Source organism: Zonotrichia leucophrys, chromosome 26, assembly GCF_028769735.1.
Source record: "Zonotrichia leucophrys gambelii isolate GWCS_2022_RI chromosome 26, RI_Zleu_2.0, whole genome shotgun sequence".
Lineage (NCBI taxonomy): Eukaryota > Metazoa > Chordata > Aves > Passeriformes > Passerellidae > Zonotrichia > Zonotrichia leucophrys.
Window position 1 is genome coordinate 1,043,960 of NC_088195.1, and position 240,584 is coordinate 1,284,543.

Consider the following 240,584-nt stretch of genomic DNA (forward strand, 5'->3'; position numbering starts at 1 on the left):
CCCATTTTGTGGAGCGGAGTGGGGTGGGAATCTCGAGCATCCCGCCGGGCTGGGGGCGCACGGGAGGCACATTTGGGCACATTTGGGCACATTTGTGCTCATTTTTGCTCATTTGTTCTCCAATGCTGCTCTCTGCTGGCTGTGCCCGGCCAGAGCGCTCCGAGCGGGCTCCGGAGGCAGAGCGGGAATTTTCCAGAGTAACAAATCCCTTTAGATTGAGGTGAAATGTACATCCTTACGTCTGTAGCTTGCTTTTTAGCCTGTTCTCGCAAAATCCTGTGCTCTAAGAAACTGCTTCAGCCGAAAGACAAAAATAAGGGAGGGCCCTTGAACTCTGAAACAGAGAGAAAGCAGGGTCAAAATGACCCAGGAATTATTTCTGATAAAGAATTAGCGGCAAATGTCACACAAAATCAGTAGAATGAATGTGTATAAGCCTATTGTGAAATTGCACACATATGGATTTGAGAGGGGGATAAAAGTGGATCTGGAGTTCCCAGAGGCACGTGTGTCATTTTAGGGGAAGATTCCCACATTTTACATCTTTCACCGAAGTTGTGGAGTTTGTTTGTTTCCACAAATCACTCTAGAGGGCAGCTGGAGCTCGGGGAATGCTGCCCTGGCAGATCCCGCATTTCTTATTTATTGTGGGAGCTCTCCCTGTTTTGCTGCTCCCAAAATCCAGCTCCTGCCCCAGCACAGAGCCCGCGGTGCCGCAATCCAGCCCCGGGATCAGAGAAACTGCGGAATTACAGAGGAATGATGTGAACAGCAGGATGTCACTACAGGGCACAAAACACACAACGTGCACACACTGCTGTTCTCAAGGCAAAAAAGGGGACTTTTCATTTCTGACTCCAACATTTATAGACTTAGTTTATAGATTTAGATTTAATTTGTGACTCTAACATTTATAGATTTCCAACATTTATAGATTTAGATTTCATTTCTGACTCCAACATTTATAGATTTCCAAAAGTGACCCTGGATTGGAGGGTGGCAGTGCCACCTCTCCAATGACGCTGGACGAACCATCAAATTTCTCCTCCTCCATAAAAGAATGCAAAACAAGGAGTTATTTACAGAAAGTGTGTGAGAAAGTTTGTTACAAGAATGTAAACATCAGAAGGATTAGAGAATATTAAAAAATCAGGGCGAGAGTGGGATTTGGGGCTCAAATTCCACAAAAGGGGAACATCCACAGTGGCATTTATAACGTGGATTTCACATCAATTTCTTTCCCATCTGCTTGCTCAGTGTCAGATCCTGCGTTCCTTTTTTAATGTGGGAGCTCTCCCAGTTTTGCTGCTCCATCCCCGCAGGATTTCTGGTCTGACCCAGGGATTCAGGGGCACAGGAGGGCTCTGGTGACATCCTGTGTCCCACCTCAGGAAAAGAAGCTGGAGAAGCATCAGAATCCCTGAAATCCCAGCCAGGAACCAGCAGTGCTGGGCTCAGTCCCTCTGAGCCCCAGCTTTGAGCCAGCCTGAACCTCAGCTGGCCACAAAGGCATTTCCCACAGCTGGAAAAGAGTGATGATCAAGCTCATTTTGATTTTTTCCCTCCTTTTCCAACCATGGTGGTGGGCCTGGCAGTGCTGGATTAGTGGTTGCACTTGATCTTAGAGGTTGGACTTGATCTTAGAGGTCTTTTCCACCTTAATTCCTCCATGATCCTGTCGTTGCTTTCCAGGTAAAAGAACAGCATCTGTGTAGGGCTTTTCCATCCCTCCCTTTAAAAAAAAAACAAATTATATTTACAGCTCTTTGCATCACAGGCACTTCCCATGTGTTTGCAGCCTTTAATCTCGGCCTTCAGATCCATTTAATTTGCTGCTGTTTTGATTTGTAGTAACAGACGTAAATGAGATTATCCATCCCTTGAGATCGACTGTCGGAGGCAAACGCTGAGGAATTGGGGTCTGAAAACATTTTAATGTGTTCAAAACCCAGGGGGAGCCAGGACTGAGCCCCAGAGTGGGAGCAGGACCTTGGGGGGCAGAGCCATCCCTGACCCCTCCTCATTCCTGAAGGAGCCCCAGGGGCAGGGGGAAACACCTTCACAGCGTGCAAAGAGCATCCCCAGTGCTGGGAGGCTGGACATCTCCCTTTTTAACTTAAAAAAGACAAAGACAGGTGAGCCAGGGGTGCTGTTTGTGGGTCAGTGTGGAGCCAGATGCAGAAATTCCTTGGAGTTAAGGCCTTCCAATTGAAAATTCTTTGTGTTTTTCTCCTGGAGAAGGAAAACCCCACAATTTCTGAATGGTTTTTCTGTTAATTTTCTAATGGCAACTTCTGATGTTGGGGAAGATGGGTTCCATTTCTGGTTCCACTGCTCTGACTGCAGAAAAACAAAGGTCTGAAAAGTCCTGTCCATTTTTGTCCTGTGTAAGACACAGGTGCCCCAAGGGCTCCTACATGGGAAATTGGTTCTCAAGTTACTTACTTTTTGTTCCTATAAATTAAGAATACATCACCCTTCTGACTCTTAGTTATTTATTTGCTATTTCTGGTTCTTTTGATTTTTTTTCTTAATATTTTTTTAATCTTTATGTTTGCATCTTCCTTCTTTCCTTATCTCCTGCCTGCCCCAGAGGCTTATTGCTGCTTTGGCAACACGCTAACGTGTTTAGCAACGATAAGACGTCTAATTAATAGTTTAATTAGCAGTACAAGGTCTTAATAGCTTATTAAAGGAAATACATTCAGAAAACTCTTTTCCTCTCCTCGTGCTGGTACAATATAATTTCCCAGCAAATGATAAAACAGTTTTGAAGGCTCAGATTTGAGAGGGGGACGTGGGGCTGTGTTGGCGATTTCACGGGGATTCCGCACCGCTAATGCCATTATTTTGTTGTTGTTGTTGTTTTAAAACAATTTAAGAGATTAACAAAAGCGATTGGGAAGGAGCAGGCAGGGAGAGGAATTAACAACTGCTGGCCCTGCTCGTGCTTATAAACAAATCCTGGGTAAGGCAAACTTGCTCTTTAAGAGTTGAAATGTCAGGTGGAGGTCGGAGCCAGGGCAGCGCTGCCTCCTCCGCTCCTTTCCACTGAATTACTGAAAAATCTTTTATTTAAACGGAGAGGAGAGGAGAGGAGGGAGAGGAGAGGAGAGGAGAGGAAGGAGAGGAGAGGAGAGGAGAGGAGAGGAGAGGGGAGAGAGAGGAGAGGAGAGAGAGGAGAGGAGAGGAGAGGAGAGGAGAGGAGAGAGAGGAGAGGAGAGGAGAGAGAGAGAGGAGAGGAGAGGAGAGGAGAGAGAGGAGAGGAGAGGAGAGGAGAGGAGAGGGAGAGGAGAGAGAGAGGAGAGGAGAGGAGAGGAGAGGAGAGGAGAGGAGAGGAGAGGAGAGGAGAGGAGAGGAGAGGAGAGGAGAGGAGAGGAGAGGAGAGGAGAGGAGAGGAGAGGAGAGGAGGCAGCAGAACACGGCAGAGAAGAGCAGGCAGAGCAGAGCACAGCACAGCACAGCAGGGCAGAGCGCCGCCGCAGCTCGGCTTCCCCCGCCGCCGTGTTTTTCCTCTGACCCACACAAAGATTTCTTTCTAAATTTATCGCGGCGTTCATCGGCAGTCCCACTTAGCGCAGATTAGGCGGCGAGGCGGGCAGCGCCCATCGCAACGAGGGCAGGGGAGCCCGGAGAGCGGCGGGGAGGGCGAGGGGCCCCATCCCCGCTCCCCAATTCCCCGTTCCCCCCGGTTCCCGGCTCCCCCCGGTCCCCGCTGCCCAGGACCCCCCCGCCGGCCGCAATGCTGTCCCGGTGGCAGCGCCCCAGCCCCGGCTGGCTCGGGGAGGTTGTGCCGGTGCCCGGAGGCGCCAGCGCTGGCACCGCTGGGGAATTTCCACTGGCTGCGGAACCGTGCGCGGGGCGCGGAGCTGGGGCAGCGCTCGGGGAGGCTCCGAGCGGGGCTTGGTGCGGCCCCCCCGGCCTTGGAGCGTCCCCCCGCCTCCCCAGAGCCCCCCGGTTATACCTGCACGTCCTGGCCACCTCTGCGGTGGCACCGGAGCCCCCGCGGGGGACACGGACCGGTCCTGTCGCTGATTTGAGCTGCAGAGACGAAGCCCTGCCCAGGGAGTCTGAGCCGTGTTTGGAATCACGCAGGGAAATTATGCAGTTCCAAGGATGGCATAATTGGGAGAACGCTTGACTAGCGCAATTTTCTCGTGTGCCTGTCAGCAAATCACTTAATGTGCGCTGTGCCAAGTTTCCCAGCCGTTAAATGGGGAATGATTATCCCACCACTTCCTAAGAGGGAGCGAGGATAATACCCACTAATGACTGTGGAGGTCCTGGAAGGTGGTCCCGGAGCTGCAGCGGCGCACGCAGGGGCTGCAGCCCTGCAAGGAACACGCAGCACTTCCAACCCGACCGCCAGACATTTATTTCTCCTCATGCTGCTGTTTGTGTTTTTTTTAATCCCGAAATAGATCCGCGTCTGTTTGTGCCGGATTCTCAAAGACTGCGCCGTCATCCCCTGGGATGGGACATCCCAGCTCCGGTGGGGAAGAAGAGGAGAATGCGGGAGGAAGGCGGCTCCGAGGGCTCTGGGGGGACCCCTCACTCCTGCCCCGCTCCCCCCGGGCCTTTTCCCATCATTTCGCTGCCTCCTGGGGATCGGAGCGTGACCTTGGCCCCGCGGCCGCCGCCTCTGCGCGGGATCCAGGAGGGCCCGGGGGGCTCGGCCGGCCCCGCTCGGGCCCCGCTCCCCGCGGCCCCCGGGGAGCGATCCCGGGCCGGGGATGCGGCGCCAGGCGAGTACCGGGGCCGGGCAGCGGGGGGATCGAGGCCGGGCACGGCCCGGGCGCAGCCCGCGCACATCCCGCGCACGTCCCGCTCTATGCCCGCGCACACGGCGCGCACGTCGCGCTGGATCTGCGGGCTCATCCCGCGCACGTCGCGCTGCATCCCCGCGCACATCCCGCGCACGTCGCGCTGCATCCCCGCGCACATCCCGCGCACGTCGCGCTGGATCTCCGCGCTCGCTCCGCCGCATCCCCGCGCACCTCCCGCCGCATCCCCGCCGCACCCGCGCTCACAGCGCGCTGCATCCCCGCGCTCACCGCGCTGCATCCCCGCGCACATCCCGCGCACATCCTGCGCACATCGAGCTGCGTCCCTGCGCACGTCCTGCGCACATCCCGCTGCATCCCCGCGCCTCCCGTGCGCATCCCCTGCCTGCATCCTTCTGCACATCCCCTTCGCATCTCCTCCATCCCCTGCACATTCCCTGCATCCCCCTGCTCATCTCCTGCATCCCCTGCTCACCCCACGCCCCCACTCCCGTCCTGCCCCCCGCTTGTCCCCCCGTTCCTCGCAGCTCCGGGACCCCCCTCCGCAGCCCCGGGCCCGAGGGGAGGGACTGGCGTGGGAGAGGGATGAGGATAATTGAAAATCATGATAATGATGATGATTATTATGATAATGTCAATAGGAATAATAATAATAATAAATAGGAATAATGGGAATAATCACAATAGGAATAATAATAATAAAATCATAATAATGCTGATAATGATGATGATTATTATGATAATGTCAATAGGAATAATAATAATAAAATCATGATAATGCTGAAGATTATTATGATAATGTCAATAGGAATAATAATAAATAGGAATACTAGAAATAATAGTAACAATAATGATAATGATAATGGTGATAATGCTAATTATCATAATGCTAATAATGATGATAATTATATCATAATCATGTTACATTCAAATAGAAGGAATAGTAGTAGTAATAATAATAATAATAATAATAATAATAATAATAGTGTTACATTTAATAAAAGGATCCAAGTGGATAAAATCTGAGGCAACTCTGCCCAGACTCCCTCCTTCCCAGTGGATAAGTGGGACTGACATCCCCAGGCCAAAAGGGAATATCAGGTGGAATTTAAGGGGTCTCTCATTGTTCCTATTTTAACCCAGGGTTGGAAGGGGCTGCTTTACAGCTTTGTATTTCCCCTGTTTTTCTGTTTAGGGGTAATTGCTCCACACAGCATTGTAACATCCCTGCCATGGGCTTGGGTTATGTTCTTGCTCCTTTTTTCCCCCAGAATATACGATGCAGTTTCTGTTTGTGGACTGCTTTAATAGCGAGGTGGCTGAGACAAAGTTTACTCAATAAACTTGCTTTTCCCCTTGAGCAGCTTTAGCTGAGATAAACGGGCTTTAAAGTCCCGCTTTAGCGTGGGACTGGGACTGTTTACCATTCATCATTGTTAGTTAATTGCTGTTTGCTTAAATATTTAGTTTGGATTAAGTTCTTTTATTCCCTTTTCTTTAAAAATAATAAATAAAGGTGTGTTTAGCCATGTGGTAAAAGGCTTTTTAGAAGACTTTTTAAAGACACTGCAGGGGGGAAGCTCCATAAAGTTCTTTATTTATATTTTGCATTTAAATTATCTTATTTTTAGTCTGCTGTGTTGTTATATTTGCAATTAGCCAGGCTGAAGCAGCGAGGACATTTCACTGTTTTCTGTAGAGGCTGCAGATTTATTCCTTATTTCAAAGAGAAGAACCCATTGAACCATGGAATATCCTGAGCTGGAAGGAACCCACGGGACCATCAGCTCCTGCTCTGCAGGGACAGCCCCAAATGCCATTTTCAGAGTGGGTTAAAGCCGCCAAACGCAGGTGGATTTGTTCCATGGAAGAGGACAGGGAAAGGCAGTTTGGGAAGGCACCCAGGAGGATTCCCAGCCCTGTGAGGTGCCAATGAGCAGCAGGGTGAGGAGCTGAGTGCCAGGGCCAGGGGCTGCTCCCTGCACAGGGCAATGAGCAGCAAAAACTGTGGGCACGGGCTGGGGGAGGCCTGGCAGAGAGCAGCAGAGCACTGGAAAGGGCCTTTTTTGGTTCAAACTGCCGTGTTCCACAGCAGCAGTGACCCAGTCGTTACGTAAACAAGGGTTTAATTTTGGAACTTTAATATTTCGCGGCTTAGGTTTCCTCCGCCCGTTCTCTCACAGGGCCTGGCTGACAGAACGCTCCTCACCGCTGTTATCAGCCACTAAAGGCACGTCCTGTGCTCTGCTCGAGCCCCAGTTCATGAATATTTGTTTTTGGGACAGTTCTGTGCCCCAGCAGGGCTCTCTCAGGGTTTGTAAGGTGCCCTCAGCCCAGGTGGCTCCTCTGAGCCCTGCCCTGCCCAGGGAGGACAAGGAGCACCAAAGGCTGTTGGTTTTTCTGTATGCTCACAGTGAAGGTGCCACAGGTGTCCCTGGGAGGGGACAGAAGCTCTGCCTGTCCCTGCTGCCAAAGGCAGGGCTGGTTCCTCACCTGAGCTCCAGCCCTCCAGCCTCGGCTGGTCTGCTCCAAACCAGCAGAGAATGCAGGAGCAGGAGGTGAATTCCATTAGGAGTGCTTTGAAGGAAGGAGTTTCCATGGAGATGGGGCCTGGGTGGTTTATTTCAGGTTATTAGGAGGCACTGGGTCCTTCCCAAATGAACCTGTGTGGTCTCCATCCCACAACTTCTGCCTTTCCTTCCCCCTGGGCTGTGCCCTGGTGGTGCCATCCTCTCCACTCATGGAATGGCTGCAGCTCCAGCTTGGAACCATCCCTGGACCATTCTGGCATCCCCTCCCATCCCAGTGGGATGGATTTCCCTGTCTTGTGTCTGTGACAAGGATTTAGAGAAGGGTTTGGGTTGGGGGCCATCAAAGGGACCTTAAAACTCCCCTTGTTCCACCCCTGCCATGGCAGGGACACCTTCCACGATCCCAGGCTGCTCCAAGCCCCATCCCGGCCTTGGACATTTCCAGGGATTTACAGAACTCAATTTTTGTTCTTTGTGCTGCAGGAATAACCTCGGTATTCTGGGAAATATTTGCCTTTAAGCTGCAATGGAGCATTTCCCTCGTGTTCCCAGTATTTTCCTTACCTGGCTCTCCCTGCCACAGCATTCCCAGCCAGCCTCCACTTCCACAGAGCACCGGGAGAGGGAATAATGGAGACAATCAATGGGATTTAGTGTGCATTTCTCAGCGCTGGGCTGTGCAATGGGCAGGGATGTGTTTGGGCACGGCCTGGAGCTGTCCCTGCTGTGTTTACCCGGCCTCCCCCAGGTGCTGGGTGAGCCTGGCCCTGCCCTGCCCAGCCTGGCACGGCCTGGCACGGAACTGGCACGGGGCAAACACGGGGTTAGCCCTGCCCTGCCCTGCTGGGGCTGCACAACCCGGCCTGCCAGGAGCTGCCCCTGCACACACGGGAGGACTGGGAGGGACTGGGGTGTGATGGGAGGGACTGGGAGGGACTGGAGTGTGCTGGGGGACACTGGGAGGGACTGGGGTGAGCTGGGATGGGCTGGGGTGTGCTGGGGTGTACTGGGATGGATTGGGAGGGACTGGGATGTATTGGTGTGTACTGGGATGTACTGGGCTGTTATTGGATGGGCTGGGGTGTGCTGGGATGGACCAGGGTGTGCTGGAGTGTGCTGGGATACACTGGGATGTTATGGAATGTGCTGGGATGTACTGGGATGTACTGGCACCTTCTGTCACTTCTGGGTGGTATCTGAGCACCCCAAATTGGGCACCTCAGATTTGGGTACCCCACATTTTAATGCTGCAGCCTGGGCCAGTGGAAAACATCCCTGCCCATGGAACAAGATGAGATTTAAAGTCCCTTCCAACCCAAACCATTCCATCATAATTTATTCTTATTTTCTCAGGTTTTTTTGGAAAGGATTAATATTAGATGCTGGCTTAGAGGCTTAAACCCTGTCCTTGCCATTCCTCAGGTGCTGGCCCTTCCTGCAGGATGAACCAGAATCCTCAGCTTTTTTTCACCTTTAAATGAGTAAAATAGGCTGGGAAGGAGCTGGTTTATGTGGGGTTTTAAAGAGAAAAAGAATTGGCAGGTGCATGAGCAAAGCTGAAAGTATTTTCATCTGTTTTGCTTTGTAATGTTTAATGTTTTGTTTTCTACTTTACGAGTTCTACAAAGGAATCACTCAAAACAAAGTTCTCCTATTCTGGAAAGGAGAAAAAAAATCTGTGTTGGGATTAATGAGATTAATGGCAGGTACATGAGCAAAGCCGAACGTATTTTCATCCGTTTTGCTTTGTAATGTTTAATGTTTTGTTTTCTAATTGACGAATTTCTAATTTTGTTTTCTAATTGACGAATTGACAAAGGAATCACTCAAAACAAAGTTCTCCCATTCTGGTAAGGGGAAAAAAAAATCTGTGTTGGGACTAATGAGATTAATGGCAGGTACATGAGCAAACTGAAAGTATTTTCATCCGTTTTGCTTTGTAATGTTTAATGTTTTGTTTTCTACTTGAGTTATACAATGGAATCACTCAAAACAAAGCTGTCCCGTGTGTGTGGCTGCTTTGGGAGGCTCGGCAGGGATTGGGGAATGTGCTGGGATTGATGGGGGAGCCCCAGCCCCGCTCCACGCACAGCATTTATTCTGCTCCCAAATTTAAAAAAAAATTAAATAAAAAATCCTGAAGTGCTTTTTATTACCGCCAATTATCATACTCGGGATTATCATATTCATCAGCCTGGCTGGCCGGGGTGTTCTGCTGCTCCTGCTGGGATTGGTGCTGGCAGCTTTCTCCCTGCCCTTGTCTCAGCCTGGAAACCAGGATTGGAAATTATTTTGGCCGGGGATAAACTGGCCTAAATAATTTGCTTGTACAGCGCTGAGCCACTGTGGCCTCTGGGTCTCAGCTGAGCCTTCTGGAGGCTTCTAAAAATAAGGAGTTCTAAGCTATTATCTTTTAAAATACTTGGGAAAAAGAGGGGGCAAGACGAGGATTCTTGCACAGCTGTTTTGGCCTCAAACTGCCAAGATTTATTTTTTTAAAAATGTGTTTTCTTGATCAGTTCTCTCCGTAGCCTTTCATAAAAAAAGGGCTCACAAATTTAGGACAGGTCCTTTGTACTTCTACAGCAAAATCATTTGAAAACCACCAGTAACTTCTAAAATCCAAGCTACCAGTAACAAAACGAAAATTGATCCTAAAGCCATATTTTTATGCATGAGTTGATTGCTCTTCCCAGCCTGGAAATATTTCACAAACAAAGCTCAATTACAGAATGAACTTTTCTATTTTTTTTCTAAGAAAAAATAGACATTGTCATTTTTGAAGATATTTTGGATTTTTTTCTTGCCTAGCTAATTCTCATTAATCTCATTAGTCCCAACACAGATTTTTTTTTTCCCCTTACCAGAATGGGAGAACTTTGTTTTGAGTGATTCCTTTGTATAACTTGTAAAGTAGAAAACAAAACATTTAACATTACAAAGCAAAACAGATGAAAATACTTTCAGCTTTGCTCATGTACCTGCCAATTCTTTTCCTCTTAAAATCCCCACATAAACCAGCTCCTTCCCAGCCTATTTTACTCATTTAAAGGGGGGAAAAAAAGGAGGATTCTGGTTCATCCTGCAGGAAGGGCCAGCACCTGAGGAAGGGCAAGGACAGGGTTTAAGCCTCTAACCCAGCATTTAATATTAATCCTCCCCCCTCCCAAAAAAAAAAAAAAAGGAGAAAATAAGAATAAATTATGATGGAATGGTTTGGGTTGGAAGGGATTTTAAATCTCATCTTGTTCCATGGGCAGGGATGTCTTGCACTGGGCCAGGTTGCAGCCTTAAAATGTGGGGTGCCCAATCTGGGGTGCCCAATTTGGGGTGCCCAATTTGGGGTGCTCAAATACCACCCAGAAGTGACAGAAGGTGCCAGGGCTGGGGCTGGCAGAGCTGATCCCAGTGGGCACAGGGACAGGGATGCTGCTGCTGGCCCAGCAGTGCCAAACAAACTGCTCAGCAATGCCCAAACAGTTTGGGTTTTTTTCCCTGTTTGTTCATTTCCCAGTGGGAAAATGTTGCTTTGTTACACGACAAGGTTGGCAGAGCTTCCAACGGGAGGTTTTTGTGTACCCAGGGTGCAGCTCCAGGAGCTGGGAGGTGACAGCCAGGACTGTGGGCCAGCCAGGAGCTCTGCCCTGGGCTCCGTGGGACCTCTCCTGGGGAACACACAGGGCTGTGCAGGGCAATTTGTGCCCAGCAGCCCACAGGTACCGACTGCTCTGCACTGACTCTTCCTCATTTCAATAAAAACAAAAAAGCGCCAAATCCTGGATCTGCATTTCAGTGCAAAGGGTGATTGAGCCCTAAAAGTGTAAACTGAAATCTTTTCTGATCAGTTCTGTGCATAAATACTGCTGCTGCCCAGCACATCCCAACCTTATCCCCACTGAGAGCTGCTGCCAGCCTGGACACGATCCTGCCTCTCTCAGGGCGGGGTCCTGGCACTCACCATGACTTTGATTTTTACATAAAATACCCCACCAGGCTCAGTTGGACATTTAAATAAAGCCCATGCTGTTCCCCCTGTACCTGCAGTTGCTCCTCAGATAAATTCAAGATATTAAAATTTGATTTCTGCCACAGAAACTAAAAGAAACCCCAGAGCATTCACTCCCGGTTTCTGATTAAACAAAACGAACTTGTTACAGCTGAAGGCATTCACTTTCTAACTAAATATTTAAATTGGTAATTAATCTCCAACCCTTTGGTGGGAAAAGAGTTGTTTGCCAGAGTTTCCCAGAGTGAATGGGACAAACAAACTTACCAGAGTTTGGAAAACAGAGGCTTAAAAATGTTTATTTCCCACTAAACATTTTGCAAGGCTGCTGCTGAGAAGCAGCCAGAGAACAGTCAGAGAAGAAGTCAGAGAAGCAGAGAAGTCAGAAAAGAAGCAGAGAAGCAGTTGGAGAAGCAGAGAAGCAGTCAGAGAAGAAACCAGAGGAGCAGCCAGAGGAGCAGCCAGCTCGGAGCACTGTCCCAGAGGAAACCAAAGCAGCCAGGACGGCTGGCACACGCTGCTGCAGGGTTAACCAGAGGCTGGCATGGCAGGAGGTGCCCAGGGCTCGCTCTTTGGGCAGAGCTGGGTCACAGCAGAGCAGAGCTGCAGCAGGGAGTGGAGCTAAGCCGGGCTGGGCAGCTGGAGCTGCAGCCCAGGCCAGCAGCAGGGACACTGCTGACACTGCCAGCGTCACTGCCACTGTCACCCCGCGAGCCCCCGGGTCAGGCCAGGACGGGCACCGAGTGCCCCCGGCCCCGCTGCGCCCACCCGGGCACGGAGCCCCCTGGAGCCACAGCCCTGTGCCCACGGGGAACCTGGGCAAAGCACAAGTGTGGCTGTAATTGGGATTAATCTATTTTTAGCAGGCTGTCTGCTGCCCTGTCCACGCTCCAGCTGAGATGTTTAATTCTGTCCAGCTCGACTCTTTCTGCAGTGGCACCCAGGACTGATTTTGTTTCCTTACAAACCTTGAATTTGTTTGGTTTTTTTTTTTTTTAATTCATTGTTATTCCTTGTTTTGTTTTATTTTTTAATCTTTTTTTCCCCCTCTACATACAATAACTGGAAAATCCAGCACTGAAGCAATACAAAGGTTGCTGTATTAAAAAAAAAAAAAAAGTTATACAACGTTTACTATCATTATTATTCATTTTACTATGGAGTTTGGAAACCTCGTCATAGATCAGGAATGTGTTGTACCCTGCGCAGCACAAACAGCACAGAAGGAAAATTGCCTCTTCCAAGCTATATTGGATAAAAACACACAGTGATACCAAAAGGATTTTGGTTAAACAGCAGCAGGACAAGATGTTAAAGCCATCTCTGAGCTCACCATTTACTGACCCCGCATTTAAATACCTGCCGTGCGTATCTTTAACCTTTTATGAGGTATTTGCAAAGGGAACTTCGAGATTAGCACTTGGGAAAACACCCTGGAACACAGTTGGACCGACATCAAGAGGCTCCTCCGGCAGGGAGTGTTTGCCTTTCCCAAATCCTCCTGCCCGTGCCAGAGCAGGACCCGCTGCCCGGGCATCGGAACCTTCAGCACAGCTCCGGCCTCCTTGGGCTTCTCCTGCCCATTGGGAAGATGCTCCGCAGGGAAAACCAGGCTCTGGTGCCGAGAGCTGCCCTGCAAACCCAGCCCGGGGATGGTTCTGTGGGGTTTGGACCCTGCTGGGTTCAGACCCTGTTCAGTTTGGATCTTGCTGGGTTTGGACCCTGCTTGGTTCGGATTCTGCCCGTGTTTAGACCCTGCTCAGTTTGGACCCTGTTTGGTTTGGACCCTGCTCTGTTCAGACATTGCTGGGTTTGGACCCTGCCCAGTTTGGACCTGCTCAGTTCAGATCCTGCTGGGTTTGGACCCTGCTCGGTTTGGACCCTGCTGGGTTTGGCCCCTGTTGAGTCTGGACCCTGCCCGGTTCGGACCCTGCCCGGTTCAGACCCTGCTCTGTTTGGAGCCTGCTCGGTTTGAACCCTGCTCTGTTCGGACCCTGCTCAGTTTGGACCCTGCCCGGTTCGGACCCTGCTCAGTTTGGACCCTGCCCGGTTCGGACCCTGCCCAGTTTGGACCATGCCTGGTTCGGACCCTGATGGGTTTGGACCCTGCCCGGTTCGGCCCTGCCCGGTTCGGACCCTGCTCAGTTCAGACCCTGCTCAGTTCAGACCCTGCCCGGTTCGGACCCTGCTCAGTTTGGACCCTGCCCGGTTCAGACCCTGCCCGGTTTGGACCCTGCCCGGTTCAGACCCTGCTCGGTTCGGACCCTGCCCGGTTCAGACCCTGCCCGGTTCAGACCCTGCCCGGTTCGGCGCTGCCCGGCCCAGCTGTGCCCCCCCGGGCCAGGGTGACTCACGGAGCTGCGGGTGCTGAGCCGGAGCGCGGCTATTTCCGTGCTCCCCCTGCAATCCGCGCTCCTCCGGCTGCGCTGTCAGGCACCTCAGCACCCCCGCCGCCTCTATTCTTAGCAGCTAATAGCTGAAATAATTCCTTTTGTCTCCGTGCTGTTGGCTCCTTGCTTTCGCTGCCCCCACAGCCGCTGCCAGCGCGGGGAGGGCGGCCGGGGGTCCCTGTGCCCACCGGGAATTCTGGTGTGGGCTGAGCATCCCAAATTCCCGGCCCCGACTCCAGCACGGGCCACGAAGCGATGCTTTGAAGCGGCCGGGATGTTAATGCGGTGCCACCTCTTTGAAAAGGATCCTGGCTCTTCCAGCTGGGTTTCTTAGATTTCACCGGAAAAATTCCAGGTTTTCAGAGGGAGGGCCAGGTTTTCACCTGCGGGCTCCCATTTCGGTGCCTGCTCTGTGCCGTGGGCTGGGTTCTCACCGAGAATGCAAACGCTCCATGCAAATGCGGCTCCCCAATGCCAGCACAGCCGTGCCAGCACATCCCCGACAGCGATCCCACACCTCTGGCAGTGCCGCAGATCCCAGCACCAGCTGTTCCACACAATTCCCTTCAACCACCTCCCAGTGGGCACTGTGAACCCCCACCCTGCTCTTTGTGGGGCTGTCAGCTGTGCACACCCAAACACACACACACAGAATTGGCTTTGAAACTGTTTGGGAAGGGGTTTGCTGCTCTTCATCTGCCTGCTGCTCTTCCTCTGCTGCTTGGGACCCCAGGGAGAGCAGCAGAGTGTGCCAAATGGAACAGGGTGCCCAGAGCACCCCATGATCCCTGGAGGTGTCCAAGGCCAGGCTGGATGGAGCTTGGAGCACCCTGGGATGGTGGAAGGTGTCCCTGGGGGTGGCACTGGATGGGCTTTAAGGTCCCTTCTAACCCAAACCATTCTGTCATTCTGCTGGGCTGGTAAGGAAAGGACTCACTGGCCAATTCTCTGGAATTCACTAAAGAAGCTTGTCTGGAAAACAATAAACCTTTTGGAAAAAAATGAAACCTGAATATTTGTTGTGACTGTCCCTCACTGAGGCTGTGTTTGCAAGGATGAAGTATCACTGGCAAATCCAACAAGAGCTGCCCCGCACCAGCACTTGAAAAACTGACTATTCTGCATTTCAAAGCAGCTTTTAAGCCTCTGGCTTGGTAAAGTGAAGAAACTTTTCCACTGCCCTGTCCACCTTTGCCCGATTCTTTGCTCCTTCCGTTGGTGCCCAGCCCCTCCCGCGGGGCTGTGCCAAGCCTGCCCTTCATGGCTGAGGTCGAGGGGTTACAGATTTGTGCCAAGCCTGCCCTTCATGGCTGAGGTCGAGGGGTTACAGATTTGTGCCAAGCCTCCCCTTCGTGGCTGAGGTCGAGGGGTTACAGATTTGTGCCAGCCTGCCCTCATGGCTGAGATTGGGGTTACAGATTTGTGCCAAGCCTGCCCTTCATGGCTGAGGTCGAGGGGTTACAGATTTACAGCTGCCCAGACTTGCTCCAGCCCGGGCAGGAATTCGCTTGGCATAAACGAGGCCTTTGGGTTATTTATCTCGGCCTTTCAGTGAAACAGGAACATGCCCTGATTTTAACAATCGTGCTTCCTGCGCTGGGGGAAGGTGTGGCCGATGGCATTTAAAGGCATTTAAAGCGAAACCCGAGCCAAGGCTTCCCCGGCAGGAAGCTGGAAGTGCGGGCAGGACCACGAGGGTTTCCTTCAGCACTCAAAACACCAAAGGTCTCCCTCAGGCCGTTTTATCACCCCCAGCAACAATAATGATGTGTGCAGGGTGAGATTTGGGGAGTGTCAGACTCCATTTGTTGTTGCTATTAAGGCCATCGCAGCGTGACGGCAGAAAATTGCACGGGAGACGCTGGAGAAGGGAGGGTGAACCTTCAGGTACAGCCTGGCACAGAAGCAGGGCAAGGCAAAACTTCCTCTGGAAGCTGAGGAATCGCTCCCTGATCCTTTTGTGGTGCTGAGGGAACTGTCAAGCACAGCCTGGAGGGTCAAACCCCTCCCTCTCTCCTTAAAAAATGGTATTTTCCCAAATATCCAGCCCAAAGTATCCCAGCTGCAAGTCCTGAAATCTTGTTAGAATGTTCAGCACCATAAAAACTCTTAATTTTATTAATCAGCACTGTAAGCACTCAGGGCCTAGCTGTGATCAGCCATGGGGTCATTCCCAGTTTTGGAAGAGATTCCTACCCTGCCATTCCAACTGTGACACTGATCTCCCCTGTCTCACACCTCAGCCATGGATTATTCCCATTTTCCAAGCCTCCTTTCTAGCCCAGGACTTTGCACCCTCATAGGCAGTTCTTACAAAACCAAAGCTCTGCCTCCTACTTTTAAAGTCTGGAAGGAAAAGAAAAAAAAGCTAAAAAAACCCCAACCCAAACCAGTTTCCACACATGGAAATGGGCTCCAGTTAAACCAGAAAAGCAGCCTAGATTTTTATAGTGGAATGTCGAAGATGCTCGAACCAGAAAATGCCAAATCCTGCCCAAAAGTGTCAGAAATGACTTTATGTTTTTAGGCCTCATCACTCAGTTCTGAGGGCTGAAGTTTTCCACTGCCCCAAGATTTCTCACAGTTGGTTTCTCACAGCTCTGAGCTCTTCCTGGGAGCCCGAGTGCCACCAGCAAGTACCTGGAGCCAGGCAAAGACAGAAACATAGCAGGGCTGGTGATTTTCAAAGGAAAGCAAACCATGAAACAAACGCTGCATTTCCCCTGAAAGCAACCAGAAAAAGAGTCATTTGGGATAAATCAAAGCCGGTTTCACCTTCCTGACACACCACAGGCCTGACAAAAGCGGTGTGAGCCGACAGCACCAGTGAACTGCCCTGCTTCTGAGGCTCCCAGCTTTCATCTGGTGTTTCATCTCGCTGTGTCACTTCTGGAGCTCCCTGCATCTCGAGGTGGGCCCTGCCTGCCTGCACAGCCTGGTGCAAACCACCAGGGAGAAGTGGGAACACGGAAAATCCGCCCTGGCCCTGCGTGCTGGGGCTCCTGAGAGAATGGGGGTGACTGGAAGCAGCAGAGGCAGCTCCAGCCTCAGCAAAGCCCGGCCTGCTTGGGGGATGACTCATTTCAGGAGCCTGTGCTCGCTCCCAGTCATTGAGGAAGGAGTTAATCCCTGCAGCTTTGGCCACAAAGTGGATGTGTAAGGCCTGGAGTCCCATGGGCTCGATTGCATAAGAAACCATGTATTGTGGCATTTAGTTGATCATGCACTACTTCTTCTGGTCACATGGAGGCTTGATTTCCCCTTGCATCAGCTACTACAGACTTTTTACATGTCTCATACTGGTGTCTGTTCAGCTCACCGGGGTCATCCCCTTCACCCCACAGCAGAGCCTGTGCTGCTCAGCCAGCCCTGACCCAGGGGATCTCACCCCATTTTTTGTAGGATCCTATCAAAGGAACTGGGCGCTTGTAATTTTTCTCATTTGTGCCTGTGCGTAACAGGTGTCATTTTCAGTGTAGTACAGACAAATCCCAAAATAGCTCAGGCTCTTCAGACGCTGCGAGGAGAAAAAAACCCCGTGGTTACTTCAGCTTTGGTTGTAGTGAAAAACCCAACGCTCGCAGCCGGCTCTGAAGTCAGAATTAAAATGGCAGACGGAGGAGTGGAGCAGGGATCTCTCTGCAGTCCGTGTTTCCTGACGGACTGCTCCTCGCTGCTCCGTGTGTGCACATCAACTCCCTCTCAGCGCTGCCTCTCCATCAGCTCCCCTGATTCCCAGGAGCTGCACCTACCACGGATCCTCCTCCACACTTGCCGGTGCTGGCAGAGCTCTGCCTCCCCTGCCGGGTGCTGGGGCTGGCCGGAGGCTCCGGAGTCACTGCAGGGATCTGGGGGGCAGAGGCGAGGAGAGAGCGAGCAGCTGCAAAGGCTCCTTGCCTGGGGATGATGCCTGCTGTGCTGAAATGCAGAGCTGCCTGTGGACTGTCTTTGTCGGGGATTATTGGATTCTGGTGACTCCAGGAGCGCAGTTATTAGTTCCCCTGCCTACGCCGAGCGTTTTGAATCTGTGTGTGTGATAACACTTATTAATGCTGCTCAGATTAAGAAGATCCTGTGGCTTTCCAGCACTTCCAGCACCTTATCTCAGCCATGCATCTGCCCAGCAGCTAAACCACGCTCAGATCAGTGTCTTGTGGCCAGCAGAGCAGGGGCTTGTGGGGCCAGCAGCAGCCTCATGCCCACAATCCTGCATCTGATCACAGCAGCAGCTCCTCCTAAGCTGCCTTGTGCTTCAGGGGATCTGCCTGCTCAGGATTTGCAGGACGTGGGCCTAAAATATTTCATTTCAGGAAGTCAAGCAGTGGTTCCTGACACCGAAACAGTTAATCAGAAAGCACCAACTCTCCACTGCAACGTGTGTGTGCGTGCACGTGTTTTTGTTTTTTAGAGCCAGCAAGATTTGCTTTGGTTTTTTTAAAGCAGAAAACACCAAAAAAGTTGGCTGTGGTTTCAGCTGCTATCGCTCGAGATTTGTACTGCTGACTACCAATCCTAAAAGAGTTAACCTGTATGCAAGTATGACTCAGAAGCAGAGAAGGAGATGCGAGGCTGAGAGCCGGGGAGGAAGCGCAGGAACAGAGGTGAGGAACAGAATAATTGCCAAAAAAAGGTGCAGAGTCCAGGAGCAACGCTCCCTCCGGTCTGCCTGGCCCTGGCACCGCTGGCACGGGCTCCCTGGAAAGCTGCAGTTCCGCTCTTATAACACAAGGAGCAGGCTGGAGAATTTAGAGCTGCGTCACAGAGCTCAGCGAGAGAGTGAGAGAGCAAGCTCCGTCGATAGGTCTACCAGCAACAGCCCTGCTGCAGCAAGAGGGGAGAGAGGCAGCAAGAGAGGCAGAGAGGGCTCCAGGAAGAGAAGTGGCACCAACACCACGGAGTGGGCTCCTGCCACCATCCACTGCCATTTGCACCTCGAACCGGGGCTCGCTTGGCGTAGGAGGCTTCGCCCATTGACGATGCTGGAGACCCGGCGCGCTTAATCCCACGGGGAGGGAGAGTGGGCAGACACCGAAAGGGTTAACGGGAAGGAAATTTCTGGAACCTTCTCTTCTGCGGCGCTCCAGAGCGAGCGGAGGGCTGAGGACTGCGCAGATGGTGCACGGGCACGGCTCCTCGGTCCAGTTCGTCTCCCTCACGTACGTACCCTTTGATCAGGATGGGGCTGGAGCTGCAGCTACGTATTTGGATTATTTGCAGGGCGTCCCTTTCCCCCGGCGTCCCTAAGTTCGGATCCCAAAGTGCCTTTATTATTATTTTGGCTGGGCAGGATTGCTCTGTTCTGCGTCAGAGCTGTTTTCTCAATGGAGCGACGGCACAGGTTGTACTAATGTCACTCCTGCCGGCATTGCTGTACTGCAGAGGAGGGTAGTAGTCGTGGGGGAGAGATGACAACTTTGCAAAGACTGCTGTTTTCCCGGTTTGGCTGGGCTTTCTATCCCCCCCCGTGTCCCTGGAGGCTGGCATGTCGGCACGGGGCTGGTGCAGGGGTTAACAGGCGCCCTGCGATTCGGAGCTCGGAGGTTTGTCACTGCGTAGTTCGCAAAGTGGCAAACGGTGACGCAGTGATCATTGCAGGGCACGTCGTCCAGTTTTTAAAAGCACTGGGGACAGGTAGACGGGTGCCTTCCAGACGCTTCCACACCAGCTGAAAGGGGTTAAAGATGAGTCGAGCCGGGAAGCCAGCATTTAGGGATTAAATGTCATCATTTTGGCGTTGGAAAGTTGTTTACCTTGCTCTCTCGGTGTCTCCATGCTGGCAGGCGGCCAGCTCACATGTGATAGTCTTCCCTGGACTGCTGCATCATTAACGAGAGCCAGCGCCGGCTCCCATTGGCCGGGGAGGGCGCAGCGCCGGGGCCGCGCCGCCATTGGGCGCGCCGGGGATGGCAGGTGGAGCGCCCGAGCCCATTGGCCGTGCGCGGGTGTCAGCGGAGCGGGCACGGAGCGGGGCCGCCGTGCCCTCTGACACTGCCCGCTGCTGACACTGCCCGCTGACACTGCCTGCTCACTGCCTGCTCCTGTTCCCTGCCTGCTCCCTGCCTGCTCCCTGCCCGCCTCCCTGTTCCCCGTCCCCGGCTGTCAGCGCAGCAGGCACGGAGCGGGGCTGCCGTGCCCTCTGCTCACTGACACTGCTCGCTGCCCACTGCCCACTCCCTAATCCCTGCCTGCTCCCTGCCCTGCTCTCTATTCCCTGCCCACTGGTGTTCAGTGGAGCGGCTGTGAAGCAGGGCTACCTGTGCCCTCTGACACTGCCTGCTCTCACTGCCCGCTACCCACTGCCCACTCCCTATTCCCTGCCTGCTCCCTATTCCCTGCTCGCTGGTGTCAGCAGAGTGGCATGCAACCAGGGCTGTCGTCTGCCCACTACCGATTCCCTGCCTGCTCACATCAGAGGAGCAGCCCTGAGAGCACTGGGCTCCTGCCGTCTGCTCACTGCCTCTGCCCGGCTCCCTGCTCCCTGCCCGCGGGTATCAGCGGAGCGGCCATGGCAGCGCTGGGCTGCCTCTGCGACCTGCACGCTGATCCCAGCACTCCGAGTACCAGCAGCTGCCCCTGTCCTATTCCCTGCCTGCTTGCTGTCTGTTCCCTGTCTGTTCCCCTGCTCCCTGCCCAATCCTTGGCATGCTCCATGGCTGTTCCCTGCCCAATTGCTGCCCGTTCCCTGCCCGCTCCCATCTCCCTGCCCACTCCCTGCCCGCTCTCGCTCCATGCTCACCTCGGGTCCCGGGATGCCAGGCGTCCGTCGGGCAGCAGACAGGACAGGAGCTGGTCGCTGCTGGCTGTGCTGGGTGCAGTCCTTCACCCATGGGTGCTGTCAGAGTTCTCGTTTCGCCGTCCAGTTGCAATGATGACGTGTCAGAGCTGCAGCCCACGGTGCAGGGGAAAGTACTGGGGTTCAGGGCTTTTCTCCTTGCTTCCTTCTCCCTTCTGAGGTGCTGGAGTGCTGGCAGCGCTGTGAACTGCTTGGGGCAGGGATTGCACCTGGAAATTATGTCGTGGGAATAGTGAAAAAAATGAAAATTACTCTTACCGAAACTCAGCTTTTGTTTGCACAAGTGTGAGTGTGCCATAGGCTCGGTAACATCACAGAGAGATGGAGACTGCCCTCAGTGATGGGTCTGTAAAGGTTTGCAAAGGAGCAACAGCGTTAGAAAGCAAGGACGGAAGGACTGGGAACTGGTTAAGGATGAATGGGAGACTGAGGGCAGAGAGCAGCTCCAGAGAGAGGATAAGGAAGTGAAGGGGAGAACACTTTTCCCTCTTAACCGTTTACTATACTATTTTTTCACCTCTCTTCTTAAAGCGCCCAGCAATGAAGATGGCAGCTCTGCCTGGAAGTGCTGAGGACACAGCCAGCCTTGAGCTTGGTCCTTCTGGCCGAGGAAGTCTCCCGATTATGCAGTGGAGTGGTAACTTTGCTTTCTCATACAACAGGGGCCATTATTCCATAGCCTTTCATCATTCTAGGCTTACCCAAGTTTCAGGATGTGCTAGCAGGAGTGTTTAATCTCTGTTACTCACTGGCTGACATCTCCAGCGCCAGGGTTGGTTGTTTAGCAACAACCGCTGGGCTCAGCACCGCATGGCAGCCGTCCCCATCCATCGCCTGGGCTGCAGCCTGGCCTCTGCAGGGTGCTCTGGGAGACAGGGAGAGAGGGCAGGGTTGGATTTACACCCTGGATGGAATTGTGGAGGTTTGGGTGTGCAGGCCGCAGGCGCTGCGGATTTTTCGCGACGCCGTCCTTTGCGCAGGGCCGCCATTTCCAACGGCAGTGCGGCGCAGGGACGGGGAGGGAAGAACCCGACAGACTGTACGTGCCACTCCCCACTTTCTTTCCCTCTTCCCCATCTCCATCTTTCCTCCTTCCCCTCCTTTCCTGCCAGATTCCATAGGGAATTTCAGCCTCTTACTGCAGTCATCACAACCCCTCCTGACTCACTGAGCCTTCGCTGGCTGTAGCTGGCTCCCTCGGAGCATCCGTGCCTCCCGCAGCGCCAGATCCGCAGAGCAGGGGAACAACAGGAACAGCAGCGACAACGGTGGTCCCTGCAGACAGACAGACGGGCAGAAATACACACACACACAGGAGAACAGTCCCAGGCAGCTGTAGAGGTGTTCTGTACAGCCAGGAGCTGGACTAAGGCATGATGCTGGGTTGTGTGGATGATAGGTGGGTTGAGTCTGTTTTCTCGAGTGTTGGTTGCATGGACAGCTCTTTGTGGTTTTCCCCATCGTGGTTGTGGGGTGGAGAAGCCCTGACTTTGTAAAGCTGGTGCTGTTGTTTGATGGCTTTCAAGGAGGTGCCACTGGCTGCTGAGTGTCTTCAGCACAAGGATGTATTTGGTTTAATTCTTTTTGACATCATGTTTTGGCCACAGCGATGGCTTAACTGTGCCTAAACGCAGAGAGGGTAAGGAGACGGATGTAAGAGGAGTTATTTCAATGTTAAACTCCAGCTGTAAATCTCATTACTCAGGAATTGAGGTTACTGTCAGCAGGTAAATCTGTGGGACTGGCAGGAAACAAGGCTAAGAAGGGGACATGGCATATTTCTGTAGGACAGCAGTGATTATGTGCACAGGGGTGGCACTGTCACCGTGAGCTGTACCTGGGTAACATTCCGCGATCGTTTTCCGCACAGTGCCGCAAAAGGACTGGGGAAAGCTGCGATTTCTCCCTCCCTCTGACACTTGTGTGTGTGACACTGCATGAGCTGATTCATGTTCCTGTATCTGGGTTTCCCTGCTCTGGGGAGTGGGGTTTGCTCTGCCTCGGCCTTGGTGCAGCATCGTGACGCAGCGTTCGGTACCACGCCGACAAAACACACGCAGTTTTCTCGGGCGTTCTGACCGCTCGGGGACCGCGGGACTCGGGGAAGGAAGGGCAGGATTTCACATGCCCAGGGTATAAATTTAAAAGCATTACCTCTTCTTGTGTGCTAGTGAAGGAAGGCTCTGTGAGGGACGAGACAGCCACGATCTCCTCCTGCTCTTGTTTTGCCGATGGTCATGTTACATCTGTGACGCAGACGAATTTTGCTGTTGGTTCCTGTCGGTGCTTTAGGGAGTGGAGCTGATGGGGGCACAAGCTTGAATATGATTAGAAATATTCATTTCATACTGATGTTAGAGTTGAAACTATACCTGAAGGGTCAGGGGTATCAGGTCCACCTAGTGACCCCCCAAATGGTGAAGGAATTCGGATGAGCCCCAGCACCCCTGGCCATTTTGCTGCTCGCAGAGCAGGCTCGGAGCCTGCAGCTCTGCTGCTGCTGCTGTTCATTTCCATGTTATACAAATACAGCACTGGGCTCTGTGTCAGGAGCTTTCTGATGCTGTGAGAAGCTTAGAGTCTACAAGCAAATGTTTTTCTTTTCTTATTTGGGAACATTCATTAAAACGTCTAAATGCCAAGTGTTCTACCCTCTCTCCTCTGACAAATCTCTCCCAGACCCATCCAGAAAATTCAGTGCTGCTGCGTAGGATTTTTTAAACTTTGTCATGGTGTTTTCTTACAGTTTAATATGGGTATGGCTGGGGGGGAGAGTAAGATTTAATTTGGTTAAATATCTGTAATGCTGATGTTAATGGACAAGGATGTAGGCAGGAGATAAGAGTTGTCCATATCCCCTTTATCTCTGTATTTAGACAGTCCCAAGCCCAGGCTGTGAGGAAGAAAAGGAATACTCTATCCCATTCCCACCCACCCAAACAATTTCGGTGCAAAGGCAGCAGGAGACAAGGCCAAGCTGGAATGTCACAAAATGGTTCCACCAGCACTCAGAGATGCCAGTGCCGTTTATCCTGGCACGGCTCCGAGAGCGGCACCGTGAGCCGCCTGCTGCAAGGTCATTCCCCTGACTCATGGTCAGCAACCAGTTGGTTCAGGAACTCCCAATCTACTTCTCTTGCAACTGTGCCCATGCCTGAACCTGGAGGGGAGGCCTGAAAATTAACATTACTGCAGTAGTGGGGGTACTGAGCCCAAAATTGTAGCTCCAAAAAAAATCCCATGTCTCTAAAAGATTTTAAAATCCATTTCTCTAATTTGTTTCTTTGCTAGCTCCAAAAACTTTCCACTAGTTCCCTCATCCCCTTTTCCCCCAAGACTTCCTCCGGACTGCTGGGAGCCAGGAGTGACATGTATTTAAGGGCTCACACTCTGTTCTAGGAAGAAAACCTCCATGTACATTTGTATTTCTGTGGCTATCAGATGGGCTCTGCAGGGCACTGAAACCCTCAGGTGCTTTCAGTTTCAAGTACCTAGCGCAGGAGCTGTCTTGTCCCCTCCCAGGTTTCCCCATTTTTCCCTGGTGTTCCTATTTGCCCATCTCACTCCTATTTTCAGCTGTCTCAGGACAACACCAGCCATGGATATGCTCAGGGCTGTCCCAGCCTCCCAGCAGCAGAGCAGTGGTTAATGCCTGTGAGCCAAAGAACTTACTTAGTGCCCAAAGTTCAACTTGGGGGCACGTTCTGTGCACAGAGAGGGACAGGGGAGCAGAGCCCTCCTGCTCCCAGAGCTGCCAGCCCACCTCCTGACCCTGCCCACGATGAGCCTTCGCCTTCCTCATCATCACTGCCTGGTTTCCAAAGGGACAGAACCTGGCTGCCAATCCCGCTGCCAGTGACGGCTCCTCGCCTACAGGGAGGCAGATGTGATGGCTCGTCTGCTAAAAACTGAGCCAACACACTGTGATTCAGCCCTCCAGCTTTCCAAGGAAGAGCTATTTCTGAGTGAGCCTCATCTCTGCAGCTCCCCCCACAAACACTCACGGCGCTCAGGAGCCCAACAGCAGCCACTGGGTCTGCATTTGGATCTCCAGCCCAAATGCTTCTTAAACACCGACAGTGGCTCCTGGACTTTTGGCATTTCAGGGATGGAATGATGGAAACCCTGGGAACAGGGAGAGACCAGCAGCTCGTGTGCCTGGGGGAGTCAGCCAGGAGTGTTTGGGCAGTGCTTCTCTCCAGCTGTTTTGCCAGGTCCTTGTACAGCAGGCAGTGTTAAACTAAAGGCTTGTTTTCAGCTGTCTGGGTTAAAGGCAGGTTATACTTCAGTGAACAGCTGGCTGGGTTTGTTTCCTTATGCTCCTCCCTGGCACAGGACATTCTTTTGTCTCTAGAATGACACAAAAGAAAAATATGGCTTCTCTTGCCATTACCTGGAGGAGCTGGAGCGGTGGTGTTGGGGGAACACCATGTTCCTGAACTGACTGTACAAATCACAACAATCATCTCCCTGTGAGAGCTTTCAAGCCCTGCAATCAGTACTTTACATTCCAAAGTGATGCTTAGGTACAGGAGTTAGGAATAGAAAATGGCCTTTCTGGTTGCAGCTGCTTAGGTGGATCATTTGTTTGAGTGGAGCGAGTTTTGCAATGTGCTGCTCACTCAGGCTGTGTAGGGCTAAATTTGATGAGTTTTCTTTCCTACTGCCCTTCCCTGACCTCAGCCATGCGAGTGCAGTGCTCTTCTTGAGTTTGCCCAGTTTCACCTCACTGTTCCCTGTGAATTCTGGAATTCTCCACAGGATCCAGGGGTTCAGCAGTTCCTGTGCCCTCCAAACAGGCTCAGGGTTTGCCCAGGAACTCTCCTGAGAGCAAAGCTGGAGAATTGGATGACTCCAGGCAAGTCAAAGCAATTTCAGATGAACAGGGGGATCACAAGATGGGGAACTACAGCACTAATATCTAAGCACACCTCTAATGATCACCATGCTAAAACAGACACTGCAGAGTGCTCTGACAGATTCCCCTTAGCAGGAATTGTCATCAGTGACTCAAACCAAGCAGGCCTGACTGTCCCACTGCTCACAGTCAAAAGGGACACAAAGCTGCACAGGCTTTTACCCCCATCCTGTCCCAGGGTTCAGCCTGCCTTGGGGTTTTGGGGGGTTTCAGACACAGAGTGTCTGGCTTTTAACTCCATTTGTAAGGCTGCAAGAGTAGGACTGAAGGAATAGGCTACCTTCAATTCAGGATTGTAATGTGGAGCTTTTATTGCGGTCTAATAAAGGAAAGAAATATCTCCCTTATGCTTTAAACTCGTGAAGGAAGTACCTGTTCTTGCTGCCCATAACAGCAGTGGCCTCTCCAGAGCCATCTCCTAGGCACAAATATCACTTTTCCTGAGCAGGGCAGCTCCTGATCTGCCTGCACTCAACCCAGGCCGTGCTCTGCCACACCAAGTGCTCCACACCGAGGACTGGCTCCCAGTGCGAGTCAGAGCACATTTGTCCACAGCTGACCCACGCAGCACCAGACCTGCACAACAAAGAGATGCAGTTACAGGCTCCCCACGCTGAGGAGGCTTTTTTTGAAACCTTAGAAGTTCACTCATTTCCATTCCCCTTACAGGTCAGCACTTGTCCTGTCACACCCCTTGTCCTGCACCTGGCCCTGGGCTGATTCATTCCTTCACTGGGAGGATGATGCATCAAGCTCAGATTCTCAGCATGTAAAATAGGGATTATTTTCTCCAGGGGAGACCAGAGCCTGATGAGGCACGAGTTTCACCCCATGATGTGAAAATGGAGGAGAAAATGTATGATGCACACTGAGATGTGTTTTGCTTTCTGTAAAAGCCCCAGAACTGCCTTTCTATAGAAGGTGCAAGTTGTGAAAAATCAGGTCTGTGACATCCAGGCTTGCCTTGTTCCTGCAGACTGAAGGTCTCAGGCTAGAGAGGAAGTTCCCTTTCACAGGGAAGGCAGGGATTCCCTTTCTGTCTTTGTTTCCTATGGAATGTACAAAGCAGTGTGAAGTCCATGAAAGGCTTTGAGTTGTTCCTCTGAAAGAAGCTACAGCACTGCCACTAAAACACCTGAAAAGGAGGGAAACCACAGAATGATATTGTACTTTCCCTGCTATTATTTACTGCAAAGTCCAATGCTGTGATAAAGCCAAGCACAGGTGACAGTGCTTGCTGCTCCCCACACAGCAGATGTCTGAGACCAGCACTGCTTCATTTCCTTCCCTGAGAGGGCAGGAAGGGCTGGGATGGAATTCCCAGAGAATCCGTGCCTGCCCCACCCCTGGGAGTGCCCAAGGCCAGGTTGGAGCAGCCTGGGACAGTGGGAGGTGCCCCTGCCTGGGCAGCTGTGGCACTGGGTGAGCTTTAAGGTCCCTTCCAACCAAACCATGCTGTGCTCCTGCTCTCCTGCCCATGTGCACATGAGCTGTGGATCACAGCATCCTGAACTGCTCCTTTCTCCTGCCCAGACACACTGGGAGCCTTGGAAAGGAGAGCACAGGCAGATCCCTTCCCAAATGTGCACCTGCACCTTGCCAAGAAGGGCTGACACCTTCTGGGGAGCTTGTGAAGGCAACAGGACAAACTCCAGGTAGCCTGGAGGAGAGGCAGCAGCATCTTAATTATGCTGAAGTGAAACCTGGTTTTATCAAAACTATAAATAATAAATGAGCCATTGGTCTGCATCTGCTGCATGATATTTCTGGAAAGGTTGGTCTCCTTTGCAGAGGGGAAGATGTGCAGAGGTGTTCAGTCCTTCTGAGTCTCATACTTGGACACAGGTTCCCACTTTCAGCAGCACAAAATTAAGTGACATTTCCTTCAATTCTTTTTCAAAATCCTAATGAAGATTTCCTTGTAATGCTGACTACTGAGGCAAGGAAAAACCAAAGCAAACCTCACTGTGAGCCTGTTTCTCAGAGATGCTGCTGTGATTCTGTGATTCTGCACTCCTGGTGCAGCTTTTCAGGAGTAAATCTCACCTGATAATAGAGGGTGCCTCCTAAATAACTGTGCCACAGAGCAGGCACTGGGGAGGGAACCTGCTTTCCACTCGTCTTTCACCCTGTTGCCCCAGATAATGGATTTAGAAACGACAGCAAATATCCAGACAAGGAATCTAGTCCAGTCATTTCCCCTTCCTCCACCCCTGTTTCTTGGAAGGACAAGCTCCTGTCTCTGAGCTTTCCCCCTGCTGCCTGGGAGTGTGCATTAGGATGGAGGCACCAGAGCAGATTTTTGGATGTGGTTACAACAGGAATACACAAAGCTGCCAAAAGCTCAGGGCATCAATAAGTGAAACTGCTGCCTCCAGTTGTGCTTTGTTCCATTTCACATTGGCCTCTACTCCAGCACAGGTCAGACACTTATCCCAGGGTTGATAGCTCCTGAATTATGCATGTGTGGAGCAGTTCAGAGGCTTCTCCACACCCCTCTATTCCCTCTGCTCTGAGCTGTGGACACTGCAGGTTAAGTGCTCAGTTCCAGGAACCATCAGCCACTCATTTTCACACTCTCCTTCCTCGACAACTTCCACTGAACCATTTACAGTTCAATTTGTGAACGCTCCCTTTTTGCTCTGACCCACACTCAAAGTACTTTCAATCCAATTTATTTTCAGCCTGCCTGCAGAATTGAAAAGTTGTCTCACAAAAATCTGCAAGTTCTGGCTTACTTAAAGCACAGGGACTGCTGATAGAGGAAGCTCCATCAGGACACTCACATTTCCTTTCCCTGTCACAAAAAGCACCTGATCTGTCCTGTACTCTCTGATCAGTGAGTGACACAAAGGCAGAACACTCTCTGGCTTGGACAGAATGAGGTTTACAGCCTGGTTTCATCTGCAGTGAAATGGAAAAAGTGTTCCTGAACCACACAAACTTCCCACATTCACCCCATCAGCATCATGCTCTGCACTAGCAAGAAATAAAACCTCGATCATCACTTGCTGGAAGAACTTGAGTGCATTCCACCTGGCAGGGCAGGAAACAGCACTCACTGCCAGGCTGGGGGTTTTCCTCACCACATATTTCATTTCTCCTACACCGGCCTCAACCATCCACAAGATGCCACAAAAAAAGTGTATCCATAAAGTAGCTAAGCCCAAGGTAACTGTCTTGCTGTCTAATAAAATAAAATAAATGAATTTTTCTCTAGGTACGGTGGAGATGAAGGATTTTCTCCCTCAGCCTGCAGCCAAGATGTGTCTTCCTCTGGAAGCTGGTTTCACATGGTGGCTTAGATTTTCCCACTTTGTATCTAGCACCATTTGAAATCAGTGTTCTAGGAGCAAGAATTACAGCGTGGGAGGAGACCAAGCACCTGCTCACTTCAGCAACATCCTCTGCTCCTCAAATCAGCCCCTTTTCCAAAGGTGATTTTTTTGCCAGCCATCCACTTTGTAACATCATCTGATTTCTAGACACTTCTCCAACCACTGTATGCACCCTCCCAAGCCAGGGCCACACCAGCACAGCCTCCTGCTCCTGTACTTCTGCTCAATAAACAATGCATATGAGTTCAAGGTGTCCAGAGTAAAGTGATCCACAAGTTGCATGAAAACCAACGTGCTAGCTCTTGTACTTGACAGGCAGAGTATGTTTGATAGCCAAAAACTAGGATCAACCTTGAATTTACTGCCTCAGAGCAAAAGGATTTCCACCCTCTGCTTGGGGGCTCCATCACCACAGGATTCTCATTTCATTGCTCTGCAAATACAAAAATTCTCCCCAACTATTTGACCTCAGCAGTCAGACACACAAGTGCCTTCAGCAATCCCAGACTGGCTTGGGTTGGAAGGGACCTTAAAAATCATCCTGTTCCAACCTCCTGTCATGGGCACCATGAAGATGCCACACAGCACACACAGAACCCACTCCTTTTTCCAGAATCACTTTCCAGCACACACAGAACCCACTCCTTTTTCCAGAATCACTTTCCAGCACACACAGAACCCACTCCTTTTTCCAGAATCACTTCTCAGCACACACAGAACCCACTCCTTTTTCCAGAATCATTTCCCAGTTTGCTGCTGGTCCCTCCCAGCAATATTTCACTTCTCCAGCCCTGCATCCCAACCCAGAATGAAGCTGAACTCTTTGTTTTGCCCTCCCTGCTGCCCAGCGTGTTCCCAGACATGGAAAAGCTGATCCCTGTGTGGATGAAGGTTTGATCAGAGCACTGAGTAGTCATCTCTAAAGAATGCATAGCTGTCATCTCCAAGAGGATCCTTCTCTGAGCCAGGAAAACGTCTCTTACACAGGCTGACCGATTTCTCTTGGTGTTCAGAGTCTCAGTTTTTGTCTAGCACCATTTGAAATCGGTTATGATGTAGGGGGAAAAGCAACAGTAATGGGAAAGTTCCTTCCCTCACCCCCCAGGTCACAAACAAACACCATCCAGAGCACCACCCGGCCCACCCAACACCACTGGCCTGCTGTTCTCTGACCCGGAGTTCCCCCACAGGCTGAACATCCTGCACACCAGAGGACAGTCAGCATGCCCTCAAGTGAGGATGGGATGCTTCCAGACACAGAGAAGCATCTCTTCAAACATAACTCAGCTTCTTCAACTCAAGCAAGCCAGGGCCTGGGTGTGACAACACAGCCACCCAACCTTCTGACCACTTCTACTCCATGTGCTGTTTGTTTGCATTAACCTGTTCTTTACACAGATTTATTTTTTTCCTTCTGAATAAAATTGTGTGCTCTATGCTCCTGGGCTCTGTCTCAGGTAGAGAGATCACCTGGTTCCCTGCTGGACAACACCTAAGTGCTGCAAGTCTCTTCATTTCAGCCCCAGCTCCATTTTCACCACCCTCAGAAGTATTCAGAGAATCAGAATGGTTTGGTTTGGAAGGGACCTTAAAATCATCCAGCTCCAACCCTGCTATGGGCAGGGCTTAATTTATACTGATTTTAATTGTGACACTGAAAATCCACCAAGCACAGTCACTCCACATTGTTTAACCCTAAGCCAGAGAACTCTGGGCCTGTTTTGTTACTCCCAATGCCCTGTCACCAGTAGATGGCAACAACTCATTTTTATTCCATGCAGCTTTCCCTTAGCAGAGTTCACCTCCCTTTAATTATCAGTTCCAGATTCCAAAGGAAATAATTCATGCAGCACTGAGTTTTAGAAAAACAGCACAGGACTCATGACAATTAGATCCAATTAATTTGTAGTGTTTAAGTCAGATTCACAGAAGCACAGAGCAGAATCCCAGAATGGTTTGGGTTGGAAGGGAGATTAAAAATCATCCCATTCCTATAAACTTTGCTTATCCCCTCAATGGTAAATCCCAAACTCCACAATGTAAAGTTGTGCAGTCTGGCATCATGTCCACACAACTCACTCTGAGTATCTCAACCACAAACTGCAATGAAATCCAGCATATGAAGTTATTTTTTCTATTCCACCCTCTGAAAGGCTTCACTCTATCAGCAGCTGACTCCACAGCAGTTCAGTACATTTCAGGTGTGAACCTCACACAATTCCTAAATCCATTCTCCTTCACAGGTCACCTAAACCCACCAGAGCTGTATTCCCCAAGGATTGCATTTGTCACACACTGCACAAAAGGGTCAAAACACCCTCTGGGCTCTGCCTCAAGTGTTCCACCAGAACAGCCCCAATTTCCTCTTCTCCATCAACTTCTCACCAATTTTTTCAGGAGTAAAATTTTGGAGGTTCTGGGAAATTCTCTGCAATTCTAAAAGGAAACCCCAAAAGGTGCTCAGCAAGCAAACCCCATCCCCTACACTACCACTGAGTAATTCTGTGTACAAACTGCAAACTTCAATCTCAGCAGTTTCCACCTGATATTTGGGACATGAAAAATCATCTGGATAACAATGGGAGAAGAGCTGCTCAGCACAATGATGAATGAAAGACAAACACTTACTGCTAAATAATTTAACATTTTTATTTGGAATATTACAAATCATGGCCAATCTTTACATCCAGAAAGAAGAGCAAAAACACAGCCACTTTTTACAGTGATTTCACTTCCCAATTAAGAACATTCCAGTGTATTTCAGCACATTGCAGATGCCACACAAAGCAAGCTGAGCTCCTGACCAGCACCACACTCAGCCCCAGTCACACATCCCAGTGTTTACAAACAACTCTGGAGCTGAGCTATCAGCCAGGCCACCAGCAGCAAATCCTTCTGCAGAGCCAAAGCCCCTTTCTAACAGCCACAGCCTATTATGAGCTCCAACAATGCAGCTGCTGGGATTGTCCCAAAAAGCCCTATCAAGCCCCAAACAGTTCTGTGCCACTCCAACAATGTGTTGATGACAGGGAGAGCAGTGCCAAGCAGCCACAGACAAGCCAGAGCACTTCCAATGCTGCCTCAAGTGAGGCTATTTGGGTTTTCTGTGAAAATTAGAAGCTGTCTGGATGCTGATAGTGAGATTCATGGAGCTAAAACCTGTTCTAGTTAAGATATGGGGTTTGCTGAGGAAATAGAAGTAGCAGTGATTCTAAAGTAATGGCAAACACAGCGGTGGGAGCTCCTGGAGTGAGGATCTGGACTACAACATTTACTGAACAAGCACCAAGCAGCAAACAAGAGATCACCACATCTACCAGCACTCACACACCTGAGCTGGCCTGGTTTTCCTTTAACATGAAAAGCCAGTGACAGGGAAAAGCTTCTGCTTCTAAACAGGAATCTGATGCTAAATCCAGCTTTTCAGAGCTTGATTTAACATCCCAGTCTGCAGCCAGAGGTTAGAAATGTGAAATATGTGACTTCAAGTAAGAAAGCAAGGAAGGTGGATCACACAGCACCTGTTTCTACCCCTGAAAGCAACAGAAGATCTCCAGACCTGACATCAAGGCTCACTAAAATTGAGCACCCAAAGGAACTTCCACTGTGCTCATGACAGGACACAGCCACCACTGAGCTCTCAGCAGTTCCTTTAATTAGGAATCTCCTGTCAACAGGCAGGGGATGCCTTTGCTACAGAATCCTTCAGCTTTCAGGTCCAACAAATCCACTGCAGTCTTTGGGAGATTAAAGCAAAGAATCAGAAATATATATATATATATAGCTTTTTTCCCTCTCAAAAGCAAAGGAAAAGCTATAAAACTCTGATTTCAAGGCACATTCAATTCATTATATATACAGCAACCAACTTTGGCAGACAAAGAGGTAGAGTATATAAGATCTTAATTGTGATAGTTTCCAAAAGACATTGCCTTCAGTGGCACCAGACTCTTCAGGGAATGAGCAACAAAGGAAACACCAGAACCATTGACACCACCTCTGCTGCAAAGAGGGATGGGAAGGACAGCCAGGTTTGAGTGAGCAGAGCTCTACAGGACACAGGAGAATATTGGACATCTTCTGCAAGCCAAGAGGTGGCACTGAGGGCAGCAGCAGCTGGCACTGGCACAGGGACACTGCAGCACTCCCACAGACCCTGGCATGCTACAGGCACTGCCTTTCCCCAGCTGATGGGCACAGAAGGACAGGGAGGGCAAAGCAGGATCTGTGCTAGCTACAAGCACACACACTCCTTAGCCTATCAAGCATCTCCTCCTGCAGTTCAGCAGCACAAGGAACCCATGGGCAGCCCCTCAGTGCAAGGGAATCAATCCTTGTGCAGCTCTGCCAGGGACAGCCCCTGCCAGGTCCCTCCCACCCCAGCAAGGGCACTCATGCTTTACACATCTTATATTCGGCAGGACTGGGGGTGCTGTCCCGTTTCCTACAAACAGAAAAACAAGGCAGATCAGAGGTTTTTACATTGCAAGAGGTTTTACATTTACACTGAAAGCACATCCTTAGTTTTGGCATTAAAGCTGCAGGTGAAGTCACAAACTGGGTCAGTCTTTAGCCTCTGTTTAGCAGCTGCTGGACTGAGGAGATTTCAGATTCATTCAGCTCCTGAACTGTCAGCAGTGACCCAGGGAGCAGCAGAACCTTTGATCCAAAGGGATCACTCCCAGTGCTGACTGGTATTACCAAAAACTAACACCAGAACAGTTACAGGATTCCCATAACTCCACCAGGTGCACCCTGGAATTCATTTTAATTACAGTGTGTTGTTTAGTGTGTATTTTCTAACCAAAAATGAAATATTAGTTAGTGTGGATTTTGATTCTGCAGTCCACTAACAGCAACTTTACAATACTTAAATACACAAGAATTAAAATTCACAATGATATTCTTATGTATGTCCCCAGTTCTTGAACAACTCCTGTTTTGCCAAACCTCAGTGCTATTGCTCCAAGGCTCTAAGGAGTTCCTTATTCCCTAAGAAAACCTCCAGAATTCCCAGTGTTTTGACACACCAGACCAGTAATTTCTCTTATCATGTGTAAAGGTAAGATTGGAATGAAGAATTCTACTCTATCTCCTGATTCATTTTTTCTCTCCAAAAATCAAGCCAGAAAACAGATCCTATCTTAATGAGAACCATCTTTCTTCAGAGTGAAGATGACATTCCTTAATCTTATACATTATTTTGGAATAAACGCCAAGCTTAACATTCATATAAAAACTCACCAAAAACACTGAAAATTTACCTGTCTTTTACAAGTCAATAAAATCAAGATTATGCACATGAAAAGACTTTTGCATTAAGCTGGAATAAGAGAACCCATCACCTCCTCAGAATCTGTGCAAAGGAGAAAAGCAACAAGAAAAAAAAAAAAAAGAAGATAAGAAGATACTGATTTAAAAAAAATATTTGTAGTTCCAGCTCTGTTGAGATAGGAATGCCAAAATACTGGCAAGGAAAAGTCAAACTGAGCTGTCCTGACTGCAAAGTGCTCAGTTCAAACAAGGCAGGAAGAACCAGATTTTGGAAAAGCCCATTTGACCCTACACAAGTGCAGGAAGAACCCCAACATTCAACACATGCATCTCACTGGAGTGAGGTTAAAATACAGGAGAGGACATCAGCTTCAAAGCAACTGAATTTTGATTCTTTTCAGGGCTACAGAACTCTGGATTTGAAAAAGAAATCACCTTTTCATAAGAAGGTTTCAAATGTTCCTTGTTTGACCCTTCATTAATCCTCTTCTAGAAAGCAAAAATGCACAGGAATCAGTAATTGTGAGATGTGATCTGGTTTTCTCTGAAGGGATGCACAACTACCTTTAGAGTTTCAGTGCCCACAGGTGGTTCCAGCTTCTAATTACAGGGAATTAAACTATTAGCTAAGAAAAGTAACTCACCACTGGGATGGGTGCAGACATTCTTCTGAGTATTGTAGGCAATATGCTACTCATTCTTCAAACACAACACCAAGAAATGTGATTTAAATCATTGGAAGCTTTTAGTGACACTGCTAAATGATAATTCTCTCTATATGATATCCTGTTCTCCCAAAATAAATGAAAAGTTAAAGATATTCTTTCCTACAGGAAGCCAAGGTTCCCAGCTAGATGGATTCCACACTCCTGAAATTCCAAGCAAAGCACAATAAAAAAAGACACTTCAGCTGCATTGCAAAAAGTCCAAATGAAGTGGAAAGTTATACCTTTTCATTATTTCATTTGTGCAGTTTCTTCCATCTCAGCTGGGACATTAGTTTTTAAAATACAAATTTCCTTGCAACTCTCATCAACTGTGTACGAGCTGAACAGCAGAAAGGGAGAAAGGTCTAATTGAATGTCCCATCCAAGGGCATTTCACACACAAGAAACAGAGGCCAAGGAAAGATCTGCTGCCATTTGGAGGCTACAAACTGCAAGGATCAGGGCTGGAAGCACAACAACAAAGGCTCAGCTGCATCAGGAACTCAGAACACTAAACAGGGAGATGGAGGCTTTCATAAAAGGAGATTAGATCAGGGTTTTCAGACAAGAAAGAGCTTTAACAGTCAGATGTTCAGAGAGGAAGATGAAGGGAAGCACTAGGCACAATAAGGCTTTTCATGCTGTCAGATATTCAGGAATGTCACAGAGTTTAATTTTTGATGATGCTGCTTTAGATCCCTCCTGCTCTCTGTGCCCTGAGAAGTCTCCCCACGGGTGAAGGCAGCAAGTGCTGCCCTGAACTGCCAGAGCTCTCCTTGGGCCCATCCAGGCTGCAGAATATCCAAGTACTGAATAAAAGCAGTGGCTCAAAAGCATCAAATTGCTCAGAGCACACTCTGGCCCTTGGATTGATACTCCACTGCTCATTTTAAAGCTAAAACCTCACTGGTTATAAATCCCCTTCAGGGCTCTCCAAGTCCTCTGTGTGGACTTCATTACAAATATGAACCACAGGAATATTCCCTCTGGTTTGCTTCATTTAAAGCATCCCTCCCTTTGTGTCATGTACTCCAGATAAATCCCAACAGATTCTGGAAAAAGACAACACTGATGAGATGCTCATCCTGACATTCCATGTGTACCACCTAACCTGCTCTGGACTGTCAGTGTTTTGCATTTTACAAAATATTTCCCTGACAAAAAGTTTTTTTCCAGAAGATAAAATCAGACATCACAGCAAAAAGCAATGCACAAAGAGGAATTTAAATCTCCTGCCTCTCCATCAAAAACCACACATAAACCCCAGTTGTTTTGAAGATAAACTTTAAAACACCCTACATGTCTCATCAAAAACAGAACACTAATTGCTTGTGCACAAATCTAGCATTTTACAGTTGATTTTGCAAGTCTTTACCATAGGGACACCAACATTGGGGCTGAAGGAGGAGAATAAAAACCTGAAAACCTTCTGGCAGCACAAGCCCATAGAACCAAGACTCCCCCTGGCTTTAGGAGATAAACTGATATGTTTGAAGCAGATGGACAAAATACTTTCCTTGGCAAGTGGACACTGCCAAACACAGGCTTGAGAACAGGGCTCCTCCTTCCTTGAAATTAGTGCAAGTGTTAATTAGCAGCTTAGCTGAACAGCAGATCCAAAACCAAAGACAAATTCATGGTTAGGCTTTAGCTCCCATCAGCTGCTGGGAGGAGCTCACACAAAAATCAGACATTTGAAAAAGAAAGGGCACACAAAGCTCAAGAAACTTAAACATCAGCACGGCTTTGGCTCAGTCATTTGGAAACTTGCAGGATTAACAAAAAGGAAGTTACTCACCCATTCTGTGAGAAGAATTTCTTGTAGATCCAGAAGGCTCCCAGGAGCACCACAGCTATCACAATCACTTTAGGAAGAAATAAAAAAAAGCACCTTAGAGTGATAAAGATCAGCTCCAGCTCACAAAAGAGCAACAAAACTTTTACAGAAATAGCCTTATTTTCATCTACAGGTCTATCCCACCTCTACCCCCCTAAAAAAAAAACCCACAACCCAACTTATTTATGGAATGAGCCATGTAAATGAAATATTTGATTCTTCAAGATAGTTCAGCTCAGAACCACAGACCACCAAGATGGCAAAACCCCACCAGCTCAGAAACTAAAACAGGAATGACAAGGCCCCAACATTTTTTACAAGTTTATACAAATCTGGGTAACAAAGGCAAGGACAGAGGATGGACTGAATATTTCTGTTCACTGGCAGAGTGATGTACTCACACCTCCAGCAAACCCAAGCTCTGAAATTTATCCAAGTGGCCACGTTGTTGCAAGCTGCCTTTGAAATGTGACCTCACCACACGAGAAAATACACATTTCCCACTAAATTAAACTGTAATAGCTAAGCAATCTTGTTTTGAATCATGCAGCTTTAACCAGAACTCCAAAATCACCCTATTGCAGTCCCAGGTGAATGGAATCAAAAATGGACTTTCACATAAAAAATAGAATTTGTATTGTATTTTTTAAGGTTTTAGAAAATACTTACCACAGATGATGGCTATAATATATCCACCTAAAAACAGAAGGAATCAGTATCACAAGAGGAACACAGATGCTTCTTGCTCAAATATTATTATCAAAATATTCACAGAGCTATTTCAAGTCAAGTACTTCTATCAACACAATCTTTGAGGCAGACTAATTTAAATAATAATATTTAACTTAGAATATGAATATTTTAATTAATTTTAGCAAACCCGATTTTTCCCATTAAAATAAAGAAGGAAGCTGCATTAAATCATTTCTCCTGAATACAGAAGGACTGTTTTCTGAGCTGTATTTTCACCTAGTGGAGATTTTGCAGCCCATACTTACTGAGCTGGCAGGTTGGCACAGCTGGCACCCACTGGTTGTTCCCAATGTACTGAATCCGAGCCTCCCCATTCAAGGTGTACCCCGGGTAACATTCAAAGGTAATGAAATCCCCCACAGAGTAGGAAGGTTTTTCTCCATCTATCACCCTCCCATAACTTATGACTGGTGTGGAACCAGAACCTTCAGACTCACCTGGAAAGAAAAGGGGGGAGAAAATAATAATAAATGTATTTCTACATCAGAGATAAAAATCTTGTCAGTCTGCTCCCGATTTTAGCAATTTTACTCGCAGGCAGAGTGCTCCTTTTGCACAGGCAGGTTTGCCTGGGATCAGGACCCCCATACTCACTGAGCTGGCAGGTTGGCACAGCTGGCACCCACTGGTTGTTCCCAATGTACTGAATCCGAGCCTCCCCATGCAAGGTGTACCCCGGGTAACACTCAATGGTAATGAAATCCCCCACATGGTAGGAAGGTTTTTGTCCATCTATCACCCTCCCATAACTTATGACTGGTGTGGAACCAGAACCTTCAGACTCACCTGGAAAGAAAAGGGGGGAGAAAATAATAATAAATGTATTTCTACATCAGAGATCAAAATCTTGTCAGTCTGCTCCCGATTTTAGCAATTTTACTCGCAGGCACAGTGCTCCTTTTGCACAGGCAGGTTTGCCTGGGATCAGGACCCCCATACTTACTGAGCTGGCAGGTTGGCACAGCTGGCACCCACTGGTTGTTCCCAATGTACTGAATCCGAGCCTCCCCATGCAAGGTGTACCCCGGGTAACATTCAATGGTAATGAAATCCCCCACATGGTAGGAAGGTTTTTCTCCTTCTATCACTCTCCCATGACTTATGACTGGTGTGGAACCAGAACCTTCAGACTCACCTGGAAAGAAAAGGGGGGAGAAAAAAAAAATGTATTACTAGATCAGATATTTAAATCTTGTCAGTCTGCTCCTGATTTTAGCAATTTTACTCACAGGAACAGTGCTGTAAAGCACCCCAGGAACTCTGTTCTTGACAGGTCACTGTCACCTCTGCAGAGCCATCAGGGAAGGAGCAGCCAGCATTGCACCTGATCTGCACAGCCTCTCCTTTTGCATAGGCACCTTTGGCTGGAATCAGGGCCCCATTGGGGATCTTCGGGGCAAGACACATCTCTGGAGTAACTAATACAGGAATTTAAAACAAGTTCAGTGAGAATAAAGTTTATTTCACAACTCAGTAACTCATTCCACAAACACAAGTTGCCTTCATGTAAGAAAAATAGCTCAGCACATGTCCAAAGTTTACTTTACCCCAATTTTAAGTACAAATATTCCCCTTAGAAAACTTAAACACCACTGTAGACATTCATTAGGATGATACAATCCTATGATGAGGCAGCTCAGAAACCCTTACTGGTTCATTATTTCTGAGCTCTAGAAACATTTCTAGAAAGTAGGAGTTGAAGAGCTGCATAAAAAACCACACACACAAAGACTTCCACTACTCCAATGATACTACAGCTTTGCTCACTGTGCATACTCCTAATTCCCTGTATCAAATATTTTCCCCTGTATTCCATATCTTTTCTCCTGCCTTCACCCATGAAATCACTACAACACCAGGATGCTCTATTTTAGCTAACAAAAGAAAAGGGAATATTACAGAAAGTCTTACGTTTCTCACAGGTTGGTTGTGGAGGAACCCAGATGTTATTTGCTTCACAGGTAATTACCTGTGCTCCAACCATGAAATAGCCTTGATTACACTCAAACACAACTGAGTCCTTGTATCTGTAGGGAAGTCCAAATCCAGACATTTTTCTCCCATTTTCAACTCTGGGGTCTTCACATTTGACCACTGAAAGAGGCAAAACATTTGTTAACACAAACATGTGTTAATAAATGAAAACAAAGCTTGGACACATTTGTTAACACAAACATTTGTTACCAATGAAAACAAAGCTTGGAAACATCTGTTAACACAAGTATGGCAAACACAACATCCTTTTCCCTACGTGCCAATTTCCACAAGTTGTTTTGGAGAAGCTTTGTAGAAACATTGATTCCTGCACTTCCACAGGGGCTGTTTTTAGGAACAGGATTCTTCCTTAGCTTTTTACAAGTCCTATCCAGCCCCCACATCCTTGCCCTTGACACAGTTTTTCTCCAGGATTTGTGGTCTCCCAGTTCCCTCCCTTTGGCCTTGCCACTTCTACCAACAAGACACTCAATTTTTTCAGGTATTTTTCAAGCTTTAACTTAAATTTTAGCAATATTCTATTCATAATTCATCCATATCCACCATGCTGATGTAATCTCACTGGAACTGCACCAAACTTTGTACCACAGCATTTTTTCCTTCTTTCCTAGAGGCAAAGTCCATTCTCCCCACCCCACTTCCAAGGAAAGGGCCAGACACTGTAAAAAAAATAGAAAAATTCCAATAACCTCGACATTCTGGAGGTGGCCCACTCCAAACTCCGTTTGAGTTTGCATCAGATGTGCAGTAAATGGTGTCTGAGCCAATGAGGGAGAAGGGATCGCTGTCCTTGGGGACATCCAGGCACCTGTAGGTCACGGAGCTCTGGTACACGTAGCTGCCTCTCTCCTCGTACTCCCCGTTGGCTATTTGGGGAGGTGGCTCACAAGGAATTACTGGAAATAAAGCACAAAAATTGGTCAGATTGGTTTTGCTGGGTTAGCTGGTTCACCTCAAAGAGCAAACCTTGGGTTTTCAGTCATTTCACTGAAAATCTGACACAGCCACTCGAAGTCAAGCTACAGAACCTCAGCTTCAACATGAGATAATAATATGAGATAATATGATTTTAATAGGAGATAATTACCACTAACACTGACATTTTTCAGTGGTCAATCATCAGGCATAACCCAAGTAGTTAAGGAAAAAATGATCCCTGCTTTCCCATCATTTTTTATACTGGAAAGTTATACTGGTGGCACAGCTGTTTGTAAATGAACTACCCCATCTGAACAGAAAATCAAACACAGCAGTAATTTACTTACTTTCACAGTAAGGCAGAGTTCCACTCCAGTCAACACCTCCATTCTTGATATCACAGGAAATCTCTTCCTTACCTATTAATCTGTATCTAGACAGGTAAAAATTTTGAAGAAGTGAAATTTAAATTTCTCATTTCCCCAACAAGCACCAAAAAATTGTGCTTATCAATAATTCTGTTCTGTGATTACAGGGACATAACACAACAAGGTTTTGTTGTAATGAGAATAGAATCTTGCTTATTTTGCTGCCAGTCTCACTTTGAAAACAAAACAGAAACAAAAGAGAAATCACTAAGGAACTGTGGAAGTCTTACAATTTTTAGAAATATCCTCTAATATTAAAGTCCTAAAATTACTGATACTCAAGGAAAAGATAAAAAAAAAACCTCCTTAGTGTTGTTGACTTAATTATTCAATAACGAAGGATGATGAATATATATCTACCCCCTCTGCCACAGGAGCATTAAAAGAAGTCACCAGAGGTAACACTGCAGTTCTGCAGAATCTCACTAAAAAACTCAGGGTTAATGCAAAGAGTAATTAAACCACGGAATCAAATTAAATTTTGCGGCAATTTCATTTCCTACAGGTAGAATTCAGACTTCAGATCAGAACTGGAACAGAAAATTTGGGTTTATTTCAAATCTGGTGTAAACATAAAAAAAAAAATCATTAACTTCAGCAAAACACTTACCCTTCATTACAACGAAATGTCAATTTTGAACCAAATGTAAGATCTCTTGCATCAAAATAACCATTTTCCAAGGGTCCTGGGTATTTACATTTTCTTGCTGGGGGGGAAGAAAAAGAAAAGAAAAAATTCTACATTTTTGTAGTTACATACAAAGACAAAATCTTTAGCACTTACTGCTCTTACCCACAGCAGCGTTTTCCAAGCTTCATTTAAAATATGGCAAAACCCTAATTCCCACTTGCAAAGCCACTGAAACTGGTAAATATCAGTAGGAAAAAAGGGGTACAAAAACTTACCTGTACAGAAAACGCTTGTTTGTGACCACTGCAAGTTATTACCACATGTCCAGGTCAGCGACTTCCCTGGGACCCTAATGTATCCTGGCCGGCAGGTGAAGGAGATTTTGGTCCCAGGTGGAAAATCTTGGCGATCCCTGGAGCTCTCGTCGAGCTCTGCATTCTGCTGCCGCTCTGGCTTGGGACACGAGCCTGGCAGGGGAGGGAAAAAACAACACATCACCTTAGCGACAAGAAGAGAAACACACCGAGGTGAAACAGCACAGGAGACAGAATCATTCAAGAGCTCTTAAGGATATATTTAAGTCGTTCCCAGTTTTTGATTTAGGTTTTAACAGCGTGCAGCGTCCAGCTCTATACGTGTATAGGGTTACTCATTGTTTCTTCAAGTTCTTTAGTCATTCTACCCAGACAATGCACTTCCTTCTAGATCCTATTTTCAGATTTTTGTCTGTTTGCCTTTATTTTGTAGTTAAACGCACGACTTCACTCACTGTACACCCATTTCGTTTGCTGCATGAAAAACAAACAAGCCAGCCCCACTCACAGAGCTCATTGTCCCTTCTTAGGGAAAAGGCAAGCGGGTGTAAGGGACAGAAAGCCGAGTTTAGAACCGGCTCCAAGGCCGGGCTGGAGGGAGGCTCAGCGGCAGGTGTCCCTGCCCAGGGCACGGTGGAACGGGATGCGCTTGGAGGTCTCTCCGCACCCGAACAATGCCACAATTCCCTCGAGTCAAACCCGCCCAAACCCTCGCGGCTGCACCATCGCCCTTAGAGCCATTTCCTTCCTTCCTGCCAGCCTCGCCCCCCGGCAGGCCCTGAGAGCACCCTCGGCACCGCGGGCACCGGAGCGGGGAGCAGGGCACGGGCACCATCGCGATCCCAAACCCGATTCCCATCCCCATCCTGATCCCGACCCCGTTCCCGATCCCTCCTCCCAGCCGCGGCCCCCCGAGGGCTGCGCACCGCGCCCGCCGCTCCGAGCGCCCCTTCCCCACCGGCACCGCCCGCTCGGGGCAGCAAAGAGCGAGCGGCCGCTGTCTCACCCTGAGCCCGGGCTCCGCCGAGCTGCCACAGCAGCAGCACGAACAGCAGCGCTGGCGGCACCGAGAGCCGCCCCATGCCCGCAGCGGGGCCGCGGCTGCGGCCGCTCCGCTCCCTCCCGGCGCCGCCGGAGACGCAGCGCGGGGCCGGGTGCGCATGCGCGGCCCGCCCCCAGCGCGGCGCCGCCGCCATGGCCGGGCCCGCCCGCCGGGGCCCCTCTCGCCGGGGCCCCTCTCGCCGGGACAGCTCGGGCCGCTGTTCGGTCCGGGATCGCTGACAATCCCCGGACCGAGCTCGCCGTGCCGGTGTCACACACAGGACTGCAGGGTAGGGCGGATTCCAGGCACAGCCCCTGTGTTGTCATGAGTTAATTGCCACGCTAATGACGCAGTCCCGGCTCGGTTCAACGCATGCTCGGGAAGGCTCTGGTTGAACCCAAAGTGTTATTTTTAGCGGGGTAATAATCACTGGTCAGCTGAAGAATACATCGGCCTTAAGTGTTTTGCCAGATGTACGCATCAGCATCTTCATTTACTTCATCCTTAAAGATAGTTCATTCGAGGATACCCTTGACTAAGGGATGCTCCTGCCTGCTCCTTTTTTTATTGATTAGGATTGAAAGTATACAAAGATCTTCCATCAAAGATCTTCCCTGACTTAAAGTAATCTTGGAATATGTGGACATATTCCTCATTTTACAACACCCTCAGCGCATAAGAGCCCTGGGTGCAAGGAGATTGAATCCTTTCCTGAGTGCCTCAAGGAAAGAGGGAAAAAAATCAAAGTATGTTTAGGTGCCACATTGGAACACCAACAGTGATAAATTAAACATAACAGCCAGCTCGGGATGGACAGCCCTGTGCAGCGCTGCTCTCCTTTGGAAGTTAAATTTTAAGTTAAATCCTGTTTGTGGTGGAGCAGCATTAAAATAGAACAGCCCAAAAATGTTAAAAAAAACCTAAGCAGAAAAGACTTAAAGTTCTGGGTAGGTGTAAAAGAAGACACAGAATTGTCATCATCAGCTTTTATTAGGTTAAGCATTGGTAGAGGAACACTGCACATAAGCGTTGCTGGAAGGAAATAAACATGTAAATACAGCTGTAATTAAGACATTAATTAACATATGGTTTCTCCCACATTTGTTCAGGTATGTTTTGGTGGGCATAGGGAGACAGGGAATGGGGGTTATGGCCAGTGCATTATTGATTGTTTCTTCCTACAAAGGTTTGTGGTTATCCAGTTTTTTGGGGACAAAGGAGGTTATTCTGCATCAGGAGCAGTGCACAGAATTCCCTGCCAGGGAGCACCTGCACTGTGTGCAGTCTGAGCCTCACTAGATCCTTACAGTAACTGCAGAGAGCAGAACAGCATTGAAGATTTACAGTAAAATGTCCTTTTTTTCTGCACAGAATTCCAGTCTCCACGTGAGCGGCGCTGCCTCGCTGCAGGGAACGAGCCGGGTGCCTGGTCAGCCACAGCAGGGATGAGATCTCTTCCCAGCCTAGGAAAGAGATGATATCCTGGGGTTCAAATCAGGATTTCCTGGCTTTGTGCTGGTGTGTAGAGATTGCATCGCCACCCGGAGAGAGAGGAGGGAATTTCTGGGAAATGCTTTGTTTCAAAGGAATCACACAAAATTGATGTTGTTTGCATGTCCCACTTTGTAGGTGAGGTGCTGATAAACAGTGAAAATTCACTGCTGGCTGCAATAGAGCCACCATAGAAAATAGATTCACTTGTAAGTAAAAACACCATTTTAGTAAGTATGAAAGCAATAAAAACCCCAGGAACCAAGTTCAGTGTCCTTTTCTGACTCTGCTACTCCTGAGGCAGTTTTGCAGCTTTTTCATAATCTGTACAAATTAAAAGCGGCTTTAAGTGAGAAGCAAGGACTGGTCTGGAAGTCTGACCTGTGCACACCAACTATGCAGGCTGTGGAAAAGGAAAGACACACTTTGAGGGTGGTGTCAGAAAGAAAAATAGGATGTTTGAAAACCCAAATATGTTTAAAACATCTTCTATTCAGCAAAAGAAAATATTCTATCAGAAGACAAAAAGGAAAGAGGTTTCTAGTTGAATTATTGTATTAGGAAAATAGTCATTCAAGGAGACAATGCAGTCAGCAATATAAATAAATGACAGTGTAGTTATTGCAGCTCTAACTGATATTTTATGCTGAGGAATATAAATCCATACCTCCTATGGCAGACACGAGCCTTTGTGATCAGTGTCTGGGTTCAGGGGGGTTCTGTAATTATAGTTTTCATACGTATGATAATAGCTACGTGAAAAAGAAGAAAACAATGAATTGCCTTGTAAAAGAACACTTGGTTTGGTTTCCTTTAGGAAAGAGAGGCTTGAAATGAAATTACATAAGCACACTGTGAGTTCCAGGTTGTGTCATTTGCAACCTGAGCTGAAGATACAAAATTACAAGGCCCTGACACACTGAGGCAAAAATTTCAAGTGTATCAAGCCTATAAAGCTTGGGACTCGGCACCAAGGGACAGGAGCAAAAGAGCCAGAGCTGCCTTACCCTTCCTTATGCTTGGAAATGATTTTCCAGACAACAGCTGCCCCCAGGAGCAGCAGAACTGCTGCAGCCGCCACTCCTGAGGGAGAAGAGTGCAGGTTATTCTCACTGAGTAAAGTACACAAAATGCACAATAGGGTGTATCTGCCAAGTAAGCAGAGGGAGGCTGTGCCACTGTGCTGGGGACAAAAATATTTGTAAGCTGCTTACCTAAGCCTACTGACCCGGGCTTGGGGGACGCTGGAGAGAGGGAAAAAAGGAAAATCAGCAAACTGTTCTACCAAAATACAGCATTTCTCAGCTGTCCTTAATCAACACCAATAAACCGTTTAGAATCACAGGATGGTTTGGGTTGAAGGGACTCAAAGCTCATCCAGTTCCACCCCCCTGCCATGGGCAGGACACCTTCCACTGTCCCAGGCTGCTCCAAACCCCAGTGTCCAACCTGGCCTGGGCACTTCCAGGGAACCAGGGGCAGCCCCAGCTTCCCCATGCCAATGTCTCACTGCTAACACCCACAACACCAGGTTTCTGAAAACCACACCCCTGTACACTTCCTTATTTTAAAAATACAGCCAGACATTTGCATGTTTAAAATGCATTCGCATGCTTGTGTTTGATCTTTGCTTTGTTTACGTTCCACTCACTCAGTTTACAGGCGGGCACGGGAGGGTCCCAGCTGAAATCCTCTTGGCACTGGGTGTGACTGATGCCTTCCAGCACGTAACCATCGTCACATTCAAGAGTGATGTTAGTGCCAGAGCGATAAGTACTTCCTTTAATGGCTTTTTTAACACCTTGCACATCCGGGAATTCACATCTGATCTCTGAAATTGGAAGCAGTAGAAAGAGGACATTTAGAGGGAACACAAAATGAGAAACACAGCTGTGGGTTATTTAGGACATCGCTCTTGAGTTCCTTCTGAGTGTAGCCAGGAATCAATTCTCGTTCCGCAGAAGTGGGGAAGTGCCTGAGTCGCAGGTGGAATCCCAAACACCAGAGGAAGCCCAGACTCACCTTTGCACTGCGGGAGGGGCTGGCTCCAGGCCCCCGAGCCCGTGCAGCTGATGGAAGCGTTCCCAACCAGCGAGTACCCGGGATCGCAGCTGTAGGACACCGCGGCTCCCCGGGGAAAGGTGGCAGAGGCGTTCCCTTTCAGCCTCCCGTTGGTGATGCTCGGAGGCTGCGGACACTTCACAGCTGGAGAGCCAGGGAGAGACAATCAGCAGGATGCTGAAGGGGGGCCAGGGAGTGGCTGAGGCGCTGCCCCTCTGCAGCCTCGACTGCTCCCTTGGAATTTGTGCACTCAGCCCGGACCCCTGTAACTCCAGCAGGCTTTGGAAAGGCTAAAAATTGTGCTTATCACACATTCTGTACTCAGCCTGTGCTTATCACACATTCTGTACTCAGATTTAGACCTTCTACAGACCTTCCCCTAAGGCAAGACTCGTTAAAATATCCTTTGTTCTTTGCTCTCTGCGGCTAAAACGCACCTTGACAGACAGGAGGGGGATGGCTCCAGGCTCCAGATGCTGTGCAATAAATGGATGCTGTCCCCAGGAGGGAGAAGCCAGGCTCACAGATGTAGTTTACGGATGTTCCCACAGTAAAAACTGCTTTTGCTGGGCCACGGAAAGACCCGTGGGTGATATTTGCAGGCTTGGAGCAGTGCAGCACTGAAAACAGAGAGTGGAGATCAAAGCAGAGCTCAGAGAAACAAGAGGGAAAACTTCAGAGCAGCTGGGGAAGGCTGAACTCTCCCTCCCACAGCACTGACCCCAACAGCCCTGCCCAACCCTCTGCAAAGTTCCCTCAGAAAAGCAGGACAGGCTGGGAGGAGGAGTTAGTGATTAGTAAATCAAATCTTGCCTCTTCAGGTAAGACACCTTACCTGGCTTTGTTGTGGGGTCAGGGTGGTGATAACGTTCTGACACTCCATCTAAATGCAGCATTAAGAGTTTAAAAACACGGTTGAGCAAATAAAATGTACACATTTACCTTCATTTCCCATCATCCTGGTATTACATTTCCAGGAAAATATTCACAGCTCTCTGATAGTCTATGTCCTGCAGCTACCAAATTCCTCATTTCCAGGGAATAAGAGAATGTAGATTATGGATTGCAACAAGCAGTGTGAGAACGTGCAAGTCATGCCAGTACTTACAGCATTACCCAAGCCCTGCTCATCTCCTGTGTGTGAAGAGAGGCATAAATGAAAGGAAACATTTCTGGGTTCTCCTTAAAGCAGTTGGAGCAAACAGGAAAAATAAAACCAACTTTGGGTTCGGTGAGTGAAACCATGAGGAATGTGCAATCCCGACAAGGCCAAGAGCTGATTCTTACCCTGCTCACAGACAGGCACAGGTGGGTGCCACCTCCTGTCCCCTTGGCACTGGGACGTGGGGTGGCCTCGCAGGGTGAAGCCTCTGTGGCACTTGAAGGTGACAGAGTCCCCGTAGGTGTAGCGGGGCCTGGGGACAGCCACCCTGCCATTCTGGACCTGTGGGGCTGGGCACAGCACCCCTGAAAGAGAAACTCCTCTTTAGGGGTACAAAGCCACGTGAGTGCTGAATGAACACATCCTCAAGTCCATTCTCAGTGTGCTCAGAGCAGTCTCACAGGTAAGACTTAAAGACTCAGATAAGAATAATTCCAGGTAGGACTTAAAGACTCAGATAAGAATAATTCCAGGAACTGAGGGGAGGAGTTTTAGTTCTTTGAGGTACCTTAAGGGAACCACAATAATATTATTTTTATATTTATGTATATAAACATAGATGGTGTGAATATATTCTAATAAATTCATGAAATGGGGTAGAAATCTGTCAGTACTATCATTCTCATGAATGCTTTACTATTCCCAACCTCAAAAAGCAATTCCATCTGAAAAAAAAAAAAAAAAGACTAATTGCAATGATCAACCCCTGCAAAACATCCTTGTGCTTCAGTTAACAGTAGAGGGTTTGGAAAATTCCATTTCAGTGGTACTCAAAATGTCACTCTTCTACATAACACTTTTTTTTACTTGATTTCTTATTTATTGTTGTGAAACAAAAGGGACAAGTCCCTGCAGGCATCTCACAACTCTTCAGTCTGAATTGCTGTGACAGATCAAAGCTTACAACTGGAAGATTTTCAGAAGAAACCAAATATACAAGCATAAAAAAAATCTAAAAACTATCCCAGAGGAATATTATCCTTTAATAGTCTTATTCATTTAATTCTATTTATTTAAAGGAAACACCTTTTAATTTTAAGGACTTAATATGGCAATTCTGGCCCCAATATAGTGGTGACCTACTTACTTTTACAGATGGGAGGCAGACCAGTCCAGGCAACACCTCGTCCCAAAATCTCACATCTCCTGTGGGACTCTCCAACCAGCCTGTACCTGGAGGTGCAGAGAGAGAAATATCAGCTCATACCAAGTCCCTCAGCTTGGATTCTTCCCTCCCCAGAGTTTTCCTTCTGCAGCCTCCTGATTCCAGCTGATCACCAAGGTCTCTCTGCTGGTTTGACACGTGGGAGTGGAGGACACCAAGTTGCTTTTCCCAGATCCAAGGGGAGCAACACTGACCCCAAAAACTCTGGGTTACATTGGTCAGGTGATAAATCAGGACCCAACTGATTTCCAGAGGGCTGGAGCCTCCTTGCAGCACGGCCTTGCTCCCACTCTCAGCTCCTGCTCGAGGCCATCTGAGAAGGAAAACTGAAACTGGTTTGCAAATTAATCTGCTGAGCACAGGAGGGAAAAGTGAGACAATTCTCCCTTTCTGGAGCAGGCAACTATGGCAGAATTAGAACCAAAACTCCAAAATTCCAATTCTCCCAATGCTGTGGGAGAACAGCTGTAGAGGAGTGGGCTCTGATCCTTTACCCACCACCAAACTCAGACAGGAGGCAGCACAGGCAGCGTGGGACTCACCCTTCGTCACACGTGTGGCTCACGGTTGACCCAAAAAGGAGATCTGTCAGAACAACAACTCTGCCATTCCTGGGGGGTTCTGGGTGGCTACATTGCTTCCCTGGGAAAGAACAAGGCTTTGTTTAAACTCCTCTCTTGAGCTTGTGCTGCACACTATGAGAAGGTACCTTAAGGCTCTGTCCAAGCTCTGCCACCAACAAAGATGTGATTTCAAAAAGGCCCAAAGCGGCCCAGACCGTGTGACTAGTAAAGCCATGTACCAATCTTTCCTTCAAAAACCCACAGAATAGACCATTTCCAGTAACCAACACCAAATGGATGGAGCTATTCACTTTTACAGAACTCTAGGGCTTCAGACCACGTGTGGTTTTGGAGGCAAGTCAGAGTTTGGGGCACTCCGGGGCGTCTCGAGTGTCCCGGCCGGCAGCTGTAGCTCACGGTGTCCCCAACAGCAAATTCCTGCTGATTTCTGTATTGCCTGGCTAGCTCAGCAAAGGTCAGGTTTGGAGGTGCACCACAGCCACCTATCGGGGGAGAAAACATGGGGAGAAACGGAGATGTCAGCTACAAAAATTGTTTTTAAATGTATTTTGAGTATGTGCAGCTTAAAATCGTTGTGCGAAGTGGGTAAAAAAGGGGAGGGTCAAGGATTCAGAATTCTGGGAAGGGCAAGGATGAATCCTACAGGTATAAACCCCCAGGCTGTCCACAGCTCCAAGCTCAGAGCCGCAGTGTACCTGCACACTGAGGCAGAGGGAGGCTCCAGTTGCCAGAGCTGGTGCAGCGGATGGATGCCTCTCCCCGGAGGCTGTAGCCTGGGTCACAGCTGTAGTTCACAACCATCCCAGCAGGAAAAACCTCCAAGTCCTGGCTGTCGTGGGTCCCTTTGGTAATATTGGGAGGTGAAGGGCATTGCAGCACTAAAGAGGACAAAACAAAACTGAGAAAAGGGCAGGGCCATGACCCTGGGACAGGTGGGGAAGTTGGGGGTGTTCAGCCTGAAGGGAAGGGTCCAGGGAGACCTTAGAGCCTCTTCCAGTGCCTGAAGGGGCTCCAAGAGAGCTGGAGAGGGACTGGGGACAAGGGATGGAGTGACAGGAATGGCTTCCCACTGCCAGAGGGCAGGGTTGGGTGGGATATTGGGAAGGAATTCCTCTCTGCCAGGGTGGGCAGGGGAGTGCCCAGAGCAGCTGAGGCTGCCCCATCCCTGGAAATGTCCAAGGCCAGGCTGGACAGGGCTTGGAGCAAGCTGTGGTAGTGGAAGGTGTCCCTGCTCATGGCAGGGGTTGAGATGAGCTGATTTTAAGCTTCTTCAACTCAGTGTCATAGGAGAAGAATCACTGTTTTCAGGAGTCTGCCCAAACCCTCCAAAGGAGGGAGTGATGAAGGGGAAATTACAAGGCTTCAAGCGCACAATTTAAACCAATTGGAAGCAGCTGCAAAACTTACTTTTGCAAAACTCTTGGGCTTCAGACCACGTTAGATTTTCAAGACATGTGATAGTTGGTGATATCTGTGGCTGTTCCACATATCCAGGCAGACAAGTGTAGTTCACAGTCATCCCAACAGGAAACTCAGTCTGATTTCCATATTCCTTGCTTAGCTCAGCAAATAGCAATGGTGTTGGTGTGCCACAACCGGCTGCCAAGAAACGAAATGGGCATGAGAAAAATGTCCTTGGCTGTGAAATGCAGCTAAATAGGAACAGGTGCATTGATAGGCACTGCTAAACCCCAAGTTATTAATGCATCTTCTATGTAGTCTGACGTTTGTCTGCATCAAATAACACTCAGCATGTAAGGACACAGGCACCTAATTTAGGTGGTCTTAAAACAAAACAGGATAAAGCAATGCCCAAAAATAGTTTGGTCAGTGTGGTGCCTTCACACGACTCTGGGCTGTAAAGTACAGAAATCTTTAATTTCAATATTTAGAACACCCAAGCCTGTCTCCTTTTGGGAAACTTGAGCAGTGCCACCAGCTTATTCCCAGTGCCACCAAAGTGAGCACAGCTCCTGCTGTGGTTCTCCCTATGCCATGCAATCCTGCAGGGTGCCAGGTTTGCCTGATCCAGGGTGAGCCTGGCACGGGATGGATGCTGAGCCTGGCAGGGGAGGGATGCTGAGCATGGCACAGGATGGATGCTGAGCCTGGCACAGGGATGGATGCTGGGCCTGGCACGGGAGGGATGCTGAGCCTGGCACAGGGTGGATGCTGAGCCTGGCACAGAATGGATGCTGGGCCTGGCACGGGATGGATGCTGGGCCTGGCACAGGGATGGATGCTGGGCCTGGCACAGGGATGGACTGGCTGGAGCCTATGCACAGGGATGGAGGAGGCTCGTGGCCCCAGGCCAGCACCTGCACAGCGAGGGTAGGGAAGGCTCCAGTTGCCCCAGGCCGTGCACAGCACCGAGGGGTCCCCGAGCAGGGTGAAGCCAGGCTGGCAGCTGTAGCTCACGGAGGTGCCACTGGTGAAGTTGGTCCCGGGCTCGGCGCTGAGCGTGGCGTGGGCGATGACGGGGGGCGGAGGGCAGGGCCGCGCTGCCAGGGCAGGAGCAGAGAGCAGAGGTTGTTTAGGGGTTTCACCCAGAGGAGGGGCACTGGTACCGCAGCAAAGCCCGTCACACTGGCTCACCTGGCTGGCAGGTGGGCACAGCGGGCACCCAGCGGCTGTCAGGCTGGCACTTGGCCCCACGGCTGCCCCTCAGCACGAAGCCTGGGTGGCACTGGAAGGTGACGTTGTCCCCAGGGCGGTACACAGCCCTCCGGCCCTCAGCCACCTCCCCGTCCTTGATGCTGGGGCTGCTGCAGGTGATCACTGCGAGGGAAAAGCAGCACAGCTTGGCTGGGGGCATGGCTGGGGGCATGGTGCCAGAGCTGAGGGTGCTCCTCTGGTTCTGGGAGCCTGTGTGAGTGCACTGCTCTCCCTTTGCACTGAGAGTGGCAGCATTTACAGCTCACCTTCACACCGGGGGTAAGGGATGCTCCAGACTCCCGATGGCAAGCAGGAAATGGTGCTTTTCCCAGCCAGGAGGTAGCCTGGGTCACAGTGGTACCTCACTGCCATGCCAGGGATGAACTCTGCCACCCCCTTGCTGTCGTGCTGGCCGTTCCTGATAGTTGGAGGGGAAGGACACGGTGGCACTGCAAGGAGAGGAAATCATCCCAGCTAGCCAAGAGCTGGTACCACAAACACCCTTGGAAGGTGAGGCAGCCTTTTAAACTTTGTTCTTCCCATTAATTTCTGCCCAACACCAACGAGGGTGTCACTGAATGATATTTCCATCCTAGCCTCTCTTACCTTCCAGCCTTCATGTTTTCTGAGGTAATTGACATAAAAATGATGGCTTCTCACTGTTTAGGCAACTACAGTGGTTAGTTTTCATCTGTGGCTCTAACAACTTGCTCTGGTCTCTCTATGGTTGTGAATGATATCAGGCACCAGCCTGGATTTTGTGGATTCATTTAAAGAGCCCTACATTTAACAAGGATCTGAATCACAGAAACACTGAAATTTGAAAAGCCACTACCCCATGTCCCAAGTGCCACATCCACATGTCTTTTAAATCCCTCCAGGGATGGTGCCAGATGATGCCCACACCTCCCCAGGCAGCCTGTTCAGGGGTTTGGATGAGGATCAGAAGGATGGCAGGACATATTATGTGCATATTTTCCCTTTCCAGCCCCTTTACCTCCTTTACAGGGGTTCAGAAATCAGCTGCCCCTCATTTCCACTTACACTTCTCACAGGTGGGGACAGGAGGGTGCCACTTGCCCCCAAACTGGCACTGGGACTCCTGAGAGCCCTTCAAGGCATAACCTAAGTTGCACTCGAAGATGATGGTGTCCTCCAGGTTGTAGGTGCTCTCTGACCCAGCCACTTTTCCATTCTCGATCTCTGGCCTGGTGCAGCCAATTGCTGGAAGGGAAGAGCATGAGGATGTGAAGAGCTGGGGATGTGAAACCCCTCCTGGCTGTGGAGGGACACTGGGCAGGGACAGCACCTTCTGCTGGGCCTTGCCATCCCTGTCACAGGCATTACAACATTTGTGACTGTTGTTCTTACACTAAATATCATTATTCAGCTGTTCCTGTGCATTTGTACTCAGCAGGAACAGAAAGGGAAACCCACAGGGGCACAGGGGGCTCCTCCTGCCCCTGGCACCTCAGCTCTCAGCCTGTGCCTGGGCATTTGCTGGCAGTGATTGCACCAGGAGCCGAGCAGGAGGAAGGAGCCCCAGGAACGCACCTCGGCAGCGGGGCTGGGGCCGGCTCCAGGTGCCCCGGGCCGTGCAGCGGATGGAGGCGTTGCCCAGCAGGGAATAGCCCTCGGCGCAGGTGTAGAGCACCACGGAGCCCGGGCTGTGCCTGGCCCCGGGGCTGGCACCGTGCTGCCCGTTGGCAATGCTCGGCGGGGCAGGGCACCTCACCTCTGCCGGGAACAGGGAAAGGCAGGTGAGAAATGGGGCAGGGCAAGATAAACACCAAAAACCCCAATGTTCTGAGAGCAAAGCAGCGAGATAACACAAGTGCAGTCAGCCTTATTGCTGATATGTAACTTTCCCAGGAACTCTCCTTAGCTCTTTGCTTCAGCAGAAACCAACATCCTGGTTTTTAGAGCTTCTGCAGAAGCAATAAATCAAATTAAGTTGTAATGAAAACGGAAGCAATAACAGTACTCCCCCATCAGCCTCAAAGAGGAAAAGCTGTTATACTAAAGCACTAGCAAATAAGTGTTTTATGCTTTAAAAAGTGATTAAAAAATAGTAAATCCTCTGAGTTGTTTTGAACACTGACATTAACTGCTGTGAATACATAAAATCGGTTGTGTGAGCTGTGTCCCCAAGGGTGCAGGCCCTGCCCCAGGCTGTCCCTTGTGCCAGGGCCAGCCAGAGCTGGCTGTGGGCACACCCCGAGCCGTACCTTGGCACCGTGGCACTGTCCCACTCCACGTGCCACGCTCCCCGTCCCCAGAGGTGCAGGACAGGGAGGAGTCTCCAGCCAGGGCCAGCCCCGAGGCACAGGTGTAGGTGACCACGTCCCCAAGGGAGAAGGTGGCCCTGGAGCCCCCGCTGTGTGTCCCATTGGGGATGGCCGGAGGGGCAGCGCAGGTGACACCTGTGGGCAGGACAAGGGGACAAGGGGGGGTCAGCACTGCCCAGGAAGGGCACACACAGTGCCCAGGAAGGGCACTGACAGAGGGGAAGCCACCTCAGCAGTGACACAATGACCTGAATCACCAGTAACAAAGTTTGCATGGATAAAATGACACATGGGAATGAAATCTGTCCCCTCCTGTGAGTCACTTCCTTGCTGCCCGTGTTTGGAGGTGCTGGGACAATTCTTACCTCCCTTTCCATAACCATTGGTGACACAGAGAGAGAAACTGGCCAGTGAGAGATACTTACCACTAACAGGCAGTTTAAAATATTAATGTTTCTTCGCAGTTTGCACCAGAATAAATAAAAGACCTTTGAAACCGTTTTCAGAAGCATATCCAAACCAAAATGAAAAGAAAAAGGAAATATTTTACACATTCAGTGGCTTGAGAAATCTTTTGCAATAAAACCTTTGGCTTGAAAGAAGTTCCACTTTATCTTGTAAACCATCTCCAAGGGCCTGTTGTGGTGGCCTACTTACCCTGGCAGACAGGAGGATCCCCACTCCACGAGACATGTGTGCCAGAGACCTCACAAATTCTCTGGGAGCCTCCCACCAGCTTGTACCTGGGCCACACAGAAGGATTCATTATTTTAACAGTGAGATTTTTTATATTTGAGATTTCTTTACAACCCTTGCAAGTGGCAGCCAAGAGTTCTGGCTTGGGAACTGGGTTGTGTAAAGCTGAAAATCCACTTCCCTCTCCCCAGGGCAGGACTCACCCTTTGTCACAAGTGTAATGGATTTTGGACCCGAGGAGGAGATCTGTCAGGACAACAGCTCTGCCATTCTCTGGGTTCCCTGGGTTGGGGCACTGCTTCTCTGGAAGGGAATGCCAGCCTCCATCAGCCCTCAGCTGGGCTGACATCCCAGCAGGGATGGCACCAGAGAGCAGGCAGAGACACCCTCAAAGCTGGGGAAACATCCCAGGGATGGCACCAGAGAGCAGGCAGAGACACCCTCAAAGCTGGGGAAGCACAGAAAGCAGCCCAGCCTCCCACTGCAGGCTTCCAGCACTCGCAGGACATACTTTTACAGAACTCCAGCACTGCAGACCAGGTCTGGTTGCTGAGGCAGGTGATGGCTGGTGACACCCCCAGGAGCTGGCTGTAGCCAGGCTGGCACTCGAATTCCACCCTGCTCCCCTCAGGAAACAGCGTCTGGTTCCTGTAGGGCTCCTTGAGCTCGGCAAAGCCCAGCCTGGCAGGGGCTCTGCAGCCAGCTGCCAGGACAGAGAACAGCCTGGCTGTTAAAGAGCCACAAAAGGAGGATTGGGAGAGCAGGGGAAGGTTAAACCCTGCTGGGACACTTGCCCTGCTCGCAGACGGGCACAGGCGGCTCCCAGGTGTCGTTTGGCTGGCACTGGATCTCTCTGTGGCCGCGAATGGCATAGCCTGGGTCACACTGGAAGGTCACGGTGTCCCTGTGTGCGTAGGCAGCCCTGGCAGCCACGATCCTCCCGTGCTGGATCTGTGGGACGGGACAGTTCGCCTCTGGAAAGGAAAGAGGTGCAGTGCTCAGAACAGACCCTCAGGCAGAGCTGGGCAGTGTGAAGCCACCAAGGGCTGCAATTTTAAGACACTGAAAATCATTTTCCTAGAGAAGATGTTGATCAAACATTCCAAGGGGAAAGGGGAGCAGGGTGGCACCCCAGCCTCCCCTGCTCTGCCGGCCTGAGCCCTGGAAGATGCTGGGGCGAGAATTCCAGCTGGCTGGAGTTTCCCAACCGGATCAGCGGGGCTGGGGGGATGCCCGGGGGTCCCTGCCCACCTCCGCAGGCCGGCAGGGGCTCGCTCCAGACGCCGCTGTGCCCGTCGCGGGTGGTGCAGTGGATGGAGGGCTCCCCGTGCAGGGGCAGCCCGTGCTTGCAGCTGTAGGTGACGGCCGTGCCGTAGTGGAACTCGCTCTGCAGCCGGCCCGAGTGCTGCCCGTTGGGAATGTCCGGGGGCGGCTCGCAAGGGATGCCTGCACAGGAGCAGAACCTCAGCTCAGCAGCAGCACCGCAGCACCTGTGGGGCGCTTCTTGAGCCCCTCGGGCTGGGGGGCACAAACACTTCTAAAGATGGGATGAAGTGACCTCCCCAGTGATGGTTGGGAACAGGATCCCACCCTGGCAGGTAGAAAGCAGAGCAGTAACCAAAACTCTGTGGAGGAAACACCTGCATGCTTTGCATTTGCTACTTTTAAAGAAATAATTTGAATACCTATTTAGCATCACTTGTATAAAATCCTGGTGCCAATCCAGGCACAGTCTGTGTGTCACCTGTGGTTCACACCTACCTGGAGAATCTGGGAAATGCTTTAAAACCTCAGAATGTACCAGCAAATGTTTCTTTCTTCCGTGTGAAACGGCCCTGATCAGCCACGCAGCCTGATCAGCAGAGAAAGCCCAGGGGGAATTGCTGAGGAGCAGCACAGCAGCTCTTGGGCACTCACCAGTGGCCGAGAGAGGGAACAAACCCCGGTCTGGGATTTTGGGATTCGCTGCTGGCCCTGCCTCGGTGCTCTGCCTCTCCCTAGGCCTGACCCTTGGTCTCTCTGGGTGTGACAGAACAACCCCTAAGCTGAACACGTGTTCCCTTCCTCTCCTGCAATGGGCTCCTGGTGTCAGGCAGCAGCAGGATGCTCAAGCACTGCTGGAAAAGCTCCAGCTGAGGTGTTGCTTTCCATAATCCCTTCAGCTTTGGGGTCTTGTACCTTTTCCCAGACTGCTTGCTTATGCCTCCCAAACCTTCTGATTTTTCCTGCCCACAAAGGGGAGAATTGCCTGTGAAAGCTTTGATTGGAAAGATGTGGCAGACTCTGCTGGAAAATAATTCCCAGATCCATGCAAACCCCCAGAGCCACGAGCTACTCACGCTGACAGAGGGGAGTGTGGCCAGTCCATGCAACACGTCCCCCAGAGATCTCACAGCGTCTGCTGGCTTGTCCAATTAACCTGTGCCTGGTGGAAAAAGGGTTGGTCATTCACCCCAAGCCATTCCAGCTGGAATTACTGTTCCTCCCAACCACCCGGGATGTGGGATCAGCCCTGCTGGCAGCAAATTCCTTCCTTGCTCTGCCTGACCCATTTCCCAGCATTTGTAGGGGATATATATATATAAAATATATATACATATCCATTTTTATATATATATATATATATATATATATATATAAAATATATATACACACCATATATATTAAATATATATATCCATTTTATATATGAAAAATATATACATATATATATATATACATTTTATATATTATATATAAATATATATATCCATTTTTATATATAATATATATCCATTTATACATATATATATATATAAAAATACATATATATCCATTATATATATATATATACACCCAGAATCCATTTACTGGGAGTGAATGAACAGAGGTTAAAAAGGGGGACACTTACCCAATCTACCTCCAAAGCAGGACTTACCCTTCCTCACAGCTGTAAACCACTGTAGAGCCAAGCTGCAGATTTGTCAGGGAAATAATCCTGCCATTCACAGGCTCACCTGGGTGACTGCACTGTTTCCCTGGGGAAGGAAAACACCCTTATGTCCTGCCTCTCTACATCACAGCACCAAATATGCAATTATTCCTCCAGTTCCCTGCCCACATTCCCAGTTCCCCCCAAAATGGGTTTCCCATTTCCAAGGGTTACATGGCTTTACTAGTCACATATTCAGAATAACACCAAGGTTTTGGCAGCATGGACAGAACCTGAGACCTGTTCCTCCTGCACCAACAGACACCAAATCAAGGAGCTATTCACTTTTACAGAACTCTAGTGCTTCTGACCACACTCCTCTCTCAAGGCATGTCAGAGTAGGTGACATTCCTGGCACTTTTGCATATCCAGGGCGGCAAGTGTATTGCACAGTCTTCCCAACAGGAAAATCAATGGCATTCCTGTGCTCCTCATTTAGCTCAGCAAACTGTAACCTTGTGGGAGCACCACAAGCACCTAGTGAGAGAGAAAAGAGATGTGAGAAGCAGCAGGACAGGCACATGGGGGGCAAGCACACAGAGAGCACTGCTAGGAGGAAAGGGGTTTGGTTTGCCTTGTAAAAATGTTCATTTTGATTAATATAGCCATTAATGAAGACATTTTCCCAAAGGGCAGCAGAGGATTAGGTTCTTATTCCCAGGATAGGCTTGAATCTTCCCCCTCAAAGGGTTTAACAACATTTTTAAACAGGATTAGGGGTCATAAAACAGCAGTTGTGTCAGGTACCTGGAGACCTGGTGAAGGAGGAGTGGTGGGGCAGTGCTCTGTCACACACAGGAGCAGGGGGCTGCCAGCTGCCATCCTCCTGGCACGACAGGCTGGCACTGCCCTGCAGGCTGTACCCATCGTGGCACCGGAATGTCACCGTTTGTCCGGGGGCAGAGAGGAGCCCGTGGCCACCAACTTGCCTTCCATTGGCTACGATTGGATTGATGCAGACAGTCCCTGGAAATCAGGGTGTGCAGGAGGAGTCCGAGCAAGAGAAAACACAAAACCACCAGCTGTTAATGTTGGAACCACAAAATCAGCGCGATGTCCACACAAACCTCCCCAGCTGTAGGAAGGCTTGGCATTAATTGAGTCCATGATACACTTTACATGGAATTAACCCCCTTGGAGGATCTGTTTGCAGTGGTGAGGGTGTCCCCTGTGCTCAGAGCCTGAGGGACAGAGCCCGGGCTCACCTTCGCAGCGAGGCCGGGGCCGGCTCCAGTTCCCCGATGCTCCGCAGGTCACAGCGGCATTTCCAACCAGGTAATAGCCGGGATCGCAGCTGTACCTCACAGACATCCCAGCGGTAAAAAACGCTTTGTCCCGGCCGTTGTGATTTCCATTGGTGACCTCCGGAGGCATCGGGCACGGCCGGACTGAGGGAGGGAGATGGGAAATTGAGCTCAGCGAGAGAACGGAGAGCGAGGGGAAGGCAGGCAGGGTGAGTGCACGGAGGGGTTCAGTCCCTGCCTGCACCCCCGATCCCCAGCAGCACTCACCCCTGTGGCACACGAGCGCCGGCGGGTCCCAGGTGCCCCCGGGCTGGCACCGAGCCTCGTCGGAGCCCTCTGCCGCATGGCCGGGGTGGCAGTCAAAGTGCAGAGTGTCTCCAGCTCTGTAGGTGCCCTGCGCGTTGTGCACCTGCCCGTTCTGCACCTCGGGTACCTGGCAGCCGATGGCTGTGGGGGCAGTGACAGCGCCCTTTCAATTCCCTGCATGAACAGGATCCTGCGCACACAGAGCCCTGCCCTGCCCTCAGTGCCACAGCTCCCTGCTCCGACCCTACAGCACACCCGGCACCCTCCTGCCCCCCAGCCCAGCACAGAGCCCCCACAGACCTTCACAGCGGGGCAGGGGCCGGCTCCAGTGCCCCGAGTCCGTGCAGGTGATGGAGTCATTGCCGAGCAGCTGGAAGCCCTCCCTGCAGCTGTAGGACACGGTGACTCCCCGGGGAAAGCTGCCCGAGGAGTGCCCGGAGTGCAGCCCGTTGGCGATGCTGGGTGCCCGGGGACATGTCACCTCTGCAGAGGGAGGGGAAGCCTCATCAGGGTTTGGGAGAGGAGATTTTAGGGAGCCAGCTCAGCCCCACCTTCCCGCATGTCACACTTTGGGAGGACAGAGGGCTCAAACCCCAGGTGCTGCCAGCTCCATCCTGCCAGCAGCCTTTGGGTCTCCTGACTCTCCTCTGATCTTTCTGGACAAAGAGTATTGAAATGATTCATTTAAACTCAGCTGGTGTCCCCCTAAAAGCTGTGTCCCTCCCTATGCCCATGCCTGGTCTCAACACTGCCACCATCCATGGATATGACTGGAGCACAGGGAGGAGGGTGCTGGCTCTGGATTCATGGATTTTAGCTTGTTCTTTACACATTATAAACCCATATCTTTCATTAAAATGGAGTTTAGACTCTCGCTGAAGGTCTCAGTGGATTTGGTGAGGGTGTCCCCTGTGCACAGAGCCACACTGAGTTTGTCCCCTGAGGGGACAGAGCCCGCACTCACCTTGGCAGCGAGGCCGGGGCTGGCTCCAGTTCCCCGATGCTCCGCAGGTCACAGCGGCATTTCCAACCAGGTAATAGCCGGGATCGCAGCTGTACCTCACAGACATCCCCATGGTGAACCCTGCCGTGTCCCGGCCGTTGTGATTTCCATTGGCCACCTCCGGAGGCATCGGGCACGGCCGGACTGCGGGAGGGAGATGGGAAATTGAGCTCAGCGAGAGAACGGGGAGCGAGGGGAAGGCAGGCAGGGTGAGTGCACGGAGGGGTTCAGTCCCTGCCTGCACCCCCGATCCCCAGCAGCACTCACCCCTGTGGCACACGAGCGCCGGCGGGTCCCAGGTGCCCCCGGGCTGGCACCGAGCCTCGTCGGAGCCCTCTGCCGCATGGCCGGGGTGGCAGTCAAAGTGCAGAGTGTCTCCAGCTCTGTAGGTGCCCTGCGCGTTGTGCACCTGCCCGTTCTGCACCTCGGGTACCTGGCAGCCGATGGCTGTGGGGGCAGTGACAGCGCCCTTTAAATTCCCTGCATGAACAGGATCCTGCGCACACAGAGCCCTGCCCTGCCCTCAGTGCCACAGCTCCCTGCTCCGACCCTACAGCACACCCAGCACCCTCCTGCCCCCCAGCCCAGCACAGAGCCCCCACAGACCTTCACAGCGGGGCAGGGGCCGGCTCCAGTGCCCCGAGTCCGTGCAGGTGATGGACTCATTGCCGAGCAGCTGGAAGCCCTCCCTGCAGCTGTAGGACACGGTGACTCCCCGGGGAAAGCTGCCCGAGGAGTGCCCGGAGTGCAGCCCGTTGGCGATGCTGGGTGCCCGGGGACATGTCACCTCTGCAGAGGGAAAGAAAGCATCCTGTGGGTCTGCTCTGTGCTGGTCTGTGCTGCTGGCACAGCTCGGTAACAGCAGGGTGAGCTTCTGAATCCTGCTCTGGGCTCCATTTGCTGGGTCAAGGCTTTAGTTCAGGTGCAGCTGCACCTGGAAGGAATCACTGGCAGTGATGAGAGTCCCGACAGGACAGCGGGCACATGGCAGGATTTGGGAGGGATCCTCACTGACGTGGAAGCAGTGAGAAGTTGTGATTTCTCTCCACTCCGCAAGGAAGGTGAAAATGCCCCACATCTGCCCAGAAGCAGTGTCAGAAACCCCCCGGCATTCAGACCCTGCCATCCCACGGAGCCATCCCTCTCCCCATGCCTCTCGGAGCCCCAGACAGGTCACAGCCATCCCCGTGTCCCACCCCAGCCTGTCCCACCGGAGCTGTTTCTGTTTCTCTGCCAGCCAAGCTTGGGAAGGGCAGCCAGGACAGACCCAGCCCAGTTTTGCCTTCCCAGTGAATTTGGGAGGACACAAGAGGAGCTTTCCCCACAGCCAGCGCCACTCCCAGCGCTGGGACACTGGTGTGCCACTCACCCTTTCTGCACGCCGGCAGAGGGGGGTCCCACCTGGAGGCAGCCCCGCAGGTGCTGCTGCCCGGACCCCGCAGGGTGTAGCCCGGGTTGCAGGTGACGCTCACGGTGTCCCGTGGCCGGTAGAGAAAGCGGCGAGGGGACACCCGCCCGTAGGGCACGCGGGGCGGCGGGCACCAGGCAGCTGGGGAGGGGAGAGAAGGGAAATGCTGACCTGGCCAGCCCCGGGGGGCTGCGGGGTGCCCGTGCAGCCTGGTGCCCGTGGGCACTGGGGGCTGCGGCTGGGCTGGGGTCCCGGGGCTGCAGGACCCTCCCTGTGCTCCTTGGGGACCCCACTGCCACCTCAGCTGACAAAACCTGCGTGTCCAGGATTTCATGTCAGCACCCAGCAGGGTCAGGAGCCTTTTCTGGCCCTCCTGAGCACACAATCCGACCCAGGAAATCACTGACAGGGCAGCGCAGGACTGACCCAACAGCCCCCCGGGATCTGTGCTGTGCCAGGGGGATGGAGGTGCCAGCTGTGGTGATGAGCCAGCTGTGGCTCTGGTGATGTGCCAGTTCTGGCTCTGGTGTTGTGCCAGTTCTGGCTCTGGTGTTGTGCCAGCTGTGGCTCTGGTGACCCCAGAGGGTCTCTGCCATCAGCAGAGGAGCTCAGGGCTCTGTGATGCCAAGGCCACCTGGGAGCAGTGCAAGGCTCCCATTTCCCCCCACAGAGAAAAGCACAGAGATCAGCGAGGGCAGAGCAGCGATGAGGAGGAGGGCAGTGGGAGGAAGGCCCCAGAGGAGCAGAGCTGCTGCCCTGCCTTACCTTGAGCCCCGGGCGTGGCGCTGAGGAGCAGAGCGGAGCTGCCCAGCAGGCAGAGGGTGACCGCGGGCACCATCCCTGGCACAGGCAGCAGCTCCTGCGGGCACGGGGCAGATATGGGCAGCCCAGTTCCCCCCAGTGCCCCCGAGGGAGGAAGGAGATGCTGCTGGGGGAGTTCCCAGGACTGTGGGACAGGAACCTGGGGGCTCCCCTGGGCGTGCAGCACAACCAGCACCCCGAGGAGGCTGCAGGTGCCCCAGGCTGCTGCTGCTGCTGGTTTTGGCAGGGGAGGATGTGGAAAGAGGGGTGAAAAGGGCTGGGGGCAGGCAGAGGGGCTGTGGCTGCACTGTGCCCATGGAGCAGAGCGTCCTCCCCTTGGGGAAGCGTCCCAGGCTCTGTCCCAGAGCCCCAGGGGATGGTGGTGGCACCTGAGGGACACAGGGATGGGACGGGCAGGGGGGAATTCCCTCCTCCCGTAAAAACGGGACACAAATTGGGGACACAAATCCTCCTGACCCGACCCTGGGCTGATCCCAGAATATATATATATATCCCAGAATAAACCCCAGACAGGAGTTTAGGGTGAGGAGCAGCCCCAGCAGCTCCAGCTGCCCACCCCACACAGGTGACCCTTCCTGAGCCCAAAGCAGGCAGAGAGACAGGAACTGCTCAAGTCCTTTTATTTCTTTTATTGACAGAGATCTTCCAATACTTACAAATCCAACGTTCACGCTTCAGATTGCACTTGGTGATTTGCAATCAGATTATAAAAATAAAATTATGTGCAATTGATTACAAATACAGTAAATAAACCCTCTCCAATGGTAATTTTGGTGACCACAGCTGTAAACAATGTTTCAGCATTCACAATTCCTTTCATTTGATTGTGGGGAGATAATTCCAAGCTTATCCCCAAATCACATGTTAAATTATTTGGAAAAAAATTCACTTTGGACTATGCAGTGTGAATAAACGTGCTGGGATTAAAATGGCAAAACCAAACACAACCCAGAGCTGTGAGCCTTTACATTGTATTTGCCCTTTTAGTCACTCACATGGCTTATGGTAAAAGAGCAATAAAAATAACCAGCAATGTGCAAGTGCTTGTTCTGCAGGGCTGAAGAAACAGGATCTGCAGTGCCCTGGTGACAGCTGAGCAGGACAGGGCTCTGCTGGGGAGGGAGGACCTGGGGGCCTGTCTGGAACAAGGCTGATGTGTGCATGGAAATGGTTATTTGTGAGTTTCCTCCTTATTAAAGGCATGTTCCTGCTAGCAGGGGAAAATGGAGAAACCAAAGGTCTGTAGTAGACACATTTTGGGTGGTTCCTGTTCCCAGTGTGCTTCATGAGAAGCTCCCAGATGGGTGAGATGGGTGACAAAACCCCAAACCTCAACATTTTGCTTTACCAGCAGCTCAAATTCTGAGTGTCTCAGGCTTAGGCAGTCAAAGTTCCACCACAGTGGTGTTTCCCTTCTAAATAGGAAACCTTCCAGTCCTTAATTCCATTTTATGACAGCTTACCCAGTGATCTTCAGCCAGGCTGAGTTAGAGCCAGGAAAGGACACCAATGCCTCAGCATGGCCTTGCCATCAGCCAGAGAAATCTGGGGCATTTTGCCCACATGGTCCCTCCCTCACCTCTCTCCACGCTCACAGTGCAGCCACGAGTGGCTCAGGGCAGGCAGGATGAAAACAAAGTGCCCAAAAGCTGCGGGGTTGGTGTCCTGCTCCCAGGGCAAAGCTCTTGGCATCTCCGTGGTTTCACACAGGGATAGCTGCCCTTGAGTTCTCAGCAGCATTCCATTATGAATATTGAATTTATAAGTTCTGAGCAGCCCTCCAGGTGCCTTCCAAAGCACTCCAGCCCCACACAGCAGTGCCAGGGGTTCCTGCAGTCGCTGCTTCAAGGCCACTTTGTGAGGAGGGAAAGCAGAGCCCTGTCCCATCTCCCCCATCACAATTCCCAGGAAAGCTCAGGCACTGGACACCAGTGCAACAGCAGCGATTAATTGAGCAGAAGCAATTAATGAACTTGATTACATCTGGCAAATAATGAGACTGCAAAATCTTTTAAGCCACTCTATGGAAAGGGGTGATTAGTAAATATGAAAAAAACCCAGAGCCAAGATACCAGTATTCCTTATTTTATACTCATTTTATTTACAAAACAGTTTTACTATAAATACTGTAAATTTTGCACTTTTATCTGCACACCAGGAAAGGAACCTCAGTTTTAAAAAAATAGTTTAGGAAATACAAATAAATCTCGTAAGATTGTGCAAAGAGGAAATTGTTTTCCTAGCGCAAAGAAACGTTTACTGACTTTTTAAAGCCTCACTTTAAGAGCTGTAAAAATACTTTGCTCATACAAAAATAAACAAAAAAGTGGGCATTAAACCAACACGGAGGTGGGTTTGAAGTATGTTTGGTTTTTCTGCTTCTGTGCCAGCCCAGGTGAAGTCAGAGCTTTGATTTCAGGTCCCTTTGTTGCACTGGGAGCTGAATCCCTGCCAGGGATCGGTGCTGGACTCCCCTCCTCAGCTCCTGGATTTATCCTGCAATGGGAAACAAGCCGGGATCAGGGGAGCCCCTCGGCCTGGGGAGGGTTTGAGCAGCCTCCCCAGGGACCTGGGGTGTTTGGGGTGCCCCGAGCAGCTCCTACCATCAGGTGCCAGGCGCTGGGGCTGGCACAGGTGAGCGTGGCTGGGCACCGAGCACACGGGGCACAGGTGGCAGCCGGGGCTGTGCGGAGGGACCAGGTGGGCTGGGGTGCCCTCCCCGGCCAGGGGGCACACGGGGCTGCTGGCTGTGTCCCCGTGGATGAGGGACAGGAGCTGTCGGTCCGTGCAGGGGGGGCAGACGGGGCCCTGGGGGCTGTGGGAGAGAGGGGAGTGGGTCCCAGAGGGGCTGTGACAGGACCTGCCCCTCTCCAAACCAGCACCCACTGAGCTGCTCTCCTTCACCATTTCCCGTTTTAAACTCCAGCAGGCAGCGGTTCAAGAATGCAGAACTGGACCAGCTCCCCCAGGATTGGGGCTCCCAGCCAGTGGGGCAGGCACTCACAGGAATAAATGGAAAAACCCCAAAGCAAAGGCAGCAGCAAGGAGTTCACACTTCCCGAAGCCAAAGCAAGCAGATGCATATGTCCAACCATGTTTATCTGGGTTTTCATGTGAATTTGGCTCTGTCAATTGTGACTCTGTTGAGAAAGCACCAGACTCACATGGACAAGTGTCAGAATAAATAAATAAACTGAGCAAACAGCTTCACCTCATCACTTCTCTGGCCCAAAACCTTACCTTGCCTCAAGCAAAGGAACCACACCCAGAGGAGGGAAAAGCCCTGGGCAGTGGCTGAGCAGAGGCTCCCACTGCAGGGTCCCACCTGGGCTCTTTGCTGCCTAACCAGAACCAGAGCCCCAAAGAACACGAGGCTGAGCACAGTGAGGAGCACAGGCTGCTCCAGAGACACCCAGGGAAACCCCACAACATCATCTGAGTGAACCTCACCCAGTTCCACCTCTCTCAGCTCGAGCAGGCACCACCCTTTACCCTGGCCCAGGGCGAGGAGCAGCCAACAGTCACACGGTGCCACCTGCTTTATTCTGAGTTAGCAGTGAGCTCAGCTTGGAGGGCAGCGGGCACTCCCTGCAGGGCTGGCAGGAGCTGGGCAGGAGCTGCCTGGCCACACTCACCCCTTGTGCTGCCACTCCCCCGGTGTCACAGCCCTGCTGTCCCCCTGGCCCGTGTGGGCACGCAGCCAGCTCTCACAGGTGGGACAGATGTGGTCACTGTGGAGAGGAACCACTGAGGGTGAGCACTGAGGGCATGGATGTGCCTTCCAGGCCGTGGGGCTTGGAACAGCCTGGGGTAGGGGGAGGTGTGGGGGTGGGATGAGAGGAGCTTTAAGGTCCCTTCCAACCCAAACCACTCTGGGATTCTCTGATAAGCACAGTTCTGAAATTCGCTGGTTTTTGTCCATGCCCACCGTGGCATCTGGGTGGTTTTGGGTGGAAGACTGACCTTTGGTGGTCGATGGGCTGCTCTGCCTCACTCCTCCATGGAGCAGCTCCTCCTGTGCCATCTGCCCTGAACACATCCACATCCATGGCAGGAGAGCTGAGCACACACAGAGAACACACAGATCCTGAGCGTGTGGCTTCCCAAAAACACCTCCTGCCCAGCTGAGCCACTATTCCCTAAATATCAAACCCTTGCTCCTGCTGAAACAGGAACCACACAAATTCCAGCTGCCAAACTCACTTTATCCACATAGAGATGCTTCCTCCCCCTTTGCCCTTGCTTTGCTCCCCTGTTGGATTTTACCTGGTGCCTGCTGGGGTGTCCCCATCACCAACGCTGGGCACCGAGTAGCTGCGGGGTTTTTGGGGCTGGGAGCTCAGCCAGTCCTGGCAGGCGGCACAGCCGTGGTGTGGGGGCTCTGAGAGAGGGGCCAGGGCACTGTGGAGCTGCTCCTCACAGCTGGGACACACGTGGCACTTCCCTGTGTGGCTGTGGATGAGAGAGAGATGGGGGAAATCCACCCAGCAAAGCCCAAACCCTCCTGAAGCCCCCTTTGGACAGCAGGGTGTTCATCGTGGCATTTGAAAGTCAAAAATTGCAAAGATCTTCTGCACAGGTGAGCTCAGCAGCAGTGAGACCCCTGGCTATAGTCAGGCACAAGGTTTTGGGCAGGTGAACAAGCAAACCTACCAAAAATAGGAATTCCAGAGCTTGGGGAGCTTCTTCTCATCCATAACCTCCAGGTGCATCACTGCATCCCTTCCCTTCACCTCCTGCTTTTGTGAATTCACATTATAAGAGCTGGAGAGACAGAAAGGGAGAAAATTGTAGAATAAAAGCTTCACAACATGGAAAAATTGTGCTAACCATGCAAATATGCTGAAGGTATAGGGTTTGAAAGGAAAATTCCACTTATCCCCAGGGAAAGTTCTGATTTTGGAGGGGCAGCTTACTGCTTTTCATTCTCTTTCCGTCTCACGATGATCCCAGCTAGAATTCCAAGGGCTACTGGGGGAACTAACAAAGAAGGGAAAGGGAGAGTGAAATCAACCATTGACTCCAGGTATTTAACAGCAGACAGCTTTGGGGTAGGAAAATGTATTTTCAATTTTAAGCTACTTACCAATGCAGCTCGGAATGAGGATGCTTGCTGGGGAGGAAAATAATGAAAGGGATGTTAAAAATATGAAGGCCCAAATGTGGTGCAATTACAGCAATTAACAGGGCTTCTAAGAAATGGAGCTCTTACCCAGCCAGTAAGGATTCTCTTCCGAGGGTTTGGTTTGGTTTGTCTCTACTGTGGTTTTAACTAGGGAGAGACAAAGGAAAAGCATTCAAAATGTGATTTTATATGGTGCTCAATATATAAAATAGTTCAGAGAGGAGTAAACAACACATGGGCAGGTGACTTGTGCATCTCAGGCTGTGGCAGGGACCTCTTGTGCCACTCCAGGCCTTGAGGACAGAGAGGATTCTGCTGTTCCACTTGGCTTTATTGCCTGGGTGTTGTAGGACATGAGATATAAATCCTTTAAGTTCCGTCCAGCAGCTTTGCAGCCACTGATAATTTCCCACATTGTTCATTACATTTCTGCCTGCTCCTCTCGAAGGGAAAGCATAAACCCAGGTGTGGTTCTGCTCCTGGTGCTCCTCAGCAGAGCCCGGCACCGTGCAGAGCCCTGGAGCCAAAGCCTGCAGGGCGCCTGTGCTGCCGGATGGGATCGGGCGCAGTGAGAGCAGCAGGAGCGAACTGCGGGCAAGGGGAGGCTGCGGGCAGGGACGGGCTCACCCCGGCAGGCGGGCGGGACCCCGCTCCAGGTGCCGCTGTCGCCGCTGTCGCCGCTGTCGCCGCTGTCGCCGGTGCAGCGCAGCGTGTCCTGCCCCACCAGCTCCAGCCCCGGCTCACACGTGTAGGTTGCGACGGAGCCCAGCACGAACTCCCCCGAGCTGTTCCCACTGTGCTGCCCGTGAGGGATGGCTGGAGGAGGGGGACAGGAGATCACTGCGGGAGGAAGAGGAGAGAACTCAGGAGGGGACCCTGGGATGCTCTTCCCTTCTCTTCTTCTTCTGCTCCTGTCAGGCTTGCACAGGAACCAGTGATGCTCCTGGGGATCCCTGCTTGTGAAAGCAGCTGTCCCCTTGCAGAGATGCTGGCCTGACCTCACTTAGTGAAATAAACCAAAAATTCAGAATTTCTAGATTGGAATATTTGGTTTTTCCAGTCAAGCACTGGACAACTTCACTCACCCTGACAAGCTGGAAGAGGACTCCAGACAGCTTTGTTGCCCTCTAGGAGACACCTGATGGAAGGTGATGCTCCCTTTAGTCTGTACCTGCGGGGGCAAAAGGCACATCCCAAAATCAGCTGGTTGTCACCAACCAAGAATGTGTCACCACAGAGGTGCTGAGGACTGCATGGGCAGAGCCCCATGTCCCAGTTCACACCCCAGTGACACTGGGCAGGCAGAGGGAAGTGACTTCACTCTCACCCATGGTCACAAACCACTCTGGCCGTTCCACCCAGCAGATGATCTTTTAGGATATCTTTTAGGATGACTTGGCCATGTTCTGGATTGGCTGGAATACCACAAGATTTCTCTAAAAAAGAGTAAGATTATCCTTAGGACACCATGAGGCTGGGAAAAGCCCCACAAACTTAGTTTTCATGGCAGAATGGCAATTAATGGTATTTCATGTTAAATGTCATTAGAGAAGAGCAATTTTAAAATACAGGCGTGGCACTTGGAACACAGCATAGGGGAAAATGAAATGAGATGGGGACACTCACTCTGACACAGTTCAGGAACTTCTGTCCACGTTAAGTTGTCCAAACAGGTGCTGGTGGGGGGCTGGGCTGTGGTGTTTTCATAAGCTAGGCGACAGATGTACCTCACCGTGGTGTTAACGGCGTAAAAATTCTGCATTTTGTCTTCTGGTGATAGCGCAGCAAATTGCACAGATCTGGGTGTGGGACAGCTGCCTGGCCACCACAGAGACACCCAAATGTCCGGTTACAGAGCAAAAATAACACTTTGCTTTCAACTGTAAACATAAATCCAAGTGACGACACACGAGTCTCACTAAGAGCATGGGCACCCCAAACAGTGCCCTCCTCCCTGCCCACTTCCACCAGGGAATTGTCCGAGGTGGGGAAGTGCAGCCAGTTCTCACTGGAGAAGTTTCCAAATCCCCAAAGCCAAACCTCCTTGCCTGATTTACCCTTTGGTCGCTCGGTGCTCTGCATTCCCTCCCCTTTTCCATGTGCTTCCCAAGCTGTTCCTCTATTTTCATTAGCACACAAGTGCTACACAAGTGGCTCCAACGGCCTCGGTGGAGGGTAGGAAAAAGGGGCAGCAAGAGAAGCGGCCTGACCACTTCATCCTGTGTGATGAGGAAACCCCTGAGGCAGCGATTGCCAAAGCTGTGGGTGTTCCCGCAAGCAACTCACACCCTCCTGTGTCAGAGAAAGGGAAACACTCACGGCCGCAGAACTCTGGCAGGCTGGACCAGCGGGAGTTCGACAGGCACTGAATGGTGTTAGAGAAAAGGGGGAGCTTGGTGTAACCCGGGACGCAGGCAAAAGTCACTGTGGAGCCCACACTGAAGCTCTGCTGATGTTTGGCATCCCCCCGGGGCTCAGCGTGGCTGATATTCGGCAGCGGCCCACAGTCCCCTGTGGGAAAATAAACAGGGATTTAGAGGGGCTCCTTCTGCATATATATATTACACACACTCCCATGAATAACGCACACTGCCATGGATAATCCACAGCCCCATGGATAACCCACACTCCCATGGATAGCACACACTGCCATGGATAACCCACACTTCCATGGATAACCCACACTGCCATGGATAACTCACATTCCCACAGATAACCCACACTCCCATGGATAACGCACACTGCCATGGATAGCACACACTGCCATGGATAACCCGCACTCCCATGGATAACCCACACTGCCATGGATAATCCACACTCCCATGGATAACCCACACTCCCATGGATAGCACACACTGCCATGGATAATCCACAGCCCCATGGATAACCCACACTGCCATGGATAGCACACACTGACATGGATAACGCGCACTCCCATGGATAACCCACACTGCCATGGATAATCCACACTCCCATGGATAACCCACACTGCCATGGATAACTCACATTCCCACGGATAACCCACACTCCCGTGGATAACCCACATTCCCACAGATCCTACACTCGCACACCCGCGGAGGCAGAGAACGCTCCCGCACGCACGGAGCCCCCAGCCCGGCATGGCCGGCAGGCACAGAGCCCCCGGCGCGGCGTGCCCGGCTCCCCGCACCCCGCTCCCCTCCAGGGGCTCACCCCACGCCGCGGGCAGCTCCAGCAGCACCACCAGCACCAGCAGCAGCGAGCAGCAGCGGCCGGAGCCCATCGCGGGTCCTCCGGCACTGCCCGGGCAGCGGAGCCACTCCCGCGGGGCTGCTCTGAGCTCCGCGGAGCCCCCGCCCGCCCGTCCCGGCCAGCCCAGCTCCGCTGAGCTCAGCTCAGCTCCGGGAAGGCTCTGACGAAAGCCGGGAGCGTGGTGGGGAGCGGGGCTGGGTGTGGAACGCGCGGGGTGAGCGGTGCCAGGCTCGCCTGGCATCCCAAGGAGCGGCTCCCCGGGAATCCGCTGCCTCAGCCTCTCCTTCCCAGCCTTACTCTGCACTTCCAGGAAAAACCTGCCTCCCTCCAAAGCTGCCAAAGTCGCAAAGGAAAAGAAAATACCCAAACCTAAAAGGGCAGGAAGGGGAACGCATCCTCCCAGCCCAAGGAGAGGGCAGCCAGCAGCTGCCGACCTGCACCTTCCTGTTTCCCTTGGTTATCCAGGAAACCGCGATGTTTCCACTGCTCAAACTTACCCACTCTTACCCCTTTTATTTATTTCTTTTTAATTTCCACTTTATTTTCCTTTCCTATACAATTTAAGTTCCAATCAGATGTAACAATGAGACGCAGAGGTGGTTTCCGAAGGAAGGAATCCAGCACCTTGGATAACGTGTCCCTATAAAACACTCCCTGGTAAACACGGTGACAAATTCCATGGAGAGACCTTGGCTGCATTTTTACAGCTCACTGGCCTGAACGGGAATGGTGGCTGCATAACGCTAAAGGAATCTGTCAACAGGAAGACAAAAACACCTTTAAATTCTGGGGAATTCTGTATTGGCTTGGGGCAGTGACTTTGGCACGGGGCAGGAAGATGCTGAAAAGTATTTGGCAAAGGCTCTGCGTGATGCTGAGCCCCCGCAGGGAGTGGCTGCACTCACAGAACCGAGTGAAAATGCCTTTGCTCACAGGCTGAACCCCTGAAAACCCCAGAAAACCCCAGAAAGCGGGCTGTTTTCTGCTTGGGGAGGGAGCAGGAGATATCTGTGCCCCCTGCCCTGTGCACCCGCATTCGCTGCCCCGCAGCGGCTCCTCCCGGGCGGTGGCTGAGCCCCCGATAGCAGCTGTGTCCCTGCCCGGCCACCGAGGGCCAGCAGCTTTATCTGGCCCTGCCACCCGGCCCTGCAGCGCAGGGATCAGCCCCGACAGCTGCTGGTGGCACGCACGGGGAGCAACCCGAGCCCTGCCGGCAAAACCCAGCAGCAAAAACAGCGCTGGAGCTGCTGCCCTGGGAATGCCACAGAAACTCAGCTCCCAAAACCTCCTGGGCTGAGCCTGAATCTGCCTGGGCTGAGCCTGAATCTGCCTGGGCTGAGCCTGAATCTGCCTGAGCTGAGCCTGAATCTGCCTGGGCTGAGCCTGAATCTGCCTGGGCTGAGTCTCAGTCCTGGGGTGGCTGAACAGCATTAGGGGAGATATAATTCCAGCTGCCTTTTCCAGACTTCCCAGAAACACATTCCTGTTTTCCTCCTTTACTACTTTTTAAAAAATATATAACCAAGTTTAACTTGCGATGGATGGCATTTGGAAAATAAATGTTCAGAGTGATAAAGAACTGATCATTGCCAAGATATACCTTAAAGCTGATTCCTTCTTGAAAAAGAGAATAAAATATGACAAGAAAACAGCAGAAAGTTGAATTCACAGAGTACCCTTTATAAACAATTACCATTTATTACTGAATAGAAATAAAAGCCCAGAAAGGCTTTGGGGGTTTTAGGTCTTTACAGGACAAAATTGGGGTAGGCAGCCTAAAGAACACACACAACTTTTCCAGGCCCTCTGTTGTAGGGTGGCAGCCCTGGGGAGGTTATTTAGGAGCTGTATTTCTGTGTCTGTGCCTCATTGATGTGGTCACAGTGGGACTGAGCTGGGTCCCTCCCTCTGGAAAGCAGAAGTGGCTCCTTTGCGTTATGAGATCAGAGATACCCGGCCCACACGTGGCTTTATCTTCCTGTGGTAGAAATGAAAACTGCAAAGAACTTTGGGCTGATACACGAAGAAGCTTTTGCTAAAGAAAGGGCTTAAACCACTCAAGATATAAAGATTAAACTGTGCAATACCCCAAGTACCATGGTTTCCTAAAATAAATACAAGAGCTAAAACTCAGCAGGACAGGGAAGCCCTTGCTTTGCTTTTCCCTGCTGGCAGCTGGATGCACAGCTGGATCAGCTGCAGCCAGGAATTCCTGGGGAGTTCGGGGAGCAGCTCCCACCCCGGGGAGGCTGGGGCTGTGTCTGGGGTTTGTTGTGGTGTTGCCAGAGAACAGAAAAACCTGCGGGCCTGGAAACACCGAGTCAGGCTGGGTGGGACAGAGCCGGGCTCGGGGAACTCTGCAGGAACTCCGGGGTTTTCTCTGAAACCCTGGCGGGGCCAGCAGGAATCGCAGCTGGGTCGGGCTGCTGGGAGGCAACCACTGAAAGGAAAACTCGGGTGGGAGGAACAAATATGGAAATCAGCCAATAAATGCTTTTAAAAAGGAATAATTTTCTGTCGATTTCTTGGAATGCTAAATCATCATTAAAAAATTGCATCTTATAGGTGGGACAGAGATGATTTAGGTCATCCTTTACCTTAAAGCAAGGAGAAAGAGTCCTAATAATTGTGACCATTGCATGGGGCACTTTTGGAACAGATCAGGAATGGTAAAAGATTTTCTGGTTTTGACCCAAAAGACAAAACTCAGGGATGGGCAAGCTCAGCTTGACCCTGACACCAGAGGAACAATTTTCACCATCCCTCAGCTGGGTACTGAGATCCTCCAGCTGGTGTTGTGTCTTCTCCTCTCACAGTGACACAATGACAGCTCCCAGCACTTCCCACAAAGCCAAAATTCTCCCTTTTCATGGATGAAATTATCCTCTGCAGCGGGTGGGGAATCTGGAGGACCAGGACTTCCACCACGTCCAGCTTCTCCTGGCTGTGCATGATCTCCCTGTAGGGAACAAGGTTGGCATCAGCACCAGAGCCCTGGCACTCTCAGGGCTACGTGGTACAAAGTCCTCTCTTGCTTTTCAAAATGCCCAAAAAATAAGTTTAAAAAAATAATCTGTAATAACATAAGGGCAAGGAAATAGTAAGTTAAAATGTATTTCAGACAAAGCAAAGCTTTTTATGAGATAGGAGGTCAGTGAAGTCAAAGCTGAGCTGTGAACCAGCAAAAAATGTAAATTATACAGAGAAAACTTACAGAAGAGAAGAACATGACAAAAAACCCACTCACTTCCACAAAATGATGGAAATTTGGGCCGTTTTAACTTCTGCAAGCAGCCAGGTGGGAGAAGGATCCCCATGTACTTCAGAGGACACATGGATCCTTTGCTGGGGCCAGAATAGGATTTTGGGGATTTGTACAAAGGCAGAACAAATGTGAACCCTGAGGCAGCCCAGTTCCTGCTCACTGAAGAGAAATATGGGAGAAAAAACGAAAATCTGGGTTTTAGGGATGGGAGAAAGCAGGAGGTGGCACTGGTGCCGCTGTCCCTCGGGACTGACCTGGTTTCCTGAGGAAGGAGGAGGCCTGGGAGGGTTGGATGCTGTTTTGCAGGGCCTTTTTATAGAGGCTGAGCTTCCTCTGCCACAGGAGACCCTTCTGAGAGGGCTGGGCTGCGATTCCCTGGGCACCTGAGAAAATGGAATTCACGGGGTCAAATCCGCCAGGTGGCCTTTCCTAGAAATGGGATAAAGGAGAAAAATAAATGGACTTGATTCAATGCCGAGTGATTTCAACTCACTTTTGGGAGGAGCTCTCCTCTCCGTGTCTGCTGCTCCAAGTGTGACAGCTGAGCTTCTCTCTGGGGGACAGAGAGGGAGCGTTGCTCAGAGCACTCCTTCCTTCTGAGCCCACCCACTCCTTGCTCCAGCACTGCCTTTCTCCCCTTCAAAATTTCCTTACTACTTATATTTGACCCCTCCTGCATTTCATACCCTCAATATTTTAAACTGGTTCATCCTAAATACCAAACTAATACTAAACACTAAGTAATAAATATCAAATACTAAATAATAAAAAATAAATACTAAGAAATAAATACAAAATACGAAATACTAAATACTGAATAACACTAAATAATATGAAATACTAAATATTAAATAATAAATTTCACCTGAATATCAAACTAATACTAAATACTAAGTAATAAATATCAAATACTAAATAATAAAAAATAAATACTAAGAAATAAATACAAAATACGAAATACTAAATACTGAATAACACTAAATAATATGAAATACTAAATATTAAATAATAAATTTCACCTGAATACCAAACTAATACTAAATATTAAATAATAAATAAGAAATACTAAGAAAGAAATACTAAATACTGAATAATACTAATTAATATTAAATACTAAATACTAAATATTAAATAATAAGTTTCACATGAATACCAAACTGATACTAAATACTAAGTAATAAATACCAAATAATAAATAATAAATACTAAGAAAAAATACGAAATACAAAATACTAAATACTAAATGCGAAATATTAAATAATAAATATTAAATAATTAATCAATAATAAATAATAAATATCAAATAATAAAATAAATAATAAATAATAAATAATAAATAATAAATAATAAATAATAAATAATTAATAATTAATAATTAATAATTAATAATTAATAATTAATAATTAATAATTAATAATTAATAATAAATAATAAACAATAAACAATAAACAATAAACAATAAACAATAAATAATTTCAGCCACTGAACTGGGATGAAAGCACCTTTGCACTCGGGTGTGGCTCCACTCCAGACCCCGCTGGTTTTGTCCCTGCTCCCACACTGGATGCTCCCATTCCCCACCAGCTGGAAGTTGGGCTCACAGCTGTAGGTCACCGTGGAGTTATAAGCAAAAATCTCAATTCCTTCCCCATCGTGTCTCCCGTGGCTGATTGGAGGAGGTGGAGGGCAGGTAATTACTGCAGGAGAGAAGGACAATGTGTTTTAAAAGCTTCAGTTTTAATAAAAAATACAAAAAGTTTGAGTCTGCCTGAGGTTCTTGAGGATAAACTTTGGACAGTGCAGGTGGGTAACAGCACTGGAGGGATAAAGCACAGCTGCCTGTCCCAGCTCTTCTCTCTGGTTTGTTCCCCAAGTGTTTTTCTTCTCACACTTTTATCCCTCTCCCTCTCTTCACCCTCTCTTTATTTGCCACGACAAATAAACAGCAGCTTGCCACGCTCAGGATTCCTGGAAATCTCACCCCATCACCTTCAGTCATGACAAAAATGCTGATTTTGTGGGAACAAAGCTGCTGAAACAGCAGCAGAATGGGCATTTCTCAGCTGTGCTTTTGGGGACAGATCAGCCACAGAGCATCCACAAAAACAACCCAAAGAGAACTTTGGGCTGGACATGGGGATGCAGGACCTGCTGGAGTGAATTTAAGATGAATCTCACATTCACAAGTCGGAAGTTTGCTCCATTCAACATCGTTTCCTTTCAGCTGGCACCAGATGAAATTATTCCCGACTAATTTGTACCTAAAACACACGAGAGAAAATCAGAGTAACTGCCCCAAAACTGGGAATATTTCCCACCCACCTCCAGTGCAAGCATGATCAGGAGTGTGGGAGAGAAAGTTAAAACAGGCAGAGCTGCTGACACTGCTGGTGAGCAGAACTCCTCTCAGGATCTGTGTTCATCTATTTTTGGTGCCTCTCTGCTCTGACTCTGCATTTTCCGTGGCAGGGAAGGGAGGAATTGGAGCTGAGGCTGGCAGAATGCTCTGGGGATGCCAGACAGGGCTGGGCCGAGCTGAGGGATGGATTCCCACAGGGATTTGCTGAATCAGGAGCTCCATCCCTGCCTGCTCCTGGCTCACAGCACTGCTGGGACTGACCCTGTCCCCATCCAGGGCTGAGGTGACAAGGGAGGAGCCCCCTGGGACAGTGCAAGGTGTCCCTGCCATGGCAGGGGTGGCACTGGATGGGTTTTAAGGTCTGTTCCAACCCAACCCAGATTCACATAGATCCCCCTGACCTCCAGGAGCAGTGAGGGGCAGCAGGGCTCAATCCGTGTTTAATTAAAGTGGCTTCTGCCTGGTTTGCTGGAAGCTCAGGGGCAGTGACACCTTCCCCATTCTGATTCTCCCTCCTGTGCAGAGCAGCATCTGGCCAGGGTGGATAATGATCGTATCTGACCTAACTTCCATGAGCAACGTGATCCCTCCACCCTGCAGTGGGCTTCCAAAGCTGAGCTCAGCCCCAGCAGGGTGGGACACGCTCTCATTTTCTCAATTGCATCCCAAGGGAGAGACAAAACCCCTCTGCTACATCTGGGGCTGGGCAGCACCAGCCAGATGATGCCAGCTGCTTCCTGCTGGAGGGAGGAACCCTGCCTGGAGTGTTTCAATTAGAGATTAAAATTTCAGGGCTGTCCACTGCATTTGGGCCCTGATTGAAAGCAGGCCGCAGCCATGAGTCAGCTCCTGACTGTGGAAATTGTGTTTCACTGCACTTTTCCAGCTGAACTTTAATGGATTTTAGAAATCCCTTGTTGTAACCCTTTTTGTTCAATATATCTCAACTGTCTTAAGCTGAAATATTTTAAATAACTTGTACTGAAGTCCAGAGTTATCAGCTGTGAGTACAACCAGCTGCTCCTGTTGGGATGGACACCCAGAGCTGCTCTGGGTGGCACTTGGAGGAAAAGGTGGCCCTGAATCCTGGCCCTGGTGCCCTCCCTGCAGCTCTGTGCCCTCTGGAGCCGTGCCCCAGCACTCACCCATCCTCACAGGACACCTCCACCCGTGCTCCCAGCTGCAGGTCCCTCAGGGGCCCCATCCTCCCTCCAGGCAGAGTTCCTGGGCTGCCACAGGACCTCCCTGGGGACACAAAAAGGCTGAATGAGACACAAAACAGGGGCTCTGGGGAATTCCCAAAGGTTCCAGAGCATTTTACTGCATGGGCATCACAGCCAGGCTGGCAGGAGCCAAAGGTGGGGATCCCAAAATGCTCCACGCCCACAGAGGGGTTTCCATCCCAGTGGATTAGGAACAAGGTACTCGACTGTGAAAAAATATCCCTGCCACATCACCAGTCTCAATATTCCATGGGTGTCACCAAGAGAATGCTTTGCCTTCATGTTGAAGTTCAGTGCTAGAATAGCAAATTGGGATTTGTCCCCTGCCTGTGCCATGTCCCAGTGAAAACAACTTTAGGACCACAAAAAGGTTGGAAAAGACCTCTCTGAGATCACAGAGTCCAACCAAACATTTCCTGGCATGAAAATCAAACCAGACCTGTTTATGCCAGCAGAAAAAGCAGAAAGAACATCAGTGACACTTGTGCTGTTTAATCTTAACAAGGAATGACAGGGACTATCCCCCAGTTTCGTGTTAATGGAGCTGTTGGGATGATAATGACCAGGCTGTGTCATTATCATCCCAACATTCTGGGAGCAGCCAGGGCTGCTTTTGGGGCTGTGGGGCAGCAGGAATACTCACTCCTGCACAGCTCGGCAGGCTGGGACCACGTCAGGTTCTCCAGGCAGGTGCTGGAGGGGGAAATCTCCGAGGAGTTCTCGTAGCCGGGCCGGCAGACGTAGCTCACGTTGGTGCCAACGGGGAAGAAATTCCTCCTCTCATCCTTCTTGGACAGGGCAGCAAACCTCAGCCTGGTTGGGGCAGCACAGCTCCCTGGCAGCCAAGGAGAGGCAGCCTGACAGAGCTGCCCACCAAACACCCCCTGGGACCGCAGGAATGCTTCTGGAGAGCTCCTGGTGCTGGTGCCGGGGGAATTTGGGCTCCTTACCTGGCTGCCAACCTGCTGCAGGCACCAGAGTGGGGATGGAGGGGGGTCAGGAGCCCAGGGAGGGTCAGCAGGACATAGGGAGACCATGCATGGGCTGGGGGGCACAGGAGACCCCAGCCCCATCCCTGACAGAGCCCTCTGCCACCCCTGCGGCCACCAGGGGCTGAGAGGGACAGCAGGACAGAGGGTTTGTCACCTGGGCAAGGACAGAGGGTTTGTGCCCAGGGGACAGGGACAGAGCCAGGGCAGAGGGTTTGTCCCCTGGGCAGGGCAGAGGGTTTGTCACCTGGGCACAGGGACAGTGCTAGCACACCAGGTTTATCCCCTGGCAGGTACAGAGCCAGCACAGAGCGTTTGTCTTCGGGACAGGGACAGAACCAGCACAGAGGGTTTGTCCCCTGGGCACAGGGACAGTGCAGCGTATCAGGTTTTCCCCTGGGGACAGGGATATTCCCCCCCGGGCCGTGTTTCAGATATAAAGGAAGGTATTTACGGCCGCAGGGCTCGGCCAGCCTGGACCAGATGTCGCCGGGCAGGCACTCCACGGTGTCGGGCATGCCCGGGATCCTGCGGGCTCCCCCCGAGCAGCTGAACGTCACCCTGGATCCCACCGGGAAGCTGCTGGCGCTGCTGGAGGGGCTGGAGTGGGTCATGGCAGGCGGGGGCCCGCAGTCACCTGCGGCAGGACAACACCCCCTCAGGTGAGGAGCCCCTTCTGTGGCCCCTTCCCCGCCCCAGGAGGGTGCTGGGATAGCCCAGGGTTCTAAAGGGAAGGCAGCAGCCAGGGCTGGGTCTGTGACAGCCCCAGGCTCAGGGGAGCATCCCCAGCCCAGCCCCGGAGCTGCAGGTGTGACCCAGAGGTGTCCCCGGTCCTTGCCGGTCCCCGTACTCACCGTGAGCCACAGGAATGCCGAGGAGCCCCAGCAGGGCCAGGAGCAGCACGGAGATCACCCCACAGCCCGGGGGCTCAGGGGGTGCCCCCCATCCCGCTGCTGCAGCCGTCATTGCAGCGAGTGCTGTGCTGCTCCTGCAGCCCCGCTGGCTGCCAGGGCTGGGAGGGGATGCTCTGCAGGCTCCACCAAACCTCGGGAGCTGTGGAAGCCTCCCCAGGACACCCACGGAGCTGAAACCTCCGCCAGGGTGGGGGAAAGTGTCACTCACAGGCTCGGGGAGAGCCTCCTGCTCCTCCTGCCCCGAGCTCCTTGTTTGTGTCGCTTAATTCTTTGCTTCTGAGGCTGGCAGCGAGCACAGACCAACAGAGATTTTCCAAAACTACGTTCCCAGAAAAGAAAATCCCCATTCCAGCCTCAAGCTGCATCCAGGGTGGGAAACACCTCCTTAGTTATTTGCTGGCAGGTAACACACCACAGATGTGCTGTCAGCACAGCCAGTGAAGCAAATAAAAGCATTTTCCTTCTCGTTTGCTGGATTTTCCTTTGATTGCCTGACTCCTGGTAATGAGGAACGGCCGTGAGCAGCCACATCCCATTAACACTGTGACATGTTCTGTGTGACATCACCAGGGCAGAGGGTTTGTCCCTTGGGAATAGGGACAGTGCCAGCAGAGTGGTTTTGTCCCTTAGGGACAGGGACAGTGCAGTGGTTTTGTCCCATGGGACAGGGACAGTGCACTGAGTTTGTCCCTTGGGAATAGGGACAGTGCCAGCACAGTACCAGCACCACGGGTACCAGCCCCAAGCCCATACATATTTCATTTTCTGTAAAATATTAAACCACCACGTCCCAGATTGCAAGGCAACATGTATTTTATTTTCCATCTGTTTGGCTGTTGTCTTCTGTTCAGTGGGCAGTTTTCCTTATCTCTTCCACACCCAATCCTCCCTCCTGGGAGACATCTGCTGATAACAGGCTGTTGAATGTCACTGCATGGCTGATAAGAACTGCAGCATCCCACTGGGAGAGGTGAGCCCAGAGGGAGGAGAAAAGCATTCCTAGGGGAATATAATCTGAGGTTCTGGGGACAGCAGAACAGGGGTTTTGTCCCCACTGGATTCCCAGAGGGAACAGCTGCCTCTTCCACTGGATCTTCAGAGGAAGATCCATCCTTCTACAGGATCCCTGCTCCAACATGCCTGGCCATGATGGATGGATGGATGGATGGATGGATGGATGGATGGATGGATGATGGATGGAGATGGATGGATGGATGGATGGATGATGGATGGATGGAGACGACGCGGGTGGATGGATGGATGGATGGATGGATGATGGATGGATGGATGGATGGATGGATGGATGGATGGATGGATGATGGATGGATGGAGGATGGATGGATGGATGGATGGATGGATGGATGGATGGACGGACACTGCAGCTCCGTGCCCTGGATGCAGGTGAGTCAGGTGGTTCTGTGGGCACTGGCCATGGGCAGGGATGATCTGAGCAGGGTCTGATTGGAGCTGTGGTGCTGTGGCAGAGCGAGTGTGCCACCTAGTGCCACTGCATCCCAAATCTGCATCCCAAATCCACATCCCAAATCCACATCCTGTACCCATACCCTGGATCCACACCCCACATCCACACCCTGGATCTCCATCCCACCTCATTCCAGATACCCCCAACCTCCTCTCCCACCCCCCTTAACAGACCGAGTGACCAGATGAATAGAGTACAGAAAATTAACCCTTTTTATTGATGCATTGCAATTGTTCTACATTTTTACCATATTATGTAGAAAATACTTAAAATACAAGCTACTTTGTAAAACCAAAGACAAACATTGAATCCAAAGATAAACTATGTTTTCACAATGGACCCTTCTCCCATATAGTTAGTATTAAATTTTTAAATATCTATTTCTTTTGTTAAAATGATTTTTACATACCCCCTAAGTACATCAGCAATACAAACATAGATCAGTAATTGTCAGAAACTACCTGTATCTAGCGGCTTGTAAAAAGGAAGAGCACAACCATAAAAGAAAGTTAAATTTTACACAGTAACTAGCATATCAAATACATTTAATAAAGTAGGAATTCCATTGCAATATCAAGGATTCAAGCAGAAATACTAACATTACATATAATGTACTGCTACATGTAGTGAGATAGATATAGTTCAAGCTGAATCTGAAATCACACATTATATAAAGTTTAGCAACAAACAACCATGTGGACATGCGGCACCATTCAGAAGTTTAAATAAAATTAAAAAAAAGAAAGCAGGGCTGTGCCAATCCTGTCATTTAGAAGCAATTTAGTTTCATGTACTAAAAGAAATTGCTGAGTCAGAGGTAAATTACTGCATCCCATCAATTAGGTGCTAAGCAGGAAAGCCTCAGGAGTTGCCTCTGCAGGGGCTATCACAGCTGCAAATACAGGTCAGGTAAGAGAAAACTGATTGAACAGCTCAGGAATCACACAGACAAACCTAGCTGGGACCACGAGCTGGCTAGCAAATATTCCAAAGGTGAATCCCAAACTAGTTGTGAAGGAAATTAAAGGATGCCAATTCCTATCCAGAGATAGCAGACTTCTCTCCAAAAATGTGTAGCAGGCTCTGACAATGAGGAGAGTCAATTCTTGAACCCAATTTGAGGCTGGATATGCAAGGGAAGAAGGGATGTATGTCCTTAGAGCAGAACACAATACACCTAAATTGGGCATCACATACTGGGGCCAGACTGGGAGGCCCTGGCCCTGCTGGGGTGGGGTTTGCTGTGAATCACAGAGGAATTCTGGGGTATCATTTGACAGCTTGTTCCAAATGGAGCACGTTTGATTTTACCCACATCATTTCCATCTCATCCTCCCCGTTCCAACACTTCCGGGAACTCGGGCAGTGGAGGAGATGACACCGTGCTTTGGGAATACATTTCATTGGGATTAATTGTGTTCCAAGGTCCTCTAAATGGACATTACAAGCTGCTGTTTTTAAGGGGAAGTGGGCAAGTTCTCAAAATTATTAGCAGATTTTGCTAGAGGTCTTTTTCTTTTTCCTGTTAGTGAAGTGTTTTCCATGAAGTCCTATTTGTGAAACGGGGAGTTGGAGCTCGGTTTGCCTTTTGGTGGAAAGGCACAACTCTGTACCCAAGAGGTATCTCAAGGCAAGTACTGAACACAAGCAATGTCAAAAAAAGCAACAAAGTGCCTACAGCAACAAACAGCATCGTTTGCAGCAACGATGTGGCACAGCAAGGTTGGTTCTCTACAAACACACTGAACATCAACGGGGGCTAACGCTACCGCCCAGCTCCACAGCCCTCCCTGGTCCCTCCACCTCAGGCCAGTCCAGGCTTCCTTCCAGCAGGAACGTGGGCTTGCAGAAATGGTTTGGGCATTTCTTGCCACTGCCAGGTCAGGACTGGCCTCCTTCCCACTGGGACGGAACATAAACTGGGGTTCAAGGTTAGCAAACCTCTTATTGCTGCAGTCACACGACTGCTCAAACCAGTTTATATCATCATTTTGGACAAGATACTTTATGCGTTAGATGAGAAATAATTCCTGGTACAAGGGACCCAAGAAAACAAAGTGTAGTCCAAAACCTGCACTGATTATCCAAAGTGAGTATTTCCTCTGAACACTAACTAGGGCTACAGCTGACAGACCTTCCCAACAACTCCACACTAGCAGTAGCTATAAAACTTTTTAATGGTATTATGTGCTTTACAGCAGGCTCTCTTTGGTATAAATATTCTATCACCAAGCTAGCAATATTTTACACGACACATCTGCTATTCCTGTGGGGGAAGGTAACGCTACACTAAACCTAATAAAAGTGATTGCACGTTATTTAATCACTTCTGCAATATTAGACTAAACATTCCAATGCATTCCCAGCACTACCTTATCCGAAATGCACTGACAGACACTAACAGTACATGTGCCATTGGAAGGGAAAGCTTCGAGGGGACGGCGCTTCACTGGGAACAAGCACGGAGCTGGGATGAGAGCGGTGACAGGGAGAGGGCTCTGCACCATCCTGCTGCTCTGGCTGGGGGAGCTGGGTGGGTGAATTGCTTCAATTCGACGGGGGCTTGCTGGTCCCTCGTAAGGCAAGCTCACTGTAAACTCTAGTCACACTACATCATCATTTAAGGCACTACAATAAGGGGACACACCAAACAACTCTTCATCACACATACCTGTGCAAAACAAATCCAAGGTATCCTTTCCTCTCGTGAAGCTCTACTCCTCTCTCAGTGCTACAGTGATGAGCTCTAACCATTGCATTATATCACATACATTCCAACATGAATCAATTCATTTTGGTTTAAATACAAAGGATACAACACTTCCATCCCCAGGAACGTTTAAGAATTAGACAAACACTAAGTACAGAGTTCAAGTATAATCACTACACATTTTGATTACAAAGACAGAACATTTGGGGTTAGCAGGAAGTTTTGCTTGTTATATTTTTCTAATCAATATGTACATATTTCATTTTCTGTAAAATATTAAAACACCACCAATACAAAACTTCTAAAATAGTTTTAAATTCAGTAATAAACTTTAAAATCTGGATTTTTTTTTCTTTTTTCTTTTTCTTTCTCTTTTTTTGTCTTGTTTTTTAATTTTTTTCCTTGCAATTCCTACATGCACGTACTGTTTACAAGTCTTATTAAGAGCGCTTTAGAGTAGCTGCTGACATATCCAGGAGGATACGCTCACAGGAGTATAAAAAGCTGTACACATCAATACAGTGATGTTTCATTGTATTTCAAATTTATCTCCCTCCTAAATGAACCACGTGAGGCAAAAACATTAAGAAAAACAGAACAAAGCAAAGCCCTGTGCTTCTGTGAAGGAATCCAGCTCCATTATAGGGCCAGCATCTAATAAGCTGCAGAAACCAAATTTTAGAGCAATGCTGCATTATTCACTCTCAACTGGAGACAACAACACCACCCTGACAGAGCTGCTGAGCTCTGTCACACAGTGAGATCCTGAATACAGTTTGAACCACTTAGAAGAATTCTGCAACGAACACAACAAAAATTCAGCTGGGTTATGGAGAATTTTCAAGAACACAAAGCAGACTCCAGAGTTTACAGGACTCCTGAATGTATCGTGTTGCTGGCATAAGGCAGCTGCCTCTACCAGTCCTTAAACAAAGGAGAGGAGTAAACAAAATACTTTGACAGAAACATATATGGAGATGTAATGGCTTTTCAGAACCAGCAATTTGTTAAAGACAAAGTGAATTACAGAACAGATGTCAAAATATTAAATCTGATTTTAAAACTGCCCCAGCAACGTAATGAGATAAACATGCACATTTTTAGTGGCAACGTGGATTTGTGCAAGCTGCTAAAATAGAATCTGCAAATCTGTTTGTTTAAGTTACACAAGTTAAAAAAGACATCAGGATCTGTCTTCTGAGACACTGATTTGACACCCCTTTTGATTAGCACAACAGAACAATTTTAAATAAACGTGACCATGAATTTTTTAAAAGCATCTATAAAAAGTAAGTAAAATTTTAAAAACTTAATTAGTGACCCTCGTACTGGTAACAAAGCATGCTGCTCAGTTAGTGACTGAACTCACCAGAGACATTTGGGAACAACATACAACCAGATCAGGGAGAAACACGAACCAGGCAGTCACTCCCAGGCAAAGGTTCACCTGAAATCCTCTCCAGCCTCTCAGGCCCCTCGCAGGACAGCGCTTCACTGGCAACTACAAGTAGGAGTACTGGTTGATCTTGGTGGGGCTCAGCGGGTATCCAGTGTAAATAGCAGATCCTCTGGAAGCACCAATATAGGACTGGGGAGCGAACTGGTGTTGGTACTGGGCGGGGGGGACGTTGGCAGAGGTCAGCAGGCTGGGCCCCACGCTGACGGGCACCTGGTGCACCAGGGTGCTGGGGTGGGCGGCGTAGGCGGCGTGGCGCGACGAGCCCTGCGGGGAGAACAGGTGGGCGATGGACGTGGTGGAGCCCAGCGTGGCAGCGCTGCTGGGGGCGTAAGTGTACATGTGGGGCTGGCTGGACAGGTGGGCACTGGCCGTGGCTGCTGCCAGGTGGGGATGCACTGGGCTGCTGTGCTGGAACGTGTAGGGAGCCTGAGAAATCGTTGACGTGAGGGGGGCCACGTAAGCTTGCTGCCGGCGTGGGACAGCATTGCCGTTTCTCTCCTGGGAGGCCAGCACTGTGGTTTGCTGGTTCTGCAAGGGGAGGGAGTAAATGAGGTTAGTGGTCGTGCTCAGGTGAGCAAGGGGCAGCCAGAGCCCCCTGATGGACACCTCCATCCCCCCTGACACTGCTGCAGATCCTCCCTTGTGATGCCCTCCCGCAGATCTGAGAAGGTGACTGCACTTCCATGGGGACAAAGGTGACACTTTTCCTCTGCAATGGAGCAAACTGCCACTCGGGGGGTACCACAGCTGGACAAGTGAGGGCAGGTCCTAGATCTGACCCAGAACTCCTCACACATCTACTCCTCTGCACGTTGGAATGGTAGAAGCAGGGCTGCCCTGTTTCAGCACCAGATAACCTGTCTGGTGCCCATGCCAGAAGTGAACTGCAGGGGTGACAACACTCCCTGTCCTCTGAGAGGGGCTGCAGTGTGACCCAGAGATCAAAAATCCTGACACAAAATTAAGTGAAACCAATGTTTGAATTGAAACATCCAAAGATGTCAGGTGTCAATTGTTAGTTTGAGAGAGAAAGTCCAGTCTTAACCTACTGGTTGGAACTCTGTGAGCTCTAAAGAAAGGTAAAGAACTAAAGAATTTCCTCCTACTGTGCCTTCAAAGTTACTCTAATTCAACAGCTGGACCTTGGTGTCACCCTAGTGAGTGGCAAGAAGGATCTGCTGTAAGTCAGGTGTGACAAGGAGCATAAAGAGAGACTGTGGAGACAACCACACTTGTCCTACCCTGCACCACCGCAGGACAGAACCAGCTCTGAAGAACCAGCACTTGCAAGTACCGATCCTGTTGCAAGCCAGCCTTCCTCCCTGCCTCAGCGGTTCCTGAAGCAGCTGTGAAGCAGCCCCAGGGCTGCAGGGCAGGTGGGCTCACCTGGCTGAGGTTGAGGGGCTGCACGCCGTTGGTGACCACGCGGTGGGAGCGGTAGCCCGTGGGGGTGATGCAGCATCCTGACGACTGCCCGCTCACTGAGGCCACTGGCTTGCTCTTGCTGCTGCTGCTGCTGCTGCTGCTCAGGATGCCTGCAAGATGCCACAAGCTCAGTCCACTCCTCCCCTTCCCACAGCTCTAGGCACCAAACTGACTGTTTCTGTCACAGGGGCCTTGCTTTAATTACAATTTCAAATGTGACTAAGAAACCATCAGGAATAGTTATAGATCTTCCTAAGTGCAGCCAAATGTAAATGAAAGGTACATCTATCAATGACTATGAAAACAGACCAAGGCTTTCAGAACAGCAGCTGTGAAACCTATGGCTTGTGGAAAGTCCAGAACTGTGAGGATGAATGGGTCACAGGGACAGGAGAGCACCTGAGCCCTGGCAGAGCACCCTGAGATACCCACCTGAAGCCTGGGTGGCCACGATGCAGTCGTTGAGCTGCATTTTCAGGGGTGGGACGATGATGGTGCGGGAGCTGGAGCTGTCAGCAGCAGCTCTGCTGGGCAGCTCCAGGGCCCCCCCAGTGCTCCTGAGCGAGGACAGGGGGTCTGGGGCGTAGGGGCTGCTCAGGGACGAGTCCGAGTCAGGGGAGTCGTTGACGGTGACGTAGCTGATGACGTTGGATCTCTGCTTCATACCCAAACTGCAGGGGAAAAAGGACAAAATGCAAATGGGAAATGTTATAGCTTTGCCCACCAGGTTACAGATCTCCCTCTGGGATTTCATACCCTCCCTCCTTGTCCATTAAAACTCGGATTAACTGCAGGCAGAACAACCCAGAGATGTGATGGGGAATATTCTGTCTCATGCAGCTCTTCTGAGCTCACACACCGTGTGCCCCCTCTCCCTGACGCTGAGCCCAGCAGAGCCCAACCAAGAGCCCACCTGGCAGGTTTGTACTTGCTGTCCTCCTCCTCGTCGGTGTCGCTGCGGATGGTGATGACGCTGACAGGGGGGCTGGGCGTGTCGGGGATGACGATGGGCTGGTGCTGCTCCTGCACCGGCACCGGCACGTTGGAGGAGGACGAGGCAGAGCGCAGGGGGCTGCTCCCGATCAGAGAGTACACCTGCGTGGGCACAGGCTCCAGAGAGGAGCTGGGCCTGCAGGGAGAGCACAGCAGGGTTCAGCTCCAGCTCAGACAAACAGCGTTAGGAACACACCAGCATCAACACGGATACACGAACAGAACCTCCGTGCACACAGTCAAGCGCCACAGACACGGCCAAAGGCACTCAGGGATGCTCTGAATAGAACTGAGCCACCTGAACACTGCCAGAAACTGCCACCCCATATCCAACACCTCTGTCACTTGCACTGCTATGGCACCCACACCCCAGGAGTGTAAAACCCCTCTGTAAAACCAGCAAAGCACTTGGTCAACCATGTCCTTGCCCTCACTGAAATTAATACAATTTAAATCAGTGACAACAGGCATTTTCCAAGACATCTTTAAATGCAATTGTAGCATAATGAAGTTACACCCTCAATGCCTCTGTGATCAGAAGATGCTTTTTCCCCACCAAAAAGGCAAGCTCCACAAACAAACTTGTGGTTTTTCTAGGACTGGGAGAGGAAGCAATGGAATCCTTACTTGGCTGTGCTCGGTGCTGGCTGCTTGTTCTTCTTGGCTGGCACATTGCTGCTCTGCTGCTGCCTCACAACATGAGCAACCCCAACGTTCAGAGGCTGTGCTGTGGCCAAGGTGACGTGGTTGGTCAGCAGAGATGGCTGTTGCATGAGAGTGCTGTACTGATTTCCATGGGAATGTGCATTCCTGGGGCAGAGAAGAAACAAGAGACCCAAAGCCCATGAGTACACTGCAGGAACCACGAGCCCTGAGGGGAAGGGAGACACTGTGGGCTCTGTGATGGATGCACTCCCACTTGGCAGGGAGCTGGAGCTGCTGCAGTCCTCACCTCCAGTCAGCCAGCTGCTGGCTGCTGCCGATGGTCTCTGGGATCACGGCTGCAGGCTGGACAGAGTTGTGCAGAGCAACCCCTGGCAGCTGCTGCCAGGTGGAAGGGAGCAGGATCTGCTGGGTTCCCCCCGGCCAGGCCTGCTGCAAAACAACAAACACAGACACGAGGATCACTAGGCTTCAGCTCCTGCAGGGGCAGGCAGAGATCTGTCCAAGCAATAAATGCACCAGGGTGGATTGTTAGCTTGCAGAGATACAGCTCATCCTTGCATGTTTTCCCAAGAACAAGAAAATCAGAGGAATGAGCTTCCCCAATATTTTGCTGATCTCTTTTACCACTGCTGTCACCTGGAGAAAACAGTGTTTATATCGTGCAGCCAGGTATTGCACTGCCAGGTGCAGCAGCAGTGCTTGGGACTCTTTCTGAATGTAAACTCACACTAATGTTCCGCTGAAAGGTCCCAAAACATGAAACCAATTTGGTCCTTTCTGCTTTTCTGCCTTGCAGGGCTCACACTGAGAGAGCTGAGATGGTGTCATTATTGTGGAAATTCACCCACCTCAGCTGAAGCATTTAAGAAAAGCCACATTGAGAGATAATTTGGTTACATGAAGGCAGGTTCAATTCACTAATATCATCACTGTTCCAAATAAACTTGACAGCATAATATTTCCATGATTTTGATAACATATGGCTTTCTGTCCTGCAGCTTAAACTGCAAAATCTATTGTTTCAAATTCAGTATTTCTGCAAGTAACAGATCCACTTAGTACAAATAAATACCAGTTCCGAACAAGAAGCCTTCAAAGCAGAGAGCTGCTAAAACCTCTGCCAACATAAGCGGAATAATAATAATAACAATAACATTGAAAAAATGAAAAATAAAAAGAGAAATATGTTAAAAGTCACACCATGCGTCTTTCCAAAAGCCAACACCTGCACAAGACAAAGCAGAGAGTTTAATACAGCAAGATTTAAATTCCCAATGAGAGGCAGAAATCGGGCCTTCCAAGCGACGAACTGTTTTGACAGAGGAAGGACAAAAATATGCAAAGCTTAGCAAATGGCTAATGCAAACTCAGGGGAAGCAGCAAGGGAGAAGTGTTGGAAGCACTAAAGGTGAGCAAATTCACGCCAAAGGCTCCCAGAATCCAAACAGAACTAGTCAAGTGCTCCAGAGAAACTCAGAATGCAGGCTCAGAGTCTGGAGACAGCCGGCTCTGATCCCCACTGCTGTACAGGGGAGCTGAACCTCAAGTCCACTGCACACACACAGCAGAACAGAATTTGCCTGTTGAATCAAAGCCCAAATACACTTTGGAGAACATCACTAACAACTCACTTGTGTCCCAAGCTCTGCTATAGTCACCCCTTGCTGTTTTTGGAGCCCAGATTGCAGCCTTTCAGCAATCCAAATTCAACAGGAGGAAAGAAGAAGCACCCCTGGGTCTGTTTAGCTCAGAGCTGTGACCAGGAGAGCCCCACTCTCCTGCCTTCCCATCCCCAGAAGCAGGGAGCAGCTCACTTGGTTCACGAGAACTCAAATGAGTTGGGTTTAAATTTCAGGACAGGTATGACTCGAGCAAACTCCACTTCAGCAGAGGTCTCCCTCTCGGAAGAAAACGACATTCAAAACTACCACTTTAAAGCCACAAGAAACAACATGGTTCACACAATGGAATGTGCTTTGAAGGACATGTGAGGATACCAGCACTTTAGTGCACTGCAATGTTTTCATAAGCTTCACTGATCTGATTCTGGAGTTTTACAATGACTTCTTTGTGGCACTTGCAAAGTTGTTCTGATGCAGGTGCCAGAATACAGAAGAGGACAATTTTGCAAAGATACATTTCTTAAAGGTGTGTTCGTTCCTTTCCCCCATCCTTTTTTAAAAATTGTTCCAAATGACCTAAAAGCTAGCTATTGCCATTTTGGATACTAGAGCTCACCTTTAATTTCAACCAAGAAATACATATCAACTGAAAGTATCTGTGAGGAACAGAATCTTTATCTGGATGAAGCAAGCTACGTGCGATTGGCTATAAATAACAAAAGGCCAGAAAATTATTGTCAATGTTCAACAGAGGTTAAGAGAAATCAACTGCCAGGGCAATACATTAAAGGATTTGCTGTCATTAGGGATTTTAGCCTGTGCTTAATGATCTGAAACATTTCTCCATACAAAGCAGCTTTTACACGTGTTGCAAACAATATATGGAGCTAACTTGCCAAGTAGGTCAAATTCTGGCCATCCAGGTACCTGTAGCAGAGTCAAGCTAAAGACTGATTCCTTTGTATTCCACAATCAAAAGGCAAAGATAGGAGAGTAAGTGAAGAACAAGAATGATTACAACTCTTCTAGGGTCTAGTTTAGAAGAGCTTTCAGTACTAGGCTAGCAAAGGTAATAGTCAATGGATCTGGATTCTTTACAGAGCCACACTAAACGTCAGAGTCAGACAGTGCTTCAGCAATGTTGGGGAGGAAAACAACAAGACATTAAGATGTAGCAAGAACACAGCCACAAGATGGCACATGCTTCCATGCCCTCTGCAAGTCTAAGTTAAAACAAAAACTCAGTTAGTGAACACAATCAAGGGAGGCAATTACCAGTACTGCAGCCGTCTGTTCGACCAGCGCCGGCCGGCCGGCTGCGCAGTTCAGGGTAAAGGGCACCGCATACTGCGGCGTGATGGTGGCTACTTGAGGATGAAGAGTTGCTACCATTAGTGGTGTACAGCTTCCCTGAAATGTAGATCAGGCAGTGAGTGAAACACACGAGCCGAGGCAGGGCAGTGCAGGTCAGTGCGCCGGGCAGGGCCAGCGCCGAGGGAAGGGAGCACCGACACCAGCACCGACACCAGCACCGACACCAGAGCCTGCACTGCTCCACGGGCACCTCCAGGGCCCCAGCAGAGCACGAGGAACTGGCAATCTCCAGTCCAGGGACACAGTTCAAAAGTCAAAACAAGTTGGGGAAAAATTTGGGGACAGGACCTCTCCGATGACACAGTTCAAAAGTCCAAATGAGCTGGGGAAAAATTTGGGGAGGGGACGTCTCTCTGATGACACATTTCAAAAGTCAAAATGAGTTCAGCTAGTGGCACTTTACTGGGTCCCAGAGGGCAAGTGACAGCCATGCTGCACCAGCCATGGCACAGTGCACCCTGGGCAGCTCCCTGCACTTGCTGTCAGACCTTCAAATCCACACACAGAACTCTTGAGAAAAGGTAAACTATGGGATTTCATGGAAGGCACAGCAGGTCTTTGGTGTCATGAAAGAGCAAAGTTATCAGAGATGAAACCACCCAGACACGTATTAGTCCATCAAATGTCTAATATAAATTAGATTCTTGGTGTACAATTTGCACTCTTGGATTCAGGTGGGCCCTCAAGTGGGTTCTGTGTTTTGGATACTGTGACCTGTATCATTAATGCTAAAGAAACCAGCAATCACAGAATGTTACCTAAACATTTGGACTGAACAAACTAAAAATTACTCTTCTACAAGGTCTGCAAGTGCAATATGCTGCCTGAAGAGTAAAACTAACAGAGTATGTGTTAATGCCAGCAGAAACTAAAACTATGCAAATAAATAAAAATGCACTTAATTATAAAGGCAACTACAAATTTTCAGTGAATAAAACTTGTGAATCACCAGGCACTTATTATACAATAAAGGATTACTTTTTGGAAATTAAAATGGGTTGAATTTATGACACAGTACTAATATTTAAAACAGCATTTTTAGAATAATTTGTGAATTTTGGTATTGTATGTTGTTTAATCTGCAAACTGCAGAAATAGATATGTCATTGCTACACAGTAATTCACACTAAGAATGTAACTAGCTGAGGATTCAGAAATAATTTTGTTGATTTAAAGATGAAATTTTAGCATGAGTAATCTGTGTTGTCACCTCTGTTTACCGGGATCTCACTTCTCACAGCAATGATTTCTCCTGCCACGTTTTTAAAGTGTAGGCAAAAATGACCAGCACTGCCCTACAGGCAGTGTCCATGCCTGAAAAACACAGCCTTGTTTTTAGCAGCTGAAAACCACATATTTATTCCCATTATTAAATCAAACTCCTAAAACCAGGGAGCCACATGACATAAAATAGTTCAGACTTTAAATATTCCAGAAAAACAAAACAAAACAAGAAAATACTCTCTTAGAAGTGACCTGCATGTAACCTTTCAGTGTGTCCTGAGAACCCCTGCTCTCAGGCAGGTTCTCCTGGATGGTGGAATTGCAGCTGAGCCTATGAGGGGTTTGGGGTGGGTTTTTACCTGTGTGAGAACTCCAGACTGGATCTGCAGTGGCTGTGCTGCAGGTGCTTGTGGCACAATTGGGACAGCATTTTCCATCCTGACTGGGAACCCAGAATGCTTTGTAGTTGCCTGAAGTCCAGCTGTGGAGGACAAGACACATCACTGAGCTGCTGCACTATTCTTTAGTTTCCAAAAATCACATTCCTACTAAGGATAGGGTAGGGTTAAGGGGTAGAAAAGCTTTGACAAAATCCCAGTAAAACATCAGCTGAACATCAACTTCTGCACCCTGGGATCTCACAGGGCTAAGATGGACAGCTCAGCTCTGTGGAGTCTGGTTTGCACAAACAGTGACACAGACTCCCATTCCAAGCTGCCTGAGACAAGTTTGGAGTTCAAGCCTTACACCATCAGCTCCCATGTCACAAATAACCCTCCAGACTAAGACAATCCAGGAATCAGCAGAACTGCAGAGCCCTGAGGATGAACAGAGGCATGAACAGAGCTGCCTGCGCTGAGCTCACTGACCCACAACCTGTGACAACCTGCAGGTGGCAAAAACCTGCATCAGGGCTGTGAACTGAGGCTCAAACACCAGATATTTACTGTTGAGATAACAAACACAGCAAGACACACTGATTTTCAGGCAGGTCTGGCTCCTCTGCTCCCTGCTTTCTGTGGAATGCTGCTGTGTTCAGTTTGGGGGGAAAAACTGGTTGAGCAAGCAGCTGGAGCCTGCAAGCCAGGCAGGCAAGGTCCTGTCACCTGTTCCAGCAGGACCTGGAAGGGAATCAAGCTGCCTGCACATGTCTGACCTGGTTCTGCACCTCCATCTGATGCAAGAGCCCCGTGTGACACCCACAGAGAGCTCTGCTCTGGTCAGGCTTTTCTCACTTTGGTCCAAATCACAACTTTTCCTGCCTTAACAGCATCACACCAAGGGTTCTTGGCTTACTTTGAAAAGCAGGGGGACACACAATGAAGGTCTGCTGGAAGGGGTCTGTCTGTGTGCAGATCTGGGTGGTTCCAGGCTGCAGGGAAACGCTCTGCTGAGCCACTCCTGCCACTGGGGCTGCAGAGGAGGGGTACAGGGCAGACTGGTAGTTGAGCAGGGAGACGTCTGAGTTGGCCAGGGAAAGAGTAGCAGCAGCAGTGGAATTGGAAGCCAACACACTGGCCTAGAAAAACAAACAAAAAAAATCACTTATCTCCTGTAATTTTATCTCTCTTTGTTATAAAACAAACAACAGGAACCATCAATATAAAACTGGGAGGAAAGCACCTGGAAAATGTTTGAGGTAAAAGGCTTAAGATAACACAGAACAAAAAACATTAATTGCACCCAATTAATTTATGTTGCTGAACTCACAAATTTTCAATACATGAAATAAAGAGGCTCCTTGGCCTGAGTTTTGGGAAATTACACTTTGAGACAAGACTATGAATTTTGGAGAGTAGTTTAAATTTTGGCCTGAAGGCACCAAATCAGCCTACTCCTTATCTTTGATTAGGATAAAACAGGTGAAAGATGCTGTACCTGGTTGTGTACTGTGTTGAGCTGGTTGTTAAAGCTCATTGTCAGGTTTGTGCTTGTGTTAGGAGCAACGTGAGTGGTGAAAGGGCTCTTGATCTGATTCACTGTATCATACATGTTCACTCTTCTCTTGCAGATCTCCATGTTCTGAAAGCAAGATTTCACACTGGAACAGAATGACAGAAGGAAAACATCAGATTTGTAAAAACAGGACACAGATGTGACAGATCCCCAACTTTATGCACGTGCTTTAGGTTTAGGTTCTTTTAAACCAGCAAAGAATGTCCTAAAACATGAAAAGGAAGCTTATGAACATTCCATTCCTTACACATGCCATTGCTATTTTCAGATCAGCCAGGAACTGCAGCAAACAGCCCTGACAGAAAGCTGGGAAGTGCTGCTCTGTGATTCCAGCAAATCCTCAAACAAAACAGCCCATGCAGGGGAGCTTACTGGTTACTGTGGGGGAAGTCCAGCAGATGTGCCATTGTAACAAAGGAATGGTTCAAAGTCTTCAGTGGAGTAATTCTCTTATCTGCATCAATTGTCAACATTTTCTTCAACAAATCAATGTATTCCCTTCGGTCAGCCTTCTCTGCCAACATGTCGGTCCCTTCTAAGTCTGTAGACATATTCACCTGGAAAATCACATGGGAGCAGTTCACACAGGCATCAAATTAACTGCTGCCTAACAGTTCAATAATTCACACCACACAGAAATAGTTATTGGGCATTTCTGCCTCTTAGCCAGACCAGTTTCAGGTGTTACAGTGCTAACACTGCCTTTCCCCTGCTCATTGTAGGAGAGAAAGTCAAACTTGCACATGGAATTCTCTTCTCAACAGGGAGTTGGGTCCACTCAAAGGGACCAACCAGGCCTCATTCTCCACTCACTGGCAAAATGCCCTCATGTCTTGGGGCAATCTATAAGGGGCTGGCAAGCAGAATGATTCCACCTTCCCTGCACAGATGTAACCTGATGGTAACAGCTATAAAAGTGACAGAAAATTAATATTTAATATTTAAGGCCTCATGATATTTAAACCACTCAGATATTCCTACATTTTACCCCTAAAGAGACAATGAATATAAGAATGATCTGTAGTTCTTGTCACTATTTCCAAAGTCTCATAAGAGGTTTAATCCTACTAACACATTCGAAGGGGCTCAGCTCTGCTACTGCTCTGCTATACTGGGAACAGGCTGGGCACACTCCTGCTAACACACTGAGGCATAAGAAAACACAAAACATTTCAAACAGGTTTATAATTAACATTTTGACTAGATTTAATCCACTGATTTCTGATGCAAATTGGCATCACTGTAAACCTCCATCAGTGCTCTGAACTGCCAGTAAAAGAGGTGCTCCAGCACAGGAGCCTCATTGTTAGAGATCTCCCAAAAAATGAAAGTTACTAAATTAGATGTGGAAAATTAATGAGTTATCTGTGTCCCCAGATCCCCACACACCTGCGCCATATCATCCAAACAGTTGAATATATATTTCCGAGCTTCTTTTGATTTTATTCCTGTTTCCAACTCATGTTCTTCTGGGGTCTATAAAAGAAAACATTAGTATAAACTGAGATATTGTGTATTGATAAGGAAAAAGCATCAAGAAACTGCTGAGGCAGATGATCAATTGCTGCTTTCAGACACACCACACACCAGCAGGTCAAAGCAAGGAGCCCTGGGATCCCATTCCCTCAGCTGGAAAGATCATTCACTGCAAAGCTGAATTAACAACAGCATGACTTCATTTCAAGGCTGCCTTGGGTAGTGCATTAGCCAGAAGAACTGAAGGTTTCTGATTTAGAAAGAGGCTATAAATATTTTAAATCCCTCTTCTACAAAGAAGAAAGGCAAAATTCCCTTCTTTTTGCTGCTCAAAGGCAAATCAGGCCTAAATCCATTCTTTAATGTCCTTTGCCAACCCAAAACCAGATTCCTGATAAACTAACAAGCCCATCACAAAATACCCCATATTTCAGTGGTTGGATTGTCAGGAGATGACAACAAGATGACACACTTCCCTGGGAATGAGCAGCCATTATCTCAGTGAGGAACACCCACCCTTTGCTGGTGCTACCATCCCTGCTGCTTTGTCAGAGCAGCACCAGGAGCTCTGCACAGCTCTGCAGCCTCAGAGCCCAGCCAGACACACTCCAAAACACAACCCGCACTCAGTGTCTGCACAGCACCCAGAAATGGGTGGGAATTTCTATCAGATCCTCAACGAAAAGAGAATTGGGGATGGGAGAGACGGACAAACCTTGAGCCTCCACAGTGGGTATCCCAAATTTGGATCTCTGTTAAAAAACCTGCTTGTTTTCGTTCCTGCACTGAGAAGATACTCCGCTGGAAGGCCTTGAGTTTGTGAAATATAACGAATCTAGGAAAGAAAATGACAAGAGTGAGGACTCCCACCACAAAAATTCACAGCTAATGGGGTAATTAACAACAAGGTTTGTTCACAGCTAATAGGAAATTACCTGTAAAGAAAGACTGCCCAGATATGCAAAACTGCAAAATTAAAGGGACCATCTCAAGTATTTATAAAGCCACTTTTGCAATCAAGCAAAAATTTCAGGTTTTAAATGCATCTCTCTTATTTTATGGAAATATTTTTGCTAATGTATATGCAAGCAGACTGTAGGTTTTTAAGACAGTGTAAGAAATAGACATTTTGAGGGGAAAAAATACCACAGAATTTATCATGTATGTATAAATAATTAAAGGCATGATTATCCAAGCAACATTGCTGTGTCTGCCTACACAATATGCTAGGCACACAATTTCAGAATAACATCATGGCATAGCTCTCACTGACCAAGAAACCAAATATCCTCTAACACATTTACTACACTTCTTTTTACATGTTAACAAAGTGGCTCAGAATTTTGGAAGATGCACCTGAATCCTTGTGGTGGTATTGATAAGACTCTGGTAAAAGGATAACAATTAAAAAGCTGTGCTCAAAAGGAAAGCAAATAGCAAATGTAAAAAAACTTCACATTGTTAAGGTAACTATGCCTTGATCAAACCATCAATTATAGATCATTTACAGCTCTTTAGCATTTCTTATTTGCCAAACTCCTGCTATGGCACTGTGCCAAAACAGGGCACTGTCACAGCTTGTGATCACATTAATTTATAGGCTCACTTTTCAATTAAGCCAAGGTGGATCCAAGTGTCTGCACGTGGATATTTCTTGTATCTGTGTGATAGTTCAGGCAGCAGTTCTATTTTTACAGGACAAACTTTTGCTTTACAGCCAAAGGGTGTTTAAAAAAAAAGCTGTAAATCCCATCCCAGCCCATGAACTCATTGCTGGAGAGGTTCTCTCACAAGTTCCACCTCAACTTTCACTTGCTGCTGCAGAATCTCAAAAAAAAATGAAAGCCAAGTCATCTTCAGTCATCAAGGGAAATTCAGACATCAAAATGAACCCCATGAAGTCACACCTCACAGAGGGCTGCAAAATCCTCTCATTAAGCAATGGAAAAAGCAGCTCCTCCCCAGCCACCTACACCAGCAGATAAGGTTCTCAGAAATTACACAAAACTCAGTGCACAAGGAAACCACCAGGCCCTGCCTCAGCTACTTTCTAACTCATTGTGCTCATTAAGGTACCACTGTGCTTCCTTTGGAAATTTACAGTGCTGGGAAGACACATGTGAGACACTTGGTAAGTTTTCATGTATTTTATCACACAAGGAAAACCATACCAAGCACTGCAACAAGATCCCACCATAAAAACCCCAGTGGAAAAGCTACTCTGGAAAAAACCCCTCTCACAGACTTTTTGTCCTTTTATAGGCACTGACTAGGCCAGGTAATAATGCCAAGTATCCACAGAAAGGACTAATTAGTTCAAGATGCCTCTCAGAGTCTTGCCCTTGGATTCCAAAGACAGCTTGAGGCTCACACTTTGCATAAAAACTGAGGCTTGCTGTAGGTATTAACAGGGCAGGAATGATAGGCTTGCTCTGTCCCCACATGGAAAAACTGCCCTCATGGTGAAATTACAGAGGGTGTTTCACACCAGGACACACACACCCCGCTTCTGCTTCGGCAGGAAGGGGTTGCAACAGCTCTTGGGTTTGGAAACCAGGGGTTAACTGCAAATTGGCCCCTTTTTTTGGACAGGATACACTCAGCTCAAGTGAAAACACACAGAACTCTGTGCTCCCTGCCCAGAGACAATGGGAATATCACAGAGAGAAAATGAGCTCAGACAGCAGCAATGTGCACTGATGAAAGCTGATGCAGGACATGGGGGTTCAGGAGGGTCTGAACACAGAAAATCAAGGTTTCACAGGAAATCCCACACCCCCCAGTGCTCTCACCTGGTCGTACTCAGATGCTCCTGGGTACAGAGGCCAGCCCAGAAAGAGCTCAGCAATGACACAGCCCAGTGACCACATGTCAATGGCTTCACAGAATGGCAAACCCAGGATGATCTCGGGAGCTCTGGGAAGGGAAAATGACAGAAAAAAGTCAAATCTTCTACTCGAAAAGCTGCATTTCTCCCCTGTAAACCACTCTGGGTAAAGCCCCTCCACTCACAAGAAAATCTAAAGTGAAAAAAATTATAAAAAATATAAAGTGAATATAAATTATTCACTTTAAAGCAGAAGTTGTTTCCTAGGGTGGCCTAATGGATCCCAACCTTTTTTTCACTTAGGATGGATTCTTTTATTGCCACGGTGCCCCTTAGCTCCTAGGAGGCCTTTATATCACAGTTGCATAAAGCTACTCCTTGAGTAATCAGTTTAATTACACATGACAGCATGTGAGGTGTCCCTGAGACAGCACACAGCATCACAGAATTATGGAGAGACCTTCAGGATAATCTGGTCCAGTCTATCCTACCAGAATTGGGCAGAAAAGCTCTGGCAAACAGGGACTTTTCTAGGAGAAGGTCTTGAGCCCCCAGGCAGGCAGCTGCAGGAGGCTGCCTGCTTCATGTGGGGAAGAAGAGCCCCTGCAGAGGCAGCAAAAGGAGCTCCTCTGAGAGCAGCTGGGTTTCTACCAGCAGGTTTTCATGCAGGCTTTGCTCAGAGAGTTTCGAGTCTAAAATGGACGCAGAGAGCCCAGCTGGAGGTTGTGTTTCAGGTTTCTGTGCACTCAACCACACCTAATGCAAAATGTACCTGTCTGGCCCAGCCTCACGGGGAGGTGATAAAAAAACCTCACACTCCAAGCAGGGTTTGCTTCTCTAACAGGTTGGGATTTCAGGGAGATTTCTGTCTGGAGCTGACTCAGAACACAGAAGGATGTTTTAGTGCAGCTCCTCACCTACACAGAGTTCTGAAACAAACCGAGGCTCTTCCGGCAGGAGAAATTCTGGTCCCACATTTGCATAGAGCACAAAACCCCAGGTGCTGCAAGCCCCAGGTGAGCTGCTGTGGGAATTTACCCTGGAAAGTACAGGAAATACAAAAGCCTTGACCTTCATCATCAATAACTAACACAAGAGCAAAGGAAGACAGAAAAGCCCTAAACTCCAGGCTATCCATTTCCTGGTCATGCCCCAGGGCTTGTGTGGCATTTCTGCTGTTTCACTATGGATACTTCAGTTGTTAAAAAAGGCTCTGAAACCAGCTCTGATCCCTTTACAGAATTCTAAAAACCAGGGCTTGCATAATGTACAGGTGTCAGTAAATTTGACACTCACCCTCCTCGACTCCTCAGCCTCCCAGCTGTTTATCCATGGCAAGAGTGACTCCCCAATTAATCACCCTTTGTGCAGTGGTGACACAGAGACACCTTTTGTTTCAGGTGTCCCCAAAACAGAGGCACTCAGCCCAGCTGCTCAGGGCACCTGAGAAAGCACAGGATCAGAAAAGGCCAGATGGATGGAGCTTGGAGAACCTGGGACAGTGGAAGGTGTCCCTGCCCATGGCAGGGGTGGGATGAGATGAGATTTAAGCTCCCCTCCAACCCAAACCAGTCTGGGATTCTATAAAAAAGACAACCTCACTGTTGCAGTGAGGTCACATTTATTCTTTATTATCCAGATTTTATTATGTCTGAGCCCCCCAAACCAGAGCCATGATACACCTCCAGTAATCAGAATAACAGATTGTTCAAGCTAAGACATAATGACACTCTCCACTCAACACTGATCTGTTTCTACCTTCTTGTTTGGCTGCTCCTGGCAGTTGTTGACTTTGGAAAGGTTTCTCACATGTGAAAATATAAATGATTGTGCAAGCACGAGCAGTAGCTGATATCTGAATGCTGACTCTCCTGCCAACATTTATATTTTAAGGAAATATGCTAGAATGGATACAGCTTTCTACAGGCTAAGTAAGAGGTGCAAACCAGAGGATTCTCTTTCTTCACAAGCAGAAAAAGTACAATTCACACATTTACACCACTTGCCATTACTTTACCATCAGCAAACTGTACTGCCCCTCTTGATTACCCTGATGTAGAAATTTCCAATTCAGAAAGGACCCAGACCTGTCATATAAGGCATGCTGCACTTGGACTGGCAAACAAACTAAAATATAGTTGGCTTGTGGAATATGCAGAGCATGCTAATCCTTCTCTAGTGTGCTAAAAATTCCCCCCAATTCCAAAGGAAATAGAGATTGGTGGCAGTTTGTTGCTCTTTCACTCCAGGATGGAACAGACTCACATATTCCTAAATCTCAACATCACGATGATAGCAAGTTGAAGTTTTGTATTTTATTCCCTACAACCAAATAAATGAACTTCTCATGAGCCACCTGATTTGATTCTGACTGCAGGACAGGGCTGGGAAATCAGAATTCCTCTCATCTCCTTTTCCATCACTACAATTAGCAGCCTTATGAGATGTGAGCTGAACCAGGACAGCAGGCAGAGGTCACTTCCATAGCTGCTCTGCCAGAGATTAAAGTGATTTTACCATCTTAAGCTCTTTGAAATAAAATCAACAACACTCTTTGCACAGATGCTCGCTAAGCACTGCCTCCCAAAGCTGACAAACACACTCAGGCACCCTCAGAGGAGAAAGGACTCAGAGCAGCCCCAGAAATCTGCAAGGTTCCCTCCCAGCATTTCCAAACACGCCGTGTTTACACCCGAGCCTGGGGATGGAGGGGACACAGAGCCTGTGCAAGTGCAGCAATGCAGGGAGCAGCAGGGCCAGCTCAGAGCTGGATTAGCAGAGTCAGACTTGGCAGAGGCACTGCTGCTCCCCAGGCCAGCATGGCTGGCACAGAAGTAGGTCATGGAGCCCAGAGCAGAGGTGAGAAATGGATCCTCCTGCACTCTGCAGCTGCCCAGGGCTCAGGGCCACCTCCCATGGCCCAAACTGCCCGGTCCCACAGTCAGGAGCTGAGTCAAACTGCCAGGATGGCTGCACTCACATTTAACACAGGGCATCAGGAAACCCCGCTCTGTACAGCAGGGAGATCAGTACTGCAGGGATTATTTATTTCTGCACACTATTTCCTTCCATAGTTCATCCTCCCCAAGAACAAAAGCACCCTGAGCATGGTACTCTCGTTTTCAGGTGAGGAATTACTGCAAGAACATCCTCGAGCTGCCACAGGAACTGCTCACTGCAGAGAGCTGATCTACTCCTACTCCATGATGGGCTTCAGAGCCACAGGATTCCTCACGGGCACTTGTGCTCACTCTCTGAAGTGTGAGCAGTAGAACTGCCCCTCCTGAGCGGGGTCAGGCAGCAGCACAGCTTCTGTGCAAAAGGGATCTTTCCACAGCAGAGGTTGCCCAAGTAACAGGGACTGAAAGCTAAAAGGTGAGCACAGAGAGGTTTATTTTTAATGGCTGACAGAGAACCATAGGAAGAATTGCTCTGTGCTCTTTCATTAAACACAGCATTGAAAAAAATTCCAGCTTGGAACTCATCTGAACACTAATTTAATGTGAATACGGGTAAAGCAATCCAGTTCTCCCACAACAAGCTGGTTTCTGCACCATCTCTGTAAATTCCTAGATTATGGATTTTAGTAATCATCACCATTTGACTAATTACATATCACTAAACACTAGATTTCCACATCACAGCATTCCTCACTCCAGCCAAGCAGACAGCCCAACGCCACCTAATCCCAGGTTATTTGCCTTTCTGGCAGAGTCAGTCACCCCAGGGAGCTGCAAGGGGCTGGAGTCCAGTGCCCCACACACACATGGAGCAGGAATTTCCCTCCCTGCAGCCCCTGGAAGATTCTTATCACCCCCTCACTGCTTTTCCTCAGCTAAATCTGTTTTCTGAGATACCAGAAAATGGAGAGCACCATGGGCCTCCCCAAACTGCTTTGCTGACACATGTGGCAAGTCAGATAGAGCAGATTCTTGACCAGTGGTCATCTCTTTCCATGCAAAAACAACAAAACTGATGATGTATTTTAGAGAGTGGGTGTTTTTACAGAGCTGGGGGCACAGGGGACAACTGCACTACAAACAAAAACACACCAATCAATAGTTTGGAATTGGAAAGATTGGTGCCAACAAGCTGAGCAAAGATCATGAGCAATGGATTAAGAAAAGTCTGTATCACATGAAAGGAATGTCATGGAAAGCTGGTACTGGGTGCTGGAGATAAAAAGAAAAACAACACAAAAACAAAGGGAGCAAGCACACAGGGAGCATGAGGGATGAACAGAGCAAACCTACAATAAGCCAGGCTTAAAAACTGAAGTGAGCAGCCAGGGAAGACATCAAACAGGGCAGAGACACAGGGTGGGGCGAGTGTCTCAGTCCTGTCTGGTCCCAGCTGGAAGGACGAGATACTAGTTCTGAGTTTTGTGTCAAGTGAGCTCACATTCCACCCAAAGCAGCCCTGACAACACAGCACAGACTCTTTGCAGCCCTTTGAAGCCAGAACTTCTTTCTGCATCCGTTTATTGAAGTCTGCTGCTACTTAAATTCAAATACAGACTTAACAGAGCCAAGCTGGAGGAATAATTGAAAGAAACAGCATAGCTTGCTTTACACACAGTCTCTGAGTTTCAATGTCTCTGGCCATAATTTACTTTTAATTCTTGGGCAGGAGTAGGGCAGAAGACATCTCTAATATTGCTAAGGGAAGCAGAGATCTTTCTCATCACTGCTCTAAGGGAGCTGCAGGTCTCATGAAAGCATGACCTAGCCAGGGTTGACACAGGAAGTCATGTGCTCCTGAAGGGGGTTCAGACAAAGATGAAGAATCAGAAGAAACAAAAGCGAATAGAAATGGGCATCCCTTTGACTTCTCTCCCTCCTAAGTGTCCAAGGTTAATGGACTAGTTTCAGATCATAGCAGACAAATTCACTGCTTAACACTTCTTCAGTTTGCCACCTCATACAGTGTCACAAGCCAGTGGACAGGATAAAATCAACTTAGTGCACTGATCTGAGGGGGGAAAGGAAGGTGCTGGGCTGCAGATTAGGCCACCCTGAGGCAGCCACTCTATTTATTTACACCCAACTTTCAGAAGAAATCTCCAGGAAACATGCAGAGCTGATGATTTCCTGCTGCCCCTCAGCTGGGGTTACACAGGAAAGCTCAGTGTGTGCAGCAGGAGCCCCCAGCAGGACCAGCCTGACCTGGCTCAGGGAGCAAGGGCAGTGCTTACCTGTAATAGCGTGACTGCAGGTACGTGGAGCACACGGCCTTGGACACGTGGCTGGCTGACCCAAAGTCTATCACCTTCACTCTGTAGGGCTGGCGTGCAGGATCCACCAACATGATGTTCTCTGGCTTCAAATCAGCGTGGATCAGACCCAAGCTCTTCAGCTTCATCAAGGCAGTTGCCACTTGCTGCAGGATGGGCCGGATGTACTTCAAGGGCAACGGACTGAACTTGTTTTGCTTTAAGAAATCGTATAAGTTCTGTTCCAGCATCTCAAAGACAAGGCATGTATGATTCTTGTGTTGAAAGCACTCGTAGGAGCGGACAAAGTTGTACTCATCAGCATTCTCACTGCTCAGGCGAGACAGGATGCTCACCTCGATCTGGCCCTGCCGGGCGTACGAAGGGTGGTTCTTCAGGATTTTGATGGCTACAATCTCCTTCGTGCTACGTTTCCAACATTTGGCCACCTGCCCGAACGTCCCTCGTCCCAGGAATTCCAAGACCTCATAGCTGTTGGTCATAGAGCACAGGATCTCATGCTGGACCAGCTGATAATCTCCCTCCCCACTGGAGCTGCTGCTCTTCGTGGTGACCGTGGTGGTCGTGGCCGCAGCTCCCACCGCAGGTCTGTTTTGCAGCATGAGAGGTGGATGTTCCTCAATGATCTGCACACTACCGTTGCTGTCGACCTCTTCACTTTTCCTTTTTAATCCACATTTTTGGTATGGTTCCAGCAAAGAAACGTTGCTCCTGTGGGTGATGGTCTGGCTGCTCTGGAAGGACGCTGTGGCGCTGCTGCCGGTGCTGTCGGCCGCGGTGACCACGATGTGCTCGACGGAGGGAGCGGGGAGAAGGAGGTTCTGGTCGTAGGCAGGGATGCTGAAATTGGCTACCTGATGAGAGGAGCTGGCTTGCCCTTGAGCTGCTGGGAGGTTTTTGCTGTGGGTATAATACTTGTCACTACTGCTCTGTCCTGAAACATCCCAGACAGACGGCTCCACTTTCAGTTTCTTGGCACTGCAGAAGGCACTCGAGGATACTGACGGAGGGGAGAACACCTGCAGCTGTGAGGCCATACCTGGAAAGGAAGAGGAGAACTCATAAGGGACAGCAGGCTGGGATGGACAAGATCCTCTAGCTCACAAAACCCAGAATGACAAAAACCCAGTGTTTTTCTGAGCACCATGTGGTGCCCACCACTGAGGAAAGGAACGTCTCTAAGTCCTGCCCTAAGGGCACCAGCGAGTGAGGCTACGCAGTGGGATTTCGGCATCTGAGAAGCACACGGCTCTTTATCCAGCTCTCTAAGGGCTAAAGGAGTCCCAGGACACGACACGAATCAATCATTTCGGTTGGAAAGACCTCTGAGATCATCGAGTCCAAGCCGGTGACCAAATACCACCCTGTCACCCAGACCAGAGCGCTCAGTGCCACGTCCAGTTGCCCAAACACCTACAGGGCCAGTGACTCCACCAGCTCCCCGGGCAGCCCGTTCCGGTGCCTAACGAGTGAAGAAATTCCTCCTATTGTCCAACCCAAACCTCCCCTAGCGCAGCTCAGCACTCCGTGCTCCTGTCCTGCCGTTCGTTACCCGGGAGAGCAGCCCGACCCCCACCTGGCTACACCCTCCTTTCAGGGACTTGCAGAGAGCGATAAGGTCACTCCCGAGCCGCCTTTTCTCCAGGCTAAAACAACCCCAGCACCGGAGAAAACAATGCAGAGGATCGGGGGAGCGCAGGAAGTGGCAAGACCCTGCGAGAATTCCGATCCCGTGCCCAGGCCTGTTTCCTAGGCACTGTAAAAACAGACTCGGTGGGAAACCCAACCGCGGCAGGCCCGGCCTCCCCCCGGGGCAGCGCTCGGGAGGCCGGAGCGGAGCCCGCCGGGAGCGGAGCCCGCCGGACCGGACCGGGCCGTTACCGGGGCTCGGGCCCGGCCCCGCCGCCGCCGCCCCGGCCCTCCCCGGCCCGGCGCAGCCCCAGCGCGGGGGAAGGGGCGGGCCCGGGCCTGCCCGCCCCGCCGGGCCCCGCCGCCCGCACTCACCGCCGGTGGGGGGTTCTCAGCCGCGGGCCGGACCTGCCTGGGGGACACGCGGGGGTGCGGAGCCCCGCAGCGGGCTCATCATAGCCCCGCCACGGCCGCCGGCCCGGCCCGCTCGGCCCGCGCTCGCCGGGGGGAGCCCCCAGGCCGCTCCGCCGCCGCCGCCAGGCTCCGCCGCGCCCTCACGGCCCGGCCGGGCTCCCCCCGCCCCGTCCCGCCGCCGCCCCGGGCCCGAGCGCCCCCGGCCCCGCCGCGCTCCCGCCGCCGCTCCGGGCCCCGAGCGCCCGCACAGGCCGAGCCAGCCGAGCCCCGAGCGGGCGAGCGCGCACGTGACCGCGGGGCGGGGCGGCCGCAGGAAGCGCCGGGGCCGGGCCGGGACCGGGCGGGGCGGGGCTGGGGACGGAACGGGACAGGGCTGGGAACGGAGGGGGACCGGGGAACGGAACGGGACAGGGCTGGGAACCGAGCGGGACCGGGGACGGAACGGGACAGGGCTGGGAACGGAGCGGGACCCGGGAACCCAACGGGACAGGGCTGGGAACCGAGCGGGGCCGGGCTGGACTTGGCTGGGGAACAGAATGGGACAGCAGAGGAACGGGCAGGAACTGATGCTCAGCAAGTTCCACCTGAAGGCGAGGAAGAACCGTGCTGTGAGGGACCACAGTGCCCTGCAGGGTGTGGAGTCTCCCTGACTGGAGCTATTCCAGACCCACCTGGACACAATCCCGTGCCCTGTGCTCTGCCATGACCCTGCTGGCACAGGCAGGTGGGACCAGCGCAGATGCTCCCAAGAAGGGACTTAATCCAGCCAGGTCACCATCACCCACTCAAGAACTCCACAACACTTTTTTCCAAAGGCAATGTAACAGAAACGTTTATTCGCTTTCTTGCAAAAGTTGACAATATTTAAAAATAAAAATTACAAATAGTCTTACCAAAATTCAGACTCAGAGTAGGTTTAGATTACATATTGGGAAAACATTCTTTATTCAGAGGGTGGTAAGGCCTTGGCACAGATTCACAGAGAAGCCACAGCTGCTCCATTCCTGGAAGTGTCCAAGGCTGGGCAGAGCTTGGAGCAACTTGCTGCAGTGGAAGTTGTCCCTGCCCATGGCAGGGTTGGGAACTTGATGATCTTTAAGATGCCTTCCATTCCGTGATGCTATGAAAACCTCAGAAACTCTCACAGTTTCCTGTTTACATGAGCACAGCACAACAAGTGTGAACCCACCCCACCAAACACTGCCCAGGAGCTCGGCACCCTCTGAGCCAGGGAGGGCTCAGTCCTCGGGGCAGGATTCTCTGCAGGCGCACATGGAACACGATCCTCACCCTCCCCAGACCTGCCCACGAAGTCCCAACCTCCCCGAGCCACAGCCACGAGGCTCCTGGTCAAGGTCTGTCCCAAAGGTTTTATTGCACAACTCGTGCCTGTGCCTCAGGCTGGGCCTTGGCCAAGGGCAAAGCCGCAGCCAGAAAAACTTCAGCACGGCAGTGGCTGTGGCAAAACATCCCAAATTCAGCAGAAGGAATCACAAACACACACAGAACATCCACAGGAGCTCACCTCACATGATTATCAAAGTGATTTCAACGTGTTCTAGTGCCTTTTCAGAGGACTCCATTAAAAAAAAAAACACAAATATTTTAGGCTTTGGAGTGAGTCCAAAGTGACACCACACCACAGAGGTAATTATGTAAACTCATTCATTTTCTGATGAAGGAAAGCTTTCACCATAATCTCGGAAAGAAGCCCCTGTGCTGCAGGAACAGAAGGGAGAAGTTTCTGGAAGTGCTTTGGCCTCGTAATTGGGGAAGCAGAGACAGAAACCCAACCCAGCAGCGCTCTGGGGTGGTCCCTGCAAGGTGACATTGCACACTTGTCTCTGTGGAGCACAGGAGCAAGGCAAGTTTTACCTCAGCCTCTCAACAGCAACCTAGAGAACCATTTTCCCCTTTCCACAGCATCAACAGGGCACTCCTTCTGCTTTCCTAGTGTTCTGAGAAGTTTGAGCCAACTGAGCTGTCCACAGTGCAGTGATTGACCCTCCCCAGGCAGCTCTGCTCCAGAACCTGCCCTCACAACACGCCAGCATTTGATCACAGCTTGGTAAAACAGCACTGAACACCTGCCAAGGGGAACTCAGCTCGTTCCTTGTTCCTGTGCAAGGCCTTGGCTGAGCTGTCTCCCCCCACTGGGGCTCAGTTCCCAACTGTGGGGCAGAGATAAGCAGCTGGAGCATGCCCTGTGTGTAGATTTGGGAGGACTTTGCTCAGAGCACGTTCTGTTCCCTGCCAGGATAACTGAAGGTTCTGAGCATGCAGCCCTGAGATCCCCTCAGCTGCTGGGCTGCAGCTTCTCCCTGTCCCTGCTTTGAGCCAAACACACCTGTGGGCAGCAGGCTCAGAGCCTGCTCCCCAGGACACCCAGATGGGAGCCAGGAAAACAGGGCCATCGTGGACACAAGTGTGAGGGACAACAAGGCCTGCAAGAGCCAAAGATTTGCTGCCAGGAGACTTCATGAAATCTTTTAGGTTGGAAAATTCATTTAAGATCACAGAGTCCAACCATTAGCATTGCCAGTCCATCACTAAATCCATCTTCAGGGGAAGCTGAAGGATGCCCAGAAGCCCCAAGAGTCAGCAATTCCAATTTTCCCCACAAGGCCCCATTTTATTTTCCAGCATTTTAGGACAGCACACAAAAGTAGTATTTAAACACCTAACAGGGAAGAAATGTTTGGCACAAAAATGCCCTGTGCACCTGCTGTGCTGAGGCAAAGATCTCCAACAGACTGTTGGCCAAGTCCCTCCTGCTTCTATTGCCTTTTAAAGCCACAGAGATTTTAGGTTTCCTTGGCTCAGCATGATGGATAATTCCCTCCTCAAGTGGCAGGAATTACCTTTTCAGCTCTGGAAAGCGAAGCCAGGAATTTATTCTGCAGCTTTAACTGAGCACACAGAAAGGGGATGCAGATCCCCAGACTCTGAAGTCTGCAATGTTCACTTGTCTGTGCATGATTAAAGCTCAGATTTACCCCTGTAAAAAATTACCATTTACAACTCCTTTTTGCCCAGAGGCTGGCCAGGAGGTTCTCCACCTCATTGACTTGAATAAATGGATGATAAGAATAAAAGAGGAAAGGCTGGATGCCACAAAACAACAAATCTCCCAGGTCATTTGCAACATGCCCAAGTGGAGCAGTGACTCAGAAGGTGAGCATTCCTCCCCAGCAGTGCAGAAGCTGCTCAAAGCAGGACCTGGAATTTGGGAGTTCTGGCAGTGCTTCACTCTCCTGCCTGTCAAATGAGTCACTTGAATTTCAATAATATTTAAATAACAGCCTGCATCTCCCAGGCAGCAGCAGCAGCCAGCACACTACCAGCACAGCACTGTCATTTCCATGTTACAAAACGTGCAGGTGTCTCCACTCACACCCACCTGCCGGAGCTCTGCAGTTGAGTTTGAGCAGGAAATCATCCACACACAAAACTCCAGGCAGCAGGACACAGGGCCCACAGCAGGAGGCTCAAGCTGCCCTGTGTGCAGCTCACAGGACACTGTTTGTCACCTCCAGTGTCCCCACGGCAGCTGGCAGGCAGAGCACGGCAGCCCCAGGGACGGGCACTCCTTATGTAACAGGGACAAACACTGCCATGCCTGGGAAAGCACAGGGCTGGCGCTCAGGAGTCACGTTTGCCACACAAACAGCTCTGCAAACATCCCCACTCTGGCTGCCAACACCCTGTTCTGGACAGCCCTGTTTGTGACTGCTGCATCCAGGGGCACCTCTGCTTTTCACAACGCCTGGCTTCCCTCCAAGAGAAGGCTTCCCTTCCTTTTCTGTCTCAATTCAGGGAATTCAGCCCATCTTGCTGCCACTTGGAAAGGCCCTGTAGGACACTATGTTCAGAAAATTCTGAAACATTTTGCCTAGACAGCACCAAAAGGAGGATCAAGGGAGCTGAGGCACAAACTGGTTTGCTGTTCCAGGCCAGCGCCCAGTGACCATTTCCACTCCAGCTGCCCTGACCATGTGAGGGGCCAATGTGGAACGTTGGCAGTGCTGTTTGGCACAGTCAGCTGCAGTGGGTACCCAATGTTTGTCACACCACAGACACTTCCCAGCTGTGCCAGGCTGGGGCTCTGCAGCCAATCCAGAGTGGGAAAGTGCTCAACCTCCAACTAACAGAGCCAGTTCTGCTGTTCAGCCACAATCTTTGCAAACAATGCTGCTCAGACTAATCACTTCCCACCACCAGGCAGATGTGTCATTATCTCCCATTCCATTTGCCACTGCAGGACAAGAGCAGGCAGAACACTGGCAGTTACCAGGAGCGCTTTGCAATCAAACAGAATTCAGAGCTGCAAGAGACTGCAGAGAATTTAGTGACCCAATCTGCAAAGCCTACAACTCAAGAACCCAAACAATTCCCACTTTTCCTAGCCACAAACCTGAAAAAGCACTGCCAATTAGCATTGAGATGGCTCTTTCAGGAGAGCAGGAACTTGGCTGCACTTGGCTGGCTGGATGCAAAAGCTGCAAGTAACAGTAGATTAACAGATAGAAAACAGATTATTGGATTTCAAGGCACTTCCTTTTCTAGATTTCTTTTAGCATCATTTTTCAAAAGCACCTTAATAAAAAACTTTTGTAATACACTTTTGAATGAACTGCTCATTATCAGCGAGGCATCACAGACTTACAGAAAGGAGAATCTTTGAGGCTCTCAGATTCCCCCCCTTGCTCCATTAATCACATTCCACCCATTAATTACTCAGCTGCAAACAGCTCACACCCTCTGAGCTCTGCTTGAATCAGCTTCTCAGTGACTTTTCTAACAGGGGACGGGCAAGTCACTGCAAAAGGTGGACACAAGGCACACAGACAGTGGGACCACAGTGCCCAGCACAGTGTGGGGACACAGCAGATGTAGAGAAAAAAAAAAAAAAGCTTCTAAGTACCATATACAAATGGTTTCTAGTGTCCTCTTTGTCCTCTATAAAGAGGTAAAGAAAACAGAGCCCCAAAGGTGAGCTCCTCTCTCCTAATGGTAAACCTGAGCATGAGGCAGAATGAAACACTGCTACCTGCTGCACTAGCACCAGCAACGTCACACGATTTTTCAGGGTGTGTCTTTCTTCTGAAGAAAGTCTTCTACCAGCTGATCGAACTTCTGTGAGGAAAACTGCTTTAGGACGTGTAAGGGAGTGAGTAAATACTGCTCTGCTAGTCCAGGGGCAAGGTGCTCACTGGAAACAGGTGCTGCTCCTGCTGCTCCCAGCTGTTCCCCACTCAGCTCTTCCTTCTCACCCCTGTGAGAAGTGCGGCGTTCTTTTGAGCAGAGAGCTGGCTCACAGTAGTGCTGAGGAACTTTAACATCTGTAAACACTTCAGGTTTCTCAGTATTTTTCTCTGGGGAGTCATAAACAACCCCTCGGGGCACAGAACTCCCCAGGGCTCTTTTCCAGAGACTTGTGGGTTTCTGTCCCCTCCTTCGGCTTTGCTGCTGTCCAGGCTCTTGCACAGGCTTTGAGACTGCAAAGTCAGGAAGCACCTGGGGAGCAGAGCTCAGGTATTCCTGAAAGTAAACCTGGCACATGTCGTCCTTCACAATGGGAATGATGGAGCAGGGTTTCAGCCACTTCACAAACTCACGCAGCTCCTCAAAGGACGAGTGATCTGAGTAGGGGACGAGGTAGATCTTGGGGTGGGTGACCTTCACGGGCCTGCCCGTGGGGATGATGGCAATGGTGGGGTGCTGCGCGTTCCAGGTGACCACCGTGTCCCAGCAGATCTCGGCGACATCCACGGCGCGGATCCAGCCCGTGCCCTCCTCAGCGGTGAACACATCCGGCAGCTCCAGCAGCCGCATCTGCTCCAGGCGCCAGGGGCTCACCACCACCCACGTGCTGAACTCCAGCGCCAGCTCCACCAGCAGCGTCTCCTTGCCCAGAGTGTACACACCTGCCGGGAGAGCAGCGGCTCAGGGACAGGGCAGGCACAGGGGACACGAGCCCTGGTTTGGGCCGTGCTGGCAGGAGGGAGGGCAGGGCAGCACTCACCGATGACCACGTGGTGCCGCGGGTGGGCACGGATGAGGCGGACAATGTGGCGGGTGGCCAGCGCCCGCGAGGGCAGGATCCGCTGGGGGTGGCAGTGCGTGTTGTCCAGGTACAGGCGGTCGATGTGGCGGCCCCTCAGCGCCGGCTCGCCCTGCATGGCGCTCGTGTAGCGGAAATCTCCTGCAAGGACAGGGATGGCAGGGCACGGCCCAGAGAGGGTCTGGAGTTTCCCTCACGGAGGATATTTCAGAACCATCTGGTCACAATTCTGTGCTATGTGCTCTGCGACAACCCTGCTTAAGCAAAGTGCTGGGACCAGGTAACCCACTGCAGTCCCTTCCAACCTAACCCATTTTGTGATTTTGTGATTGTAGGAACCTGCCCTGTACTACCTGTGTAGAGGATGGTGCCAAAGGTACCCTCAAAGAGGAACATAACGGAGCCAGGGCAGTGGTTGGAGTCGATCAGCGTCACCGTCACCTCACCCACGACATGGCTCTGCCCCACCTCCAGCGGCCGGATCCAGCACTTCGGCACCTGCAGAGGCCAAGGTGAGGGCAGGGTAGGGCAGATGACAAGGACTGGGACAAGCACATGGGGATGCCCAGGCGATGAGGGCAGAGGAGGGCGGGACACACCTACCTGCAGGCGGTGATGCAGGAGGCGGGCGGTGAGCGGGGAGCAGTACAGCGGGCGGCTCCAGGTACTGGACAGCCCCACCGTGTGGTCCGAATGCATGTGGGACAGGAAGAAGAGGCGAGCACCGGCCGCCTTTCGCAGGCTCCAGAAGTCCACGGCGATGGGGGTCCCGGCCAGCACCGTCCCGCTCATGGTGGGCGAGGATCCCGCTCCCCTCACGCCGGTTTTGGCGGGAAGCGCCGCGCACGCGCAGGCGGGGCGGGGCGGGGCCGGGCGCCAGGGGCGGGGCGGGGCGGTGTCATGCGCGCGGGGGTCACGTGGGCGGGGCGGTGGGGCTGGCGGGCGGAGCGGCACCGGCACCGGGATCTGGGAACGGAACCGGGACCGGGATCTGAGAGCGGGACCGGGACCGGGACTGCGATTGGCACCGGGTCCTAGGACTCGGAGTGAAACCGGGAGCGGCGCTTAGGAGCGGACCGTCGCGGGGCCATGCCGTACCTGGGCGGCGAGGAGACGCTGCGGGAGCTGCGGCGGGCGCTGTCGAACCCGCACGTGCAGGCGGACCCGGCGCGGTACCGCGGCGCCGTGCTGCGCGTGATCCGGTACGGCGGCCGGGCGGGCCGGGCCGGGCGGGGGGCGCGGGCCCGCACCGAGCCCCGCTGAGCCCCGTGCCCGCCCCGCCGCAGGCTGATGGCGCAGGGCGCCGACGTGTCGGGGCTGTTCCCGGAGATGGTGAAGGCGGGCGCGGTGCCGGACGTGGTGCAGAAGAAGCTGGTGTCGTTCTACGTGCGCGCCCAGGCCCCGCTGCAGCCGCAGCTGGCGCTGCTGGCCGTGAACTCCCTGCGCAAGGACTGCGCGCACCCCAGCCCGGCCGTGCGGGGGCTCGCCCTGCGCACCATGTGCGGCCTCAGGTGCGCTGAGTCGGGGCCGGACCGGACCGAACCGGGGCTGTCCCCGGGCGCCGTGCCCCGCTGACGGCCGGCTGCCCTCCCGCAGGATGCCCGGGATCCAGGAGTACCTGCAGCAGCCCCTGGTGAGCGGGCTGCGGGACAAGGCGTCCTACGTGCGCAGGGCGGCCGTGCTGGGCTGCGCCAAGATGGTGAAGATGCAGGGGGACTGCGAAGTGGGTGAGTGGCTGGTGGCCGTGGGATGGGGACACGCTGGTGATGTGTTTGTGATGTGCATTCAGCCTTCAGGGCTGTCCTGGGGTCCATGTGCTGCCCCTGTGTTGTCGTGGCTGTGGGGCAGAAGGAGAGAGAAAGTGGACGGTAATGAATGAAAGACTGAGGAAATTGCAGTGTGCCAGCAGATCCTGATGGCCAGAGCTCTGTGCTTTGCAGATGGTGCTCTGGTGAACGAGCTCTACAGCCTGCTTCGGGACCAGGACCCCATTGTGGTCGTGAACTGCCTGAGGGCCTTGGAAGAGATCTTGAAGAAGGAGGGAGGTGTCGTCATCAACAAACCCATTGCCCATCATCTCCTCAACAGGTTTGCTTTCTTTGGCATTAAGATGGTGCTGGAAGCTTGTCTTGTTCTCACGTTTTCCATGCAGAGAGGCAGCTCCTGGGGGACATAAGATGTTCCTGCCCTCCCTGACTGGTGCCCCTGTGCCCCTGGCAGGATGCCCGACCTGGACCAGTGGGGGCAGAGCGAGGTGCTCACGTTCCTGCTGCGCTACAAACCGCGCAGCGAGGACGAGCTCTTCGACATCCTCAACCTGCTCGACAGCTACCTCAAGAGCAGCAGCCCCAGCGTGGTGATGGCGGCCACCAAGCTGTTCCTGGTGCTGGCCAGGGAGTACCCAGATGTGCAGGCAGATGTGCTGGTGCGGGTGAAGGGCCCGCTGCTGTCTGCCTGCACCTCGGAGAGCAGGGAGCTGTGCTTCACCGCGCTCTGCCACGTGCGCCAGATCCTCCGCAGCCTGCCCGGCCACTTCAGCAGCCACTACAAAAAGTTCTTCTGCTCCTACTCGGAGCCCCACTACATCAAATGCCAGAAGATGGAGGTGCTGTGTGAGCTGGTGAACGATGAGAACGTGCAGCAGGTGCTGGAGGAGCTCAAGGGTTACTGCACTGACGTGTCGGTGGAGCTGGCGCAGGGAGCGATCTTTGCCATAGGTGAGAGCTCGGCCTTGCCCTGGCTGCAGCCCTGCACCTTTCAGGGGGCTGTGCTCTGCTCAGGGTGCCTGGGCAAGCACCACGTCACTGCTCTGTGCTGCAGCAGCCTGCCCAGGAGTGGTTTGTGTCAGAGTGGTTCTGATTGTTCCAGGAGTCCTGGCGCTGAGCTGCTTCAGGTTGTGCAGAAAGTCCTTGAATCTCATGGTGTGAGGAGATGCTCTAGAGAAAATTTAATTTCATCTTGTAATGAGCCTTCTAGCGTTCAGTGAAGCTGTGCAAGGAGTGGAGAGCTCTGATGCCTGCTTGTCCTTTGAGTTGTAGTGGGGGCAGAGTTCAGGTGATAGTTTTGGTTTTGTGAGCTTTAAAAATAGGCAAATTATTACAGTATTCCTAAGGAGAAAGGTGGGGATGATAAAATGCTTTTTTTAATGTATTACATTTAAGGAAAGTTCTAAAATCTTCTGAGGCGTGGCCTCAAGCAAAAGAACATGTCCCTGGTGTGGAGAACAAGCTCATTTGGCCACACTTTCAGAAATAGTAGTCAGCAAGGAAAGGAGAGAGACTGTTCCTTTAAAGAGAGTTTGTGATGAGTAGCTGGGTTCATGACTCCTGTTTCACTCAGACAGAAGGTTGATTTTTATGTCTTTTTGGCATCCTTGCAGCCAATATTGCCAGGACATACACAGAGCAGTGTGTGGGGATTCTGACAGAGCTTCTGGGGCTTCAGCAGGAGCACATCACCTCAGGTAACCATGCTGCTGGTTCATGCTCTCAGGAGGTGCCTTTGCTGGAGCTCCTGATCCCAAACCCAGAGGCACTTGGCTTTCAGCTTAATTGGTGGAAGTTTTCCAGGTGGGATGAGTGGTGTAAGGTGTGTTCCTTCTGCAGGAACTCTCTGTGGAAAAGGAGATGGTTGTAGCTGTGCTCATGCTTCTTTCTGGCTGCCACCTGCTGACTCAGGAGTGAGGGGCTCAGCAGAGATGTTATAGTGTCTGTTTGAGAGCCAAGATGATTAATGGATCTTTTAAATCTCTGTGATTTCTGTTCCTCACATAACAGTCTGATTCAGTTGTGCCCAAGCTTCCTTTTTTCTCCTCTGCCCTCAGATCCACCTTCACATCACTGCTGTTCCTGCTGTTCTCTTTTAACTGCTCTTGCTCTCTGATTTGAAAACCACACAGTTGCACTCAGCTGTTGAATTCCATCTCAGGAGCTGTTTTTGTGTCTGAGTGGGCAGCAAAACCTTTCAAGTTTTGACCTAAAGTTCACCAGCCTCATTTCGAATTGGGGTCAGCTTTAATTTGTCATCCTAACCTCGTGTGTCTGAAGCATCATGAGTCAGAGGCTTTTTAAAGGCTGGCAGTGGCCAGAAGAGAGGCTGCTCTCCAGCAGAGGAACAATCTGAACTCTCAGTGCTCTATTTTAGACCTGGTGCAGCTTTGCTCTGACAAATGCAGTGCCATGGGATTGGGAAGGAGGGTGCCTCAAATCACAGGCTCAGGCAGGGCACTGACCCTCCAGGCTGGGATTTGCAAAGCCCCTTGAGTGCAGGGCTTTGAGATTATTTTTTTCTTTTCCCCAGTGGTTTTTATGACTCTTGGGGGATGCTGATAACTTGTTTTCCTTGCAGCTGTGGTCCGTGCTTTCCGGGACCTGGCCTGGCTGTGTCCCCAGTGCACAGATGCCGTGTGCCAGGCCCTGCCAGGCTGTGAGGACACCATCCAGGACAGCGAGGTGAGGGGGAGGATGGACAAGGACTGTCCATCTTCCCTTTGCCTTGAGAGTGGGGGCAAAAATCAGAAATCCTCAGGTTTGATCTCCCAGCATTTCCTGCCAACGCGTGGCACACAGCAGCTGTTTGCTGGTGTTCCTGTGCTTCCCTCAGGGCAAGCAAGCGCTGGTCTGGCTGCTGGGCACCCACGGGGAGAAGATCCCGAACGCTCCCTACGTCTTGGAGGACTTTGTGGAGAACGTGAGGTCGGAGTCGTTCCCGGCGGTGAAGATGGAGCTGCTGACGGCGCTGCTGCGGCTCTTCCTGGCGCGGCCTGCCGAGTGCCAGGACACGCTGGGCAGGCTGCTCTACTTCTGCATTGGTGGGTTCCCCGTGTCCCCACAGCTCCCAGGGGCCTGCTCTGGCTGTGTCACCTGGCTGGGTCAGCGTCCTGGCTGCTTCCAGGTGGTTCCATGCCTTAGGCTGCTGCCTGGCCCCTGGCTGATGAGTGTGGAGTCATGGCATCAGAGTGAAGGGACCTTAAAGATCATCCATTCCACCCCCTGTGCTGAGCAGGGACACCTTCCCTGTCCAGCCTGGCCTTCCAGGGATCCAGAGGCAGCCACAGCTTCTCTGGGCACCCTGTGCCAGGGTTCCTCACAGGGAAGAATTCCTTCCCAGTATTAAATCTGAAACTCTCCTCTTTTAGTTTAAAGCCATTCCCCTTTGTGCTTTGGCTGTCTGCCTGTAAGCAGGCTTGCATTGTGTCCCTGAAAGGCTGTTTTTAATAGTTTAGTGTATAGTTTAGTGTCAGTGCTCAGGGCAGTGTGGCTGAGGGATTCTCCATGGGTTGCTGTCTGTGTTCCAGAGGAGGAGCAGGACATGGCCGTGCGCGACCGAGGGCTCTTCTACTACCGCCTTCTGCAGGCTGGCGTGGAGGAAGTGAGGAGGGTCCTGTGCAGCCCCAAGTGTGACCCCTCCCTGGGGCTGCTGGGGGACCAGAGCAAGCAGCCTGTCAATGCCTGGGCCCTGGAGTTCAACACTCTGGCCACAGTTTATGGCAGAGAGCGCTGGGCGCTCGCCACCGCTCAGCAGCCTGTGGAACCCTCCTACTCCTGCTCTCCTGCTGCTGGCTCCAGGAGCAGAGACTCAGGTGAACAGACCTGCCTCTCCTTCCTCTGGGAGCCATTCTGCCTTTGCCAGCAGAACACAGAATCCCAGAATGGTTTGGGTTGGAGGGAGCCTTGAAATTCCTCTCATTCCACCCTGTGCCATGGGCAGGGACCTTCCACTGTCCCAGGTGCTCCCAGCCCTGTCCAGCCTGGCCTTGGGCACTGCCAGGGGTCCAGGGGCAGCCACAGCTGCTCTGGGCAGCCAAGACGCTCTCCCATATGGGAGGAAGGTCAGAGTGCTTTGGGAGTTTGGTGTGCAGTGTGTGGCTGGTCTCTCACTAGCCCAGGAAATGCTGCTGGTGGCACTGGGATTCCTGTGCTCCATCCAATGGGCTCTGTGGAGCTGGGAGCTGCATCTCACCAGTGTTTGTGCTGTCATTTCAGAATCCCTGGTTTCTGAAAGGGATAAGGATGTCCTCGAGGTCCATCCTGATGCTCCAGTGTCGGAAGAGAAAGAACTCCTCGAGGCTCATCCTGATGCAGGCAGCCTAAGCTTGATTCCTGATGTTTCCCTGAGTGCAGAACAGTTTGAGAGGAGCTGGCTGAGCCTGGACACGAGCTGCCAGCTCTGCCTGCCCTGGGCTGGGCCTGTCCATGCAGACACCATCCAGACAGCCCTTCGTGTGGTGCACATCCACACCATCGCCATGAGCAGAGCTGGAGCCCAGCCCTGGAAAGCTTATCTGAGTGCCCAGGATGACTCAGGCTGCCTCTTCCTCACTGAGCTCCTGCTTCAGGCAGCAGGTTCAGAGCTGCAGGTCGCGGTGAAGCAAAGTGAAGCAAAGCCAGAGGCACTGCAATCCTTCATCTCAGCCTTGAGGACAGTGCTGGAGGCAGTGGCTGGGCTGGAGTCATGACTGGTCCCTGCTCCCAGCAGGATGCATGCTCAGAGCACAGCAAAAGTTGATTTCTCTGGCTCCTTTTGCCATACCCAGTGTTTTGTAGTTTTAAAGTGCAGAGTTTCCAGTTCACCTGGGAAGCCTGGGTGCTGTGGGGGGAGCTGGGGCTGGGGAGCAGGGCAGGGTGAGGGGCTGCCCTCCCCTGGGTCACTCTGCTGTGACTCACAGCATGGTGGCATCCGTGCTGGGTTCATGAGGCACGAACATCACCGATGGAAACAGAGCTGAGCAGAACTCAGGGCTGTGTTTTGGAGAGGTTTTTTCCTGAGAAATATAAATAATTAAAAAGAAAAGCCCAAACCAAACACCAGAAGCACCAGGATTCTGCCACTTCTCTCACATTAAGAGGAACAGTGCAGTGAGAAGAGAATATTTCAATCTTGGCCCCCTTTAGATTTGTTTTAATTTGCTGTCTGATTTCAGTGGTAGCTTTGCTTGGGGGTGAGCAGAGCTCTGCTGTGCCAGAGGAGGGCAGGCAGGGGACAGCCTGCTCACTGGAACCAGACAGATGTGGGTTTTTAATTGAAATGTGTTACTGAGGTGAGAATTGCCCTCTCTGAAGTTCCCCCAGCTCCTTGATTGAGGGTGAGGTACACAGTGAGATTGATCTAGCAGGGTTTAGGGTACTCTGTGAGGAGCACAAGCTGCTTCTGCCCGATTTCTTGTAATTTTTGGTTTCTGAATGACTTGATTGTACCCTCAAATAGCACTGTGCCTTCCATGCACTTCACTGACACCCTGTCACTGTTACACACACTTCTGCCTTTCCTAATAAAAATGTGAATCATTCTTGGCTGATTTCTGGAGTTTCTTGTTCCTTTTACCCCCAGGGCTGTGCATGGGGTGATCTGTGGATCAGGGCAGCTCTGTGCCCTACAGGGCGTTTCTCTCTGACCCTCCTTGCAGCAAAGCTTTAAGGAGCAACTGGGCAATAATTAATCTCAGTCTCAAATGCCAAATTACTGTGAAGGGTGAACCTGCAGGAGGACTCAAGGGCAGATCACCAGTCAGCTGCAGCAGTTGACAGTTCCCACAGCTGTGTTGTGTTCCTGCCCTCAGGGAGGGCTGATGTGGGAAACACTCAAACTTCCATCCCTGGAAAGTGTCCAAAGAGGGGTTTGGAGCAAGCTGGGATAGTGGAAGGTGTCTCTGCCCATTCAGATGAGCTTTAAGGTCCCTTCCAGCCCAAACCATTCTGGGATTCTACGTTAAAAAAAAGTGTGAAGGGGAACTGTGCATTTTCCATGCTGTTTTATGGACTCTTCCAGCCACATTCCAGGCTTGAAGCCTTCCTGGTGAAGCAAAGCCCTTGGGATGTGAATGGGCCACAGTTCTCACCCCTGGGTACCCCTAGCAGTGATGGCTGAAGGGATTTATTGGGATGGTGGTGGTGTCCAGCACGTCCCTCCCCTTGTCCTTGCTGCCCACCCCGTGCCAAGTGGGGCAGGTTTGAGCAGAGGGTGCCAGGGCCCCGTGCTGTGCGCTGTGCTGTTTGACCAGGATTATCTGCCACGCACTAATTTCCTCTGGGGCCGTGATGAAGTCAGAAAACCACAGCAGCTCTCCCCGGCGGCGCCTTCCGCTGCGGATCACTTGACATGTCCCGTCCCAGGAGGGCCAGGCCAGGCTCGCTGCGGCACCATGGACCAGAGGGAGATCCTGCAGCGCAACCTGCAAAGGGCCCAGGGCAAGAAGCTCAACAAAGGAGAGTTTGCAGAGGAGTTTTTGGTGAGTTCTCTCAAGGCTTGGCTCGGTGTTTCAGCTCGTGTCGGGGGGAATCGCTCGGTCACCTCTCAAACCTGGGACAGTGAGGTTTTCTAGGGGTTTCACAGCAGATACCTAGAAGTTAACTGGGCTGAGATGAATGTAAAGACATGATAGAAATTTAGTGATTTGCATTTGAACTGTTTGCTTTTTAACTAATCACCAGAGTGCTTCCTGTTTTCTGCTCGGTGAATGCACTTGTTGGGACATGGTTTCACTTTGCCTGGTAACACAACTGGGGACACAGGGAGGAATCTGGAGCCTCTGGCCCTGGTGACACAACTGGGGACACTGGGAGGAATCTGGAGCCTCTGCCCCTTCTCCCCATTGCAATCTGTCAGACCTGTGGCACACGAGCTCCTGCCAGGCAGCTCTGGTTTGCTTTGCCTTGGCTCGTCCTTGTTTCTATAGAGCCCAGGTTGCCCAAGGGAGCTGTGGCTGCCCCATCCCTGGAGGTGTCCAAGGCCAGGGTGGAAAGGGCTTGGAACAACCTGGGACAGCATCAGGTGTCCCTGCCTGTGGCAGGGGGTGGAATGAGATGAGCTTTAAGGTCCCTTCCCACCCAAACCATTCTGGGATCTGTGTGCAGTGCTCCTGGCCCCTCCTGGAAACTGCTTTCTTCTTCCCTCAAGGCAAAAGCTGCACAAAATGCTGATGGCTCCCACCTCCCCCTGTGCTCTGCATTGCCCTGAATCTGTGAGCTCTCTGATATATTTTTGGTTTGGGTGCCAGGGGTGAGGCTCAGATGCCAATGCAAAAGCTGGTGGCTGGAGGTGGCCCTTGGTGTATCAGCTGGAGGCTCTGACAGGCTGGCTGGGCTGCTCTGAGAGGCAGTGACATTGCCCAGCTCTCACAGGCACACGGAAGGGTAAAACTGTGAGATCTGAGATGTGTCCAACACTCAGACCCTGGCAGTGGGCTCTGGGTTACCGAGGGGTCTCCACAAGCTCCAGCCCTGCTCTGTCATACCAGCAAATCTGGCCCTTCAAACGCTTGGGGAAAGCTGAGTGCTCGGTTTCCAGGTGTCTGGGTGGAGGGAAGTGATTAATCTGAGCCTGCAGTGACAGTCTGTTGTTCCATGGAACAAAGTGCTGTCGCTGCCTGCTGAGTTTCCCCTCTCTCTGCCCGTGTCTGTGTGTGTGAGGCTGTGGGCTCTGAGCCTGCTGCTCAGGCTGGCTCCAGCAGCCTCATGTGTTCATTCCTGACCAAAATGGCAGCTGGAAATGGTCAAGGCTGCATTTCCTGTTTAATGGGATAAGATCTCAAAGACACCTGATTTGTGGCTGCTTTTGCAAGGCAGCGGCCTCAGCAGGCCACCGTGCTGGCTCATTTCCAAACATGACAGATATATTCACGCCATTCCTCCACCCCAATTCCTGCCCTCTCCTTGTGGGACCGAGCATTTTTATGTGCAAATTGTGGTGATGTTACTGTAAATGATAGGGTTTCATTAGAATCTCCTTTTTCTGTTTGTGTAGTCTCACAGCTGGGCACTGCTGGGCACTGGTAACAAACAGTGTGTGTTATTTAGGAGCTGGGGGCAGTGAAATAAAATTCTGTGCTTTACCAGGAGAAAGATGCTTTAACTCCCTGTGAGTGCTGCAGCTTTATCCTTAAAATGAAAGAGATGAGAGCTTTGCAGCCCTGAGGGTCTGTCCCAGGACTCCTTGTCTTTCCCCAGTCCATGGAGCCACTGTTCCAGCTGCTTTTGCTCCCTTTGTGACTTGAGCATCGCTGCTTCCAGCTACAGATGGGAGCATCTCCACCAAAGTGAGGAAAATCAATAGATTTTTACCTGTCTTTTCTGGTATTATTCATTGAAGGTGCTTTGACATTGTCACTCCTCTGATCTGGGTGCCGTTTGAGAGGCTCCCCTGGGCCTCTCTCCCTCGTGAGACGCTTTTGTCACTTCACAAGCCGACGTGTGGGCACTGCCTCAGCACACACTTTCCATCCTTCACAGGCCTCTCAGAAGGTTCTGTGTCTATTCTTGCTCTGAGCAAAGCCACTCAGGAAAGAATTGATGGTGGTTGCAAACGTGACCCCTGGAGACCTTCGTGTGCTCTCCAGTAGTGAGCTGGCTGCAGCACGTCTGCTGTAATTTGTTCCACTCTTTTATCACAGAAGCTGAAGAGACAGTCAACAAAGTACAGATCGGATAAAATCTACCCTACAGCAGCGTCTGAGCAGCCAGAGAATGTCAAGAAGAACAGATACAAGGACATCTTACCTTGTAGGTTGGAAATGGCACCTGTTCCTGCTCAGCCTTTTGTTTTTCTTGCTTTTCTTGTTCTCATTCTCTGCTGCCTGCCTGCACAGCTGTTCTGTGAGAGCATCTCACTGCTGTCTGTTGGCTTTGAGTCCTGCTGCTCAGATTTAGGGCTTTGCCTGCTCTGGAGGATTTTGGCACAATCAACACTGTCTGGCACACGGTGGGATTTTGGGGATGTCCTGTGCAGGGATGGGAGCTGGACTCGATGATCCTGGTGGGTCCTTTCCAAATTCAGGATATTCTGTGGTATTTCTACAGACAGAAGAACTTCCATTCCCTAGGAAACACATCCTCCAGTGATAATCCCTGCAAGTTCCTGGTTAGCACTGTAACCACTTGCATCCAAAGGCCTTTGGACAGTGATGTCTCCACAATGTGCAAAGCAGATAACAGGCAAACCCTGCTGAGGCTTGCCTTGGTGCAGTGATCTCCAAAGGGCTCTGTCCCAGCACCAGAGCAGACTCTCTTTTGTCCATTCCAACCTGGAAAAGAAAGTAAATCACAGAATCATTAAGGCTGGAAAAGACCTCCAGGATCAGGTCCAGCTTTCAAACCCTTGTATCTGACCCCACAGAGCTGGTGTGAGCCTGGGGTGCTGTTGGGTGGTTTGGGTTTGGCTTGCATGGGCAGAGGGGATCAGCATTTCATGCAGCTCTCCCCTAAAACCTGCCCCACTCTGCACAAGGATCCTGTCCATCCCCTGTGTGTGCAGGCAGCAGGGCTGAGGGGATGTGCGGGGCTCACTGACCTGGAGGGACAGACACTGACACCTTCCCCTGCTTTTGCAGTCGACCACAGCCGAGTGGAGCTGTCCCTGATTACGTCAGACACAGACTCTCATTACATCAATGCCAACTTCATCAAGGTTTGCCTCTTCTGTGGTGCCTTGTCCTGCAAAGGTGTTGGTGGTGCCACCTGGGTGGGTTGTGCCAGGAGGAGCAGGCTGGGGGCTCTGCAGCAGTTTCTGGGCTGTGCTCAAGGATAACTGAGGGAAGAAGATGAGGGAGCCCTCCAGAACCCCCTGGGCAGCACAGAGGCTGCAGGGCAAGGGACACACTCATGCTGGGGCTGGAACACTTTGTGGTTCTCAGCCCCAACTTCCTCGTCGCCGTTGCTGCCTTTGGTGGGTGACAGTGGCGCAAAACTGCCGGTGGCCAGAGTCACCTGGGCTGAGAGCAGTGCAGAGGCAGGAAACCCTGCAGGGCTGCACGGCTGCGGCGAGCAGCAGGGCAGGTCAGGGTGGGACAGGGCTCCACGTGCAGCTCCACCAGTCCTGGGCTGTCCTGGGCCTGCAGCCCTCCTCTGATGGATGGATGGATGGATGGATGGATGGATGGATGGATGGATGGATGGATGGATGGATGGATGGATGGATGGATGGATGGATGGATGGATGGATGGAGGGATGGATGGATGGATGGAGGGAGGGATGGATGGATGGATGGATGGATGGATGGATGGATGGATGGATGGATGGATGGATGGATGGATGGAGGGAGGATGGATGGATGGATGGATGGATGGATGGATGGATGGATGGATGGATGGATGGATGGAGGGATGGATGGATGACGGAGGGATGGATGGAGGGATGGATGGATGGATGGATGGATGGAGGGATGGATGGAGGGATGGATGGAGGGAGGGATGGATGGAGGGATGGATGGATGGATGGATGGATGGATGGATGGATGGATGGATGGATGGATGGATAGATAGATAGATAGATAGATAGATAGATAGATAGATAGATAGATTGATAGATAGATAGATAGATGGATCCCTTCATTCTCCATGATGGTGACCAGTGGCCCAAGGCTCTGTGTAACCTGTCTGCAGAAGATTCCCAACAGGATCACAGCTCATTCTTCAGCCATCAGCAACAGAGCTGTGGCCACATCACCTCCAAGCTCCCAGAGATGCTGTGAGCTGCTGCTGGTCTCTGGGAGCACATCCCAGCTCCACAGCTTGGCCCTGCCTTTGGTTTGCACACCACTATGTGAATTAATCTATGTGCCCAAAACTCAATTCCATGAAAGTCCTCCTAAATCCTTAATGGGTTTGCAGGTAGAAATGAATTCAGAGAAAGGAATGACTTTATTTCTGCTGGTGAACTATGCACAGATGTGTCCATGTCTGGTTTGAATGTTCCAGGGTGTCTATGGGCCAAGAGCATACATTGCAACCCAGGGTCCTCTGCCCACTACTGTCACTGACTTTTGGAGGATGATTTGGGAGTATGAAGTCCTGGTAAGGTGTAGATTTATATTTAGATATAAATGTCCTTTTTCTTAAAGAAAAGTTGTCCTTCCAGCCAGAAGTCCTTTGTTGGGACTCAGGGGAAGGCAGCCCTCAGAGTTGCCTTATCACTGATAAGTACCCACAAGAGATGAGTTTAATTTTGCTGCCTGGATAAGAAATTCATGTTCAGCCTTTTCTAATGAGCCTTCTTCCTGCAGGTCGTGGTCATGGCTTGTATGGAGTTTGAAATGGGGAAGGTGAGTAGCATGTCACAGCGTGCCAGGGCAGGGTGAGAGATGCAGATTTTTATTAAATCCCACAGTGACAGCAATTTCTGTTTGTTATAAGCTGGTTTTTGGGTCTCCAGCTGCAAATGGTCCCTGGGAGATGTCCCTGCCCATGGCAGAGGGTGAAAGGAGAGGATTTTTAAGGTCCCTTCCAACCAAACCGGTCTGTGATCCCATGAAATTCTTCAGCCATTTCCAGCAGCGTAGGGAATCTCTCTGGAAAGGGAAAACCAGCAGTGGCAGCTCCAAGGAAGTGAGGCTGGAGCTGAGCCTCTTCCCAGAGTGAATTTTGTCCTGAAAATAGAAAAAGGGCCAGTGGGGAATAACCAAACACATCGTGCTTGTCCCCACAGAAGAAATGTGAGCGGTACTGGGCGGAGGTGGACGGCTCCCCCCTGCACTGTGGCCCTTTCTCCATCACCTGTGTGAGTGCAGCCCCCCAGCACCCTGTCCCACCCCAGGGCGCCACAGAAAATCTGATTCTGACCCCTTCTTCTGCAGGAGGCTGAGGAGAAGAGGAATGAGTATGTGATTAGAACTTTAAAGGTGACCCTGAATGAGGTAAGGAGGAAAGGTCAAGGCAGAAAATGTACCTGGCTTTTGTTATATAAATAATATATTAAAATATGGTACATTTTGTGCAGAAAATTTTACATTGCTCAGGCTGCTGAATTAGATTTGACAGCAGTTGAGGGAACAAAGGAAGTAAAAAATTCATTAACTCAGACCTCAGTTTCTGAAGCTGTTTGTCAGCCATGGCAAACCAGGCTCTGGTAAGTGGGGCTAAGGATGTTATAAAACAGCTCCTGCAGCAAAACCAGCTGCAAACTGCTGCTCTGCCCTTTGCCTGCTGCTGCAGATGGGAGTGGGGATGGAGCAGAGACCCAGCTCCCCTTGCTGGGTGACCTCCCAGACCCTGGCACCGCTCTTCTCCTGCAGGCAGCCCGCACCATCTTCCACTTCCACTACAAGAACTGGCCAGACCACCACGTGCCCTCGTCCATCCAGCCCATCCTGGAGCTGGTCAGGGACATTCGCTGCTACCAGCCCGATGACAGGGTCCCTGTCTGCATCCACTGCAGGTGGGTGGGCTGGCTGCCACAGCCAAGCTCCTCTTGTGGGGAGCCCTAAGGGAAAGGGGGACAGCCAGCATGAACAGGGGGCAGGGAAGGAGGGAGCAGCAGGCCAGCAATTGAATCACAGAACCATGGAATTGTTTAGGTTGGAAAAGTCCCTTAAGATGCTGGAGTCCAATCATTGGCCCAGCACTGCCAAGGCCACCTCTAAACCATGTCCCCAGGTGCCACATTTACACATCTGTTCAATGGTGGCTTCAGCACTGCCCTGGGCAGCCTGTGCCAGTGCTTGACAATGCTTTTGGTGGAGAAATTTTCCCTAATATGCAATCTGAACCTCCCCTTGGGCAACCTGAGGCTGTTTCCCCTTGTCCTGTCCCTTGTTAGTTGGGAGAGGAGACCAACCTGGCTGGCTGCACCCTCCTGTCAGGGAGTGAGACTGTCTGGGTCAGAGACACCACTGGCCATGCCCACGCGTGGCTGTCACCACAGGGGGACTGGGAGCTGTGCTCAGGGCATGAGCTGTGCCCCCTACCCTGTGCAGCAGAGCCCTGAGTGGGTCTGCAGGATGTGTGTGGGACAGCAGGGTCCCAGGTGCTGTGGGTGCTCTCCAAACATCCCTGTGAGAAGCACAGTGTGCCCAGGTGTGCCCCGTGCCCAGGTGTGCCCCATGCCCAGGCTGTGCCCCGTGCCCAGGTGTGCCCCGTGCCCAGGTGTGCCCCGTGCCCAGGCTGTGCCCCGTGCCCAGGCTGTGCCCCATGCCCAGGCTGTGCCCTGTGCTGTCATTGCAGTGCTGGCTGTGGCAGAACCGGCGTCATCTGTGCCATCGACTACACCCAGAAGCTGCTGAAGGACGGGGTGAGTGCCAGCCTCAGTGCCCCCCATGCCCCCTGCCCCCCTCCCCAGCCCTCCCTCTGCCCTCCAGCCCCTCTGACGGCGCTCAGGGGGATTTCAGGGGGGTGGGAGCTCCCCATGGAGAACAGCAGTGACAAAGTGCTGATTGCCCACTCCCAGTTTGTGCCCAGTTTGTGCCACCCCTCTCCAGGCACTGGCAGCATCACCCCAGTGGGGCAGAATCCACCTCCACTGCTCACTCTGACCAGGCCCTCAGCTCACAGCACATGGTCCTGTGCTGACCTTCACTCTTCAATACATATTTACTGTCTATGTTTGTCTCTCCACATTCACACATCAGATATTCAGCGTTTCCAAACCAGCCCCTTGCAGTAGCAGGCCTGGATTTCAGACAGTGCTCTGAACTGCATCATGACTTGGAATTTTTGTGGAATTAGACCTGTCTGTAATTTTTATCAGAGAAATCATTGAAAGGTTTGGGTTGGAAGATCTTAAAAATCCTTTCTTTCCAGTCCCTCCTGTCCAGCCTGGCCTTGGACACTTGCAGGGATCCAGGGGCAGCCACAGCTGCTCTGGGCACCCTGTGCCAGGGCCTGGCCACCCTCACAGGGAAGAATTCCTTCCCAATATTAAATCTAAATCTCTCCTCCTTTAGCTTAAAACCATTTTGTCTTTTCTCTTTCTCGCCAGATTGTTCCAGTGAACTTCAGTGTTTTCAACCTGATCCAGGAGATGCGCACACAGCGACCCTGCATAGTGCAGACCAAGGTGTGTTTGGGGAAGGTCACCACTGCTCCATGCTGGCCCCTCACCTTTCCCACAGCAGGGAAACCCAGAGCAGTGCTGCTGCTGGGTGTGGAGATGTTGTGCAAAGTCCCTTTTCTAGCAGAACAATGATTTGGCAGAAGCTGATTTGGTAGCTGAGCGTTTTCTTGTGGACAGCTGGGCCAGTGCTCACAGTGGGATTTATCAAATGCTTACACTGTGAAACCAGGGACTGTCCAGGCAGTAAAGTGGGAACTTTCCTCAGCTGCAACAGACTGAAGAGGAAGCTCAATGCAGAACAGTGCTGTTTGCACACCCAAAAGCCCCCAAACCCTGTGAGAGTTGTGGCTTCTGCATCTTCTCAAAATTCGCACCCTGCTGACGGACAGGAAAGGCACCTTCTCTCAGGATGATGCTTGCTTGGGGAGCGGTGGCCATTCACAGGTCCCTCAGGTGCTGGCTGTCACAGTTTCTGCCTGTCTGTCTGGAATGCAGGAGCAGTATGAGCTGGTTTATGACGCCGTGATTGAGCTCTTCAGAAGGCAGATTCAAGCACTCGATGCCCAGAAGGATTCTGCTGCTTCACAGGTAAAAGTGCCAGGACAAACACACTGCAGTCTGGGCACTCCAGCTCTAACCTCAATTCCTGCTGCAGATCTGGGGTGAATTCCCGTATTTTCTACTCCACTTGATACCCAAACTGCCTCTTTTGACATTAACCCATGAGAATCCAGCTCTTCCCCTCAATGTGCAATGCTTGTCACAAACAAGACCTAGATTTTCTTCAGTCTCAAAATAATTTTCTATTTTCTACGTATTTTTACTATTGTTTAATGTCGTGTGTGAATAGAACAGCATGAATTTTCTACAGGACTGACTGATTTCCATGGGGATGTGCCGGTGAAACTTGAGGGATTTTCAGACCAGGTTGGGAAGTTTGGGATCCCAAGGCAGTGAGGCTGAATGTATGCTAGTGAGGGAATCAGCACTACAGCCTGGCTGTGGGAGGGCATAGGGGGAAATATCTTGTAAAAAACACAGCCAAGTCTCACAAATCTGTTACAACTCTGAGGAAAAGAAATGTGGTCTTGGTGTGAAGTTGCATATTAACAGGAATAGCCAAAATCTCTCTGGTTGAGGTTTTCTTTGCTCTTGCTGTTCTGTGGCTGCTGACATGAGCCTCACTGCATCAAATTCAGGAAAGTAAATGCATCACAGCAAAGCCTGGAAGGTCACTGTGAGCTCATTTTGTCAGAAACGTTTATCTCAAAAATTGGGAAGGGGATGCTGCCATGGGACTCGTGCCTCAGTTTTACCATTCCAAGCCAGAGCTGAGTGAGAAAAGAACTGAAAAAAGCCTTTTTGGACTGGTTAAGGACAGTCTGTGAGCAAAGGTCACACAGGGCTGCGACAAAATGCAGAGGGCTTTTCAAGTCAGGATGTGGTTTTGTAGCTCTTGCCCAAACCTCTCGCCCCCCTAAACCTCCCTGTGCTCTGGGGACACTGTGCAGAGCACGGGGATGGCCATGAGCTGGTGTCATGCACAAAACCAGCACCCAGCTTGCCCAGTGTGGGCTCCTGAAGGCAAAGTGTCTGCACAGGCTGCCTGCCAGCTGTTTGGCACAGCTGGATGGTTGTGGGGCTCGCTGCACTCTCATTTCAGAAAGGTGCTGGCAGAGCTGCTCTTCAGAAAGTTCTGCCTGCAGTTTTCAGCTCCACCTTGGTGTCATTTCCCAAGAGCTTTAGTAATTAGAAGCATTTGGCATAAATCCCAGCTCCTGAAGCAGCACGTTGGTGTTCTTTACATTCTGCCTCCTCACTCCTGTTTGCAAACATTTCCTTTCCCCAGGAAGGAGCAGGGCATCCTGCAGCCAAGCCAGTCCTGACTCCAGTGGAGGACATTTATGGCCTGAGCTCACTCACCTGGTAAGTCCCAGCACAATATCCCTGGCTGGTATTTGCAGTCACCCACACCATTTCAGAGATGAACTTCTTGATGTGTGCTCTAAAACATTTTATCTCTCAGGATCTGCTGCCTCCCCTGAGTTCCACTTTGACTCTCACGTTTGTTCCTAACATAATTCATGGAATCATAAAGGTTGGAAAAGTCTTCTGAGACCACCAAGCCCAACCATTAACTGCCAGGTCCAACACTAAGCCGTGTCCCCAAGTGCCACATGGACATGTTTGATGAGCACTTCCATGGATGGTGTGTCCACCACTTCCCTGGGCAGCCTGTTCCAATGCCTCATCACCAGTGAAGAAACTTTTCCTAATTTCCTAATAATTCCCGCACTTCTCACTGATGTGTCTCAGCCTGTGTGCCATTATCTGTCCCCTCCTTCTGCCCTGGGCTTTGTGTCACCCAGTGTTTCACATATGAATTGAAAACAGTATAAAAAAGTATAAAAGAGTATTAAAAAGTCTCATGAACATGGAGGCTGGATCATCCCAGCCCTCTGCCTGCCATGGAATGCCCCCACACTGATCCCATCTCCCATCTGCACATTCCACCCCAGTGCCCCTTGCTGCAGGAGCAGCTACCCTGAGGATGCAGCTTCCCAATGCCAGCAGCTTCCAGGGGTGGTGGGATCTCTCTGCGGACATGGTTGGGATTGCAGTGTCTCCTTTCTGTAAATAATTTTGCTTTATTATTCAGTTTACTGACATAAAGGGGCCTTCCCTGTTCACCATTTAATGGTGTTGAAATGGAGAATGGAGCACAGCCTTGCTCAAGGCTGGGCTCTGCATTCCTGAGGGAATTGCTCCTGGTAGCAGTGCTGTGGGCTAACTCTTTCTGAGCCCTCCATGGCTCTCACTCCACACTTTATTGTGCTTTTCCTGCAGCTCAGAGCCAGAGGAGCAGACCCCACACCAACACCTCCCTCCACAGCAGGACGAGCACCAACATCTCCCTCCTGAGGCACAGAGCAAAGCGTCCCTGCCCTCGCTGTGTGCCCCGGGGGCACAGCCCAGCTCTGCCAGCAGAGTGCCCCCCATCAGACAGGCCATCTCCTTCGGGGCTCTGAACTTGTCCAGCTGCACCAAGGCAGCTGCTGGCGAGCCCTGGGGTGCTGGGGGTGCCCCTCAGAAACGCAGCAGCTGGGAGCTGGAGCTGGAGCTGGAGCCAAAGGGAGCAGGCAGGAGGGCACCTGGTGCCAGGGCACCTCTGGCATGGACTGTATCGACCCCTCTAGGCCTGGGGCAGCAGGGAGAGGGCTGGGAATGGGATGCAGGGGATGCCAAGCCGGTTTGGAGTACCCAGTGGCCAAAAGGTCACTCGAGCTTCCAGGATGGATTTTCCCCTGCGGACCTGCACCCCTCCAGACGAGCAGCAGGTGCCCCCTCAGGCCGCAGGAAGCAGGGGCAATGCCCTCACCCTTCCCTGTGCTCAGCAGAAGACCCCTACTTCTCATCACTGTCTCCAGACGACCCTGTGTCCCCCGTGTTCCCCTTTCTGGGGGGGCAGGACGAGCTCCTCCCTCCGTGCTCTGCCAGTGCCCCCCTAGAGCCCAGCACAGGCAGCTCCCCATCACCCCAGCAGGCTCCCCTGGACCAGCAGAGGATCTGCTCCTCGGGTGAGTGCTGCTGGGACAAGGGGACGCGTGGGATCGGGTCACTCTGGACTGGGGCCGGCTGGAGGGAGTGGTTGGTGTGGTCATCTGGTGTCCAGGCAGGGCTGTAGCTGCTCCTCAGGACTGGGCTCTCATGGGAGCTGAGGGAACAACTGATTTCACAAAGACATGCTCGTTATCCCAGTGCCTTGGGGAGTCCTGGGAGGTGCAGCCCAAGCCAAGCAGCAGCAGGGCCACCAGCTGCATGCCTGGCTCTGTGCTGGGTTATGCTCATTTTCCTCGTGCAGTTGGTGCTGGGAGTTATTTGGATGTTTAGCCACAGTTTAGAGGTGTTTAACCCCAATCTCTGGTGTGGTGCAGGGCAGGAGCAGCCCCCTCCCCTACACAGCAGTCCTCTCGTGTCCTGCCATGCCAGTAACCTGTCTGTGCCTCTCCAATCAGCCCCCCTGTCACAGCCTGATGATGATGATGATGATGCTCCTCCACCCCTGCCCCAGCGCACCCCTGAGTCCTTCATTGTGGCCAGTGAGCCAGGTGAGTGATGACCAACATTGAATGTGGGGCTCAGCAGCACAGGGGGCTCACCCAACATCGGGGTGGCTCTGCAGCATCTGGCAGTGAGGGATGAGGAATGATCTCTCTGTGTTCAACTGCTTCCAGGGCAATTTCCTCAGGCCACACCAGGTTTCCAGATTCCAGACAGAAATCCAAATATTGGAACCTCGTGGGAGTGGAGTGGTGAGTCTCACTCAAAGGGGTTCCATGACCCTGTGAGACTGAGACCGTGCAAGGTACAAGTGGCATTTTACCTCTTTTCTGTCACTATTCCTATGCCAATCTCCTCACCACATTTCCTTCTGTGAGAAAGACTCTAGTTTTTGGCACTTTGTACTTGCCATAAATTATTTAATAGAATCACAGAATCATGGAATAGTTTGGGTTGGAAGGGACTCTTAAGAAAATCCCATTCCATACCCCAGCCATGAACAGGGACACCTTCCACTAGACCAGGTTGCTCCAAGCCCTGTCCAACCTGGCTTTGAACACTTCCAATGATTTCAGGGCTCAGGATTGGAAAGAAGATGGGGTCTCAGTCCAGCCCCTTCTTAACAACATCTACTTTACTCCAAACATTATTTTTTGGGATTCTAAGACCAGTATAGGGTAATAAACACATTGTCCCTCATTTAGAGGAGGATAATGAACACAGGACATTTGTGTTCTGCTGAGCTTCACCAGCCCCGTGGAACCAACAGGAGCTGAACAAAATTCAGGCTTCTGTTGGTGATCCCTTAGCTGAGTGACAGCTCTGTGAAGTGAAGAATGAGGCACAAGTCTGTCTTCCTCTACACAAGTGTGGAGGTGTGTGTGGGAGGGTGTTTGCACATCACATCCTTTCCTCTTCTCTGGCTTCCTTGTGTGCAAGAAAACAACATTTGGATGTGGGAATTTTAAATACCTGCCTTGTGTTTTGTTTCCAGAGTGTGAAGCTTTGGAGCCCACGAACAGGTATAAGTTAAAAGCTGGAATTAATCTTAATCTTTGGAATTAAGACCTGCTTTTTTCCTGAAACTGCTTTATCTAGCAAATGTGTTTAGGATCTGTGCTCAGTGCAACGGAAATTGTTGCTAAATAGTTCTGCAACTAAATAGTTCTAACCAGAACTAAACAGTTCTGCAAACAAGTGAACTGGTAGTTTTATGTTTCCTAATCAGCTCCTGCCTCATCCTGTTCATGAGGATGTCCCTTGCAGCCTCCTCTTTGTCTGCATGTCGTGTGTTTCCTTTGAGACAACTGAGATCAGCTGGTTGCTTCTAATAAATATAAATATAAATATAAATATAAATATAAATATAAATATAAATATAAATATAAATATAAATATAAATATAAATATAAATATAAATATAAATATAAATATAAATATAAATATAAATATATATTACTTTTAAGCTAGGTAATCAACTCTTTTATCTTTTCTTTCTCAGAGACAGCCCAGGATCGCTCCAATTCTCCTCCTCCGCTTCCTGAAAGAACCCCGGAGTCGTTTGTTCTTGCTGAGGCAGCAAGTGAGTGCTGAGCTCTTTTCTCAGGATCTGACTGAGTTTTCACACTCACACCTAAGCCTGGAGGTTCCTGAGAGTGTGACCCACTTGTTCAAAGCATTACCAGGTAGTGCTTCAGCACTTCCCTGCAGGAGAGCTCAGCAAATAAACACAAGTAGGGAACCTGCAGAAAATTTCTAGAAGTGCTGCATTAGAGGAGATGAAAAGCAGCAACAAAGCACTTGGAAAAAAAGCAGGAGGGTTTGTGAATGACCACTGAAAATGTACATATGATGTATGTTCCCAGGTCTCCAGCCTGCTGCAAGAAATTCCTCAAGTCCTGCAGGTTTGGAGAACAAGGGCTCAGGAACATCATCCAAAGAACTCATTAAATGCTTCAGGAGGAGCAAGGTAAAAGAAACAAAAGGTGTGGGGGAAAAAAGGAGAGAGAAGAGCTCTGGCCCAGCTGGTGCTGCTTTCTCACTGGGGAACAGGGCCTGCTTTGAGAGTGCTTGTGTTCAGGGCAAGAAAACAAGAATAATAAAAATATTCTGGTGTAGAAGTGCAAACACCCACCCTGTCTGCACTGGGAACAGAGAAACCCAGCTTTGGCACTCCATCCACCTGGAGTCCCAGCTCCTCTGGGAAAAAGTTGCCCCTGAGTCCATCCTACAAGGACAGAACCATTGCCAGCATCCTCTTGCTGAGCCTGCTGTAAATTATCCCTGTGAGATTGTTCTTTGGGGTGTCATGGTGCAACAGAAAAGCACTGGAGGAAAACAGCAAGGAAAATACAAACTGGAGGCTTTGGGGATGACAAGGAAAAAGCCAAAGAGAGTGGCACAAAGTTTGTTTTTTATGAAATATAATGCTTGTACATTTACCAGTGAATTCCCACAGTAGCTAATCTATTTATACATGTACATTTATCAGTGTTTTTATACATGTGCATTACCAGCAAATTCCCATTAGTAGCTGCTCCATTGCTTCACACATTTTTTCCAACAAGCCTTTTTCTATTTTTTTTTTTTACAGAGCTTGAAAATATTGAAAAATGTGAAAAAAAGTAAGTTTTCAGGCCAATATCTTTGCAAAGGCTTTAAGCAAGTGTTTAAATGTGTGGGACCAGTGACCAGCTGCTCCAGTCTCATTTTTTATTTCTAGGCATCTGCAGTCCATCTTCACTGACAAAATCATCAGAACCTGCCCCAACAAACTCTCCAAGGTCCTTCCTTAATTTTGGTATGTTTTGCTCTTCATGTTTTGGTAGGAAGAACCTGGTTCTTGGAAGTCTAAATGCCAGGCAGAACACTTACAAACTACAAATATTTCAAATAATGCTCATTGGGTTTTACACATATAGTTTTTACACATTTACAACTTTATTTGCAACTACGAGATGTTGCTTTTCTGTCAGATCTTAACACTTGGGAAAGATCTGAAATTGCAAGTATTTTCAATTCCTGTGTTATTTTAAGGGATTACAAAATCAGCATCTGTACCATACTGAATTTGTTGCATTAAAAAACATATAATTTCTTCCTAGGCTTTGCAAATCGATTCTCAAAACCTAAAGGACCAAGAAATCCACCCCCAGCATGGAATATTTAGATGTATTTTACAGACTTGGCACTGCAGATTTGTGAAATCATCCTGAAATACTTGGAATGCCCATCCCAGTGAAGCTTCCACCAAAATAAACACATCCAAAGCTGTTACACGGTATTGGCAGCTCAGGCACTACTTGCACATTCACTGAATTTAAAACCAGAGTTTTAAAGTCAAGAATGCAAAAGTACCAGCAGCTTTCAGTTAACCTTGGAATACAAGTTTTATCCTAAGGAGGGACATATTTTTGTCATGTTTTGGAATGTAATCACTTCAAAAGGATGGATTTGAGCATAAACTGATGATGGGACTCAGTGAAGGCTCTGGAATGAACTGGAAAGCCAACGGAGCAGAGAGAGGTGATCCAGACCCTCTCTCATGTTTATAGGTCTACTGCAATCAAAGACACTGAAATGTTTACATTACTTGGACTACGAGGGAATTAGCATCCCAAATTCTAGAAATAATATATATATATATTTCGGGTTTTTTCCCCATCTGAGTGAATCAGAGCATTTGTCTGGATTTTGGGGCAATAAGACTTAAGATGGAGATTGATCCCGTGGAAAAAAACCTGGTGTAACTGCACAAGTGGCTGACCCAGCTGCTCTTCTATCTGGGAAAAAAAATTCCCAAAACACCACGACAGCAAGGAAAATATTATTGTATTTTAAACAATGCTGTTTTCAAGGATTTGTGACTCTCCAGCACAGAGTTTCATGTGGGAATGGGGAAGATGAGATTTCTTGCCAGATTCCTCAAAAGATTCCCCTGATCAGTGGGGAGGGATAAAGATGAACATTGCTTTATATTATTTGTTTCCTGTATAGACAGGGTAAAAAAAAAACCCCAAACACCAAAATACCCCACCAGCCAAGGTGGGATTTGGGGAATTTGGTCAAGAAGAATCTGCTGACCACTGCTGGAATGGAAAACTCAGCTGGACAGGGTTTGGAGCAACCTGCTGTGGTGGAAGGTGCCCCAGCCCATGGCAGTGGGTGAAACGAGATTTTTAAGCTCCCTCCTAACCCTTTACATTCTATGATTCAATGATTTTATTCCATCCCACTGCCATGGGCAGGGATGTCCTCCTTAGGCTCGCTCCAACAACTCCACATCATCTCCCTTAGGGGGAAAGCCTCGGCAGCACCCCGCGGCCGGTGTTTAATGGATGAAGCACTTTAGAACAAGCGACAAACGCCACTAAAATAAAAGTTTTTATCCCTGCACACTCTCCAACCCCGCGCTCCCTCAGCGCTCCCTCAGCGCTTTCCCGCCCTCCTCCCGCCGCCCACGTGACCCGCGCAGCGCGCACGCGCCCCTGGCCCCGCCCCCGAACTACAAGTCCCAGGGTGCCCCGCGGCGGCGCGTGCGCGGCGGCGCCCGGCGCTCGGGCCATTTAAATGTGTGTGAGGGAGCCCCTGAAATGGCCGCGCAGGTCGCCGCGGTGCCGCGGGCCCCGGAGGAGCCGCCGCCGCCCTCAGCGGACCGGCCCGCCCGGCCCCGCGGGCCCCGCCGCCGGCGAGCGGCACCCGGCGAACCGCCGGCCGCCAAGCGGGCCCGGCCGAGCCAGCCGCTGCTGGCGGGGCCCGGCCCGGCGGAGCCGCTGCCCCCGCCCGCCCTCCCCGCCGCCGCGGGGCTGTTCACGTTCTCCCCGCTCAGCCTCCCGCCGCCCGGGGAGCGCCGACACCACCACCGGCACCACGCCGAGCCCGCCGGCCACAAGGCGAGGCGCGGCAGCCCCGCGGACGGCGCGGCGGGGCGGCCCAGCCAGCGAGGTGAGCGGCGGGGGGAGCGCGGGGGTCGCGGGGCCGGCGGGTGCCCCCGGCGGGCTCGGCCGGGCGGCGGCGGCGCCGCGCTCGGAGCCCCGAGCGCACCTGTGGAGGGGAGCGGGCGGCGGCAGCGCGGCGGGATCGGCGGCCCTGCTCCGGCCGTGGCGTAGCGGGCACGGCGGGGCTGCCCCGGGCACCGAGCGCGGGGTGGCCGCGTTGCTGCTGCCGCTGTCAGAATCGCCCTCATCGCGCGGTCAACGTGCGAGTGCTGTGGGAGTAAAGGCTTCTTTGCATTAACGTGTGAGGAGCTGCTGGTTTGTCAGGTTTTTTTTTTTTTTAATTTTTAATGATTGGTTTTAATAAGTGGCCTGAGAAGGGATCTCGTGATTCCATACGAATGTTTCAATGCGGTTGTCAGAGGATGGTGCCAGAGTCTTTTCAGGGGTGCCCAGCAACAGGGCAAGGCTGAATAGCCAGAAACTAAAACACAAGAAGTTCCTCCTCAACATGAGGAAGAATTTCTTTCAATGAAGGCTGGCAGAGCACTGGAACAGGTGCCCACGGGGATCCTGGAGTCTCCCTGTCTGGAGATATTCCAAACCTGTGTCACCTGCTCCAGGTGACCCTGCCTTGGCAGGGGGGTTTCTCTGGATGATCTCCAGAGGTCACTTCCAGCCTGAATTATTCTGTGTGTTCTTTTATTGAAAGGCCAAAGTATCTCTGGATTTTGGCATGTGCTGTGTGTGGTTTTGTTTATTTTCTTTTTTTTAACAGTACGGAGTGATTGTTTTGGTTCTGCTCAGAGATTTGTTGTAGTAAAAAGCTTCTTGGAGAGAGCAACATAGATAAAAAATAACTGCAAAAGCTACTGTAATTAAAAGTATAATGTGGTGAATTATGCTTGAGGAGTGTATGGGCAGGTTTTGTGCCAAAGAAACCAAAGATGCACTTGCTTACAGAAGTCAAGTGTCTGTGGAGTAAAGTCTAGACAGGACTTTTAAGAACAGACAAAACTTATATCAGGAGAGGCTTTTCTCCACTGGTTAATGCTTCCACACCACTGTGCTTGAATACAGATTAAAAAAACTTCTGATTGTAAACCACTGAAGTTTTATCAGTGTTTATCAAACAAAAGTTTGGAGCAGTGTAACTTTGTAGACTGGAGTGTCACTGTGTCAGTTCTAACCCAGAATTAAATTAGGCCTCTTAATGAAGGCTTAAACAGTGTGAAAATGAGCATCGAAGTTCCAGATTTGTAAAGGAAAGCTGTTTGCTCATCTGAAGCTCTTCACTGCCTGTCCTCAGCAGAAGGGGTAGTGCTTTTTGGGATGGGGCTGTGTTTCTTTTCCTGACTATCCGTTGTTATTTTGCTGTATAACCTAATTAAATTACCTATTACATTGACTGTGCCATGCTTGTCTGTGGCCCCAGGTGACAGTGAACACCCCCAGTGTTTTTGCTGTTTAATGAAGGTTCTGGTTCTGTTGTGGGATGTCTAATCATTTTAGATTATTTATATACCCTGAGTTATTGGCACTGCTGTCATTCTGCCTCACTGCAGAGCCCATAGTTTAGTGACCTGTCCACAGCTTCTTTGTGTTTGAGGTGCTGGAGGCCTTCTGTGTATTTAAAGGAATAATTAAAACTATATTTCCTTCAGGATTGCCAGGCATTATTATAATGTCACTGAATCCAGCAGTTACTCACTGTAACAGTGGGACTCTGCTGTGTTCAATGCATCCAGCAGCAGCCAGGGCAGCTTTTGTCCTGCAAACAGCCAAGTGCTCACTGGAAGCTCCCAAATGCAAGGATTCCTCTGTCTCTTATGAGGATATGGCTTCAAACAGGAAGATACTCTGGGTTAAAATGTGTGAGGTTTTAAAACTGTACCTGAAAGCAGAAATGCTTGCAGTAAGAGACCTTTAATGTTCTTAGAAGCGTGCCTAGGGAAGTATTCCCAGCAGCACAGGGGTGCTGTGAAATCCTTGTTTAGCTGCAGCTTGGGATCTCTGGAGTCCAGGACAAACACCTGCTGTGTGAATTGCACGTTCTCAGTGAGTAAAGCAGTGTGTGTGCTCAGAGCCCAGTGAGTGAGCAAAGCCTGTGCTCCTCACAGAGTCCTGCTCAAACCTCATTCCAAGAACCGTTTCAGTTGGCTTCCCAGAACAAGTGATAGCACCCTGCTTTTCCTGCTTTCTCTGAAACAGAAAGATCGGGGCCTTTGCTGTTTGCAAGGGCTGCAGCAGCACGGTGAAAACTTGTATTTCAGGTCCTAAGACTATTGTATGAAGTGAGGATTAAGCAATCAGCTCTTTCTCTGCTCCATGAGTAACTCTGTTCCTTACTCCAGGCTGTTATGAAGGTCAGCCCTCTCAGTAACGAGACCAAACCAGTAATGATCCAGTTAAACACTGGTTGCACTGAAGAACCTGCAGCTGCCTGTGTTTAGCACTACACCCTTGCTCATAAAACAGTGTTACATGGCTTTTTTCTTTAACTTAAGTGCTCTAAGAGAATGAAGAGGGAGTACCAATGTGCAGCCAGAGAAAGGAAATTTCTTTAGGACAAAGCCCTGTGCTGAGGGGAGATGGTAAAACTTTGGTTCCTGCATCTTCAGGCAGGTGTTGCCTTCAGCAGCAGGTTGTTCCCATCCCCACGGCTGTCCTGCTAACACAGCTCCTGGAGATTTATGGGCACTCTTGGATGAAATGGCTCTTTGATTCAGGCACCTTCAAATCTTGTCTTGGCAATTGAGTTTGTAACAGCTGGGCCATCAAGTTTTCTAATTACCTTTGTCCCTTGCTAAATGTTATTTGAATTAGCTTTTATTCTTGAAAGAGGAACAACTTAAACTATTCCATTTTGCCTGACAGAACTATTTCTTTACATTTTATCTCTCTGCCTTTTAGAGGTTGATTAACCTCAAAAAAAAAAAAAAACAAACCCAAATAACTGAAACAGGCTCTTAATTTCTTTCTCTCCATTAACTGAATTGTTAACTATAAGACTGAATCTGTTGATGTGATGATTTGAGTCCTTTAATTTTAAAAGATCAGCAATCTAAGTTTAAATGTTTTTACTTTGAAGTGTAAGTAAAGCTTGTAGCTCTTTAGTGCTACTCTGTTTGCTTCCCTATCATGTATCCAAAATCAGGGAAGTGTTCTGTAATGAAAGTCTTAATGTTTAAATGTTACACATACTTGTTTATCCTCTTCCCCTGCACAGCACTGGCTTAAATGTCAGAAGTTATTAATGTACTTAATTATAGATGCTCTGAAATACAGACTCCTTCTAAAGGTATTCTGATAAACCTGTTAAAAATTGAAGTATTTCTAAAGTATTAAGCTAGAATTTTGGAAGGTTTCCTTAATTCAAGGCTTTATTTGTATAATTATAGATACCCTGACTTTTGACTTAATTATACAACCAAAAATGCAATGTTTTACAGTTGGTCAGTGTCCCTGGGAATAGATCCCTTAGCAAGTGAGAGGCCTGAATTCTTTTGGGGTGAATATGCTGCAACTGCAGAACTCTAATCTTCTCTTTATTGTCGCTGCCAGAAACTCCAGATGAAAATGGCAAAACCCAGCGAGCTGACAGTCTTATTATGAAGAAGATAAAGAAAAAAAAGAAAAAGAAACACCGGGAGGATGTGAGGGGAAAGCGCCTGAAGATGTACAACAAGGAGGTGCAGACGGTGTGTGCCGGGCTCACTCGCATTGACAAGGAGACTCTGGCCCAAGGACAGTGTGACAGCCTGGAGATGAACAAGGAATCCTTCAGGTACCTGAAGGACGAGCAGCTGTGCAGACTGAACTTGGGCATGCAGGAGTACCGGGTACCCCAGGGAGTGCAAACCCCCTTTGTGACACACCAGGAGCACTCTGTCCGCAGCAGCTTCCTCAAGACTGGCACTAAATTCAGTAACTTCATCCACGAGGAGCACCAGTCCAATGGAGGTGCCCTGGTCCTGCATGCCTACATGGATGAACTCTCATTTTTGTCTCCAGTGGAGATGGAGAGATTTGCAGAGGAGTTTCTTGCGTTGTCATTCAGTGAAAATGATAAAAATGCAGCTTACTATGCTTTAGCCATAGTGCACGGGGCAGCTGCCTATTTACCAGACTTCCTGGATTACTTTGCTTTCAACTTTCCAAACACTCCAGTGAAAATGGAAATTTTGGGCAAGAAGGACATTGAAACAACAACAATTTCAAATTTTCACTCTCAGGTAAGAGCTATTCACATGCATAAATGTTGCACAATACCTAGATTTGATTAATCTCAGTAACCCAGAGCAGACATGATTTAAAATAGGCAAATCACAAATGATTTTTCTAAGCAGATGAGGAAAGGTGACGTTAGGCCTAATCTACTGTGCTGTGTATTCCTGCTTCTGCTCAGAGCTTTTCTGTGCTCCCTGGTAGCTGGTGAATCACACATCACACACTGCTGCCTGTGACCTGAGGGCAGATCTGCACTGAGCATCTTCTTCTAAACTTGGGAAATCACTGAGATTGTCCAAAACAGCAGCCAAGTCTGTCAAGAATTGCATAGACTGTAAATGCTAACACTGCTTTTCTAGTCGACAGAGCTGGAGTTTGTTTTTGGGGTCTTTTGGGTTTTTTTGCAATGTTACTTTTCATGTTTCAGTATTTTTAACATCTTCACTCCCTCAGTACCTTATGCTGTTTAAACTTTCTAACTTGAAGGGGGGTAGAGGATCTTTTAAATTGCCTTTGAAAAGGAGTTTCATTCTGTTTACTCCCTTGGTTTCCATGGCAGGCTCAAACTAGTGTAAATTCTGAAACTGTATCTCCATGTAACTTAAATGGATGCAACAGTAAAAACTGAGCTAATTTTGAGATTCCCGTATGAAACTCTCTTGAATTTTAGTTTTGTGCTCAAACTCAGAGTATCTATGAGTAGACCACAAGATTACAGCTTAGATAAAATTCTTTTTGATGGAATAAAGCTTCTTTCTTTTTAGTCTGAGAATGGATCCAAACTGCTGATTACCTTTAAGTCTTTACTTGAGACATTAATTACATTTACTAGTTCAGCTGTTGGGAGAATAAATCTGAAACTCTGCAGTTCAGTACGATGGGAACACACCTTTAACAACAGACTTTGGAGTGTTAGTGCTTGTGGATGGGTTATTTGGATCTCTGCAGGCTTTACCAAATGCTTAAAAGCAAGATTTGCATTGGAAAAACAATTAGTGCTTTACAGAAAGTTACTGCATGGTCACTGTGGAGTCTTTAAATAGCATTAAATGAATAATTCTGACACTTGGCTTTTTGTTTGGCAGCAATTTGCTGCTCCAGCACTTATTTTAACCAGCTTCTGTTTCTTGGTGCAAGTAATTCTGTGTGTTGGCAGAGCTGTGTCTGGGTGCAGAGCACCCCAAAACAATCTGAGCATGTGAACCACTGTGGGCAGCAGCACTTCTGCACAGCACACACCTGTGTGCTGCAGGGCCCAAATGTGTCCTCAGGTCAGGCTTTAAAGTCTTCTATATTAGTGATTTATTCATGTTCTTTAGTGTTCTGATTGCATTCTGGCTTGAGTGCATGTGGTGACCCCTGAGATGGCTGAACAGAGCCTCTGGAATGTTTAACAATTGCATTTTTTCTGGGTGAATGTTCTGTGAACGTGAATACTGGCACTATAAATACACGTGAGGAATGTATGGTAATAAATAAGAGGCTTTGCTGGTTATAGTCTGCTGGTACTTCAATTAATTCTATTTTAAGTACTGTCTAAACTTGATTAAGATTGAGTCATGACATAAGGTTCGGTTGGTCTAAACCACTTCTGTAAACCCAGCTCCAGCATGACCTGGTTAATCCTCTCTGGTGGAGTGTGTTGGTGCAGCTCTCCCTGAGCAAACAGAGCAGGGGAGCTGTCAGGCAGCTGGAGCAGGCTCCTCAGGGCTACAGGTGATGGAAAAGCTGAGCAAACACAGACTGGGGGGGGTTCACCCAGGTTTTGCAGGCTGGCTTGTCTTGGAAGGGCTCGAGGGCCTGGGTGCTGAACGTGGCTGTTGTGCTCCTGTTCCTTGGCAGCTCTGCTGGGGCTTGGACAGATTGGCCAAGCTTCACTTTTCACCCTTCTGAGTGAGAGTTGTGCAGTACAGAAGCACATCATAGTTGTGCTTTAGCAGATTAAACTGTTGCACTGTTGTATGCTGTAACACTGGTTATTTATAATGACGTTAAATTGCCTCCGTTCTGGGTTCCTTCTCTGTGTGTGTTTGTTTGCTGCACTGACCTGTGCCAAGAGGGTTGGGAGTTCTAGGGAGTCTTGGATCCTGAAGATTCAGCGTTCAGAAATCAAAATTAGTTCTGTAAACTGCAAGTTAGTGTGACCTTTGGCTTGCACAACATTCAGCTGGTTTGTGTTTTTAGAGCAACTGAATTGTAGTATTCAAAATAAGGACTTTAATCTGAAGGGTTTGGTAAGTTTAGTGATAATTAACTGCCTTGCAAGGTGAATTCCTTTGTTCTCAGGGCAGTGAGTTTATAGCAAAGCACTCTAATGTGTATTTGTTATATAAATGTTTGGTTTCAGTATCTTAAAATAATTAAGCTTCAGTGTCCTGTGGATTTTTTGCTTGCATTGTCTCTCATTGGTTCTAATACTTCAGTGCTGGAGCTCAGCTGTAGTGTGGAGCTGTTCACTTGGGCTGAGAGCTCTCAAGACTCAAATCACTGAGCAGTAATTTGTGAGCTTTCCTCACATAAGGGCACACTTTCATTTGGAAGCTCTTGGCAGAGCAGCTAGAATGAACTCTTATTTTCCTTATCACTTGTGCAGTACAACTGCTTCCCCTCAGTGAATGGGAATATATTTAGAGTTAAAAAAACACTTCTGCTTTTTTTCCCAACTGATCAACTTGCCTGATGAATTCTGTCTGATCCAAAGAACAGTTACACTGTCACAGAGGGTGTGTGGGGGTTCTGGGAAGAGGCCAGGAAAGAGAATTGGGGAAATAGGTTTTGCATAAGCTGCTCTTCCTTCTGGGAGAAGGTGGGAGAAGCAGCCAACAGGTGATAACTGGGTAAGTTTCCTTACTCCTGCTGTTCAGAACAGGTTCCTCTGTTACGGACAGCTGTGCTTCATGAACCACATCGCAGTTTGAACTTCTCTGATTGTGGAAGGGCAACTTCTTTTTTTTAGCAGTAGCTACCAAAGTATGAAATGAAGAAGTTGTGCGTCTGTACTGCATCCTTCATTTGGTTTGTCACTAAAGCCATGTAAACAATGCCCAGTGGTCCTGCACTGTGTCAGATTTTAGTCAAGCATGTCACCCTTGCTGTGCTGGCATGTCACTGCCTTGTCCTTCAGCAGCAGCAGCCTTGTGCTCTTGCTTTCTTCCTTGGAGCCAAGGTTTTGTGTGGTTGGTTTTATAGCTGACTTGGCATGCTGAAATATTGTTGCTGTCAACTGATTCATGCTTTTCTTGCAACTGGAGAGAAACTTCAGAGACTTAACCTCATTTGTCTCCAGCTGATGCCTCATCTGTGTCCTCTTCTCATCCTGTGCTGCTCACTTAACCCGTGGTGAGGCTGGGGTGCCTCAGGAACGTGCAAATAAACACCAGCTCTGAGCCTCTGGCAGGAAACTCTGCCCCTGTCTGCTTCTGCTCTCAGCCCAGTGTGGGAGACACTGATAACACATGGTGCAGCTGGGAGAAAACGGCTCCATGAGCACTGGAGCTAATTTTAAACGTGCCCATAAGTCCCTGTGAGTGGGGGTACACACAGCAGTGATGGCTGGGTGGCATTTGGAAGGGCACAGGCTGCCTGAGCTGTTTTACTGGCCCCATTGTCTTTTTGCAACAGTAAAACAGTGGCAGTGACTGCTTGAGATCCACTGCTGCTTTTAAAGCAGCTCAGGGAACAAATTATACAAGGGAGGTGCTGTGGTAATGAGTTACTGACTTCTGGCAGCCCTGTGAACTGGAGTGACCCCAGCTAAATTCCTAAACAAGAGTTGAACTTTAAACAAAAATAAAAAACACTGAGAGGTCCTAATGGATGTAATGAAATGACTTCAGCTATTTCATCATCTCAGCTTTCTCCCCTGCAGTGAGGGGGGCACAGAGGTGGCTGGAGTGAGCAGGGCTCAGAGGGAATCTGGAGCACCTGGGCAATGAAAGGCCAGAGCAGTTGCAGTGCAGCAAGCAGGGTGCTTGCTCGTGGGACACTAAACCTCCCAGCTGTAAGGGGAGAGCAAGGTGCCTGTTCTTTTAGATGTTCATTGCATCTTATTGTGGAGACCACCGGCCTAACCAGTGTTTGCTGCTCAGAAGGAATAAAGAATGAGAGATGCTGTAAAGAAGTTTTTTATGGCATATTGAACTAGCAGACTAGATCCCCTGTGACTGAGGTGCTTGAGATGAATAACACAGCCTGCTGGGGATTGCCGTGGGTTGGTGCGTGTTGTCAGTGTAAACATGTCCTGGGTTTAATTCTCAAGTGTGTATATTCCTTTAATTTCTGTTAGAAACTAGCAAAGCATTGAAATCCAGTGTTTCCCTGAAGTATTTCTTCTGTTTCCTTTATAGCTCCTGAGTTCTTGTCTATTTTTCCATTGTTCCAGTGCCTTTAAAAACAAACAAAGTTAAAGCTTCTAATTTTTCATTTCCTTTGAAAACATTACAAGGAAAACCTGCATATGGAATTATAATTCATTTTAACTCATGACAAACACCTGTAAAGTACTAGTGACTCTCACCAGGTGGTTTCAGTAGCACAGAACTCATCTGCAAGGAGTCTGGCTGCACTTACATAAACAGTGCCAGGCAGTTTAACTTCACTGGATAGGGACCAGAGCACTTCAGTCCTTAGTTCTTCTGTAGGCAGACAGAACCAAAATATTGCTGTGGTGTTCCAGTGCTCCTGCTCTGAACTGCATGCAGCAAATAGAGTAGCTAAACTTGTATAATTAAGAAGTGAAATATCTGTGGCTGCTGCTGAAGGATAAAATTGCAGCAGTAACTCTGTTCTTCCTTTATTAGTCTCTCCTAATTTACCTTTAACAACATGGAGTAGTTTAATGACATCTGGTTTGCTGGCTAAACATGCAAAACTGAAACTAAAAGCTGAGCTGCTACTGGCATGTATCTGTAAGTGGAGTTCTGAAATGCATCACCCTGGGTGAACATGGCTGTTAATCTGCACATTTACCAGTGGCTGTCTGTGCTGTCCCACCACTGAGCCATGAGAGCAGCTGGAGTTTTTCACCCTGGAACCCTGCAGGGGCTCAGCCACAAGTGAGTGTGCAAAGCAGGTTGGTGCTCTGTAACATCAGCTCTGGTGTCTGCTCAGAAGCTCCTCTGTGGCCGTCTGGCACATTCCAGCTGCAGTCCATAGGATGAGGCTGCAGAGTGCTGGAGTCTTGCCAGTGCCTCTCTTCTGGGAACAGGAAATTGGCAAGAAAAGTTTCCAGATGACCCAGCAAAGTGGGACAGGCTGTGCTCTAGAGGATGTCCACGAGCTGTGAGATTAAAATGTTTCTGACCCCAGCACTGACAGCAGGTTCTACTGCAAATGGTAATCCTGAAATTCTTCTCCATGAGCTCTGGCTTTCCAGCTAAACCCCTCATTTCATCTGTTTTTTGTCCAATTTCCTGTGTGTACTATCACCAGAACCACTGCATGAAAGTCCTTGAGGTTTTTCACTGCAGGCCCAGGGGAAGGACCTCAGGGACAGGGCTGAAATTGGAACGTGCATATCCCAGGAACATCCGCTTTGAAATGTAGAAGCAAAAGTCCAACTGCACAAACCAGTGGAGAGTTGAAGCTTGCTGGTGAACGACTGAGTCACAATGAAACCTTGTGTGGTTGTTTTCTCAAGTCAGCCTGGAAGTGTTGAATTGTTCCTGAATTAGTCAAATATTCACTTGCTGTTATTCAGACTCCAGAAGGATTTCCTGTCAGGAGTACAGACAGGAGTCCTTTCTTCTCCTCTGTTCTAAACAGTCCCTGTGCATATTCCCAAAGGCCCATCTGCTGAAACAGCTGTAGCTGAGGCCAGGATTGATCCCAGCTGTGCTAGATCAGTCACTCTGTCCTCGTGGGAGGGAACTGAGTCTGTGCTGCCGTTGTGTCTCCTGTCTGGCACAGGTCAATCGGACGTACTGCTGTGGCACCTACAGGGCGGGCCCCATGCGCCAGATCAGCCTGGTGGGAGCCGTGGATGAAGAAGTGGGGGACTACTTCCCAGAATTCCTGGATATGTTGGAAGAATCTCCATTTCTCAGAGTAAGCAGTGACTTGTGGTGTGTTCACAGCACTGTAGATATTTAAGCAATTGTTAGGTTTCTAAGTAATTAGAGACTGTAAGGGATTTTCTTCATTGATGCTTATTTGGGCTACTGAGGTTCATTCTTTACTGTGTCCAATTGAAAGGCATGGAATTAGGTGGCTAATTAAAAATAATCAAGTTTATTATATATACTTCTACTTCTGTAAAAACTGTGCTTGATAAAATTAGCTTGGAATATCTTTTACCTCTCAAACATACTTAGATTCTATGCAATTCTTTTGACAGCAGATTTGAACCAGTTTTACCAAAGGCATCATTTAATTTTTCTATCTCACCCAGTGTTTTGTGTTATGTGTGTTTTGTGGGTTGTTTTGTTCCTGTTTTCTTTTAGATGACTCTGCCCTGGGGGACTCTTTCCAGTCTCAGGCTGCAGTGCAGGTCGCAGAGTGATGATGGGCCCATCATGTGGGTGAGGCCGGGAGAGCAGATGATCCCCACAGCTGATATGCCAAAATCACCCTTCAAACGGCGCCGGTGAGTTCGGCTTTCCTTTTGTACTCCAGGGAAAACTTTGCCCTTAAGTCTGTGTCAGATTTGAGAACAAAAGCACAGTATTGATGTGCAACTGGCTTTTCAGAGGACTAATTCAAATTTAAGTTTCACTTTCACTTTGTTTCAAATTGGCTCAGCTGATAAAGCAAATGTTACCCTGATGGTTATTTTATTTCACTACTTCTGTCAGTATCTTTCAGTACTTCTCAGGTATCCTAGATCGGTGCTTTAAGATTAAAACCTCTTTTTATTATCCTGCAGGAGACTTAATTCATCTTATTTCTGTGGCAGGAGCCAATTTGGTGGTGAGGGCAGGTGGAATGCTGTAAAACAGCAGAGATCCTTCTACTGCTCGTGCTACCTAATAATGGCAGTGCTAAAGCACTTATAACATGCCTGCCCAGCAATTATTGTGTATTCTTGCTTTCTGTCTCTGAAAGAGTGCTCTAAAACAAATTTCAGGAGATTTGGAAGCATATTTTAATTGTCTTTTCAAGAAGAATTTTTGGATGTATTCTCAAATAACTGAAGTTCTGTTTCTATAAGATAGCTCTATTTACATACTGGTACATTCTTGGAGGAAGTCTTTCAGCACAGGTGAACACAAAAATTTTGTGATTTGATTTGTTTTGTAAAGTTTGACCTTATTACTGGAATTGTACTTTACTGGTTTTGTTTCAATCTTTCACCAAATCAACACCTAGAAAAAAATCAGAGGGAAGTGCTTTGTTGAAGCCTGCAGCACCCAGAATTCTAAGATGATTTCAATACAAATATTAATTTTTGAGCAGCAGGGCCGTTTTTAGTGTGTTTGTGTGCATTGCAGGTCCATGAACGAGATCAAGAACCTGCAGTACCTACCTCGGACCAGCGAGCCCCGCGAGGTCCTGTTCGAGGACAGGACCCGCGCCCACGCCGACCACGTGGGGCAGGGCTTTGACTGGCAGAGCACAGCTGCGGTCGGGGTGCTCAAGGCTGTGCAGTTTGGGGAATGGTGAGTGCTGCTGCCATGCAGCTGTTCTTTCTTCTAAAAAAATAAAATTCCTTGCTAACAAACCTAATCAGAAGTGTTTTAAACCCTATCATGAGACTGGCTGGAATTGTCCACCCAGGGAGGTGCTGGAGTCACTGGATGTGTTTGACAGTAAACTCAGTGCCATGGTTTATTTGATGAGGAGGTGATAGGTCATAGGTTGGACTGGAAGATCTTAAAGGTCTTTTCCAACCTACTTTATTCTGTGATTCGAAAGCTGCACAGAGCTGGAAACCTCAAGCTGTGTGCCTCCTATCTTTCCATCTTGAGGCAGTAAAAAATTTGTAACAGCAGCTTGCAGAATATTTCAGTGATATACAAAAGGCTTCAACTTGGACCATCATCCTTGATTATTCTTTTCCTGAGCAGGTATATTAATTCTAGCTTTTGTAACTGCAGTCTAAGAGCTGAGTGTAATTAATTTCACAGCTGCAGTGCTTTCTCAGGTCATGTACCCAGGACATTGCTGTTGACCTTGCAGAGAAACTGGACTTGCATCATTGTAATAGCTAGAAATTACATTGGAAATTGGATAGCATCATTAGCATTATCATTAGAATAAAAAATGCCAATGTTTCCTATACTCACTGATTCAACTTCAGTGTTACTTTGTAATTTTACATTTTTCCCTTAATGCAGAAATTTTCTGTCCAATTATAGAATGGAAGAATTGAGCAAATAGTGGTTCCTAGAACACAGAGAACTTTGACAGTGGCAGTTTGAACCTGGGTCTCAGGCTTTTCAGTGCATTTTCCATGCAAACATCCCTTCTGTTGTGAATGCAGCAAAAATTGAGAAAGAAAAAAGGGAAATATATGCATTATACCTCTTATTCAAAATAAAACACTATTGAGAAGTGTTGAGACATTATGCACAGTGTAACACTCAAGCAGGTCATTGGTTCAATGGAGCTTTCTGCTGGAAGAGCTGGAATGCTCTGTAACTCAAATACTCAACAATTCCTGGAATTCTCATTTTTTTTCTAGGAGTGACCAGCCTCGTATAACCAAAGATGTGGTTTGTTTTCATGCTGAAGACTTCACTGATGTTGTGCAGAGACTTCAGCTGGACCTGCATGAACCTCCAGTGTCACAGGTATCAAATCTGCCCTTCTGGCAGCTCATTCCTGGTGTTTTGGGAGGAGTTTCTGACAGATCCCAGCTTCTCCCTAAAGTCAGCCCTTTTGTATCCCCTCAGTTCTCAGCTCTCTTGGATAAATTTCCTTGTGTTTCAGGATAAAATAGTTCAGTTGGAAGGGACCTTTTTATTTTCCTTTCCCCCAAGCTAGACTTCATGCTGTGAGTCCCAGGGTGTGCTATAGAAACAATCTGTTGATTAAGCCATGTGTGCCTGCTCCTGCTTTTTCTGATGTCTGATGTTGTCTTAGCTATGGGAGCATCTAAACTCAGTCCTGCCAGCCCAAGCAATGCAGCCCATTGTTGTTTTTAACTGTAACTATAGAAATTTCTTCATCCTCCTCTCAAGACATCAGGGAAATTGTATTTTTAAAGTCCATTTCTCATCTGAATTTGAAATTTTACCCATGAAAAGGAGATACTGATTTAGAAATGAATTCACTTGAAAACAGGAAGATGCTGAGTGTTTGAAGAGTTCACCACTAACTTTGCCATCTCTCCTTCTCCCAGTGTGTTCAATGGGTGGACGAAGCCAAACTAAACCAAATGAGACGGGAAGGCATTCGCTATGCCAGGATTCAGTTGTGTGACAACGACATCTACTTCATCCCCAGAAATGTCATCCATCAGTTCAAAACAGTGTCAGCAGTCTGCAGCCTAGCCTGGCACATCAGACTCAAGCAGTACCACCCCGTGGGGGAGACTTCTCCAAAAGCAGAGAGCAGCTCAAGCCTGAACAGTGATGTTCCTGGGAGCACAGAGGCACAAGGTGAACCCCAAGGTGTGAGTGTAAAAACAGAGTCTGAAGAACCAGGTATAGAAATTCAGCTTACCCCAGGGGTGCTCTCCTCCTCTGTTTCTTCAATATCAGGACTTGTGCAACCAGATCAGGTGGCCCAGCCCCTTCCAGGTTTTAAAATAGAGTCTGATCAGCAACACAATCCACAGGATCATGCAGGCTCTTCTGTGTGATATGTATATATTCAAACATTTTTTAAACAAGTTTTTAAAATTTTGATGTGAAGTTATAGTTTTATAACTGGCTTATGTTTTATTGGAGAAATCTTGCCTATAATTCTATAAAGAAAGGTGACATTCCAAAATGTCAAGCATATCTTTTTTACACAGATTATGCAAAATTCAAGTTGTATTTTAACCCCTTAGTACAACCTGTAACAGTGGTCTACCACTTCTTTCTGTTTAAGTAAAGAGATGTTGAATATCTTCTCAAAGTCAGATTGGAATTCCTCCAGGAATATGAAATGATTGAACTCCATTGGTCAGTGTTATTTCCCTACTTTTACTTTATCTCTAATCTTCACCAGAAAGTGATGCTTTTGTAGAAGACTTGCAAAGTGATTTCCCCATCTCATTTTAATTGCTTAAAAAAAGTAAAAAAAAAAAAAAAAGAAAAAAAAAAGAAAAAAGAAGAAAAATAGAGAAAGCACAGCACTTTTGATGATTTGTGGAATTTTTGGTATGTCTGTTCTTGACATGTTGGTTTATATACAAGCTATAGAAATTGATGTTTCTTACAGTTCCTACAAGGGTGACCTGTAAAATGAACTGAAGCAAGTGTCTGATTCCTGTTGAAATGCAATGACTTACTGACCTAACACTTCTCATAGCACTGCTTATGTTGTTTGGTGTGGGGGTTTTTGCTTCCAAAATACATCTTCCCTGAATGTGATAAATGCTAGTGTCAAAATTAGAGAACCTCTTGGTAGTCTTGTGGAGGAAACTGCTATCTTTGAGCACTTTAAGGCTTTAAAATACTTAACCAACTTGGCAGCTTGTTTTGATGGGGTCATAACGTGTCCAATGGATCCACACCTTCCCTTGTACTGATGCACTTAATATAATAAGCATTGAGCTGATACCTGACTTCCTAGAATAAGGACAGCCTTACTGTGTAAGTTCTGTATTAGTATTTCACAATAAAAAGTCTTTTGGCATTGGACTGCTTTTTCCATGTGTAGCTCCTGGGTGCCCAGTTACTGTGGAAAAATCAGCAGCACGTGCTCAATGTGTAGAGTGTCAGCTATCAACAGTTTTTAAACAATCTTTCAATATTTCTGGATGTTAATGTGTAACCTGTATTTGACTTTCACTCACCCCATTTATTACTGCCCTTTCCAGTCATAAAAAAGGAAAAGTCCTTTTTCCCTCCCCCCTCCCCACATTTAGAGTACAAGTTGGGGTTTGGTGCAACTTAAGCTGTCTCCAGATAACTTTATTTGTTCTAATCCTCACTGGGGTAGGAAAGATTTGAAACACTATGTTAGACTAGACAAAAGCAAAGATGCTGTGTTAGTTCTGGATGCATCTTTTTAATATCAATTATTACTCTTCTCTTTATAAGGGTCTCTAAAATATGTTACTCTATTATAAATCTTACTTTGTGCAATATTGTTTGTGTAGGCTTTTATATACATATTAGCACCTCAGTGTAGAGGTCACTATTTTAAACTGATAGAGAAATAATCCTCAGAAGATACTGCAGTGATTAGTTAGAACCTGTATTACTCCTTATGTGTATGTATGTATTGTCTTCGGTACAAAAATGAGGACTAGGAAATATTTCAATTTAAAACTAATTTACAGATTGAAGTGGTAGTGACTCGTTTAGTAATCTGTGTAAATAAGGTGTTAGAATGGAAAGCTTTTATGATGAGAAGTAATGTGATTCATGCAGGGGTGTAATTTAATCTTAGCAGAAATTCTAGATGACTCAGCGCGGCTCAGAGGGAGCCGTCGGTTCTCTGGTGGGTTTTTTCCACTTTTTATGTTGAGAGGAATTTCATAGCTTTAAGGGTTGTGCAAAGTAAAATTCCTCACAGGCAATAGTGGTTTCAGTTCATCCTTCACATTCAAAGATTCCCCAGGGGTGTTCTTTCCTTTTGACCAAGTCTGCGAGTCTTCCACGTGCCCGTTCTGCCTGTCCCTGCTGCTCCCAGCCCTCCCCTGGCAGCCAGCTCTGCTCTCTCAGGAACTGCCACACCTGCAGGGCCAGCAGAGCAAACAGGCTGAGAGCCCCCAGGCACCACCAGGTAATTGGGAAATTGGGATGGAAGGAAGAGAGAGTCCATTTGGAAGTCCTCTGTAAATTCTGATAGCGTGTTTGCAAGTGAAGGAAGGGTGGTCTGTGCTGCTTTCCAAGCTGTAGCTTTTGTGAAATCTGTGACAACAGCCTGAAATAGCTGGAAAATGCTCTGACTTCCTCTTGCATGGAGGGACATGGCCAATAGCATTGTGCTCTCTGTGCTCTGCTCAGTTACTAACTTAAACCTAATGTCAGATTTAAATGCACATAAATAAAGGTATCTGAATGACCTGAATGTTGCCGATGCTATCCTATTTTGGAAGACTGAGGGAGAGAGGAACAAGCTGCTTGAGAATCTCTTACTAAATCCATGCTCAGCTTTGCTGTGCTTTTACCAAACTGGCAGACTTTCAAATGCCACCTCAACTCTGGGTGTAAAGTGTGAGAGGGATTGCTTGGGAAGCTGCTCAGTCTCCAACCATTGCTTCAGGTTCCCAGAACAAAGCCTTAATGGGACAAATGCAAATGTTTTCCAGCCCAGGACCTGTAGAACACTGATTTTTTCATGAGCTAGAGCAGTTTAGAGAGGAAGTAATGAGTTCAAGCCACTTAGTGTTTGAGCAGAACAAATCCAGTAAATATTCCTGAATATCTCATGTTAAATAGCTGCTATTTGAATTTCTCCAATATTTCCTAAAGCAGACTCCTTAATGAGCTAATCACCTTTGATTTGATGTGATTTTTTGAGCACATTTGATGGCTTGTTCTAAGCCTGAGGGAGCTGGGTCTGTTCAGTGTGGACACCTTCCAGGATCTGCAGGGCTGTTCATCAGGAGCTGAGTGACAGGACAAGGGAAATGGGCACAAATCAAAAGAGGAGGAATTTAGGTGAGAGATAAGGAAGAGATGTGATGGGTTGTGAGGATCTGGCTGCCCAGGGAGGCTGTGGATGCCCCAGCCTGGGAAGTTTTCAAAGCCAGGTTGGGGATCCTGGCCCAGTGGGAGGTGTCCCTGCACGTGGCAGGGAGCTGGGACTGGATGGTTTTTAAGGTCTTAACTTTCTGTTACTCTCAGTGGAAAGCAGATACAGAACAGTTCCTAAATACAAATGTGCTGGTCGGTTCTGCAAATCCTCAGTGCTCCATTTATGCTCTGTGATGTGTCAGGTAGAAAACACCCCAGCTTTGTGCTGGGGCCAGCTGTCACTGACCAAGTGCGCTGTGAAACAGAACTGAGGCTTAGGCTGGGCTTTAATCAAGTGCTGGTGACTAAAACATCCCGGGGAAAAGTGGCTCAGCTGGGCTAGAAGTGGGCCAGCAAATGCAGGGTGAATTTGGTTTCCTCTCTTTTAGACAAGCTCCAGGTCCTGTTCCAGGAGGGGGGGGACACCACGAGGTGTCCCCAGGGCATCCTAAGGGACACTTTTCCCCTTGTCCTGCTGTGCCCTGCCAGGTTCCCTGCGTGGTACAGGTCAGGCAAATTGTCAGAGCTTTCCCCATGAGCTGAGTGCTGAACTCTGCAGTTCCCCAGGCGTGCTGAGCCTGGGCAGCCCTGAGGGCTGCGAGAGGAGCCCAGGGCTTGTCCCTGTTCCCCAGAGCCTCCTCTGTCCCCTCCTGAGGGCTCCGAGCAGTGCCAGGGCACCCCGAGCACCCACACACCCGCTTTTCCTGATTTCTCTATACAACATGTAAAGATACCGACTCCTGTATTGCTGTTTCGTGATTTCATTTGATTTGATTGGCAGCTACGATTATTTTTTTCTGTGGTTTTAATTTATCTAAGGTCTCTGGCTCCAGAGGACGTGTACAATTGCCTGGACGACTGTTTGCTTTGTGCGGCCTTAGTGTATTTATTGACATTCGCGCGTGTGCGGGGCGGCCCGCGCCCCCGGTAGCTGACTGTACACCAGTGTCAAACTGTTAAGCTATTTCTTTGTAAAATAGTCCTGCGGAATGCATAGAATTTTTTTCCTGTAAAGTATTTTTTTAATAAACAAAAGTCTGATTTTGTCCTTTACCCGCCTGGGCGCTTCTTTCCTTCACGGCTTTGCGGGGGGGGTCGGGGCGGCGCTCGGCGCTCGGCTGGCGCTGCCTGGGTGGGTGGGGAGGGGGGGCGGCAGGCGGAGCCAGTCGAGCGCCGGGCGGTTTCCAGGGTAACGGGAGCGGGGTCGGTGCCGGTACCGAGGTCGGTACCGGGCCAGTGTCGGTGCCGGGGCCGCGCCGCTCCCGCCGCTCCCATGGCCTGTCACGATGCCATTTCATGGTACCAGAAGAAGGTGAGTGCGGCGCGGGGCGGGCTGGCGCGGGCCCGGCCGTGCCCTCAGCCTCCTCTCCCCTCAGATCGGGGCCTACGACCAGCAGATATGGGAGAAGGCCGTGGAGCAGACCCAGATGAAGGTACCGGTACCCGCGGCACGGGGAGGAGGGGGCGGGCCCCGCGCCCCTCGCCGCTAACTCGGCCCTGTGTTCCGCCCCGCAGGGCTTCAAGAACAAGCCGAAGAAAAAGGGGCACATCCAGCCCGACCTGATCGATGTGGATCTGATCAGCGGTGAGCGGTGCTGGCTCTGTTCGCTCCCCTCGGGGACAGGGATGGCACCAGGGAGCGCCTGGAGCTGGGTCAGAGCAGGGTTAAAGTGGATATCGGGAAAGGTTCCTCCCCCAGAGGGTGCTGGCACTGCCCGGGCTCCGCAGGGAATGGGCACGGCCCCCAGGCTGCCAGAGCTCCAGGAGAACACTGCCAGGGATGCCCAGCGTGGGATTGCTGGGGGTCTGTGCAGAGACTTGGCCATCCCTGTGGGTCCCTTCCAGCCCAGGACATTCCCTGATTCTGCAGGTGCACCCCAGCTTTGTGCAGGGTGGAGGAAGCAGAGCCTGCCCTGCTGCCAGGGGAGCCCCTGCCCGTGGGCACTGAAACCCTGAGAGCAGAGCGGGAGCAGCTCGGGGTGGCTCTGCAGGAGGGGCTGGGTGGGCAGGGAAGGGGCAGGGGCAGAGCTCTGAGAGAACACAAGGAGCTGCTGGGACTGTGTCACTTTGAACAATGCCCAAAACTGGGCTGCTGTCACCCCTGCTCAGCCCTGTGCCCAAAGGGGAACTCCAGCAAGGCGGCTCTTGTGATTCACAGTTAATGATGGCTCGTTCCCCCTTTAATTCCAAGGCTCTACCTTTGCCAAAGCCAAGCCCGAAATTCCCTGGACATCGCTGACGAGGAAGGGGATTGTGAGAGTGGTGTTCTTCCCCTTGTTCAGCCAGTGGTGGATACAGGTCACTTCCCAGCGCATTTTTATGTGGCTCTTGGTGCTCTACGTTATGCAAGGTGAGGGAACAGGCTGTGCCATAAACCTTCTCCTGCAAGGAATGTGACATCAAAGAACGTTTGGATGTGGCTCCTGGGGAAATGGGTTAGGGGTGGACTCAGAGGGCACAGCCAAGCTTAGTGAGTCTGTGATTTTGTACTCCATAATCTAAAGTGTGAGGATCTTGTCTGGAACCTGCTTAATGGGCATTTCACAGCGTGTGGCACTAGCAATTGCAGAAATTAAATAATAATACAACAAAGCAGAGTAAAAACAAATAGTTGAGACAGACTCTTTAATTTTTGCCTTGGTGCCATTCCCCCTTTGCAGTCGTAGCAGTGGTGCTGTACTTCATGGTGCCTGCAGTGAGTGCCAGCGAGGTGATGGGACCGCTGTGCCTTATGCTGCTGCTGGGGACAGTGCACTGCCAGATCGTGTCCACGCAGGTGAACCGAGCTGCCGGCAGCAACGGGCTCAGCCGGCGCCGCAGGTCAGCACCAGCAGAGGGCCCTGGGTGGGGTCACAGCTGGGGCTGGGTCCAGCTTTCCTCCCTCAGGTTGCTGCAGCAAAGATTCCCTCCTGGTTTTGTCCCTTGTGCCTTTCCCCCTGACGTGCTGGGGGTATAGGCAGAATTTTTGTATCTGGAAGTCTATTCTGCATGGCTTCAGAAAAATGGCATCCAAAAAGCTGCTCAAATCTCATTCAGATCTTTTTAAAAACTCCTTAAAGCAGCTTCTTACACCAATTTAATTCTCCTTGTCTCAAACCCAGGAAGTTACGCAAGGCTGTGGGTGTGGATGGGAACAGTTGGTGCTCTCCTGACAGAAGCAGCAAGGAGGAGCAGGCTGGCTCTGCAACTCTGCTGACCAATTTATCCAGTCTGCTCTTCCAGAGGAGGTACGTGCTCCCTGCTGGGTTTGTGCTCGTGACTCTGGGGGCAGTTTGGTACCTGGGGAACGAAGGCACAGCCTGTGCTGTCACTGACATCCCCACAGCCTGCCCGTCTTTAAAACTTTCCTGCTAATGTGGGAAGCTGATTCCTCAGGAATATTTAGTATGTCCTTATTAGATCATATAAAATTAGCCTGTGTAAAATTAGATCATGTGAAACCAAGTGTTGGATGAGCTGCAGAATGTGGTGGAGTTTATTTTTATTTATCAGATAAGTGACCTTGTTTGAGTGCTCAGATTATATTGCTGTTTTAGGTGATTTCCAAAAGCAATTGTGCCTTCTGGTTTGGGCAGTTGTCTCACTTTGGCATCTTCCTTCTCTAAAAGTAGCTCAAGGAAAAGGAGGAGAGATTGCAGGGGATAATATTTGATTGTTTTCTCCTGTTTTCCCAGGTGAATTTCCTGGTGAGTTTCCAACTCACAGGTGCTTTCTCTTCATGAGGACTTTTTGTTTTCTGAATTGCTCTTATTTTTTTAAAAATAAAAATAATGAAAAATTTCCCCTCGATTTAAAAGTTTTAAGATACTATTAGAGTTACAAAAGACATGTTGAATGAGGGTGAAGCAGATGTAAATCTTTTTAACAGACTCAGCACACAAAGCCTGTCAGCCAAAGAAAATGATTTATCCCTTAGGTATCTTGTTTGATGCTGCACCTGTGACAAGGGAAGACCAGAATGTTTTACCCCAAAGAGTTTTTCCCTGACAAAAGCATTTAATTGTACTTTCTCTCCTAGGAATAGAAGAGTAAAGCTGGTAGCTGAGAAATGGACTGAGACAGAAAGTGCTGTGAGTGCTACGGGTGATGGCATCAAAGCCAGACAGGCCAGATCTGAGCACAGGCTGCTGCACTCCAAAGAGAAAAGTAAACTTTCTGATGGGGAGAGGAGCCATCAGGTACTGCCAGGGGAGATCCTCTGAAATCACACTTTCAGTGTGTTCTTTGTGTGCCAGAAGTGGGTGGGTATTTAACTGGATGGTTTGGTCTAATACAAGATATTCCCTCCTTTTGCTCATGTTTGCCTGCATTAACCTAGAAACCCCTTTCTGCCTCTCACTGAGCAGCTGAAAAGGTGCTGTACTTTCTTTCCATCATCAAGAACAGAATTCCAGAGTAGTTTGGGTTGGAAGGAGTCTTAAAGCTCATTCCACCCCCTGCCATGGGTAGGGGCACCTTCCACCTTCTCTCCTTGAGGAAAGAGAAGGAGCTAAAGCATCATAACCTCTGTTGAAAGCTTTGAAACATAAAGATTTTGGGAATTACTCGAGTTTCCCCTGGCCAAGTTGAAGAACTTGGATTCTGTCATACTGTGCCATCCCACCTCCTCTCTGTGAAGCATTTTGGACAGGGGCAGAGCTCAGTGTAGGGGCACAGCCCAGGATTTTGGGTTTGTTACCCTCCAGCTCGTAGATACATCTGGGCTTAAGGTGCTGGTAAGGCACAGCCAAGAGCTGCTGCTGCATCCTCCTCTTGCTGCCCTTCCCCAGCTCCAAATCCACCCACCCAAAATTCTCTCTCATTACCTCTGGGACAAGACAAGAGCAGGGGGAATGAGTTAAAAGCTGAAGTCTCTGATGCCAGCAGAGTTCTGGTTCTGTGGGGGCCATGTGCTGCCTCTGCAGGCATTGAGGGCTGTGCCAGGGGGCAGCTCTGCCCCTGAGCCTTTGATGGGGCTCAGGCTGGCCCTTGGTGGGGCCTTGGCTGTGCATTTCAGGAGGATGGCACCAACAGGGACGGTGTTTCTGACGAGCTGTCGAGCGAGGAGGACGCTGAGGATGCCGAGGCCGCGGCACAGCGGCTCCTGCTGCGCCCCAGCATGGAGGGCGCTTCCAGTGACAACAGCTACGAGGAGAAGAGGAGGAGGCCTCTGGTTTCTCTCAACCAGGCTGTCTCACAGGTACCCAGCTGGGATTAGTGCTGTTCTCCACACCTTGTTTTGCTGTGGATAATGAGGTGGTTTTCCTTTGGTCTCGGCAGGTGAAGCAAGCCCTGAAAGCTGCCAGAGACTCTGACAGTGTTGTGGAGTCTGAGCTGGAATCCACATTGTACAGGCAGGTATGGATGTAAAGTCAGGAGAGGGAGCTTTCCCAGGCCTGGCAGGGGTCACAGAACCAGAGAAAGGGGTGGGCTGGAAGGGACCTTAAAGCTCATCTCATTCCAACCCCCTCCATCAGAACAGACAGTTATGAAATGGTTGTGCTTCAGAATCCTCAGGTGCTTCAGAATCCTCTCTTCCATCCCTGCTGCTTGGCAGCCTTGTAAACCTTCACAGTGTTCACAGTCCTGATTGTGCTGCTTTGTTAAACAAAGCACAAACAAACACACAAACAAACAAATAACTAACTCTGCTGGCAGCAAAGGACCGTCCAAGCTGCCTCTAATTGCTCCTGCAATTGCTCTTGTGGTTGGGAGGCAGTGCTGTGCTTGCAGCTTTTAAGCTAATAAATTTTGATTTTAAAATCACAGACTATCCTGAGTTGGAAGTGACCCATAAGGATCAGGTCCAACTCCTGTAATGAAGGAATAAATCTATTCTGTGAGAATATACTCAGTCACTTCATTACTTTGGTTTTTTGCCCCTACCTGAAAACAAAATATAAATATGTGAATATCAAGTTATAAATATGGAGATATATCAATTAATACAAAATAGAAATAAAATATTAAAACAGATTATGCAAAAGACATTGAAAAGGACATTTTTATATTAAAATGAGTATGTCAGTTTTTATTTTGTAGGTTGGGAATGGACGTGGGGAATTAATGGGCCCTGTATGATATATATATATTATATATATAATATATATATAATTACATATATTATATATATTGTGTGTGTGTATATATATATATGCATTTCTGGTATAGAAATGCTTTTTCCCCAAACATTGTCTTAAACCATTTCCGCCGTATGGGTGCAACTGGAATTAATGGGCCCTGTATGATATATATATATATTTTATATATATATAATTACATATATTATATATATTGTGTATATATATATATATATAATTATATATATAATTATATATATATATATAATATATATATATATATAATTATATATATATATATATATAATTATATATATATATATGCATTTCTGGTATAGAAATGCTTTTTCCCCAAACATTGTCTTAAACCATTTCCGCCGTGTGGGTGCAACTGGGATCACTCAAAGCTGGGGTAGAAGAGGAGGAGAAGGAGAAGGAGGAGGATGATGATGAGGAGGATGAGGGGGAGCTGCTGGCTGTACACACCAGCGGGGGCTGTGAGCTGTGCCGTGCTGCAGGACCCCAGGGCGTGCCTGAGCGTGGCGCCGCGGAGCTGCGGCGGGAGCCGGCGGGACTCGGAGAGCACCCGGCAGGACTCGGAGACCGAGGACATGCTGTGGGACGATCTCCTGCACGGCCCCGAGTGCCGCTCCTCGGGCACCAGCGACAGCGAGGAGCGCTCCCGCAGGGACTCCCGCAGGGACCCCAAGGAGGACGTGTTCCAGCAGGTTGGTGATGTCCATCCGGGAGCTGGGAGGGCTTCTCCTCTTCCCCATCTTCCCAAGCATGAGTGGCACACGGGGATGCTGTTGGTGTAGGGTGAGCAGCCTGGGTGAAGCCAGTCACACTGGAAATCTGAAATTGTATCAGTGATTCATGTCTATCCGTCCCCTCTGCAGGGCCGCTTATCCCAAAACAAAGTATTGAACCCAAAATGGAATTTCCCCCTCAATCCAAATGAGTTCCAGGCAAAGGTGTTACTTACAGCAGGACAGAAAGAGCTGAGCCAGCTTCTGCTCTCCTCTCTCTTTTCTAGAACCATCTGTTTTGGCTGCAGAACACCAGCCCAGCGTCTGCCAAAGTGAGTGCTCTGATCTGGGAAGGGAATGACTGCAAGAAGGTGGACATGTCTGTGCTGGAGATCAGTGGCATTATCATGAGCAGGGTAAGGGGGCTGTGTGGCATTGCAGCCTCTCCCTCCCACTTCAGGAAACAACCACCAAACCCCTGGAAATAGCTACACATGCAAATATTAGGGGCAGTGTGAAACTCATCCCTCTCCAGCTTCAAAGATGGTTGTCCCATGTGTTCTTACTGAAAAATTGTCTAACCCTCAATTTAGGAGGTCTCTTGAAGACTGCCAAGTGCTGATTATCTCTGATTGTCTCTGCAGGGTGCTGAAAGGGGGGGGTTGATTATTTGGCTGATTGGTTTTGGGTTTGGACTGAAAGGGGTGGGGTTATTTTAGTCTCTGTCCTGTGAAGGGAAGGGGAACTGACTGCTTGCCTGAATTGGTGCTGCCACAACAACAGGCCTTTTCCTTGGTGCAAACCCCAGGTAATCACCCCTTTTCTATTCCTGCTTGCCAGGTTAATGCCCACCAGCAAGGAGTGGGGTATCAAATGCTGGGAAACATCATCACCATCGGATTGGCCTTCCTGCCATTCCTCTACAGACTGTTCCGCACGGACAACCTGGAGCAGCTCTGCTCCATCTCTCTGATGGAGCTTCTGCACATCTTCTGTGGAGCCCCTGTCAGCACCCCTGTGCTCATCCTGGCTGCCATCAACTTCCTGGAAAGGCTGTGCTTGACCTGGATGTTCTTCTTCATGATGTGTGTTGCTGAGAGAACCTACAAGCAGGTGGGTTTGAAGGTGCTGGTGCCTTTCAGCAACCTGGAGAGCAGGAATAAAAATGGGATGATGACCTTAAAGCTCATCTCACCCCAGCCCTTGCCAAGGTCAGGGAGGGGAGTCTGGGAAGATTCTTATTGATCACTCACAAATTATACCAATCAATACCATTCCTGGCTCCTCTGTTCCCCCCTTACCTGTCCCCAAGGTCTTACTGTGCCCCCTCTCTGCTGCCCCGAGCAGCTGTGGCTGCCCCATCCCTGGAAGGCTTAAAGGCCAGGTCGGACAGGACTTGGAGCAGCTTGGGAGAGTGGAAGGTGTCCCTGCCCATGGTAAGGGCTGGAAAAGGATGAGCTTTAAGGTCCCTCCCAATACAAACCAATCTGGAATTCTATGAAAACAACTGCTGCTACAGGGGTTGAGCACCCAGGTCTCATGCTGAGCTTCCCCAGTGACCCTTTTTGCCAGGTGCCACTGAGAATCCCAAGCAGTCTGTTCTGGTTTTTTACACTAATTTATGGCTCTGGTTTTACCTTGCAGAGGTTTTTGTTTGCCAAGCTCTTCAGTCACATCACATCTGCTCGGAAAGCCAGGAAATACGAAATCCCTCACTTCAGGCTCAAGAAGGTGGAGAACATCAAGATCTGGTTATCCCTTCGCTCCTACCTGAAGGTGAGTCCTGATCTGGGGTTTGGTTATTGCAGAGGGGGTGCCAGTGGCAGTGCCAGTGGCAGTGCCAGCTGTTTGTGGTGAGTTTTGCCTGCACACCACACCCAGCCCTGCCCCTGTGTGCTTGTTCCTGCAGAGACGAGGCCCCCAGAGGTCTGTGGATGTTGTGGTGTCCTCAGTCTTCTTACTGGCTCTCTCAATTGCTTTTATCTGCTGTGCCCAGGTGAGATTTTAACCTTTGTGGTTTATAAAGTAGGAAAAACCTTCCCAAGTGCTGGAGGCTTTTCTTTCGCCAGCCTACAAAAGGCTGAGACTGCCAGAGGGACAAGGAAAGGCACTTCATTGCCTGTTGGTTGGACAGAGGGAGGGAAGAGGAGGAACAAGGCTCCTTTTCTGAGCAGAAAGAAAAAATATCCGATTCCAAGCTAAAGGCAGGTTAGAAATGAGACCTTTCCCTGTAACCCCGTGTCAGGAGTGATTTACACTTCCTGAGAAGAGCTGTCAGTGCCTGTAGAGCACACAGGGCTGGCCAGAGGAGCAGCAAGGGCAGTGCTTGTGCACCAAGAACAGGCACTTAGTCAGTGACATTTGGTGCTTTGTTTTCTCCCCACACAGGTTCTTAAGGGCCACAAAACCTTTCTGAGTGCAGCTTACAACTGGGAGTTCCTGATGTGGGAGGCAGCACTGCTCCTCTTCCTGCTGCGTCTGGCATCTCTGGGCTCTGAGACCAACAAGAAATACAGCAACATTTCCATCCTACTCACTGAGCAGGTAATTCCCTCCAGCTTGTTCTCCCCTGGGCTTTGTGCTTTGTTTGGATAGAATTATTGTATTTCAAACCAGCTTAAATACTGGAATCAAAGTTTAAAATGTAGAGATCAACCTTGTGTTGGCCAGAAGGCAGCAAAGCACTGGTCAGCATGGGGGGGATGAGCTGGTCCTGTTGGGCCAGACTCAAACTCCAGAGTTCTGGATTATTTTGAACTCTGGGTTCATGTATGTTAACCAAAACAATTGGAAAAGAATCAGTGCTAAATTCACTACCTCAGGAGTGACAGCAGACTGCAAAATGGCTCCAATTTAGTTAGGAACCATTTGCGGCTGGTGCTGGAATATCAACCCTGGCCTGTGGTGTCTGTCACAGATAAACCTGTACCTGAAGATGGAGAAGAAGCCAAACAAGAAGGAGCAGCTGTCTCTGGTGAACAATGTGCTGAAACTGTCCACAAAGCTGCTGAAGGTGAGAGGCTGTGCCTGAATGGCAGAAAGGAGTTATGGCAGTGCCATGGGCCCTGCCCTGCCCTTGGCTCTCTGAGTTAGTGCTCACAGAGGGGATTTTTCAGGGCTGCTGCAGCTGTGACAGGAGAGGGAGCACACAAGGCCAGTGTGGGTAATTAGTGCTGGGAACTCCTGATGAGAGTGGATTAGCTGAGAGGAGAGGCTGGGGTGGGCACAGCTGCTCCTCACTGCTCCAGTCTCATTTTCCTGCAGCAGCTCTGATGCTCCTCAGTGCCAGCACCAGGGAGGGGTTTGGGAAGGAGTGAGCAGAGTCTGGGAGTCCCCACATTGGGCTGGGTGATTCTGCAGCTCTGGGGCAGCTGCAGAGCCTTTGGATTCAGCAGGAGATGTCTCTGGAACACTGGAAATTCAATCTAAGAAAGGACACAGAGGCAGCCCAGTCTGTGGGAGTGCCAGTGCTGAGCTAAAGTCAGAGGGTGAATTCTCTGTACTGGGGAGTGCTAATGGAGCCTTGTCCTGTCCCTGCAGGAGCTGGATAGTCCATTCAGGCTGTATGGACTGACCATGAACCCACTGATCTACAACATCACACGGGTTGTCATCCTCTCTGCTGTCTCAGGAGTGATCAGTGACCTGCTGGGATTCAACATCAGAGTGAGTGTCCCTGTCCCAGGCAGCAGGACAGTTCTGGGGACACCTCTGGGGTCACAGCCCTGGTTTGCACTGGGACCCAGACCCCAGACCCTGCTGGGTGTGTCCCCACCTCCCTGGGCCAGGTTTGGGGGGAAGGACAGGGCTCAGTTTCAGTTCCTGCAGGTGAAGCTGTGAGAATCCAGGGTTCCTCCCTTTATCATCCTGGGGCTCACCCTGAAACTGGAGCTCACTGAGCAGAGCAGGATGGGCAGGAGACACAGAATGTTACTTGGAGGTGAAACCATTCCTGTTAGACCCAAACTCCCTTTCTTGTCTCTTTGCAGTTATGGAAAATTAAACCATGAACTGGCAGAACATCAGCCCTGGCCATCTCCACCAGCCACCAGAGAAGAGAACCAGCAGAAAGAAGAAAACTGACAGAAATCTGTAATTCCAATCTTTAAACAGATTCCCAGTGTGTGCATCAGAAGTTTTCTTTCTGCTTTACTGCTCTACAACATGCAGAGTGAACTGGTCTCATCAGTGGTGCCATCCCATGGCAAGCACAGAAAAACTGGATTGGTGGGGCCAAATGCTGGCACTGAGCCAGCAGGAGCTGTGTGGGACATCAGACTCTAAAGCCATACAAGAGCTGCAGTGGGGGACACCAGTCCTGTAAAACTGACTCTGGTTCTGTAAAACCTGGGCCTGGGCACGTGGCAAGGAGGGACTGAGCCCTCCTGGCCCAGTCAGCCTTGCTGGGGCTGCACTGGAATGTGCCAGGCTGGGAATATTGGCTGCACTGAGCTGGCTGTGCTGAAGAGCTGTTCTGTCCCGAAAGCTCTGTGTGCTCAAGGCTTTGCCTCCCTCCTGAAGCACCCCAGGATGCACCAGGTGAATTCCCCTTCCCTGCTGCCCATCCTGTGGGGGCTTGTGCTGCACAGAAATCATTGAGGACAGTGGGTACAGGAGAAAAACCTCTCAACAAACACTACAGGCAAAGTGTTCATGAGCTGGAGAATGCTTTGCCACATCTGTTCCCTGGAATCCTCAGCTCCATCCTGTCCTGCTCCATGGTGGGGGCAGCTGGGGAGGAAATCTGGGGGGAAAAACCAGCTTTGACAAAGACTTCCTCAGGTCCATGTTCAGAAAGGTCATGGAGAGCAGGAAGACATTTGAAGGCTTCTGTAACATTTCCCTTCACTGGCTCCAGTGGCTTCTATTTATTAGTAGTGGAAAGAGCAAAAACTGAGGAATTCTCATTCCTTCACAGGAGGGTGAAATGGCAGAAGAATTTTTGGTAGTAAATTGTTTACAGCTATTTTATGTGCAAGGAGAAGTTGTGAGATGTAAAAGAAGGTGACATTTTTATATAGCAAAATGTCCAAATAAACCTGCAGGACAAGCACTTCATCATTGCCAACGGTTTCTACAGCACCTGATGATTTTTATACCATATTTTAAACATGTTACTGGAATGGGGGGTCAAGGAAACATCCAATAATAAATTGCATTTGTTTTCCAGAACAGCAGCATGTTTGTGGGTAAAACCTGGCTCACAGCCCTGAAAGCCAACCAAGAGCCTGGTTTAGTGCAGAACATGAACTGGAGTTGGGTTTTAAGATCTGTGTAAAAATAAAGAGTGATTTGCAGGTGTGTCCCCAGTCAGAACCTCAGGAGCCTGAGGGAAGGGCTGTGCAATAGGTAAATATTTACAGGCAGCACATCCATCCATTGCGGGGCTTTGCAGGGCCACGTGGATGCAGGAAGCACAGAGGAAGCTTTAGGGAGGGGAAATCCCACCCTGACTTGTGGTTCAGCTTTTGACTCTTCCAATGACATTCTGTTTTATACATGTATGTGTGTTTGTTTTTCATTTATTTTTGCTCTTTTTTTGCAGTTCTATGTGCTGCAGGTCTTTGGTATTTGCTGTAGGGTGGCAGAAGGAAAATATTTTATCCCCTAATTTGCATATGCAATAGAATATTTGCATAATTACTCATTAATAATTATTCTTCAGCGCTCCATATGGGAGTAAGTGAGGTGGAGAATAATAGTAATAATATGAGAGGTGTTACTCCAATCCGGAGCACTATTTATGGGCTTTATGCACTATAAATAAAAAGAAGAGAAATAATAGCGTCTGGTGCAGAAAATGCCACGCTGCCTGGAGGCAATTTTTAATTTATTTAATTTTAAAACTCTTAACAGTTCCTGTGTCAGACTAAAGCAGCCACTTCGCCGGACCTAAAACGCCACACGACTGGCGAGCGGGATCCAGGGCGGGGCTGAAACCGCGCCGCGAATTCCCTGGAAAAGCAGAAATCCCAAAATCCCAGAAAATGTCATTCATTCAGCCCCCCCCCCGGCAGGAGCCGGGTGGCGCCGCCCCGCGTCCCCCCCGCGCCCGCCATGGTATCTCCCGCCCCTCCAGCGTAGCAGGCCCCGCCCCCGAAACGTCACGGCCGTGCCCGCCTGCGATTGGTGGATCCGCGACGCCTCGCGCGCAGCGGCCAATGGCGGCGGTGGGCCCGCCCGGAGCCAAGATGGCGGCGCCGCGGGCTGCGGGCGGGCGGGCCTAAGGCGGCTGCGGGGGCCGCGCCTTGCTCCGCGCCCCGCGCCGCGCCGGGGGCCGGCCGGCCGGGGGTCCCCGCTCCCCGCCCGGGGCTGGCCGGCCCGCCGCGCCCGCCCCGCCCTCCGCCATGGCGGCCGAGAGCGGCAGGCAGTTCTGGAAGCGGAGCGCCAAGCTGCCCGGCAGGTGAGCCCGGGAAGGGGTGCGAGGGCCGCGCCCCCCGCGCTCCGGCGGGGAAGGGGCGATGGCCCGGCCGGGATCAGGGCCGAGGGTACCCCGGTAAGGCTCGGGGGTACCCGCAGGATCTGTCCCGGCTGCGGGGCTGAGCTGGCTGGGGTTCCTCCCTGCAATAGGGGGTGCCGGGGCCCCCCGGGCTGCGGGACGGGCATTTTGCTGTGGAAGGTTCGGTGTGAGCGGCACAAGGGCAGGGTCAGAGCTGCTCCCTCACCCGTGGGACCAGGCGGGCACTGTGGGGGCTGCGGGGACCCCTGTGTGCCCCATGGCGGGCAGGGTGAGGGGTCGGGGTGCCATGGAGGCCTCTTGGGGGTGTGCTCAGAGCCGGGGCTGGGCCGTGTTCCTTTCCACAGATACTGAGAAAACTCATCCTCCCAAAGTCCTGAGAGGTGTCGCCTTGGCTGGCAGCAGCCCTGTCCCAGAGGGGTGTCCCCTGATAATGCATGGAGCCCCCCGTTCCCCTCTCTGTGCGGGATGTCGCTCCTGCTCAAGGGGAAGGACTGGGGGGGCTCTGCTGGTACCTCCCTGCCTCTGTTCCTCCGGTGTGATGCCCCGGTTCCTCTCAGGGATGGGAGAAACAAGTGAAATGTGTGATGGACATGGTATTTAGGAAGAAGAGGCTGGTGCTGATGAAGGAGAGGCTCCCTACACCACCTTGGGAGCAAGGCTGACATGGAAAAGGGCATCAGCCCCTCTCTGGAGGCTTCTCAAGTGCTTTTCCTGCCTGCTGCTCCTCACTTTTGCTCTCATTTGCCTTATCTGAACCCTGCCCTTTGCCTCCTGGGGTATGGGTGCAGTCTGAAATGCTTAGTTGGTTTTAAATCCTGCTGGGCCAGTTAAATATCTCTTTCTAAAGTGTTTTCACTCGTGTGCTTGTCACTGTGCAGCTCCTTCAGGTTGGCTGGACAATCCCTGTGTGTGTGAGCAGAGGGAGAGCAAGGAGCTCTCTGTTCCTCCTCTGCTGCCCCTGTGGGAGGACACTCCTGTGCTTTCCCTGGGTTATTTCCCAGCTGCTCCTGCCTCTCACCCGAAGGTGTCAGCCCTGCTCTCAGCTGGAGGTCGTGGACAGCACCTCTCTTCTCCTTTTGGTGATTTCTGAGCTTTCCTTGGAAGCCCAAACCAGGTGAACCGGTCTGGCAGCCGGGCCTGCCCCAGCCGCCGTGCAGGGGGAAGGTTTTGGCAGAGCTCTCCCCTTCTCCTGCCTGCCTGCCTGGCAGGTATCCTGCACCGGGAGCCCTGTTCCTCCTCAGTGCTGCCTGCTTGCAGGGACAGGCACCCACAGCTCCTCAGCCTGACCCCAGGCTGCAGGTGGGATGTCCTGCACCCGTGGTCACCAGGCACCAACCTCCCTTTCTGCTTTTCAGTCTGAGCTTTGAGAGACCCTCCTGTGCAGATTCTTGGCTCTCTCCTTTCTTTCCCCTGACAATCTGGCAGAGGGAGCTTTGTAGGGACTTGGATACTGTGTTAGCTTCCTTTTCCATGACACTTTGTGTGTTTGGTCACTTAGCTGTATTAGCTTTTATTTGCTAATAAAGTTTAATAGCCTTTGGTCCCTGTAGATTTAGGGTGGATTTTAGGTGGAAGTTTAGAAGTGGTAAATGCTGTTTTGTTTTTCCAGTGCTGTCTTGTGGTTTTTTGCACTGGGAATTCTCTGCCTGGTAATTTTCTAGGGATGTGTTGGCTGAGTGCTCTGGCATGTTGTCCTCTGTGGTGTGTTGTTTATTCCCTGCTCTTTAGAGAGATGGGCAGCCAGGGGCTGCTGGGGTTATTGAAAAGCTGTTTTTTAAGGGGAGGAACAGCCTTAAATGTGCTGTGTGTCCAGAGGGGCAGTGCTGTTTCATGGCTCTGCTCTGCTGCAGGGTCCATAACCCACACCCTGTGATGGTCCTGGAGGTGTCACACAGGGAGCACAGCCATTGTCCCTCACACCACTGGTCACTGAGCATCCAGGGAGCAGGAACTGCCTGTCCCAAGGAGATTGAACTGGGACAGAACTGGGGACTCATCCAGTCAGGCTGGGAGCACAGCTTGAGGTTCTTGTTGGGGAGTGTCTGGCTTGTGAGACTTCAGAAAGGGCTGTGTGCAGGGGGGCCCCTCTGCCATTGTATCAAACACTGATTCAGAACCCAGGAAAGGGTGTCCTCCCTCCCCCAGCACTGGCTGCTCTCCCCTCCTCTCTCTGACACATCCTTCACTGGTCTTGTGAAGTCCAGACCTTCCACTGAATCAGAGCAGCTCCCCTGACAGGCAGGAGGAGCCTTGCCTGGATATCCTGGGACTCTGAGCTTGGTTCTGGGCATGGGAGAGGCTCTGCTGGCTCCTGTCCTGCCACAGTCACTGGGAAACAATGCTGACCTGGAGGGCTCCTTGTTCTCACTCCCCATCATCTCTTTGCTATGTCCGCCCGTGGAGGTGCCTGTGCTGAATTGCAGCCCTGACTTGCAGGTGCTCATTGCTCATCACACTCTGTGCTGGGCTTAATCCTCGGTGGGTAAGCCCAGGGAGGGCTCCAGCCACGAGGGGCAGCCCCTGCAGTGCTGAGCCCACCCTGGCTGGGCTGCTCCCCCCGATCTCTCTGTGCTCTGGTTGTTTCCAGCTCTCCCCTGGCTCTCTGCATCTCTCCCCTGCCAGCTGGACCTGTTGCTTTTGCATCCTCAGCTTGTTCCCAGCTGCAGCAGGCTGCCATCCCTCCCCTCCATGGCTGGGCCTGCTGCTTTTACTGCCGGGCACCATCTGCAGCTCCTGGAAACCAGGCCAGCTCTATTGACCCAAGAGGAGCCTGTTCCTTGTGTGGCAGCTCTGAAAGGGCCTTTGTGTGTGCCATGGCATTGCAGGACTTGTTCTCCAGAGGTTGTTTCCCAGGGTGGGGTGGCTGTGAGTAGTCCCTCCAGTGCAGGTGATAACTCAGGATCCCTTCTCACCTCCAGAGGCTGGAAGAACAGCCATGAACGTGGTTTTGGTAGCTCCTCTCTGAGGTGATGCTGCCCTCGTAGGGCCTGGAGCCCTCAGGCTCCTTGTCCCATGAGTCCCAAGGAACCAGGGACCAAGATGTGGTGACTCATTTCAGGCCACATAGGAAGTAATTGATTAAACCAGGATTTGGACTCAAGTCAAACCACGTATTGTTACCAGGAATTCCTTCTCCGTGGCATTGGCTGTGATCCTGAGAGCCAGCATGGGCTTCAAAGCCTCGAGTGCATTTGTGGAGGAGCCCCAGTGTCACTGCCTGGGGTCCTTCCCTGCCCCACAGGGCCTGGCAGGGTGAGCTCCCCAAACTGGAGAAGAGAACAAATGTCAGTGTGTGCAGCAGAGACACCTGGACGTGTGGAGTGAGCTGGTGGTGCAGGAAGGAGCAGAGCTCAAGTCCCAGCTCAGGCTGGACCAGACCTAAGAGTTTAAACAAAACTTCTCTTTACTACTGCAAAGAACAAATCTTCATCTGCATGTGGCACTATGGATCTAAGGCTTGTAACTTAGAAGGTTTTTGAAGCTGCTTTTGGGCTTCTGTTCAGCTCCTGATAGCAGGCAGGAAGCATGACCCCAGTTTAGGCTGAGATTATTTGCAGGACCTCTTTTTACAGCATCTTGGATTTTTTCTTTCCCCCTTCCTGCAGCATTCAGCCTGTCTATGGGGCACAGCATCCTCCACTGGACTCCCGGCTCACCAAGAAGTAAGTGTGTGTCTCCTGGAGCTGCAGCCCTGCAGGGCCTGGAGGTCTCCAGCATCCCTGGCACTGGGATACTGCAACAGAGCAGCACAGCAGTGCAAGGGGTGTGGTGCTGCCTTGAGCTCTGTGAAAGCTTGCAGGGAGAGCTTATCTGCTGCTGCCCTTAATGGCCAGAAATCCATGCAGTAACACCCACATCAAAGGAAACAGATTTCTTTTAGCAGTGTCTGCTCCTTCTGCTCCTCTTTGGAGCTGGAGGAATTAAGGAAAGGGAGGTAAAGCTGCCCAGCTGCTACAAGGCTGGAGAGCTGCAGCAGGAAAAGGCAGAATTGCTGGTCTGAACTGTCTCCTTGGCCCTGTCCCGTGCTGGGTAGTGGGGAAGGTTCCCTGCTGCAGGTGTGGACTTTGGCTCCTGTAGCTAAAGAGTAAATTCCTTCTGTGCCTGAGGAAAGACCCAGGCTGCTCTGGGAACAACTGCAGCTGTTTTGGGAGCGCCCATGGAAGGAGACCTGCTCTGTGTGCCTGTGACATGCCTCTCTCCAGGCTGTAAGACCTTTTTTGGGTGTTAATCTTCCTGTTTTGTGTAGGGTGGGCGAAGGCAGAGCTGGAGGAATTGTATCTGTCTCCCGTTCGCCCTTCTGAGCCAGGCAGGCTGGCACCTGTCCAGCTGTGTGCTGCCACTGTGGCCTCAGAGACTGCGGTGACAGCAGCCTGAGACAGCCACTGCTGAGAGCAGGCAGCCCAGAGAGACTGAACACCTTCCCTGGGGCTGGGAGGAGGAACAGGGAACCTGGGAAAAGGGGTTGGCTGATGGGAGCGAGGGTGTGGGGAAACGGAAGGGAAAAGAAAAGGGAAGGGAAAATGAAGGGAAAGGGAAAAGGAAAGGATCCCACAGCAGGGCTCTGATCCTGCTCTCTGCTCACAGCTTCATCAAGGACCGCTCCAAGGCCGGGCTGCCCATGAAGAGCAAGAAGGCCTCCAGCTTCCACGAGTTTGCCCGCAGCACCAGCGACGCCTGGGACATCGGCGATGACGAAGACGAGGACTTCTCCTCCTCCTCCTCCTCGTCCTCTCTGCAAACCCTGAACTCTAAAGTGGCCAAGGCCACGGCAGCGCAGGTTCTGGAGAACCACAGCAAGCTGCGGGCCAAGCCCGAGCGGTGCCAGCCGGCCCTCGGGGACCTGCCCACCAACTGCAAGGTCATCAAGTCCAGCAGCGAGGCCCAGCTCTCCAGGAGCTCTGGTAAGAGCCACCCTCAGGAGCAGCTCCTGCTCCAGTGCTCTCTTGCTTGGCCACTCAACTGAACTGCTCGTTGCTACTCCCAGTGTGGGCAAGAGGCTGTGACACAGCCTGTAAGCACAACAGAGGCTTTTTCTTCCTGTTGGTATCCTGTACTCCAGGGAGCCACTTTCAGAGGCCTGGCTTTAGTGCTTGTGTCCTCAGCTGCTCAGTGTCTGCCCCAGAGTATTCCATGCTCTGGGTGCTAAGTCAGTGTTGAAATCTGTTAAGTTCTCTCTGGGACTTGCTCACTGTTTGCTTCCCAGTGGTTTGGTGTGCTGCCCTTAGCAAAGCTCTGGGTGAGGTCGTATTGACAGCTCCTCTCTCTGCACTGGCAATCAGCTTGGTTGGTGTTTGGATCTGGTGAACAGAGCAGATCTAAATGTTAGTTCTGCCTTGTCTCCTGTGTCCTACCCACGTGTGGAGGGAAGTCTGGTCCATTTGCAGCCAGGTGTTTGGATGCAGGAGGAAGGAAGGGTGGCAGAAATGGGGGGAAGTGGTGGAAGAGGCTCCACAGATGCCTGTGAAGTGCTGATCCATTGGAGTGGGCCAGTGATGCTGTTCTGAGGGACAGAAGGGTGAAATCTGCAGTGTCTGACAGTGGCTCTGGGGTGAGCTGGGGTTGGGGAGGTGGCACCTCCGTGCCCAGCTCAGTGCAGCCTCTGGTCCTTGCTAGAGGAGCCCTGTGTGCGGAGCCCCCTGCAGAAGCAGCAGTCCCTGCCCCTCCGGCCCGTCATTCCCCTCGTGGCTCGGATCTCTGACCAAAACGCCTCCGGGGCTCCCCCTATGACCGTGCGGGAGAAAACGCGCCTGGAGAAGTTCCGGCAGCTCCTCTCCAGCCACAACACCGACCTGGGTGAGTGGGGCACGCTGAGGGTGGGCAGGGCAGGGCACAGGGGCTGCTGCCTGCTTCAGGTCTGCTTCGGGTGGAAACAATCACTGCCTGCAGTTGTACCAGATGGGTGCTTGCAGGAATCGCCCTGCTGGCAGATGGTGATGTCCTCCAGCCCCTCCCTGTCTGTCCCTAATCATTCTCCACCTTGCCAATGATGGTTGGGATCACTGGGGGCTGTCTCTGCATGAGAACTGAGGTCCTGGCACATTGGTGACCCCGAGCTGGGCTGAAATCACCTCTACTCTCCCTGCAGCAGGCCCACATCCCCAGTCATTGCTAGTGTGGGAGCCTTCCTGGAGGCTGATTGTCTCCAGAGCCTGCAGGAGCAGACTGGGCTTTCCTCTCCTTCTAGGTGTAGTGGTGCTGGACGTGCCTAGGATCTAATCCATTGCCACCACTGTCCGTTTGCAGATGAGCTGAGGAAGTGCAGCTGGCCCGGTGTGCCCCGAGAGGTGCGGCCTGTGACGTGGAGACTGCTGTCAGTGAGTACCAGAGCTGTGCCACCTTAGGGACTGTGCTCCTGCCCTGCCTGTGTCCCACTGCTTTGCTTGTGTGTTCAGTGCCCAGCCTCCAGGTGAGCTGTAGGGGTTGGTCAGGGGGTGCCATTGCTGCATCCTCTGGAGCTCAGAGCCCAGGCTGGTGTGGGCACTGCCCGCTTCACTCCCTTTAGATGAAGCTGGGTTACTCCAAGCTCAGGGGCTAGGAAGGCCAAATTCCATCGAAGCTCTTTCCCCAGCTCCTGGGCTGTGTGCCTGGTGTTGGTGCACAGCTGGCAGCGTTTCAGGGTGCTGAGGAGGGAGAGGAGGCTGTGCCCTGAGCTGAGCTCTCCCAACCAGGGTTACCTCCCCGCCAACTCGGAGCGCCGCAAGCTGACCCTGCAGAGGAAGAGGGAGGAGTACTTCGGCTTCATCCAGCAGTACTACGACTCCCGCAACGAGGAGCACCACCAGGACACCTACAGACAGGTGGGAGCCTCCTCCTGCCCTCCCTCCTGCTGCTGCTTGTCCCCATGGGTGGGGTCATGCCAGGACTTGCTCTGGCTGTAGATAGGAGGAATCTTCTCTTTGGGGAAAAGGCACCGTGGTTCTGTCCTTAAACTTTTCCTAAATTGATCTGACTTAGGAAAATTTCAGCTCTGAACTACCTGCCTGCACCTAAGCAGAGCAGACTGCAGATGATTTTCTCAGTGCAGCTGTCATCTGTAGCCCTCACTGTGCCTGTCAGCTCCTGCCTGGGGGAGCACTCATGGTGGATTCCCCTCTGTTGACCTGTGACAAGTTACTGTGCCCCTGGAAAGCACAGCTGGTGTGTGTAACCCCCCTTCTTTTCCAGATCCACATTGACATTCCAAGGACCAACCCACTCATTCCCCTCTTCCAGCAGCCCCTCGTGCAGGAGGTAAGGGGGGGTGAAGCTCCAGCCCTGCACTGCCATGGGATGTGTGTGTGCAGTGGGGCCAGCACTGCTCCTAGGGAGTGAACTCGGTGGGGAAACTTCCCTGCCTGACAGCTCCTGATGCAAATACCTCCTGGAACTGTCTGGTCTTGTCCCACGTTTCTGAAAGATATCAGACTTGGAGCTTGGGTGTTATGCTTTGGCAAGATGTAGCCAAGAGCTGGTAAAAAACCTGAAGCTTTTGAGACAAATTGAAGGCATTTGAACCGAACACTTCTGTTTTGCTTCAAAAGCTCTTTTATGGGAGCACCCTGGGATGGGTTCAAGAGGTGGCCAGGAGGTGTGGGCACTTGTCCTCTCTGGAAACAAGCTCAGAGTGTGTGTGGTGTGTCAGAACATGGTGTCCAGGGGGTTGGGGCAGTCTGGGAAGGTTGGTGGCTCTGAGGGAGGCTGCCCTGTTGGGAAGTGACCTGATCTGTGCTGATACCACATCTTCCCACCTGATGTTCAGCCAAGGAGGCTGCTCTGCCCTGTCCTGTGGACATTAAGGTGTCTGGGTATTGAACAGTTGGGTCTGCATTTCTTCAGGCAGAGGTTTTGATGAGGAGCCTGGACTGCCTTGGCTGGCCTGCATGTGGGATCTGTGCACGACACAGAGTCTCTCCTAGGGCTTCTGTGCTTCTAACATTGCCTTACTGCTACAGAAGAGCCTGTCAGTGCATGCTCTGCACTCCTGAGCTCAGCAGTTATGCTTTTCTGCCTTCCCCTCATGCATGGCTAATGCAGGTACCTGCTTTCCCTGGTTCTTCCCCAGATTTTTGAGAGAATCCTGTTTATCTGGGCCATTCGCCACCCAGCCAGCGGCTATGTGCAGGGCATCAATGACCTGGTCACCCCCTTCTTTGTTGTGTTCCTCTCTGAGCACGTTGGTAAGTGACAATTGCTGCTCTGAGCACTCCTGACCGTGGGATTTGAAGTGGTGTGAAATGCTGGCATGAGGAGAACTTGCTCTGCTGGAGAAGAGGATGATGTGCTCTTCCTTCAGAGTGCCTGGGCCTGGCTGGAGTTGTATTTTCACCTCTTGCTGTATCTCTGCTCCCTGGCTGCTTGCCAGGATTTCTGAGCCTCTGAAACTGGAAATGGGCCAGCTTAGCCCTGTTATTTGATCTGGTGTAGTGGTGTGACAGCAGCGTGGTGGGTGCTCTCCTCCCAGGGAGGAAAGGGAGGGAACTGCAGGGTCAGCCCAGCCAGCAGGGCCAGACCTGTATCTCTGACTTGGGGAGTGTTGCAGTGCCTGCTGCAAAGCTCTGGCCTGATGAAGCCCCTGGGATTGCCCCATGTCCCTGGTGTCCCCCATCTCCCTGATGCTCTTCCCTCTCTGTTTTGCAGAGGAGGATGTGGAAAACTTTGATGTGACAAACCTGTCCCAGGATGTTTTACGGAGCATCGAGGCCGACAGCTTCTGGTGCATGAGCAAGCTGCTGGATGGGATTCAGGTGAGCCTCTGGGGCCACAGCAATTCCTGTGTTTGTCTCCTCTCCCTGGCTGGGTGAGTTTTCTGCATGCTGCAGCATTTAGGGAGGTTTTGCTACTTTGCTGACTTTAGTTTGTCCCCTGAATCTGTTAATCTGTGAAATCCTGGGGAGGTGGGTGCTGTGCTGTCCAGATGGGCCCGTCCTGACCAGGAACTCACAGCAGGCACAGTCCTGGTGCTCAAGAGCCCTGGCTCCTTGGCTCATGATAATCTCACCCCAACTGTCCAGCTGCTGATCTGGGTTTGGTCATTTCTAGCTGTTGTTCGAGCTGCTGACTCAGGGCCTCTCCCACAGGACAATTACACCTTTGCACAGCCAGGGATCCAGAAGAAGGTGAAAGCCCTGGAGGAGCTGGTGAGCCGGATCGATGGTAGGTGACACGGGAGTCTGGTCAGCTTTGTCACAGCCTCCTGTGGGACAGCTCTCAGGGCAGGGGTGGACACTTCCTACAACACTCATGGAACCAGAGCAGGGCAGGGTCAGCCAGAACCCCCTGGTGACAGCACAGGGTGGGGAGAGAAGGAATTTGGGAGAAAAAAGTCTCAGGCTGAAAGTGTGTGAAAGGCACTGTGCTGTGAGCAGGAGCTGGGGCACTGTGAGCCCAGGTGTGTAAGTGAAATGTGCTGTTTCAGAGCAGGTACATAATCACTTTAGGAAGTACGAGGTCGAGTACCTGCAGTTTGCCTTTCGCTGGATGAACAACCTGCTGATGAGGGAGCTGCCCCTGCGCTGCACCATCCGCCTCTGGGACACCTACCAGGTAAGCTGAGCCCCCTCCTGCCTTGGCACTGGCCCTGGTGTCCCTGTCCCCTCGGGCACAGCTGAGGGAAACAAAGCAGAGTGGCCCAGGATGTTGACAGCCAGCTGGGTGATGGGTGGCCCAGTAGGATATCTGTGTCTGGGGGTTGTTCTCCAGCTGAGCTGCAGGAGTTCACCCAGAGTTTTGCTGTCCACAGTCAGAGCCAGAAGGATTCTCCCATTTCCACCTGTACGTCTGTGCTGCCTTCTTGATCAAGTGGCGGAAGGAGATCCTGGATGAGGAAGACTTCCAAGTAAGACCCTGAGGTTGGGGGTGAATCCTTGGGGAAGTAGAGGGGAGGGAATTGCTGTGGTTGGGAGCCCAGTGTGGACATGGACAGCTGTCAGAGCTGGCTCCAAGATCATCTGGTCTCAGGAGCTTTGCCTGGAAGTAACTTTAGCCTTGGTCATAAGGACAGAGAATGGAGCTGTTGGAGGGTTCAACATCCCATTCCAGCTCTGATCCCAGTTTGCCCTCCTGTGTCCAGCTGTAACCCTGTAACAGCACCCTTGTTCCAAGGGGCTTGGGGTGCTTCCCTGGTTCAGATCTAGACCCAAACACATCTTGATGTTGTCCCTGAGCCTTTCAGACCTGCAGGTGTGGTGAGCAAAAGTTCCTGAGCGCTGCTGCCACTGCTCAGGGCAGCCCTGAGCCTGCACTGGCTCTGTGCTCTGCCTTCAGCCTCTCCAAACTGAGCATCTTCCCCTCTTGCAGGGCCTTCTGATGTTGCTACAGAACCTGCCCACGATACACTGGGGTAACGAAGAGATTGGGCTGCTGCTGGCTGAAGCCTACAGACTCAAGTACATGTTTGCAGATGCCCCAAACCATTACCGCCGATAGGAGCCCACACTGCTCCTCTGCCGTGCCCGCCCCTCGTCCTGGCCCGATCTGATCACTGTGGCATTTTTGTCATCCCAACTCCTCGGACACTCCAGCCAGCAGCTGCTCTTTGCTGTACAAAGCTCACCTGAACTCTTGTCTTAACTCTGAACGTGTGCCTGTCTGCCACTCCATGCGCCTGGATGTGCCATTTTGAGGACTCTCAGTATTTCACTCCGTGCTGGTGGCTCACGCCAGAAGGGAGGCTGCGAGGGGCTGAGAGAGAACACGGGGGAAGCTTTACAGATAAACTGAGCCAGAGACCAAGCCCTCCTGTGCTCTCCACTCCCTGTCCTGGGCTTGTCTGGCTGGGACCACGTCAGCTTTGCTGCCTCCCGTTGCCCTGCACCACCTGCCCCATCTGCTCCCTCCTCTCCTCTGCCACGTTTGCGCCAAGTCCCAGATGAAAATGCCTTATCAGAGACCTGCCTGGCCGCAGAATCCTTCCCCACCAGGGTGCCAGGGCAAGAAGTTTCTCTCAGGGCCTCCCTTCGCTCCGAGGGGCCAGAGACCCCCCCAAGCACTTTGTGGGTTCACAAGAGAGTCCCTCGTGCCTGCCCTCCCTCCTCGTGTCCATCCTCTTGGCCTACCTCTCCCCAGGGCAGCAGGGCAGGCACGGCGGGGCCACATCCATCCACAGCCACCTGCAGTGACGTGTGCCAGCCTGGTGAACCCTTGGTGACTGATGTTCTGTGGGCACAGCCCCATGCAGCTGTGGGGAAGGCACAGAGGGGGTGCTGCTAGGGGAGCAACATCTCTCAAAAACCTCCTGACAACGTCCCCACTCCTCCGAGGCGTTCTGTGTATATTGTGTTCTTGTGTATATGGGTCAAAGATGTACAATATATGTCTTTTCTTTGTAGCAGATTTTATAAATATAACATGAACCCCTCGTTCTCCCCATCCTCTCCACGCCTGAGAAGGATGCTGCTTGTGCTGACCTTGCAGTGCGGGTTGCGAGGTGTGACACAACCCAGTCAGTGGCAGTGCTTTGTGGAGCTCCAGCAAAGCAGGGCGAGCTGTGACCCACGCAGCGCGCAGTGCTCAGGGCTGCACTGCAGGGAGCAGCCTGGAAGCAACAGTGCTGTGCCACAGCCAGCTCCCTCCCATGCACACCCAGGTGCTCTCCTGCCGTGCACAGCAGGCAGCTCTCTGGCGCCCACAGCATGGCAGCTTCTGGCTTGCCACAGCAGGACAGCTTCTGCCGTGCCAAGCTGGCAGTCTTGGCGTGCCAGCGGGCTGCTCTCTGGCCAGTGCACAGCCAGGGCAGCTCTCTGGGCCATGCCACAGCAGGGCACTCCGTGCCCACAGCGGGGCAGCTCTCTGGGCGGCCAGCCAGCAGTCTGGCCGTGCCCACAGCCAGGGCAGCTCTCTGGGCTGTGCCCACAGCCAGGGCAGCTCTCCCTGCCGTGCCCACAGCCAGGGCAGCTCTCTGGGCCGTGCCCACAGCCAGGGCATCTGTGCACGCGGGCAGTCTCTGGGCGTGCCCACCAGGGCTCTCCCTGCCATGCCCACAGCCAGGGCAGCTCTCTGGGCGTCCACAGCGGGACTCTCCGCCATCACAGCCAGGGCAGCTCTCTGGCGTGCCCACAGCGGCGCCTTGGGCATGCACAGGCATCTCTGGGCGTGCCCACAGCCAGGGCACTCTCCCTGCCATGCCACAGCCAGGCAGCTCCTGGGCCGTGCCACAGCCAGGCACTCTCCCTGCAGTGCCCAGCAGCCTCCTGGGGCAGGCCCTGCTGTGGGTGCTGTTACCCCCAGCAGCTGGGGATGCTTCCAGGGCCATTCCCTGTGCTGGGCTGGGTCTGGGCCTCCCTGGGCTGCTCCCAGCACTCCTGCTGGGCCCCAGGGCTTTCCTGGCAGGGCTGGAGCCTCCCAGGCCTCCACGCTCCCCTTCTGTTCCCAGGGGAAAAGCAGCAGGCAGGGAGGCCCAGGCCAGGCATGAGACAGGCAGAACCTTGTTGCCAATAAAACTCCAAGCAGTATCTCAAGAAATCACTTTCCTAAGGTGGACTTGTTTTTCTCAGGCAGTTGGACTTTGTTTGTGTGTGCCTTTTGTTGTTTTTCTCTGAGACAACAGAGGTCCTTAGTTTAACATCAACTAAAAAAAAGGAAATAATTAAAAAAACACTCCACACAAACAAAAACAAACCCTACAAACAAAACCAGCACAAGGTGGGACCTCTCCATGCAGCACCCAGGGGAGGGACACAGGACCCTCCTGTGTCACCTCCTGTCACTGCTCTGCCCACCTGCACCTGGGCCCACTGGGACAATTAAAGCCATCACAGTAAGTTCTGCATTTCAGGACAACATTAGCAAGGAAGAACTCTTTCTGAGGGTGGTGGTTTGTTGTTTTGCTTTTTTTTCCATACATTAGAACATTTATTTCTCAGAGAGAAAATATAGTCTCAGACAGTCAGATTATAGTAGGTAAAATTAGCTTTTTTTTTTCTTTACAAGCATAGATTTTCTTATTACTTCTCTTATACCATCTGATATAAACAATTCTAGAAAGCAAATAAACTCACTTTCTACAATAAATAGAGCAATCTGTGCTTTACAGCAGACTGACAGTAACATTTAGGTTCTGTAGCAACAACAGGATATCAGCCAATCCAAATTCTAAACTCATTTAAAACCAAACAAAATTAAAAACAAAAAGAAAAAAAAAAGACCAACTCCCAAGACCTTAGAACATATACACAGGTCACTAGTCCACAGCTGAGCTACCACCTGGAAAAGTGTATGTTCCTTTAAATAAATTACACTGTGTGCATATAAAAGACCCAGCAACACAACTGAGGACTTCAAGAATGGTGACAATAGATCTAAATAATTTAGAACATTTTACAGCTATATACACAACATCCTTCCCTAGCCACACTCCATGGGCATTATTAGCACTATTAATATTTTTACAAACTCCTATGCCCCATGTCTGTATGTTAAAGGAACCTTAAAATTCCTTCAAATGCAGTTCCATGCCCCAATGTATAAGAAGTGGTATTTTTAAAAAAGTAGAGCAAGTAGAAATGGCAGTGATTACTCCCTACTATTCATTAATTATTATTATTTTGACTCCACATTCTCTTCAGTATGAAAAAGTTAAAAATAATTTAAAAATACTGAGTTAAAAAGCAAAATGATGATATTCAATCTACAATCTTGCTTTGCACCTTTGGCTCTTTAAAATGGGAAAGCAAAGAGGGATATGCAACAGAAGAGATCAGAGAAATCATAAAGTCCTTGGCTAATAGAAAAGATTGAGTCACCAAGTTCCCAAACATCAGTTTGTCCCTGTTTGTTGGTTTTTTTTGCAATGCAAACCCAAACCAACAGGGATTGTCTGGGTTTACCTGGATGACAACACTGCAGGGAAGGATGTGCACGTGTGGGAGAAGGTGAAACAGCAGAAGGGTCGTGTGCTCTGGTCAGTGCTTGCTTTCAGTCCAAAAGGTGGCAGAGGAAAACAGGGAGACAGGAAAGAGGAGGGGGGAAAAAGGAAGAGGAGCCTTACACCAAATGTGCATAAAGCAACACAAAAGATGCATCTCCCTCCAACCCTGATCAACCTCAGTGCCTGAAGAGCTGCTCCAGCTCAACAGACACCTCCAAAATTACTTCTCAAAAAAAGGAAGTTATCTTTTCTTAGGTACTGTGCTAAGTCATGATATGAAATGTTACTGCAACAAGCAGAGTCACAGAAATCAGAACTGAAATGTGAAACTACAAAATCAATTTCTAAGACATACATATAGACACACATCAGGTAATTTGATTTTCATCTTTAAAGCTCTGTGCATCTGTGCATGAAACTGTGCAAGGGGGGAAGGCTACCAAAATCTCAAGCTTTTCTAAATGCAGTGAGAGAAATCTAAACATGAAAACACAATGTAGGTAGACAGGAGAATCACAATGAGAGCTCCCAGCTATGATTCTGTGCAGTTTTTATGTGACAGGACAATGCCTTTAAACAAAAATGAAAAGGCCAATGATTAGGGTAAATTTGGCACAAGAAAGTCCAGTTGGGATTTCTGTAAAGGATCCTGGGGGTGCCAGGTTGCCAGGAATTACCTGGGACTGGCTGACAACTCAAAACCCTGGCAGTCCACAGAGGCAGGGACGGTGCACGAGGCCCCAACACCCAAGTGCTGTGTGCTCTGCTCACTGCAGCAACTCACCTTGGCTCCTGGCAGCTTTCCCTACCTACCTTACTCCCTGCAGAGTACATTTCATCTCCTGCCAGCTCTTCACAAGACACATTCAGGAAGAAGCCGGACAAGGGTTTTTTGGCACATTTCAGGGTACTCCGAGGCGAGCTGCCACTGCTGGAGGGGCTGCCCTGTCAGTGCAGGGAGCTGCAGGTGTGGAGGAGCAGGAGGCCCCAGCAGCCCCTCACAGGTAGGGGGCTGGCATGAAGGGGTTGTCCCCCTGCACTCGGCTCAGGTGGATCATGGCTCGGTCGTAGGCCACCTGCACCGACTTGCGGATGCTGGTCTTGCGTCCCTCCATCATCTTCAGCTTGTCCACGGTGTCATCCACGCCCAGGGGAAAGACCTTGTCCCGTGGCAGCCACTGCCTGCAGCAGAGAGGAGTGCACAGAGCTGTCACCTCCTCCCCACGTGATGGATTCATTCACCATCACTGCCCCACAATGATGGTACAAATGTTTAAATCCCTGCATTTGACACAGAAGCCCCTGCAGCCAAAATACCTCCTGAGCACAGACCTCTCTGCATGTTTAAATTCCCCCATTTACATGTGACATCATCATAATCCCTCTGTGCTCCCACATCCCAAAGCTCATGTTAAATCTTCTCACACTCACCAGGTTCTCTTGTTGTCAAAGAAAAGGACAAGGAAGAGTTTTTCTCCTGCCTCTGTCTGCCTCCGCTCCCCCAGCTTCAGGACATCCATGGGGGGCACAGGGATGGGGACCCCGTTGTGCAGCAAACCCTCACGTGGCATCTTGGGGTCGATGATCTGGGGACACAGGGGGAGGACTTTTAGTGCAGAATCCTTCCAAGCAATGAGCAGAATGCATTATTCTCCTGGTCTTTCAGTGTGCCCAAGCTAGACAAATTAAGGCTGCTTTGGGTGGGTAAGCAAAATTGCTTGTTTTCTAAAACAATTTCATTCTGAGGCTTCCCCTGTGGGAGGGAAGCCAGTCAGTCCCAAAGCCAGGCACCCCATCTTGAAAAAGGGATCTGTGTGGTTTTGTGTGGCTGTAAATGCATTTACACTAATGTGTAATTCAGGACAAACTCAGCATTATTCTGTTCAGCAAAGGGTTTCCCTCCCTCACACCAAACTCCAGACAAATGCAATGCTCCTGCTGTACTCCCCAGGCAAATGTGATTTCACAACAGCTCCATTCTGGAACAACTCAGCTGACATCAGTGGCATTGCTCAGATTTACACTGCATTAGATCAGAACCACGCCAAATATTTTGAGAGCTGACAAGCAGTGCTGGCTCCATCAAGCCAGGGGAACAGAGACTACAGTAATTTGGAAGATAAGTCACAACAAATCCATCAGTTCTGCCCCTATAAAGCAGAAATGTCCATGTGCACATTTGTGCTGTGTCAGCACACGAGAAGAAAACAGCAGAGGGTGCCTGCAATACTCAGTCTGTTCTTCTCCCCTCCTAAGGGCCTGAAAAAGTAGATTGGCTTTGACATTGGCCATCTGTAGGAATTTATTAAGACACTTTGCCACCACAACAGGCTGCTACAGAAAAAGCATTTTTTGGAGGCAGCCTCAGTGGTTAAATCCACACTAAGCCACAGTTTAACTCTGGCTGTAGCCACGTGGAGAACTAAAACTGCTTTGGCTGATCCATGGATGTTCCCTCTTCTGGGCTCCCACTTGGAGAAAGAGCAGGGATGAGAGTCACACTTCCAGCAGAATCTGCCCTTTTTGAAGGCATTAATAGATAAATATCCAAAGGCAGATAAACAGTAAGAAATACCACTCAAGGGACATGCATATATGCTCATATTTAAATCAAACATATGGTTGTTGCAAGAGGATGTAGACATGACAGGGCCAGCTGGAGCTGTGCTCACCAAACAGGGAAATGTGCAGGCAGCAGAACCTGGTGCCTGCACTTGTAAAATTTAGGTCTTCTCATCCCCACAGCACTGATGACTTTCCTCAGAGGAGAGTGAAAGAGCTCCTACCCCTGACAATGACAGACCAAAGTTTTATGAATCCTCTGAAACAATGAGCACAGGGAAAATTCACTGTGCAAAGGGAAAAGGAGAAAACCAAAAAGCACATATTCCATTATTTTGGGAAGTTTCCCTTTTCTGCCTGGTTACAGTGCACAGCAGAACTGTGTCTACCTGAGCTGCAAGGTGAGGCTGTCCCAGCCCCAGGGCACTCACCAAGGCAGGGTAGGAGGGATAACCACGGCACTTGGCCCACACCAGCTCCAGGGGCTCCAGCTCAGCCTGGCTCTCAAAGGACATCAGGAGAGGCCTGCCTAAGGGACAGCAGCACACACAGCTTAGGAGCTGCTACCAGCAAGAGGGTATGAGAACACAAGGAACCACACTGTCATCTCACCCAGGCCTCATCTCAGTAGCAATCAACTAAAACAGATGAACAACTCTAGTGCTTAAAGCACACTGACAAGGCAAAAAGGAAATCGCTTGTTTGTATCTACATGAACTGGGTGTTTATGATAAAACTCAGCCTGTACCAAACTCCAGCCTTCTTTGTGCTCTGTCAGTGCACTCAGGTTCAGCACTAAGATAAAGCCACAGTCTCCTAAATCATGGGTCATGTGGCTTCACATGAACTCTTCAATACAGAAATGTTAATCAGACTGAGTCACTGAAATCAAACGGCCCCACAATGGATTTGGTCATAGATATGAAATCAGACAGCCCTGGTCCTGGAAAAGGAGTAATCTTCTATAATGAAAATGTTATCTGCAATAACCTAAACTGTAACAAAGCAGGTCCAGCCTAGGCAGCCTGTGCTCCCCCTGGTTGGGGTGGGTGCAGAGCAGGGGGTGCTGGGCAGCAATTCTCACCTGAGCCACTGAAATCAGAGTCTCCATTCACACCCTCCAGGAGGGGCACCCGAGAAAGAGCCGGCTTCCCTCGGCTCCGCTTGGGAGGCACCACACCACTGGCAGGAAAAATGCAGGGCATTAGGAGAAAACACATTATCCTGGACAACAGACATCAGAAGATGTCAGGTGCTTGCTTTAAGTCTGTTCAGTCATGTTTGAAGTGCCCAATTCTGCCCAAACTTCTGAGAGGAAGAAAGCAGCTGTTTAGTAGATGGCAAAAGTTCAGCTCTACCTGCAGTGCTGAACTGAAAATTTGAATTCAAGTTTTTCCAAGTTTTGGTTCCCAAGAGCTGCATCAGCAGAGAGGATGTGCATGCACTGAGAAAGAGCAGTGTAACACACACCCAGTTGCTCGAAAATCAAGCACTGCTTTTGGGACCTGCAGCTTAAGAGGACAGGATGAAAACTCAGCAGCTTTTTGTGTTTTAGAGTCAACACACAAGTAACAGAATGGCCTGGGTTTGAACCAAGAAGTCAAAGAACAGAATCAGAGAGATTAACCCAGACACAGAAGGTGTTCCAGGGAACAGCTCTGCCTGGGCCACTCACCTGCAGGCCTCAAACACCAGCCCAGAGCCCAGGGCAGAGCGTTTCCGTGCCTGCCGCTCGCCGTCGGGGCAGGGCGGTGAGTGCTGCCCGCCCTGCCTGTGCTCCTCCCCGTTCTCCAGGGAGCACTCCAGACCCCTCTGCAGCTTCACACCGTTCTTGGCTTTTTTAAAAAGGACCGAGGTCCGCCGGCCCACGCTGCTGAGGGCGGGGCTGGCAGGGCTGTCTGCAGGGGGCAGGGCCAGGCCGTTGAGGCCGTTGTTGGACAGCAGGCGCTGGAAAGCCTGGCTCTCCTGCTGCAGAGCCTTCTTGTCAAAGAGCTCCCTGTCCGACACCATCCTCCTCTGCAGCTGGTTCAGGGGCCTGCTTTCACTGATGGGTTTGAGTGTTGGAGGGTCCTGCAGAGAGTCCAGCTCTGAGAGGTTGGGTGCAGGTCCTGTGGGCTCCAGGGTTGGAGGGTACGGGAGCTTGCCACCATCTCCTAAAGGAATAAATAATCTGTTTGAGCGTTTTGGCAAGGATCATCCCCAAAACTACCAACAGCCATCCCCATCTTTCACTAAAGTCACAGGAGAAGCAGCAGGCTTTGACTGCTGACGAGCATCACAGACCTGGAATCAAAATCCCACTGCTCACCTTTCTCCCCTTCCTCCTCCCCTTCCCTGGGCGCTGTGTCCAGCCCGTCCCCGTTGGGCAGGGCCTTGCAGTGCTGCTGCTGGGCCAGCCTGTGGCGGAGGGCGTTGATCTCGCGCCGCAGCAGCCGCACGCGCCGCGTGCGGGCGCCGCTGGAGCGCATGGCGCTCACCGTGTCCAGCTTCTCCAGCAGCTCCTTCAGCTGCGCCTCCAGGGACAGGTGAGCCCGGTTCTCCGGCACCAGGATGTTATCCACTGCAGCAAAGAGATGAACAGTGAAGGGAAGGAGTGAGGCTTCCTGGAGAAGCATCTGGGCCCATGCCAGGCCTCGTTCCCTTTGATGCTGTCCATGAATCGATCGCTTTAGCCTGGGGATTTAGCGGTCAATAACTTTGGAGCCTGGACTTCTTCCTTCTTTGGATAAAAAGCAGCTGATTCAACTTGCACTGTCCCTCAGTTCTTGTGACTGCCCCAGGGGCAACAGCGAAAGGACATGTCTGCACCCCACACAGAATAGCTTGTGGTCTAGGCATTCTCAGAAACCTATTTCATTGTCAGATTAAATGACAAAATCAGACCACAAACATAAGCGGCCAAAATGTAACATATTTTCCATTCCTCTGGCTCTGCTGGAGGGCTGGCACCCGCTGGAGCAGGACAGGCAGCTGAACACCTACACAAATTTCATAATGACTGTCCATCTGCACCCAAGAGGGCTTCAACACTGAGGAGCCAGATGGCACACTGCAAGCTCTGTGTGCTTCATGGCTCTACCAAGTTTAGCCAAGTTACTCAACTAATGCTTTGGAGCTGCATCTCAAGAGGGCTGTGGGAATGGATGGGGTTGTGTTGGGAATGGAAAGTCTCAGCTAGAAGGATTGCTTAGGTCCCATTACCTTCACCCTTCATCACTCCCTTTCAGCCCTCAGTGCTCCATCTAACCCAGCTGCTGTACTTTTTGCCAGTTTACAATGAAATATATGAGCTTTCCCCAGAGCAAAAAATCCCAGACCCAAGTTTGCACTGCTCTTTAAAAGAGTGAGTTTGTACAACATTCCTGGCACAAATCAAAGAGCACGGGCAGTTTACAAGGCTCTGCCAACACAGACATGCACTAGGAGAGCTGGAGCTAAGCTGCACCTAGCTCAGAGCGCCCAGCTCACCTGAAATCCCACTCCCTGGGGTCCTAAAGGAGTTCTGTATGTGCCTAGGTAAACAGATGGACAGGAAAATCCCCATGTGCAGAACAGCTACAATTTCCATGCAGGCTGAACAACATGCTCAGAACTAAATCTACGATCTGCCTGAGGGGAAAAAACCCCACATCCCTACTCACCATCCTCCCAAGAAAAGCGGTAAAAGTCGTGGGGCTTGGGCGACTCAGGCAGGTGAATCCCCACGCCAGTGTCAAAGCCGATGCTGTCGGCCTGGCGCCGCGCGTGACGCAAAATCGCTCCCCCGAGGTCCCGGAGCCGGACAGCTGCTCGGTGGAAAATCGTGTCTTTAGCATTATACCTCATGCAGTTGGCAACTATAAGGTTAAAGTCTTCCTCAAACTCATCCAAGGTTCGGTACAGGTGGGACTCCAGCTTCCGCCTCATGGTGGAAAAATCCATTGGGTTGGAAATGAATTCCAGGTAATCTGGAACCTAAACATATAAAACCTGTACAATTACAAAAACCATTTACTAGCCAACCAGAGCGCACCCAGCACAAGCACTCTTAATGCCCTTTCCACTGGCAAGGGGCAGCAACAGATGTTCATTTCTGTGTCACCCAGGCAAGGCAGACACGCCCTGGCTCTGCGAAACATTACTAATCCAAAATGTGCTAAGCTTTCAGAACAAAACACCCTTTTTTTGTCCCAGACACATCATGAGTCCTTTTTGAGATAGTTTTTAGTCCACCAGCAGCTCAGGACAAGGTGGTTTGTGCTTCTGCCCAGCAATATCTCATCTAAACCCACTAAGCACCTCTAGGAAAGGGACTTGCCTCGTTCAGGTTGACAGGCTCTGTGAAGATCTGGGCAGCATCCTTCTCCTGCAGCAGGTCCAGGGTTGTGCGGAGCAGGACATTGAACGGGGTCAGCTGCAGCTCCATGGCAGCCTGCTGCACCTTGACCTGGCAACAGAACACAGCCATGAGGACAGGAGTCCAGCAATAACTCACTGAGAACAGGATCTATGGGCAGTGTCTCCCTCCAGATTCTTCTGAATCATCCCCCCAGCTTTACTCAGTGGTGGAAACCTCAGGCCAGCATTGTTGTAGAATTTCTGGCAAGCACCTTGCACTCTCCATGTACACTGCCCAGTCCAATCCTTTTACATGGGGAACTCCTGTTTATTCAATCTCACAAAGTCAAAACAAGAGGAAACCCCAGGAAGTTAAAGGATAACTACAATTAAAAATGAAAACAGGCTTTTCATGCCTGGTAAATTATCCTGGAGAACTGTCTGCCTCACGATATTGTTATTATGCCAATTAGCAACATTATATAAAAATTAAAAGTATGCATTTATATGAACAACAACATCCATAATTAGACTAGAGAGCAAAAACAAAGTTTAAGACATAAGCTCTCAGACTTCAAGGCAGAAACCAAACAACAGTGGTTAAATGTCTGCAAATTCCTAACACAGTTCCCTCTATCCTTTAGGAAGTCTCTAATACTGCTTGATTTCAAGCAAACAAGTTGTAGCACTGAAAATCTCCTGCATGGAAAATCTATTCAAAGAAGACTGGAACAAGATAAAAGTATTTATTTGTCCTTTAACATCTTCATTTCTTTGATCTTATAATCACTTGTTATGTCATTAAGTCAACACTTCAGTAACAAAGGTAAGCAAGTCTGTTTACACAAAGCAAACTGCATTTGATGTGCTCAGCAACAAGACTGCATCAATGAGAGAATGAATACAGACAGATACAAAGATCACACTTCTCCCCAAAATGCACAGAGAGCTTGCATGGGGCTGAGGTTAAGAGCAGGAACTGACAGCCAGAACTCCCCACCTGCTCCCGTTTGAGCTTCTCCCTTTTCCGGATGAGCTCGATGAGCAGCCGAGCCCGCTCCAAGTCATGCCGCAGCTTCTGCCAGTACTTCAGCTCCTCCTTCACGGCACTCGTCTTCTCATCCTGCTCCTTCTGCAAAATACCAGTGGGGTGAGAGAAAAAACACCACAGGCTTCCTGTGCTTCCTTCTTCTTCTAGGAATCCTCTGGGAATTGCTCTCAGAGTTCTCCTCTTACTGCCTTGTCTCTTGTTCAGGCCACGTCCCCTCCTTCCTCCAGCACTTAGCTGTCTAACAGAGAGAACATCAGCTTTTCTAGCTTTTACCTTATCTGTGAAATTACCCCAAATTATCCTGCAGCTTCACCCAGGGAACACACTTGAGAGTGTGCTCATTTACACCCTCCCTGCTTTTACATCCAAGTTTATTGCTGAGGCTGGATATTTTTCTGTGCATGGGAGCAGCAGCCCAAAGCACTAACTCAGCTCTTCAGGCGCACCAAGAAGAGACCGAGAGAGACTCAAATCTGATCTTCTCAGCCTCGCTCCCTCGCCAGCCCTGTGTTAAGCTCAGCTCCTGCTGGAGGGCAGGCTGTGAGCCCTGTGGGCTGAGGGGAGCAGCCCTCACCTGCTCGGCGTTCCTCTGCGACTGCAGGTGCGAGTGCAGCCGCCGGATCAGGGGCACCCCGTTCCTCGCCTGCCGCTTCAGCAGCCAGTAGTTGTGCAGCCTCTGCATGAACTGGTTCTTCCTCTGCAGGGAGAGCCCACTGCAGATCTTGTTCAGCCTGAAGGAAGCACAGAGTGTCATGGAGCCAGCTGCAAAGCAATGGTGCCTTTGCAGAGCCTGGGGTCTCCTGATGAAGCTTTGCAGTGTTGTGTCAATGCTCACTCAAATCCCAGTACGCACAAACTGGGACAATCTGGGATCTCCTCACATGCAGACAGATGGGCCCCCTTTTCCTGCTGGAGGGTCCCACCAAGCACTCGCCACAGCACAAAGTATGAAATCATCAATTCAGCTGCAAGCCTTAATTTCAAAACTCCTTCCTGTGTCAAGAACCTTCCAGGGGCCATTTAAGTTTGATGTTATTAATCTGGAGCCTGGGAAATTAACTTGACAGGAATAACAGATCACCTATTTTAACCTTTTTTTACCATTCTTATCTTACACATGGTGCCTTATCAGCCTATCTGTTAAAATAGACACATCAACACACTTCCTAAGGCACCAAACAAAAATTCAGCACTACCTAGTTCTGCATGAGGGAGAGCTGGGAGAAAAATACAAAAATACAGCCAAAGTCAAAGCTGCTTGCAACACTGTCAGGTTTGACATGCTCTGTAGTAAAAGGAGGAATTAAAGTTTTAACAGTGGGATGACCCCTACCTGCCTACCAACCTGTAATGTCTCAAGTATTTTCAAAATGCCTTCATGGTGGATGGGTGTTTGCCATTAGGGACCACCACACAGTCTGCATTACACATCAGCTTGGGATGGCTGCTCAGCAAAGCCAGAGAACCACAGTGACACTCAGAAGAAACCCAGCCACAAGTTATGCTGCAGAGCACCCTGAAAACAGTCATTGCTAAAGCCTGGACTGAAGAGTCAGCGTTTCCAAGGTCAACAGTGAGAGGGACTGAGTCCTTAAAACAGACCCTGTTCAGCTATTGCTGTCCAACTCCTTCCCTAAACCAGCAACACTCACCTGTAAGAGGGAATTTGTGCAACGGTCACCACGGGCATGGACGAACGCCCTTTGGTCACAGCACCAGGCTCCTTTTTGATCTTTTGCTTCAATTTCACTTGGTTTTTCTTCACAGACCCTTTGGGAGGGCCAGAACTGACCTCCTCCTCTTCCTCCTCCTTCACAGTGACCTCCTGCCAATCACCACCAGCAGCTGGGCACCCTCTTCTCACCGTGCCAGGCGGGGAGTGGCTCTCACAGTAGGCAGTCTTGCGCACGGTGAACGTGGTGCCGTTGATGCTGGTCTCCCTCATGGGCTCAATCTTCATGAAGAGACCGGCTCTCTGTGCACAGGTGACGTGGAAGGCAGTGTAACAGTTCACCTTGTGGCACTGGATAGCAGCTCCCATGCCCTTCTGCTTGCAGATGCAGCACGTGAGCTTCCACCGAGCTGGAGGGATGTTATTGATCCCCTCGATGGGCTCCAGGAACACAGTGTTTGCAAAGCAGACCTCTGGGATCCAGATGGCACAGACCACGTGAGCCCAGCGGCCATCACTGGTCTGCTTGAAGGCTCCCCCTTTGTTTGGGCAAAGGACACAATCCACGGGGCGAGAAGGGGACTGCAAGCAGCAGCGGCAAAGCCACTGCCCCTCGGGGATGTAGGGCACGCCGTAACACTCCTGGTGCACGGCCAGGTTGCAAATGTCACAGAACAGGATGACATTGCTGTTGTGACACTCATCGTCCATGCAGACACAGCAGAAGGCATCCTCATCAATGAGGGACTGCTGAGCCCCGTTGTTCCTGCTCTCGAGGTACGACTCCTTTTCCAACCGATCCACCAGCAGCTCAAAAGTGTCAGCAGAAACTGTCCCATAACCATCAGCCCTTCTCTTCTCGTTGACCATCTCCAGCCATGCCAGATCCTCCTCGTCCATGTCATACTCCACTTCTACATCAAGGTCCTCGGGAGGCTTTTCAATGTAGCGGTAGTAGGCAGCAGGGAGGGGAGGAGCATCAGGCTGGCTGAAGGAGTCCACCACACGGAACTTGGGCTGGGGCAAGTGCAAAGATATCCCCGGCGCATGCTTGGAGCAGGACTCCTTCTTCTTGCCTTTGGAAGGTGTTTTCTTGGATTTGGAAGTGAGGAGGGGCTGCTCACTGTTCTCCTTGTTGCTGTTGCACTCGGTGATGTCCTGGGCCGTCAGCTCGTCCTCGGTGATGAGCTTCAGGGGGTCGTAGATGCTGATGCGGTGCAGGCGCCCGTCGATGTCCACCTCCACGATGCGCTGCGCCTGCGCGTACGTCAGCGTCTCGCGCGTGGGCGAGCACTTGAGGCTGTAGGGCGAGGGAGAACGCCGCCCCTCCGCGTGCTGCCGGCACCGCCGCCGAGGCTTCCTCATCCCTGTGCTCCGCACAGCCTGCACACAACAGCACACAGGCAGGGTAAGACAGGAGACGGGCAAGAAGCAGCACAGACTGAAGAACTCACTCAGTGCTGCAACAGAGAGAATTGCTACCAGAGACTCCAGCAATTCCAGGCTCTAAAGCTGCTCTGAAGTTGTAGCTGAGTCTTTACACCTTAGATACAGGCAGGTACTTGATACATCAGCCATTTCCTGCACAGCACCCTCCAACTTCCTGTATTTGCACCACAGATGTACATTCCACCACACCACCAGTGAGAAAAACTCAAAACCATTTGACAGCACAATATACAAACAGTCTGCTGTGCACCCAGATCAGCAAGCCATTCAGATCCCCTGAAATTCAAACAACACTGAACCATTCACCTATTCAACCTTCTTGCACCATTCACATATTAAGCTCACACAAACCAACAAGTTCTCCGCTGCTCTTTTGCCTGTGACTTTCCATTTATATCCCCAAATGTGCTGGATGTTTTCCAGGTGAAAAGGAATGCACCATTCAGGTCTTATGAATGCAGTTTCCAATTTAATTTTTTTTTTGTCAGCTCCAGATGAGAAAACTAATGGTTTTCCCTCAGTCCAGGAGGGAGCTCCTCCAGGTTTCACAGCTCAGGGCTGCCACCACCAACCCTTCCATTCTGACACTGCAGATGCAAAAAAGTCCTACAATGAAAAATCATCCTCCAGTTTTGCTTTTCCTTCTGTCAAGGGTCACAAACAGAACCAGAGGATGAACTGAGCAATGCAGCAGAGACAGGATGTGGATCCCTTCTGTTCTTCCACAAGGAAGCAAAGGGATAAAAAGGCAACAAGCAGCATGGATCCCAATGGACTTACGAGCTCTGGCGTTACCCCCCTGCAGCCACAATTCCCATTCATCCACCTGAGCCACCTGGCTATGGAGAGTCCACGGGGCTACAAGCAGGAGAGCAGCAAGGCAGCTCCCAGCTCCAGGAGCTGTGAAATGGCATTTGCTCAGAGCCTTAACAAAAAGCCCCAGCCAGCTCTGCCCGCACAAACTGCTAATCAGCAAGGCAGATAATTAGCTGAGAGTCGGCTGCTGACATTAAGGAGGTGCCTGTCAGGGGGGAGCAGAGGAGAAGCCCGGGGAGAGGGGCTGGGGGAGGACTCAGACATGGTGGCAGCAGCTTGGTGATGGCAGGGCGAAGGAGGAGCTGGCAAAGAGGGAGAGCAGAGAGGAAGCCAAGTGAGTAATGCAAGAGAGAAGGGCAGAGTCAAGGATGGGAACATGACTTATGGGAATAAACAAGCTGAGGCTGAAAGAAGTCAGAAAGGAGACAAAGAAAAGCAAATGTAAATTCTCTGTGAGAAGATAAGCCAGCCCAGAGCTTATCTGTTGCTATGCAGAGGCCTGAAGCAGCACCTCACCCTTATTTAAAGCAATCCACACATCCAGCTCCTTTCTGGGGGACCCACAGACAAGGAAACACACCACAAACCCACAATTTATACTCAGCCAATGCAGTATTTGTGCTCCATGAAGGACATTTCCAGAAACTCTCAACTGTGTGCCACGGCAAGCAGCATCTCACAGGACCAGGAGCTACAAGAAGCCCAAGCTTATTCCAGAAAGAAGGAGCAAATTCCAGGAGCAATATTTTTTCAAACACTGGTTCTGTGAACCATGACATTAAGCCATGATACCACCTGTGCCTTAAGAAACAAACAGGCTCTGGGAAAGATTTCCAAACTCTTCCCTGCAGCCACAGAAATAAGTTGCAGGTGCCAATTTCAGTATGCACACCCATAATGATGGAGCCTGTAAACTCAATTTTATCTCACATGTAAAATAAAAGATGATAATTTCTACCTGCAAATATAGGTACCACAAATTTTGGTGGTACCTTTGCCTGAAAACTTTAATCAGTCACTTGATCCACATACTGCAGACACCCAGCTGCACTCATCCTAGCTGAACTCCAATGGTTCCAATCAGTAGGAGAAAATAATTTTAAAAAGAGGTTATAAAGGTAACTTGATCATCAAATAAAAATAATAATTAAAGAAAACCAAAAGAAAATCCTGCTGACAAACAGCTCTGTTACAATTCAGGCTGGTACAAGCAAAGAAGATATTGGAGGCAAAAAGATACATGGAGGATAAAGTAATTATTATGAGCTGCCCACACACGTCATTAATATTGTGTTCAGGAAAAATGAGGTAACAGCCAATTGCTTGAAATGCTGAGGGACAAGGAAATTTCAGTGAAACAAGCACCTGAAGGAACAGTTGTTTTATCTGTTAATGGGAAAAACAAGCATGCAGAGCTCCTTTAGTGGAACAATCCGTGTTTTTCTAGACAAATTACCCCAAAGTGGGCTTTGCACCACAGCAACCAAGTGCCATAAAACAACCCGTTTGTAAAACACACAATCACTTAGCACGATGAAGAAGCACCTAAAATGGCATGGAAATTGCTGCCAGCGAGAGCTGAGTGCCTGGAATGAGACACACACCTGGATATTAGGAGAGACACCTCCAAAATACCTTGAAAGCAGCAATGAAATCAGCTCAGACAACTGAGCTGAGCACTGCGACCTTGCCATTGTCTACAACAGCAGCAACCTAGGAAAGTTTAGATTCCCTCTGCACACCTGAAAACACCTCCCAGCTACACATAATGAGCCCCTCTGCAAACAGCACCTAGGCACACTGAAATGCTAAAAATATTTAACATAAGCAGGATTAAATGCTATTTCAGCCCATGCTGATTCTGTCCTGCCATGGACAAAGGTTGCTGATGTGAAAGCAGAAAGTTCAGACATCCCTTTGCCACAATGTGCTCAAGGCATCCCAAAAAGCTCCCATCACCCATTTCTACTGGGGATTACAATGGGAGCAGGAGGTGAAGCTCCCAGTGAGCACAACAAGGCAACTACAACTCATAGAGCTGTTGGGAATGAATTTAACTCTACCCCAGGAGTTCCTTCAGGACTGATTTGATTCTCCTGAGCAGCAGCTTTCACAACTGTGGGCAATTACTGCAACAGCCAACTGAAAAACCAAGCCCATCATCAGGATACTTAAATTTACTAGAAAGGGGGCTAAAGCTCCCCTGAAAAAAACAGAGAGATCAATGTATGGAACCACATCACAGTACAGGCCCCTGTTATACACATATCCTGGAATATTGAACACAAGGGGGTCCTCTAAAGAAAAGACAGTGATTTCCACCCATGCAGTGTTGCCTTGGCTATCTCCAAGGGTCAGAAATACTTTTCTCACACTGCAGAAGACCTATAGTCATAAAGAGTGTGGGGTTTGTTGTTACCAAAGGCTGCCCCTCTTTAGGACATCAAGCCAAACATGAGGTCTGGAGATGTTCCTCAGCACTGCTCTCCTGCACCAGCAGCCACTCAGCTCCGTGCAGCCCCTGGGATTTAAAACCCACTGCTGTGCAATGGGGAACAGACACCCATGGAGCTATTTAAAAAACAAATCTGTAAGATAAAATCAATGGATGCCAGAGGAAAGAAACAACCTGTAACAGCTGCAGCCCCTCTGCACCTTTTGCCAATCAAAACATCAGCAAAACTGCTGCCCTCTACCACGTCTCTTCATGTTCCTGCCACATCTGCGATTGCCCATGGTCCCCTCACACACCTGCCAAGGGTTTATGCTCCTCACGCCCACATTGAAATGTGTCGGTGCCCAACAGATGTCACACAGCTGCTTGCCTTGGCACATGGTGACATCTCGATCTTTACTAATGCCCAGACACTGCTGTAACCAAGTCAAGCATGGAGATGCACGGGCCTCGAGAGAGGCCCTCCCGCTGGAATGGGCAGGGTGCGAGACGGGCTGTGGATGAAGTTTCAGGTATAAAGCCAGGGCTCAGCAACAGATGGGGCGCGCCATGAGCGGTGTCAGATCTCAGCAGCGACTGAGGGAACGGTGACATGCCCTCAGCTGTAAGGTACAGGCGGGAGCTCCTCTCAGGAGCTACCCTGCAGGGAACTCCAGTAGCAGCCAGCGAGCTGAGCCAAGGCACAGCAGGGACTCGGGCAGAAATGAAGCCATCCCGAGGAGGAGGAGAAGGCGATGAACCCTGGCGGGACGGAGCCGCGGGCCGGGCCCAGTGCGCGGCCACTTCTCCCCACGGAGCCGCCACAGCCTCCAGAGAGCGCGAGCGCATCAGAGCTGCAAGGCCATTGGCTGCCGCCGCCGTCCATCAAAGCGCCATTGCCAATAGCAAGGCAAGGCTCTGCGGGGCTAACGGCGGGTGCGCTCGGCCCCGCCTGGGCCAATCGCGTGGGAGAAGGTGGGCGGCGCCCCCGCCGCGCCGCGAAGAAGGGGGGGCCAAGATGGCGGCGATGGGGGGGTCCGGTTTACGCGGCGCTGTCCGTTCCCCGTCCCCGGGCGCTCTTCACCGCTGCCCCCTCGTCGGTGAGGGATCGCGGGCCGCTCTCGCCGCACGGAGACGGAGTAGGGACGCGGGAGAGGCCCGCAAGCTGCGGCGTACCGGCCTCCCCCAGCTCCTTCCCGCCCGCCCGGTCACCTTCCCGCGACCCCGGCGCGGGGGTGTGTGAGGGAGGAGAGACCCCTGAAGGAAGGGTGTCGCGGCCTCCCACGCAGAGCTTTACCTGGCCGGCTCAGCGCGCCGCTGCCGCGGCTTCTCCACCGTTGCCGCCGCCTCCTTTTGGGGGGAATTTTTGTTTTTGTTTTTCTTTTCCTTTTTTTTTCTTTTCCTTTTTTTTTTTTTTTTTTTTTTAATTCTCTCCGCCTCCCCCTCCCCTCCCCCCTGGGGCGGACGGGCTCACCCAGCCGGCGGCGGGAGGGGAGGGCACAAGATGTCGGCTCCGTCCGCTCCGGCTACTGCCGCCTCCTCAGCGCCGCCTCCTCATTGCCGCTGCCGCCGCTGCTGCCGCCGCTGCTCCCGCCGCTGCCGCTCCGGCCCCGGTGCCGCTTCGCCCCCCACCACCCTCACCTCCCCCCCGCTCCCCCCCGGGGCTCCAGCGCCCCCGACGCTCTCGGTGCTGTGGAGGCGGGGGGGGAGCAGGGGACACACGCTCAAGATGGAGGCGGCGGTGGCGGCGCGGGCCGGCCGAGCGGCGGGGAGAGGCGGCAGCCAGCGGCCAGGCGGGGGAGGGGGCTCCGCGCTCCGCTCCCCCCGCGGGCAGGCACCGCCCGCCCCTCCCCGGTGCCTTCCCACACCCGGGCCGCGCCGAGCGGGAGGCCCCCGGGGGCTGCTGGTGGCGGGAGGGCGGGGGGTCCCTCCGCGCTGCCCTCATGGCTGAGCCGGGGGTCGCTGCTGCCCGTGTCCCCCTCCGTGGCTGACGAGGGGGGAGCCGCGGCCGGAGCGCGCCGCCCCTGCGCCTCGCCTGCCCCCGCATCACCGCGGGTTGGGGTTTGCGAGCTCGGGTACAGCCGTGCGGGCCCATCCCAGGCCGGTACCTCAGAGCCGGGAGCCGTCAGGGCACGGGAAGTGAGGTGGGGGTTTTGTTTTGTCCCAGGCTCGTTTGGGGTGTCTTCATTCTGCAGCCCATTTTTTTTGCAGGAGGCGTGGGGTCCCAGGAAACACCCCGAAGCGTGGTCAGAGTCCAACCGGCTACACTCCCAGAGAACCTTGGCCTGCCACAGTTAGTCTAAACAAGCAACATAAAACAATGTAAATAGCAAGAGCCTCTATTTATTTTGTACACCAATATTTCAGGTCCAGATGGTCTCTTCACATGCAGAAGTGTGACAGGCTGGAGTGACAGTGAGAGAGGGACTGAGGGGATTTGAACAAGGAAGAAGTTAAGTTAGCAACTGAGATAAGAATTGAGATAGGAATTGCAGAGGCTCCCACACTTACTTTTTATAGAGCATGCCACATACTTGAGCATATGTGTGTTCCACCTCCCACTCTGTGCAGAGTATTGCATAATATCACCATCTGAATTTATAGAATTAACTGTTTTAGAAGGAAGCAAAGAATGTTGTTTTCCCTCATTTACGGTCCAACTGGAGATCTTTTGTCTCTTAACGTATGTTAACCATGGAATCTGAGAGCATCTAGTGTGTGACAGTCTGTTTTGCAAAGAACTCAGGTTGGACCAGAGCTTGCTGCAGCTTTAAACACAAAGGGAAATGTGTTACTTACTCCTGAACAGTCTTTACATCCTACCTTTGAAATATATACTGTGTATATATGGGTTTTACTTTTTTACAGGTCTACTATTTACATATCAAAACTTGAAAATAAATAATAAACTATTCTTGTCTTGCATAAAAAATAACATCAAGGATTTCAAAATGAAGTCCCAATACTCTCATTGATTTACAAAGGATCTCACCCTCAAAAGAACAGCTGTATAACAGTATGGCCCTAACCATGAAGGATAAAACAAACCCTAAACAACCTATAGGTGCATTTGCTTCCTGGTTAAACAGTAAATAAAATCATTTCAATAATTGATGAACGACTTCAGAGGCTGAGAGAACTGGGTTTGTTCAGCCTGGAAAAGAAGCTTTGGGGTGACCTAATTGCAGCCCTTCAGTACCTGAAAGGAGCCTGCAGGAAGGATGAGGAGAGACTTTGCCAAGAGCATGGAGGGAGAGGGCAAGGGGGAATGGTTTCAAACTAAAACAGGAGGTTTAGGTTGAGTAATAGGAAAAAAATCCTTCCCTGTGATGCTGGTGAGGCACTGGAACAGGTTGTCCAGGGAAGCTGTGGCTGCCACATTCCTGGAATTGTTCAAGGCTGGGTTGGATGGAGCTCTGAGTGACCTGCTCTAGGGAAAGGTGTCCCACAGAGGGGGACTGCAGACAGATGTTTGTCCCTTCCAGCCCAGGCCATTCTGTAATTTTCCTTCTTTATGTCAGAATTTTAACTGGGTTTTACTTGATCTTTTTTTTTTTAATATGACCAACTTTTGCAAACTGTTTAATTTTTACCCCAATTTTGAAACTTTATACTCTTAAATTTGCACTGGAATTAGCTTATTATAATCATACTAGTTCCCTATTAAGAACAGTGGGATGATTTGTGCACAGAGATGTCCAGATATCTCCGATGACTGAGGGCCATGTGTTACAACATCAAAATAAGCTATTCATCATTTTGTTTTATAGCTAAGCTGTGGAACTAACATGTTATTTGAAAAAAACGTTCTGAACTTCTCTCAAATCCCAGAGGCACAGCTTAATTCAATTTCTTTGCTGTCCCAGTTTTGAAAGGGTGCAAGTGCAAAATTACTTGCTTCAAATGAAAGCAGCAGCCAAGACACCTCAAACAGAGTTGGGCACCTTCATTCATATTACAGTTTTCTCCATGTTTATTCAAGCATATAAGACATACTTAAAAAGGGAAGAGAAGTACCAGTTAGAATTGAGAGCTGACCTCTTTCTTTGTTGATTTATTGAGCCTCGAAACTGACTTATGTTTGTATCTCTCTTTGGCTGCTTGTTCTGCTGCTGTTTTCTAAAGAACTGCTGAAATCAGAGCAATTGCTAAACAGGTCCCTTGTGCATTAAAGGTTAAAACCTGACACCTCAAAAGTGATAGGCCTCAGTTGCCATGTATTTTCACTGGAATTTTGTGTCCATATTTATAACCCTCTTCAGCCTCACTCACATCAGAGAGGTTACACAAGTACCCAACATTACCTCCTCAGTGGTCCTTATTTTTTTAATCCCAATGTCCTCTAATTGTAAAACATTTTTTTTTTTCAGTTGAAGTGTTCTAAAGACAGATCTGAAATTATGGTTTATGGCAGGAGAATTTTTATTTTTCCAGCCAAGCCTGGCTAAAAGAAGTTAACTCACTTTGATGTAACAGCAAATCAATGAGGGTTGCAAATATACCAACCCTTCAGTGTTATTTAATGGAGTGCATTCCAACAGAAAAGGAGAGCTGCCTGAATCAGCTGTGAGCCAGCACCAGCTGAACATCACGTTAAAAGCTGTGTAAGCTCATGTGCTCAGAAAATGGCCTTGTAAAGAGAAATCAGGCAAAGCATCCCCTAAACCACATTCACCTGGGAACTGTGACATTTTCAGTGTAGATTTGGACTTACCTTAATGACCTTTTCCAACCTGAATGGTTCCATGCTAAGTACAATTAGTGCAGCGAGTGCCCATCCTTTTGGAGGGAAAGCAAATTAATAGTGGCTATTCTGATCTTCATTCAATCTTTTGTGTCTTGTTTCTCTCAGCTGTGAAAAGAAAACCAGCCATAATCACGTTTCCAGCCAACACTCTGCTGACCCACGATACAGGAAAAATGCAGAGGATTAGGAACGCTTTCCCTGGTTGCTCAGGCAACAGCAAGACATGGGAATATGAAAAGGTACTACCATCCTTTGTACAGAATCTCACTGGAGTTCTCAGACATGTTTATCATTTTCTGTTTTTCTTTCCCATTGTCACATACCTAAAACATGAACATTATTTGTTTATTCTGCTACCTAGAATGTGAAAATGTTAAATATAAAAATAAATAATCTGTCTTTTTCCTACAGGATAAAATAAGTAGTTTTCTAAGAGGCTGTGGAAATTTTTAAAATTGTGCACTGAAAGGTTTCTAGGTGGTATCTAAAACACAGCTATTATTATCTCTCTTAAAAAAACCTCTAATTTTGTGGCATCTCTTAATAAAAAAAATAATTATTCCTTCATCTGCTTTTTCTTTCCCACGTACATGTGCAAGTACCTAACAAATAGGCCCCATAAAGTTGCAACTTCACAGACCTATTTAACTGTCAAACTTACAGAGGAAGATTGTTTCTGAAGGCTTTATTTTCCAAATTAAAAAAAGATGCTTGTAAGTCAGAAATGAATGTAAGAATAGCAAGTAAATAGTATTCCAAGTTAAACATCTGTAAGTTATCTGAGACAGGCACAAAAATTCCATCCATATATCTGTGTAAATTTATATCATAGAAACTTAATACAAACAGCAAACATATTTTTGGCTGGCCTGATTTACCGAATTTTCGACCACTTAATGGTTGAGGGATTTTTATCACTTGGTTTTGTGTTTTTAAGCATGTAAACTATACTTGTAATGAAAGGAATGTCCATGGATGATGTGTCAGTGTGAGTCATGGAGCAGGCACTGCCTGCACCTCTGCATGAGGTAATTTCTGCTTTGACTCACAGTGTCTGGCAGGGTCACACACCCCCTCTCGGTTCTGGTGCTGATTCTGGAGGATCCCAGCCTTGGCCTGAGTCACTGCCTCTGTCAAGCAGGTGTTTTGCAAATTCCTTTCAGGAAATGTCAGTAGGATTTCCCCCCACCTCTCCCTTCTCCTGGCTCATTGCTGTTCATTGAAACCCGTCCTCAGATGCCACAGCAGCACTGGGATGGTTGCTCTGTACAGATACTCTTTCCACTACCAACCTGCTACATTTTCTCCTGTCTATTTTGAGTTCTTGGATGATACATACCACAAAAAACCAAATATACATACACCTCCAGGGTTCCTGGGCTTGCAGAGCACCTGCCCCCCACATTTGTTGGGGTATTGGGTAATCCTGCAGTGTTCTGTCACTGTATGGGGTTGGTGGGTGAATGAATGAAACCAGAGCATGGAGCCCACACAGCAGCTGTTGGGATTGCTCTTGCAATTTCAGAGCATTCAGGGTAAGTGTAAACCTACTGAGAAACCCAGTCCCTGGAACTGGGTGTATACTCAGCAGAAGGATTGATGCTGAAGAGCCTTTGTGCTATCCCTAAAACAAGTGAGGCTGGTGTTTGCAGAATCTGTGTACCCCACTTGGCTATGCTCACAATTGTTCTTCACACATCTATTTGTATCACATGTCCCTGTGCCTCTTCATGCTTGTCCTCTGCTCAGACAGACAATTCCCAAAGGGCATTTTAAATTGTTCTTTACAACTATCCAAGTCCCTTTTCAACTACCAGCAGACTGCTCAGTACATTCCTTTGTTGTGAAGATGTTTTCTCCCTCAGCCATCATTACTGAGACAGAAGACTCTTCAGGTCTACCTCTCCCCTTTTGAAGGAGGGCAAGATGATTAAAAAATACCCAGCATTCCCATTTAGTGGTTCATAAATTCTGTCTGAATCTGGCCTTAACAGATGACTTGAACTTTAGAGATGATTTTCTGCATAAGAAAACATTGAACTTCCAGGGAATTGAGGACACATCACAACAGTTCTGTGCTCACTGTCCCCACCTAAGAGAGGAGTGGAGCAAAGGCCTTGTGCATGACCCAGACAGATATGAGCCAAGAGAAACCTCACCTTATCACCATGGACCATGTGTGCAGCTGCAGCAGGCAAACATCAACACCATCCTATCAAAATCTGCAGTCCCTGCAGGGTTATCCCCAGTGCTGCGTGCCATGAGCTGCAGCAGGGAGGCAGCCAAGCAACATGACATCACTGTCCAGTTCCCAGTGCAGAAGAGAGATCAGAAAATTCTGGAAATGTTGTAGTTTTTCCTTACTTGTGGTCTGTACAGCAGAACTGAACATTACTTAAGAAGAAAATTAGAGAGTACTGAAAACAAACAACCTGGCTAAACCAAACCAAAATAAGTCAGCAGCTACAGAAGAGGGAGGGAGTTTAGAATTACTGGATGTATTATTGAGGTCAAATACTTTTCTCTAGTCCTGGGGACTCTGTGCTCTGATACAGAGAAGGCACTTGGTGCATATCCCTTGGGATGGACTTTGGAATGATTGGCTGAGCTTGCCTGGTCACCCTGGGGAAGAAGGTGTTGCAGTCCAAAGGTGTTATCACAACGAGCAGCTGTGCCTGCACTGTCAAGTGACTGTATTGATAAGCTGTGGATCTGCAGATACTCCAGTGTCAGCACAGGCTGGAAAACATCCTGCAGATCCATATTCAGAGCCACTTGTGCAGCTGCCTGGGACTCCCAGTCTGTCACTGTGGAAGTGAATTCCCAGGGTGAGTTTGCTGCCTGCTGTGAGGAGGAGACAGCACTGATCACATCCCAGGGAATGAAATGAGCAGGGGAAAAACAAAAAAAAAGAGGCAGTGGCTCTTTGGAGGGGAAGCAGCTGAGCAGAATTGTGTGTATAGGATGAGAGGATGAGTTTGTAGCTGCTCTGAACACAGGCTGATCCCTTGGTGCCCTGGAGCTGACACTGTCCCAGCAGCCTTGCTCTTCTGGGTGCTCTGTGACTGCTCAGGGAAGCAGGACACAGCCGGAGTGAGATTGGTTAAGGTCTTGTAATGCTGAAATTCAGTATTTCTGATCCTTTTGCTTAGGACTCACTTCCCAATTTTACCTTTTTCTTTACCTCATCCACAATTAATATACTAAACTCTGTGCTTGAAAAGACTAATGAGAAAGAATGAAACCCCTCCTCTCTCAAGTGGACAAATACAGGGGAAAAAAAAGGAAACAACAGGTCAAATTCTCTCACTTAAAGTTTCAACAAGAATATATTTGTCTTTTATGTCGAAAACTGTCTGGGGTGCTTCCCCTTTAGAAGAACAAAGTCCAGTGCCCACAGCACGGCATCATCCTTGTGTTGGCACATAGAGAGAGGTCCCACAGGCCAGAAGTTGGCCACCAGCAGCACAGTGTGGAATGAATGCGATGTCATCAGGGAGAACCGAGTCCCAGGCACAGCTGCACCCGTCGCTATAAGGACATCCCACTTCTCTTCTTTGAGTCCTTCCGTGCAATGGGACTGAAGGTCAAGATCTCCTTGTAAATGTGCTCTTGAAAAGCAGAACAAAATAACCATTAATGTGTGATTTTAGAGGACACAAATAAAAGTTGGAATGTTGGATGTGCAGGAAAAGGCATTCAGTGGCAGCTGAAAGAGACAAAGGAGAGAGACAAAAAAGTCTGCCTGGAGAGCTGGAGGGATCTTTGCTGAATGGATAAAAGCAAGAGATCTGTGCCCTACCATTGAGGCATCAGCAGGCAATCTCAGCTTTACTCAGCATCTGTACAGGAAAGAAAGAGGGGTAGGAGAGTCCCATGCTAGACAGGAACCTCAAAGAAAATCAAGTTCTTACTTTTCCACTCCTCTATGGAAAGCTTTTCATGTTCCAGAGAATCATCATAGGAGTTTTGTGCCTCTGTCTCCTCCTCGATATCTCGGAACTGGTCGAAGTAGGGGTGAGCCAAGGCCTGTGTTGCTGTGAGGCGCTTTTCCACATCCAGCTGCAGCATCTTGTCAAGCAGGTCCACAGCTGTGGAGGAAGGGAACAGGGCTAGGCAAGGTGCAGGGGAGCACAGGCAGCCTGTGCACGAGCCCTGCCAGTGTGGCACTGCTATTTCCAGTGTTTCACCTCCACACCTGAGCAGTGAAGAGAATCCTCAGCCTGGCCAGGGCAGCGAGGGGCTCCCACCAGTGGAGATGCAAAGTCTGCCCAACAACAGCCTCAGGGAGCTCGCACTAACAGAAGTTAAATTGTGCAGAAATAACAAATTAGACCTGAATAAGCCTTGCTGCACAGATTGGGCTGCAGAAACATGAGGAGTAAGCCAGGAACCTCAAGATATTTCTCAGGTCTAATAATTTGCTTTCATTCAGAGCCCTGCATCTCAAAGGAGTCTTAACATGAGTAATCTGTATAGAAACCTATAGATCCCTGCTAAAGAGGAGGCAGGAAACTCAGATGCTGACTAGTCTGTCAGCCCCATTCCCACTTGGTTTTAACATTTCAAGACTTTCTTCCATTCAGTTTCTAGAAGAGTTTTGCTTGCTCTCACCTCTAACCTACCTGGGAAGAGAGCTCTTTCTAAGAGATTAATTTTTACCCTGAAAATTTCACAGCAGCTTTCTGTTAAATATTGCTAGATCCAGGTTCTACACTGTACTTAATATTTTTTTTTTAAAGTAGTAAATGGCCAAGAACAGCAGAACATCACCATTGTAATGCCAATAAAAGATAATTCTGCTTTTAACTGATGCATATTTTCCCTGAGGAAGGGCACAAACTGCAAGGGAAAAAAGTAGCAAGAAGTTATGAGAAGGAGAAATAAAGTTGGGGCCGTGGCAGTCAGCTTGCCTCCTTTCCAGCTGTGAAAACTCATGAGAAATGCTGGAGATTACTTACCCAGAGGATTTGCTTTAGGGAAAAGCACAGACAAGTCCTTCTTGGGGATTTTAGGAAGGGACTTGATATAACTCTTTGCCTGAAAGAGCAAGGAAAGCACAGTTACTGCACGTGGACAGGTGTGAAATACAGCTCTCAGTCTCAGCAAATGAAGAGAAGAGCAAAGCATCCCACATGTCCCATTTCAGCCAACAGTTCACAAGGAACTATTTCTATTGGCCAAAACAGAGAAATCCTTCTGTTTTAAGAGCCAAGCAGGAGAACAGAGAAGATTGGTGGTTTGGGAGTCCCTGCCAGACACAGCCATTCCTAACACAGCAGCAGGTCCATCAGATGTGCCAGCAGCACAGAGAAATGCCTTCCTTGCCCAGGGAAAAGGGCATTTCCCTGCTGCTGTAGAGGCAGCAGCTCTCCCATGCCAAACACCAGCCAACCTCTTCTCCTGACACCTCTGCCAGCAGGACCCAAACCCACAGGGGCCTCCTTACCGCCTTGTCCTCCAGCTTCTCCAAGAAGTCCTCTCCTGGATGCCCCGTTACTTTCAGGATCTGGGTCAGCTGATCCAGGTCTGGCAAGCTGTGTTAAAGATCACCTTTGAGGAGCAAACCCCCACCCCAGCTCAGCCTGGGAGGGTGCAATGAGCTCATGATACAAACCCACCACAGTCACGCAAGCAGAGATTCATTAGACGGGCAAAAAGAGCTCCAAGCCTTTCTTCCTGCAATGACATTTCCATCAAGATCATTTTTCTGGCACAACCATGCCAGAACACACATCCACGGGCTTGGAAGGATGTGCAAAGCTTTGGGAATGGAGCTGTGGCCACACAAGGTTGAACAGCTGATGAAGAACCATGCCACCACAGAGGTGCATTTCTGAGGTCCCCTTCTGTTTTCCTCCCCCCAGAAAAGCTGGTCCTTGTGATTACCTCCTGATAAACCAGCCTGACACCTGTTTTTCTCAGTAACCTCATTTATAAAATCCCTTCCACACACACACTAAGAATTATTACTCTGCTGAGGCAAAAGGTTTAGCTTGAAAGGATACAGTCTTTTCCTTTAAAGAGTGTTTTCCCAGTCAGCATTTCTGCCATGATACAGCCAATAGACCAGATATCCACTGTTCAGAGAAAAAGGAGGGAGGGGGAAAAAGGAAGAAAAGAAAATTAAAAATTAGAAAGGGAGCAGTGGTTGCTGGGGCTGTCACTTTTGCTGTTGCTTGCAGCAAACACTGATTTAAATTTCACTCCCACCCTCCTCTGTTCTTTCTATGCTGCTAAAATCTCAGCTTTCATAATTTCCTGCAAGCAGCAGCTCTGGGAGTTGTGCAACACCTCTGAGACCTGCTCTGCTCCAGGGAACACTGATGATGAAAAGGAGGAAAAACAACTGGACAATTCAGTGAGATTTGAGCCAGCAGGATCCCCCAGCTCATCACCAGGGAGTCACAGGCTGGGCAGGGCTGCTCACCTGTCTGGTTGTAATGCATCCAGTTCAGGATGACCTCTGGGGCCCTGTACCAGCGTGTCACCACGTAGCCAGTCATCTCAGCATCAGCCTGCCTGGCCAAGCCAAAATCCAGGATCTGCAGTGCCAAAGGAAGAATAAGGAGAAGGGAGGGCAGGAGAGAAAAGAGAAATCCTATGGGCAAGTGAGACTCTCCTGAGAAAAAATGGAGTAACTCTAATCAGGTAATAACAAAGCTCCACAGATAGCCATGGAATGGTTCAAAGAATTTACATATCTTAATTCCACTGTAAATTGCAAGGCAGCTGCAAAGCCTGTTGTCATGAGAGGACCCTGCTGAAAGGATCAGTGCCTTGTGCTCCCTGGAAGGTCACTGCCTTTCTTGAAGCTTAAGTTTTACTCAATATGCTTTACTGGAGTTGGTCTGTGACCTGGTGGTGAAGGCGTGCTCCCAGGTCACCACAACTCACCCTTTCCTATAAGGACACCTTGCAGGTGACACAGCTTGGCCTCTCCCTCAATGCTGAAGATGAACAAGCTTGACCCAACCTTTATGGGCAGCAGAGCCACTCCCTGAAATGTACATTACAGAAATGCATGCTAGAGCACCACAGCAGCCAGCAGCAAGCAAACCTTCAGAGCAGCCCTGAAATGACTTTGTCTGGAATGACAACCACAGCATCCATGAGAACCAAAGGGCAACTGCAGCTGAATGCAGCTACCCTTCAGGGACCATTCACCTGCTGCAAGTATTGCTCAGCAGGGCTGAATTTCTCCAGGAAGTCATTACACACTGCCATCCACGAGGATTACAGTGACAGAAGGCTCATTTGAGGTCCTGTGTCCTGATTCAGCAAGTGACATCAGCAGGGGAGCATTTCCCACTGCTGCAGCTGCCAAGGAACACAAGGCCTGGGATGGAGGCTCGGGAGGAAAGGGGAAACGTGACAGTGCCAATTTCCTGCTGGCAGAGCAGTTCCTCCAGGAGCTGATGTGCTGCAAAGTGCTGCTTTGCCACCTACCTTCAGCTGGCAGTCCTCATTCACAGCCAGGTTACTTGGCTTCAGGTCCTGCAACAGACAGGAGCAGAGGAATGGGATGTTTCAACTGCAATACATCAACACAACTCTCAGTTGAACCTCTGCTTGCCTTTGATGGGGTCCCATAACACCCCAGGTTCAATATCAGTTCAGCACACGACTGAATAAACATCATTCCTGCTATATTAGATTACTATTTTATTCTTTTCCGAAACAGTTTTAATTCAAAAAGCATCATAAAATGCTTCTCAGCTCATCAGAAAATACATTATTTTCTCAAAATGCTGCAGGAATTAGTAATCCAAATATATATGGGGTTTTGGTAGGATGGAAAAGAGAGCAGACAGGATGGAAATTAGAGCAGACAATGTTATTAGTGAAATGATGGTTAGGAATTTGTTAACTTTATGACTATGCTGTGTATCTCAGACAAAAATCAGAATAAGAGCACACATGAACTTACCCTGTGGACGATGCCAGCTGAATGAATATACTGCAATAAAAAGAGGAGCCACAATGTGATCACCAGCAGACAAAATTTTCTGTTCTCCAGCAAACAAACAAGAGCTACAAACAAGAACTTGCTGAGAACAAACCTCTGCAGCCTTCTACAGGTCCCTGGTCCCTAGGGCAGCAGTTTGAAAAGACATTTCTGCCCCAAATTACTGACAGTATTTACAGTGCTGTTGTCAGTCTAAAGAGGATGCATAGAGCAGAAGAGGAGGGATGAAGCAATAGCTCCTCAGAGCAAGTACAACAGCTTCAAACTATCCAAGTCACCAAGGTTACAGCAGATGACATGAGAACATGGTTATTCTGGGTGTTAAAAAAATAATCTCAGCCCAAAACCATAAAATTGCAAAACTGACTTCAGAGTTTTTAGCATACCAGTCTGTGTGTTCTTCCCCCCTTTATTTAAACTCAAGGTAGCAGACCTGGGGAGAGGTGTGATTGAGGTGATCCCACTGATGCCTGTAAGGCACTGCTGTGACTCCAGGTGAAGGGTGTGAGAGGACAGCTGGAAAGCTCTGTCCCTACATCCCAGAGTTTGCAGGGACTGCTGTCAGCTCCCTCAAAGCCAGTTACAGAAACATATTCCTCCCTTATGCTCCTGAACAGGAACTCATCCCCTCTGTCCTCTCTCCTGGGAGCCTCTGTGACAGGTTCAGAGAGCTCCTGCTGCTGCCACTCTCTCCCTCTCTGTGCAGAGTTGTGCTGGGGGTTTGGGCAAGGCAAAGACAGAAGCAAGTGCTGCCCTGGAGAAACCAAGCCAAGGCCTGTGGCTGCTGATTACTTTGATACCTGATGTAAGCAAACACTCATTTTATTGATGTGTGCTGGACCAGGAATGGTTCAACAGCCAATTCCTGTTCTGAGGGGATGCCATAAACTCCCCACATCCTCCTGTACAGTATTGGAGGGGAGTTTAGTTAGGGTCAGCCCAGAGGTGACACACAGAGGAGACACAGGGAGTCACTAAACTCCTCCAGACCCACCTACCTTCAGCCCTTTCAGCATTTGGTAGACCAGGTACTGGATCTTTTCATCACTGAATTCATGTCCCATGATCTTTTGTAAATCTGTCCGCATGTATGGCATCACCAGGTAGCTAAAAGGCAGTAAGACAAGGCCCTGAGTCTGGAAGAAAAATGCAGGGGACCAGGCTAGCCTTGTTCTCACTTGGTTTGGTTTTTCTGGCTGTGTAAGGAAAATGAGTTGTTGTGACTGTTCCTAGCTAACTAGCACATCCTGCAGAGGAGTTGGAATTTCAGCCTGTTCTGAAAATTGTTCTTTCTCCTCCTTGGAAATCAGATATCTGATGTCAAGTAAGAACAAGGATCTTCAGGATCCTGAATTAGTTTAGACGTCAAGTGAAGTTCAATTTTGGACAGGCTTTCACCACCCAGGAGCTGAAACATCTCACACAGCAAAGCAGCTGCACTGGCTCCCAAATTTGTCATTGTAATGTTCTCCAGCCCTGCCTCAGAAGACAACATCCAGCTTCCTTCAGTAGCTGCCTGCTGAGGCTGCTAATGAACTGATGGTGTTCCTGCAGGAACTGCTCTGAGAGCCTTCACATGCTCTTCCTGCAGGCTGCTAACCTCAGCCATCAGCCAAACCCCAAAGCCAGGCACACTGCTCATCTGCAGTGATGGGGAAGGGACAAGGACTTGTCCAATGTGACCATGAACACGGAGGGAAAATGCCAAAAAAATTAATTGAGAAGAGCCAGAATCAAGAGAAGAAGGACAGATCTTCCAAATTCTAAGTTTAATTGCCCTGAGGCTTCATGAACAATACTTCTCCCATTTTGAGTGCAGCCCCTTAGCCCAGCAGTCACACAGGGCTAGCAAGGGTCACCCTCTGTGTGAGGCACCATGGAATGTAACACATCCTCATTGCACAGCTCGGTCTGTGCTGCTGTGGTGTCCCAGCTGGGAGCAGGGTGGGATCTGTTTACGTGTTCTGGGTGTGTCAGCCATGGCAGCTGAGGTGTGCTCCTGCTTCTCTGCATTATTTGGGGATGCCTGGATTCTAGTCTGGTCCCTTTGCACCTCAACCCTCTCTGTTATGCTGCTGCTAAGACACAGCTGTCTTGGAAAATAATTATGTCTACACAGAGCAAACAAGTCCAGACTTACAAGTCCTGGAACCCCTGGTAGGAGGCAGTGGAGGTGAAGACATCAAGCAGCCCAATGACCTGAGGAAGGAGAGAAGCCCACATTTAAATCTGGAAAACAATCGCTGTGCACATGGCACTCATCAGCTCTCCACTGGCACATGCACGTGGGTGAACACAGAAAATTCCATCTGAGGAACCCAGGGACTCCTCACTGATGCTGCATAAATGTTTTCCCTCTTACTAACACCTGGGCTCACCCATTACACACCTGCTCCATCCTGGGCACAGCAAACAGGTCACAGGTACACCCTGAGACAGCCTGCACATACCAAATGTCAATTAAAACACAGGTGATGCCACCAAAAGGACTTGCTCCCAGGTGGCAGGGAAACACCTCTTGTGTCAGCAGGAAGAGGAGAAATGAGCACTCACGTTGTCATGCTGCATGTGCTTCAGCAGCATCAGCTCTCTGTAGGCTCTCTTGGCAAAGATCTCTGACTGGAACGGGCGGCACAGCTTCTTGATGGCCACTTTCTCCCCCGTCTTCTTGTCTATGGCTGAACTGCAGCAGGCAAAGACAAAACCATTCTGGTGTCAGTAGAATGTTTGAAGAGATTCTGCAATCCCACAGGTCACCTCCTAGAGAAGAGTTGGTTCCTGTGCTCACAGAGAGAAAGGAGCTCAGTGGAGCTCTGCACGCAGAGCCCTGTGTGGCTTTGGGCAGCCTGTGCTCTTTGGGGATGAGGTGGGACACCAAGAAAAGCACAAGTGGCTCATCTTTATTGCCTTCAACCTGCAGAAATGAGCTGGAGGTGACAGAGCTGAGAGAAGAGGGAAACACAGATGGTTAAAGGTCAGAATTAGTTCTAACTCTGCCTTCTCCTTCCTTAATGCATGGAGATAAGGGAATGAAGATATGGCAATTTCTGCTTTGCCGTCTGCCTGGAGGGTGTTGTATTTTAGGGCAGGCCAGCTGCCTTCGCTGTATTCTGGAGCAAAGACTGTGGATGTCACATGTTGAAAATGCTGCTGCAATTAATCCTGCTGTGTTCAGAATCCTTGATTACATATTTGCTTCTGTGTAAGAGCAGGTCTGGCTGACATGAGACTCTTCTCTGGAGCTGATGAAAACCTGGTCCAGCAGCCATTGCTGCAGGCATTATTTTGCTGTGCTGTTCCTGCTGGTCACAGCAATGCTGTGACAGCTCCTCACTCAGATTGCCAAGGAGGGAAGGGAGGTCCTCAGAGAGCTGAAATTCAGGGTTCTCAGTGGTGTTTTCCAGAGATATCTCAGCCCTTCCCTGACCCCTCTCAAGAGGCAAACATGAAAAAAAAGATTTCTCAGCTGCTCAAGAAGGTGTAAAAGCCGCTGCTGCAGAACGCTGCAATAGGAAATTTTCCCAGCAATTCCCAGCAGAGGACAGCAAATCCTAACTCCACACTTTCTGCCTCAGCTTTGTACAGCAATGAGCATCGAGCCCTCCCTGCCGAGCTCGGTCCATTCAAAACCACCACGCACCCCTGGGCTGCTTCAACCTCCCTTCTTGAGAGCTCCAGAGCAGCCGAGTTTTACAGGGACCAGTAAAGATTTCTTTTGATGTTTGGTTTTTTCAGCTGGGCAAGGAAACTTGAAAGGATTTCTCTCTTTTTTTTTTTGTCCTTTCTTTTTCTTCCTGATTTTCTCAGTGATAAAAATCAGAGAACACTTTACAAATATAAATTAAAAGTCAAGTCTAATCCTGCCTGATTTTACAGGACTTACTTAAGAATCTAAGAGGCATAAACATATCTGGGCAGCCAAGTGAGTGCCCCCCTGTAAATTGGAAGCTGGAGGAAAAGGACAAAACCTGGACACCAGGGTTTCAGGATTAGTGCCAGTGGCAGGCCAGACTTTGCCCAACACCTATGAAAACAGACACACCTTTTGTTTTTTTTTTCATTTATTTTTAGCTCAGCATGTTATGAAATAAGGGCTCTGTTCAGATACTATCAATGGACTGTTTCATATTTAACCTTTCAGGGTTGCCCATCTCTGGCTCATCAGTGCAAACCCAGCAATTTCTGCCTTGTGCTTGCTCTTGCTTCAGGCACCTTTGCCTGGTTGAATAATTAACAGCAGCTCCTGCTGCTTTCTTGTAGGCTGGGGTTTATCATCAGCCATGAAGGAAGTCCTGTCTGTTACTGATCCTGGTTTGCGATAATTTCTATCCACTTTATGATTTCAAACTGGAAACTGTGTCAGGCTGGGGGTTGTATTGTCCAGCTGCTTCAGCTGCCTGGGACTGAGCAGCAAGGACACCCTGTTCCAGCTCCCACCTCTGTAATCACACACAAATCTCTTGCAGACACCCAGGTGTTCCCCCACCTCCTGCCTGTGCCACCAGAGCAAGCTCGAGTCCAGAGCAGCTCAAAACCTGTCCGACCCCAGAGCCGAGGTGACCCTGCCCGCCCGGCCCCCTCTCTGCCCACCCTGGGGCATTTTCCTCAGGCGAGCGAGTGTCCAGCTGGACGGGGAACAGCCTGTCCCCATCCCGCATGCAAATGTCCGTCCTTAATGGAGGGGCTCTGCCAAGCGCCTCCTCATCCCCCCCGGGCCCGGGGCGCTGCGGGCGGGACCCCACTCACCAGACGGAGCCGTAGGCCCCGGAGCCCAGCGGGTGCAGGTTCGTGTATCTCCTGGGCAGCTCCCAGAGCGTGTTGTTCACCTCCTGTCTGTAAAAGCCTCTTCTCCTTGCGATGTTCATCGCCCGGCGGGTGTGGGACAGCCACCCCCCCAGAGTAGTGGAGTACGGGAGGGCTGCTGGGGTGAGAGCGGGACAGGGAGGCTTCCTGCGCTGCTGGAAAAGGCTCTAGCGAGTTTCCTTCTCTGTTTTCAGCTGTTGCGAGCGTGAAGGGACATGTCTTTGGGCCCTCCTCCCTCCGCCTCCACATTGGCAGAGGTGAGGCATCAGGTTTCCTGACACGCCTCGGTGCTGTACAGGTGCCTCTGGGCTCTGCTGCGGGAGGGGAGCAGCCGGCTCCGCTCGGGCACGCCTCTGGCAGCCCCTGTCATGCACGGCTCCCGCTCTGCTGCTCCATCAGCCCAGAAATATCCTCACGGGGCTCGGCAGGGGCTGTGAAATCCCTCCTCCAAACAAGGGGATGAGTAAGGCCTGGCCGAGCCGGGGAATCCGAGGGACGAGCCGCAGACACACCGCGTCAGGCACGCAGGGGATCCTCTCGAAGCCGACGGACAGCTCGTGACAAAGGACACCACGGGATCACAGCGATGGCGATTTTCTCCCCTGCCCGGCTTCCCAGCAGCGTGGGGAAGTGCTGGAAGTCGGCTGAGGCTCTGCAAGTGACTGCGAGGGGTTCCAGGAGCAGCTGTGGGACGGGAACAGCCCCAGCACGGTTTGTGCCCCGGGCTCTCAGCCCTTCCTGGCTCCTCTCGGACAAAGCACAGCCCGTGCTCTCCGCCGTGTCTGTGCCCCACCAGCCCAGCAGGACCATTCCTGGTGAGCAGAGAGCACCTCAACATTTCTCCCCAGCACCAGGAGGCTCAGGTGGGGCTCCCACACAGGAGGTGCATCCTCCCCGCTCCCCAAAGGAAGTGACTAAGCCGAGCCTTACCGAGCCAGCCTAGCTGCTTGCAGTGTTCCACCCCAGCAGCCCTGCACCCTGCCCAGAGCCTCTGCTCCTTCCATACAGGGCACCTGCAAAGGTGTCCCTGCAGGGAAAGCACAACTGGGGGCAGGGAAAATTCACTGTCCCTGCTTTGTGTGCAACCACTGCACTGGCCCTTATGCTCTGCAGGCAGCCCAGCAGAGCCTGCTGTGCACAAACACAAACAGGGACAGGGCACCATGGCAGAGTCTGTGTAATCAGCCCTGGCTGCAGCAGCACAGCCCGGAAATAATCCACAGCTTGGCTGGGTCTATAAAAAAACTCTTGCTCACACTGTGAGCAAGAGGTGTCACAGCAAAAGCTCCTGGTCCTTAAGCAAACATGTAACTCCTGGGTCATTTGATGAACACAGCCCTTGCTCAGCTGCTGCTGCACACACAGGCAATCAGCACCCAATTAGGGAGCCCTGAATAGCCGGGGCAGGTCTGGGTGTACTGAGATGAGTTAACTCCAGTGACCAAATCAAACAGGAAACTTCAGCTTGGTGGAAAAAGGGACAAGAAGCCCCATGGCAGCAGAGTCAGCCTCCAGTCACCTTGTTCCCTCCCAGCCATCGCACCCAGGATCCCCCACAGCACAGCCGAGAAATTCACACCATGCCAAAAACTCAACACGTCAGTGCAAGAGGTTTCCAAGTACCAGCAGTGCAGTAAATCTGAAAAATAGATTTTATTTTTAACCAGTGGTATTGTGACATCTTATCTGGCATAACCAATTACAGCAAAATCCATGGATAGAAACAAAATAGCAGATCTCTGCTCTGGGGTGCAGCGTGGTGCCCCGGCAGCTGAGCCCAGCACGGGCAGCAGGGAGTTTGTGCCCAGGGGCTCCCGCAGGACAGACTCCAATGAACCATTCCCACTCACACACACAGACACACCCACACGCACAACACCGAGAGGTTTTAAAAATCTTTAGCAATATTTCCGCATGAAATCACACTGTAGCATCTACACAGAAAATGGCTGATAAAAATAATCTTGCTGTAGGTTTACATAGTATATCTACATTTTTATTTGAATACCCAGACTGCTGGCCCAGCAGAAAAGGGAGGCTTTTTGTCTTGATTTTGTTGGGCTGTGGAGAGTTTTATCCTAGAGCACAACAGAGCTGCTCTCTTCATCTCAGCCCAGACCTTTATTGAACTTTTGGCCTGAAGAGATCGCTGGGAAGTAGCCTAGGAAGAATCAATGGCTTTGTCATCCACGTCCCATCCCTTTGTGCTGCCTCTTCAAACATGGGGCAAAAACACTAAAAAACACTCTCTGCCCCACAGGTAACAATACAAAATACTGCAAAAGCCTTTCTCCTCACATACACGGGTACATTGCCCACACAGGATGCCCGCAACAAATTAAATTCTAAAAACGTTTCCTCCAGAAGCCCTAAAATTGGGCTCCTGAGTTTCCCAGCTACAGATGGAGCACACAAACATGCTGAGAAACCTCCCTCCTGCCAGTCTCTAACTCTGGGCACTTCACTCATGCAGAGTCCTGGAAAATACAAAATATTTGAACTATGTTTGTATTCAAACATACTCCCTTCCCATGTTTCCTCGGGCAGAGATCAACCTGCTAAGAAATAGCCAAGAAGCTCTTACGTGAGAGGATAAAAAAACTTCTAGTAAATGTTAGTTTTATGTATATAAATATTTGTATTTATAGATATAGACAGTGAAAAGGTGATTGTGTGTTTATGCATGCTTATTTCTTTGCTTTGGGTTCCAATACTTCTAAAAAAAATCTTTTCAGGAAATAACTTAAGTTCTGGCACAAGATACTATAGTCATTTCTTTAAAGAATGCTTTTTACATTTGATCTCACAAGAAACCTTTCCACCCAAGCTCTTCTCCTCTGCAGAGAGAAGGTCAGAACAAAGAAAAAGGTGCATGTTGCTCTGGTGTTGGACATGACATCCTTCCCTCGTTGAAGCCTCTGGGATGGCAGCTATTTCACAAGGAGCTGCAGCACAGCAGGAAGGGTGCTGTGATTTTATGGCACTGCCTGAGGTACTCAGCAAACATTTCACTGATGACTGAACTGCCCCCAGTGCCATCCCCAAAAAGTAAGGACAAAAATCAAGCAGCTCTACATGCACATACAGCTACAACATGCAAAAACACACCACCTTGTAGGGAACAGAATACACAAACGAGTGGCTAGCAAGGATCTTCCCCAACCTCTGGCTCCTGGGAGATAATGCTGAAAAGCCTCAGAACAAGAGGAGGAGGAAAGTGAAAAACACAGGAATACCCAATCCAGGGGTTGAAGCTGTTGCCTCAAAATTACTTCCCAATTACATTGAGTTCATGCCTCGCTACCTGGGAGCCTTCACTCTCAAGAACAGTGGGTCAGATTTCCACCCCGGACTTCCTTTCCCCTCTCTCCCCCTTTATTTAAGGCACAAACATATTTACAGTTTCAGACAACATCTTTTCATGTTCCAAGAATCAGACACCAGAAGGCCTCTACACTCTGCTGCACCAGGAAGATCTGGATGTAAATCACACACCTGGCATCGAACAAGGACATCCCTCAACCCCACCTTCAGTCCTGAAGAAAACAGAGGACTCTCTAAGCCTATAAACCAACTTTCATTCTTTTTGAGGTTACTCAGTTGTAGGAGAATTGATAAATGGCAATGATTGCAACCAAACTGTCACTGTCACCTTCCTCACCTCGGCCCAGCAGTGCAGGCTGGTGGTGCACTGTTACTCTGGAAGAACTAAGTGCAGTCAGAACAGGTCTCCAGAGGCTTGCCCCAGGCTGTACACAGAATACAAGAGCATGCAGCATGTTTACATAGACTCAGCTTCCTTCCCTCCCCCCTCCCTCCCCAGTTCAACACACACAAAACCCCTCCACTAAGGAGAATATTGTTGTGATGAGGCACTTGAACGATAATTGGAGAGTCCCTATGAAAAGGCCTTCCCTTCACAGTGAGTGGGACAAACAGAAGAGAGCAGTTTCTCAGGACTCCATCTCCTCTTGGTCGAGCGGGGGTGGCACAAAGCTGATCACTTCATCATAAGTCAGGCCTGGGGGGAGAAGTGGGACAGAAACTCAGCAGCAGGACTGTGACAGCACTACCAACACACCTTCATGCAAGAAAACCTGCAACAATCTCAAATGTTCTGACACCATTTTACACAAAAAATATTGTTTAATTAAGACAAAGAAGAAAAGAATGGTTATACCACTCTCAGAGACCAACATACACAATAAAAGATACATCTCCTCAATGCTCTGGAAGTAAGTTTGAAAACAAAGATATGTTTGTGTGCTCCTAGCAGTAATTAGTTACCAGGGACTGTGCTAAATCTGCACACAGCACGTGGCAGATTCACTTAGTGTAAGGGCAGAATCAACAGCCTGCCCACATTTTTATCACTTTCTGCTGTGCCTCTGACCATGGCTTAGCTGAGCCTCAGCTCATGGGATGGAGAGGAGACTCATCAAGGTGTGAGAGGGGCAGCTCCAATCCGTGCTCTCTGTGAGCAGTGACAGCACCCAAGGGAGCGGCTGGAGCTGGGGCAGGAGGGCTGGGTTGGATCTCAGGGAAAGGCTCTTCCCCCAGAGGGTGCTGGCACTGCCAGGCTCCCCAGGGAATGGGCACGGCCCTGAGGCTCCCAGAGCTCCAGGAGTGTTTGGACAATGCTCTCAGGGATGCCCAGGATGGGATTCTGGACTTGTACAGGAGCTCTGTGCAGGGCCAGGAGTTGACTCCATCATCCTGTGGGTCCCTTCCAACTCAGGATATTCCATGATTCTACAACCACAATAGAAGCTGTCTCTCCCCTGCCCCAGACTCACTTTTCCATTCTTCAATCTCAAGCTCTCTGCTTTCAAAGGACTGGTCATAGGGGTCTGCCACGGGCTCATCGTCGGGGTCGTGGTACTGCGCGAAGTAGGCGTGGGCCAGCGCCTCGGCGGCCGTGATGCGCTTGTCCGTGTCCAGGACCAGCATCTTCTCCAGCAAGTCCACGGCTGCAAGAGCACCAGACACAGAGCATCTCTCATCAGCTGTGGGACCCTGCTCTGAAATGTAAAGCTTCTAAAAGCCCAACATGGATGAGGAATCTGTAGTTTCTCAGGACACACCATCATCCAGCATTTTGTTCCTCTTACACCCTTGGCCCACACATCCTTCATAAACATAACCCTGCTCTGCACTACTCCTGCAGCCAGAACAAAGCTTTGGGAAGCTCCAAAGGACAGGACATGCTAGCTTCAGTTTCAGGAAAATTCAATAAACAGGTCTTACCCAGGGGATTGGCACCAATAAAGACATTTTCAAAGTTCATTTTCGGCATGTAAGACAAAGACTGGATGTAGTTTCTTGCCTGTGGAAAGAAATGCTCTGTTGAAGTATCAGCCAATATCCAGCCAGCAAGATCAAGTACTTTTCAACCATCCTGAAGCACTGGTTATTATGGTCTGTCTCCTTGCTTACTCTGACACCTACTAAGCACATCAGCATTACCTGTCCCAACTAAGGCACTCAAGACAGCAGAGGAAGAGCTGACATTACTCGTGGCAAAGACTGGAAAGCAGAGAGGCGCAGAAGAGCTGAGCCCCTGTGTCCCAGCAAGGCTGGGTGCAGCCTGCTGAGCCCTGCTGAGCTGCACAGCACCCAAGGCAAAACCAGCTCACAGCCAGGCTCTCCCAGGCTGTCTCACACGTCTGTGGCTGAGCACACACTGCCCAAATCTCACACCTTCCTTTAGTACCAAAGTCTTGCAGAAGAGCAGCAGTTAATTGCCCACCCCATGCCACATGCAAGCCTTTCATTCACAGAAGTGGTGAACGCTGAGTGCAGCCCTGCCCTGCACTCCCCCTTCCTCTCACATCTCACCTCGTGGCTGGGCATCCTGTTAATGAGATAGGCAGGGGGCGTTCCCGTCAGACGCATGATCTGCTGAAGCTGGTTAATATCTTAAGTGCCTCGTCAAGGGCTTTGTTAAAAACAGTGCAAAAACCGTTTCAAACAGAAAACAGTCGCATACAAAAGCATCTCTTCTGCAAACCACAAGGCAAAAGCCATACAGGCAGGGACCACTAATTGTTTCAACTACCTGGGAGATGTTCAGCAATTACACAAGTGAACACTTAAAGCAAAGGAGAATCGCTGCTCAGCTGGTAACTGCCAGTACAGAAAGTATTTCTGTCCAAGGGAAGTAGCATTACACTCCAACAAGGCTGTGTTCACATTTCCCGAAGTTTTAAGCCATCAGACTAGACATTTCCTTTGGCTGAGGCTACTCCACAAAATTTTCCCTGAGCTGTGCAGCTACACACAGCTTCAGGAAAATGAACAAAAATGAAAACAGAAACAAAAACTGTACTCTCTGCACTGGTTACCAGCTTTTCTTTTTCCTCTTGCTGCATAGAAAGTGCTTAAGTTTCTTGTGGTGCAAAGTGAAACTGGCTCACAACTGACACCTTCTGAACAGCTGAGTGCCCTTTGATGTGGGCTGGGTGACAGAAGGCATCAAATGCAAAATTAGCAAAACATTAGCATTGCATAGAACAGAGTTAGCAGGTATCAGTGAACAGGGAAAGTGAGAGTCAGTAAAGTAATGCAGCAGAAAACCAGAATTTGTTATAGTGACACACGCAAAACCATCAAACACTAAAGAGTTTTGCTTTCCCCATACAATGGATAAAGAGTAGAAACAGTATTTACTGCCCTTTGTTTTAAACAGACTTGTTTCAAACCAGGATAAGAGCAATTATTATTTTTATTGTGCAATAATGTTTAAAAATAGACCCACTTCAACTTACACATGCAAATTAATCTTCTGCTTAATTTAGTCAACCTTCCATCTTATGTCTCTTGCTAATCCCTGTGCTTCAAACACCAGAGTAGCCTTAAGGTCAGTTCACAGGGCAACCAAATCAGTCTGGGTTATTCAGCTCTAATCTCTCCAAAGCTGGAACATCCCAGGTGTTTTACTTTGGGTTTTACTTTTTACTTTGGTGGGATGCTCAGCAAGTTGCCCATCTGATCCCAGTTTGCAGTGCCCATCCCTCCAGCAGGTGTTATTCTCGGCTCATCTCACACTTGTATTTCCAGTCACTGTTCCAGGAACATTAAGCTGCAGCACCACATAATCTCCTCCCCACTTCCCACAGCCCTGATCCCCTGCTGCAGCTCACAAACTGCAGTGGCCTCAGTGCTCACTGCATTCCCCTGCTCCTCCCTGGCTCTGGTTTATTCACTCCTCCTTCAGGAACAGTACAATTAAAGGCCATTTCACGCTGGGTTTGCACAATTCACAATTTGAGGTTCCTACAGCACAGCAAGTGCTGAAAATGGAGGTGACCCTCCCAAAGTGACTGCAGGAAGCCTTTTTGGTGCTCCCTTGGTAAAAGGGCCCCACACAGCAAAACCCACATAGCACAAGAGCAGGCTCTGCTGTGGGCCTGCAACAGCTGCTACAGAAAGGCACCTAAAAGGCATTTTCTGCTACAAAAACAAAGACATGGCAGCAGTGTTTCAGAAATTAATCACACTACAGAAGGGACTGTGTGTGTTTAGAGGATAACACACCTGCTCCTATTTAGAAAGATCCCTGGGTATGCAATCTGGAGAAATAATAACTGAGACAAGCCTCAAGCTCTTAGCTGTGAAAAATACTTCCCCAGTAACACCTGATGGTACAACAGATCACAAAGCATAAACCCACAAACTGAGAGAAAAGTCACGAAGCAGTAAAATGAGAATATGGAAGGATGAAATCATACCATGGGCAGAGGTAAGAGGAATAAAGATCAGATACACAAAGCATAAGAACTTAAAGCCATCCAAGAGCAAAGGATTACAAAGGAAGAAAAATAACAGAAAATAAATCCCAACACATTCTACAGATAAGACTACAGGAGAACAACACACAAACTCGGGACTTCTGAAAGGGCAGATATTACAATCAAAGTGTAAACTCACAGACTCTGAGGAGATTTTCTTCAAAAGCTCAGGCCCTGGGGTTCCAACGAGTCTCAAAATGAGCTTCAACTGATCAATATCTAATGATGGACCATAAAGGAAAATGCTGGGAGAAATCAAAATGAAAAGCGCAACACATCACCCTATTAACGCTGCAAATTAATTCTTGCCAAGGCCTTGACTGAAAAGCTATTTTAGACAAACCACATTCATTCCTCTTGTTACAACTGAATATAACTGAGCTCTCTCTGTATCAGACTGATTGAACATCTTGTCTGCAGATACCCCACATGCATGGAATGGGGCACTGCATCCTCAACTATTTTGGAGCAGAAATCTTTAGCCCCAGTGGCAAAGGCTGAACTTCCATGCTCCCTTCACCCCCTCAGGCCCCACACCAAGCTGCAGGTCAAGGATTAGCTTGCATTAGTAACAGCTGAAGTAAAGCAGAAGGCTGCAAAGGGTAGGCACTCATATTAAGAGGAAAGTCAAGGCTTTTTGTGAACACCTTCTCAGCTCATTCAGCCACTTCTAAAGCTCAGGAGGTCAGGAAATGATTGGGCCCTGCAGCATCACCTCACCATGGGCAGGGAGGCTGAGCTGCTGCAGCTGGCACAGGGGCCTGCCTGGCACCTCCTGGCACCACCAGGGCACAGCAAACCCCTGACCATCCCTCCTGCAGCAGCAGAGCAGGGCTCAGGTGTAACACAGGTCTGTGCAGAGCTCTCAGGAGGGAGCACTGCAGATGGAAAGAATGTTTTACAGGAACAGAGCTGCCAGCCTGAGCTGTCCCCTTTAACAAGGCCTAGGTGACAAAACACACAATTGAGGGGGGAATCCATCAAAGACACTGTTCCATGTCTAAATCTCAAGACACTAAGAAGACACAAAGGATCCTTTTTAAAACCATCAATGCACAATCTCCCTTCTTCCCTGAATTATCCTCCACAGGGATTTCAGACTGTCCATAATGTTTATATTTGCCTTTAATATGATACCAAAGTAGTTACACAAATTTTTTTAGACAATCTTGTGTTCTGGGATCAATGCCTTCCTGACGGCTGGAGATACAGCTGCAGTTCCTTCTTGGAGCATCTATTAATTTACTGCAAAAACTTCAAAAACTGTCACCTGTTAAAAAAACCCTAGAAAACAACACACAGTTCCTGCAATACTGACAAACTCTGTATGAAGGGAATCACCAATGCTTTGCTAAAACCACCATCTTTTGAGGTCAACTTTGGTCTAAAGTTTTATCTATCACATTAATTAAGAGCTCTGGAACCAGCACTTTGTCAGAAGAGCTGAATTAATTTTTCATTTGTAAAGTTACTTGGCAAACTTCTAGCTACTCAAAACACTCAAAATCTAAAGAGTAAACCCAATATCTAGTTGGATTTAGCACGGCTGAATTGCAAACTCTGAAGAGTCAATGCTTAAAATGAGATCTGAATATGCTGTAGGAGAATCAGCAAAGGGCACTCTACTAACCACAACTGGCTCATTTAAATGAGATTTTCTTCAGAGCTATTTAAAACAGCCCTTACTTCTTGCACTTATTGTGCAAGCAGCAGTTGAAGTGCAAATTTTAGAGTGCTAACATGCCACAGCTCAGTTTAAATATTGAAATTATTTAAAGGCATTTAAAAGCCTGTGCACTGGTGTGCCAACACTATTGCTGCCCTGTTTGCTAGTGGAAGATACTTCTGAGATAAATAAGGAAAAACACAGACTGTGGAACTGGCCCTGCCAAAACCCAACCCTGCTCCTGGTTTTAGGCCTGCCACCTCTAACCTGCTCAACTGCAGCATTCCTTAACTACAGGGCCCAGCACCTCCCAGAGAAATGAGCCACGAGCAATAAAGACAGCAAAGAGATTTAATAAATACAAAGCAGAAGAAAAACACCAGCACATGTGCATGGGGAAGGAAAGCACAGCATGCAAACCCCAAGGGCCATCTCCAAGGTACTCCCAAGGACTGAGGAGGGATTCTAAAATTCAGAAAATAACCTGCTATCACCACCAGCAGCAAATCTCACAAGGCTGTAATGGCTTATCCAGGCAAAGCAAAGTTCCAAGTTGTTTTAGCTGCCATCACAAGCAAGAACAAGGTGTATCAGAAGAATATGTAATTTCAGACTGGTTAGTTATCATGGAAGTTTCAGAATACTGAATAAAAACAGTTAAAAAAAACCAAAAACACTCTCCAGAGTTTAAGGGAACACAAAACATACAAAAATGCTAAACTAGTGCAAGAAAAGCTAGATATTCTTATTTTTACTTTATATTATTTTGTGCAAGTCAAATATTCAAAAAAGTCAACCTTCCTGCTTATTTGTATGAATCATTCACATTCAGAGCTGTAAGAGTTTAATATTTGTGTTTAACAGAAAGTGATCTCGGCATCAGACAGATAAAACAATACCAACAAGAAAGCCTCAGCTAAGCCTGCCATGCACAGAAAATGTTGAGCTGGAAGGGACCCACAAGGATCAGAGTCCAATGCCTGAAGGACTCTGATTTTCATCACCTCACTGTTTGGTCTCTGACTCCTTTCCCACAATCCTGATCCCCCTCTCCAGCTCCTGGCAGAGATTTCACCAGTATTAGAAATCCATCTTTCATCCAATGCTTCCACCCATAGATTACAATAGGGATAATTCAATTACCTTCCATTCAGCTGTAAATTAGAAGTAGTTCAGCAATCCTGCAGAGCTAAGCCCAAATTAACCACAGGGTTAATTTCCCTAAGAGTATCTCAATTCTTGCTTTAAGTCAGTGACAGCTGTGGTTGGAATCTCTACAGATTCAGAGGTTTAAACTCAACACTCATTTATCAGAGGCACAATCATCACAGACAGCACTGCAGATCCTCAGTTTTTTACTTACCTGACTAAATGCACTCCCAGCTTACCTGCACTGAAGGGGTGCATCCCCAGGCTGTACACAGAAATAAGGGAGGGACTGTAAATAACATCCCAGCATTTCTGCCAAATCCTTGCTGAAAGGGACCAACACTTCAACAACAGAACCATCTGAACAGGGGGCGATCATCCTGAGGAGCCATTACATATTCTGTCACTCTAATTTTGGAAATGGAAGGCTCACACTTGAGAAAATTTACATCTTGAGGCCAAAAAGCAAGAACTATTTCACATGTTCAGCTCTCAAACAGGAGCAATTTCCAGCAACACGAAGTCCCATTGCCTCCAAGTGCACAGGGAATTTTCTAGAGCTGGATATGGATACATCACATCCTTGGCTACTGGATACAAGGCAAACATACCTTGAATTATTCATGTTAATATTAACTCCAAAGTCAGGAAGTCAGCAATTGTACAGTGACACCACAGGAGGAACAAGAGCCTCTGCAAATCTGTGGGTACAATAAAATTAAGGGCCCAGAACTACCCAACAGGATCTAAACCTGGAAAACCCCTTCAACTCTCCCTAAAATAATGCACATATAAAGATTTCAAAGAGCCTTCCAAGACAGGGAGAAACCAGAACAGACTTATCTTAATTGTGCTTGCTGTCTTTAGATGCCAGCCAGGGTCCTTTCCAATCCTTGGGTAAGAGTTCCATGCACAAACAGGATTCAGAACCAACCCTGCTCCCCTTTTAGTTTTAACTCAAGATCAAAAAGCACAAACACAGAAGCACTGGAAGAATTACACTACTACAAAGTCTAAGATAGGAAAGCATTGGGTCTGTTTCTTAAATCTAAGCTACTCAAAACAGAAAGAGCATTTAATTAAAAAGCATTACTGCCATTTGCAAACGAAATTGAGCATTTAAAGTAAATCATCACAAGCATCTGCTGGAAGACATACATGAATGAAGTACCTTATTATGATAAAGCAAATAAATTAGCTCCTAGAAGTAAACTTCATTTTGCATTGCAGATATCAGTGGCTCTAATTTACAGCTAAGAACAGAGCTGGATAAAAAACTTCTCAGACTTGGAAGAATCACCATTTTGTTCAATTCATAAAAACCACAAAATAAATCAAAACCATGAAGCATTTCTTACACATTGCAAATCCTATTACAAATATTTTAGTTGCAAGCATCAAGTTCTTTAAAATCTGAAGTGTCACTGTTGCTAGGGTTAAATAATGGCAACAGCTTAAAGGCTTTTGCTTTGTTTGAATGAACAGTTCTTGGTATCTCAGTTTTTCTTAAAAGAAACAAAAAAAAAATCTGTCCAAACCAACCTACACATGCTGAATCAACAGATAAAAATATACCAGCTTTTGTTTAATTCCGTTTCTGCATCTGACAAGAGAAAAATACAGCAGAGATGACTACACAGCACAGTACAACAAATTCAGAGAGAAATGATGAGATGGAGTCAAGCAGAAAAAGAGGAGAGGATAAAGTTAAAGCACATTGAAAAGAGGTGGCACTGAAAGCTGCAATGAAAGCTTCTCCTCAGGAGGGAGTTTTGGAACCCAGATGTTTTCTGAAGGTAAATAAACAGCAGGCAGCAATTCCAACACCAGCTTCCTTTTCATCAAGTGCTAACATACTTAAATTCACTGACACAAATACTAACAAATTAACAAAAGTGATTAAAATGAACAGACTGTGGTTGAAATAATAAACTTTGGTAAAAGGTGGGCAATGTAATTTTCTCTGGCAAATGAAAGCTGAATTTGTAAGCAATGAAAAACCTTGCCAGTAGTAAATCTCACCCCAATCTTGTGCGGCTGAGCAAAAATTTGAAGTGCAACAATTTGCATCAAGTCTCACTTCCAATTTCCTGGGGAAAATATGACCAAATCTCAAAGTTGTCTCAAATTTGCCAAAGTGTCCTACCCAGTCCAGTCTGATGAGGCAAAACCAATATTTTGGAAAGATCTTATTCAAGGTTGAATTTTCACATGAGTACAAGCACACTGTGAAAGGAGGTTCACAGTCAGGCAGGAAATGGAACCTAAACATTGCAGAGCAATTTTAATGAGAACCTTGGCACTAAAGAATCTGCAAAGCCACGGCTCTCACAGCCAGGACACCTCCAGGAGAAAAGAGGAGAGGCCAGAAGGGAAGCACATTTGCAAGGAACCTGAAGCATGAGAGGATTCTTGGCAGACATCCATGCAAGTATTAGCTAGAAACTCAACTAATCAATTTAAATAAACTTACAGGAAAGTAACAGAAACAAAGAGTATATAAATCTAATGATGGCAATAGACAATAAAGAGGAACAGATGTGCAGCAAAATCAAGAACTCACCTCTTTGTACTGTGAGTAAAAGAAGCCATTAATTTAAAAACAAACAAACAGAAGTCCATAATTAAACCCAGAACTTATTTTCTTGTCAACTATGTGAAAATGAAGATCTAATTTCAATTTCAAAAAAGAAATTACTTCTAAAGGATACGGTCTGTGCCAGGGAACAATGTTCTTCCAGTCAACAGCTCAGCCATAATGCATCCCACTGACCAAATATCAACTGAACAAAACAAAACAGAAAACAAAACATGATGCATAAAAATACAGCCTGAGCAGAACCATCCCATCCAACCAGAGCAAACAACTCTGTCCTGAAGCAGCCTCATGGCAGTTTTGTCATTTCTTCACACTACAGATCCAGACATTCTCCTCAACCAGACACATTCCAGTCACTTGTTTAAAAACCACTCTGCTAGGAAGAGCAAGGATAAGTGCTGACAGTATTTTGCTGATTGCAGTTTCAAAGGTTCAGATTCCTGGTGAATGCTACCACAATGATTCTTCACTTCCATCTGACAGAAAGTGGTTCCAATACCAACTCCAAGTCATAATTACCCAGAGCGCCAACTTATGCAATCAAAGGGGGAGCACATGCAAGGACAACCTCTTTTATTATCCCCTCACAATTCAGAAACTTGACAAACGAGAGGATTCCTGTGCTGCTGAAGGCATTACCTGTCTGGTTGTAGTGCATCCAGTTGAGCATGATCTCAGGGGCCCTGTACCACCGCGTGGCCACGTACCCGGTCATCTCATCGTCCGTGTGCCGCGCCAGCCCGAAATCCAGGATCTGCAAACACAAAACACTGCAGGGCAACAAACAGCCAGCACAAACACCAGGCAAGCACTGGCTGGGGACAGGACAGCTGGGAGAGCTGCAAAAACACGTTATGAAACCAAATTTCACAACCTGGGACAAGACACTAGGCTAGAACGGTGTAGGATCGACAATCAGAATTATGGCTGGGTATCTTGTCTCCAAAACAAGGAGACACAAACTAAAGCTGTTAGCTCTGCACTTGCATGATGATTCACTAAAAACACAGGAGCAGATACAAAAACCACATCCTTACAACTCTACAGCTAGGAAGCACATTATTACTTTTCTATGAAAGTATTTTCAGTAGGAATTGTTTTGACACTTAAGTTGCAAGGGACATTCATATGGCGCTCAAACAAATCAGATTTTTAAATTACATTACCTTTAGCTCACAGTCTTCATTAACAGCTAGGTTACTGGGTTTTAAATCCTAAAAAATTAAACATCAGCATTAACAGTGGAGTATGTGTTGTTACACGAGTCTGAAGCAGGTAAAATTGTAAACAGAGATAAAAATACAGATTCTAACTGAGTGCAAATACTAACTTTGGATAAATTATTTTATCAGAGTGAGAAATCTCTTCTGTGGTTCTCAGAGGTGTCACATATAACCAAAAATGCATAAAGGCAACACTGGTGCTGCATATTTGTATTTAAGAGAAAAGCTAATTCACAAAGGAAAATTATGGATCTTCACAACCACTTCCCCTGTTCAAGCTTTTTACTACTTAACCGAAAAATTTTCAGAGAATTTTCTTTGGTTTCTCTTGGTGCTATATTGCAAAAGTTCATGCTTCATTTTTTAAAGATATTGTTTCAGTACAGGAAACAATCTTAGAATGAATACTCACCCTGTGTATTATGTCAGCTGAATGGATGTACTGTAAAATAAGATGAGACAAAATTTATGTAACAGTCCAAGCAGCCACCTCCTCATCTCTTCCCTGGAAAATACTGCCCTAGCCCAGCCCACACAATTCAGATACTCCAGGCTGTCAGTCTGTCTGTGTGTCTGTGGGTTTCACAGGTGGGTGTTCCAGTGTGCCTCTCCTTAGGAACACCCAGGAGTGCAGCCACACCAGTGCAACAACACAAGTAAACAGAACTGAAGAAATGGAAAATTCATTGCCAGAGCAGACCAGGGGGCATCACAGTTCATCATTTTTTAGATTCTGCCCATAGGAACACATCAAAATGATAGGAAACCTTACTGATGCAGAGCTCCAGAGAGGCAGAAGTGAAACAACAACAATCAAACGTTATTCTGCAATATTTTAGGGAAGTTATAGAAGCCCTATGCACACATCTGAATTGCTGAGGGTGTAACATTCACCAGGAACTTCCACCCCCATGGTGAGCTGTCCCCATGCAGGGAACACAGGGACACTCACCTTCAGGCCCCGAAGGATCTGGTAAATGAGGAACTGCACGTGGTCATCAGTGAGCTTCTGGCATTTCACAATGTTGTTCAGGTCTGCTCCCATGAGATGTGTCACCAAGTACCTGGGAACAAAAGCAAACACGTGGACTGTGAAGCAATCTCTTGAAGAGGATTAGGATAAAAATTCCCCATAAATCTCCAGTAGCAGAGCTGACTGTCCCAAAGCACGTTGCTCAATGGAACATAGATCGTGACACTTTAAATAATGTAGCAAATTAGAACAGTGATTCCAACTGCACTGGGCAGTAAACCACAGCAGGTGAACAATTCTGACAAGTCCAACAGCTTAGGATATACTGTGACTTTGTGCTGGAATTCAGGATTATTTGTAAATCATAGCAGACAAATTAAAGAGACAAATATTTCTGTCATAACCTGGGAAAGGAGATACAAAAGACACTTTATTGCAATCTTCAGAGAAGTTACCTACACATCATTGAATTCTTCTAGTGATTTGGCAGGGGTGAACACATCCAACAAGCCAATCACCTAAAAAGAAAACAGTGAAGAGAAAAGCTGTGAGATATATTTACAGCAGTTACTAAGATCCTTTGTGGCACTGAAGTATTTATTCCAGTAGATGTTTCATTTCCATCTGTTCAGTGTTGTGCTTCATGCAAGCCAACAGAGCCTCCTGGAACTGGCAAACCTGACGCAGACACACGTGAGAGCTCTGCAGCTCCATTTGCTCCCTCCCATCACCATGAACCAGATACTCCAATACCTTGGACTGTGTGAGGAAAAAAGCACATGCAGCAAGGAAAGAGCAATGCTGCAGGCTGCTCAGGGCAGCTGGGGCTGGCCTGCACTCACATTTTCGTGTTTCATGTGCTTGAGCAGCCGCAGCTCCCGGTAGGTTCTCTTGGCGTGGATGATGGACTGGAAGGGCCGCGACAGCTTCTTCACCGCCACCCGCAGTCCTGTCTTGGTGTCAAAGGCAGAGCTGCAACAAGAGCGGGCAGAGCATCCAATGAACTCTGTGGGGATGCCTCCAAACCCACGCTTACTCTGGACACTGAGTTACAGGCAGCAGCATTTCTGCAATCAAAGTGATTTCCAGGTATCCTGGTCCATAACCCGCACGCCACCCAAAATCTGCACAATTTCACACAACTGTTGGTTTCTGCAGAAAACGTTTCAAAGATGAGTCTTGTCCACACAGTAAAGGGAAATCTTGTAGAAAGAAAGAGAAATGTTTATGACTTTGCTGCCTGAAGTGCTCTTAAACATAATCATGCACTAAAACTCTGGAGAGAAGAGCACTTGTAAATACTACCACTATTCCTAAACATGCTTTCAAACATCACACTTGATCACAAAATGCTGTGCTCAAAATACTATTTTCATGGATGAAAGCCACACAAAAATCCAGGACTTTGCCTAATAAAATCAGTTATGATTGTTGTTAATCATAACTGAAGCTGAAATTAAATTTCTTTGGTAAATCCCATCCAGTCACCAAGTTCTGTTATACAAAAGTGCCTGGGAATGAATGATAAGTAGCTGTACATGACCAAAACTTGTCCCTTTAGCAGAAACCTTGCACATACAAGTAGTATTTTTTCTTAAGAGTCCATGAGGACTTATTTAATCCTAGTCAGTAAGTGTGTATATATATATATATATACACATATATAGAGAGGGTACAGTAAAATTATATTTTAAGTAATTTCTTATCTAATTATAAAGCTCTGGTCTGTTCAAAAGGAAGGAGGAAGAGAAAGAGAGGATGTGAAATCAACACTTCACTCAAGGCAATGAATGTGGGGAAAGTATGGAATGGAAAGAGTCCCACAAGGACAATACTGGTTGATTTTCCTGCTGTATTTATGCTTCAGGTGAACTCCTGGTTCCATTTAAAAGTGAGTATGCACTAGTTCTTGGTAAACATCAAGCAGAAAGGAACACTACATATTTATAAAGTGTTAAATATAAAGCTTAACTAGCAAAGCTCAAAACCAATCACAAGAGCAGGCCTAGAATAAACCCACAATTGCATATGCAAACCACAACGCCCACCCCACCAAAGGAGCTATTTGAAATAAAGGCAGCTGTCATTTACTTTTAAAGCAGCCACCAAGAATTAACCTGCAAAAAGACTCCTTATCTCCAATTTGCCCAGGTTGCAAGGAATTTGGTGAGTGAAATAGAAACAGAACAGCAGCAGTGAGCCTTCCCCAGGCCCTGGCAGGAATGGAAAATCCCTCGTGCACAGTGGAAGAAAAGCATCTCCCTTGCTATAAAGGGCATGCACAGAGTGGAAAGACCTCTCTGGAAAGCACAGGGAGGACACCAGGTCACAGCAGCACAACCTGCCAGAGCTCAACTGCTCCAGCTTCTCACACTGCCTCAAAAAACACCCCTGAGCAGCTGCTTCCAATGCAAGTGATCCTCTACACCTCAGCCAGGCACACAAAAGAAGCCATCCAGCATCCATTTTTTAATGTTGATTTCAAATTCTCAAGTTTTCACACATCACTAGGAAAAAAAAAAAATCAATGTTTAAGCAGCAACACTTCATGAAATTGAGAATTCAATTTTTTTCAGCCTCGGGTAAAAATCACCATCTTGAAATACACAAATATCTCTAGATTGGCCTGAAAATACATGCCAGCATTTTACTGATACATAAGGTGTTTTCTAGGACTTAGAGCAAAAATAAGAGTAACCATCATCATTCAGCGCATGCTGTTGTAAATTAGTCAAGGATCTTCACCGGTTTCCAAACATTTCAGGTACAAAATGCAGCAAATACCAGCAACTCTTTCATCCTGCAAAGAAGGTGATCCCCTGCATCTCAAAGCTCCACAGCTCCACAGACAAATTTCTCTTTTGGTTTCCAAGATTTTGAGATTTCAGAGCCACCAGACACAAAATAAGCTATATCAGGATTCAGATGAAATTGAATTTCACTTTTTGTTATTAAATGACATTTTCTGGGGTCATATCAAGTCACTGTGCTGTTGTAGCAGCTGTACAACCTCCAAGGGAACTGCAGCCAGCAGTCCTGGTTAAACAGCACAATGCACAAGCTCAGGAAAGAAAATTCGGTGTAATTGAACATTCACAATCTAGACTTAAAGTCAGAACACAAAGTCTGGTCATATCTGAGGCCTAAAATCATGCTGAGTAATTTTGTGGCAGTACAGATAACTGGCTCACGGTGCCTGCAGAGCACAGAACAGCTGTCAGCTGGAGAACACGGCAAAGAACACTGAGCTGCCTTTCATCACAGACCTTAAACAGCTGCATTACACTGATCACACTGCAGCTAAAGAGCCCAATTAGGAAAAAATGACACGATCCACAGTTTTAAATCCCTTTTAAAACAAGATCAGCACAAATTTAGGATTTATCACACTTTTTTTTAACCTCTTACATAGTACTGTGCTATGGAAAATGAACTGCATCCACCTCACCCCAAGTGAGCTAAAATTACAATTCTGATCTAACCTGAATTGAATCCAGAACACAGGAGGTAGAAGAAAACAATTACTTTAGAGAACCAAGTAACAAGGTTAGTTATGAGCACAATTTATTTAAATATTAAATAATCAGAACGTTAATTTTTGTGCAAAGGCTATTTTGCTAAATATAAGCTGCTCATTGCTAGTGCCTCTGCAAATACCCAAGCTAACTGAATCTCCTTAGTGCTGAAGTTAATTTATGCACTCCTAATCAGAGAGAAAAACACAATTAGCACCTGACAGTTTATTATTGACTGCAGTCACTTCTGTACCTGCACTTCAGTCACCACCCTCCCAGCACACTAAAAGTTGCAAATATCAATACACAAAAACACAGCTGGATGGTGATTGGTCATTAATTAAAAACAATTCACATGGAACCAATCAAGCATGCACCTGTTGGTAAACAATGTCCAAACCACATTCTAAAGCAGCCAAACACAGGAGAAGCAAATCAGATAATTATTGTTTTCATTTTTCTCTGAGGCTTCCCAGCCTCCCAGGAGTACAAATCCTGGCGAAGGGATTTTTCAGAAAATATCACAGTGACAGGACACAGCTCTAAGAGTTGCAAGTATCATTCTCCTGTGCTAGAATTGCTTCTGCTTCTAAGAAAGCTGCAATAAAAATCTCCCTGCAGGACACGTGCTCTCAATAATTCCCTTCATATCCCAAGTTCCCCTACAGTCCAAGCTCCTCGCCAGCCCTGCCAGAGCTCTGTCACAGCTTTTCTGTGCCTCCCCTCTCCCCACACATCCCCTGCCAGCCCTTCCTGTGTGGCTGCTCCATCCCACTCCCTTCTGCAGCTCTGCTCCCACCACTCCTCACAGATCTGCCCCACCTTGCAGGAGGAGCAGGCACCTGTCCCTCCAAGCACAGCCAGGATTTGGAGGCATTGGCACGCTTTGATAAGGGATTAGAAAAAAATTCCACAGAGGAGCTGTTTCTACAGATGTGCTATTTGGGGTTATTTCATTTCCTCTGGACACTAATGTCCTAAAATTTCTTAAATCTATAATGTTTCTCTAAATTCTCAGTATCCAAGAAATTCAGACGCAGTGTTAAAACAACTGTGGGCTGAAATGGGAAGAAATCACAGGTTTTGGAGGGCTGTATCACTTGACAGTCTATTTTTAAAAAGCTAAAAAAAAATCTTATGCAAGATTTTGAGGAAGAGTAAGTCTTGGCCATTCAATCCTTTGCAAATTAATTAAGGCAATACAGATAGCATTGCAAAGCAACTAAACCAAGCCCTTTATTTTACAAAAGCATCAATACAACAAAGAACAGCTGCAACAATATAACAATTAGTAATCTAAGATTTACCGAATGTGCTTCACAGCCTTTTAGAAATTGATGGGAAATTGGTGAAAACACCATTCTGCTGAGCTCAGAGCTGCCTGAACTGATGCCAGGAGTCGAGACTTCCCTCCAGCACAGGCAAGAAATGAAGCAATCCTCCCAGTGAAGGGTGAGTCACCAATCAATCCCATCCCTGCTCAGCAACTTCCCACTGCAACACGTTGGATTGTCTGGGCCCCTCTCCTTACATGAAATATTACAAAATGGATATGGCAGGAACCCTTTTTTCAATGCAGGCCTGGTTACAAAAGCAAGCAAGAGACTGTGTTGTATAAATACACTAAATGTTGCAAGAATGAATGAAACAGCATTTCATACAACAGATGCCATGGCAATTGTTATGTGACTTAGGAAGAATCAATCTGAGGATATGTGTAGATTTTCCTCAAAGTTTTGGAACTGAATCTCTATTTGTATCCCCAACACTTGCAGTTTTTAAAAAAATGGATCCTGAAAAACACCTGAGCTGGCCATCTGAACCTCATTCTTCCAGCACTGCACCCTTCAGAAAACTCTGCAATATTTGCTCTCATTTCAGGCAGTGGCTCAGGCTGCCTGCAGAAATCCTGACTCCCCAAGCCAGGTCTGTGCACCAGGGAGCTCCAAGCCCTGCTCACAGCACCTCCCCAGTCTGAGTGACTCACTGGCACCTTAATGCTTTCTTTTCTATTCATTTTCCCCTCCACTTTCTGGAGATTCCTCATTGTTAAATGCCTCATTTTGACAACTTAACAGAGCATTTGATATCATTTGAATGCAATAATGCAGTGAACATACATGAAGCTATACCATTTTAAGGATTGTTAAAACAGCACTATGTGCTATCCTAACAGGGATACACCAAACCCCAAATGAAACTTTTTATTGGAGAAAACAAAAATCTCTAAAGGGACACAGCAGAACAAGTCCTTGCAGGAATACCATAAATAATATGCATCACCCCTTGCAGCTTAATAAACGTCCATAAATATGCAAAACTTTTTGTTGTTTTCTTGATTTTTTCAATTCTGACATACTTTCCATATCACAACATCTTTTCTGAAAACTATTTTTAGAAGAACATACAGGAAGCCATTAACATGGACTGTAAAAAGACTCTGCCACATGTCTGAAATTGCTTCCAATACAAAACTGTTTCACTTGGTCCAAACAAAGTTGCACAATCTTCGAAAGTTTTGACACAGCAAAACAGGAAATTCATGATGCAAACTCTTTAGTTACTGGTTGAAGACAAACTTTGCAAGTATTACATGTACAGTGGAGATTGTAGGGAGGGGAAGAGAAATGGGAGTGGAGTGTGTGATGTAGGATCAGCCTTAAAATACAAAGGCCACAGCACCAAGCAAATGAATTTCCCATTATATTTCAGGAGTTGCATAACTCTGTGACACTTACAGGGGTATTTATCAGCTGTGTTAACAAGGTCCTTCTTTCACCAAAAGAAACCTGTCTATTCCCTTCCAATCAAAATCATTCTATAATTATGCTTTAAAAAAAAAAACAACAACCAAACCAAAAACACACCTCAGCAATTATACTGGTTATTCTTGCTACGAAATTGACCAGCCTGGTTTACTTTTATGAAATGCAAGCCTCTGCACACTGCAATCACAGCATTTAAAAAAAATGCAAGTTATTTAAGCTCAGCTTACCAACAATTTTATAACAGGTTAAGAACAGCTGAGCATTTCATTAAAACTGTAGCATGTGCAAAGGAACTTATTTTCTTTACTAGCAAAATGCAGCATGTGTCCCTCCTTATAATAAAATTGATACCCATAGTGTAAATTTGCATACTACATTAATAAAAACATTTGCATCCCTGCTCGAACACAACAGCAAAGCAGCTTTGTAATTATGCACCCATAGTTCAAAATTCTGCTCACACTTTGACAGAACCAAAGAACTCAGAATAAAACCCAGAACCAAAGAACACAGAATAAAACCCAGAATGCTCATGTGGAAGATGTTTCTTAATCAAAGGAGGCAGTAATCTGTGAACATTTAACTAAATGACTGCTAAAGTCTAGAGTCAAACTGATTCAAATACTACCTTGTCTTTCAGCTTAAGCAAAGTATGCAGCTCCATTTATGTTTAATGATCCACCGCAGCTCAGCAGAGAAGCTACAAATTAAGGACGCATTGTATCTCACATGTAGCCTGGTTTGTTCCTATTGGGTAAGCGTTAAAAAATAAACTCTTCCAGCTCCCTGTATTTCTGCAGGTCTCACAGCAGGACTTTACTCTCCCAGGGAGCACATTCTGCAGTATGTGTATTGCAGTAATTCCACAGCAATAAAACGAGTCCTCCTGTGTTCGTCTATTATTGCCAAGAAAATATTGGTGCTTGTAAATGCACTATAACAAGCCAGGAATACAAAATCAGCCCTCCCAGCATTCTCTGTATTTCTTGCCTATCAATAAATTCCGGATGAAAATACAATTGCCTCCAATATAACCTATCCTTCAGGTGCAGAAAGAAACTGGGACAAGAGCTGCCAAGCCCTCAGCTCTGCAAAGGCAGCTATGGGGGGGCTCCATCCCTCTGCACTCCCCACCTACGAACTGCGAGAAACCTCACTGAAATCCGTCCATATGAGCTCATTCGGGGCGGGACGGGGGGGCCGGCAACGACACATTATTATCTTCCCCTGCAAAAATGTTTCAGAGCCACCTGCCATGTGGTGCAATGCCCGACGCATTCCAAAGACCAGACTGCGGCTTCCCGGCAGCACCGCGCGTAAAGCCGGGCAGGAAAAATGTCTCTTGCAGGAGGCTGGTGGAGAGCAGGGGAACAGGAATCCATGGGGGACAGAGGAGCGCCGCTCGCCGCGGTGCCCACCCCGGGTCCTGCAGGGCACCGGGGCCGCGGGGCGGGGCAGCGACCTAAGGCGACCTCCCCCGCACTGCCCCGTCCCCTCCCCGCACTCACCAGACGGAGCCGTAGGCCCCGGAGCCGACCGGGGAGAGGTTCTGGTAGCGCTCGGGCACCTCCCACACCGTCTTGTTCAGCTCCTGCCGGTAGAACTTGGGCCGCTCCTGAGACATCTCGGTTGCGGAGCCCGCCCCGCCCGGCCCGGCGGGAGGGGGAGGCTCTGCCTGCGGCTGCAACAGCACCGCCGCCGCCACTACCTCCTTCTCCTCCTGCAGCGGCAGCAGCGACTTCTTCCTTCCTTCCTTCTTTCGCTCCCTCCCCCGAGCGCTCCCGGGCGGGGGCAGCCCCGCAGCAGCGACGCCCCCGCAGCCGCCGCCGGCCCTTCACGCCCCGCCCCGCGCCGCCGCTGCCCCCCTCCCACAGGCACGGGGGGCGAGGCCGAGCGCGGCCGTGTCACCGCCTTCCCCCGCCGCTCTCCCTCCCCGGGCTGTGCCACGAGGGGCGGGATGGCTCCGTGAGGCGCGGCCGGCGGTCGTGCGGCCAGCGGCGAGCGAGGCGGGGGCGCCGGCGTGCGGGGCGGGGACGCGCTCCCGCCGCAGGTGGGACGGCGCAGGCGACACCGCAGCCGCCGCCTCCGCCGCTCACGCCCCGCCCCGAGCGGCACAGCCCGGGCGGCGCAGCCGGGCTCCGACCCCCTACACCCTGCACAGCCCAGGCAGCCGCGGGCACCGGCAGGCACCGGCCCCGCTGTCCCCGCACAGCCCGGGGCTCCTCGGGGCCGCGCTCGGGAGAGCTCCGGGCCCTGGGCACAGATGCCCCAATATGGAGCCCGCGCGGCCGCGTCTCGCGAGAGCGGCGCTCAGGGCGGCGGGGCCGGGCCGCGTCCCGCCTTCCCCTCGGCGAGCGCCTCGCTTCTCCTTGAGCCGTTCTGAAAGTAAAAAGGAAAGGAAAATAGATAAGAAAGCTTAGCTAGGGCAGCACAGGGTGAGTAGCGGCGTGCCAGGGTGTATCTCAGCCGTAGTGCGCCTGAAGCCTTGCAAGCTGCGTGAATTGTTCTTGTAAATTTCCCAAAGATGTTTTGTTCCCTTCCAGGGATGTCAGGTCAGGGGTGTTGGGGAGAGCTAAGCTCGCACTGCACGGATTTCCCAGTGTCCTGATCGTTCTCTGTTTTTTGAGAATAAGCTGCTTCTCAATACTTCTCACAGGCCTTGCAATATCAGATACAGATGTGTTTGCTTTCAAGTGCATGCATAAGTCTCAAGTCATTATGTGCAGCAGGTTAAGCTAATTTTGGGGTGGAACCCATGGGGTCTGCACCAGGTAGTAAGTACAGAGTATCACAGAAAATAATTAATGTTAGGGATTTGTGTTCAAGGCCACTCAGCTTTAGAAACTTGAATTGTTAGCAATACAGTGAAAGATGGACACATTCTGAATGGGTTATGGAAGCTTGCTTTTAAAACATTTGGCTTCCCATATCAAAACCCTTCTCTTTCTCTGCACAAAGCACCATGTCCTATAGTAAGTCATTGAAGCCCACAGGAGTAAACTCTTAAAAGTTACCACTACTCACACCTATACAGTAATTATTTCTCGGTATCTTAGGGTCCCTAACACCTTTAATTTGCAAACTCTCTTGCTTCCTGTTAGTTTTGCCTTGAAAAGGGTGATAGAGCTCAAGGATGTCAGACACACCTCGCTCTCTCTGTGGTTTGGAGTGGCTGGGGCATATGTACAAGGCAGTAAATATAATGCTGGAGTCCCTGCTGTGGTATCAGAAGAAACAGGTCTCAGTGATTGTGGGTTTGTTTCTCTGTTTTCATTTTGTTTGACTGTGAATATCGCAGTTTTCTTTCTGAATCTCTCTTTGGATCTAGTCTGGACTCTCAATGGTTATGGCTTTTCCTGCTCTGCTAAGTCCTCCTGTGAAAGTAAACACAGAATCTCTTATTCATCATTTATCTGGGCTTCGTTTCAGTGTATACTGAAACTTAAACTATTGTTTTGAGACCGTGACAGGGCTTGAGACTCAGGACTGAGCCACTGGGTGAGGTTCTCCAAGGTGTGGTGAGCTAATCTATCAGCCTGCTGCTGCCAGAAGGGACAGGACCACTCGGGGCAAGGGAGGCAGGGGAGCCGGCCTTCTCCTGGATAACCTGCTCTTTCATCACCTGAAGCCTAAAACTATGGGTCTTGTCCAACTTACACTGCTGTAAAGGAATTTTCTGGTGATAAATGCAGGCAAACAGCTTTGAGTTGCTGTTGTGTTTTCTAGTTCTCAGTAACCATGAAGACTTGTCAACAAGGTTACTTTTTGTAATAGTGAGATCCTTTATGTTGTGCAAAACCCTTCTGTTCCACCACTGTCTTATTATATCTTTAAAAATATAAGCAGCAAATTGGATGAAATTCTGGAGTCAGAGAAACGAAATCACTTGATGCTAAGAATTGAATTGTGTATATTTATGACATGTGATGTAGAGTTAAGAGTCTGTCCACCCAAAATTAACTGATGCAATAAAATAAGTTTTGCCCAGAATTCAAAAGGAGAATTTTGCTAATATTATTGGAAACTTTATCATTGCATGTTTAATAAGAAAATCTCTTTTATTTCTTCCTCCAGCTCTTTGTTTTAAGAAAAATGTCTGCCTTGCTTCCTCATGATTTTTTTCCTGTTGCTTTGCCACTTCCCTATTTCATGTGTTTTCTCTGTTCTCCATTTTATATCCACTTGTCAGCAGAGCCACCCTTGACAGTGAAATTATGGAAAAGGACACAACTCTGTAATGTTAATGTGAGTCCCCACAGTCACTGCTCACAGTTCAGGGATGCCAGAAGCCTCACTTTGGTTTGTAAATTATTTAGAAAATTAAAATAAAAAATCACCAACATTGCCAGGGAATTAAAAGGGGGAGGAAGGAGCACTGGATGGTGAGGTTAGTCAGAGTTTAGCTACTGGAAATTCTGCTTCAAACACATACACGGGAAATAAATCATGTAGGTCAAGTCCTGGTTTAACCCACTCACTAAATAACTTAATACAGGAAACACTTCTCTGGTTTTGGACAGGTGGGGTAGTTTTGTTTATTTTTGCTTCTCAGATGCAGTGTTTGTATGGTTTTCTTCTAGGTCAGAAGGAATCAAAATACCATCCCCTCTTTTTGTGCAATGTTAATTAGGTCAAGTAATTGATGTACCCAGTGCTCTGGGCTTCTCCAGCACAGGCTATCGTGTGAGCAGCACACAGAGTATTTGTGATTCATCTGGGAGGAATGCAAGGGCACAGAGGTGCCTGCCTGGGACTGATGCTGTGTGCCAGCTCTGGGGAACACCTGTGCAGGTGCCTGCAGGGAGCAAGCAGGGCAAACCCTGGCAATGCAAACCCTGGCAATGCAAACCCTGGCAATGCAAACCCTGGCAATGCAGCAGGGACCCACAGCAGCTCGGGGGTCTCACCTGCAGCAGTCCCTGGGGTGTCCTTTGCTCCCTTTGCCACCATGCTCAGGTGGTGTCACCTCGTTATGGGAACTGCATTTGGCCACCTTGACAGCCTGGCCACCCTTGGCTAAGAGTTATATCCAGATATGAACTTGGCATTTCAAGAAGACTGTGCAGAGTCTCTCACTGCAGAGGAAACTGAATCCTGGAACTTCTTGGACTGAAAGACAGGAAAAACTGAAGGCCCAAATGGTATTGAGCAATTCTCCAACCACGTATGCTTCCCTGCATTGTTCTGGACAGTGGCCTCACGCCAAGCTTCTCTCAGCTCTGTTCGAAACGAGTAATGTAAAACCCATGAAAAGCACAGCCCTCATTTCCAGATTCTGTTGGCTCTCCTATGGCAGCCTTGATTTTAGATGAAATGGTTCCTAGCTATTGGCACCATGAAAGGTCTCCACTGAAAACTTAAAGAGATTTTTTTTTCCATCTTGTTCAGCAAAGTTCCAAATCTTCCCTTCCTCCCTCAATGACTGCAGAGTTTAGCACCAGGGGACAAGTCAGACATCAGAATGGCAGCATGCAAGTCATGGGTGTTCGTGCTGCAAAACAAATATCCTGCTGAGAGGAATTCCAGTCAATCCTGATCTTTTTCCCCATACAGGTGTGCAGTGCCATGCCATTGTTCCCACTTATGGACACAAGGCTTCTGTGTTCAGCCAAGCACAAATCCTTGGACATGGCTGTGAAGTGACAAAGCACCTGCGTTATAGCCACATATTCCACCTGTACCTCCAAAAACCCACAAAAGTCAGAGTTTAAAGGGCTGTCTATAGTTTTTGTTGGCAGCCTGAAGTTCTTACCTGACGTAGTTGCAACAAGTCCAGTTGTTTTGCACGCAGCAATGCTCTAATGTTCTTCCCAGCTGGTGGGATGCCACCATGCTTTCCTGGCAGGGCTTGCTGCAGAAACCCAGGCTGCAAATTATTGTGCTTTTATTTCATGTCCCCTACACATTCATCTTGGTCTTTTCACATTAAATAGTGTTGAGAAAAACTGTGAATAGTAGAACCTGCAAGAGTTCTAAGGTGAATACATAACCACCTTAACAAATATACAGGTATTTGTTTAACACATGTAACAC

General features: G+C 49.4%; 12 protein-coding genes and 3 long non-coding RNA genes across 21 annotated transcripts; 7 read left to right on the plus strand and 8 right to left on the minus strand.

Moving 5' to 3' along the window:
• Positions 1–18,458: 18,458 nt before the first annotated feature.
• Positions 18,459–23,146, plus strand: LOC135458051 (uncharacterized). Its single transcript, XR_010442845.1, has 2 exons — positions 18,459–18,867; positions 21,036–23,146. It is a non-coding gene; the product is annotated as an uncharacterized LOC135458051 (long non-coding RNA).
• On the minus strand, positions 20,187–21,762 carry LOC135458052 (uncharacterized). Its single transcript, XR_010442846.1, has 3 exons — positions 21,673–21,762; positions 21,254–21,369; positions 20,187–20,713 (listed from the first exon to the last, which is right to left on the minus strand). It is a non-coding gene; the product is annotated as an uncharacterized LOC135458052 (long non-coding RNA).
• An 8,247-nt stretch (positions 23,147–31,393) lies between the features above and the next one.
• On the minus strand, positions 31,394–71,057 carry CR1 (complement C3b/C4b receptor 1 (Knops blood group)). The gene is made up of 64 exons (XM_064732811.1): positions 70,833–71,057; positions 69,960–70,151; positions 69,267–69,458; positions 68,968–69,076; positions 68,726–68,811; positions 68,268–68,480; positions 67,728–67,787; positions 67,602–67,628; positions 67,432–67,495; positions 67,169–67,279; positions 66,782–66,967; positions 66,479–66,574; positions 66,151–66,246; positions 65,119–65,330; positions 62,459–62,533; positions 61,655–61,834; positions 60,892–61,074; positions 60,553–60,732; positions 60,247–60,429; positions 59,583–59,765; positions 59,244–59,423; positions 58,938–59,120; positions 58,480–58,698; positions 58,018–58,209; positions 57,679–57,778; positions 57,101–57,186; positions 56,013–56,207; positions 55,556–55,735; positions 55,273–55,464; positions 54,965–55,064; positions 54,723–54,808; positions 54,006–54,200; positions 53,332–53,514; positions 52,044–52,226; positions 51,718–51,900; positions 51,441–51,623; positions 50,530–50,721; positions 49,818–50,000; positions 49,413–49,604; positions 49,081–49,180; positions 48,461–48,546; positions 47,499–47,678; positions 47,047–47,094; positions 46,649–46,831; positions 46,173–46,355; positions 45,802–45,981; positions 45,365–45,394; positions 45,158–45,233; positions 43,965–44,122; positions 43,682–43,691; positions 42,624–42,973; positions 41,579–41,770; positions 41,283–41,379; positions 40,592–40,677; positions 40,016–40,222; positions 39,243–39,425; positions 38,561–38,749; positions 38,275–38,466; positions 37,926–38,117; positions 37,577–37,768; positions 37,248–37,274; positions 36,540–36,606; positions 34,984–35,081; positions 31,394–33,204 (listed from the first exon to the last, which is right to left on the minus strand). Exons 1-63 carry the CDS (start codon positions 70,900–70,902, stop codon positions 34,991–34,993), a joined length of 9,204 nt encoding a protein of 3,067 aa, XP_064588881.1. The 5' UTR covers positions 70,903–71,057; the 3' UTR covers positions 31,394–33,204; positions 34,984–34,990.
• Positions 71,058–73,192: 2,135 nt separating this feature from the next.
• On the minus strand, positions 73,193–79,673 carry LOC135457960 (complement decay-accelerating factor-like). Its single transcript, XM_064732812.1, has 8 exons — positions 79,562–79,673; positions 79,162–79,344; positions 78,362–78,553; positions 77,641–77,740; positions 76,315–76,397; positions 75,639–75,833; positions 74,391–74,519; positions 73,193–73,311 (listed from the first exon to the last, which is right to left on the minus strand). Exons 1-8 carry the CDS (start codon positions 79,671–79,673, stop codon positions 73,193–73,195), a joined length of 1,113 nt encoding a protein of 370 aa, XP_064588882.1.
• A 1,620-nt stretch (positions 79,674–81,293) lies between these two features.
• On the minus strand, positions 81,294–106,267 carry HIPK1 (homeodomain interacting protein kinase 1). Of its 4 annotated transcripts, none has more exons than XM_064732870.1 (16): positions 106,074–106,267; positions 104,031–105,108; positions 98,802–98,925; positions 96,725–96,844; positions 95,923–96,009; positions 94,906–95,090; positions 94,456–94,618; positions 93,874–94,096; positions 92,937–93,058; positions 91,255–91,389; positions 88,644–88,783; positions 88,319–88,501; positions 87,612–87,827; positions 87,131–87,369; positions 86,660–86,808; positions 81,294–85,801 (listed from the first exon to the last, which is right to left on the minus strand). In XM_064732870.1, the coding sequence occupies exons 2-16, from the start codon at positions 105,104–105,106 to the stop codon at positions 85,316–85,318; spliced, it is 3,648 nt and encodes a 1,215-aa protein (XP_064588940.1). In that variant the 5' UTR covers positions 105,107–105,108; positions 106,074–106,267; the 3' UTR covers positions 81,294–85,315. The 4 variants fall into 4 exon arrangements, with proteins under 4 accessions (XP_064588940.1, XP_064588942.1, XP_064588939.1 ...); XM_064732872.1 differs by having other exon boundaries at positions 81,294–85,537; positions 88,644–88,786; XM_064732869.1 differs by having other exon boundaries at positions 88,644–88,786.
• Positions 106,268–106,958: 691 nt separating this feature from the next.
• DCLRE1B (DNA cross-link repair 1B) lies at positions 106,959–112,968 on the minus strand. Its single transcript, XM_064732944.1, has 4 exons — positions 112,780–112,968; positions 112,530–112,674; positions 112,138–112,317; positions 106,959–112,039 (listed from the first exon to the last, which is right to left on the minus strand). The coding sequence occupies exons 1-4, from the start codon at positions 112,966–112,968 to the stop codon at positions 111,198–111,200; spliced, it is 1,356 nt and encodes a 451-aa protein (XP_064589014.1). The 3' UTR covers positions 106,959–111,197.
• A 157-nt stretch (positions 112,969–113,125) lies between these two features.
• On the plus strand, positions 113,126–119,467 carry AP4B1 (adaptor related protein complex 4 subunit beta 1). The gene is made up of 10 exons (XM_064732943.1): positions 113,126–113,378; positions 113,463–113,687; positions 113,773–113,903; positions 114,117–114,264; positions 114,397–114,893; positions 115,556–115,639; positions 116,524–116,627; positions 116,779–116,986; positions 117,473–117,757; positions 118,161–119,467. Exons 1-10 carry the CDS (start codon positions 113,266–113,268, stop codon positions 118,631–118,633), a joined length of 2,268 nt encoding a protein of 755 aa, XP_064589013.1. The 5' UTR covers positions 113,126–113,265; the 3' UTR covers positions 118,634–119,467.
• An 830-nt stretch (positions 119,468–120,297) lies between these two features.
• PTPN22 (protein tyrosine phosphatase non-receptor type 22) lies at positions 120,298–135,166 on the plus strand. Its single transcript, XM_064733072.1, has 21 exons — positions 120,298–120,403; positions 122,564–122,672; positions 123,500–123,576; positions 124,866–124,961; positions 125,171–125,209; positions 125,593–125,664; positions 125,741–125,800; positions 126,179–126,321; positions 127,107–127,173; positions 127,861–127,938; positions 128,431–128,523; positions 129,785–129,861; positions 130,783–131,513; positions 131,952–132,044; positions 132,171–132,301; positions 132,992–133,019; positions 133,499–133,579; positions 133,863–133,966; positions 134,591–134,621; positions 134,720–134,797; positions 135,102–135,166. Exons 1-21 carry the CDS (start codon positions 120,317–120,319, stop codon positions 135,164–135,166), a joined length of 2,340 nt encoding a protein of 779 aa, XP_064589142.1. The 5' UTR covers positions 120,298–120,316.
• A 1,423-nt stretch (positions 135,167–136,589) lies between these two features.
• On the plus strand, positions 136,590–151,324 carry RSBN1 (round spermatid basic protein 1). Its single transcript, XM_064733062.1, has 7 exons — positions 136,590–136,941; positions 140,496–141,166; positions 147,069–147,206; positions 147,602–147,744; positions 148,589–148,756; positions 149,782–149,890; positions 150,442–151,324. The coding sequence occupies exons 1-7, from the start codon at positions 136,590–136,592 to the stop codon at positions 150,901–150,903; spliced, it is 2,043 nt and encodes a 680-aa protein (XP_064589132.1). The 3' UTR covers positions 150,904–151,324.
• Positions 151,325–155,120: 3,796 nt separating this feature from the next.
• Positions 155,121–165,907, plus strand: PHTF1 (putative homeodomain transcription factor 1). Its single transcript, XM_064733095.1, has 18 exons — positions 155,121–155,249; positions 155,314–155,370; positions 155,453–155,522; positions 156,129–156,287; positions 156,598–156,757; positions 157,039–157,164; positions 157,956–158,115; positions 158,934–159,116; positions 159,197–159,274; positions 160,515–160,724; positions 161,033–161,161; positions 161,586–161,858; positions 162,390–162,521; positions 162,655–162,741; positions 163,134–163,289; positions 163,663–163,758; positions 164,286–164,411; positions 164,735–165,907. The coding sequence occupies exons 1-18, from the start codon at positions 155,211–155,213 to the stop codon at positions 164,753–164,755; spliced, it is 2,262 nt and encodes a 753-aa protein (XP_064589165.1). The 5' UTR covers positions 155,121–155,210; the 3' UTR covers positions 164,756–165,907.
• A 1,118-nt stretch (positions 165,908–167,025) lies between these two features.
• TBC1D22B (TBC1 domain family member 22B) lies at positions 167,026–178,515 on the plus strand. Its single transcript, XM_064733119.1, has 13 exons — positions 167,026–167,148; positions 170,811–170,867; positions 171,790–172,106; positions 172,819–172,998; positions 173,449–173,519; positions 173,874–174,002; positions 174,370–174,435; positions 175,247–175,361; positions 175,822–175,928; positions 176,262–176,337; positions 176,600–176,727; positions 176,924–177,019; positions 177,481–178,515. The coding sequence occupies exons 1-13, from the start codon at positions 167,093–167,095 to the stop codon at positions 177,607–177,609; spliced, it is 1,527 nt and encodes a 508-aa protein (XP_064589189.1). The 5' UTR covers positions 167,026–167,092; the 3' UTR covers positions 177,610–178,515.
• Positions 178,516–179,986: 1,471 nt separating this feature from the next.
• BRPF3 (bromodomain and PHD finger containing 3) lies at positions 179,987–196,965 on the minus strand. 2 transcript variants are annotated; one of them, XM_064733232.1, is made up of 12 exons: positions 196,824–196,965; positions 190,631–192,033; positions 189,553–189,709; positions 188,928–189,059; positions 187,908–188,036; positions 187,252–187,564; positions 185,919–186,170; positions 185,286–185,763; positions 184,695–184,792; positions 184,042–184,139; positions 182,480–182,634; positions 179,987–182,230 (listed from the first exon to the last, which is right to left on the minus strand). In XM_064733232.1, the coding sequence occupies exons 2-12, from the start codon at positions 192,013–192,015 to the stop codon at positions 182,047–182,049; spliced, it is 3,381 nt and encodes a 1,126-aa protein (XP_064589302.1). In that variant the 5' UTR covers positions 192,016–192,033; positions 196,824–196,965; the 3' UTR covers positions 179,987–182,046. The 2 variants fall into 2 exon arrangements, with proteins under 2 accessions (XP_064589302.1, XP_064589301.1); XM_064733231.1 differs by having other exon boundaries at positions 196,647–196,903.
• A 135-nt stretch (positions 196,966–197,100) lies between these two features.
• On the plus strand, positions 197,101–214,459 carry LOC135458224 (uncharacterized). Of its 2 annotated transcripts, none has more exons than XR_010442878.1 (3): positions 197,101–197,671; positions 200,202–200,335; positions 213,063–214,459. It is a non-coding gene; the product is annotated as an uncharacterized LOC135458224 (long non-coding RNA). The 2 variants fall into 2 exon arrangements; XR_010442877.1 differs by lacking the exon at positions 213,063–214,459 and adding an exon at positions 206,345–207,734.
• On the minus strand, positions 203,407–213,215 carry MAPK13 (mitogen-activated protein kinase 13). Its single transcript, XM_064733236.1, has 12 exons — positions 212,812–213,215; positions 210,619–210,748; positions 210,206–210,264; positions 209,064–209,172; positions 208,027–208,056; positions 207,546–207,593; positions 206,527–206,641; positions 206,105–206,176; positions 205,546–205,625; positions 205,058–205,136; positions 204,011–204,187; positions 203,407–203,707 (listed from the first exon to the last, which is right to left on the minus strand). The coding sequence occupies exons 1-12, from the start codon at positions 212,928–212,930 to the stop codon at positions 203,628–203,630; spliced, it is 1,098 nt and encodes a 365-aa protein (XP_064589306.1). The 5' UTR covers positions 212,931–213,215; the 3' UTR covers positions 203,407–203,627.
• Positions 214,460–214,497: 38 nt separating the features above from the next.
• On the minus strand, positions 214,498–236,574 carry MAPK14 (mitogen-activated protein kinase 14). Of its 2 annotated transcripts, none has more exons than XM_064733238.1 (12): positions 236,060–236,574; positions 229,111–229,240; positions 228,728–228,786; positions 228,248–228,359; positions 227,708–227,737; positions 227,239–227,286; positions 226,712–226,826; positions 226,185–226,256; positions 220,798–220,877; positions 218,116–218,194; positions 217,665–217,838; positions 214,498–216,889 (listed from the first exon to the last, which is right to left on the minus strand). In XM_064733238.1, exons 1-12 carry the CDS (start codon positions 236,173–236,175, stop codon positions 216,822–216,824), a joined length of 1,083 nt encoding a protein of 360 aa, XP_064589308.1. In that variant the 5' UTR covers positions 236,176–236,574; the 3' UTR covers positions 214,498–216,821. The 2 variants fall into 2 exon arrangements, with proteins under 2 accessions (XP_064589308.1, XP_064589307.1); XM_064733237.1 differs by lacking the exon at positions 220,798–220,877 and adding an exon at positions 218,707–218,786 and having other exon boundaries at positions 236,060–236,573.
• Between the last annotated feature and the right edge of the window lie 4,010 nt (positions 236,575–240,584).

What these genes read in the sequence shown, in the direction of transcription:
- CR1 (XM_064732811.1), bottom strand. Translation starts at nt 70,902, where the DNA reads ATGGGCTCCGGCCGCTGCTGCTCGCTGCTGCTGGTGCTGGTGGTGCTG. An exon ending in GACAGTGCCACGGTGCCAAG is followed by an intron (nt 53,515 to 54,005) that starts GTACGGCTCGGG and finishes TGTTCCCGGCAG; the next exon opens with AGGTGAGGTGCCCTGCCCCG. An exon ending in TCCCCCTCCTGTCTGTCAAG is followed by an intron (nt 46,356 to 46,648) that starts GTGCGTTTTAGC and finishes CTGGCTCTCCAG; the next exon opens with CTGTGAAGTGTCCGCAGCCT.
- LOC135457960 (XM_064732812.1), bottom strand. Translation starts at nt 79,673, where the DNA reads ATGACGGCTGCAGCAGCGGGATGGGGGGCACCCCCTGAGCCCCCGGGC. An exon ending in GCTGGCCGAGCCCTGCGGCC is followed by an intron (nt 78,554 to 79,161) that starts GTAAATACCTTC and finishes CTTGGCTGCCAG; the next exon opens with GGAGCTGTGCTGCCCCAACC. An exon ending in GAGGTGTCCTGTGAGGATGG is followed by an intron (nt 76,398 to 77,640) that starts GTGAGTGCTGGG and finishes CGTGTGTTTTAG; the next exon opens with GTACAAATTAGTCGGGAATA.
- HIPK1 (XM_064732869.1), bottom strand. Translation starts at nt 105,106, where the DNA reads ATGGCCTCACAGCTGCAGGTGTTCTCCCCTCCGTCAGTATCCTCGAGT. An exon ending in GAGCATCTGAGTACGACCAG is followed by an intron (nt 96,845 to 98,801) that starts GTGAGAGCACTG and finishes TTTCTTTCCTAG; the next exon opens with ATTCGTTATATTTCACAAAC. An exon ending in CAGCAGCTGGCTGACTGGAG is followed by an intron (nt 88,502 to 88,643) that starts GTGAGGACTGCA and finishes TCTCTGCCCCAG; the next exon opens with GAATGCACATTCCCATGGAA.
- DCLRE1B (XM_064732944.1), bottom strand. Translation starts at nt 112,968, where the DNA reads ATGAGCGGGACGGTGCTGGCCGGGACCCCCATCGCCGTGGACTTCTGG. An exon ending in TGGCACCATCCTCTACACAG is followed by an intron (nt 112,318 to 112,529) that starts GTAGTACAGGGC and finishes CTGTCCTTGCAG; the next exon opens with GAGATTTCCGCTACACGAGC. An exon ending in GCGGCACCACGTGGTCATCG is followed by an intron (nt 112,040 to 112,137) that starts GTGAGTGCTGCC and finishes CTCTCCCGGCAG; the next exon opens with GTGTGTACACTCTGGGCAAG.
- AP4B1 (XM_064732943.1), top strand. Translation starts at nt 113,266, where the DNA reads ATGCCGTACCTGGGCGGCGAGGAGACGCTGCGGGAGCTGCGGCGGGCG. An exon ending in GCCGTGCTGCGCGTGATCCG is followed by an intron (nt 113,379 to 113,462) that starts GTACGGCGGCCG and finishes GCCCCGCCGCAG; the next exon opens with GCTGATGGCGCAGGGCGCCG. An exon ending in GCCCATCATCTCCTCAACAG is followed by an intron (nt 114,265 to 114,396) that starts GTTTGCTTTCTT and finishes TGCCCCTGGCAG; the next exon opens with GATGCCCGACCTGGACCAGT.
- PTPN22 (XM_064733072.1), top strand. Translation starts at nt 120,317, where the DNA reads ATGGACCAGAGGGAGATCCTGCAGCGCAACCTGCAAAGGGCCCAGGGC. An exon ending in ATACAAGGACATCTTACCTT is followed by an intron (nt 122,673 to 123,499) that starts GTAGGTTGGAAA and finishes CTGCTTTTGCAG; the next exon opens with TCGACCACAGCCGAGTGGAG. An exon ending in TCAATGCCAACTTCATCAAG is followed by an intron (nt 123,577 to 124,865) that starts GTTTGCCTCTTC and finishes TGAATGTTCCAG; the next exon opens with GGTGTCTATGGGCCAAGAGC.
- RSBN1 (XM_064733062.1), top strand. Translation starts at nt 136,590, where the DNA reads ATGGCCGCGCAGGTCGCCGCGGTGCCGCGGGCCCCGGAGGAGCCGCCG. An exon ending in AAGAATCTCCATTTCTCAGA is followed by an intron (nt 147,207 to 147,601) that starts GTAAGCAGTGAC and finishes GTTTTCTTTTAG; the next exon opens with ATGACTCTGCCCTGGGGGAC. An exon ending in GCTGTGCAGTTTGGGGAATG is followed by an intron (nt 148,757 to 149,781) that starts GTGAGTGCTGCT and finishes TTTTTTTTCTAG; the next exon opens with GAGTGACCAGCCTCGTATAA.
- PHTF1 (XM_064733095.1), top strand. Translation starts at nt 155,211, where the DNA reads ATGGCCTGTCACGATGCCATTTCATGGTACCAGAAGAAG. An exon ending in CTGAGAGAACCTACAAGCAG is followed by an intron (nt 161,859 to 162,389) that starts GTGGGTTTGAAG and finishes TTTACCTTGCAG; the next exon opens with AGGTTTTTGTTTGCCAAGCT. An exon ending in CCATCCTACTCACTGAGCAG is followed by an intron (nt 163,290 to 163,662) that starts GTAATTCCCTCC and finishes TGTCTGTCACAG; the next exon opens with ATAAACCTGTACCTGAAGAT.
- TBC1D22B (XM_064733119.1), top strand. Translation starts at nt 167,093, where the DNA reads ATGGCGGCCGAGAGCGGCAGGCAGTTCTGGAAGCGGAGCGCCAAGCTG. An exon ending in GACTCCCGGCTCACCAAGAA is followed by an intron (nt 170,868 to 171,789) that starts GTAAGTGTGTGT and finishes CTCTGCTCACAG; the next exon opens with CTTCATCAAGGACCGCTCCA. An exon ending in TGACGTGGAGACTGCTGTCA is followed by an intron (nt 173,520 to 173,873) that starts GTGAGTACCAGA and finishes TCTCCCAACCAG; the next exon opens with GGTTACCTCCCCGCCAACTC.
- BRPF3 (XM_064733232.1), bottom strand. Translation starts at nt 192,015, where the DNA reads ATGAGGAAGCCTCGGCGGCGGTGCCGGCAGCACGCGGAGGGGCGGCGT. An exon ending in AGAAGCTCAAACGGGAGCAG is followed by an intron (nt 188,037 to 188,927) that starts GTGGGGAGTTCT and finishes TTCTGTTGCCAG; the next exon opens with GTCAAGGTGCAGCAGGCTGC. An exon ending in GGAGGAGGAAGGGGAGAAAG is followed by an intron (nt 185,764 to 185,918) that starts GTGAGCAGTGGG and finishes TTATTCCTTTAG; the next exon opens with GAGATGGTGGCAAGCTCCCG.
- MAPK13 (XM_064733236.1), bottom strand. Translation starts at nt 212,930, where the DNA reads ATGAACATCGCAAGGAGAAGAGGCTTTTACAGACAGGAGGTGAACAAC. An exon ending in AAATGCTGAAAGGGCTGAAG is followed by an intron (nt 208,057 to 209,063) that starts GTAGGTGGGTCT and finishes TTTTTATTGCAG; the next exon opens with TATATTCATTCAGCTGGCAT. An exon ending in GATGCATTACAACCAGACAG is followed by an intron (nt 206,177 to 206,526) that starts GTGAGCAGCCCT and finishes TTCTCTGAACAG; the next exon opens with TGGATATCTGGTCTATTGGC.
- MAPK14 (XM_064733238.1), bottom strand. Translation starts at nt 236,175, where the DNA reads ATGTCTCAGGAGCGGCCCAAGTTCTACCGGCAGGAGCTGAACAAGACG. An exon ending in GGGGCCTACGGCTCCGTCTG is followed by an intron (nt 229,241 to 236,059) that starts GTGAGTGCGGGG and finishes CTCTTGTTGCAG; the next exon opens with CTCTGCCTTTGACACCAAGA. An exon ending in ATTGTTCCCTGGCACAGACC is followed by an intron (nt 220,878 to 226,184) that starts GTATCCTTTAGA and finishes GTCCATCATTAG; the next exon opens with ATATTGATCAGTTGAAGCTC.